The following is a 288,358-nucleotide window of genomic DNA, read 5'->3' on the forward strand; positions in this document are numbered from 1 at the left end:
CGTCCTCCTCCGCCCGGGAGAGCGTCGGAAAGGCCCGCGGGGGTCGCTGGAGGCCCTCCAGCGACCCCCGCGGGCCTTTCCGAGGCTTCCCGGGCCTCGAAACGCCCACCCCCCGTCCTTCCCCGCCCGGGAGGGCGTCGGAAAGGCCCGCGGGGGTCGCTGGAGGCCCTCCAGCGACCCCCGCGGGCCTTCCCGAGGCTTCCCGGGCCTCGCAACCCCCACCCCCCCCGTCCTTCCCCGCCCGGGAGGGCGTCGGAAAGGCCCGCGGGGGTCGCTGGAGGCCCTCCAGCGACCCCCGCGGGCCTTTCCGACGCCCTCCCGGACCTCTAGCATTCCCCCCCCCGTTCTCCTCCGCCCGGGGGGCCATCGGAAAGGCCCGCGGTGGTCGCTGGAGGCCCTCCAGCGACCACCGCGGGCCTTTCCGACGCCCTCCCGGGCCTCTAGCATTCCCCCCCCTTCTTCTCCGCCCGGGGGGGCGTCGGAAAGGCCCGCGGTGGTCGCTGGAGGCCCTCCAGCGACCACCGCGGGCCTTTCCGACGCCCTCCCGGGCCTCTAGCATTCCCCCCCCCGTTCTCCTCCGCCCGGGGGGGGGGGGCGTCGGAAAGGCCTCTCCGCCGCCGCCGCTGCCGGACTCGCCGCCGCCGGACTAGCCGCAGGTAAGGGGGCCGGGGGGGGGCTGGCGGGAGGGGGTGGCCTTCCTTCCTTCCCTCCCTCCTTTCTTCCTTCCTTCCTTCCTTCCCTCCCTCCTTTCTTCCTTCCCTCCTTCCTTTCTTCCTTCCTTCCCTCCTTTCTTCCTTCCTTCCCTCCTTCCTTCCTTCCTCCCTCCCTTCCTTCCTTCCTTCCTTCCTTCCTTCCTTCCTTCCTTCCTTCCTTCCTTCCTTCCTTCCTTCCTTCCTTCCTTTCTCCCTTCCTTCCTTCCTTCCCTCCCTCCCTCCCTCCCTCCCTCCTTATGTTCTTATGTGACGCAGAGTGTTGGACTGGAGGGGCCACTGGCCTGATCCAACAGGGCTTCTCTTATGTTCTTATGTGACCCAGAGTGTTGGACTGGATGGGCCACTGGCCTGATCCAACAGGGCTTCTCTTATGTTCTTATGTGACCCAGAGTGTTGGACTGGATGGGCCACTGGCCTGATCCAACATGGCTTCTCTTATGTTCTTATGTGACGCAGAGTGTTGGACTGGATGGGCCACTGGCCTGATCCAACAGGGCTTCTCTTATGTTCTTATGTGACGCAGAGTGTTGGACTGGATGGGCCACTGGCCTGATCCAACAGGGCTTCTCTTATGTTCTTATGTGACGCAGAGTGTTGGACTGGATGGGCCACTGGCCTGATCCAACAGGGCTTCTCTTATGTTCTTATGTGACCCAGAGTGTTGGACTGGATGGGCCACTGGCCTGATCCAACAGGGCTTCTCTTATGTTCTTATGTGACCCATAAGAACGTCTTATGTGACGCTGAAGCAGCCTGTCGGTCACTTCCAGGTTCCTGTCCTGCATCTCGACCGGTGTTATTAGTGACAGGCTGCTTCGGCGTGCCGCTGCGCCGGCCCCCTGGGTCCCACAACGATGGGACCGATGCCACAGGGACGGGCTCGAAACACTCTATAACCCCTCAAAAGAACAGCAGTCTAGCTCGCTTCCCCCAAGCCCTGCCGCCATAAGCCTCAAGGGGGCTCATTTTGCGGCATCTCCCGGCGGGAGGGTGGCACCCGCACGGGACACATATCAAATGAAAGAGGGGGCGCAGGGCTATCAGAAACAGTCGGCGGAGGGAGTCGGGAGACCACCCCACTGGGGGATCCACACCCCGAAAGTGATGAAGGTGGCGCAGATAGAGCCAACAGAGCCAACAGGACAATATATATAGGCTGCATTATGCAGCACAGTTGAGAAAGTGCCTTATCCCATATACTGATGAAGTATATACAGGATATGAGAACAAAATTGTTTCCGGCGGTGATATTTGGGGGATTTTTGGGGACGTCACAGGAAGTGCTGTGAAGTCACTTCCTGTTTCCGGCAGTGGCATTTGGGGGAAATGATGTCACAGGAAGTGATGTCACTTCCCGTTTCCGGCAGGTGACGCGGGGGGAAATGATGTCACAGGAAGTGATGCCACTTCCTGTTTCCGGTGGTGGCATGATGTCACCGGAAGTGACGTCACCGGAAGTGACGTCACTTCCTGTTTCCGGCGGCACCCCTACCCACCCACCCACCCCCCAGTGTCCCTGGCTGGCCTTCAGACATTATGGTCACCCTATACCTGAACCAGCTTCTGCCGGAATCGAACTCAGGTCGTGAGCAGAGGGCTCCGACTGCAGTACTGCAGCTTTACAACTCTGCGCATCGGGGCTCATAAGCATGGACTAGGGCAATGTAAAAAGACTGACCCAGATTAAAGGAACAGATTTGTCACGGACGCAGTGTAAATCCAGCAATATTTATCATTTTTATTTATTTATTTCTGTTTATATCCCACCCTCCCCACTGAAGCAGGCTCAGGGCAGCGAACAAGGCCAACAGGCAAGTTTAAATACATAAAACCAATTATTAATACTAGGTTCAGTTACAACTTCAAAACATTTAAAGCCGCAAATACAGTAGCATTAGGTATTGTTTTCATAATGGCAGTGCACCAATCTTTCCATTATGATTTCCAACATAAGTTCAAATCTCCAGATATAGTTCAGATCTAAGGCGGGCTCTTTAAAGACAATTCGATTTGTCCAACATGTTAACATTTCACATGGGACCAGACAGGAATCCGAGAATTTAACAGTCAAAGGCTTGTTGGAAGAGCTCCGTCTTCAAGGCCCTGCGGAAGTTTATTCTTCACTAGAATGACTCAGAAATCTTTTCTGCGGCAGGCCTGCATGCACTCAATATGTGCCTGCATAGAAGCCACAACAATGAATCCCAAAGGCGCTGCACCATGTGTCAAGCATGCGGGTTCAATGACGAGTCAAAGTTGATACAAAGACTACGTTTATTGAGAGACCGATTCTTTGGTGTAACAGGTTCTTGAGAGTAATTAAACCAATACATTGTTACAATACTTTTAAGGCTTACTTCAAAAGGATTCCAAGGGATGGGGTGCGGGGTAGCATTCACACATAAACTATCATAAATGTCTACATTCCCATAGCGTTATCAGGACTTCGTCCTTGCTTTCCCCAGATGTCTCGTACTCCCTTACAAGAATGTATGGGAAGGTGCTGATTACTTAGTTTCAGTTCTCACTACTTCTAATGTTAAGCTATAAAGCAAGACGGGGGGAAGGGAAAGAACAACACAGCTAACTGAGCTGGGTCCTCCATGATACTTCACAGACCAGGTTGAGACAGGACCCTATAACAATCAATTATCAATCGAATTTCACCATGCTTGACACCATGCAGGAAAGAAAGAACATCAATCTGTGCTCTTCAAGAGCCAAAGAATTCTACCACCTCAATGCTTTGCTGCCTCAGTGATAATTTTCTCTGGTTCTTAGCAGCTGAATTGTTAAAGGCTTTTGCAAACAATAAAATAAAATATTAAAATTATGTAATATTTCAATACATACGTACTTAACAGAGAGAGAGAGAGAGCGTTCACAATATCAGGAGGTAAATTGCCAGGCACTAAGGTTGCCAAGTCCATTTCAATAAATATCTGGGGACTTTGGGGGTGGAGCCAGAAGCAAGGATGTGACAAGCATAATTGAACTCTAAAGGGAGTTCAAGCAATCACATTTAAAAGGACAGGGCTCCTTTTAAATGCCTTACCTCCAGTGGAAATAATGAAGGATAGGGGCACCTTTTTGGGGGCTCAAAGAATTGGACTCGCTGGTCCAATCTTTTTGAAACTTGGAGGGTATTTTGGGGAGATATATCAGATGCTCTTTTGGAGAGAGGTATCAGGTGCCTCTATCTCAAAAAAACAAACCCCCCCACAGAGCCCCAGATACCTGCAGATCAATTCTCCATTATACTCTATGAGAATCAGTCTCCACAGGGAATAATGGAGTGTCCAGCAGACATTTTCCTCCCCTCCATTTTCTGATGACCCTGAAGTGAGGGGAAGGCCTCCAAACCGAGGCGCCCTTGCCCCCAACTGGGGATTGGCAACCCTACCAGGCACTGCTGTGGCAACAAAATTGTTTGGATCATGCAAATTTGCCAATGAGATTGAGCTGAACACAGTACAAAGGAGAGTGCTTACCTCACTGGCCCAGTGGAAGATTTCAATGAAAGATTATATATTTTTGTCAGGAGATCCACAAGTTCACCTTTGAGTTCTTTCAGAACTCTTGGATGCATGCCATCCGGGCCTGGTGCCTGGTGACTTATCAGTTTTTAAATTGTCTATCAGTCATAGGACCTCCTCTCTCGTCACTTCAATCTTACTCAGGTCTTTCAACACCCCTCCCGAAATCAGCAATTCTGGAGTGGGCAAACACTTCTCATCTTCCACAGTGAAGAAGGAGGCAAAAAAAATGCATTCAGCTTCTCAGCCATTTCCCTATTGTCCTTCAATAATCCTTTTACCCCTTGGTCATCCAAGGGCCCCACTGCCACCCTGGCTGGTTTCCTGCTTCTAATGTATTTGGAGAAATTTTTATTGTTGGTCTTTTGTTTTTTGCAATATGCTCCCCATAGTCCTTTTTTGCCTTCCAGATCACAGACTTGCATTTTATTTGCCACAGCCTGTGCTCCCTTTTATTAACCTCACTTGGATTAGCTTTCCACCATTTAAAGGAATCCCTCTTACCTTTTACAGTTTCCATTACTTTATTAACCATGCAGACTTTTTTTTAATACCTATTTTTGCCTTTCCTGACTTCTGGTATATATTTTATCTGAGCTTCTGTACTTGGTACAATTTCTGTACTCGGTACAGACCACGGCATCTTTGGTGCATCCTTTGTAATCTTGATGTTTCTGGAGCCTTTGAAACAATATAAATAAATGATAATAAAAACCCATTAAAAGTCACAATTAAAAATTCCAATTTGGACTGTTCATGATAACTTAAACCAGTCAAATGCATCAGAAAGCCACAAACTCCTGAAAGAGGCTTTCTACAACAAGTTCAGTGTAGGAATGAAGACTCTCGACACATGTATTGAGGAAAGCTTGCTTGCTCTCTGCAAGTCCTCGTTTTATTTATACATCTCTAGCTGATGCTAATAATAATAAAACAGGAAGCATTTGTTCAATAGCATGAGGTTATGTCTTCGTAGCCTCCAAGATTCGATACAGCCAGCAATTTATCAAGAATATGTGTGTCAGCAAAAGGAAGTGAGAATACGAGTGTAAGATGTCTGTGCCCTTTTAGCCTTTCAGACACAATGTGGGCGGCTCAGGCTGATATGCCAAATGCGTGATCCACCCACTTTTCTGTCTCCAGGCTTTGTGGGGTCTGGGGGCTCAAGCGCGTGAGCCCCACAGTTCAGGAAGCTGCAAGAGTTAGGCTGATGATCAGGAAAGAACAAGCAGGAGACCACAAGAACTTGTGGTGGGGGTTTTAATTTCCTGGTTATTTCATCTTGACCATCTCTAAAAGTTTCCTAATAATTTCCTGATTTCTTCTCTCCTTCCCACCCACCAGCTAACCTACTTTTATCTTTCCCTCCAATTTTCCTCCCTTTCCTCCTCTGGCACCCTCTCCCAAGGAAAACTCTGACAAAGTTGTGTAGCCCCAGCCACAGCTCTGGGTTGGGGGCGGGGTGAGTTACATGGTGTGGAACCTGCAAGAACTAGTCCTAGGTCATTCGGCAAGCTTCCACAGAAGAGTGGTGATTTAAACCTGGGTCTCCCATATCCTACTCAGACCTAGGGGTGTCAAACATGTGGCCCACAGGCCAGATGTGGCCCACTGAGCTCAAATCTGACCCACAAGCAACTTCCTTACCCTGCTTCCTTTTCCAGGGCTGTTGCTACTGTTGCCAGGTCTAACTCAAGAATATCTGGGGACTTTGGGGGTGGAGCCAGAAGCAAGGGTGTGACAAGACAACTGAACTCCAAAGGGAGTTCTGGCCTTCCTTCCATTTGGAAAGAATGAAGGATAGGGGCACTTTCTTTTGGGAAGTGTTTTGAGGAGAGGCATCAGATGGTATGCTGAAACTTGTGTGCCTCTACCTCAAAATAGACCTGCCTGAAGCCCCTGATACACATAGAATGATTCTCCATTATACCCTAAGGAGACCGGTTCCCATAGGGTATAATGGAGTGCCCAGCAGACATTTCCCTCCCCCCTCATTTTTGATGACCCTGAAGCAGGGGGACCTCCAAACTAGGGGATCCCCTGCCCCCCACCGTGGATCAACCCCCACCGTGGATCAACACGGATAACAGAGCAGGGAATAAAGGTAAACACCTCCGTGAAAACCAGCCTCTAAACTGAATATATAAATATCACAATTTAAACAAATTCTAGAAAAATCTTCAAAGTGTATTCAAAGTCATTAAACATTAATACAAATCAAGAACATATACCTCACCCTGAAGTCATTCAAAGACAAACCAATGTCCACAAACTTTCAATCGCCAAATGAAGGTAGAAATTCGAGTGATAAAGTCTCATATGAAGAACGATGCTTCCAAATTTTCGGTGGGAAATACTATTTCAGAGAACTCTTCTTCTGTACAGCGAGGTACATAAATTGTATAACATGACGCGGTAGTACTATAATAATAATAATAATAATAATAATAATAACTTTTATTTATATCCCGCCCTCCCCACCTCGGCAGGCTCAGGGCGGCTAAATAGATTTTATATGGTTCAATATTTCATTTTTGTGCACAACTTGTAGAAGCGAGAGTGTGAAACGTGGGATCTGATCTGATGCCTCTCCTCAAAACACTTCCCAAAAGAAAGTGCCCCTATCCTTCATTCTTTCCAAATGGAAGGAAGGCCAGAACTCCCTTTGGAGTTCAGTTGTCTTGTCACACCCTTGCTTCTGGCTCCACCCCCAAAGATCAGATCCCACGTTTCGCACTCTCGCTTCTACAAGTTGTGCACAAAAATGAAATATTGAACCATATAAAATCTATTTAGCACTACCCGTGGGAAAATCCCTAGACGGGAAAAAAACATACCTTTCTTCAAACCTTAACTTCATTTTAATGCTGCTGCTTCCAATATGCTTTACAAGGTATGGTCAATTTCCTAATCCTCTCTAGGAGACATTTGCTTTTAAAACCCACAGGTGAGTGCAATTTCAATGTTCTTTAAAGATACAGCATCTCAAAGCTAACAGTGATACCTCCCTATATTAGTACATGATGGTAAATAACGTATCAAAAACAATTAAATTGGATGACCACAGAATGCATAAATTGCATTTCTAGGGTCGCTATGTTTGATGGTTCCTTGCATCGCACTAAGAATACAACTGCAGTGGAAGGCAGCTTAACATGCGCTTTTCATTATTCCAATTTGTCATACCCTATCCAGAATATCCTGAAAAAGTTCTGGTTCCTAGTTAGGGATTTACCAGGGTGTCAGAAATTCACAAGGACTGGCTATAGTAGAACTAGAAATTTGGGAGACACCCTGGTAGGGTTGCCAAGTCCAATTCAAGAAATATCTGGGGACTTTGGGGGTGGAGCCAGGAGGCATTAGGGGTGGAGCCAAGATCAAGGCTGTGACAAGCATAATTGAACTCCAAAGGGAGTTCTGGCCCTCACATTTAAAGGGACGGCACACCTTTTCAATTCCTTCCTTCCCAAGGCAATAATGAAGGATAGGGGCTCCTTCTTTTGGGGCTCATAGAATTGGACCCCCGGTTCCAATCTTTTTGAAACTTGGGGGGTATTTTGGGGAGAGGCACTAGATGCTATACGGGAAATTTGGTGCCTCTACCCCAAAAAACAGCCCCCCCCCAGAGCCCCAGATACCCGCGGATCAATTCTCCATGATTTTCTATGGGAATAAATCTCCATAGGGAATAATAGAGTTCCCAGCAGACATTTCCCTCCCCCGCTTTCTGGGGACCCTGAGGGGGGGTGGGGGGAGGGCCTCCAAACTGGGGATTGGCAACCCTACACCCTGGTAGGGGATTGGCAACCCTACACCCTGGTAAGATCAGATTTTCAAAGATCTTCTAACTCCACGAATGTCAATGGGGGCCATTTTAAATGTGGGGCGTGTTTAGCATGCTCTTTATCTCTAGAACTAAGACTATTTGTATATCCGGACACAGGTTATAAGTTATATCTGAGAGATACTACTGCCTGCTCTACCAAGCAATGTGTCTATATTTTATTATTCCCATGTCAAAAGATCTACTTGGGAAGCATGACATGTGTTATCCAGACACGTTGTCCTCGAGCATAAATCCAGAATTAAGAACTTTGTGGCTGACGCTCCTCTTGTTGAACATTTTAGGAACCTCCAGCACGACCCTAATTCTTAAAGATTCTTTGTGGTCGAAAAGTTTCCTCAGATTACAGGGCAAAGTTGACATCACAAAATGGTTATTGAGACGTGAAATGAGGTGGATTTTTATATTGCGAACACTGACACCTATAGGTCTTAACCACGACTGGGGTCTTTCTTGCTGTTTGTAATCATTGCTTTTTTGTAATAAATCATTGTAATCATGGTTATTCTTGCAATTTATGCATTCTGTGGCCTCTTTTTGGTTTTTCAAAATATGGTAATCTGCACAGAGGAGTGAGGCGCTTCTGCACAATAAGCCCTGGCGCGGTCCGGCTGTTCCCACTACCCTCGCCCCCGACAAAGAAGAGGCCCAAGGGAGTCTCGGCTCGGTTCTTTCTTGCAGACGACGCGTTGGCCGGGAGCTCTCTCCAGCGAAGGAAGGAAGCCAGCCCAGCCAGCGCCTCCCAAAGCTGCGGCCTACCTCGGCCCGGCCACAGCGCCGTTGCCTTGACAACCATCAGGCGGAGGCTCCGAAGCGCCTCCAAGGAGAACCAAACTCCCTCCCCCGCCCTCCAAAGGCCGCTGCCTCACCCGAACGTGCTGGAGGTCGGGCAGAACATGCCGCCCTCGTGATTGGCTGTGCTCTCGCCTTAGCCGCTGATTGGACGAAGGGGGTTGCGTCAGGCGATCGGGGCGCGGGGCGGAGTCATTTTCCAGGCAGAAGCGGCAAGATGGCGGCGGCAGTGTGGGCAGCGCAGCGCTTTGGCGGGCGGGCTGTTCGCCTCTTCCTCCTACCGGGCCGGTAAGGCGAGACCAACCCAGCCCTTCCCCGGAGATCGGGCCCCAGCCGAGGCCCCGCCTGGCCTGGCCGCGAGGGAGCGGGAAGGGGGACGGCCGAGCTGCACGTGGGTGAAGCGTGCCAGGGGACCTGAGCCACGGGCCTCCCCCTGGTCACAAAAGGAAAGCAGGAGCGGCGGGGCCTCTATCCCAGCCTGCTGGAAGGGAGTGGAGCCTGCGGAAGAGGGAGGCAGCAGACGTAGGAAGGGGGAAACCAAATCCTTGCAAACACGAGAGAGCAGGAGCGCCTTAAAAACTGACACTGTCTCTGGCGGGATGAGCTTCCGTGAGTCCCTCACGTTGCAGGTTTTGTCAGTCTTTAAGGTGCTTCTGAACTCTTGCTCTTTTCTACTGCCCATCCTGATATATTTCTTCTTACGCACAGAAAGCTAGCAGATCGGGAAAAGGACTTAACCTCCCTGTTCTCTTGCTGCGCTGGTTGTCAGGGCATTTTTCGAAACGTAGGGCCCTGCTCCATCACGTGAACATATGAAGCTGCCTTATACTGAACCAGACCCTGGGTCCATCAAAGTCAGTATTGTCTTCTCAGACTGGCAGCGGCTCTCCAGGGTCTCAAGCGGAGGTTTTTCACACCTATTTGCCTGGACCCTTTTTAGTTGGAGATGCCAGGGATTGAACCTGGGACCTTCTGCTTCCCAAGCAGATGCTCTACCACTGAGCCACCGTCCCTCCCCAATAGTATCTGTCAGTGTGCAGTTCCCCTTGCAGGGTTACCACGTACCACAGACCAGTGGTGGGGTATGCGGGGGGGGGGGGGGTAGGATTGCCAGCTCCAGGTTGAGAAACCCCTGGAGGTTTAGAAGTGGAGCCTGAGAAGGACAGAGACCTCGGTGGGGTACAATTCCATAGAGTCCGCCCTCCAAAGTATCGATTTTCTTCAGGGGACCTGATCTCTGTGGTCTGGAAATGATGTGTAATTTCAGAAGACCCCCTGGCCCCAGCTGGAGGCTGGCATCCCTAGGAATTCTGCTAGACCAAGGGGGATGATGTGGTTGTGGAGGAAGCCGACTGCTGGTTCCACATGAGATGTGCACTGCTACGTAGGGTTTTGGCTCCGGGCTTCCCCAGATATCAACCAAAAGAACAGTGGGTACAACCACACCCCACATAGAGGGGTGAAGAGCACAGATCCAGGAAGCTGGGGAAACTGGAGAGAGGGATTGCTAGAAAAGAGAGGGATTGTCCACCACAGGAAATGCTCTCTTCCTTCTTGCCTGTCACAGGAGTAGGTCAGTAATGGAGAGGAGTTGTGTGAGCTCTGGATGGAGGGAGGATATCTGCTCTCTTGGCCGTCTTCTTTCTTTTCGCTCTCCTTGACTGGCAGCTTCTCCTTGGCTCTGAGCTTCCTTGTCCTCCATGTCCCTTGGCTTCCCACTATTCCCCTGTGCACAGAGTGGAGCATGTCTCCAATTACTGACCTCTACCAATGTTTTAATAAAATGTGTGGATTGGGTCTAAAGCACCAGCAGTAGATTGAAGCTGGCAGAGCAGGCCTGCCTGCCTTCCTTCCTTCCTTCCTTCCTTCCTTCCTTCCTTCCTTCCTTCCTTCCTTCCTTCCTTCCTTCCTTCCTTCCTTCCTTCCTTCCTTCCTTCCTTCCTTCCTTCCTTCCTTCCTTCCTTCCTTCCTTCCTCCCTCCCTCCCTCCCTCCCTCCTGTTGCTGCCTGCACCCCTCCCCCATTCTGCTCAAGGAAGTTACAGAACCTTCTGGAACAGAATGGGATCTTCACCAAGATGAGGAAACTGGCAAAAATAGCAAAATGGCAGCTTTGGATCCAGCCTTGAGTTTGAAGTTTTGTTTTGTGATTGCCTTAAGTTAAGGCCCCGTGACACAGAGTGGTAAAGCAGCGGTACTGCAGTACTGTGGTCTGAACTCTCAGCTCATGACCTGAGTTTGATTCCGGCGGAAGCTGGATTCAGGTAGCCGGCCCAAGGTTGAGTCAGCCTTCCATCCTTCCTAGGTTGGTAAAATGAGTACCCAGCTTGCTGGGGGGAAAGTGTAAAAGACTGAGGAAGGCAATGGAAAACCACCCCATTAAAAGTCTGCTGTGAAAATGTTGTGAAAGCAACGTCACCCCAGAGTCAGAAACGACTGGTGCTTGCACAGGGGATCTTTCCTTTCCTTTTCCTAAGTTACTCTGGTTTTTGGTATCCTGAAGACATCACAAAATTTAATTTTCTGCTTTTACAACATCAAGATAAAGGCAGTATGGATTGTGTTATTTTCAAATGCAATCCATTATGGAGAGCACAGGCCACCAATAGCGGTTGCTACTCAGTGCTGACATAAGGTCTCCATCTCTGGGTTGAGAAATTCTGGGGGGTTTGGGAGTTGAGCCTGAGGAAAGGCAGGTTTGGGGAAGGGAAGAACTAAAACAGTGTATAATGCCATAAAGTCTACTGTCCAGAGTAGCCATTTTCTTCAGATGGATAATAAAATAAAAAAAAAAATTATTTATATCCCGCCCTCCCCGCCGAAGCGGGCTCAGGGTGGCTAACAACATTTTCACATAGTTATACAAAGTTTAAAATTACATTAGCTTTAAAACATTCCAATTAACCAAATACAATACAGATTTCCAGGTGCTAATTCCATTTATAAAATGACAGTAGCGAAAGTCACCCAACAGCAATCTCTCAGCCAGCAAAGGCCATCCTGAAAAGAGTGGTCTTGCAGGCCCTGCGGAACTGGTCAAGGCACCGCAGGGCTCGTACTTCTTCCGGAAGCTGGTTCCATAGGTGTGGAGCTGCGATGGAGAAGGCCTGTGTACGGGTATTATGAAGTTTGGCCTCCTTTGGTCCAGGGATAGTCAGCTGGTTCTTCCCTGCTGACCTCAGTGCTCTCGGGTTCGTATGGGGAGAGATGGTCCCTCAGGTAGGCAGGTCCTCGGCCATATAGGGCTTTAAAGGTAATAACCAGCACTTTGTAATGAACCCGGTAAGTAACGCAACCAGTGCAGTTTGCGTAGCCCCAGCTGTATGTGCTCCCATTTCGGGAGCCCCAATATCAGCCTAGCCGCCGCGTTCTGCACCAGCTGCAACCTCCGGGTTCGGCACAGAGGCAGCCCCATGTAGAGGGCATTACAGTAATCCAATCTTGAGGTGACCGTTGCATGGATCACTGTTGCTAGGTCTTGGCGCTCCAGGAAGGGAGCCAACTGCCTTGCTCGCTTCAGGTGGAAAAACACCGACTTGGCAGTGGCTGCTATCTGGGCCTCCATTGATAATGAAGGCTCCAGTAGGACTCCCAAGCTCTTGAACCGGTGCGCCGCTTTCAGAGGCACACCGTCAAAAACCGGGAGAGGTATTTCCCTCCCTAGGGCGCCGCAACCCACGCAAAGGACCTCTGTCTTCGTCGGGTTCAGCTTCAGCCCACTCAGCCTAAGCCAAGTTGCCACGGCCTGCAATGCCAGGTCCAAATTCTCTGGACCGCAGTCAGGCCGGCCATCCATTAGCAGATAGAGCTGGGTGTCATCTGCATATTGGTGACACCCAAGCCCATACCTCTGGGCAATCTGGGCAAGGGGGCGCATATAGATGTTAAATAGCATCGGGGAGAGAACTGCTCCCTGCTGCACCCCACAATCTAGTGTGTGCCTCTGGGACAGCTCACCCCCGATTGCCACCCTTTGCCCTGACCCTTGAGGAAGGAGGAAAGCCATTGTAGGGCTAGCCCCCCAACCCCTATGTCGGCCAGGCGGCGGATCAGTAGCCGATGGTATCGAATGCGGCTGATAGATCTAATAACATCAGCACCGCCACGCCGCCTCGGTCCAGATGCCGCTGGAGGTCATCTACCAAGGCGACCAGCACTGTCTCCGTCCCATGACCTGGGTGAAAGCCGGACTGGCAAGGGTCTAGGATGGAAGCGTCATCCAGAAAACCCTGCAACGCCACTGCCCTCTCAATAATTTTACCAAGAAACGGTAAATTAGAGACCGGTCAGTAATTTGCCAATTTGGCCGGGTCTGCTGTACTTTTTTTCAAGAGGGGGCGGACCATAGCCTCTTTCAAAAGTGCTGGAAAGCGCCCCTCGGAAAGGGATCTATTTATGATGTCCCGTAAAGCCACCGTCCCTCCCCGATTCTCCCCCTGTCATTGTACTCCTTTATTTTATTCTATTTTATTCAGTTATTCCCCGACTTTCTCCCCCATGGCGTTTCAGAATGGCTTAGCTAATTCTCCATGTTATCCTCATAATATCCTGGTGAGGTAGGTTAGGGCTGAAAGAGGCACCCAGTGAGTATGACCGTCTCCTATCTTGTTTCTGTCCTGAGGAATGGGTTGGGGATGCTGAAACGGCCCTTGAGCAAGCACAGAGCCTTGTCCCTTGTGCTGGCTGCTCATTCTACCATATCAGTGCAGGATTATTGACTTATCTCATGTACAGTTTTCAAAATATGGCAGTATCTCAATGGCTTTCTTCCACGGAAAAAAAGATATTTGGAAGAACATGCTAGATTTGCGGAAGGGGGGGGAAGGGTGGCTACGGAGGTACTTTGTGAATATAGCCTCACCTTGTGATCTTGACCCATTTGTCTTGAAATCCCAGGGTGGCAGATAAAAGCCTGAAACTTTTATCAAGCTTTTGTCAAAGTACCAGTTCAAGCTTTATTTCCATGTTGGTTCAATTTAACTGCTGAATTACTGTGATTGCAGGTGTCTGTGGTACAGAAAACTGCAGTACATGTAAAATCACACTTTTAAAAGTTCTTGTTAGACACACTTGTCTGTGGCAAATAGTATATTCCAGCAGTTGTACACAGAATAATGCAATAAAGTTTGTAATGAAGTGTTTCTAATCACAAAAAAGGAGAAAGAACAAATATTTTAAAATCTTGTTACTAATAGGGTCTATAAATCATACTGTTCAATATGGCTGTGGTGTATTTTCGGAGTCAGTCATTTGTGAGTTCCAGAATACATATACTCAGCTATACTCAAAGTCAGTCCTGTGTTATTCAGTGGAGTGTACTAACTGGAAAATACCTGTAAGGGTGCAGGCATAATCTGATGGTAACCTATCCAGTTATTGGTTCTGTTTTTTCCCCTTAATCATGGAATGATCATCAGTGTTCACTTTTGATGCCTAGTGAGTAGCACTCAATATACAAAGGCTTTTTTCTAATGCTCAGAAGCTCTTTCCCTTAAAATAAGGTCTGCAGACGTTCTTGAGCAAACTGTATTTCTCAAATAAAGGTTTATTCTGGGTATAAGCTTTCATGTGCGTGCATGCATGCATGCTTCTTCAGCTCCATTGAAACAGAATTCACCAACCATTGCATATAGGTAGCGGGTGAGGAGGATGTTGTCAAGAAGGGCCGGTTATTCTGTTGCTATGACCTACATGGCTCCCCCACCTGAATCTGTGTTATCAAATGTTTGTCTAATAAAAAAAAGTACCATTCCACCTCCTCTGTGTATTGGACTGAGTTTTCTTAAAGAAAACTCTAATGCTCAGAAGCTCTTTCTCTTAAAATAAGGTCTGCAGACGATCTTGAGCAAACTTTATTTCTCAAATAAAGGTTTATTCTGGGTTTTCTTAAAGAAAACTGCTTTAATTCCATTGAATACGATTTTTGTTTCAGGACTTCTCGAATGCTTTGTACAGTGACTCAGGAGAAAAGTACTGGACCAAATTTGGAAGAGGAGCCCAGTCACCACAACAGTGAACAGAAATCTGATTCTAAGTCTGCTGCTGCTGCAAAGTTAGTAACAGAGGAAAAAGCTAAACTGGAAGAGCAACTAAAAGAAGTAACAGTAAGAATCCTTGGATTTGTTTTCTCAAAATATTTCAGTAGATAGGTAGTACTATTGAAGTTAGTGTTAATAATTGATTTCAGAACTGAGATTTGACAACTCTAATACCTGAAAAAAGGAGATCTGACAGTTGTAAGGTCTACTCAGAAGTAATGCCTGTGTTATTAGATGAGGCATACTCCCATGAAAGTGTCCTCAGGGTTGCAACCAAAGTATTTGTAGTATAAACTAAAGTGGTTTGAACTGCTTCTGAAGTCTGCATGGAGTCCTACATTTCCACCTCGTGAGCTGAAGCTAATTTTCCTTTGCCAAAAATAGGAATGTCTATATCTGGGGTGTCAAACATACAGCCCGCGGGCCAGATCAGGCCCACAGAGAGCTTCAATCAGGCCCTCCAGCGACTGGCTGTTGTCTGCTTAATTTGCCCTTGCGTGCTTTTTTCAGTGGCCATTTTGTGTTTCTCCCTGGAAAAGCTAGAGCAGCAAAGCAGCCTTTTCCTCTCCCCCCTCTCTTTTCCCAAAGGGAGGAGGAGGGAGGAGCAGCCTCAGCCAGTGAGGGAGCTTGGCTCTGTAGCTCTGCTGGTTGATTAAGTCTGCCAGGCTCAATTAATCACTCTGCAGAGCTACTGAGACAAGCTTCTCTTCCTTCTAATGAATGGCTGAGGCTCCTCCCCCTCCTCCTACCCTGGTGAAGGAAAGAAAGAGCCAGAGCTTCCTTTGCCCAGTCCCCACCATCAGGAGAGCTACAAAGAATGCTTTTAAGACTAGCAATGTTTTAGTGAAGGTATGAGCTTTTTGCCTTGCTACAGAGAGAGAGAGTTTTGTTGGGCTTGTAACTGGGTTCCCCTCCTCTTTTTCACTGTACTCATGCCCTCCAGATTTTCTTAATAGGAAAGCATGTGAACTATTTAGAAGAGAAATATCAGCATTACGCTGAGAGACTGTTCCATCCCAGGTTTACCCAGCAAATTTTCCTTATTTTTTTTTTTCATATTTTCCTTTGATTGGGGGTCTTGAATTTAGACTTTCCAGATAGTAGGCTGTCTCTCTGTTCTTGTAGTTGTTTTTTTGGGGGGGAGGGGAGTTGTATTTTTTTTTTTTAGTTGTCATTTTTCTGGGGAAAATTATACTTTTGTAGACAAGCACATAGCCCTCAGTCTGTGGCCATGGTGCCTTCACATGTTCTTGACTAGTCCGTGAAGCAACTTCTGTCCAAAAGCTCACAATGCCCAGCTGCTTCATGTTCCTCTGGGTCTTAGGCTCAAAGCATTGACCATGAGATGTCTGTAATGAATGTTAATGAATCAAAAGTAGGTTTACAACTTACAGATGTGCACACCTGAACAGCACATATTCAAGACTGGTACAGCACAGACATTGTCTGCAGTTTTTGATGCAATAATTCATAGCAAGAGGTGACATTTATCATAGACTGTAAAACAAAATATTGCAAGCGGGCTAATGTTTTAAGCATGTTTTATTTTAAGCAAAAAAAAAATCTTTGTGTGTCTGTCCTGTTTATAAAGTTTATATGTCAGCTACCTGGCATTACATTTTGATACACATGGCTCAGCCCGACATGGTCTCATTTATGTCAAATCCAGCCCTCATAACAAATGAGTTCAACACCCCGGTCTAGATTTTACTTCGTAGCCAGTTATATAACAATCCAGTTTAGTTTATAGATTGGATTTCAGTTTTTACTTTTCTTTTATTAGTTAGGCAAATCCAAATTGGGGGTCACAAAAATAGGAGGCAACCCACGGGCGTTGTGCGACATGTTCATGCTTCTGAGGCCATGAGAAAGACATTTTATTCATAAAAGCTGGCAGGTAGCTGTGCAGTTTAATAAAACACAAATGTTTTTGTTTTTCAGGACAAGTATAAACGTGCCCTGGCTGATGTAGAAAATCTGCGACAAAGAACTCAGAAACTGGTAGAAGAAGCAAAGTTGTATGGTAAGTATAGAGTTGTTTTTGTTAGGTTGGCACCCTAATAATCATGACTTAAGGCTAAAGCTTGAAAATATAACAACAATGCCATTCATCTAAAGCAAGGGTCCCCGAACATTTTGAGCCTGCAGGAATATCTGGAATTCTGACCATGGCATGGTGGGTGCAGCAACAAAGTGGTTGCCACAGCTTACCTTCAGTCACACAGTGCAGATCCTTGTGCTGTGGTGGCAGCGGCTGTCAGAGAAACATTTTTTTTTTTTCAAAATCTGCACTAGTCAATCGGAAGCCTTGCTGGGTAAAAGTCCTACCTAGTCCCACTCGCTTCCTAAAAACACTTGGTGGATGCCAGAGAAGGTTTCCGTGAGCACCTTGGCACCCACAGGCACCACATTGGGAACCCCCGATGTAAAACATGTACTGGTGGCACGGCTTTAAAGAAGCACAGATAATATTAACTAGCTTGGGTTTTCACTTCATGGCATAGGAGGCACCAGTAAGTTGCACCCAAACCTAAGGAACTTTGTCACCCTGGACATATAAACATATAAAAGAATTAAATTAAAACGTAGAAAAGAATTAAAAGTGCCGCCCATTTTTGAGCTTGAGACTAAGGATGAATCTTGGGACTGAAAAAAGTTGACGTTTGCAGCTAGTACTCCTGCTGTAACTTTGATGCTGCAGTTCTGTAAATATTAGAGATGGGCATGAACTGGAAAAATGCAGTTCTTGTTGGTTCATGGCTGAACCGCAAGCAGAATTGAATGGGAGACTCATTTGCAAACTAAACTAGTTCATGGCCCCGCAAACCCTATTAAAAGGGGCCACATTTCCTTTAAAACAGGCTTTCTAGTAAACATACGCAGGGTCCTGAAGCATAATCTGCATTAACTGCAATCTGTCGTGGCCTGTATCTTAATAGAGTTCTCTCAGTTGTACAGGATGTTGGTATCTCAGTACTTAGTAGCATATCATAGTTAATAGGTGTACTTCCTGGGCCTGAATACTGCAGACAAATCTGGAACAAACATTTTCTCTCAGGCAATTGGAGTATTATTACACTCAGGATCGACTGAAACGTGACTGATTTCTTGCTTTAGGGATTCAGAGTTTCTGTAAAGACTTGTTAGACGTTGCTGATGTTCTGGAGAAAGCAACAGAGAGTGTTCCCAAAGAGGAGCTCAAGGATGAAAACCCTCATCTGAAAAACCTCTACGAAGGTCTTGCTATGACTGAAGTTCAGATACAGAAAGTGTTTGGAAAACACGGCTTGGTGAAACTGAATCCCCTTGGGGCCAAGTTTGATCCTTATGAACACGAAGCATTATTCCACGTCCCCATGGAAGGGAAGGAGCCCGGCACAGTAGCTTTAGTGTCTAAGGTTGGCTATAAATTGCACGGCCGTACTCTGAGGCCCGCCTTAGTTGGCATAGTGAAAGAACCATAAGACTTGAATCTGAAAGAACAGAAGTGCTATACAACTGTTAAATACCTGGATAATGGTCCACTTCACATAGTGATGATGCAACAAAAGACGCAGGACCTTAAGCCCAAAGTGTTCAAACTGGATATGGATAATGCGAGGGATTACTATGTGAATTTTACATGCATTACCTGTACATTATCTGTACATTCTGATAAATATTGTGATTAAAGAGCCCTGCATTGTAACTAAGCAGTTTCTTAGCAAAAAGAATGCAACGATGTTGATTATTGTCTAGAATGAAAGCCTTTGGACTCCTGCGTATATCCACAATGCCACCTTTTGGAAGCTGTCTTTTCTCTCCTTGCTTTGTGAATATGGAGCTGGGCACTGGTCTAGTCAAGTTAAGTCCTTTTGTTCTCATAGAAGTTTCACAGTAAAATTAGAAAAAATATTTTAAGTGCTTTCCATATTTTCCAGATTCAGTTTAGTATTATACACATTTCAGATTGCTATGTTAATTATCGATGCAAAGGTCGAAGTTTAATTGGCAAGTTCAGTAGTTTGTAAAATTGTACTGATATCTGGCTGGTAGGCACAGCACCCAGCAGCAAATATTTACAGTGTCTCCCCCCCACCGACCCTTCTCAGCAACTCGTCTCTTGCTTGTGCCCCCCTCCCATTTAGTCAGCAAGATAAGATTTCTAGTTAAATTGGTGGAATCCTGAGTTGATTGATTATAAAGTACATGAGGCATAGCTCAAGAGCCTATTTCCAGTTTATGTCCTTAGCACTTTTATTTGTATATGTGAACTTGTACTGGAAACCAGGAATTTAAGATGAATTAATATTTGCTGTACAAATGTGCACATATTGCACATAGTGCAAACAAATGGCACTAATAAGCTAGTGTAGTTGGTGGCAATTGTAAATGAGAATTATGACCTCTCAACTTCTCAACATTCCATTAGCCTCATTTAGCTTTCAGAACAGCGAAAATAAAATACATACCTCTAGTGCAGCAGCAGCCTGCACTGATTCAGCTTGTGCAGCCTTTCCCCATATTTTGTTACCTAGTTTCAGATGTTCTTTGCATGGTGGAAGAGTCCCAAGAAGGTGATCAATACCAGAAAATAGTTTGTTGAGCACCTCTGTTCACCTATTTTAGTTTTCCTCAGCTGTGACTTGCATGGCCTCTCAAGTCCAAATTAGAAGTGACAGGGCACTAACTGTCTAATTTGGCTCTTAGAGAAGCACTGAGAACAACTGGCATAGCCAACAGTGGGAGTTGTAATCCAATTAAGTTCCAGATAGCCAGAATCACATGTCTTGAAGCAGATTTTAAAATGCAATTTTTTCCCAGGGTAGTGGCGTAGATAACCAGGTTGAGGAGTCAAAGAACAGACTTCGTGAATGCTTGCTTTTTGCTACTCCTTCCAAGCAAGAGCTGAAACCCAAATAATCCACTGCAGATCAATTATAATAATTATAATAATAATCAATAAACGTTTAGTTACACTTGCATATATTTGCTATAAGAAGTTTCTGATTTGGAAAGAGGGCCATCAGGCAATGGACCTGAATGTCCAGGCAAGGGAGTGCGCATTTGGCTAAATCCAAGCCAAGAAAAAGAGCCTTGTTTGTATTTCCAGCTATTGTTTCAGCCGGAATCTAGATATTGTTTATCTATTTGAAACAGTCGAGCCCTGAAGATCCCAAAAATATTTGGGATCTTTGGGACCGCTAGAAAGACAAACTTGAAGGGTGTTAAGGGATTACAGTCTCTTTAAATGCTTTCTCCAAGCTGCATTGAAATCAGTGGAGGATGGGACACCTCCTTTGGGGGACCATAGAAATGAGCCCCCTGGTCCAATATTTTTTAAACTTTTTTTTTTGAGGAGAGGCCCCAGCAAGCTATGCTGTAAATTTGATGCCTCTTCCTCAACAGCGCCTGAGATACTGCTGGATAATGATCCCCATATGGTGTAATGGAGCCGAAGAAATTAGGGTTTCCCATTTATGAATCTGAACTCCATACCGATATTGTAATTTGGAAATATTGGGAAAATGCCAATATTTTTCAGGTTCAGTATACCCAAACCCAAAAAATACTCCCCCTGGCCTACACCCCTAGTGCAGATAGTGATCAGGCGGACTTATTTGTCTTGAAACTATTTCTAGGTAGAGGCCTACCTAAGCACTAACAGCTGCAGGGAATAGAAGCAGCACTTCAACTACCTGATTGATGCTTGGCCAAAATGTACAGCCATGGTTTCCCTTCTGTTTCTCATTTAAACTAGAAATAAAACTGCTCTTTGTTGCAGAAGTGTTTCAAAGTATCCTCTGTAGAGAATAGTGCTTCATTTTGGCCGGCCTGACAGCCTAAATTTGGATCCTTTCACAAAAAATGAGTATTAACTTTTTGTACGTATAACATTTTAATTGTTCAAGAATGTATTTTGCACTGATTTAGAGATGCCTTTTCTCTTCACTAAGAGACCTTTGTGCATAAACAGTCTTCTGCATGTATCACTTATCTGCGGGCTCATGAGCCCCAAGATTGGCCCCAATGCGAGTGGTATTTGCCCATCTACGGCTGCCTCTCACATGAGATCGTGCACAGCTACACTGGAGCAGTCTGAATCTTAACTTTTCAAACCAAAGACAGACCTGGATTGCTTTTGTCTAGTTTTACTATGCATCCAGAAAACAAAAAAATAATTACAGTTTCAGTGTTCCTTACACACACACACACTCTTTACCATTTTCAGGAAATAACTTATTTGCTAAGAAACAACTGGTATGCTTTTCATGGCAAGAGCCTATTAATTTTATTTTTGCTGTAGGATTAGTTATTGCAGGTCAGAGATGATTTTACTTCTAAAACAACCTTAGAGAAACATTAGCTGAAAAGATTTATTCGCTCTTGTTAAACTTTGCAGAAATGTTTGCTGTCACATGAAAATGTTTACCGAAGTCTTTTCCAGAGTATTGGTACACTAAAAAAAATACTTCAAATTATCAACTGTGCCTTTAGCACCAAAACTGCTTCTCTTAGGCAACAAGAAAGTGTTAACAAAAGGTAAAACTTTTCCTACCATCATACCTGTCTGTGAGAGTCTTTTGTCCATGAAACGCCTCACTTTAACTGCATCATACATACCAGTATAATAATGGTGAAAGCACCCAAACCCCACACAGTCCTAGCTCTATAAATAAGGTAGGCACATAACAGCATGTGTGTGTCACAAAGTCTTAAGAAGAACGATCTCTCAAGCTGTATAAGAAGACTAGGAAGGATAAGGTAAGTTAATGGCCAGAGAAAGCGGGCTGTGTTCCAACGTCACTGACGGCTATGTGACTGAAATGTGATTAACTCCATACTGGGGCCAAAATCTATAGCTGTATGATGCATCAAAGTTTGTAACCAGAGCATAGAACCTTTTGTCAAAACAGTGCCATTTAACTAGTTTATGAAGGGGAACAAAGTTCCTTTCTTCGATGAGGCAGCACACACACTAGGGAAAAACAGGACTAGAACTGTCTCCTCAGGGCTGGTGGTGTTTGTGACATCAGTGGATCAGATAAGTGCTGGAGATAAAGTGGAAAGGGCCAAAATTATTCCGCCATGCCTGTACAGAGTTGTTCAAGATTTGGAATTAAAGAGCTGTATTTGAATTACATCCCAATCTGTAGAAAACATGGTTATGCACTTTATGTAGAATTACAACTAAAGGCTAAAAGTGTGCTGTGTCATGTTTCGGAATGTTCCCACCCATAAAAGCTCAACATATTAATCCAGCAAACCCACCCCTAAAAAAACTCAATAAGCGCTCCAGGGAGAGGACTGCATTAAACTTCCTTCTCCAGTGTGCTGATTTACTGTAACAGTGGTGGGGTTATATATGAGGAGGCATTTAAAAAAGCAACTCTCCCCTCAAGTGATTCACAATTCTATCAACTTGATTTATAGTTTCATTCTACGCAATGTGTAGATCCATTCTAAATTCCAAAAGTTTTGAGAAAGCTGGACTGTTTAAGGCTGTAATCCTAAACAGGAAAACAGTCACATTTAAATCCAATGGGACCTTCAGTGATCACACCTCTGTGGCACATGGAGGCTTTTGTTTTTCAAGGCCCAGGCAGGCTGTTTATTTTTAGATGACAAGCTCAGTCACAGACAGCAAATCTCACAATCTCCAGAGAAGCAGGGCAGAAACATCTCTTCACCAGCAGGCAGCAACAGCGCAATCCAAAGAATGCCTTGTGTCACACAAAGGGCATGCAGGAGATAGATGTTTTTGTAAGTTTTGCAGTGACACCACATAGCAAGACTGCTCTGGGAGCTGTCTCTTGAGTTACCAAAGCAACTGGGAAAGGCTTCTCTTAGGGAAGGAAACCCCGCTAAACAAAAAAGATCTCTGGATTGTCAGCTGTCTAGTCACTGATAAAAGGCGACCAATAAGTGAGTGTTTGAATTTGGCACAATCCCTTCAGGCCGACCACCTGAAACAAAATAGAGCTGCTGATCTGTGCCGAGTGTGAAGCTGCCTGATGGGCAACTTTTGTCTGAAGTCAGACCTGTGCACAATTTATACACTGCCAAACCCCCAGCAGGAGCTTGGTAAAAGCTTTCCATTTTTGCTACTTGCCTGAGGCTGAAGAACCAAAGCGACTATCAAACACCTGGCAGGCCTCAATACAACCTCCTGGTAGGTGCATGGTGTTGGATCCTATCAACTACAAACAAACCTCTTTGCCAGTTACCCTTCACAATATCTGCGCTCCCAACAGAAGCTGCCTCTGAATACGGGGGGCCCTCGAGAACACTATAAATGATCAAAGCAAGAAAGGGGAAAGAAACAGGTCACTACTCTTGGGTGACTTTTTCCCACAAGAGCTGGGGAGCGGGATGATTTCTGCTGAGTCTCCCTTCTTCAGCCACCTGTACTTTCCTTTTTCTTTTGTATTAAGCAGGAGAAGACTCTTATTTCTTTTTAAAATTTTGATGGACTGAGACAAAAGCTACCTGGACTGTGTCCTGTATGTCCGCCAGATTTCTCTCTCCTTGCAGGAGTGACACGGCCACAACAAGAAGGGGTATAAATATCTCCTGGGGATTTTCTCTGCTTGCAGGAGACTGGATCCAACACATGATGTAGCAGTTCACTCTACAGAAACCAGATGCCATTACTGCTACCTAATGGGTGTTTGTCATCCTGTACTTGAATGAACAGTTTTCATTTCTATTAAGTGAAACCCCTCTGTACAGGTGTGCATGCATGCATTCCTCATGGCACTCCAACCACTGAAAAGAACAGTAGCACCAATGCACTCATATGAGAGCTCCTGGATCATGACCGTGTTCACAAAGGAAATGCTAATTATTGGCCAAAAGCATCCCACAGTTCTGCAATCACCTAGATGGTGGAGCCCATCAATCCAAAAAATAACCACAATGCATTGCCCCTCAAGCAAATGAAGCAACTCAATGCCCCACCCTATAGCTGCCTTCTATACTCCCATGTTTTTTTGCAATTTCTGCTGCCCATCCCATGAAATACATATACTATGACAATGAACTATAAAAACATTCACTAATAAGGATATTCACCAAGAACTCCTAATTTCTTCTCAACTGCAATGTACAAGATTCAGTAAAAAGACACATGCAGCCTGACCCTATTCAGATTTACTTGGCATCAAGCCCACTGAACGCAATGGGCCTTGCTTCCAAGTAAAGCGCACAAAAGCTTGCAATGTTAGCCAGCACAATACAAGCTGATAGGGCCTTTTCACCCCTCCTCCAATAACTTGTGTTCCAAAGGTGTTGCTCAGTAACAGTGACAAGGTTCCCCATCTCAGTTTTAATATACTAGTAGTCCATGTATGTGCGCCACTTGATCCATCAACTTCCTCAGGTTAAGGAAGTTAAAAGTGGGGCCATTCAACTTTTGCATGATCCACCACTGAAAAAGAATCCATCAAACTGAGGGTGTCAAGCTTTCACAATGGAAACCCTAGGTTTTGAGAAAAGGGAAGATAGTAACAATTATTCAGGGCAGCAATAGGCCCTTTTGTTCATATGAATAAGTATGCCAAAACATACAGACAAGATTCAAGAAGCATCTCTGGATATCCAACCGCTCTCTGTTAAGAAATTCAAAATCCTTTTCTTTAGTACCTTATCTAAGTAACTAGGAAGACGGCTTTTTGATGGAATGCCTTGTCTTTTTTGTAGATGATCTTTAATTATAATAGTTTTAACTGTCACATAACGTGCTGGGCTCAGATTTATAGAGCTACAAAGTACTTTTTCTCGGTCTGACAGCAGCTCAAAGCCTGGAAGATTTTCAATGGCAGCAAATTCTCCATCTTTCCCATCTTCCTTTCCCCTCTTGGCAGTAGTAATATTTTTGTTCTCTTTCCTCTTCTCTCGTTTGTGTCTAGCAGCTTCATACTCTGCTGACTCTTCCATTTTCGTGATTCCATTCCGACGGTACCGTTGTAGTTCCCTAATCTTGGTTCGCAGAACCTTCTCCTTGTGCAGGTTTTCAAAGAAATCATCAAACTCCTTACAAGACATAAACTGGTAGAGAGACCTTAGTTTTAATCTCAGCTCTTTTTCTTCTTTTGTGATCTTGCGTTTGGAAGGTTTTTCTTTGTCCTTTCTGTCCTTCCCTAAAAAAGCAGGAACCAGGTTGTAGTCACGAGCAATGTTCTTTCTGCGCTGCCTCTCTTTCAGCTTCCTCACATACATGTCCACATGGGCCCTCTTTAATTCTATTTCCACATCGTCGTCATCATAGTTCACTGACAAACCACTGATCAAAGTCTCAGCATCTTGGTCATACTCGATTTCATAGTCATCTCTAAGTGGCATATATCCCAGCTGCTGCTGCTCAGTCACTGATATGTCTAGAGGCGGTAGAGGCATGGTCAGGCTGGGAGAAAGTGGACCACCACTTGGGCAGGTGTGGTCAGTCACTCTGTTTGGTATGATGTCAGGGATGCAGGCTTTTCCAAGGTTGCCATGGATGTACATGCTTACATAGTGCTCCATCACTTCCTGAGGAGTCCGTGATGCTCCAACATGAGCAGCCATATCTTCCTAAAAATAAAAAAAACAGCCCACAGTATTAAATAATATTAAGTATGAACCTCTAGAAAACAGTTTACGCTCACACCTATTCAACAGAATATTTACGAAGAAGTGGACAGTGAAATCCTCTAAGTTTAAAAGGCAGTGGAGTGGATCCAATCATACTCCAAGTGGCCTTCCTCCAAATTTCTAGATGAAGCTGGCTACATTCAACTGACATGACAGTTCTAGTCATTTCTTTCTCCATAAACTTTTGTCACATAAATACGAAATAGAACTTCTCTAGCAAAACAGAGTATTTGCACAGTTATTACTTACCTTTGACTCAGAGAAGACTGCCCAAATAAGTTTGATCACACTAGTATTCCCTTAGAATCTTGCTAATTTACCATCCCAGGTGAGAACCAATTAACCTTAGAAAAGATTAAGATCTTATTTTGACTTTAAAAACAAAATCTAGAGATTCACAAATAAAGCCATAATATTTTTCATCTAACTCCTCCACCTCTGAGAATAAATTCCTCAAGTTTTAGTTACATAACCAAATTTAACCAATATGATTTGCACACAATAGCAAATCCAGTGCTGATCATTACAGAAATGAGCGTGGGAATTAAAAGGCACACACACTTGCTCTCCGGTCACCAGTTAAGAAATTAATAGGTTCTGTGACAAGCCATAATTTGTAATCATCTTTGAATGACAAAGATGCCTTAACTCCATACTGGGAAAGACCCAGACAGAAGGGAACAAGTCACAATTTGTAGTTCTGACAAGCTATGAATTGTCACAAAATCAAAAGTGAATAATACAAGGAAAGGAGGAGGGTGAACTACAATACTGAAGATTCCATAGATTCCACTACTGACAACCTATGATTTGTTTACATGCAACTCATTTTAGTCTGACACACCTGCTCATCAGCCCCCTCCCAAAATGTGGTATGTGTATGAGACAGAAACATAATTTCTGAAACACTTTTTGATCTGGCAAGGATCACTCCCTAACCTCATATCGCTTTCTTACTTTAATGACATTTTACCTAACACATTTTTATCACACTCTGCCTCTAAGGAGAGTGATGTACATATCCCGCCCTCCCCCAGTTTATATTCACAATGGCCCTATAAGGTGCTTAAGGCTAGGAGTTTGTTTTACTGATTCCAGAACATCCACTGAATTTCATAGCCAAGTGGGCACTTGAATCAGGATTCACTTCAGTGTTAAATCATTTTCATAAAATAGTTCAGACCATTAAAAAGAACAGCTGATACCTTCCCTCAAGAGCTAAAAAAACAACCAGCGGGTTTCTGTAGACTCCCATTCCTGATCCATTTCACCATTTAGCTCTATTTGGGTCATTTGCAGTTCTCTGTGTTGCAATCTGTTGTGGAAGCGGTTTCTCTACTGCATCTTGCAGAGACCTGCAGTTCGGAGTCTGTTTCCCAGAGCACGAAATGAGGAGCTGAGGGCTGCCTGGTAAAGTCATTCCGCAATCTCCCTTGCCCCCAAACCAGGGAAGGAGCGTCTCTCCTTGGGGAAGAACCGGGCAGGGAGCAGCCGCCAACGGCGACAGAGCCCATTCAGCCGAGCAAGCCCCGCCCCGCCTCCTCAGTAAGAGCCGCGAAGGCGGGATGCCTTAACTCCACACTCCCTCTCCCCCTCCGTCCTCACCCAGTTGCCGAAGCCGAACTGCTCGATGGCATCCAGCAAGAGCTGCTCCTCCCGGCTGCTCCAGCCGCCCTCGGCCTCGGCGCCCCACAGCGTGAAACGCCCGCCGTCCACCAGCTGGTAGCCATGCCAACGCCGGTGCGGGCCGATCTCGGCCCCGGCCGAGAAGCACTCCGGGCAGAGCTCGATGTCGGCACACTCGGTGCAGCGGAAGCGGAGCGAGCTCACCTCGGCCAGGCAGTACACGCAGTACTTTTTCCCCAGCTCCGCCATCTTGCCCTCCCTCCCTCCCTCCCTCCCGACCGGCGCAGAGGCCGCATCACCAGGCGCGACGAGCGCGGAACCCTCGCCCCGTTGGCGGGCGGCGCGGCGAGGGCCAATCAGCCGCGAGCCCTGGGACGCCGTTCCCCTTGGCAACCGCCAACCAGCCGTCGAAGCCCTTTCGCCTCGCCTCATTGGCTGCGGGAAGGCGGGGGCGCTGCCGTGGCAACGCGACCCGGGCCGAAGGGAAGCGGCGATGGAGGAGGAAGAGGTGCCGGCGGCCGAGGCCGAGCCCGGGGATGGGGATGCGGAGCCCGGGGCCGTGGCGCTGCCGGAGAGGGCGCCTGAGGCTGCTTTGGCCGACGCCAGCCCGGAAGAGGCCTCGCCGCCCGAGTGGGGAGCGGAGGAGGCGCCGGCGGCGGGCGAGGAGGCCTCCCCGGGGGCCGAGGGAGCTGGCGAGAGTCCTCCGCTAGGAGTGGCGGGCTCCGCTAGCGCAGAGCGGGCGGCGGCCGAGGAGGAGGGCCCGGGCGAGGCGTCGCTGTCGGAGGGGCTGCTGCCCACCAGCGCCAGCTTCGAGGAGGGCGAGCCATCGGAGCCGCCGCCGCTGCAGGTGAGCGAGCAGCTGAGCCGCCGCCTGAGCGCGCACCTGCGGGAGCTGGAGGCGCTGAGCGCCCACGAGGGCTTGGAGCCCGGCGGCAGCCCGGACGAGCTGCTGCGGCGCGAGGAGAGCGAGGACGACCTGGAGGCGCGCCTGGCCGAGGAGCAGCGGCAGAGGGCCGAGCTGGTGGAGCAGTACCGGCAGCTGGGGGCCGAACGGACTCGCCTCCGCCACTACAGCACCAAGCTGCAAGGCAGGCTGGCCGAGGCGCTCAACAAGGCCAAGGGCAAAGAGCGCGCCCGGGCCGAGCTCGAGCAGCACATCTCCGACAAGGAGCAGCGCTACAACCGCTACCTAGCCATGCTGCAGGAGCTGCGGAGCCAGCAGCAGGAGGAGCTGGCCTGGTACCAGCAGCAGATGGACGCCCTCCAGCAGACTTGCGAGGAGAAGCTGGCCAAGGTCAACAGGCAGTGGAAGACCTATCAGGCTGCCAAGAAGGAGGTGGCCGTCTATACCATGGGGCGGCGCCTGGGGGGCAAGCAGGCAGCCATCCGCCAGGTGGACCAGATACAGTGTAGAGAGGAGAGCAAGGAAAAGGAGATGACGGAGGTGAGCCCTCCTTTTGGGAGAAGAAGAGCACGAACAATGCATTGAAGATAAGCAGAGATGTAGTCTTGGGTTATTAATTTGTCCAAACCTTCTTAAAGGTCTTTGCCCATTTACTTATCTGGATATCTGTTTCTAAGCAACCATTTACTCTCTAAATGGATGAGCAAAAAAAAAAAAAATCCCTTTCATAGCCTGACCTCAAGACACTTTAAATGTAATCATGTGATCTTTTTTGTAGTAATCCATTTCCATGCTTATACACATCCTGCATACTCCCCAAAATCCAATTATCAAACCCCGTTGTCAACATATATAAGACAAACATGTTTTTATTCCAGTATAAGCTTTTGTAGACTAAAACCTATGGCGACTGATTGTGTGGGCAGAAAAGCATATGCTGTAATAAAAAAAACTTACTATGTGCTCCAAGACCTCCTCCTGTATTTTTGCTGCAACAGACAGAGACAGCAATTTCAGATTTAGTTTACATGGAAAATGTGAAATCATCAGCACAACATAGGACAGCTAAAAGCATTGCTCAGCAATTTTTAATTGCCCTCAGTCCTAAAAATTAGTTCTTGTATAATAAATTACAAATACAGGTGGGTAGTTGTGTTGGTCTGAAGCAACAGAACAAAGTTTTGAGTCCAGAGGCACTTTAAAGACCAACAAAGTTTAATTCTGGGTATAAGCTTTTGTATGCAGCACACAAAAGCTTATACTCAAAATTAAACTTTGTTCTAATGAATTACAAAAGGGACAGAATAATCATAAAGTTACCAGATTTCACCTTCCATCTTTTTTGTCACATTCTTTGAGGCATGTCTTTTTTGTAAGCAAGGTCAGATTGTGGTCTATGAACTTTTCATGGGGAAAAGGCAAGTTCCGCATCAGGCTCACAGGATGTAGCACATATATTATCACAACCATGGCAGGCTGTTGCCTGTTTTCTCAGGCCTTGCTGATGACAGTTGGTAGCCAGATTTCTTAAGCTGTATATCCAGGCTCAGGTGTGCCTATCTGCTGCCTTCTCTCTGGCCATACTGTATAGCTTGAGTAAAACTAGAGCAGGCAGATTATTTGCTAGTGTAGTTTACCTGTTTTTAATCATTCTAGGTTCGTCTGGAAAATATAAAGTTGAAACACAGGATTTCTAAGCTTGATGCAAACTTAAAAGCTCAAGAGGAGTTGGCAGAAGGTCTGCATTTAATAGATTTCGAACAGCTGAAGATAGAGAACCAGACCTACAATGAAAAGATCGAAGAACGCAATGAGGAACTTCTGAAACTCCGGAGAAAGATTACCAACACAGTGCAAGTCCTGACTCAAGTAAAGGAAAAATTGCAGTTTGTGGAAGCTGAGAATTACGGCCAAAAGGCTCAGCTGATGGCAGTGGAGGCTCTAGTAGCCCAAAGAAGAGATATCTTAACCAAGACAAAACAGGCAAGGGATAGGTTGCGAATGGATAATGAAAAGCTTCACCAGAAATGTGGCTTGCTTGGAGATAAAGTACTGTTGAGGGATTTTGAGGAGAAAGTGAATGCTGCGGAGGTCATGAAGGAGAGGCTGGAAGTACTGAAACTTCAGCATGCTGGACTTGCCCTTACTTGTGCGGGAGTTAAGAAGAAAATCAGAGGAATAAAATCTTTTCTACCAATCTAAACAACTTTGTTCAGTGTTAAAAATGTTGTGTGAACAAAGGGTATTAAATATTTACAGTATTTTTATTCTGCCATTTTGAGAAAAAAATTTTTTCACCACATGGCTTACATCAGGCATTTAATAGATTGTGCTGGTTGCAGGCATATATATGAAAAGACAACACCAGTTTTTGATTTTTTTTTTAAAGACAAGACTTACAAAGTCAGAATAGCAGAAGGAAATCCGTCTGACAAGGTCAGAGGTGACTTATTAACAGACATTTATGTCCAGTTGGGAAGAATACCAGCTGATATTTCCCTGTTGCTACTCTTATTGTGATGGAAGTGGTGAAACTAAAAGCCCATTTTTGGGGGGAGGCAAGGCCATAGTGCCTTTCCTTTTGCCTCTGTAGTCACAGAGCATTAAAATGCACATAATTGTTATTTATTACTAGAATTGCACAAGCAGGGGACCCACAAAGACTTGCTGGGGGATCTCATTTTCCATCCCCCCATTATTTCTCTTTCCTTTCAGTGGCAGGCCCCAAAGCCTTCCCTTTCCCAGCTTCCTTTTGTCCCTCACACCCATCAGCCAACCAGCCAATCATCTGAACCTGTCTTCAGCTTTTCCTCCTTCCATTCCCTTGGCAGCCAGGAAAACTCTGGCAGGGTTGCATGGTGTTAGCCACTGAACTGTTTCATTCATTTTAATGGGACTGTGTGAAAGGAGCTCTGAAAATATTAAGCCTTGATTCTCAATTGTATTTGTAAGTGCTCCACCTCCTTTCTACATAATTATCTCAGCCACCCGAGAGTATAAACCCAACACTGGTTGTAGATTCTTAATGTTTTAGCCTACGTTGGCAGCATTCATACACGACAGCTACCGTGAGAGGTTCAAAGATCCATTTTGTCTTCATGAGGCAAATTGGTTACAAGTATGAAGCTATCAGATAGCAAACAGGATGTTTGCTGTAAATGTAGCATGTAAAACAAATCCATTTTGTTTAAAACATTTCTGTTTGGCATCCCATATTGTGAGATGTGTTTGACGAACAAAAAGTTTGGGGAGGGACGGTGGCTCAGTGGTAGAGCATCTGCTTGGGAAGCAGAAGGTCCCAGGTTCAATCCCCGGCATCTCCAAAAAAGGGTCCAGGCAAATAGGTGTGAAAAACCTCCGCTTGAGACCCTGGAGAGCCGCTGCCAGTCTGAGTAGACAATACTGACTTTGATGGACCGAGGGTCTGATTCAGTAGAAGGCAGCTTCATATGTTCATATATGTTCAAGTTCAGTAAAATCCAACAAATGTTAAACAGATTAAGCCCCCTCCCCCTAGGGTTGCCAAGTCCAATTCAAGAAATATCTGGGGACTTTGGGGGTGGAGCCAGGAGACCTTGGGGATGGAGCCAGGAGACATTAGGGGTGAAGCCAAGATCAAGGCTGTGACAAGCATAATTGAACTCCAAAGGGAGTTCTGGCCACCACATTTAAAGGGACAGCACACCTTTTCAATTCCTTCCTTCCATAGGAAATAATGGATGGGGCACCTTCTTTTGGGGCTGATAGAATTGGACCCCCTGGTCCAAACTTTTTGAAACTTGGTGGGTATTTTTGGGAGAGGCACTAGATGCTATACTGAAAATTTGGTGCATCTACTCCAAAAAACAGCCTCCCCAGAGCCCCAGATACCCGCAGATCAATTCTCCATGATTTTCTATGGGAATAAATCTCCATAGGGAATAACAGAGTTCCCAGCAGACATTTCCCTCCCCTCCCCCTGCTTTCTGACGACCCTGAAGCGGGGGGAGGGCCTCCAAACTGGGGGATCCCCTGCCCCCACCTGGGGATTGGCAACCCTACCTCCCCCTCAACTGCTGCATTTTGCTGATTGCTCAGTACTGGTTTATCTGTTGATGGTATTTTTAAAATTACACAATTATTGTTTTTAATCTGTGGCAGCTGCCTTTGAGTCTTAGACGGAAGCCATGAGGCATAAATGTTTCAATTAACATTCCCTTTGCAACCACCCCCTGCTTTCCCACCAGTATTGTACAAACAGGCAATGAGGCATGTTGCAGAGAAATATGTATGCAACAGATGAAACAAGAACAGAAAACAAAAGCAGTTTTTCCAAATATTGTCAAGAGAACTCTAGCGCAGGGAAATGTTTTACTATTAGGATTGACTTTTAAGCTAAATGGAATTCAGCACGACAAAAATGAGAGCTAACGGTATTCTTTCCCTCCAGCAAAGCAGCACGTTTGTATCTGGGTACTTCGAAATGGCCGAGGGAAGCAGCAATGGCTGAGAGTACTCTTATAGCAAATTTTCTGTCATGACTGAATTGCTGAGACAGTCTTTACTTGAGAAGCAGAAGGCTAATTAATGGCTTTCCAACTTGTGAGCAACACAAATGAACCCACTCAGTCTATAAAGCAGGGATGGCCAAACTGTGGCTCAGGAGCCACATGTGACTTTCACACACATTGTGTGTCTCTTGAAGCCCCCACTCCTCTGTCAGCTGGCTTGGAGAAATCACTTCACCAAGCCAGCCGGCAGTGTGGAGAATGCATTTAAAGTAGCTTTCTTTCCCTCTTCCTCTCCCCCATCTATTCACCATCCTTCCTACATTCCTTCCTTGTGGCTCTCAAACATCTGACGTTCGTGTCTTGCGGCTCTCTAACATCTGTTCTATGTGGCTCTTCCATGAAGCAAGTTCAGCCATCCCTGCTGTAAAGGAAGTTTAAACATAAGTCTGGCTTCAGAAAACTCTCCCAGCTCAGTGAGAAGGAAGTGAAGCCGCAGCTAGATTGAGGAATGCCACAGCCAGAAAATGAAAGGAAATTAATAGTAAGGATTCTGCTCTCCATTGAAGCAAATGCAGCAACTGATAAGAAGGGTGTAACAATCCAGAGGGGTAGTCATATTAGCTGTGCACAGCATGCCCAGGAAAACAGACTTGGCCCTAAATGGCTTGATGGTTAGCGTATGTAAAGGACTGCCTCCCATAATTTCAGCCTACCAGTTAAGATCCTCTCACACAAGAAGCCCTTTTCTCTGTGCCTGTCTGCAGAGGCAAGTGGTGACCAAAGGCAGGACTTTTTCAGTACTTGTGCTTCCTTCCTTCTTGAGGCTCACCCACTTGGGAAGCAGAAGGTCCCAGGTTCAATCCCTGGCATCTCCAAAAAAGGGTCCCGGCGAAGAGGTGTGAAAAACCTCAGCTTGAGACCCTGGAGAGCCGCTGCCAGTCTGAGAAGACAATACTTTGATGGACCAAGGGTCTGATTCAGTATAAGGCAGCTTCATATGTTCAGATGCCAGGCCAATACATTTCTCTTTATCCAGAAACTGTTTCTATAATCCTCTTCTAGCCAGTGGGTTGTCTTGCATACATCAATTTTATTTGCTTAAGTGTTTTTATGGCTTGTTTTAATGTTTTAAAATTTTATAGGATTTTGATTTTTTATTAACAAAGACATTTTTTAGGGACCTGCTTGAGGTGGCTCACTAAGTTTACTAAGTTTACATTCTAAGTAAATGAATATGGCAATTTGTTGCTAAAGTGGGCTGCAGATTTTTTTTTTAAAAATTCAGGATACTGATGCTGCAATATCACCTCTGGGCCACTTGCAGCCCATTTTCCATTTGTTTGCAAGTACAGCAAGCTGAGAAAGCCTGCATCACCGTATCTTCATTACACCATATTTTCTAGATTTACAAGCCAGTCCTGACGTTAGGGTCATCACTTCCAGGCTGTTATAACTAGCCTGACTGCATACATATTGCTGGTATAGTGGAAGCAGCTGCTGTCAAAGACCTCTGGTGGTACACATGGGCTGGGCAGTGAGAGGTGGTTAGAGACCCTCAAGGGGAGGAGAGCATCCTATGAGATGCAAAGACATTTTAGCATAAAGTGGGGTCAAGAGAAGATACTGAGTTCTAGTGAGTTGAAATAGCTCTTTAAAAAGTGTTTCCACTGTAATGGTACAGTCCATTTAAGTTAGGAAAAAGTGTTGTTGAAGCTGCGCTCCCAAAGGCTTAGACAATTCATCTGATTTAAGAGGCTCTAAAAATGGTGTTAAGGAAGCTGATAAATCCAAGGTTGCTAAAATATAAAAACAAAAGTCTTCTCTGCAAATGCAATTTCTATTACTGTGAGGAATTCGACAACAAAGGGGAGGAGGGGAAGTCTTTGGATAATTTGCCACTCACTAGCATTAAACAGAGAATTTTGTATGCTGATTGTAAAAACACAGACAAAGCAAAACAATGCAACTGTCCTTTTATCTTTTATTTGGTGTTAAGTAACTCCACAAAAAACAAATTCAGTTACTCTGGTGTATGTGAAATCAGAACAATACGAGCACTTGAAGCAAAAAAGTAGAAACAAATTCAGCTCAGGAATGAAAAACTGATACTTCAGTGCTATGGATATGCGCTTCATACCACAGTGCATTTCAGCATCTCCACTTTTAAATTATCCTTGCAAAAAAAAAAAAAAAAACACAAACTCACACATCAACCTTCTCACTGGAAAGCTTCAATTTTTTTCCATTCAATTATGAAAACAAATAAATATTATTTGTTATTGCCCACACATGTAACATGTAAATTTCCAAAGGTGTTAAAATATTAAATCATAAGGTAACCAACATCGACGACACCCTTTCACTGAGATCTCTATCCTAAATAAGCTGAGTTAAAAAGGTGTGGGTTTCCCCTCCCAAATAGTCCCATTTGGTCATTCTTTATTCTGCTAATGACACTCTCGTTAAGTTAATCATTAGAATTTTCTCCATTTCTTTCTTTTTGCTTTCATGTCATCAGACAATATTCTCAGTGCATGTGCTATACAACATTTTTAAGGAAGCTCCAGAAGAAAGTAAATATATAAAAACTTATCCAGAATCTCAAGGGGAAAAAAAAAACAAAAACGCCGTAAAGATTCATTGAATGAACGCTAAAATAAATGTAGCTTAAAAGCAGTTATTAATAACATTTCCCTGTAAAGTACAAACCAAGCCAATGGAGTTGAATTTCAACAGAAAGGATACATGCAACCTTAGAAGGTGTTGATGCCTGATATCTTAATCATGTATTACCAATTAAGAAAAGGCAACAAAACTCAAATTCAGTTTAGCTCACTAGCACAGAATATAATTTCAAAGCCAGTTTAGCTCACCATTTCAAACAACTATATAACTGTTAGGAGTTTCTTGCCTCTCAAAATTAATGGCTTAGCATTTTCAAGTCAATAGTAAACTTTCTGCACTTTTCTGATGTCTTAAACATGCTACTATTGTATAGATCATTTTTTTTTAAACTATGAAATGGTAAAAACCAATATTGCTCCTCCTGGCTCATATGATTTGCATAATACGTTAGTAGCACAGGGAGTTGATAGTCTTGCACAGTTACAACTTGACAGATGCACTGACTATGTTAAAATAAATTTTTAAGAGCAGGTCACATATAGCAAACAATCACTACTGCAATCACACATGTCCCCCACTCCCACTTACAACACACAACTTACTCCTAGCATTCTCTCAGGAGACGAAGTTTAGCTACCAATTTTGCTAAATCAGAGCCACAAGAATAGCTAACTGCAGGAGCCCCCGGATTTCCTTTGAATGACCCTCTGCGTAGAAAAGGCTGAATAGTGACTCTGAGATGGCTTCAGTCATCCAGACCAAATCTCTGTACTTGTGACACAATCCACAGCCCATTCATTGTCCCAGGGAGCTTAAGGACACAATCTGAGGCACACTTAGCTACAAGTAAGTTCTACTGAATCAAAAGGGCTTCCTATGAAGAAGTGTGCCAGGGATCTGTCAGTTACGTGTCACTTGCTTTTAATTATTTACTTTACAACACCAAACCCTGAAAGATAAAGTCAAACAAGAGGGGAAGTGGGTTGGGGAGGGGTGAGAAAATTGTGTTTTTTTCCCCCTTGCCTACAAAAATCCTTGACTTCCCTCAGTTAGCAAGAAGGAAACAAACAATAGTTTCAACTGTGTTCATTTGAGTCAAAAAGAGAGATCATAGCATAGAAAACACAGTTTCTGAAAGTCTCTAAAGCACAGCCCTAGTATTCCTACTCCAAAGTTATGAGATCTTAGACTGGACACAGCACACACGCTTTCCTCCCACATTCAGAAAGGCACTGATAGATTACAGTGTTAAGTATTTATCTCCCAAATCTTAAAGAACAAAGCCTAATGTGCTAAAAGATTAAAATCTCTGAATAGTTGTAGACACTGCAATGCTAGTAAGATAGTAATACTGATAGGGCTACAGTTAAAAATAAACGTAACTGCAGCTAGAATGCAAAAGAGCAGTGATACTACTAAGACAAATCACATGCACATCCATTCTTGATTTGACAACACAATCTACTCTAGGTCCAAATAGCCAAGAAGCTAAGAGTTTGGAGGGAGAAAAGAAAAGCCTTCCAGTGGGACAGTGCTCCCAACTACTGAAAATAAAAATACCAAGAAGAGAAAGATAAATACACTTCTGAATCCATGAACTGAAAGGGAAACTCAATTTAATTTCAAGTTACAGATTCTCAGGAAGAGAGTTTTCCATCTCAGGCTAATCTTAACCATTGGCTTTTCCTTTGTAGCTTTACAGATGAGTTCGAGAAAAAAGCTCCTCTTCATTTCCCCCTTCTGATGCTGAGCCTTCAGAGCTGGAGCTATCACTGGAGTAGAGCTTCTTCCTAAAGCCATTTGATTTTGTTTCACAGCTTCTAGGGTTTGCACATCTTGCTTCGTGAACAGAAGATACCTATGGATTCATGTTTTTTAAAAATCGTTAAATGCAGAATTATTATGGATTTACAAAAAGGAGAATGGTAAAGAACATTTCTCCTAGAGCAAAGTAACCCCACATATACATTTTTATATTCACATCTTGGCCTGGATCCAAAAGAACACCTGGATATGACTTTTCTCCCTAAAACCCTTGGGACTTCCCAAATCCAAAAGGGGATTCAAAGCAATGGATTTATAGTCAAGAAGGGAAAACAACAACTTCCCCAAACCCCACAAGAGAAAGCACTTTCCTGTCAATCAAGTGTTTCTTTGGATCCTGGTTTTTCACATTAATTTACTGGGTATACTTTTGTTAGCAGCTTTCCCCTGATTTCTTTGCCACTTTAAAACAACCTTTCTATGATTTTAGTTTGCAAAAATCGCAATAGTTTCCGACAGATACAGCCTATTCTGGTCAAAAACCTCGATGAATGAAATGGTTTTAAAACAAAAAGGAGACAAGTTCATGGTCCTGATTGTTTCATATCTAGTCACGGGACTGTTGAAATCAATTCCATAGTGACTAAAAAATCTTACCATATTAATATCTAAAAGATGTTCTTCAGTGTGCAGCATTTCTTTTATATCTGTACATTCTCCAATACCACTCTCCTTCTCGACACTTGTACAGCATTCTTTAAAAGTTTTATTTGAGAGGTTCATTGGGGGATGGGGGAAAGAAAATGGAATTCTATTACAAACTGTTGCTTTTAATTAAATGTAATGATAAAATTATTTATTAGGTGCTAAATAAGGATCTGTGATTAGAATAATTAAAGTGTCAAAAAGCAGAGAGAACTGCAATGCAAACCAGTACAAGCAAGAGGCCTCTATGGCAAACTCTACTTTGCTAAAAAAAAAAAAATTAATAAAAGTATGGATTAAAAATTCAGCTTCTTGTCAAGTTCCCCATATTCCTTATTTTCACTATTCTAAGTTTTACAAATTAGTCAGTATCTTCTCAGGCAGGCCAATCCAATAGGGAGGGACGGTGGTTCAGTGGTAGAGCATCTGCTTGGTAAGCAGAAGGTCCCAGGTTCAGTCCCCGGCATCTCCAACTAAAAAGGGTCCAGGCAGATATATGTGAAAAACCTCAGCTTGAGACCCTGGAGAGCCACTGCCAGTCTGAGTAGACAATACTGACTTTGATGGACCGGGGGTCTGATTTAGTAGAAGGCAGCTTCATAGGTTCAATCCAACAGTCCTGCTACTCCAGCAGCAGCTGGGCCAGCATAACAAGCTGCCTTAAGCCAAGAGGAAAGGTGACGTATTAATATTTTAATAAATACATACTAATTAGCTAATTAATATAGTCATGTTCCTTTGTCTTTCTTTCCCGCAGCAAAGCAGAAAGAACAAGATTGCCAGTAGAAACAAAAAGTCCCCACAGCTCTGCCAGCAGCCTTTCCCTGGGTTTGTGAGAGCCCCGTGACCATGCTCACCAACCACTTCCCCGCATTCCTTGTGCAGAAAAGGCATCTACTGCCTTCTATGTGATGACTGTCAGGACTCAAGGGAATAGTCTGGCAAGGGATTAGAATTTTACCACACTGTTGCACTAGAATGTAGTAATGGCAAGCAGAAGATGGCAAATTTCTTTCCCCCCCTTGGTGAGAGGGCTGACTTCCTATACTCTTTGCTTCTAGTTCATGGACACCGATCATTCTACATTTCAGCTAAAAAAGATGCTGCTACCTTCATACTGTGGCGTAGGGAAGAGTGGGGTATAGAGAGCTTTCTCCCACCAGCACTGCTTTGCTTGATTGTAGCTTATTTTCTGAAGATCGTTATTCAATCCAGGAAACTGTTTGGAGAATAACTGTATTTCAGTTTAAAGCAAATGGCCCAACTTACCACAATGCAATGCAATACAGTTGTGGTTTAAGATTAATCTGTATGTGAGAATAAGCTGTGATGGCATTCGTGTTACAGTATTAAATGGCTCAATCTTATTCTTGATTGATTCTATATACCAATCATGCTAATAAAACTGAGTAAATATTATTGAGAAGTTCAATATGCATTATATTTTGGCTATGATTTTTCTCCCTCATGTACTTTCACATTGTACATGGTTCCATAGCTTCATGTTGCATCTCTTTCTCGTTTTAAGCTTGTAGCACTTTTAAGCTAAATATTAAAGTCCATGAAAATAGATCCAGGTGGGCAGCTGTACTGGTCTAAAGCAGCAAAACTACGTTTGTGTCCAGTGGCACCTTTAAGACCAACAAAAGTTTATTCAAGGTAAAAGCTTTCATGTGCAGGTGCACTTCCTCAGATACATAGAAATGGACGTTAACACTTCATACACACACACCTCTCTACATAGGTGAACAGCAAATAAGCATACAATGTTTTAGTAGATGCAGACTAAATTGCAACAACCAGCTACATTCATACGTCACAATATGTTTGGATTAATTACAGGGGGAAACAGTGGTGCAATAACTATGTCAAAGTAATAATAATAAACTTTTAGGAGTAGGAGACGAATGTGTGAAAATATCCTTAAATTTTAAGAGTAATTCTCCTCTCAAGCATGGAGTTAGCTAACAGCATCCTTTCCTTTGAGTTGGGGGTACAGTGTTATGTCAGAGGAACACATTCCAATATTAATGACATTGCATTACATTAACTATTCCAATATACTATTCCAAAAAAGAAACGTACTAAAATACAGAGGATGCTTAGTGAGAATACATATGTAAGGACTGAATAAGTTTAGCATATGTAACGAGATAAGAAACCAATATCCCTATTCAGTCCTTGGGGGGGGGGGTTGTTCTGAGGTTTGTAATAACTTGTAATTCAGTGATTTCTTTTTCCAATCTGTTCCTGAAGTTCCTTTCCAATAAAACAACTTTGAGGTTGCCCACTGAATGTCCTGGAAGGCTGAAGTTTTATCCTACAGGTTTCTCAGTCTTGTGATTCCTGATGTCAGATTTGTGTCCCTTTACTCTTTGGTGTAAGGTTTGTCCTGTCTGCCCTAAGTAGAGAGCCAGGAAAAACAGGTTGCAGCCACAAACTGGGGTATTGTACCTATGCTGTGCTGCTCCTTGGGAAAATTCTAGAGCTTATATTTTCGGCAGGCCTTTCCTCAGTTTTGGGTAGCAGGCATCAACTGTGCATGCCTGGAGCTGAGGAAACCCCCTCCCCCCAAAAAACAACAACAGTTCCTTCCTTACACCGCTTGGCAGTCCGAAGGATGAAAGGTAAATGAGAAAGGAGAGCCAGCTGAGGGGAAGGAAGGGTGGATGGGTGTGGCTGCACAGATGCATCCACACAAAGAAGATGCACCTTTATGGAGAAGAAAACAAAGGACTTCAGAACAGAACATAGTAAGATAGGATAGAACCTCCAGCAGGGGCACTGAAACCCTTATCCAAAGCATAAAATGCAAATTGTCTCCACTTCAAAGTGTAGGATTTCCTAGTTGAAGGTCTGTGAGCATTGAGTAAGATGTTTTCCACCTCTGGTGTGACGTTCATAGTCTAATTCTCCAGGCGGTGAGCCTGAAGAAACCCAGATCATGACGACATAGTAACTGTTCTGTTGTATCAGGAGATCTGGAACCACCGGCAATGTAAGTTAGGTCTCACTGCTGAGGTGAAACAGTGTTGAGAACCATGGTTGTCTGGACCACCAAGGCATTATCAGGATGCAAGACGTTTTTATCCTCTTGTATCTTCTGAAGTACTCGAATAATTAATGGGATTAGAAGAAACGTAAGAAAGATGGTCAGACCACTGGTGTAGGAAAGCATCCTCAAGAGACAATGGTTTTGGGTCTATCCTGCTGTAGAAGTGAAGGCACTTGGTGTTGCTTTTGGTAGCAAACATATCTATGGTTGGGTTCTTGAAGATTGCCAAAATGGGAGTCAGGTAAAAAGGGTTTAACTTCCACTTGAGTTCCACTAAACTCTCCCTGTTCAAGTGATCTGCACAAGAGTTTAGAATGCCCAGCACATGGACTGCAATGAGGTACACCTGTTGCATGATGCACCAGTCCCAAATCTGTATGGCTAAATGGCATAAGGAAGGAGATGTCGTGCCTCCTTGTTTATTTAGATAAAATAACATTGCCACATTGTCGGATGCAATCTGTACAAGTTTGCCCTGAAGGCTGGGGGCAAAGGAAACCAGAGCGTGTTTGACTGTGTTTCCAGTTTGTTGATGTGAAGAGTTCGATGGTCGAGAGGTCATTGGCCTTCAGCATAGATGTGATTGCATTGGGCTCCCCAGCCCCACAGAGGGGCATCTGTATAGATGACTACTTCTGGGTTCTCCAGGTGGAATGGGACTCCTAGGGGAAGATTGTCGTGGCATGTCCACCATTTTAGGGGCAGAAGCACATCTTTTGGTATTAGTAAAGGTTTCGGTGGTGGATAGAGTGAAATGTCGTAAGAACCACAGCTGTAGTGACATCATTTGCAGCTGAGCAAATGGGATTATGAACACTGTAGACGCCAAGAGGTCCAGTAACCACTTGATGAGTACAGCCTTCTGGGTCGGAGCTCTTATGAAGGTCAGCGCTAAGTGTTGGATGGTTACCACCAGGGTTTTTTTGTAGGAAACCCCCAGCAGGAACGAATTGCATATTAGGTCATACCCTTGACATCACCATTGTTTCACTGAATGCTTTTTTGTAGAAAAAGTCCAATTTGCATATTAGGCCACAGCCCCTGACTCCAAGTCAGCCGGAACTGCATTCCTGTGCATTCATGCTCAAAAAAAGCACTGGTTACTTGATTGATTGGTAAAATGGCTCTGTGCTGAACAGGCACGTGCCAATGAATTGTATGGTTTGTTGGAATGAGACACAGTTTTTCACAACTGACACACAGAGCTGAGAAGAGATGAACAGTAGTGGTGAGATCAGTTTGAAGTTGTTGAGACAAGCAAGCCACAAAAAGCCAATTGTCTATGTAAGGATATACCTGCACACTCTGAGTTCTTAGGTACGCCACCACCACCGTCATACACCTTGTGAAGATTCTGGGAGCCGTCAAAATCCCATATGGTAGGGCACTATATTGGTAATGTTGTCTGACAGCAAAACGGAGAAAGCAGTGATGTTGTGGTCGTATTGTGATGTGGAAATAGGCATCCTTGAGATCAATGGATGCCATTCAGTGATTTGCAGGGATTGCCTGCAACGTGACCATTCAAAACCTGAATGTCTTTATAAATCTGTTCAAGTTTCTGAGGTCTAGGATAGGTCTTTGGCCTCCATCTGACTTTGGGACAACAAAATATCATGAGCAGAACCCTTTAGCCCTGTTGGGAAACAGGCACTGATTCGATGGCACCTTTGACTAAGAGTTCTTGGATCTCTTGCAGGTGTAGGCAATGGGGAAGTGGATACGAAAACAGGAACACATGGTTTGTTCTTGAACTCTATAGAATATCTCATCCTGACGATGGTGAGGACCCAGGTATCGGTGGTGATAAGCTCCCAAGTGGTGGCAAACGGGAGCAATCTGGTTCCTGTCAGTGGAGTGACAATTGGAGTGGAATTCTTGTGGCTCGCAGGAACTTTAAAAAGGTTTGTTCTGTTGTGCAAGCTTTTTGGAAGAAGATGATTTAGAGCAGGGCAGGTAGCCTTGCTTGTTAGGGAGTTGGCACCACTTCCAGGAGTCATGAGAGAAAGAAGGTGGAGCGACCCCCAAGATCTTGGCCTTTTACGACCGTCGCCAATTGATTTCTCATCAGTCAAGGCTCTCCATTGAATGGGAGATTCTCTTATTTTATTTTTGACATCAAGTTGTAAAGCAGTAGATCTCAACCCAGCATACAGCTGAAGAGCCACAGTGGAGGCCATAGTTCTTGAGAAGTAGGACGCAGTATGTTTAACAGTCAATATTTGTTGCTTTGAAGTGCAGGAAAGTTCCCGGACAAGGTTCAGAGCTTCACTTTGGGATTCTGCCAGAAGTTGCATAAAGAGTTGCGAGAGTTCTTTCAACATACAGTGATCGTATGCTGCAAAATAAGAGATGTAGATTTTCATCTCTGAAGCCAGGCAAGTCAAAATATAAATCTTTTTTAGCGAGTAAGTCAACTTTACATCCATCTCTGTCTGGAGGGTTAAAAAAGACAGGGTTGCCTTGTTTTGGAAGATGAATGCACTATGAATGGTCAAGATCAGGGATCTTGGGTGCACTGTCTTCATCGTTGTTAAGGACCTCTTCAGATTCAGGTATCTCAAACTCCACATCGGAAGGATTTGGAGTGTCAGTCATCATCTCTGACCTCAGAGGGTTTGGACAGTGCTGAAGGATCAGTTGGATCCAAGTATGGCTTTGAAGGTGGTGGAGCATCCTTCGGTGTCATTTGGATCACAGTAGCTGAGGGTGGAACTCATGGGTGTAGTTGAGCATGATCTCTCAGCAATGATCACAAGCGGTCTGGATGGGCACAGTCTCGAACTGGTGATCTGGTTCGGTTGGGTTCGTATCGATTGGTATGGTAAGTACAAAGTGGTCTGCAGTCAGTGAAATAGGAATACACTTTCCCAATAAAGAAAGGTTAAAACGCTTGGGGCTCTTTAGCTTGGAGAAACGTCAACTGCGGGGTGACATGATAGAGGTTTACAAGATTATGCATGGGATGGAGAAAGTAGAGAAAGAAGTACTTTTCTCCCTTTCTCACAATACAAGCACTCGTGAGCATTCAATGAAACTGCTGAGCAACCAGGTTAAAAGGGATAAAAGGAAGTACTTCTTCACCCAAAGGGTGATTAACATGTGGAATTCACTGCCACAGGAGGTGGTGGCGGCTACAAGCATAGACAGCTTCAAGAGGGGTTTGGATAAAAATATGGAGCAGAGGCCCATCAGTGGCTATTAGCCACAGTATATTATTGGAACTGTCTGAGGCAGTGATGCTCTGTATTCTTGGTGCTTGGGTGGGGAGGGGGCAAAGTGGAAGGGCTTCTAGACCCACTTGTGAACCTCTTGATGGCACTTGGGTTTTTTTGGCCACTGTGTGACACAGAGTGTTGGACTGGATGGGCCATTGGCCTGATCCAACATGGCTTCTCTTATGTTCTTATGTGACACAGTGTTGGACTGGATGGGCCACTGGCCTGATCCAACAGGGCTTCTCTTATGTGACACAGAATGTTGGACTGGATGGGCCATTGGCCTGATCCAACATGGCTTCTCTTATGTTCTTATGTGACACAGAGTGTTGGACTAGATGGGCCATTGGCCTGATCCAACATGGCTTCTCTTATGTTCTTATGTGACACAGAGTGGTGGACTGGATGGGCCATTGGCCTGATCCAACATGGCTTCTCTTATGTTCTTATGTAAATGACATTGACAGGATTAACAGTAAGGGTTGCCATAGGAAGCATCCTCATATTGGTGTGGAGAGTGGCAGTAGTAGTGATCTCTATGCAGGAAACAGCGGTAGCCTGGCTGAAACGGCCGACAATTGAGGAGAGCATTCCAGCTCTTCTGTGGAAGAGGCATAATTCTCAAAATGGGAGGCAACCAGAGACATATCCTCGGGTCCGAGTGAAGAGAAGCAGCTGGAGACCTGGGGACCTGCTTAAGCAGAGGCACTTCCTCCAGCTGGAGAAGTTGGAGGGATGGCTCTGTGGAAATCAACGGGATCAAGGTGTCCGGTTGTGCAGAAGTATCTCTAGGCTCTGAAAGTAGAATTGGAGGTTGAGGTGCATTCTCAGTTGGTTCCATTGGAGTCTGGCGAACTACCATAGCCGAGGTCGTTAAACCCATTACTGTGATGGGGTGCACCTTCTGTAGAACTGGGGTGGGTGCAATGGAACTAGTGTCTGTCATCTTCACTTTTTAATTTAATTTTTAGATTTGTATCTTGCCCTTTCCCGCAAGCTGTTTATGTGAGGGAGGCAGTGTCGATTATGTACCCAAGGGCTGTGCCATTGAAGGATCAAGGGTAGTTCCCAAAAGGTGGGTTTTTGGGTGCACAGCTCTATTTTTTCATGCCTGATGACTAAAGTTAGTGCAATGAGTGCAGGAGTCAACCTGGGGGAATTTTTGTGTGGCAAGACATGCAGCACTTAAAAAACGGACCTCCTTCCATATAGTTCCCTCAGACAAGTTTGAAAATGAGGGGAAGGGAAAGGAAAAGAAAAAAAGGAGGGGAAGGGACAGAGGGAAAAATAAGAAAAGGTGATAAAGGTTTTTCTTCTTTTTTTACAGAGAGGAACAAACGGAGAACAAAAAAAAAAGAGAAACAGAAATCTTATCTGGAAACAGTCCCGTAGAATCGTTGAAAAGCAAGGAGAAGCAGAAGGAAGAAAAAATTCCAACCGGCCAGGAAGCAGTAAGGAACAAACTGAGGGGGGAGGGGGTTTCCTCAGTTCACCTATGCAGTCAACGCCTGCTCCCCAGAGCTAAGGAAATGTCTGCTGAAAATATAAGCTCTAGAATTTTCCAGAGGAGAGGCACAGTGCAGGCACAGTACCCCAGTGTGTGGCCTGCACAGAGACCATGAAGGAGATCCAAAGGGCACTGCTAGCATTTAATGGCATCTACAATGTTAGAAGATGAGCAAGTGAATGAGCCTGAGATGGTGTAGTTCACGTTGTTGGGTCCAGTAATTGTGTTGTCTGGGTGTATGAGGGGGTGAAGTTGGCATCTGGGTTTACTGCAAGTCCTCGTCCCAGTGTCCATGTTCAAATTAGATGCTGCTTTATTGTGAGTGAAGAGTTGTTTGAGACCGGGGGGCTGGTCTGTGTGCAAGAAAAGGTTCTCCCACCACCTCAGTACTTGTGAAACAGAACTGTCATTCTTCAGTAGAGGTTGTAAGTCACGGATGATGCATTGAACTGTTTTGAGTTGAGAGTTGCAGGAGCGTAACAACAGAGTCTCAATTACTCTTAACAATTAAGAAGGATATTATTAGTCTCCTACTTTGACATATTTATTGCTCCACTGTTTTTCCCTATAATTAAATCCAAACATAATGTAATCTATAAACTTAGCTTGTTATTGCTATTTAGTCTCTGCATATGTAAAAACTTCTTCATTAAGCTGTATGCTAATTAGCTGTTCACCTATGTAGAGGCATCTCCCTATATTATATATATATATATATATATATGAACTGGTAATTTCCATTTCTATGTATCTGAGGAAGTGAGCCTACACACAAAAGCATGGGCATGGGCAATGTTTAATCTGTCAAAAAGGAGAAGCAGAAGTACTACACACTCATGTCCTACAAGACGGAAGCCATGCCCTCCTTGGAAAGCCCTCAAGCTTTTCCAGCCTTCTGTTCATTTATGAGATTTGTTTCTTCTCTCTTGCAAGTTTATGTTCAGAATGTTTTAAACGAAACTTTTATCACTTCCTGAGAATTGAGAAGTTAGTGGTATTAATACTTGGCAGATGTTTAACTCCTGCCCTTTTAATACATTATAGATTTCCCCGTGAATCGTAAGGCGACTCCTTGAGAGAGGACCGGCTGAACTGCATTCGTTTAAACTGGCACAAATGGGGTAAGATCTCAGCGCCTCAAGACCTAAGAGAAATGTGACATCAGACTGGGAGAAGAGAAGTGCGGCACAGGGTGTGTGTCTATGCAATAGGAGTTTCAAAATGAATTTCTGCCCTGACCTCAATAGCCCAGATCTCAGAAACTAACGAGGGTAAACCCTGGTTCATATTTGGAGCAGAACCGCCAAAGAATTCCAGCATCGTGATGCAGAGGCAGGCAATGGGAAACCACCTCTGAACATCTCTTGCTGTGACTTGATGGCAAAAAAGGTGTTATCTGGAATCCTCCTGTTAGTACAGGCCCAGCCTACCCTAGAAAAGGAAGGAATCGCTGCTGCCTCCCATTACGTGTAAGACATTGGCACACCATCAGAAATCAGAGTACTTCTCAAGCACTCATCAACAGAAAGCCTTCCACAGCAACAAGCGTTGGAGCAGACGCTTGGACTGACTGATGAATTGTAGAGTCCTGTCACAAATCTAGATTCTGTGCTTGCGTGGGGATGGCCACTGCTATTAAAGGTGCTGTAATTATGGTGATAAAACTGGATCCAACCCAGAAAGAAGCATCATCAAACTAGTATTCTACACCAGGTCTTCTGCCAGACCTGGTGTAGACTAAACTCATCACTTCTGCTTTTTTTAAATCTGAAAAATTGGTGACATTATTCAAAGCATATATTACAATATTCATAACCACACTTCTACCTGAATCATCCGGGGGGCTTAATCACTGGCCTTTAAATGCTCATCAGTGAATATTAACTTTATTCCAGCAACCTGCATAGTATTTTGTCTTTAGATTTAACAAAAAAGGGAATAAAGTCACATGCAGACCTGTCCTCTCAAAAGCTGACAATGAAGATTACAGGACCCATGTAGATACAAAATCACATAATTGTGGGGCAGGCTACTGGTTTAGTGCGGCTATTTCACCCACTGCAGGGGTTAGTGGGGCTATTTCACCCAGCTCCCCCCAACCACATGGCTTTTTGTCCATGTGGGTCCTGTGACCTCCAGCTTTATCTTTTTTTTAGAAGATATTGGATTTATATCCTGCCCTCCACTCTGAATTTCAGTCTCAGACCAGTTCACAATCTCCTTTATCTTCCTCCCCCACAACAGACACCCTGTGAGGTGGGTGGGGCTGAGAGTGCTCTCAAAGCAGCTGCCCTATTTCAGATGTCTCATGGGTTGCTCAGCAGAAGAGGGATAGGAAAAGTGTGTATAGGCTAGCACCTTCCACGGGTACTTCGTTGGATCCAAGCCTTGCTATTTAGAGCTACTGAGTCTTCACAAACTGGCCATTATTGCCAATAGGCAGTTCCTTTAGCTACATCTAGCGATAATGTTATTCCACTTGGAATTGGCACTTACACAAGAATTGGCACCAGTTCAATTTAAAGAGGTAAGCACACACACAAAAGTGGTACTTGACAACCAGAAGGGCCCAAAAATCGTGTTATGCTTGACTGATACTGTAGTCAAAGGCAATTAAGAGGTAACTAATGCATTTTCAATGCTGCTTAGCATACAAGAAGAACTCTGGGCCCCAAACTCCACAATGCCTCATCTCAAAGCCTCAGAGCAGCCATAAATTGTGTTTTTTAAAAAATAATTTTAAATATATTTTAGCCCCTCTTCAATCCAGGGAGCCCAGAATAGCCTACCTCATGATTCCACCGCTCCACACTTCTTGGGTTTATATCACATATTTGTACACATTGTGTCCAAATACCCCTAAAATATATTTGTGTGTGTGTGTGTGTGTGTAGGTGAAGTCTGGTTTGTGACCTATAACTTTAAGCACCCTTGGGTTAGATCCAGTTAGCTTTTTCACTAAATCTTGCTCAATTCCCCACTTTAATCCATCAAAAGTGGACGGGGGAGAAAAAAATGGCTCCAGGCAAGGGCCACACCCCCTGGGCCGGCCTCCACAAAGAAGGGATGGAGCCATAGCCAGCCAGCCAGCCCCATCTCCTGTACAGCTTGAGTGGGTGTCTTCCGCAGCCCTGCCAGATGAGGCGGGGCCATTTGCATGCTCTGCCCAGCTCTGCAGGGCTAGAAGCACTCAGACATGGCTGGACCACTACATTTCATACGGCTAAAAAAAGATCTTTCTAGCAACTTTTTAGCTACATTAAAAAAACTAGACAGATATTATACAAGAAGGTACCTCTTTCAGCTGTGCTGAAGAAACAAGATTATCTTTGTATGAGTCATCTGTGCAATTGCAAGACTTGTTCTCCTCTTCTTGTGGCTCCACAACACTGCAACTCATTTGAGAGCTTTCCACAGTGCTCACGTCTTGCAGTTCGTTCATGCTGCACTCTAAGCAAGAATTCTCATTTTCTGACAGCAACATTCCAGATGACTCTTCCTGGGAATCCAGAGATGTCTGGGCACTCTTTTCCATCCCACATTTTTTTAACCTAGGAAGGAACTTCCCAGACTCAAGCTCTGACTTGCCGTAATAATGCCCTTCTTTTTCTGCATCCTCTTCCAGTGGTTTGAGATCTGCTTGTGGATCGTCAAACACTTCAGCTTGAGGAGGGGCAGCAATATTCCCCTCATCTTTCTCTGATTCAAAGTCAGACTCACTTCCACCACATGGAGAAAGTTCAGATGCAGAAATTGGGCGGAAGTGAGTTCTTGGAGAAATCCTTATCGCTCTGTACTGCGTCCTTCCAGCACCACATATTCTAGGATGAAAAACTTCTCTATCAGAGTCAGAGCAAAGGATAGATTTGGGTTTAAAGCAAGGGCTGAAGGACGCAATTCCTTCCGGTTCAAATGTACATTCTACATGAAGGACTTGTGAAAATGGATTATTCAAGTCAAAGGAAGAGAATGAGTATTCAACACCAGACTCTTCACCTTGAAAATTACCACAAGCTTCTAACAAGTCTTCATGGAAGATGAATGAAAAGCCCCTATTTAATCCATGATCACCACACTTCAATGGCTCGCTCTGTTCAAACGATAGTAATGGTCTCCATAACTGTCTGTGGCCAGGGGCAATGCTGTTTCCTGGGGTCATAAAGACATCTGTACCAGCTATTGTAACTACATCAGATGCTGCACACTGCAATAAATTGCCTTTTGAGTGACTGGGCGGCACCACTGCCCACTCATCATCACTGCTGAATGTTTTCAGCTCCCCATAGACTCCGCCGAGAATAAATGAACTCTCTTTATCTGGGTTAACGTCCCAGGGTTTGGAGGGTGTAGTATAATCACCACAATCCACTTTTGATACACGGTTTGAAGCAAAAGCTCTTTTCTCCAAATTCTCTTTCTGACCTTCCCAAAGATGATATTCTGATCTCTGCACAGCTTTATTCAGATTCTGAAGAACTTCCTCCTTTGCTTCATTATTTAAGCAGCAGCAATAATTATTGACATCAGTTGAAAATAATTCCTCTTCTATGCCGTCTATTTCCACAATTGCTGCAGAATTTCTGTCTGTCATATTTGTCCAAATGTCTTTAATAACCCCTGAGCCATAGTCATCTTCGTGTGGACTGCTGTCACTACACGCTTGTGTAGTTTCATATTCTTTGCCTTCAAATTTTTGTTCTAACTGGATTCCGCAAATAGATTCTAGTTTAGATTTTTTCGTAAAAATTAACGTGGGCATTTCTCCTAAAGGCCTAGCCTGTTCCTGGCAGGTTTCCTCTTGCAAAAAATTTATAACTTCTTCATCTACGTAACTAGAAGACACTCTAGGAACTACATAATTAACATCATCCGAATTAAACTGAGGGGATTCTTCAAATGGAATATTTAAAGTCTCATTGTCTGAGCGTGTTTCTTCAGAGTATGACCATGGACTACAAGTTCTTGTCGACAGATTAGAACAGTGTTCGTTTTCATCAAAGGCACTATTTTTGGTCCATATTAACAATCTAGACTGTGTTTTCCCAAACATACCAACATTGCTACTAGAATCTGTATTTTCATTTCCCAAACTGAGTTTTTCAAAAGGAAATGGTAAGACAGAATTACTGCATTGCACTTCAAACACTGAAAAAGAATTTAAACCAGACCCTTCATTAGTATCTGAAAACAGCTCTTGATTGCCTGCAAGCATGTGTGAATTAAGCATTGTGCTGTCTAAGGGAGGGGAAAGCCTAACAGGAGAATCTCCTCCAAAGCTCTCCCCATCAGCATCGCCAGAGCTAGAAGATGAACAGCACTCCCAAAATTGAGCTAAATTACTAAGATCTTGCAAGAACCACGCTTCAGCACCAACAGAGGTGGCTGAGTCTGCCCATATTGCACTTTCCCCTTGCAACTCCATCCCATCAAACACTATGCAACATTCTGCCTCAAAATTAGCCCCCTCTTTACTCTTCTGCCGAATCATATTCAAAATCCGACTCTCTCCTTGCATCTTGCCTGAGGCACCAGAATCCAACATGGATTGGTCAATATCCACTTCATAGAAGTGTGTTAATTCTGACAGATGAACACCATCTGAGTGTGCGTCGTCCTCTGGTTGAGAACACACTGAGGTCCTAGTGAGGCCAATGTCCTCATTTAGAACTGCAGGCATTTCCACAAAATGGCCATCAATGAAAGTACCTGCTGCGAGGTATGTTTTATTAATATTATTGTTGCTAATGCAAAGACCTTGCACTGATTCAGCTAGTTCTTCTACAGCCTCAGATGTTATCTCACACGTATCTTGCCTGCTGCGGTATGTTGTCTCAAGCTTACTTTTCCTACTCTGGGGAAGAAAATATTCTGTGATTGGCTCAGTATACCACAAGGGCTCTTCTTTATATTCCTTTTCATTTCTGCTATCAAAATACAGCTCTCTTCCCTCGTAATTCCCAGCATCTTTCCTTCCAGTTTCTTTGAATGACCTTTTCCCTCTTTTACACAGTTGTTTGATAGATCCGTTACTGCTGCTGCTGCCGTGAAATTTCCTTTCAGCCTTCTCGCTGGCTTTTACCAAGTGCCTGCTTTGCCCATTTCGTCCTTTTTTGCTCCGAACTTCCCTTGTTTTATGCCTTACTTTAACACATTTGGTGGTGCCTTTTAATTCAGCTTGATTACTGCTAGAGTTGGAACCTCCCTCGCTAGAGCCAGAAGACCAAGATCGAGGACGTATCTTTCCCTCAGATTTATGACGGACTTGTTTTTTGTATAAAGCGGGTTTCTCTTCAATAGTGCTGCTTCCAAACTTGTTCTCTTTTTCATCTTTATCTTTTTTCTGTGAGGCTCTCTCACGCACATCTGCAGGTCCTTTGTTGCCGTTTCTCTCTTTAGAAATTTCGCTTTCACTAATGCAGTCCTTGGGAGACGACGATGTATCCGTGCTAGTTGGTGGGGCAGTAGAGGAGGAGGAGGAGCTGGAGTAAGAACAAATTTTGGATTTATTCCATACAGTCATAATTTCTTGCAGGCAAACTGGTTTCTTGGAAAGAGGTGGAAATGCTTCATAGTACCTGAAAAAAAGACAAAAAATTCCACACGTTTATATCAATACACAACCATTACAAAAAAATAAAAGTAACTCTTAACTATATATTATACTTTTCTGTTCTGCTGAGGAGTTCTGCATCCCATTCTAATAAAGACTCCATCCCATTCTAATAGTTACTGGATATTTAGCAATAAAGAGCCCCGTGGTGCAGTGTGGTAAAGCTGTAGTACTGCAGTTGGAGCCCTCTGCTCACGACCTGAGTTCGATCCCAGAAGAAGCTGGTTCAGGTACCTGGCTCCAGGTTGACTCAGCCTTCCATGCTTCCAAGGTCGGTAAAATGAGTACCCAGCTTGCTGGGGGGAAAGTGTAAAAGACTGGGGAAGGCAATGGCAAACCACCCCATTAAAAGTCTGCCGTGAAAACATTGTGAAAGCAACGTCACCCCAGAGTCGGAAACGACTGGTGCTTGCACAGGGGACTACCTTTACCTTTTTTATTTAGCAATAATTATGTTTTCTGCTATGAACACCTTTGTCTGCTGAAGCACCTATTATTCACTCTATTTTAAATCTCAAAGTATTCTATTTCCTCCTCCCCAAAAAAATGTTGCCTAATATAAACAGGAACCTATCCTTGTGAAAAGTATAAACAACAGTAACAAAGAGCATTTTAATTAAGCAGGATATAAATTCCATAAACAACAAATAAATAAATAACATTTTGGTTAAAATTACTGATATGAGAAAAACACTGCCACAGTGGCATGAGTGCACACAGTGTTTCAAACACTATAATTGAGATACTGTCAAACTTTACCCACTCAAGCTAGCAAACTAAACTAGCCTCAATGTTAGAAAACTAAGCTAACCATAGGAAAGGAAAGGTCCCCTGTGCAAGGACCAGTCATTTCCGACTCTGGGGTGACACTGCTTTCACAACGTTTCCACAGCAGACTTTTTACGGGGTGGTTTGTCATTGCCTTCCCCAGTCTTTTACACTTTCCCCTCATACTCATTTTACCGACCTCGGAAGGATGGAAGGCTGAGTCAACCTTGGGCCAGCTACCGGAATCCAGCTTCCACCGGAATCGAACTCAGGTCGTGAGCAGAGTTCAGACCTCAGTACTGCAGTACTGCTGCTTTACCGCTGTGCGTCACGGCGCTGCAAAATATATTTGAGGCGCCCAAATATTTACCAAATTTGAATACACTACCAGTATTGGTATTCAGGAATATTGATACTGTTTGGCTCCAGTAAAGCAAAATCTAAAAAAAGACTTTTCTTTCTTTCTTGTACACTTCTAATGCTGACCCGTAAGTCCCTGTAACTGTCTAGCTGTTGCTATCGGGGAGAGAGGCCTTTGGAGAGTAACCACAAGTTTGGGGTGTTAATACTGGTATGGTGACAGCGACATATTTTTATGTAAATATTTTATATTTGCTGTTTCTGTGTTTATATTGTTTTTATCTTAAAGGTTTTAATGTTAGAAGACCCTTCAAGTGAGTGGCAGCTAAAGATTCTCATTAATAAGTATCTTTGATGCAAGGGACATACTTCTTACACAAGAACAAATTAAAACAGGATTTTAAGAGAAATTCATGTGCGGAAGAAAATTACACTAATATTTTATATTCATTATATGTTTATTTAAACATTTACCTCCTGCCTTTCTTCTAGGTTCAAGGTGGCTTACAATAACAGATCACCACCACACAAATTCCTCTCCCCCTTAAGAGATGCCTGCTAGGGATAGTGCATGAACTGGGCTGGTTCGTGATCTGTGAACCAAAGGTTCAGAACTGTGCCTCCCATGGGAAGTGTCCCACGAGAGGTTGTCATGATCCTGGGCCTAGCGAGGCCTGCAGGCCCCAGGGAAGCCTGCTTAGGAGTTACTGAGGAAAGCCTGCATCTCCAAGATCCTCTCTGTTCCTCTGATTGGGTAGCGAGGGTTTTGGAGGGAAACAGGCCCAGAGAGGGGTGGGGCCTGGGAAGAGAATATAAAGGCCAAGCCCAGGAAGTGGGTGCTCTTTTCCTAGGAGGCAGAGCTGAGGAAGAGCTACTGCCAGGGAGAGACCCTCACCCTATGAGGTAGGGTGAGTAGGCCCAGGTCTGACTGAGACAGTTAGGGACAGTAAGTTTTGATGCGTTAGGGCATTTGGTTATTTTCCCTTTCACTGTTTATGCACCTTGTCTGCTATATTGCGCAGATCTTTTAAATAAACCTTTTTTCCCCCCTTGTTCACTCTGCTTGGTCCTCGCGCCCATTATTTGGCCTAAGCTAAGGGAGGCCTGGAAGGGCTTGGGAGGGTACTCTGGGCCTTCTCAAGGGAGACCCTTAACCCAGAGTGGTGGCACCAATTGGTAAGACCCCCCTGAGTCATGACAGAGGTTTGGGAAGTTTGGGGACTGTTTGTGCCCACTTAGCTTCCCCAGACACCAAGCAGCTGCAGGGTGCCTGAGGAAGCCAAGGGGAGGCAGTTTAAACTACCTTCCCTCCAAGCCCCAGCTGAGCCCATGGGAGAGGTCTCCCCGCAGGATCTTTCCCAGCTCTGCTGAGGTGCTCAGTTGAAAACGGGCAGTCTAGCAGATCCCCAGCTGAGTCTGCAGGAAGACCTCTCCCAGCAGGATCAGCTGATCTGTAGGTTCTGCTGTGCTGCCTAGTTGAAACAGCTCTTCCTGCAGGATCAGCTGTTTTGTGGGATTAGCTTGGCTGCCTGGTTGAAATTGGGCAGCCCAGATGAGCCTGTGGGGAGGGGTCTCCTCAATCTTTCTTTGCTTCCCTAGCCAGCCTGCCAGGCTGGCTAGGGAAGGGAAGAAAGATCGGGGAGAGATCTCTCTCTGCGGCTGCAGCACAACACCATTTTAAACTCCTTCTCTCTAGAGCTGAGCTGCGCAGCCGTGGCACCATCTCTCCATTGTATCCTATGGGCCCATAGCGTACAATGGAGAGCTCGTGGGCTGGAGGAGAGATGGCATTTAAATGCCTCCCCCTTCCTCCCCCAGCCATACCAAACCGTGAACCGGTTCCAGGAATACAGTAGTTTGGATGGTTTGTGCAATCAAACAAAACATGAAATCAACACAACCCACCATTTTACTGGTTCATGCCCATACCCAACGTCTGCCATTCAAACCACCTCAAAAGCCCTGGCTAACAGACAGGTCTTGCAGTGCCTCTTAAAGATCTCCAAGGGGAACCCCCTCACCTGTGAGCCCATTCTACAGAGCCAGTGCCATGATGGAAAAGGCCCAGGCTGTCATTGATGCCAAACAGGCCACCCTGGGTGAAGGAATAGTCCACATACAGCTGCCTGATTACCACAGTCAGTGCACAGGGACATATGGAAGGACAAAGTCTTTCAAATATGTGGGTTCCAGGACATGAAGGGCTTCAAAGGACATAACCGAATTGAACTTAGAAAAAGACTAGTAGTCAACATAGCTTTCAAAATGGGCAACATATGCTCCTGGAGGCTAGTTCCTGACTATAATCGGGTTGCCACATTCTGGATTAGTTGTAATTTCTGAGTTGTCTACAAGGGTAGCCATATGTAGAGCATATTGCAATAGTCCAGTGGTGAGATTACAGAAGCATGGTTCAGTGGCCAGATCAGCTGAGTCTAGGTAATGAGAAAGTTGGTGAATCAGATGCAGCTGAATAGAAGGCACTCCTGGCCACCATGCCACCTGCTTTTCAAATAGACTGAATGACTGTAGCAGTAGAAAAGAGCAAGAGCCCAATAGCACCTTGAAGACTAATGAAATTTGTGGCAGGGTAGGAGCATTCATGAGTCACTGCTCACTTTCAGATACAAAGAAGCTTAACCTGCTCTGAAAAAGCCAGTGTTGCTCCATCTAGGACAGGGATGGACAAACTTAATGTAACAGCCACATAGAATAAACACCTGAGAGCTGCAAGGAAGGGAAGGGAGGAAGGAAAATAATGGGGGAGGGAGGAAGAGGCAGAAAGAAAGCTTGTTCAACTTTAAATGCATTCTCCAAGCTGCCAGCTGGCTTGATTTGGAGAAGTGATTTAAAGAGAGAAATGCCTTCTCCAAGCTGGCTGACAGGGTGATGGGGGCTTCAGGAGCCACACAATATGTGTGAAAGAGCCACACGTGGCTCCTGAGCCACAGTTTGGCTACCCCTGATCTAGGACAAGTGGATTCAGTCTGTCTAGAATATCAGTCTTTCCAATCAGCATTATCTCTTGTCTGGATTCAGCTTCAGTTTGTTCTGCCTTGGCCACCTGACCACAGCCACAAAGCACCATTTCAGAACAAACACAGACGCTTCTGGAGGCTTGAATCATGGAATACAGAGCTGCATGTCATCAATGACACTCCACTCCAATGCTCTAGACAATCTCATTCAGTGGTCTTATATCTTAAAGTGCATGGGTGAGAAAAGCTGGTTTTTATACCTTCCCCCTTTTTCTCTACCCTAAAGAGTCTCAGTGGCTTACCATCTCCTTACCTTCCTCTCCCCACATCAGATACCTTGTGAGGAAGGTGGGGCTGAGAGAATTCTGAGAGAACCATGACTGGCCCAAGGTCACCCAACAAACTTCATGTGAAGGAGTGGGGAGACAAACCCAGTTCTCTAGATTAGAGGCTGCCATTCCTATCTATTCCTATCTATTACAACGCAGAACAGGGTCACACCCCACAAGATAAATTCCACTCAGTTGATTCTGTACCTCCAGTGGAAACACTATGTCCAGTCCATCATAAAGCAGTGAAACCACCAAAGGGTTATTAAGCCAGTGGATAAGAATGGAGTGGTCAAAGACTGCTGGGAGGTCCAACAGCATCAACAGGGAAAATTGTCCCCCGTCCCACTTCAAACAAAATTCATCCACCAATGCAACTAAAGCCATCCTGGTACCAAACCTAGGTCATTCAGGAAATGTCTTGGAGCCGCTCTGCCATCACACACTCTATCAACCTTACCTAGAAAAGGAAAATTGGAGACTGGCCTGTAATTGGCCACCTCATCCCTACCCATTAATGGTTTTTTGGGCAAAGGGCAAATCTGTATATCACATCTGTATTTCAAGATAGTGACAATATAATGCCTATTTACATCTATTCGAAGTAGCATTTGATTGTACATCAATGTGTGCCTAGGTATATGTAAACAGAAAGCAAATGAAATACTTTTATTGAAAAACAAGGGAGACATACATTTCCACTTGATCCTTTGCTGCAGGAGATAAATCAACTTCAGGAGGCAAAGAGCCCTCGAGTTTCTTGTGAATCTTCTCTTCTGTTTTAGAACAAGACAATCATCTGAAAATGTGGTCTCAGACTTTCATTCCTTGTACTTATATATTTCTTATTATACATATAAGCATTCATCATACTACAGAATTCTATCTACAATAATGCAATCCCATGATTAAGTGATTCCTAAAGAGATTCAAAGGTTTATGTAACCATTAAAACGTACTGGATTTACAAACAAAGCCTTGATATCATTATCCTTTATTAGTGTAGTATTCCTTCTGCTTGGAGATAAACAGACAGGCAATTAACAGATTTCAAAAACACTGAAATAATTTACTTGAACTTTTGAAAGCAGGAGTTGGTAGTTATACACCAAATCCAAGCCAACAAAAACTGTCCAAAATGATCACAAGGAAAGCAGACAGAAACGCTTGGGGCTCTTTAGCTTGGAGAAACGTCGACTGCGGGGTGACATGATAGAGGTTTACAAGATAATGCATGGTATGGAGAAAGTAGAGAAAGAAGTACTTTTCTCCCTTTCTCACAATACAAGAACTCGTGGGCATTCGATGAAATTGCTGAGCAGACAGGTTAAAACGGATAAAAGGAAGTACTTCTTCACCCAAAGGGTGATTAACATGTGGAATTCACTGCCACAGGAGGTGGTGACGGCCACAAGTATAGCCACCTTCAAGAGGGTGTTAGATAAAAATATGGAGCACAGGTCCATCACTGGCTATTAGCCACAGTGTGTGTGTATATATAAAATTTTTGCCACTGTGTGACATAGAGTGTTGGACTGGATGGGCCGTTGGCCTGATCCAACATGGCTTCTCTTATGTTCTTTCTCCCACAATAGCAGAAAACCTATGAAACTGACTGGTACTAGATTGAAGTCAGACAAAAGGACGCACTGATTTACACAAGAGGTTGCTACTAAAGGCCTAGTTCAGAGAGAGATCACTGAGTATTTTTTATCAAGCAAAATCCCATCAGCAACTGAAGCAATGTAGTACAGACAGAGGTTAATTACCTTGTCTGCTATCTGTTAAAAAGGGTTTTAAGTTACTGCAGAAGAATCTACATAATTCTGCAAGGCACTGACCTGAGGTCTACAGAAGTCTAATCTCTGAAACCATTTCATCCAAAAGGAGTTCTCACCTTGTTTACTCTGGAGATCCTTCAGTCTGCAGCAGAGCTCTTCCACTAAAGTCTCAATCCCAGAGCTCTGTAAAATAATAATAATGAAAAATGGAACTTAGCACAATAGCATAATAAATTACTTATCTTTTCAAGTGTTCAAAGAAATTCACATACATTATTCATTCCGTACCATACAGTATATCAATATTATCCTCCCTTTATAGATTTTGGGGGTGGGGGGCAGAAGAAGAATGCTGTGAATTATAGCTTGCTATTGATCGAGGTGTTACTTGTAGCACAGGCTTCCCACAGCTCAAGGTGACCACCTTAGTCATTATGCTACATCAGGTTGCATTCCATTCATAATGACAAATATTTATATCCCACTTTTCCATGTGACTCAAGGCAGCTTACAAATCACACTGAAAAGCATAACAGGGGTGTGCAAAATAAATCTTTTTTTCCCAGCTCCACTGTTGCCTATGAGGACCATTATAGTTAATGGTCTCATAAACTATAATGGAGAATTGAACCTGAAGTACCTGGGGCTCGAAGGGAGGGTGTTTTGAGGTAGACGCACCAAATTTGCAGCATAGCTGCTGTTCTCTCATCTTTTAAAAAAAAAAACCCAAAACCTCCACGTTTCAAAAAGATTGGACCAATTTTATGGCCCCCAGAAGAGGTGCTCGTATCTTCAATTGTTTCCAGTGGAGGGGGAAATGCCTTCTAGTGCAGTGGTCCCCATCCTTTTTGGCACCAGGGACTGGTTTTGTGGAAGACAATTTTTCCACGGACCAGGAAGGGGGGGGGGGAGGAGGGCGATGGTTTCAGGATGATACAACTGTGCATTTTATTTGTTAGTTTGAAATGGTGGTTAAGTGTGTGGACTCTTATCTGGGAGAACCGGGTTGGATTCCCCACTCCTCCACTTGCAGCTGCTGGAATGGCCTTTGGTCAGCCATTGCTCTTGCAGAATTGTCCTTGAAAGGGCAGCTGCTGTGAGAACCCTCTCAGCCCCACCCACCTCACATGCTGTCTGTTCTGGGGGAGGAAGATTGTGAGCTGCTCTGAGACTCCGAAATCCGGAGTGGAGGGCAGGATATAACTCCAATCATCATCATATTATTATTACTACTACATTGTAATATATAATGAAATAATTGTACAACTCACAGCCTGGTTGCTAACAGGCCACGGACCAGTACTGGTCCACGGCCCGGGGGTTGGGGATCCCTGTTCTAGTGGGCTGAGCTCAAAATGCCTGTGCTGGCAGCTAAAATGTTGTGCACCAGCACCCCCTAGCACAGTTTAGAGGGAACTTTGACTGTAATGATGTGGCCTCATTTGGAATATTGTGTGCTGTTCTGGTCACCATATCTCAAAAAGAGCTGAAAGAAGTAAAGAAGAGGGCAAAAAAGATGATTATGTTATTGGAGCACCCTTTCTAAGGCTGGATAGTCTGAGACTTTTCAGTCTAGGAAAAAGATGATTATGGGGAAAAAGAGAAAATAGAGCTGGAAGGAACCTCAAGGGCCATTAATTCCAGCTCCCTGCACAATGCAGATAATCCTCAACTACCTCCTCACTTCCCCCGTGACCTCCTTGGAGATGTAATAGAGGTTTATAAAATTATGCATAGGTTGGAAAACGAAAAAGTGTAGAGAGGGAGCTTTTCCTACCTCTCCTATTATACTAGAAATTCAGAAGCACCCAATGAAATTGATGGGAATTAGGTTCAGGACAGACAAAAACAAATACTTTATTTAATGAGTAATCATAGAGGAAAGGTCCACCCAAGGCTATTAGCCATGAAAGGGGCTTCCACCTATGGAGGCAGCAAATCTTTGAATACCAGTGGTGGAGGCAGCAGCAGGAGAGTGTCTCAGCCTCTATGCCCTGTTTGTTTGGCCCTCCAAGACAACTGGTTGACTACTGTGTGAAAAAGGACACTGGGCTAGATGGACCACTATTCTAATCCACCAGGACATTTTTATGAGAGTGGCATTTGGGGAGGATGTGACTACTCCTGGGTGATGCTCCAGGAATTTCCCTAATCTCTATGGTCAAGTCCACTGAGACATCGGGAAATTCCTTGAGCATCACCATGGAGGCCATGTTTTTCCCGCTTGTGACACACCTCAATTTCTTAAGGACAGGAGTATAGTCACCATGGGCAAGCCAACAGCAAACCTACCTAGCAAGCCACAGCAGCAGTAAAGCAAGTTATGGTGGGGGCAGGAGGGAAAGGAATTGTCAGAGTCAGATACATAATCCAATCCAGACAAGAATTAAGGGCTATGATGCTCACTCCCTTATCTGAAGATAAGAGCTTTGGCATCCTGTAATGCTTGCTTCAGAGTGCAGGAAATACCAGTGTCATGGCATTTCTAATTGAAATCGAACTTACCTTGTAATTAGCTCTTGTGTGAAAGTGCTTAGAGGTTGAACTCAACAATCAGCACACAAGGTTTTATAGAGACAGAGGGGGCTGTACACTATTGCTGTGAGGAGATTCAACAGAGGACGGCACAGGCAGTGCAACCAAAAATATGAGAATATTGTGAAGAGAGAAGAAAGGGAAAATATATGTACAAGATCAAGCAGATCACAAACCTCAAAAATCCCAGATCTAAGGTTGTTTTCTACTTCTATAAATTTCACTGCATGTTACAAAACACTAAATATATGCCATTCAGCTCACACACTACTAGACTTATACAAATAAAGTGCATTAGAGTGTTTGGGAAAACACTGGAACAAAACCCTCTCGATATAAAGATCTACGTAACTGCAGATAATTTAAGAACCTCTCATTAACCTGATACATTAAAAAAGGTCCGTGCTTATACTAATTTTACCTCAATATTTTCAACCCCTGACTTGATCTGATCTTCCCCTCAATGTTAAATAAAGCCTTTTTGCTAAGTTTGAATCTCAAGTTGCATTTAAGTCAGGGGGTGATCCCAAGGCTTTAAGTCGGGGGTGATCCTATTCCTTCCTTCAGGTTCCTGTGCTGAGCAAATAGCCTATACATTATATATTACTGACACAGGGAGGGATGGCCAAAGTTTCTTCAGGACTGCTAGGTTAGTGAAGGGACAGAAAAACACAGTGAAAATCTAGACTCTTGAGGGAAGGAACTGGAAAGGGTACGTCATAGCATGCTTAAAGGAAATGTGAGGGCACCATCATAAAGAAAAAAGAAGGCAAAAGATGAGAATGCTGACAAAAATCTGCCTGCTGCTTTGACAGGAAAGGTGTGTGAACCATCAGGGCAGGTGCTAGGCTTTCTGGCGCCCTGGGTGAATCACCCACTAGCTCCCCCCCGCCCCATTATTAAAAATATAGGTAAATTAAAGAGCACCAAACTTGAAACTTTTCACATTTTTAATTTACTGATTTTTAATTTTTTTTTTAAAATGTGATGTTATAAAAAAAATTGTGGGAAGAAATGCTTGCCGGCCATGTTAGGAAGGACAGTGGCAGGATAGGATGAGGTGGGAGGCCAAGTCACACACTGGGGAGAGGGGGGTGGCTTGGCTTTGTTGAGGGCAGCTTGGTGATGGGAAAGGACAAAGTGACAGTGATCAGGAGCCAGAGTCATGCATCAGGGAGGGGGCACCCAGTGGTGCCCCCTAGACCAGGTGGCGCCCTAGGCGACTGTCTACTTTGCCTACTCCCACGCACCGGCCCTGTGAACCAGACTCAGTACAGAGGTGGGTACAAAACAGCTTGGAGTCCCAAGAGAACCTTAAAGACAAACAAGATTTTCAGCATGTAAGCTTTTGAGAGTCAAAATCTCCCTTTAATGCATATTCTGAAAATCTTATTGGTCTCTAAGTTATTACTGGACTAGATTCTAGCTCTTCTACTGCAGAACAATATGGCTAAACTCTGGATACAAAATTGTTATGACAGCAAAGGAAAAAATACTACTAAAGTTAGAAATGTTAGTGATAAGACTCCAAAATAAATTACTGAAACTAGAATAATGAGAAAGGAAGGACCTGAATTTATCACATTTATGATTCTACCCTTCAAAAGACAGACACAAAAGGAAGGTGAGAATGGTGAATCAGATGGGGAGTACTTTAATCATTCAGGATTGTGCAGGTCCATCAGCCAAGACTGCAATGCATGAATGAGCCAGAAAGAGAAGCATTTTTATGGTATGTCAAAATGGCAGACGAACAGATTTTTAATAATCTGCTCAGTTGACATGAACAACATCAAAATGCCAACACATTTTAAAGATGCAATGAAACATTATCAGCATTCTTGCGAATATATACCAAATTCAATCTCATTAATCAAATAAATTTTGTCTTCCATTACAAACAGCAAACTAGCATATTTCAAGGATCTTTAGACAAACTGTGATGTGTGAAAAAAATCTTGTGCTAAAGTTTTCCTTTACACTAATACAGAACCTGTCTTCAAAGGCAGGAGTTCAGAGGTACACAAGGCACTCCCTATTTACAAGAACTTACAACTCATTGCAATGGAAAACTCAATCAATAATCAGAACAGCTGGAGTTCCCATCATGGGTTCTTTTAACTCAAGAATTTTCATGGTGATTCAAGAGGACTTAGGTTAAATTGTCACATCTCTCCTCAATGTGACTCATAAGTGGGAAAGCCAGGAGGAAGAAGAGAAGCACCTTCACTGAAGGTGAATAATTCACTGAAAATGTCAAGACAGTGTGCGTTTGCAATAAAAAAGGCCAACGCCATGCTGGGAATTATTAGGAAGGGAATTGAAAACAAATCAGCCAGTATCATAATGCCCCTGTATAAATCGATGGTGCGGTCTCATTTGGAGTACTGTGTGCAGTTCTGGTCGCTGCACCTCAAAAAGGATATTATAGCATTGGAGAAAGTTCAGAAAAGGGCAACCAAAATGATTAAAGGGCTGGAACACCTTCCCTATGATGAAAGGTTGAAACGCTTAGGGCTCTTTAGCTTGGAGAAACGTCGACTGAGGGGTGACATGATAGAGGTTTACAAGATAATGCATGGAATGGAGAAAGTAGAGAAAGAAGTACTTTTCTCCCTTTCTCACAATACAAGAACTCGTGGGCATTCGATGAAATTGCTGAGCAGACAGGTTAAAACGGATAAAAGGAAGTACTTCTTCACCCAAAGGGTGATTAACATGTGGAATTCACTGCCACAGGAGGTGGTGGCGGCCACAAGCATGGCCACCTTCAAGAGGGGGTTAGATAAAAATATGGAGCAGAGGTCCATCAGTGGCTAGTAGCCACAGTGTGTGTGTGTATATTTGGCCGCTGTGTGACACAGAATGTTGGACCGGATGGGCCATTGGCCTGATCTAACATGGCTTCTCTTATGTTCTTCTGCACTGATAAACTCTGAAGCCTTCTGTGTCTGGCCTGCACAGTTTGCATGTGAAACTGCACAAAAACCACAACAAAGCAAGCAATTGCAGTTGGGGGCACCAGTGATAAGGGGACAGGTGAGTTGGGGGCACCAGTGGTAAGGGGGCAGGTGAGTGCTTCTTTTAAATATTTATATCCTGTACTGTCAACTTAGTCAGAACAATTTATCTGCTCTTTCAAAACCTCCTTAGGATTGCTCCGTAAATCTCTTAGAAAATTTTAAATCAATACCCACTTTGTAATGTATTTTTGAAAACTTGTGCATCCTTATTGCTATAACAACAAAAGCATTTGTGAATAAACAGTCTTTACATTGTCCTCATAGCTGTCTACCCCAGACAAAAATGAAATACATCACAATAATTATACCAATTCTTACTTCATCGGAAGCAGAGCGAAGACACTGAACAGCAGCCTGTTTTTTCATTTCTTCTAGTGTTAGATCAGAGCATTTTTTCTTACTCTTTCCCCATTTCTTGTAAGCTCCTTTTTCCCAACCCAGGAAGATGTCATTCTCCTAAAAAATAAAATAAAAAGAACAAGACAAAGAGTATTAGAAACTGCTAGAATATTTTACTGGATACAACTTTTAAGATACCCAGGACTTTTCCAATGCTATGTGAGGGAAGGAAGCAAAAAGGTATTAACTATGGGAAGGACCCTTCCCCATATCAACCCCATTCCCCTCTGTCTCCTTCCCTGTTGCATTCAAACATCTCTCTATCACCCATGTTCTCTTTTAACACATCCTGTTCTCTACCCATTTCCCCCTCCAACTCCAAACTGAACTTGATTATTCCTGAGACCTTGACCTGTAAACTCTAGCAACTTCCTTGACCTCCTATAATCCAACTTCTCTCCTCTGTGCTGGAATAAACCTTGTCAAAATCATAATTCTTACTGCCAGATCTAAAGTAAGAGTGTGCATTCTGTTCAACCAACCCAAATAAAACCCTGAAAAACAACTGATTCAGTTGTATTCAGGCCATATAGACCCAAATCAGATTCTCTGATCTGAGATGACTGCTGAATACAGCAGTCCTGTATAGTCACCAAAATTTGGCGGCTATTTGGCTCCATCATATCCTATGGGCCATTTAAGTCAATGGCAAAATACAGTATAATCTAGGGTGCCGAGGGAGAGGCACCAAATTTGCAGGGCAGCTGCATGAGCCTCTCCTCCACAGAACCCCCAAGTTTCAAAAAGTTTGGGCCAGAGGGTCCAGTTCTAGGGGCTTTCCTATGGCAGGGGAAAAGGTGTCAATTTCCCCACAGTGGGAAAATTGACACTGGGGAGAAGGGGATTTGAGGGAGGGGCATCATATTTGCAGTTTAGCTGCAGGAACCTCTCCCCCAAGAAACCTCAAAGTTCCAAAAAGATTGGACCAGAGGTTCCCATTCTATGGGACCCCAAAATTGTTGCCCCCCCCCATTCCCATTGTCTCCTATGATGGGAAAAGTTTGCAAATAACAGGCAGAAGTCAGATTATCCTAGAGAATCTCTGCAGTGGAAAGTCAACTGTGGTGAGGATGCTTGTTTACAAGGAGCATAACAGTGCTATGTGCCCAGCAGAACAAGTGCCATTGTGACAGTGGCAGTGCCACACACAGGACCTTAGTTCAAATCTGAGAATCTCTCTGAATTACAAATTTAGGGAGGTGCTTTCTGCAAGCACCACAGCACAGAAACAATGCATTGAATGCACTGGTGCTAAGCAGCAAAGCCCTGTGCCAACCTAATAGTAACCAGCCCAGTGGCACAATCCTACCAACTACTACCCACCAGCTGAACCCAGTGCATACCAAAAGATGAATGGAAAGAGATCTGTAATCAAGATTCACAAAGCCGAGCAACCTGTTTTACTACAACATCATTTCAGAAACAGATTAGAATCTCCTCTCTTCTTTTAACCCTGCCCTCCTCTCCTGTTACAATTTCTGAAGAGAGAGGCTCCATTTAGCCACTGGTGGACTTATCGTCAAGAATCTGTTTAATCCTTTCTCAAAGCTGACCAAGCTAGTGCTCATCACTACATCTTGTGGTAGGGAATTCTATCAATTAATTACTCTTTGAATAAAGAGGCACTTCCCTTTGTCTGTCCTGATTCTATTGCCCATCAAATTTATTAGATGATCTGAGTACAAGTATTACTGGAGAGGGAGGAGTTACTTAAGGATTGGTACTTGGTCCCCCAGCTATTCTCTCTACACCCTGCCCATAAGCCATCTCAACAAATTGCATGAATTTCTGTACTACCTATACACTGATGAAGCCCAATCATGGTATTTTTTCCATCCAGGACTTCATCTTGGGAGTGCCTGTCTCACTGCTGTACCAACTCTTAACAACCAAGAACAAAGTGCGCCATAGTTTCTCCAGAAGTGCCTCTCCTCGACTAAATCCACTGACCATCCACCCTGCTTAATGAGCAAGAATCCTCTGCTTCGGTTTTGAATAAGCGTCACAAAGGTCAAAGAGATAGTTTCAGAGGGTAGCTGTAGAAGAAAAGCTAGGGTCCAGAAGCACCATAGAGACCAACAAGATAATTCAGGTTAGGAGCTTCCAAGAGTGTAAGCTCCCCTAATCAGATACCACGAACAAGGAAAAATCTACCTGCTGTTATGTTACTCTTCCAGATACAACTGTAAAAAGACATTTACTACGCATCGTCCCTCTGGTTAAAACTGATCCCCATCCACCTTGACTAACAAAATTTCCACTCTCTCACCTCTCTGCAGAACCCTGCTGCCAGTGCCTAAAATACCTGACTCTCCTTCTCAGCTCCTTAAAGTCCCATCACCTTCTGCAAAATCTTTACACCCCCAACAGCCTTACCTCCACATTAGGTTTCCACTCTTATTGCCAGTTAAATTCCTGCTTCTATAATTTCAGAGGGCAGCAATGTTGGAATGCAGCAGAACAGCTAGATTTGAAACCAGTAACACCTTAGAGACCAGCAAGATTTTCAGGGTGTGAGCTTTCAAGACTCAAAGCTCCCTTTGCCAGATACATATCTGATGAAAGGAGCTTTGACTTTCAAAAGTTCATATCCCAAAAATCTTGTCGGTCTCGAAGGTGTTAGCGGACTCGAATCTAGCAGCTCTGCTTCTACAGCACGATCTTTGCTTTTCCAACTCTGGCATCCTCAGCCACCCACAGGCTTGCCACTTTCAAAGTACTCCTGGCGTGGCTGCCTGTTGATGCCTGGAACGCCTTCCCACAATATTTATGCTGTGCTCTTTAGCTTCAAACGTGTCCTCAAAACTAACTTCTCCCATGAAACCTCCGACTTAACACCTTAATCCACACTCCCAAGTGAGAAACTCCCACAAGTCCATGTAACTGTATTACTCTAACTCATTAACCCTCGCCTTCCTTCCCTCCCCCAACTCATCTTCCCCATACAACTGTGCTTTTAGGCTTGCCAGGTCAGGGATCCATCCATCGTTATGCTGAAGAGTGCCATGTACACATGAGCGATGACGGTGGCAGGGTCTAGGACAGAAGATTTAAAATGCTATGAATCACTAGCCCAAACTAGTCAGACCCTCCCATCCACTCACATCCTCATGTAAAAATGACTGTCATTACCCTACAGCAGAAGAATCATGCCGAGAGATCCTAAAGGAGGGAGGCGGGACTGAGGGCTGCACTATACTTCTTCAGTTGCTCTACTTATCACAGAAATAACTCTAGCAGCTAAAGACTAGCTAAGGGAAGGCACTTCTACAGCTTATCTAAACTTGTCCCCCCCCCCCCCGCATCCACCTTCTCTTGAAACGAGGACTCCAATCCCTTGTCAACACAAAACCTTTACTGCTTTAATTAAGTACAGCTTCCAAAAAAAATTTTTTGGTGGGGGGAGGTTTACAGGGTCACATAGTACAAAGCTGTTTTTGCAAATGATAAACATAACTCAGAAAGCTTATTGCTGCAATTTTTAAAATGTTCTAGGTGACTGCAGATAAACGAACAAGGCTACACTGATACCATGGCAACAGTAGATGCAAGCGTGCCTGAGCAAACTGAGAAACAGTTTAGACTATTAACTTGATATTCTTTGGGTGACAAGTGAGGCTCATGCCAAAATGGAATTTGGATAACTGTATGTAAGAAGAAACTTTTGGATATGTTCTATTTAATAAAAAAATGTCATAACCATATACATATTCATTCAATGTTTATTGTGATTCAAAGCTGTTAAGATTTCATCATTCAAAGATGTACAAATTTCATTCAGAAAGACTGTACTTTGAATAAACTAAATCCACATCTTCCATTTGTTTGGGAGAATGTCACCTTGCACACCAGAAAAGCATACTAGTTCTAGTAGGTCAAATAAACACAAATCATTTGATATCCTTAATTTATTACATTCCAACAATTTGACAATCCTGCTCATACAGTTTTTATTTTGGCATTATGAAGTCCTAACTTGTGACAGATAACCCACATTCCTAACACAGGAAGAAAATTGATTCAAAAGGCAAACTTGTCAAGAACTCAGCTTTCATGAAACACATAAATAAGGTTTCACAGTAAACAGTTAAAAATAAATACTGCAGATAAACTAATAACTTTTATTGAACCAGCTCAAAATGTTGCTCTAAGCATAACGATACACCAGAAGCAGCTTCTCTAGATAGCTGGTATAGTCAATGTTGCCAGCACAAAACTATTTTGACCAAGATCCAAAGAGCTACCTTTGCCTATGTCTCAACATGCACTGTGCAAAATAACCGTTTTCCTTTGAAAACTCATATGTAATACCACACGTTGCTTTCAAAGTTCCCTTAAGTTTCAAATGTGTTTGCCACATGGTGCAAAGGAATTCTGCCCAAGAAACATAACCCAAATACCCACAGCAGAACTTGCTATGCAAGTTTTTGGAATTAAGTGCACAAGCAGCGAAATATGTTAGGGCACCCCACATAAAAACAACACTAAGCATCAGTTTCTATTATGCATTCTCAGGTGAAATGCCATAAACCTTCCAATTAGTTGTTTTATCTATTAAAATATTGATACTCTGCTTTCCCTTTGTGGCTTACAATTTCAAGATAAAGAACATAAAATAATAATAATAATAATAATTTTATTCTTATATCCCGCCCTCCCCCGCCAAAGCGGGCTCAAAGCGGCTTACATGACATGGTTTGCACCATGATTACACTAAAATCCAGTCATTACAATAAAAGACAATTAAAATAGTTAAATACATTCAATTAAATTAAATAAACAATTAAGATTATTAAAAGAAAACAACATACCCCATTCGAAACCTTTGAAAAACTGTTAGATGGTGCCCTCCCAGGAGCCTATTCCACAAAGTAGGAGATGCTCTAAGAGAAGGAAGGGCTCTAGTACAGTGTTTCCCATTTGCAGGGTCATGACCCGGTACTGGGTCACAAGAAAACCCAAAGCTAGCCCCGCCCCCAGCAAAGCTAGCCCTGCCCTGTCTCTGTGTTGTGCAGAGGAGCTGGGCTGCCTCTCCTTCCTTCTCCCCCGCTCCCAGTGTTTGAGAGAAAAGCTGGCATCCATTGGCACTTTAGACCCATGAAGTGTTCTTCAAGGTATGTGCCTTGCAGTATGTTCTTTTGGGGAGATTTCCTCGAGAGGCCTGGGGAGCAAAGAAGGATGTGTGTGTTTTTTCTGGCTGGGAGGGGCAGGGAGTGAGCATTTCAGCAGCTGTTTTTTTTACCAAACAACGTCTGAGCAGATTTTTGCTGGCTGGGGTCATTTGATGGTGAGGAAGGCTTTTTTTCTTTGCCCCCCCCTCCTTCCTTCCTTTGCAAGTGATACTCTGCCTGTATTCTTGGTGCTGGGGGAAGGGAAGCAATAGTGGGAGGGCTTCTAGTGCCCTGGCCCCACTGGTGGACATTCCGATGCTTTTTGGGCATTGTATGAGGGAATTTTGGACTGGATAGTCCGCTGGCCTGATCCAACATGGCTCCTCTTATGATTATGTTCTTTCTTTCCATGTGTTTCCTTTCCTTTCCTTCCATTTTCGCTGCATGAAACTTTTCTGTTCATTATACTGTTGTTGCAGACACAGGAGCTCTGCCAATGAAAAGCTGGCACCCCCAGTTGTAGCCAGGTGGCCTTCTATGAGATTTCTGTGTGAGTGAGAGTGAGAGGTGTGGGGCAGAAAGAGATTATTGGAGATTACTGTGGTATATCTCAACAGCACTGGAAGAGATGGTACTATGAACTTGGCACCATTTTACTGGTCCTGCTTTTAACAGCTGTCTGACACCAAAATTAAACTCCTCCTGTAGATATTAAAAAGGATGAAAGTAGTTCACTGGCTAAGTATCTGTACAACAGGTTGCTTTTAAAGGCCTGGGAAACACTACCAGTAAAAAGCTGCAAGCCCCTCATAAATATCCTTTTTGGGATAAATGCAGAAAAGCTTGTATGAACTTCATATAACTTGAAATTAATTCATTAATTGCAATACAATTCTCTGCTACCTTTCACAGCAATTTCCCAGTGTTTCAACCAAAGAAAAGTATGAAGAATAGCTGTCGAAAGATTTTCTTGAAACCAAGCAAGCTTGGTTGTAGCTTGAGGCAGCTTTCCATAGTAGCAGCTGAAGGAAGGGCCTACTAAATGTGTCAGCATAGTTTGAGGTAGAGCAACTGCCAGGGCCCAGTGTGGATGGTACACAGTGCTGGCATTCTTGATGGCAATGGCAACAGCGCTCCCAACTGCATACACTGGCTAGTGCTGTTGAGGAAGGGACGTGTAGGTGGTGCAGACAATTGAACATGGGCATTAGGAGTGCTTGCAAGCTGGAGAAAAATACACAAACACATAGGTGCATGCAGGTGTGGGGGTGAAAAGAGAGGACCGCCCACTTTCCACCTCCATTTTGGCTCAGCATGAGTTTCAAAAAGATTTTTCTGAAAATGAATTTATTTCCGAAGAAGAGGCAGGTTTGGGGGAGTGCCCTGGAAGTGACATCACGGGAAAAGGTGGAGTTTTAGTTCAATGTGCCCCGGAAGTGACATCACTTGGTCCTTGACACCACAGGAAATGACATAATTCCTGTCTCCCAGCTCCACTCCCAAAGTCTCCTGGTTCCACCCCCAAATTTTAGTGGGCCACGAAAGAGAAGTGTAAAAATAACCTGGCCACAGGGGAAAAAAGTTTGGGAAACACTGCTCTGGTAAATGTCAAGTGGACTGCCTTTAGCATGTGAACATCTAGAACATGGCTACCAGACAAATGTAGTTGATTCAAGGGACTTATGCGGAGATATGTGGGTCCTAGGCTATGAAAGGCTTTAAATGCACTGACAGTCAATGCAGCTGTTTTCAAATAGACAAGATGAGTTCCTTTCAGCTCACTCCTACAATAGTGCAGCAGCTGTGTTCTGAACCGTAGTTGCAGCTTCCACACTGTCTTCAAGGGTAGCTTAATGAACAGCATTTAGTATTGCCTTCTTCACTATCCTGAGTGTATGCAGTGCAAAATTCCCATGATGCACTTAGGTTTAACAACTCTTTATAACAAAAAATAATAATCAAGACTGAACTACAGGTGGGGCTTCACAGGTATGGCACAAAGATTTCCTGGGGTTCAAGAAGAAAAACAGGCTGTTTAACTGTAACTGATTATTTTTGAGTGGTCATGTGTGCAGTCACACACATGGGTCTGTGCCTGCACTGGCACACTGCAATTTGGCACTTAAAACCTAATCCCCAGCCTTTTGGTGGGCTTTTCCCTCCGCTCTGGGAAGCAGGCATTGACTGTGTATGCCTGGAGCGGAGGGAAAAACTACCACTCACTGAGTTCCCTCCAACCACCACCAGTAAGTCTTGACAACAAAGGTAAGTGACCAAGAGATGCCAGCAGTGGGGAAGGCTGAGTGAGCATGTCTGACTGCACAGATGACCACTCAAAGATCAACAGTTACAGGTAAGCAGCCTGTTTATCTTCTTTGTGGACTCTGTGCAGTCCCACATATGGGTGACCGGCAAGCTGTGCAGTTCCACAGATGGTGGGTGCTGGCTGTTCTAAGAATTAAAATGAAGAGAGGGTTAATAGACAAAATAAAAACAATATTTCATTTCCCATAGGCTCACCTGGACAATGAAAGGCATCAGCTGAAGATGGACAGCAGGACTGCTCATCCAAAGGAGGCATCACATCTGGCTCTGATGTCCAGATAATAATGTGAAGCAAAAGTTGAGGCAGTGGCAGCTCAACAAAAATCTTCAACAGGGACATTGGCAGACGTGGAAACAGCCCTCATTGAGTGAGCCTGAGGAACAATAGGTAAGGGCTCTTTCACCAGCTGATAACAGAGTTTTATAGCTGAAGAGACCCATTTGGAAAGCCTTTGAGCTGTTATCCTACAGCTCTTATCGGGTTTAGAATAGGAGACAAAGCTGAGAATCCACATGAAAGTCTTGAGTTCTATGCAGGTAAAAGCCTAGTGCTCTGCGCACATCCAATGAGTGGAGTGCTCTCTGAGCCTCATTAGCAAGATTTGGGAAGAAAACAGGTAGTACCATAGTCCATGACAAGTGGAAGGGTGATATGACCTTTGGCAGAAATTCTGGAACTGGATGAAGGATCGCTTTGTCTTTATGAAAGGAGATGAACGGTGCATCTTCTCGGAAAGACAACACACTTGCTGTTTTTCTGATGTGACGGCAATGAGAAAGGCCATCTTCCGTGACAACACGTGGAAGGAAGCAGTAATGGGCTCGAATGGCTTAAGCTTGGAGAGGACAGAGAAAGTCAGGAATCACCATCTTATGGGGTGGATTCAGCTTCAACAACCCCTTGAGGAACATCTTGGATGTTCTGTGGGAGAAGAAGGAATGGCTCTCAACCAAGTCATGAAAGGCAGACAGAGCTGCCAGTTGTACCTTGACCAAGGAGGAACCCCCAAGCTGGATTGGTGCAAGGATACCAAGCAGGAAAGAACGTCAGGAAAGGATGCTGACTGAGGATCAAGATCTCTAGCAGCTGCATAAGCAACAATATGTGTCCATTTCAGCTCACAGGACCATCTCACAGAGAGGCGCCTCACATTCAGGAGGATATGCAAAATTTCAGGTGTGAAGGTGAGATCCTCCAAGCAGTGAAATCGAAGAATGACAGGTTGTATGGAGGACTCTGCCCTCTGTTGGGACAGAAGAGTTGGGGCTGAGGGAAATTTGAGGTAACGGCCCCTGGACAGCTGGAGAAGCAGTTGCAACCATGGGGCTACTAGGATGCAGGATGTCTTGTCCTGAGTAATTTTCTGCAGAACCCATGGGATTAGTGGGTACAGAGAAAACATATAGAAGAGGGTTCCTAAACAGTGGTGTAAGAAGGCATCTCCTCTGTGATATTTCATCTGTTGGCTGCAGGCATAAAATGCTGGACATTTTGCATTTGAATCCAGAGACACAAAGGCATCCATAGTTGGGTAGCCAAAGGCCCAGAAAACTGGCTCCAGATATGTCATGTGCTCCACTGTGCTGGTGTGGCTGAGGGAGTTGGCCCAGAAGTTCTGAAGACCAGGAATGTGAATAACCAAAAGAAGAACCTTGTAAAGAATGCACCACCCCAAAAGGGCTATAGCCAGATGACAACATTTGGCAGAGGCTGTACCCCTTACCGGTTCATGTAATACATGGTCGCCACATTATCCATGGCAATCTGCATTACTTTGCTCTGGACCACTGGAAGGAATGACATCAGGGCACGATGAACATCCAATAACTCTAGGCAATTTATGTGAAAGTCCTATTTGGTCTGAGACCAACACCCCTAGACGCAGATGTCACCACAGTGGGCTGGCTCCCCATTCCCAAAAGGAGGCATCTGTGAATACCTCAATCTGAATCTCAGGTGGTCTGAATGGCATGCCCAGTAGCAAGTTGTCCATTATAGTCCACTAATGAAGAGAATCCCATGCGACTTGTGGAATGGAGAACGGGGTCAGATAGTGGGTTGAAAAGTCTACTGACCCACAGCTGTCGTCTCATGCGCAATCAAGCAGTAGGAACGACAAAGGTTCTGGAGACCATGAGGCCCAGTAGTCTCTGTATTCAGAAGGCAGTCTGCACAGGAGGTGCAGGTTTGAGCACTGGTTTGAAGCATCATTGCTCTGTCCAATGGCAGGAAAGCTCATGAGTCATGACATTGCTGTGTCTATCTGAGCCCCTATGAACTGTAACACCTGTGTAGGTTGCAGTACTGACTTTTCATGATTGAGGCACAGATTGTTGAGCAGAGTGAGTATAGTGTGAGTGTTGTCAATGAGCTGTTGAGCAGAAAGTGCCACCATTCCTTCCAGTGGTCCAGGAGTCAATTTTCTATGTAAGTAAAGACCGACACATCCTGAAGATGGAGGGCAACAGCTACAACTGCTATGCACTTCTTGAATACTCTGGGAGCCGTCAAGAAGGGAAGGGAAGGACCTGATACTGCAAATGGAGAGGACTCAACAGTAAATTGAAGAAACCTGCGGTGCAGTGGCCTGATTGCAACATGGAAATAAGCATCCTTGAGGTCTACGAACACTAGCCATGTTCAAGGCGGTATAGCTGCAATGTCACCATGCAAAACTTTGTTTCCCAAATGTACTTGTTGTCTTCTCAGATTCATGATGGGACATTTCCCTTTGTCTCTTTGGGGGACATGAAGTACTTAGAGTAGTATTCCTGATGATGGGAGAGGTGCAGGGACTGATTCTACTCATTTTGTGAGAAACATGTTGACTTTGTCTAAGAGGAAATAAGAGTTTGGGGTTGGAATGAAGTGAGCGGTGACTGGCAGACCAGTTGTAGTGTGGGCAGTAGGACTGAAAATGTGCAATGTAGCGATAATGTGCTGAAGACCCCAAGGAAAAGCGGCAATCTCTGGATCTGTGGAAGTACGCGTAATGAGAGTGAGAGCAGGCCTACCTGGATGAGGACCAGTCCCTGGACTGGTATCCAAAGTATCTACCTTGGGTGTGGTTCCAAGAGGTTTGACAGTCCTGTTGTTGGGAGGTAGAGCATCCTCATGACGCCATGAATGGAATGGACCTGAAAGCATCAAGGAGCATTAAGGAGCCAATGGGCACAGAGCTTTCAGATTGTGTGTCAATGTGTATAGGTTGAGCCAATGGGTCAGATTTCACCAAAAGGTGCTGTGTAGAAACTGAAGATGCCACAGTGGTATTCTGAGAGTCCTGTAGAACCATCTGAGCAATCAGGTTCGTCATACTCAACCCCATAATGACAATGGGTGTAACTGTAGATGAGGTCGAGGCCACTTGGCTATGTGAAGGATTAGTCAGAGCCAAGTTCAGTCAGTCCATCAAATTCAAGGGTGTCAATTTCAGGGTAGGACCTGAAGAATGCTTTGAACTTGAGCGTTCTGAAGACTTGTCCTTCAGGGTTTGGGGTTTTTAAATTTTGTTTTTTACTTTTTTCCACTTTCAGAGGCGTGGACACCACAGAGCCTCCAAAATGCACCAAATCTCCCCTCAGTGGAGGTGGGGGAGTGGTGCGGAATGGCTAGAAGTCGTTTGGGTCACCTGAGGGCACAAAGTCAATTCCAGAAACGATGTTTGAAGCCTCGCATGATTTTTTTTTTTTTGGCCTGCTTCGTGAAGTTTGAACAGTGAACAGAGGTGCACTCGCTAGTTACTGCTCTTCCCCCATTCAGAATAGGCACACGTTTTGTCCATCAGTTGAAGGTAGTTTGGATTTGCATCCCTTACACCCCTTTTAAAAATAGCCTTTTCCATGTGCCACCGGCCCTCAGGAGAAGAAATTGGACGATGGTGAAGAAGAATGAAGAATTGGGTTTTAAAAAACAGATAAAGGACAAGGGGGAAGAATATGATGAGAAAGAAGTACAACAATGAGAAGTAGCAGAGGAGAGTAAACAAAGAGGTGCAAAAGGTGCAGCAGCTGAAAAAGAACTGAGCGAGCGGCATTTCCCCCTCAACTCCAGACATGAGAAATTGATGCCTGCTCCTCAGACTGAAGGGAAAAGCCTGCCAAAAGGCTGGGGATTAGCTTTGAAGTGCCAAACTGGAGTCTGGCACAGGCACAGACCCACATGTGGGACTGCACTGAGACCATGAAGAAGATTGCTAGCTGGAGAAACTGTACCTACCTGCCCAGATCCAAGTAGATGTATGGAAGGCTTTTATCCTGCCCTAAATTCTCTAGCATACCAATACTCCTTGGATATAAATTGCTCCTACCAACACCACAAGCAAGGTCTGGCTGAAACAAGGCTACAACTGGGGTGGGGACCACAGAGGAAATTACATGACATCCCATACTACCGGGGTACCCCCAATTTAGAAGACTACACGCAGCTGGAAAGTAGTAGGGAGAGGCTAGTGATGCCAGGAATTTTAGCTCTCCCCTTTGCAAGTCCTGCAAATGTGAGACAGCTGCAGGACACTAAAGCACTCCATCATTTTGCCACACCAAGTCATGAGCTGGTACAGCTGGCAGAGACTTACGCACTGGTACTTCTCAGCCTCCATGTAATTTGGCAGTGCATCCACATTAATGAGAAACTTGAAAGTTTCCAAAAGGACACATCTTGGTATGTCACAGATCATCCCAAGATGGGGGCACATTCGGCCGGGTCTTCGGGCTCTGCACTGGCTCCCAATAACATACCGGGTCCGGTACAAGGTGCTGGTCATTACCTTTAAAGCCCTATATGGCCTGGGACCTGCCTACCTGAGGGGCCGTCTCTCCCCACACGTTCCCCAGAGAGTACTGAGGTCTGGGACTCAAAATCTTCTCAACATCCCCGGGCCCAAGGAAGTGCGTCTCAAGACAACTAGAGACAGGGCCTTTTCTACAATGGCCCCTATGTGGTGGAACCAGCTACCGGAAGAGGTGAGGGCCCTGCGGGATCTTACTCAGTTCCGCAGGGCCTGTAAGACAACCCTCTTCCGGTTAGCCTACGCCTGACTGGATAAATGTAGCTTTCTAGATCTCTGTGATTACTGTATAGTTTTAATGCTAAAATTTTTTAAGGTTTTTAGGTTTTTAAATGCTTGATTTTAAATGTAATTACGTTGTTCCGATTTTATTGTTTGTTGTAAGCTGCCCTGAGCCACTCGTGGGAAGGGCGGGATATAAATCCCGGAATAAATAAATAAATAAATCCATTAATTGGCACAAACGAGATATTTAGAAGATACTTCCTTGACACTCTGACTCACGTTTTGCATTACTTGAAAACAAGATTCGCTAGATACCCAGAAAGAAAAGCTGCAGAACTGGAATGCACTGAAAGGGACACTGCGGAACTAATTATACACAGCTGTTCATAACAAACCTCCAACAGCTTTGGGATAAGAGGTGCTTAACCCCTGGCAAATGCATGTTTGTAAGGCAACAGTGGGGAAAGTAGCTGGAGTGGAGGTGATCTGACATGGAGAACTGGCAGAAAAGAGTCAACTTCCCATGGGGGTTTCTCAGTTCTATATTGTCACTTTGCCTTATAAACAGTGGCTGACAATGTTAAACTCATTAAATTACATTTCATTTTAAAGTAAGGATTGTGCATCTTACACTACAAGAACACAAACTGGCCAAATAAAAAATTAATGTAATACACAGTCAAACAATTCTGGATTATTTATTTATAAGTTTTTATATTTATAAATTAAACTTCTAGACCACTTTCCCCCATATACACATGGCTCAGAGCGGTGAACTAGTTCAACGATTTTTAATGAATTAAATCTAATACTACAATATTTCAAACAGACACAATAAATCCCCAGTACTGCAAGCAGCACTAGACAAGACAAATTTCTGGCCGATTTTCACAAAGAAAAGAAGAGCCATTCTGTAAGTACTCCAGGTGATTTATTTAATAGCACGACCTTCCAGTAAGAAACCCCGTAAAATGGCATACACAGGGGTTTCAAACACTTGTTATGAGGGCTGGATCTGACATAAATGAGACCTTGTCGGGTGCAGCCTGTGTGTCATGTAATGTAATGTCAGGTAGCAGAGATGTAAAGGGCACAGACACAATTAAATATTTTTTTTAAAAAAACCCTTAAAATAAAAAGTAATGCCAGGTAGCAGATATGTGGTGGGCTCGCCTTCCTTGGAGGTTTTTAAACAAAGGCTAGATGGCCATCTGACAGCAATGAGGATCCTGCGAACTTAAGGGGAGGTATTTGTGAGCTTCCTGCATGGTACAGGGAGTTAAACTAGATGACCCTGTAGGTCCCTTCCAATTCTATGATTCTGATTCTATTAAAACATGCTGAAAACATTAGCACTCTTGAACTATTTTCTTTACTTAACAGTCTCTGCTAACTGACACCACTTTCCATCAAAATCTGGAGACAATGTCTGCTGTAGCAATCTTGAGTATGCTGTTCAGATGTTGTTCAGGTGTGTATCTGTAAATTGCAAACATACTTCTGATTTATTGCCATTCATTACAGAAATCTCATAGTCAGTGCTCTGTGCCCTAGGACCCAGGGGAAAACCATTAAATGGTTGGACACTGTGAGCTTCTGTACATAAATTGCTTTGTGGGCTGGTCAAGAACATGTGTTATTCCTCATCTAAAAAGTTCACATTGCTTTCCTACTGAGAAAGATTGGATCATGAGGGCATGGAGAGAGAGAGACAAAGATATAGAGACTAATTTTGTTCAATAGATAGACAAAAATGTAGTGTATATACACCACAGGCAATCACCACACTTGTCTGAATTCCACAGGCCCAAGATTGGAGCTGGGAGATGGGTTGTGTGGTCCAGCCTCGAATGGAACCTGTGAAAAAATCTACAACCACAAAAGGCACAGTGACTCCCATGAAGGGTGGCGGATACAGTACTGGCTTTGGAATGGAGGTCTACACTCTAGTGCATTAGGTCATATTCTGGCAGTCTAATATTCCCACACTAATAGCAAGAAATTCAATTCATGCATCTACAGCACAGAATTCTTAAGTGGAAAGAACAGTAATAAATGTATCTCCGAGGAAAATGAAGAGTACTTTTCCTTCATGAGTGAGCAACCAGTCTCCCCTCTACACATTAACTTATATTTGAGAAGCAAGGTCTATTATCAGTAGCATCTCTGCTATACAGATTTAACAAATACATATTCATCATCTATAATAATTCTCCTGTGGTGGTGGCCAAATGGAGCTCTCCCATTGGCTTATGGGTACATTCCACGCATTCAACAAATAATTGGCCCATCATGGCTTTCTCAGTCTCTCTGGTCTCCCACTGGCTGACTCCCATCCCCACCTTCTGCAGGCTGGGGAATGTTGAACAAACCACCAAAACAATCTTATCTCAGAGACAGACACATCTCCAACTCTTCGGTGTCCTCTCTGTTAACCAGCCTAACAAAAAGCATCGCCGGCAACAGAACTCTGCTGACCCATCAACAGCCCACACAGATGGCCTCCTGGCACATGCAGCCTCCAAAGGCTGCAGAAATAGCCAGGGAGCTGCTGCCACCATACTGCAACTAGGCAGCAAAGTCTAGCCGGGAGCATTTCCTCAGAAGCTATGGATGCCACCATTCCTGTCAATCCCTCCTCCCCTCAACCTTGCCCCTAGCCAGAGACTGCTGCTAGGCAACCAACTTCTGTCAGTGAAAGGAGAGGCCTCAGGTGAATAGAATGGCATGCAGTCCACCCTCCAAAACAGTTATTTTTCTCCAGGATGAGGAGAGATATCTGTTGTCTGGAATTCAGTTGTAATTCCAGGAGATCTTTAGGCTCCACCTGGAGGTTGGATACCCTAGGCCTGCCAGCAGCCTCTGGGTGACTTGATGCCACCCGACTGGCATGACTTAACTAGACCTGGCTGCTTGCTCCTGTTCAACAGCAGCACCCCTAGGACAGCCAGTGTGATTCAGCAGTTGCTAACTCCAGGATGTGACATTCCTGGAGATTTGAGGGGTGGAGCCTGAGGGGGGACACCTCAGACAGGTATATACATGCCACTCTCCAAACCAACCATTTCCTCCTAAGAAATCACTATTGTCAATCTGCTGGAGATCACTCAGAATTACAACTGCTCTCCAGATGACAAAGATCAGCTCCCCTTGAGGTGGGAGGGGGAGTGAATGCCTTCACTTGGGTGGGAGGACAGCAAGAGTGTGAGGGCACTTGCCCAGAGCCTCTTTCTAGAGCCTGTTACATTTTTCCTCACAATGGGTCTTATTCCTAGTATTAAAATAATTCTGGGTTGAGATATGGACCATCTCTGATGTGGAGTAAATAAGGGCCTCAGTGAGAGGCACTATCGTCTTTTAGTCCTAAATAAAGCTCCTGGAGAAAATGGTGCCAGTCCTAGCCCCGCAAACAGGTGTGTTTCTCCTTGCCCTGGAAGTGGTATGGATCAGCAGCCTCTACATTTTCTGTGGACTACATCCATAAGGATAACTATAGAATTTTGGAGAAACCATATGGGAGGAAGGTGGCATGCTTTTGCTCTGCAAGAAGAGCTGACCTATGGGGATCTCTTAGTAGTTGTGGGAGGGAGAGGCTGTTAACATGTTTTTCCTGCATACCAGACAACACCATTATGCCTATCTTCCTATGGGGGGGCGGGGGAGAGAACCTCCAAGTAGATGGGGCTCTGGCTTGCCCTATCTAGAAAAGTAGTGGTAAAAGGAGATGACAGCCAGAGCCATGTGAGCAGAAGGATGCTGCAGGACTACATAGTATATTGGAAATAATCATCTCTGCCCTAGAAATGTAAGTATTTTAAAAAGGGGTGCAAACCAGAAGTTCATCTCCAATAAGGAAAGCACATCAGACAATGTGATCATTCAGAACTTTCAAATATTTATTCAACTTCCTGACCATTTTCCTCCCTCCATCTTATCTATGAGGAAGCAACAGGAATAAAAACTCTGAGGAACACCTCCTGGGTCACAGGTTGAATTGTCTCTTGACAACAAATGATCAACTTTATCCCTCAATAGCAGAGGAAGAACAACCAGGTAAGGGAGAGAGGCTTGGGCAAAAGGGAAACCTTAAACTCTAAGTAGTAATCAGAACAAACTATGAAGAGGACCCAGGAGTCTCTCAGGATTTCCATCCAAACACCATAGAAAAGAACAAAACTACCAGTGAAAAAAGGAGACATGCTGGTGACTACCCCAAGTTGTTGGAATGACTTCTCCCACAGGCTAAAAAACTTACAACTGTTTTATGCCAATAGTCATATGGCATAAAAGAAGCCTGGGAGTTCATAGAATCAGAAGGAACCTCCAGGGTGATCTAGTCCACCCCCTCGCACAATGCAGGAAATTCACAACCATGCAAAAAAAAAAAATCCTTCCAAAATCTCTGGAGAAACTGTTTTAAAACTTCCAAATAAGGAGAGTCCACCACCTCCCGAGAAAGCCTGTTCCACTGAAGAACCACTCTCACTGTCAGGATGTTCTTCCTAATGTTCAGCTGGAAACTCTTCCAATTTAATTTCAACTCATTGGTTCTGGTCCAACCTTCTGGGGCAACAGAAAACAATTCTGCACCATCCCCTATGTGACAACGCTTCAAGTACCAGAAGTTGGTGATCATATCACTTCTCAGTTGTCTCCCCTCAAGGCTAAACATATCCAGCTCCTTCAACCTTTCCTCATAGGATTTGGTCTCCAGACTCCTCACCATCTTCATTGCCCTCCTCTGGATGCGTTCCAGCTTTCTGTATCCTTCTTAAATTGTAGTGTCCAAAAATGAACACAATACTCTAGGTGAGGTCTAACCAGAACAGGTAAAGCAGTACCATCACTATATGTCATCTGGATATTATACTTCTGTTGATACAGCTCAGAATTGCATTTGCCTTTTTAGCTACATCACACTGCTGACTCATGTTCAGTGTACAGTCCACTAAGACGCCTAGATCCTTTTTGCATATACTACTGCCAAGAAAAGTCTCCCCCTTCCTATAATGATGCATTGGATTTTTCCTACCTAAATGCTGAACTTCACATTTATCACCTTTAAATTCATTTTATTGGTTTTAGCCCAGTTTTTCAGCCTGTAAAGATCATCCTGTTTCTGTCTTCTGTATTTGCTACCCCTCCTAATTTAATATCTGCAAATTTAATAAGCATTCCTGCTACTCCATCATACAAATAATTTATGAAGACATTAAACAAAACAGGTTCTAGGACAGATCCTTGAGGCACTCAACTTATCAGTTCTCTCCAAGAAGAAACGTTAACAAGCACCCTTTGGGTACAATCTGTCAACCAGTTACAGATCCACCTAACAGCAATAGGATCCAAACTACATTTTACCAATTTGTCAACAAGAATAGGATGTGGAACCTTATCAAAAGCCTTACTGAGACCAAGGTAAACTATGTCTACTACAGCATTCCCCTGATCCTGCAAGGTAGTAACTTTCTCAAAAAAGAGGCACGATTAGTCTGACATGACTTGGTCTTGAGAAACTCACGTGGGCTCTTAGTAATCACAGCCATCTTTTCTAAATGCTCAAGGACTGACTGTTTGATTATTTGTTCTAAAACTTTACCTGGTATAGTTGTTAAGCTGATGGGTTGTTAGTTACCCTGATCCTCTTTTTTCCACTTCTTGACAATTGGGACATTTGCCTGCCTCTAATCTGCTGCGGCACAGAGTGGTAATCTGCCATGGCGCAGAGTGGTAAAGCTGCAGTACTGCAGTCTGAGCTCTCTGCTCACGACCTGAGTTTGATCCTGGCAGAAGCTGGATTGAGGTAGCTGGCTTAAGGTTGACTCAGCCTTCAATCCTTCCGAGGTCGGTAATATGAGTACCCAGCTTGCTGGGGGGAAGTGTAGATGACTGGGGAAGACAATGGGAAACCACCGTGAAAACATCATGATGCTATGTCACCCCAGAGTCGGAAACAACTGGTGCTTGTACAGGGGACTACCTTTACTTTTTTTTTTTTTAATCTTGTGGCACCCCACCTGTTCTCCAAGAATTCTCAAAAATAATGGCAGGCTCAGAATTTACCTCCACTAGTTCTTTTAGTACCCCTGGAAGCAGTTCATCTGGCCCTGAGGACTTAGTTTCATTTAAAGAAACTAGGTATTTATGTGCTACCCCATGCTGATCCTAGGTGGCAACTCCCTTCCCTCATCACGTGTTCTGTTTTGCTATGTTGAGCACCTTTCCCCTCACAAGACTGAGGGAAAGAGAAGACTGAGGAAAAGTAGGAATTGAGCAATTCTGCCCTTCATCATCTGTTACAATTTCACTTTCCTGTCCCCGCAATAGGCCTACCATGTCCTAGCTCTCTTTCTTACTCTGAACATAAGAAAAAAAGAACCCTTCCTTTGTTGTTTTTAGCATTTCTTGCTAGTCTAAGCTCATACTCAGTTTTAGCTTTCTTAACTTTCTCTCTATAAGCACTGGTTATTTGTTTATATTCACCTTTCATTATAAGACTATAAAAGTATAAAAAAAACTCCCACCCTTCTTGAACTCCCTTCTTAAGTATTTCTGGCCATGGGATTCTACCTAGAATAACTTAAGTTTGTCAAAAATTGTTTTCTCAACGTCCAGCCTATATGTCTATGTACAGCTTTTCCTTTCTCTGAGACCGTAGATTCTAAAATTACATGGTCACTACTACCCAGGGTGCCCACTACTTTCACCTCATCAATCAGTTCTTCCCTGTTGGTGAGAATCCGCTCCTAGATAGGAGATCCCCTTGTTTCCCTCTCCACTTTCTGGAAAATGAAGTTGTCAGCAGGACAAGTCAGAAATTTAGTTGACCTTTCACTTTTAGCAGAGTTGGACTTGATTGATCCCAACTGGGCTGATCCTTAAGAGACCTGCATTCCTAGACTTTATTTTATTCCTAGACTTTATTTTACTTTATTTTAATTGTATTCATTTATATCCCACACTCTCCATAACTTTCCTTGGTGTCTCCTCCCATTATTGCCCTCTGTAGCATGGCTGATATCATTCGAATTGATGACAGAGACTGGGATAATTCCTTGGAATTGAATGAGATTGGTTGACTGGTAACCCCAAGGCTTTGACAGTAAGCTTATTCTTATGCATTCAGTCAAGGGAGACATCAGTTTATACACTGAACAACTCTTTCCTTTAAAAAGGAAGGTCTTCTTATTTTGGCCCATGTCTCATTAGGGAGGACCACAGTAGGCAGTCAGGAGTGTCTTCTGAGCACCACTACTGAGGCCATTGCCTGACTAGTACAGTCAAATATTTTAAGGATTTTAACACATATCGCCGGGATCTAACTCAGGTCATGAGCGGACTGTCTAGCGGTGTTGATCTGCTGCTCACCCAACTTATTCCCCACAGTCTGAATCAGTCAACACTTTTTTTGTCACCCAGTAGAACATCCAAATATGTAGAGAGATGGTTCCAAAGGAATAACTTATATCATGAAGATGTTATTGCACTATATTTGGCTACACAAAAAGCCCAAGCCCCTGACAAGTAGAACTTTCTAGATGGTCTTTGATTGTGATTCTTGTCATTGCAGCAAAAGCGGTAATTTCTCAAAGTTAGAAAAATTCTAAGCTTCTTAATGTTGAGCTGTGGGTATCCAAGACTTGGAACCATCTAATAATGGATAAAATCTCTTCTACTTTAGATGCCACAGATCCACATGAGGCTTATTTACAATTTACCTCTAAATGGTTTCCCACTTTAGGACAAACTCATACAGACCCTAGTTATATATGTTACGATAAGATTGCATTTTACAAAGAGCTATTGTATCTATAACTTTAAATACTCACTTGTAATGGTCAGTACTACAGCAGTGCTGTATCTTATCAGTAATTTCTATTGTATGTTGAGTTTTGTATTTCTTTTATATATAAATTTGCAACTTATTTATTATTTATTGTATAATTGTTTTTGACGACTGTACATTATAAGCACTCATTATGCTGTTTGTTATATAAACTATCAGTTATATAAATAAAAGCCCAACCATGGTGGCAGTTCTGAGGATTTTCATTCATTCGATGTGGCTTGCACAGGATTCGCTTACACTGTCTCTGCCATGCCACTGGCTGATTCTGCTGTCCCCACCCACTGCCAGCCCCATAGGCAATAACTCCAGCATAAGCCCACTGACCTTCGAGGGAGACAGTTCTCTGCTGACAGGAGGCTTACTGATCAGCAGGGCCTCTCCTCAGGGCCTGTTGTAGGAAGTCCAGGACAGTCTGTCTGAGAGTGGATAAGGAGGTGCAAGGGTGTAAAGCGGGGGTGGCGGGTGAATTTGTGGTGCTGGGCCCTCCAGATCGCCCCCCCCCCCAGCTATGGGTCTGTTTTCATGAGAAAACAGCAGGGTTCCCTCTCTTCAACTGAGGCAAAAGGAATGTTCATTCACAGCAGGGAAGGGGTCCTTTCTGCCTGCCAATGCTCTTCACTCTCTCTATTCCAATTAGGCTACCGTGGGCTCACATGACAGAATGGGCTCTGAGGGAGAGGCCTTTCCTCCTGTTGCCAATCTCCAGGTGAGGGCTGGAGATCACTCAGAACTACAACTGCTCTCCAGATGGCAGAGATCAGCTCCCCTTGGAGGAGGGGGGGAGTGAATACCTTCACTTGGGTGGGTGGGAAAACACAAGGCTGAGGGGAGCACTTGCACAGAGGCCTTTAGTGGTAACTTTCCATGTTGGTCAGAAATTTCTAAGCCCTCTGAGGGAGGCCTTTCCTCCTGGGGAAACATTGTTGCCAATCTCCAGGTGAGAGCCGTAGAAGCTGACTGGGTGATTTCGAACCAGTCTAACCTGCCTCATGGGACTGTGGTAAGCTGATGTAATGGCTGATGACTCATCCCTATTAAACTGTCTGTCAGAGATAGACTGTTGGTCTGAAAGGTCTCACTACAGGACTCTGAGGCAGAACTCATTGGGCCCAATGCTGACTACGGCTGCCAGTTCCAGGTTGGTGAGAAATTCCTGGAGATTCTGTGGTGGAGTTTAAGGAGGGCATAGCAGTTAGGGCTTCAGTGGGTCTGCCGGATCCAGGTCCCTCGCTGTGGAAGCTGACTGACTGATTTCAGACCAGTCACAGACTTCCAGCCTAACCTGCCTCACAGGGTTGTTGTTCAGATCATATGGTGGGAGAGAATGATGTAAACTGCTTCGGTTCCCCCCCCCCCACTGTGAAGAATGACTAATTTTCCTATATAGAGGCTACAGGGAGGGCAAAGGTGATGGAAAGCTGAAGTCAGAGGGGCAGATAAAGGGAAGGAGATAGGGTTGCCAACTTCAGCTTAGGAAATTTCTGGAGATTTAAGGGGCTGGGCCTGGAGAGGGCAGGGTTTGAAGAGGGGTGGAACCTCAGAGAGGTACAATGCCATAGACTCCAAACCAACAATTTCCTCCTGGGAACCACTGTTGCCAATCTCCAGGTGAGGACTGGAGATCACTTAGAATTACAACTATTCTCCAGATGCCAGAGATCAGCTCACCTTGAGGTGTGTGTGTGGGGGGGTGTTAATGCCTTCACTTGGGTGGGAAGACAGCAAGGGTGGAAGACACTTGCCCAGAGGCCTTCAGCGGTACCTTTCCATGTTGATGGGAAATTCCTGGAGATTCTGTGGTGAACTTTGAGGAGGGCATAGGAGTTAGGGCTTCAGAGTGGGATCTGCTGGACCCAGGTCCTTGCTGTGGAAGCTGACTGAGTGATTTCAGACCAGTCACAGACTTCCAGCCTAACCTGCCTCACAGCGTTGTTATTCAGATCAAAGGGGGCAGAAGAGAATTATGTAAGCTGCTTTGGTTCCCCACCCTCCACTGTGTAGAAGCTGCAGGGAGGGGGAAGGAGATGGAAAGCTGAAGTCAGAGGGGCAGATAAAGGGAAGAAGCTAGGTTGCCAACTCAAGGTTAGGGAATTCCTGGATATTTAAGGGGTGGGGTTTGAGGTGGGATGGAACTTCAGACAGGTACAATGCCATTTCCTCCTAGGGAACCACTGGAGATTGCTCCGATTTACAACTGCTCTCTAGATAGCAGAGATGAGCTCCCCTTGAAGTGGGGGGGGGGTGTTAATGCCTTCACTTGGGTGGGTGGGAAGTCAGCAAGAGTGGCAGGCACTTGCCCAGAGCCTCCTTCTAGAGCCCATTGTATTTTTACCTTTTTTATGAACCTTTTACCTTTTTTATGAACATAAATGACTTTAAAAAGGCTGAACAAACTCATGGAGGAGAGGTCCACCAAAAGTTACTAGTCAAGATGAATAAAAGGAATCTCCGTATTCAAAGGTAGCAAATCTAGGAGGCAGCAACTGGGGAAAGCCTTTGTCTCTGTGCTCTGTTTGTTACCTCTCCAGGGGAAACAAGTTGGCTACTGTGTGAAATAGTATGCTGATTGCTCAGATTTTACTTATGCATAGCTGCCCTGGGCCCCAAACAAGAGTTCCTATACAAACTATTTCTTAGAAGAAAGCTTAACATTCCAGAGTACATAGAGTTCCACAACTCCATTCTGGCAGCAGTATCCAAAATCAGTTCCTGTTTTCTTTTGAAAAAAGGGGAACATCCATGTTGTTAAACAGCTGAACAAACTGAAGCTTAATCCACACAAAATGGAGGAAATGTTGGTTGTGAATGCAGAGGGTTTGGGTAATATCTATCTACCAGCTTTACACAGGGTTAAACTTACCAAGACAAGGTAATTAGGAGTGCTCTTACACTTGGCCTTGTCAATGGACAAACCAACTGGCATTGTTAGTAGGAGTGTCTTCTTTCAACTACATTTGGCTGATATAAGGGTCCCTTATTTAGGCTCAACTGACCTAGTCACATTGATCCACACTATAGTAACCCGTAGAGTAGGCTACTGTAATGAGCTCTACATAGGGCTCCCTTTGATGATACTTCAGAAGTTTCACTTGGCTGTCAAGCGCGCTTATTTTTGTGACATAATGGGTTCTCAGACAATGAGCAGGTCTCTCACTCTTCACTGCTCCCCTCTTATTTACAACTATGGGGCAAGTAATAAGTCCATCTGGCCCAAGGATGTTTATGCTACAGCCTGGCTGGTACCACTTTCAAGTCGCCTCTCCCACAGGTTCACACAGACAACTCTTATCTTCTGCTAGAGAAGTGTGAGAATGGGAGATGTTTTTAATAGCCTAAACTCCTTAATAATAAAAGAGATAGTGTTTAGCAACCTTTGAACCCGTGATTCAACTATACATCTGTAATGTAACCTTTGAAGATATCTTATATAGCAACTGTGTAACTCTGTATATGTCATTACTCCCAAGGCTTGTGTCCTTGGTACAGATTCTGAGTTTCTAAAATAAAACAGCTTTCATTTAAAACAAAAGACTGCTTATTGAGAAATATTGACACTTGACATTTTGGGAGTAATCCTACTTGGGGCTGTAACCGAATTGGAAACTTTCTACCCAAATGGCGGAGAGAGCTCCAGAGAATGGAGAGGCCCCCGAAAACCCTGAACGACCAATTGGCGAAGATCAAAGACCCGACACAGCCCTGAGACAACCTCCATGGCACATACTCGACATCAGGAGGCCGGCAGGGCGAGGGTCTCCGCTGCACATACAGCGGCTGTTCATTACCCCGACGGATTGCGGCCCCAGGAGGTCCACTAGCCTAATGGACGAAGCACCCGGTCGGAGAGAGGCGATCTTGGCACTGCCCCCCTTACGCTCACGGTTGGGAGATGACAACGACCAGGATGCCTTGGAAGTGAACGGGGGAGATAGTTCAGAAGAGCGATGCCCCTATCCGCTCCCAGATGAGGAGGAGAAACAGAACCCTGACCCGAGGGACTTCCTCCAAACGATGAGGTTAGAAATGGCAGAGATGGCCCTGAACGGCCTCGAGGCCCCTCCCTAACTCCAAAGACCAGCACACCCAAGGCGAAAAAGGCAGAGGGGAGAGCGAAAGAACTCGCCAAGGGCAGCTCAGCACCGCAACCCCACGGAAGGAAGAAATCATCATTGTTGACGAGCTGGGAGAAGATGCCTGGGAAGACAAACCGGCGGGTAACGAGGGCGACCTGCACTGAGAGGTGCCGAGCAACAGGTCGTGGAGTTAACGGCACCGCTGAGGGTGAGAATTACGGGAACTTTGTTTTTCATCCCACTGACTTTATTAAACTCTAGCCTCAAACATTTTATACATGCCTGGGCACTACTAGATTCTGGGTGCACCAGAGACATAATCACACCTAAATTAGTGGAAGCACTCAGACTCCCTACGAGTCCTCTCCCTCACCCCAAACAATTTGAGCAAATGGAAGGGACAGTGATGAAGGGGGGACCGTGTATGGAGCAAACTCAAGGTGTGCCGATGGGGATAGAAGACCACTAGGATGCAGAAATTTTTGTTGTGGCACCCTCTTCAACATTTGACGTTGTCCTGGGAGTTGGATGGTTGGCCAAACATCAACCCAACATAAAATGGGGGGATCAAATCATTGACTTTACAGATGGGAAATGTGAGTCCCACCAATGGAACGGGGAGTGGGGTCTGCAACCACCCCCCTAAACAAAAAACTATGCCTCACTATAGAAGTCAAATCAATCCCACATGAGTACAGGGATTTATTTAAAACAAGTGTTTAGTGAAGAAGAAGCGAATGAGCTCCCCCCCACACCGAGATATGGACTGTGCGATAGAATTGATTCCAGGGCAGAGCCTCCCTCAAGCTAAACTTTACTCCATGGGATGAGCTGAAAAAGTGCAACTCCGCAAGTTCCTAGACAATAATTTAAAGCAGGGTTTTAACAGACTGGCTACGGCCCCCCAAGCTGCCCCCGTGCTGTTTAGGAAGAAAAAAGACGGGGGGCTCAGGCTATGTACGGATTTTCATGGGATCAACGCGATTTCAACCTTGAATTTGTACCCCATACCCCTAATAAAGGATTTGTTAAGCACTGTGTCAGAGGGAAAGATTTTCACCACGCTGGATCTAAGAGATGCTTACTTTCGGGTGTGCATAAATGAGGGGGATGAATGGAAGATGGCATTTAACATGCTGATGGGACAATTTGAATACTTAGTCACGCCGTTCGGATTACAAGGGGCCCCGGGAGTTTTGAACTTTATAAATGAAGTCCTGCGGAAATATTTGTACCGAGGGTAGTAGTGTACCTGGACGATATAATTATTTATTTCAAAGACCTCCCCTCCTATGTGAAATTAGTGAGGAAAGTCTTAACAACCCTCTATGAGAACCAACTGTATGCAAAATTATCCAAGTGTGAGTTCCATAAGACCAAATTGGATTACTTAGGTTATCGAATATCAGGGAGGGGCTTGGCAATGGACCCCGCCAAAATACAAGCGGTACTGGATTGGGAACCCCCGAGGACACGTAGACAGCTCCAATCCCTCATCAGATTCGCAAATTTTTATCGTAATTTTATACAGAGATTTGCACACACCATGCTCCCCTTGATGGACCTTCTTAAAATGAACGGGAAGGGTCCAGAGGCCAAAAGGCCAGGAGCAAAATTAAATTGGACAAAAAACTGTCAGGAAGCCTTTAACAAATTGAAAAGATTGTTCACCAGTGAACCCATTTTAATTCACCCCAATGAATTAAAACCTTTTGTGGTCCAATGTGACGCCACCGATGTCGCTGTGGGGGCCGTTCTCATGCAATCAGATGGGGGGGCCCTTAAAACCATGTGCTTACATCTCTAAGAAAGTCTCTCAAGATCAGAGGAATTGGTCAGTGTGGGACAAAGAAGCGTTTGCTGTAACGTTTGCCCTGAAAACATGGCGATCTTGGCTGGAAGGAGCGATGGCTCCTTTTGAAATATGGACAGATCATAAATATCTGGAAACTCTTACGGGTCGCAGAAAATTGACTGAGAAACAGATCCAATGGGTAGGATTCTTTGCGAAATTTGATTTTAAACTGAAACACATCCCGGGATCTAAGAATTTTCTAGCCGATGCATTATCCAGACTCCCCCAGCATAACAGCCAAAGAGAAGAACTGATAGACTCACTCATCTCCCCCAGCCAGTTGGGGGAGTGGTAACTACCCGCTCCCAAGCAAAGCGCGAAAAACTGGAAGAGAAGTGGGGGGGGGGGAGAGAAAGACTGATTGCTGAAGTGGAAAAGGAAGCGGAAGCAATACCCAAAGGGGTAAAGAAAGGGGAGGGTGGTTTCTGGTACAAAGACAGTAAACTCTATGTGCCAGAGAGCCTCCAGAAAGAGGTGCTTCAAATGTGTCATGACAGCAAGCTATTGGGGCACTTCGGGTATGTAAAAACCCTGCATCTAGTGAATAGACAATTTTGGTGGCCAGTTGTGAAAAATACATCACTAATTATGTGGCTTCTTGTCCAATATGCCTGATGGCTAAGAGAAGGGGGGGGAGGCCTCAGGATTATTACAACCACTGGAAACAGCCACCAGACCGTGGTCGATAAGTTTCATTGGATTTTCTTGTAGAACTTCCCCCTTCTCAGGGAAAGGCCGCAATTCTTGTAGTAGTGGACACTTTTTCTAAATAAGCCCACTTCATTCCTTGCTCTCAAATACCCATGGCTAAAAGACTAGCTCAACTATTCTTCCTACACGCGGTGAAATGACACTCATTCCCAAATAAGCTAATTAGTGACCGAGGAATTGGCTAAAGAGAACTATAAAAAAAATTACGATAAGCACCATTTTCCTGCTTGGGATTTTAAAGTGGGAGATACAGTGTTCCTCTCTACCAAGAACTTGCCTCTACCGCAAACTTCTAAAAAACTAGCATATAAGTTTTTGGGACCACTCCGTATTAAACAAGTAATCAATAAAGTGACTGTAGAGCTTGAACTGCCCAAGCTGTTTAGTAAGATCCATCACATCTTTCATTGCAGTTTACTTCGGAGGGATCCTGGAGTCACGTCTTGGCACCCCCGACACCAAGCTGCCGAGCCTATACCAATGGGGGATCAGAATCACCATGAAGTAAAAGAAATCTTAGATGCTAAACTGAAGCAGGGTGTATTGTATTTTCTGATTAGATGGAAATATTTCTCAACAGCACACGATGAGTGGATAATTAGCTCAAACGTCAGAGCGCCAGTGCTGATTAAACAATTCTATGCTAAATATCCTTCAAAACTGCGGAGAGGGGCTTAGGGGGGGCAGTATGTCAAGCACGCTTATTTTTGTGACATAATGGGTTCTCAGACAACGAGCAGGTCTCTCACTCTTCACTGCTCCTCTCTTATTTACAACTATGGGGCAAGTAATAAGTCCATCTGGCCCAAGGATGTTTATGCTACAGCCTGGCTGGTACCACTTTCAAGTCGCCTCTCCCACAGGTTCACACAGACAACTCTTATCTTCTGCTAGAGAAGTGTGAGAATGGGAGATGTTTTTAATAGCCTAAACTCCTTAATAATAAAAGAGATAGTGTTTAGCAACCTTTGAACCCGTGATTCAACTATGCATCTGCAATGTAATCTTTGAAGATATCCTATATAGCAACTGTGTAACTCTGTATCCGTCATTACTCCCAAGGCTTGTGTCCTTGGTACAGCTTCTGAGTTTCTAAAATAAAACAGCTTTGATTTAAAACAAAAGACTGCTTATTGAGAAATATTGACGCTTGACACTGGCACAAAATGCAAAAGCAAGACTCCTGTCTGGGAATAGCTGATTGGAACATCCAGCACTGCATCAACTACACTGGTTGCTATGTATTTGCTTCCAGGCCCAATTCAAAATGGTGATCATTGCCTTTATGCCGCTCATTTATGAGACAGCACTTTCCTGTATATGCTCATGTGCCTGTTACGCTCTCCAAACAGCCTTTTCATGGTGGAACCTTCTAGGGTTGTCCATATGGCAACAGTAAGGTCATGAGTTTTTTCTGTGGTAGGTCCAATCTTCTGAAAAAAGCCTGCTAGGGTAGTTTTAGAAAAAAACTTTCATTTGACACATTCAGGAGCACATACACATTTGAAGCTGCCTCATACTAAACAAACCCTTGTTCTGTCAAGGTCAGTAGTGTCTACTTAGACTGGCAGTGGTTATTGAGCTCTTGGGTAGAGGTCTTTCACATCACCTTCTAAGGATTTTTAAAGTGGAGATGCTGGGGACTGAACCTGGAACCTTCTGCATACCAAGCAGATGCTCGGCCACATCCCCTTCTGCATGCCAAGCAGATGCTCGGCCACATCCCCTTCTGCATGCCAAGCAGATGCTCGGCCACATCCCCTTCCCAAAGGGAAGGTGTGCAAGACGGTATGCAAGGGGGAACTGGTGGAGGATAAACTACTTTGACAAATCTGGCTGTGTTTTTTACTGCCTTCTGCTTTTATTTTGCTGATGGGTGGTTATGATGTTTTTGGCATTCTTGCAACCTTTGCTGCTCTGCTAGCCACTTTGCTTCTGAAGAGATAAAGCCAGGTATTTAAATGACAGTACCTGAATAAGAAACCTCAGTGTGTCTATGTTTCAATGAGAAGCCACTTAAGTTCTTTTACAGGTCATCCCATTTAGAATCTTCTTCAAACTGCTCATGTAGCAACTGACAGAAATCTAGTTAGAAACAAATCCTACAACACACTTTACAGACACAATTAGTTTCTTGTATCCGAGGAAGCTTTATGCATCTTTTGAAGGCCAGTACACCTGGTACTACCTGGAAAAAAACTTCTGAATCAGATTTGTGATGTGGTTGTGATACGACACAACAGTCAGCTGATCACTGCCAAACATCCTGTGAACATGTCCAAATCCCAATGCAGCTCTCTGGATCCAAGCATACATCTTTTTCTTCTCTAAACATTTACTATTTAAGTTGTAAACTAAAATCAAGGAACGTGTAGGATTTCAACATGCATCACACACATAAAACATGCACTCATTTTTACTCAAAACACATCTAAAGTAAGTAAATACCTGTTCCTGTAGGTCGTAGTCATAGCTATCATGCAGCAGAAGACTGAGGACATAGCGAGTATAAATCATGGCATCAATGCCACATTTTTCTAGCTCTTGTCCCAGCCAGGTCTGCACTGGGCCCAAAGCATGAAGCAGAGACATTTCAGAAACAGGTACCGGGCCCAGACAGGAGCTTGAGGAGCTTTCAGATGGCAAACCATCCACAACAACTGTATAGATTGGGTGCATGAATCTAGGTGGCTGTCATCCTTAGAACATGATGCATTTTCTGCAGATGATATTCCGTGGGAACCTGGAGGTGGACTTTTTTTCACTCCAGTAAGGAGGAGAGAAGCTTGACTTCTAGGACAATCATTTATATTTCCTGGCAGTTATCCGTCTAAAGACAAGACCCACTCTTCAGGCATAACCACTGAGTACACTAAATCTTAACAGGAAACACATGTTTATGTGCATTTTTCTACCTTAATTTCACATTGAAGCCAGATGCAAATCCCCAGCAGGACCTATAAGAGGAAAAAATAAGAAGTTGTGACATCCATCAACACAACAAAGGACAATTCAGCAGGACGCACACATCAAGATAAATGGATTTGGTTTCCTACAACTCTCATTATTTTACCACACAAAAAAAGCAAACTTCTTCTACGGAAGATTCTGAGACAAGGGCCCACAGAGAATACTGAGACTGAAAAATTAAGTGAGACTTGGAAAGATCTCTGGCGTGTGCAAGTGCATGAGTGCCCAATTTTCTTCTCCCCTGAAGCTAGGGAACTCTTACTTTTTTGACTTTGAGAAAGCATTGCCAAGACTACATAATCACTAAATAATGCACATTACTGTACTTAAATTAGCTGGCCCTGTGCCAAATGCAAAACTGGCGGTATTAGACCACACACTAACAGGGCAAGGGTTTCCACCTACTCAGAAGAAATAATAACTTTGCAAATGAACAAGAAAAAGCAAACACCCTCAAGAATAGCCTGATGGAAAGATGAGCAGTTGAGAGTGAGCTGAAGAGGAGGAGCAAGTTCGTCTGTTTAAACCCTTGAAAGTTTACAGTATGGGGGGGGGGTGTTTCAAACTGTTCTCTCCCACGATTCCTGGGAGGAACCCAGATTGTTATGAATATTTTACATGAATATTTAAATGCCGCACCTAAGCACTGCATAATGCATTTTTAGATTTAAAAAAAAACAATATGGCATGGTGTGCTGCAACTCTGCAATATATATAGGCCCTCCGTCTTGTACACATGCACACTCCCCTAAGGCAAATTTAGTAGTCATGGACAGCTACACAAGCGGCAAATCTGCAGGTTCCTCATCCTTCATTTACTTCCTCATTGCGTGTTTGAGGTTCTGAGCACTGCTTGGAGTTTATAAAGGGAGGAGGGCTTGCTTCTACTTTCTCAACCTCAGCTCATCCCCCCCCCCCAACAAAGAAACCAAGGACTGCAGTCCAAGTCAAAGACCTATATCATAGATGGTGATGAGGGAACAGAAATTTGAGCTGCTGAAACCAAATGGCACAGAAAATCCCAGAAAACTGCCTGAAGTCATGAGGTTGTTTTTTCTGCCAATCTACAGCTTGGCTTTAGGTGAGGGAAGGGGTCCAACAGAGTAAAAAGGTTATCCTGTCCACTGTATACCCCACACCAGCTTGAGACCTTGCATCAAACAGAACTGGCTCAAGGCCTGAAGTCCAGCAGAGCAACTCTATAAAGCTTTGCTACACCTTTCAGATTCAATTCCATTCTTAGCCCTGACCTGGATAGCCCAGGCAAGCCCAGTCTTCGTCAGATATCAGAAGCTAAACAGGGTAAACTCTAGAAAGTACTTGGATGGGAAACCTCCTTGAAATACTAGTAGTCGGGAATCATAGAATCAGAGTTATCTAGTAATCTAGTCCAGGGTAATCTAGTCAACTCCCTGCACAATGCAGGGAATTCACAAATACCTTCCCAGCCCAGTCCCAGCAGTGGGAGCTGCCAAACAGAGACGGGGCTTCCCTTTCTAACTCCCCCCCCCACACACTCCGTTAAGCTGAAGGGACTTTGGGTTTTTCTTTTTTCAGAGGGTGGGTGTTTGCACTGAACTAACCACCAGAAGAATTTCTGGGGTGGGAGAGAACAATGAAGCCAGATGCCCAAGATGGGTTGGGGTGGAGGAGATTGTCCAGTTCCCACCTGGGCTGGGAGGGCAGATCAGTCTCTCTCTCTCTCTCTCTCTCTCACTTTCCCTCTGTGTCACACTCTTGTGCTCTCCGTCTCTGGTGCTCTCACTCTTGCTGCCGCTCTCTCATACTCTCTTGCGCACTGTCGCTCTCTTGTACTCTCTCTTACGCGCTCTCTCTCTCACACTGTCACTCTCTCATGCGCGCACACACACACACTCTTGTGCTCTCTCATTCTTGCTCTCTCTCTCTCGCGTGCTCTCTCCTTCCCTTTTCCTCTGGTCCTGTTGCTGGCTGCATGAATTAGAAGCATACTGGAGGCCCTCCAATGGAGGGGCCCTGCAGAGGGAAGGGGAGGTTTAAAAAGAGTGACCAGGTTCCACTGAATGTAATGCTGAAAGTACAGCATAGCCTAAAGAAAAACAAAAGCAACATCTATCTGGTTACTAGCCAACAAGATCCTGCTCATTACAGGAATAATTATCAGGAATAATTCCCAGTTCAAAAATGCATAGTAGTGACCTGACCTGGATATCCCAGGCAAGCCTGATCTCATCAGATCTTGGAAGCTAAGCAGGATCAACTCTTAACAAGTACTTGGATGGGTGACCTCCTTGAAATACCAGTAGTCAGGAGGACAGGGGAAGGCTTTATTTCAGTCGCCTGAGTATCCTCCAGGCCCCCAGTAGTAGTCAGTCACCAGAGGTCACTATGACTTCCAGGTGCAGACACACACACAATACAAAAATAGCACAAGGAAGGAAGGAAGACAGGCAGGGAGGGAGGGAGAAAAAATGCATAGTAGTTACCACAAGTTCCAAGCCATGCATGACTGTTCCTATAAAGAGGTGCAGCTGATTTTGTTGCACTTCATGCATTTGTGGCTGGGAAATGTGTATATTTTAAAATACAAAGCAATCTGATTTAGCATACTTTTCTTCCACTACACTATAGCTATTCCCACAACCCCAAGCATCATTACTAAGAATATCAAAATGCTGCCTATATGGATGGTACACAAGATGTTTCCTGGACAGCTTCATGTTCCAGCATGCGCAACTGTGAGAAAAAAATTAATTGTATTTTCATAGAGTCTACATGAAATGCCACAGAAAAATTAAATAAAAAGTTCTCATTTGAGGCCCTGGGGAGTTGGGGCAATAGGCCAAGTTTAACTCCTGGCAACTCAAGCAACTGAGTTGACCAGACAACACTTCTGCTTGAGCTCACAGGCTGTAAAGACTGTCTTTAGTCTAAGCAGACAGTACTGGGACCAATGGTCTGACCTGGCAAAATGGCAGCTCCTGATATTTTATGAGTCCAGAAATTCCCTTCTAGAAGCAGAATGGCCCCTTCAGATCCATCACTAAGTATCTTATGCTTCTCTTGTGCATACCAAGACTTTGTTAAATTAGCTCAGTTACAGAACTGTCCCTTATCCTTACAGAGGTAAGGCTGAGCAACAAATATGACTAACTGACACCAACCTTGCCTATGACTCTGTACCATATCCCAAGGGCTCAGAAACAATCTATAATGCATCACATCCTCCTAATGAACTTGCAGCACAATTCTGAACAGGCTTGTTTGGAAGCAAGTCCTACCAGGTTGTTTGGGTTTTTTAAAGAACATTTTACTCCACTTAAATTAAATTACTTAACACCAAAATTGTAAAATGGGATTATGTGAGGCAATGTAGGAAGTCAAATAGGCTATAATGATTTTCAGACAATAAATTTACTGAATATTTTACTGTGTTCCAAAGCAAAACTTCGCGAACAATTCATCTTCTGAAAGCAAATTTTCCATATATCTTCCCGCTGCTACATACATAGTTTGCCTATTGAATCACAGAGGCCACTTCTTAATTTAAACAACCAATATTAATTTAGCCTTCTTGCACTTAGGAACAATTGCCATTTGTGCTGCTGTTAATAAAATTAATCATAATTTCCTGCTCACCAAAGACTGCAACTAGTCAATCAAAACAGAGTGGTTCCCATTATTCTTTCCAAAAAGTCAGAAGTTTCACATCTTCAAAAGATGGGTAAGTCACTCCTGTTCTTCCACATCTGCAACAAAAACCTGACTCAACACTCTATTTTTATTTAATCTTAATAGTGGAAGGTATCAATAACGTTAAATTGTGCAACTTTTGATATTATCTATAAAACAAGAGAGACACAAACTGGTCAGCTGTGAGATAGAACTACAGCACCCACAATGGATGCGCAACTACAGCCTATAAATTACAGTGCATGGCATTAATTTTTCGCTTCAACAAAGGGAAAGCCTTCACATGAACCAACTTAGGTGCTGTGGCATTTATCAAACACTCAGTGACTAGGATAAGTTGGTCCCACAGATGACAAACATGTAGTCCATTTAAAATCTGCACAGCCATTCAAATTTCTAATAGGCAATCAGAAGTCTTGTGCAAAAACCCTACCTGATCTTATTTATCGGAGTGACAGCGAGTTGATCAAAAACTCTTATAATACTTGTGAGGCCACCAATGGTGACTTGGCTTATTCTAAGGCCCGTAGCCATGGAGGGCTTGTGAAGGCCATGCTCCCCTAACTTCCAGGCAGGGCCTCCAACCTGTGGCCTGCCTTCCCCGCCACAGTTGTGGTCTTCACCATGACTTTTTGCCTCTCCCATAACTCAAATCGTGCAGGAGCGGCGGCAGGAACAGCCACCAGCCTTCCCACACCATTTAAAGGGCCTGCCAACCAGCTGATCAGTGGGTCCTTGGAAACCTGGGGGGAGGTTGGCGGCTGCTCTTGCACCCCACCTGTGTGATCTGAAGGAAGGTTGCAGGGAAGGAAGGTCATAGGTCAGGTTGTCTCCCTGCTTCTTGCAGTCAGCTGGAGACTTTTCCAGGAGAGCGAGAAGCAGCAGAAGTCTCTGCTTCTTGCAGACAGCCAGAGAACTCTCCAGTCATCTGTGAAAATCTGGAAGACCAGGCCTACCAGCCCCGCTTCTCTCCCCCCTCCTGATCGCTGAGTAGGAAAGGAGGGCAAGAGAAAGAGGGTCTCCGTGCTTCTCTCAGCTGGCAGGCTACAAGAAGCATTTAGGCCTGGCCTTTTTAGGTGAGGGGGCTGTTAAAAAATGAAGGTCCCCCCCCCCCGAACAAAGCCCTCCAACCAAAAAGTTCCTGGCTATGCCCATTTATTCTTCTTCTGTAACAACTGCTGGGTGGGGGGAGGTTGAGCCTTCACAGAATGGATCTTTCCCTCTTCAGACTCCTATGCTTCCCCTCTCCCCCAGGTGCTCCAAAGCAGTGGCTCCCAACCTTTTTGGCACCAGGGACTGGCTTCGTGGAAGATCATTTTTCCACGGACCAGTGGGGGTGCTGGGGTTTTTGCTGCCTCAGACTGCCCCATGCCCCCCATGGGGGTCTCTACATGAAGGGTAGGTGAAGGTCGCTGCCACGCTGCCCCTTCCACCCACCCAGGAATGGATGAAAGAGGTGGTGCTTTGGAGCGAGATCGTACTGCCTCTTTCATCTGCCCAGGTCCCAGGCAGACAAAAGGGGCGGTGCAGCACCTTTGCCTCGCTCCGCAGTCCAGTTGCTAACAGGCCACAGACCGGTACCAGTCCACAGCTAGGGGCTGGGGACCTCTGCTCCAAAGCACCAGGGAACCCCAAAGAATAGAGCAGCAGGTGGCATCATCAGGGTTTGTAGCAAGGAGGACTTGGTACAAGTTAATCCCAAATGCATCAATTCTTGTTCTATTTGCAGAGAGGGGGCAGGAAGAAATCATCCTCACACTTGCAAAAGATCTTCTATTTCCAAAAGAACCTGAAGAAGACAGAAAGGGTAATTTCTCATGAGTGCTGCAAATTCTAGCCTGTGCTGAATCGCACTCTGATCAGAAGGTATATCAACCTTTAAGAGCAGCACGGGGGTAGGGGGGGTACAGACATCAAAGGAACAGACAAAAATACATTCCACAAACTCCTCCATTTAATTTTTTCATATACATTCCTTTGTGATTGCTCCTAAGATTCTAGCATATCCATAAACCCTCATAATTAATACAATCATTTCAATTTCAAATTCAACAACTAACTGGTTTACTGGGGGGTGGTTATAAACAGTTCAAAAATACTGGAGATGATAAACTAGCCAAGCAGGTGAAGCACGGATTCCTTTAAGATGCTTTATGGTAAGCGCCCAGCGTTGCTTTCACTTCCTTTTTCCCCCCTTAAAGCAGTATGGGAACAACAGATGGTCAAAAATCCAGACCAAAAAGAAACCCAAAGAACTCTGTAAAAGATTATTTCCCGAAAAAATCCAAGGCTAAGGCCTCGAGAAAGACAAACTTCCCAGCAGGCAAGATGGCGGCCGAAGGCGGGAAAACCACAACGGATGAGCGAGCATCATTTCGTTCGGAGGTAATGGAAGCCTTTCAAAAACTTGGACAAAACATGACTGGTAAAATCTCTGCCATGATCCAGCCTTTATCTGCCCAAATGGTGGAATTTAAAACATCTTTGGAGAAGGTGGCAGAGATGGCAGATTCTGCTTTTAATATGGCGAGTGTCACAGGAGAATGCACAGTTATGGGAAGGGACGGTGGCTCAGTGGTAGAGCATCTGCTTGGTAAGCAGAAGGTCGCAGGTTCAACCCCCGGCATCTCCAACTAAAAAGGGTCCAGGCAAGTAGGCGTGAAAAACCTCAGCTTGAGACCCTGGAGAGCCGCTGCCAGTCTGAGAAGACAATACTGACTTTGACGGACCAAGGGTCTGATTCAGTAGAAGGCAGCTTCATATGTTCACATGTTCACAATATTTCTATAAACGAGATGAATAGGCCACTGATAGGATCATTGCACTGGAAAATCAACTGAAAATGGGGAATGTTAAAATTCGGGGTCTCCCTGAGAATTCTGCCTCCCCCTCTGACCTCAAAAACCCTTATATCCTCCTGGCTATCAAAAGCAATGGGTTTTTCCAAAACTGACCTTTATGCCTTGGAGGCTGCATATAGAATTGGTCCGGTGCGCAAACAAAAATCATCGCTGCCTAGGGACATCCTAGTTCGATTTGCATCCAGCTCCGTTAAAGCTAAACTTTTACAAAAAGCCCGGGCTATAAATCCACTTATGCTGGGAGATCACAAAGTGCAACTCCTGCAAGATCTGTCATCCAAAACCTTGCAAAGGCGAAGGAATTTGAAACCAATCATAGAAATTCTGAACAAGGAAAATATCAGCTATCGTTGGTTTGCTTCGTACAAACTGCAAGTTACAGTGCAAGATCAGTCGTTTTTGGCTGGGGATCTAGATTCAGGGATTTGTATGCTGCGTCACTTAAATCTTCCTATTTCCAACAGTCTTCTGGAAGCAGCCTCTCAAGTCCAATCATTATCTTCTGACACCAGATGGCACCGTGTGCCTATGAATTAGTAAGTAAGTAAGTAAAATTTTATTTATATCCCGCCCTCCCCCGCCAAGCAGGCTCAGGGCGGCTAACAACAGCAAAATAACAATACATTTAACAAAACATTAAATTAACCCCAAACCGATTAATACATTAGTTAAAACAGTTACTAAGTCTAAAAACATTAAGTTAAATCTGACAGTACCATTATTAATCGACGCTATGCCTGTCAATTTGTGTAATGATGGCGGATCTCCAGACTGGACCATTTTGATGTTTCTTTGTGGACTTGGTCAGCCGTTCATGAATGCCTGTTTGAAAAGGGTGGTCTTGCAGGCCCTGCAGAACTGATCAAGATTCCGCAGGGCCCGCACCTCCTCTGGGAGTTGATTCCACAAACATGGGGCCGCGGTAGAGAAGGCCCGTGCATAGGTAGTCCGAAGTTTAACTTCTTTTGGCCCAGGGGTGGTCAATCTGTTTTTACCTACTGACCTCAGTGCTCTCTGGGGCTCATACGGGGAGAGACGGTCCCTCAGGTAGGTCGGTCCTCGGCCATATAGGGCTTTAAAGGTAATCACCAGCACTTTGTACTGGACCTGGTATACAATCGGCAGCCAGTGCAGTTCGCGTAGCCCCGGCCGCATATGCTCCCATCTTGGGAGGCCAAGCAGCAGCCTGGCCGCCGCGTTCTGCACTAGCTACAATCTCCGGGTCCGGCACAGAGGCAGCCCCATGTAGAGGGCATTACAGTAGTCCAATCTTGAGGTAACCGTCGCATGGATCACCGTTGCTAGGTCCCGGCGCTCTAGGAAAGGGGCCAACTGCCTCGCCCGCTTCAGATGAAAAAATGCTGACTTGGCAGTGGCTGTTATCTGGGCCTCCATTGATAGTGAAGGCTCCAGTAAAACACCCAAGCTCTTTACCCGCTGTGCCGCCTTCTGATCGGCCTGTCTCCCCTAGAAACTAAGCGGCTGGATCTGATTATATGCTGAAAACTGTCTATGTTGGGCCCTTTTCTCCGTTTTTTTTTTCTAGGCAAAGACTGAACTGCTGTTACACTAGAAGTGCCTAAGTATAATCCTGCCATGTCCTAAATAATGGTGTCGGTTATTTTGTGTTTGTTGCATAGCATGCTTATATGAGAACGTGTCTTTTTGTTTTTGTTTTTTTTGGGGGGGGGGAGTGTAACACCATAAATGAGGGGAAAATGCTATTTTAAACCAACTAGCTAAATGAAATGTTCTTGGGATACATGTGTATGCTTGGGTTGAAAGATGGTGGGATCTGGAATGCAGGGTTTAATCAGTGGGTGGCCTTAAGACTTTGATTGGGGAAGTTTGGCTGTGGGTGTGTGCGAATTAGAGAGGAATGAAAGGTGTGACTGAGATTGTAGAACATCATAGTGACCTAATGAACTTCTAGACCCTTATTTAATGCTTTATTTATTATTTACTAATTGTTGGTAGTGAGTGGATGTGTGAGACAGATTAATAGTAGGGTTTGTGTGAGTGAGACAGATTGTGTACTATTCTCTGAATGCTTGGAGATTAGTTTCCCTCATTATTATTTCTGGCTTTATATTTTTACAATTGCTTAAATAAAAGTGTGGAATTTGTGTAAGTTTGTATTTGAATGTGGTTGGGTTACTGTCAAATGTATTGGAAGGAGATATAATATTCCCTTTTTTCCCCCCGTCTTAGGGCAGACTTTTAGTCAACCTGATGTTGTAAAGGTATTTCTAAGTTACTTATTATTATGATTTAAAATGTACTCTATGTCTGCTTTAGCTTCTTAAATTTTGCAATAATTCTGAGGGAGAGACTAGAGGATATATAAATTACATTAATCTGCCTATTTATATTTTCCCAAATATCTGTATTTTTGTTGGTAAGAGGAACAGATCATACTGTATGTGGCCTTTTGGTTATTTTAATCTTGATTTGTTCACCTCTAATTGGCCAGTTATTATGAAAAGTTCTTTATGCTAGGCTTTGCGTAATTATGCCTACAAATTTCAATTACGCTGGGTTGAAATTGACGTTATTTATAATCACTTTTGGTGGGGTGGGGGGAGAATGGAGTTATTCGGTTTTATACAGAGCTCCTTTTGATAGTTGCTGTCAGTTCTGCGGTGTCTCAAGTTGTGAGACTTACCGCTTCAAATTCATTTTTCTATGCAAATATTTGTTGTTTTCCCAGTCTTGGGTTAACAGAGTTGGTGGGTGAGTTAGTGGCTAGTGATTGTAAATGCTAGACCACTGGAGTTGGTTGTGGCTGATTTTTGTTTATGTTTTGGGCAGCGTGACTGTACAGTATTACTATGCTTTTGTGTTTAAATTCTTTGACTTGAATTTTGTCCTTAGGACTCTGAAAGGTGATCTACAAGGTTAACTTTGTGGCGCTCCAGATAAAAGCTATGGATTGTAAGATTTTTGAGATTCATGTATATTTCCTCTTTTAAGTATGGCTGAGTGTCATCTGAAAGTCTTATCTTTAAATTGTAATGGGCTAAACAATGTAATTAAGAAAAAACAGGTTTCCTCTGCTATTTCACGTCAGAAACCAGATATAATTTTTCTGCAAGAAACTCACCTTAAGGGTAATCAGCCCAAGGTCTTCCAATCAAAATATTTTGCTTATCAATTTCAGGCTTACGGATCCTCCAAAGCAAGAAGAGTGGCCATTTTGATAAGTAAATCAGTCCACTTCACTTTGGAAAGTTCTTCAATGGACCCTAGGGGTCGGTATATTTTTATTAATGGGATCTTTAATGGCAGTTCTTACACCCTGGCATCGGTGTACGCACCAAATGATGGGCAAATTGCGTTTATTGAAGACACCCTGTCACAACTTCAAACTTTTCACACAGGTCCCATTATCTTGGGAGGAGATTTTAATTACGTTGTCAATCCTTCTTTAGACAGATCTCAAACGTGTCCTTCACTCTCCTCTGCCAAAAAAGGCTCTCAACTTAAAGGTTTGAATGGTCATAAGGACTTAGCTCAAGTTTTTCGTTCTTTCAATCTGTCAGATATTTGGAGAATTAGGCATCCAACTGAAAGGGACTACACTTTTTTTTCCTCTCGTCATCAAACTTATTCCAGAATTGATTTTCTTCTAGTTTCGGATTCCATTTCTAACCTTTTTTCTAAAGTAGAAATTGGCCCAATGATTTGGTCTGACCATGCATGGATGGAAGGTTCTATGTCAGGAAATACTAATAGGACACTTTCTTTTAACTGGAGACTGGATAGTAAACTTCTTTCTATAAAGTCGGTTACGGATTCTATTGAAAAAGACATTAAAGAATTTTTTCAGTTCAATTCGGACTGTGGTGTCCCCCAACACGTTGTTTGGGACTCTTTTAAGGCTGCCATTTGTGGCAGATTTTTGGCTATTGCCTCTTTGTATAAAAAAGAAAAGGAACAGATTAGATCTAATTTGGTTGCCAACATTACTAAACTGGAGGAAAAATTTAAGAAATTCGGTAGCAAAAAATTTTATTCAAAACTTCTTATTGAAAGGAAAAAATTAGACTCCATTGAAGTCTCCAATATTCAAAAACAAATGGCATTTGTCAAGCAAAAATACTGGTTTCGAACTCCTCGATCCCTTAAACTCCTCTCGTGGAAGGTAAAAAAAGAATATCCTCAATGACTATACCTTCTATTCGTTCCAAATCTGGTTTATTGCAGCACTAAACTAAAGACATAGTAAGAGTCTTTAAAAAGTATTACTCGACCCTTTATACTTCTTGGCACCCATCATCAGATCTTATATCGTCTTTCGTAGACTCCCATTCAAGCCTTAAACCTTTCTCTCCTGAGGTTAAATCCTTCTTGGACCAAGCTTTTACAGCACTTGAAATGCAGGAGACTATTAAATCTTTGAAATCTAATAAATCTCCAGGCTGGGACGGCTTTATCCCAGAATTTTATAATTTTTTTAATGTCTTGCTAGCCCCCATCTTGGCTGATGCCTGTAATCAGTTTGTACAGTCTGGCTCTTTTCCTAACACCTGGTCACAGGCAAAAATTATAGTCCTTCCAAAGAAAAGTAAGGACTTGTTGGATCCTGGTTCTTGCAGACCGATATCGCTCCTTAATTGTGATTATAAGATTTTCACAGCAGCGTTGGTGTCTAGGCTTAATACTTTTATTGGGAAATATATTCACCCCGACCAATCGGGATTTATCCCACATCGGAAGTTAACAGACAACACTAGAAAGGTCCTTAATATCATTCAATATTGCAGAAAATTCAATATAGAATCTTCTTTTATCCATTGATTTTGAAAAAACCTTTGACTCAGTTGAAGCTCCTTACCTTATCACTTTATTACAGAAAATGGATTTTGGCCTGAATTTCATCAAGATAATTCAATCCTTGTACGAGTCGCCTTCATCTATTCTGAATATTAATAACTAAGATTCAGAAGAATTTTATCTCTCCAGAGGGACTACGCAAGGTTGCCCCTTGTCTCCTCTGCTTTTTGCGACTGCAATTAAACCTCTTGCAAACGCTATTCGTAATACTACTACTATTGCAGGCATCCCTATTAAAAAGAATTCCATTAAGTTGTCTTTGTTTGCTGATGACTTAACGCTTTTTGTAACGAAACCTGACTCTTCTCTACCTGCTATCTTTGATTTATTATCTGCATTTTCTATATCAGGCCTTCGAGCTAACCCATCCAAAACTATTCTTTATCCCATCACAATTTCAGATGCTCTCCAAGATTCCATCTATTCCAAATGCCACTTTAAAAAAATTGATAGGTTTTGGACATATTTGGAGATTAATATTCCTTTAAGATTGGGCGATATTTTTAAGGTCAACCATCATCTTTTGTTTAAAGACATCCTTAACCTGCAAAAGAATAAGAATTCTTCCATCATTCCCTGGAACGAAAAAATTCAGATTATTAAAACTTTCCCCCCCCCCAAATTGTTGTTTTTATTTCGAGCCATACCTATTCTTATTCCCGAGGATTTATTCACTGGTTGGCAGCGTTCGTTCTTAAGATATATTTGGAATAAGGGCTTATCTAGAATAGGATACTCTTCCCTTATTCGTTCTAAACTCTCAGATGGCTTGGCTCTTCCGGACTTACACAAATTTTATGAAGCTGCCATTTTAAGTGGTATCAGATACTATGGTTTTGCTTTGTATCCAGATTGAAAGGTTCTGGAAGACACTTATCTAGGCAACAAATCGTTTCACTCTACATTACGGGAATCTCTGAAGAACAGATCACCAAATATCCCATCCAATCTTTTTCTTAAAGCTATTTTTCAGATTTGGGACAAACGTCGCCTTTCTTTAGCCCCCCCGGTGTCTCCGCTTTCTCACTTCCTACATATTTCTTGGTTTCAGCCCGCATTTTTTATATAAGTCTTTTCCAATTTGGAAACAATCCAATTTATGTCAGTTTGTAGACATTTTGTCCAATGGAAATATGCTTGATAAGAAATCCTTGGAGGACAAAATTGGTGGCAAAGCAATCCCATGGTTTGAATAATTTAGTAACATCACTTTCAAAGAATTATAATTTCAATCGTCCTCTCACTTTTTTTGAACATTTGTTATTCTCACCTTCTTTAAAGCGGAAGGGATTGATTTCATTTATTTATAAAGGACTGCTTGAAATTGATACCATTGATTCACTTTCTTACCAGGAAGTTTGGCAACGGGATGGCTTAATCAATTTTAAAGAGGAAGTTTGGCAACAAATCTGGTCTTCCCCTTCGTACACTTCAAATTCATTGAATATTCAATTGCAAACACAAAATTTTTTGTTTAGGTGGTACTTCACACCCCAGAGATTGAGTCACACTGCGATTAATCAGTCTTCCAAATGTTGGAAAGATTGTGGAGATGAGGGCACATTCTTTCATTGTTGGTGGTCGTGCCTGGTGGTGCATTCTTTTTGGGCAATGATCGTAGCAAAAATCAAAGATATCACGGGTTACAGTTTACCCTTAAGATCGGAACTCATATTGTTAGACTGCTGGAAAGGTATTCCTATCACGCCACTCAACAAATCCCTGATCTCTCTCTTACTAACTGCTGCTAAAATGGTGTTGGCTCAGTTTTGGAAATCTCCCAATATTCCTTCGGTTAAGATTTGGTATGCAAAAATCTGGGAGGTTTATGCAATGGACAAGATAGCTGATGGCTTACGTTGTACAAGTGATCCAGAAGACAACAATTCCCTGATGTACAAGTGGCTTCCGTTTCTTGAGTTCTCTTCTGGCCCAGAAGATCAAGTGCATTCACATATACCTTGTAGATACTATGATATTATCAATCTGATGTAATCTGGATATGATCAAAATAGTTATCTATTAATTTAGCTGCCAATTATGTATTTGTTTTGTTTTGTTGTTTTTATTTTGTGTATATTATCGTTTTATTGTTTTTGCTTATTCACAAAGATTGGTGATACAGTCATTGATTGCCTTGTATATGCTTTTATTAAACTCAATAAAACGTTTTTGAAAATTAAAAAAAAGATGCTTTATGGTCTCTCGAACAAAAGGAAATTGTTACAATCACTAAGGAAACAGGTATTATAATTTCCTATAGATCTTCAGATAGTGTGTTCCTGTGAAAGCTGCTGTACCTGCTTTGTTAATTATTGTTTTAAAGTAAAAATTTATTCTATTGAGATTAGAGAAACAGGTTGGACACTTCCTCCTTGTACACTATTATATCATCATACGAACCTGTCTCACACTGGTTTGTGACTAAACCACTGCTAACAATAAATAATTACATCTGCACAGATTTTTTACTATCAATATTTAATGGCTTTGTGATGCAAAGTAGTAATATTCTTGTCTTGGAATTGAAGTAAGTCTGTGTACCTAACTTATGCAGCATGTGAAAAATACATCAGGGAGGAAACCTCAAGTATGAGTCCATCCCCCTTGCAATGTTTTTCTACCTAAATGATTTTTTAGGGTTTAATAAATTTTTCTGCATGATGGTCTTTTAGTCCAATGTGGTATATATGTAGAGCTAAGCAGAATTTTGCTTATGTAGGTTTGCCCAATTCTATATTATCTTTTGATTGTTTTTTTTTACCAAGTTGGTCTTCCTTGATAAAGAATTTATTTTGCAGAATAGGTTGCTTAGGCATCTCCAAGGAACAGTGTTTCACCCACTAGTCTGAATGGTATCTACCTAATTAACAAATTATGACTAAATATGCAGGTTAACCCATAGCCACGTGCCTAGTCAATCTTGCTACCAGATGAACAGATAAGTCCCCATTTTTCCTTCTAGCAACACGAGCTTTTTAAGATCTGACGACTGCATGTCAACTTGCATCTCTTTTTCATCCAGGAAGCAGGGGGGACAGAAGTCAACAATTTTCTTTTTAAAAAAAAAAAATCAAATTTTTAAAACTTAAATCATATTTTTTGATACAAACACTTTCTGAGGACAAAACTATCTAAAGACAGTTTTTAGTTAAAGTACATGATAGCTCAAAGGTATCCTATCTTGAGATAGGGATTATTAATTTGTAATTCTATAGCAGGGGTGGCCAAACTTGTTTAATGTAAAAGCCACATAGAATAAATGTCAGATGTTTGAAAGCTGCAAGACATGAACATCAGATGAGGGAGGAAGGAAAACTGATGGGGGTGGGGGGGGGGAGCTCGAAAGGAAGCAGCATTCTCCAAACTGCCAGCTTGGCTTGATTTGCAGAAGTGATTTAAAGAGACAAATGCCTTCTCCAAGCTAGTCAATGGGGTGCTGGGGGCTTTGAGAGCCACGTAATATGTGTGAAAGAGCCACATGTGGCTCCTAAGCTGCGTTTTGGCTATCCCTGTTCTATGGTATGAGACAATATAGTTTCTTAAACAATACATGTTTAAGAAAAATTCATAAATAAATTCCAATAAATCATGGATTAGAGGCCCAATTTCATGCTGTCCCAAAGGCTGCTGTAAGGATTGCTTAAGGAAAACCTATAATGGCAGCAGAGCATAAAACAGACCCAGTTTGGGAACATTTTAATGAATCAGTTAAACTGGAGATAATTCAGCTCCCAGTGACTTCATAATTACCGACTTCAAGTTTGGTAAATAACCAATCATTCATTTTCAGATGTAGCATTAACATTAACCTGAAAAGCTTCAAATCGAATCACCATGAGAAATAAATGCATTGAAAAACTGTCTGAAAATATACTATCAATGCCACTTGATCCCACAGGAACAGGAAAAATGTATGGTGGGATCTGATCTGTGCTGGAAGTGTGGCAAAGGGGATTCTGCAACATCCACAGTGAACCAAAATCCCGTTTGCCACACTTCCAGCACAGATCAGATTACACCACACGGCTCCTCTAAATATAGAAGGGCAAAGAGGAAGAAGTGCTGTGCATGAGACCACCTATTCTTTTCAGCTGCCTGTGGAGATGTAGTCTGAAGGGCAGAAGGAAGAGTGAGCACTGGCTGTGTTCACAAAGATCTCAAGGCTTCTGGAGTATTCTGCTCAGTTTTGCTTGTGTTTCTATAAGGCAATGTAGAAGCTAGCAGCTGCCTAAGCAATGCTGTCATATTTACAAGCCAAGACTCAGGGTGTGGTGCTGAGGTGTCTAGCCACTTCTCCCCCCAACCCCCACAAAGTACCAATTGCCCAAGTGCCCTGCTACACACACTTCAGTCATTCTCCCCCCCCCCTCTCTATTAAGAGACAAAGGAGGAGGATGGCTGCAGGACATGAAGCCAGATGCAGGCAAGTTGATAGCCTCCAAGCAACATCTCTACCTGGCCCTTTCTGTACTTAAAAATTGAAGTCTAGAAGATTGCACTGCCCAGGCTTATTATGAAAGTATGGCAAGAGCCAGGCCGGGCAACACTGCCCCGAGGAGGCTGACAGCTGCCTGACTGCCTGGTCACACTCCATGCAGCTGTCCATCTCTTAACAGAGAGGAGACTGACAGCTGTGGAGCACGTGTCTGGTATTCAGGGGGAGGCTGACCTGGAGGGAAGGATGACACAACACTCTGCCAAAGCACCATCTGATGCAGAGTTTACCTCCTTGAAAGGGAGCCACCCCTGCCTTTTAGGCCCACTCCCTTCAAGCCTGCAAAAGCTGTGAAAGATGGGGAAAGGAGCAGAAAACCTGGAGAGCAGAACTAAAGTGCTGCAATCTTAATGTACAACAATATGAGGTCTGAAAAAAAGTTTGTATCAAGCTACATTGAATTTTACAGGGAAAAAGAAAGACTGCTTTGGGCTGAAGATTTTTCTGGAAGCAGGACTGAAAGAGGAATGACAACTGCTTTCTAGATAACAGAGATCAGTTCCCCTGGAGAAAATGGCTACTTTTGGAGGGCGCAGTTTATGGCATTATACCCTGCTGAGGCTGCTCCCCTCACCACACCTCACTCTCCCAAAGCTCCACTCTCAAATCACCAGGGATTTCTCAACCTCAATCTGGCAACCCTAAGGGGAATTTATCTCTGTAACTGGGAGATCTGTTATGACTCCAGGAGATCTCCGGCCCTCATCTGGAGTTTGGCAACCCTAGGAGAGAAGGACAGGAAAAGGGGAGAGGATATGAGGACTTTCAGGAAAGGGAAAGAGGAAACGGGGGAAGGGGAAATGAGATGCCTCCTCCAATTCCTTCTGGGTTCCCACTTGTTGTTGTCTAATTCTGCAGTCCTAGTGTGCTATTCATTGCATGTCTTCAGCTGTATGACTGCACTTTTTAAAAAAAGATTCCTTGAGTCTCAGCAAGAAAGTCAGGCTATAAATAAAATCAATTAAAATTTGGCTTAGAAATATGCTTACTTAGCTATGTGTATGTCATGTCCACTTTGAGCCTTGGAGGCAGGGTGTAGAAAAATGGGTGGTGTTACTCATGATTGTTGTATGATGCCTAGGTAAGGACAAGGGTAAGAAATGCAGTTAACTAGCAATAAGGCATTTGTATGCACAAATATGAAGGTGCCCTGGGTCTTTCAGATCCTAGTCTGACACTCCAACCACTGTAACATACCAAGAGTATTAGTCCGACCCTAGCACCATCCACATTTAGCAGGAGCTATCTACAGCCTCAGGCAGATAGACTTTTTTCTGGGTGATCACCATCCCCCACCTGGTGGACGGCAATCCTCAGCAAGAAACTGATACTTTGGAGGGTGGAGCCTGAGGTCCCTCCCCTCCTCAAACCCCACCCTCCCCAGATCCCCTCCCCCAAAATTTCTAGAAATTTCCTAACTGCTTTCCCTCCTTTTAGAAATCTCGTATCCTCCCGGTCTCATTCTCTTCTTCTCAGTCATTCACCAACCTACCTTTTATTTGCCTCTCACCTTCAGCTATTTTTATTCTTTATTTACCTCATTTATACTCCACCTTCCTCCACAGTGGGGACCAAAGCATCTTATATATTATTCTCTTCTCCTTTTTATCCACACAACAACCCTGTCGGGTAGATTAGGCTGAAAGTATGTGACTGGTCCAAATCACCCAGTCAAGTTCCACAGCAAAATGTGGATCTGAACCTGGCTCTTGCAGACCCTAATCTGAAGCTCAACTGCTACACCATACTGGCTTTCATATGCTGGCTGCTGTTGAACAGTAGCAAGCAGCCAGACCTACTTGAGACATGCAAGTCAAGTGCATCAAGTCACCCAGAGATTACTGCCAGGCCTAGGTCGACCAGCCCCCAGGTAGAACCTAGAGATCCCCCAATTACAACTGAACTCCAAACATCTGCCCCCTGGAGAAAATGGCTGCTTTGGAGAGTGGATTCTGCGACATTATACCATGCTGAGATCTCTCCCCTCCCCAAACTCTGCAATCCTCAGACTTCTTCACAAAATCTCTAGGAATTATCCAACCTGCAGCTGGAAATGCTAGTCAGGCCTGGCCCGAATGAGTCCTCCCCCAAAGTCCAAAATAGGGCTGGAAATGGCCCCGCCCCTACTCCGGCCTTTTACTGACGGAGCCAAGCTTGGAAAGCAGTGGTAACTTAGCAACAGCCACTAAAGGAATCTGTTGCTTAAAATTACAGGCACTCTTTTTATCGTTTTTGGATTTTAGCTGTTCAGTGTATTTTTTAAGAGTTCAGATTATTCTGCAAACATAGGGTCCTTTTCAGGTTTGAGAATGATGCATCTTGACCATTCACAGCTCTATTCACTGAGGGCATTTTCGCACAGGGCTTACCCCGGAGCGACCCCGGAAGAGCCGCAGCTTTTGCATCGCAAATGTAAAGTTGGTTTTTGCTGGTTTACATTTGCAACGCAAAAGCCGCGGCACTACGCGGCTCTTCCGGGTTCTGTGGAGCAGTTGGTGCGAAATCCGTGCAGACGCTGCGCAGTGAAGAGGGACGTCGCTCCTGGGTAAGCCCTGTGCGAAAACGCCCTGAATTTAAGTGTCCAAAGATATCCTGACTTCGGTATTAGAATATAAAATATAAATAGGGATTACAGATAAAAAACAATGCAACTGTACAGAACAAGACATCCAATGCAAAAAGACTGGGATTTCAAAGAAGAGTTGGATTTATACCACCACCACCCCCAAAAAAAATTCGGAGTCCCAGAGCATCTTACAATCTCCTTCCCTTCCTTTCCCCACAACAGACACCCTTTTAGAAAACAATGCAAGCAAATTGCCTAAAGCCGGGTGGACTATAAACAAGATAGAAAGAGTTATAATACAAGATGCCTAGAATAATCACAGCTGTGCTTTTATTCTATTTCTTAAGACTCTAGGCAAACTGTTAAATAATGCAAATAAAATGTTTCCTTCTAAATGGCACAACATTTCAATAGACATTAATCCAAGCAAAGGATTACAGTTGCGCAGACTAAGCCTATGCATGTTCTTAGTATTTCATTCCAGTGAGATCGGTAAGGTCATGTAAGATGACATGCTTAGGCTGAAAAATGGTAGCTTCACTTAGATCACCCATGGTCAGCATTGCTGTTCAGTAAAGTACCCAAAGTTCAAACTTAATATGCTATCCCTTGCTATGATACAAAGCTAAAGTTCCAGTTATAGGCACCATGATCAACACATTAGATCAGGCAAACAGCCTACAGTCCAACTTGCCCCATGCAATCAGTCAAGGTATGAAAGTCTTCCCAACGAACAGGGAATTCCCGGAGCAGGTGCAGTTCTTTAAAAATTCCAAATCATACCACCTCATTACAAGAACACATTACATTATACCTGCTCTCTTACTGGTACTTCGCTTCTCCTTTATAATACTGGTAATTTATTATGCTTGTCAGCCTTATTCTCACATCCCATTACCTCTTCCTTTTAAACTTATTTGACTTCCATTTTTATTCTCATCATTTGGTAAAAGCCGAATACAGTTGTTGTTTTAAATACCAAATGCAAGCTGAATGTGCTCCAAACAGTTCTTATGGAGCTCTCAAGAAACATATTTTGTGAAATCATTATTTTAAAGAGTTATTTGCCTATAATTGATTTTCCACAATAAAAATTGTGTTTGATCTAAAAAAATTTGATGATACGAGAGGTGTAAAGGGCAGGGGGGTATCAGGAAGGCTGCTTCTCATTCCTCCTGAATTAGAAAAGCTAGAGATTTAGTGAAATGTGTGTGTGGGAGAAACAACAACAAAAACCTCAGATTTTTTTTTACAAAGCAGTGCTTTAAATAATATTGTTCCAGTCACTGCACAGTGCTACAAACCTTAGACCCAAAATTTAACTGTAATACTTAGTAATATCACATTTGACTTGATCATTGCTCTTAATCTTGAAAAAGTATTTCCAAACTTGTAAACTACAGAACGTCTTAAATTATTTGGTCCAGTAACATAATCTGTAAGTCTTTTGACCACACTGTTATTGCCGCATAGCGGAAAAGCCTTTGAAGAATGGCCTCTGATCCCTGCTGTAGGTTCTTCCATCTTTTTTGCATCAAATGATAAATTATTCTACATACACAAAGAATAAAAGTGCAAAAGAGTTGTGAAGTTCATTCTAAGATTTCTATTTTCTGAAACAGAATGTTCAGAAATTAAGTTACGGAACCCCCCTCCCCAAGGACATTCATCTGTCCCCCTCTATCACTGACTTCCATCAGCAGCTGAAGCTTTGTCTGTTTTGTCTCTTTCCTGTGTATGTGTTTTGTTTAACTGTGGTTTTAATTGTTTTGGTTTATATTACTAATTGCTTTAAAAGTTTCTTTTAAAGTTTTTGACCTTAAGTCATGTTGAAAGGCAACATTAAAACGTTTTAAATAAATAAAATAAAACTCAAAGTGAAAATTCAAAGTCAGATGCACAGACACCAATTCCAATTAAAGAGATACATTTGACTTATATTAGCATTTATACAGTTATTTTACTCAAATTCAGCAGAATATATAGTAAACAAATATAGTTTTAGGATAGCTAATTTTAGTTACAGTTATTTGACACTTGAAGGATATTTACACAGAATTAAACTCTGCTATGCTGGGATACTGCAAAAATAAAAGCTCACTGTCTTGGGGGGTATAAGAAACAAGAAACTGGTAAGAATTAATGGGAAGAATAGCTTCCACCATTCCACACAATATCCATGGCATCCTCCTATGTGGCTTGAAGAGCCAACCCAAATAGTCAAGAGGGACCTCCTCTGGAAAGATTATAGTATGCAGGGGCAAAGCAGACTGAAGTTAAGAAGAAGGAATCAGCAGATTTCTCTCTCTCTTCCTCACATACAGACACTCCAGAGCATGACATGATTGTACTTCCATCACCTTTCAGTTCCAGTTATTTAAAAATGCAGCCTGCCAATAATTTAGCTCCAATCAGCACTGGACCCTGACTACAGCATGCCACCACTCCAACAACTACGTATCCGCACAGGCAAGCCATTAAAACGCACACTAGACTTATTTTAGACTATCTGTAAAACAATCCGCATGCTAGAATTAAAAGCTCTGAAGCGACCATAAAACTTGATGTATTGCCTCTTCGATTTCCTAGTCAACTCCAAGGAACGGGGAGGAGGGGGGGGGGGAGAGAATTAGTGATGAGGAGGCAACAAAGAGGCACGAGGGGGGCCTTGTTTTCAATGTGTCAAGTTTTGTACGAAGAGTACATTTTACTCATCCCCCCAAAATAGAAACCTCTCCCACTTCCAGCGCATCAGCGTTTAAGGCAGCCGAGAAACGTAAAAAAATAAATGCTGAACCCATCGGTAATGGGCAAAGTAGCCGTATTAGTCCGCTGCAGCAAAAAAAAATAAAATTAAATTAGATGCATAAACCAAACAAGAGCTTCGTTAACACCTTGCAGACCCCAAAACGACTTCATTCCAGCAAAAGCCGGGCGGTCCTTCCAGCTCAGGTAAGAACATAAGAGAAGCCATGTTAGATCAGGCCAATGGCCCATCCAGTCCAACACTCTGTGTCACAGAAGAACGTAAGAGAAGCCATGTTAGATCAGGCCAATGGCCCATCCAGTCCAACACTCTGTGTCACATAAGAACATAAGAGAAGCCATGTTAGATCAGGCCAATGGCCCATCCAGTCCAACACTCTGTGTCTCATAAGAACATAAGAGAAGCCATGTTGGATCTGGCCAATGGCCCATCCAGTCCAACACTCTGTGTCACATAAGAACATAAGAGAAGACATGTTGAATCAGGCCAATGGCCCATCCAGTCCAACACTCTGTGTCACATAAGAACATAAGAGAAGCCATGTTAGATCAGGCCAATGGCCCATCCAGTCCAACACTCTGTGTCATAAGGACATAAGAGAAGCCATGTTGGATCAGGCCAAAGGCCCATCCAGTCCAACACTCTGTGTCACATAAGAACATAAGAGAAGCCATGTTAGATCAGGCCAATGGCCCATCCAGTCCAACATTCTGTGTCACACAGCGGCCATATATATATATATATATACACACACACACACACACACACACACACATACACACTGTGGCTAATAGCCACTGATGGACCTCTGCTCCATATTTTTATCTAACCCCCTCTTGAAGGTGGCCATGCTTGTGGCCGCCACCACCTCCTGTGGCAGCGAGTCGTCATGAGGTCCAGGCCTACAAACGACGGGAAATCCTGGAGCAACCAAGCAGGGCTCCTCAAGGGCAGCCGATCCAAAGGGCCGGGGGGGGGGGGATCACGCGCAGGTCTACCCCCTCCTTCACGGCAAGGACCTCCTGAAAGGGGGGGGGGGATCCTGTCTAAACAAGCCGCCGATGCTGGAGGAGAAGCTCGTCCAGCCACAAGGCTCCAAGCCCGCCGCAAACAGGGAGCAAAACCACGGGCTCTACATGCCCCCCCTCCCGCCGCGGGTGTTCCAGCGCCGCCACCCAGGCCCGCCGCAGGGCAGAGATGCGCCGCCAGCAGCCGGCCCTCAGGACGAGAAAGGAGCCGCCCGCGGAGAGCCCCACCGGGAGGGGAAAGCCACCTGCGCAGGGGACGGAGGCCGACGGGCCCGGCTTCCTCGTCACGGCGAGGCCCAGGCCGCTCCCCCCCACCCGGCCCGGCGTCGCCGGCAGGTCTCCTCACGCCGCCCGCCGAGGCGGCAACCGCGACAGGGAGGCGGCCCTCCGCTGAGAGGCGCCGCCGCCCTCCAGGCCCAGCTTGGCCGGACTAGGCCAGGCCGCCCCGTCCTCCCTCGGCCGCAGGCCTCACCCGGGCCTCGGCGGAGAGAGCGGGGCGGGAGGGGCTCCGAGGAACCCCGCACAGCTCGCGGCCTCCCCCCCCCCCCCAAGGGCGCATTTACCTGCCGGGGCCTCTGGCGACCCGTCCCGAGTCAGGCGGCGGGACCGAGCCGGAATTTGCCCGGAGAGGCGTTACGTAAACCGGCGCCGGCCCCGCCGAGGGGAGGGGAGGGGAAGGGAGCGAGGGCCGCCCTCTCCGCCCACTGCGCCAGCGATAGGCCGCCGCCCGGCTCCGCCCGGATCCTTCCGCCCGGAGGCCTCTGTAGCGCCGCCCGGGTCCTTAGTGGCCCTTCGTGACGAAGGAGGGGGAGGAGGCGGAGAAGCTGCTGCTCGGCTAAAGGAGGAAGAAGAAGAAGAAGAAGAAGAAGAAGAAGAAGAAGAAGAAGAAGAAGTGGTGCAGATTTTTACCCCGCCCTTCTCTCTGAATCAGAGACTCAGAGCGGCTTACAATCTCCTGTATCTTCTCCCCCCACAACAGACACCCTGTGAGGTAGATGAAGATATTGGATTTATATCCCGCCCTCCACTCCGAAGAGTCTCAGAGCGGCTCCCAATCTCCTTTACCTCCCCCCCCCCCACAACAGACACCCTGTGAGGTAGATGAAGATATTGGATTTATATCCCGCCCTCCACTCCGAAGAGTCTCAGAGTGGCTCACAATCTCCTTTACCTTCCTCCCCCACAACAGACACCCTGTGAGGTAGATGAAGATATTGGATTTATATCCCACCCTCCACTCCCAAGAGTCTCAGAGCGGCTCACAATCTCCTTTCCCTTCCTCCCCCACAACAGACACCCTGTGAGGTAGATGAAGATATTGGATTTATATCCCGCCCTCCACTCCGAAGAGTCTGAGAGCAGCTCACAATCTCCTTTCCCTTCCTCCCCCACAACAGACACCCTGTGAGGTAGATGAAGATATTGGATTTATATCCCGCCCTCCTCTCCAAAGAATCTCAGAGTGGCTCACAATCTCCTTTACCTCCCCCCCCCCCACAACAGACACCCTGTGAGGTAGATGAAGATATTGGATTTATATCCCGCCCTCCACTCCCAAGAGTCTCAGAGCGGCTCACAATCTCCTTTCCCTTCCTCCCCCACAACAGACACCCTGTGAGGTAGATGAAGATATTGGATTTATATCCCGCCCTCCACTCCGAAGAGTCTGAGAGCAGCTCACAATCTCCTTTCCCTTCCTCCCCCACAACAGACACCCTGTGAGGTAGATGAAGATATTGGATTTATATCCCGCCCTCCACTCCGAAGAGTCTCAGAGCAGCTCACAATCTCCTTTACCTTCCTCCCCCACAACAGACACCCTGCGAGGTAGATGAAGATATTGGATTTATATCCCGCCCTCCACTCCGAAGAGTCTCAGAGCGGCTCACAATCTCCTTTACCTTCCTCCCCCACAACAGACACCCTGTGAGGTAGATGAAGATATTGGATTTATATCCCGCCCTCCACTCTGAAGAGTCTCAGAGCGGCTCACAATCTCCTTTCCCTTCCTCCCCCATAACAGAAACCCTGTGAGGTAGATGAAGATATTGGATTTATATCCTGCCCTCCACTCCGAAGAGTCTCAGAGCGGCTCACAATCTCCTTTACTTTCCTCCCTCACAACAGACCCTGTGAGGTAGATGAAGATATTGGATTTATATCCCGCCCTCCACTCCGAAGAGTCTCAGAGCGGCTCACAATCTCCTTTACCTTCCCCCCCACAACAGACACCCTGTGAGGTAGATGAAGATATTGGATTTATATCCTGCCCTCCACTCCGAAGAGTCTCAGAGCGGCTCACAATCTCCTTTACCTTCCCCCCCACAACAGACACCCTGTGAGGTAGATGAAGATATTGGATTTATATCCCACCCCCCACTCCTAAGAGTCTCAGAGCGGCTCACAATCTCCTTTACCTTCCCCCCCACAACAGACACCCTGTGAGGTAGATGAAGATATTGGATTTATATCCTGCCCTCCACTCCGAAGAGTCTCAGAGCAGCTCACAATCTCCTTCACCTCCCCCTCCCCCCCCCGCCAACAACAGACACCCTGTGAGGTAGATGAAGATATTGGATTTATATCCCGCCCTCCACTCCGAAGAGTCTCAGAGCAGCTCACAATCTCCTTTACCTTCCTCCCCCACAACAGACACCCTGTGAGGTAGAAGAAGATACTGGATTTATATCCCGCCCTCCACTCCGAAGAGTCTCAGAGCGGCTCACAATCTCCTTTACCTTCCTCCCCCACAACAGACACCCTGTTAGGTAGATGAAGATATTGGATTTATATCCCGCCCTCCACTCCAAAGAGTCTCAGAGCGGCTTACAATCTCCTGTATCTTCTCCCCCCACAACAGACACCCTGTGAGGTAGATGAAGATATTGGATTTATATCCCGCCCTCCACTCCGAGGAGTCTCAGAGCGGCTCACAATCTCCTTTACCTTCCTCCCCCACAATAGACACCCTGTGAGGTAGATGAAGATATTGGATTGATATCCCGCCCTCCACTCCAAAGAGTCTCAGAGCGGCTTACAATCTCCTGTATCTTCTCCCCCCACAACAGTCACCCTGTGAGGTGGGTGGGGCTGGAGAGGGCTCTCACGGCAGCTGCCCTTTCAAGGACAACCTCTGCCAGAGCTATGGCTGACCCAAGGCCATTCCAGCAGGTGCAAGTGGAGGAGTGGGGAATCAAACCTAGTTCTCCCAGATAAGAGTCTGCACACTTAACCACTACACCAAACTGGCTCTCTTCTATGTAAGGTGAAACGCAGAAGGAAGTAAAGGCCAAAGAAGCTCAGCATCTAACCCATGAAGAAGAATTGCAGATTTATACCCCGCCCTTCTCTCTGAATCAGAGACTCAGAGCGGCTTACAATCTCCTGTATCTTCTCCCCCCACAACAGTCATCCTGTGAGGTGGGTGGGGCTGAGAGGGCTCTCACAGCAGCTGCCCTTTCAAGGACAACCTCTGCCAGAGCTCTCTGGCTGACCCAAGGCCATTCCAGCACGTGCAAGTGGAGGAGTGGGGAATCAAACCCATTTCTCCCAGATAAGAGTCCACACACTTAACCACTACCACTACATCAAACTGGCTCACACTTAACCACTACACCAAATAAAGGAGAGAGGAGGCCGAGGCCTCCTTCTGGAGGCGCGCCTGGAATTCACCACAAGGTTCCTCGCACCACAAGATTCCTCACCAGAGCCAGCTTCCAGTCTCCACAGAGAGAGATGCTGGCGGAAACCTGATAGTTTTCCCTTTCATTGTTTGGGGCACCACCGCCCCGCACGCCCAAGGCGGGTCACAAAGCACTAAAAAATAACGAGGACGTGATGAGAACAAAGTTAAGCAGGTCTACCCAGAATCCTGGTTAGGACTATTCGGTGACACTCCCAGGAGAGTGACGTTAAGGAAGGACTGCAGAGTTCCTTAGTAAGGAGTGTGTATCTTTGTATGTCAACTACTGTGTAGTTGCATCCCAAACAACAGCTGGCAGGCATTCTCTGCTATGGCCCCCACCTTAAGGAGTGAGCTCTGGTTCTCCTGGCTTTCCGCAAACAGTGCAAAACTGATTGGGGCGGGGCGGGGCGAGGGGTGTTTGCACAGGAAATTGGGCTGCACTGTAACAATAGGTTTCAGAAATACCTTTGGGGTAAAGGACAGGGAATCATAATCACAGAATTGGAAGGAGCCCTTCAGGCCATCTAGTCCAACCCCCTGTTCAGTGCAAGATCAGCCTAAAGACTGCCGGTGAACTCACCACCTCCCTCGAAGCAGATTCCACTGTTGAACTATTCATACTGTCAAATAGTTTTTCCTAATATCCAGCTGGTACCTTTCCACCTGTAATTTATACCCACTGTTGTGAGTCCTCTCCACTGCTGCCAGCCTGGTTTACACTGGTTTACCATGTGATCAGTCTGCATACTTAATAAACAAACTGCTTGTATTTCAGCCTGCAATACCTGATCCCCTCGTCTGATTAAGTGTGCTTAGTGTGCTTATGTTCTGAATAAAACTTGTTTGGTCTTAAAGGTACAACTTGACTCCTGCTTTGTTCAACGACTTCGGACCAACATGGCTGCCCACTTGGATCAACCTCTAAGTGACAGCCCTTCTGATACTTAAAGAGAACCAGCATGTCCCCCCTCAACTTCCTCTTCTCCAGACTGAACATTCCCAAGTTCCTCAGTGTTTCCTTATGGGGCTTGGTCTCCAGGCCACTGATCATCCTCGTGGCTCTCCTCTGCCACCCGCTCCATTCTGTCCACATCCTTCTTGAAGTGAGGCCTCCAGAACTGCACACAATACTCCAGGTTTGGCTTGACCAATGTCGTGTACAGAGGAACTATGACCTCTTGCGATTTGGGCATTGTGCCTCTGTTGATAACATCCCAAGATGGCATTTGCCTTTTTTGTTGCTGCATCGTATCTAACTTATGGTCCACCCATACCCCAAGATCTTGTTCACACATACTGGTACCCAGAAGTGTATCTCCCATCCAGTATGTGTGTTTCTCATTTTAGTTACCAAGATGTAGAACTTGGCACCTATACTTGTTAAATGGCATCTTGTTCATTTTGGCCCACTTTTCCATGTTCAGATCTTGTTGAATTCTAACTCCATCTTCTGCTGCTCCTCTCGATTAAGTGTCATCTGCAAATTTAATGAGTAACCCCTCCACATCCATATCATGTATAAAAATATTGAGAAGTACAGGGCCCAAAACTGAGCCCTGTGGCACCCCACTAGACACCTCCCTGCACTCAGATGAAATGCCATTGATGACTACTCTTTGAGTGTGGTTCTCCAACTAGTTCCCTATCCACCTAACTATCCATAGAGCTTGGTCTCCAGGCCCCTGATCATCCTCATCACTCTCTTCTGCACCCACTCCATTTTCTCCACATCCTTCTTGAAGTGAGGCCTCCAGAACCACACACAATATTCTAGGTGCAACCTGATGCAGTGTACAGTGGGACTATGACCTCTTGTGATTTGGGCATTATGTCTCCGTTGATATGCCCCAAGACCACATTAGCCTTTTTTTTGTTGCTGCATCACACTGACTGCTCATATTTAACTTATGGTCCACCTGTACCTCAATATTTTGTCCATACACACTGCTACCCAGAAGTGTATTCCCATCCAATATGAGTTTTCTTCATTTTTGTTACCCACTATGTATAGTCGGAGGAGCCTTGTGGCGCAGAATGGTAAGCAGTCCAAGTACTGCAGCCCAAGCTCTGCTCATGACCTGAGTTTGATCCCAGCAGAAGTTGGGTTCAGGTAGCTGGCTCAAGGTTGACTCAAGCTTCCATCCTTCCCAGTTGGGTTAAGTGTAGATGATTGGGGAAAGCAATGGCAAACCACCCCATAAAACATCTGCTGCGAAGATGTCATGATACAATGTCAACTCAACAGTCAGAAATGACTGGTGTTTGCACGGGGGATTAACTTTACCTTTATGCATAGTCATGCTATCTAGTAGTTTCTTACTATGTAATATTTGCATTTATTTAATATGTTGTGTTAATATTATTTATTATTTTCAATTTATAACTCACCCACCCCTAAAAATACTAACCCTGGGATTCACTTCTGATTGGTTTCCAGATTTCTACAAGCCAAATCCATTTGCCTTTTTGGTTGGATTCCCCAGCCTGTTGATTGTATCAACTTATTGTGTGTAATCTGCTTCCAGTCTCGGAGAGAAAGGCATACTTTAAAAATGTAAATAAAAAAAATAAGTATCATGCACATTGTAGCGCTAACATGGACGAAGTGTGCTATTTGTTTGATGGGTGTACATGGGAACAAACAGAAGATGGAAGAGAAGGGAAAGAAATTACAGCCTTACAAAATAAGAACAGAAGGTCAAGCAATCGAGAGGCAGAGATGTGATGTCACGTTACTGGGCTCAGCACGTATGGAAATTAAATGCAGTCAAAGGAGTAAACAATCTCATCATAGTGGGTGTGGGCCACGCTCAGCTGGCTATGCATTAGTGAGCTGAACAGTGTGCAGAAACCTCTAAAGAGAATGAATAACTTTCTGTAGTGTGGCTGCTATGGAAAACCACCACCTTCCCAAGATTGCCCTGTATGGCGAACTTTCCACCGGCCATCGAAATAGAGGGGCACCAAAGAAGAGGTACAAGGACTCCTTGAAGGAAATCCCTTGGTACCTGTTGCATTAACCATCACCAGTGGTCTGACCTAGCATCAGATCACAAAGCATGGAGGCACACCATCCACCAGGCTGTCTCTTCCTTTGAGAACGCATGCATAGCTGGTCTTGAGGACAAAAGGAGATCGAGGAAGAATCATACTGCTACAGCACCAGCCCCAAATCAGACTTTTCCCTGCGGCCACTGTGGCCGGACCTGCCTGTCCCACATTGGTCTTGTCAGCCACCAGCGAGCCTGCAACAGATGTGGACTACTGCACCTTTCTTGAATCTTCGTTCGCGAAGTCAAGCCGAGAGAGAGAGAGAGAGAGAGAGAGAGAGAGAGAGAGAGAGAGAGAGAGAGAGAGAGAGTGTGGCTGCTACTCCCAGGCCTTATTGAGGTGGAAAGTATTTGGGTCAAATCTGCATATGAATTTCAACTCAGTAGTTTCCTGCTGAAGTCTCACTTTGAAGCTTTTTATTGGGGGGTGGGGGTGGAAATAAGCGAACATGTAAGCCTGTAACAGAAAGAAAAGAGATGGAAGAGAAAAAGAAAGGCTTCCCTACCCATTCAGTATTGAATTGAATAGAGATGTGTAAAGGAGAAGCTAGTTTAATAGACTAGTGGACAGTGTACCTAGTGTGTGTGTAGGGTTGCCAAGTCCAATTCAAGAAATATCTGGGGACTTTGGGGGTGGAGCCAAGATCAAGGCCGTGGCAAGCATCATTGAACTCCAAAGGGAGTTCTGGCCATCACATTTAAAGGGACGGCACACCTTTTCAGTGCCTTCCTTCCATAGGAAATAATGAAGAATAGGGGCACCTTCTTTTGGGGCTCATAGTATTGGACCCCCTGGTTCAATATTTTTGAAACCTGGAGGGTATTTTGGGGAGAGGCACTGCATGCTATACTGAAAATTTGGTGCCTCTACCCCAAAAAACAGCCCCCCCAGAGCCCCAAATACCCACAGATCAATTCTCCATGATTTTCTATGGGAATAAATCTCCATAGGGAATAATAGAGTTCCCAGCAGACATTTCCCTCCCCTCCCCCTGCTTTCTGATGACCCTGAAGCGGGGGGAGGGTCTCCAAACCGGGGGATCCCCTGCCCCCACCTGGGGATTGGCAACCCTATATAATGTGTGTGAGAGTATGAGTATATCTTGCCCAGGAAGCTATCTAAAACATTCCTTAGCCTGCACCTTAGTTAATTCAGATAAACCTGAATTCCATTGAGTAAAACCTTCTGTGCTATCATCATCAGGGCTTTTTTGTAGCAGGAACTCCTTTGCATATAAGGCCACACACTCCTGATGTAGGCAATCTGCCAAAAGCTTACAGGGCTCTTAGTAAAGGGTCTACTGTAAGCTCCAGGAGGATTGGCTACATCAGGGGTGTGTGGCCTAGTATGCAAAGGAGTTCCTGCTACAAAAAAAACAAAAAAAACCACCCCAAAACCTGATCATCCTCATCCTCCAAAGCAACAAATGCCAAAACCAGGTTACAGCTCAACATCAAGAAGACAAAATTAATGCCTACCGAGGATAGGATCAGGTGGGTAGCCCTGGTGGTCTGAAGCATCTAGTGCCTCTCCCCAAAATACCCCCCAAGTTTCAAAAAGATTAGACCAGGGGGTCCAATTCTATGAGCCCCAAAAGAAGGTGCCCCTATCCATTATTTCCTATGGAAGGAAGGCATTGAAAAGGTGTGCCGTCCCTTTAAATGTGATGGCCAGAACTCCCTTTGGGGTTCAATTATGCTTGTCACAGCCTTGATCTTGGCTCCACCCCCAAAGTCTCCTGGCTCCACCCCCAAAGTCCCCAGATATTTCTTGAATTGGACTTGGCAACCCTAGTTATAGATTAAATCAAGCCTGACCTCTCCAGAGAAGTTAAAACAGCTACACTGAGGCTTTTATACTGGTCACATTATGAGGACAAGAGTTACTGGGAAAAGACAACGCAATGAAAGGTTGAAGACAGCAGGAAACAGGAAGCTCTAGCATGAGACAAATAGACTCTATCAAGGAAGCCGTGGTCCTCATTTTGCAAGACCTGAGCAAGGCTGCTAACGGCAGGGCATTTTGAAGGTCCTTAATTCTTGGGGTCACCATAAGTCAGAAGTGGCTTCACAGCACTTCACTCACTCACACACGTCTATGAATTACAGTGTACCCAAAATGGCCACAGTAATAGATAATTTATGGAGCAATCTTACACTGATCTACTTAGAAATAATATTCTTAATTTATGTTTACTCCCTGGAATGTGTCATTAACATTGCAGTACTAGCAACATTCCTAGATTCATTCAACATGTACTCTTCATTTCAAAGGTGAAGGATTATTTCGTTAGCAGAGGGCTCAAGGCACATAATGCAGCAAAGCCTGTCTGGTCTGTGTGTTGAGGAGTAACAAAAGCTGCACATGGAGATGCTTTATCCTTACTAAACTAATATTAGTCCTTTATCGTAAGGAACTCCATTCTGGACAGGATAGAGGAGAGACAGGATTCTAATTTAGACTAACTAGTTGGGATGGCTAGAGAAGCAGGAGTCATGTCCTGCCCTCATGGTGCCAAGATGGAGACGGCTAGCATGGTGTGAAGAGGTGTCAAGTCTGAAAGGAAGGAAGATTCCCTGTGAGAAGCAATCTACACATCAAAGGGAGAGCGTCAGAGCAGTAGAAAAGGAAGGAGCTGGTTCCACAGGCACGGAGCTGCAACGGAGAAGGCCCGTGCGCGAGTGTTCTGCAATTTCGCCTCCTTTGGCCCAGGGATAGTCAGCTTGTTCTTCCCTGCTGACCTCAGTGCTCTTTGGGGCTCGTATGGGGAGAGACGGTCCCTCAGGTAGGCAGGTCCTCAACCATATAGGGCTGATGATCAGTGTCCTTGCCTATCTCTCTCTCTATAGTCCCTCTCTGGAGTTTGAGGCTAAGAGACAGTGCAAAGTCCTTTGCTTCTACAAAAGGCCTATTATGTTCTATTTTAATTTGTTTCTAAATCACCTGAAGCTCTGGGAGAGGCTAGTTGCAGACTGTTTCAAGGGAAGAAATAGTAACCTCATACCTGCTGTCCGTTTACCTCCCTCCAAAACATTTCCTACAAGCCAGACAGGTCAACAACGTGATAAGTGTTCAATTAACAAAATTAAACCATCACTATCACTTTCTTGGAGATTATCCAAGGAAGGACAGTTTCAAATCTGATAATTTCAATGGTTGGACCAAAATCTTCAAATGACACTGTGGCAAAAAGAAAAGAAAAAAGGTGAATGGGGGGGGGGCTGTGGCATCCCTTCATTCCCTAGGTGCAAGTGTGTGTTTCACTGAGCAATCCTAAGCAAGTCTACCCAAATCTTACTTAGATCCACTTAGTGCAGCTTATCCCCAGAAAATGTTTTAAGGATTGTATTGTTAGTCCCTGAAATAGCTAGTGTGAGCAAAACAGGAATTAAAAGAATGAGACGAAGCCATTAAAAAAGCACTAAAGCGTGAGTCTTATAGGAGGCAATACTCTTCAAGGTTAGCTGGTTACCCAAAGAGCAATAGGTTAAATTAGAGTAAGGAAGACAGTGGCTTTACTGGGTGGAGACCTGGGATAACCATGGAGCTTCCAAGCTTGTGCATAGGCAGAAATGGAGACTGCAAGTCTGTTCTCCCACAAACATTAATCACTGGGTATGATGTTAACGGCTGAAAATTCCTAATGTAAAATTCCCTCCTAAACAGTGTATTTTAACAGCAAGCCATACCTCCCACATTCCAACCTTCCCCCCGCCCCCACATTGGATGGGTTGGTCAGAACCATTATGTGGAAGTAGGTGCTGTCCACTGTACTGTTTTAATGTAATACACCGTTTTCGCACACAGCTCACCTTGCAGTCACAATCCTGTTCCCTCCGCAGCGTCTGGTCAGATTTCCCACCATCTGCGCCGAAGTTACAGGAAGTGCCGCAGCTTTTGCGTAGCAAACGTAAACCGCTAAAACCCAGTCTACGTTTGCTACGCAAAAGCCGCGGCACTTCCTGTAACTCCGGCGCAGATGGTGGGAAATCCGACAGACGCTGCGGAGGGAACAGGATTGTGACTGCGAGGTAAGCTGTGTGCGAAAACAGATATAGTCTTGTTGGTATGTGAGTCTGGATGAAATTACTGTAAACAAATACATATTAAGAAAATATTAGGTCTGGCTTCTAAAAACTTCAATTAATGCTGTTCCACAGTATATATTTTATTTTTTATAATTATACACGTACACACATTATGTATATAAAATTAGTTGTGTCTGTCAGCGCATGCACATGTATTGGGTATGAATCTTTGTTCATCGGTGTGTGTGTTTCCTTCTTGAGATAAATGCTTTACAACAAGGAAATCCTGCTATCTAAATAGCGCATATAAAAGATCTCTACATTAGTATAAAAATTTATCAGATTTAGGGTTGCATATGAAGGGGAAGGAGGAAGTAAACCCACCTAAGAATACTCTCACCGAACCCACTGCATTTGTCAGAGTCTAAGCCTGTTTTTGATTAGTACCCGAAGAACAGCACTTGCAGACATCTCCAGCTACTCTGTCTCTCATTTGTATTATCTGAAGGTTCTTCATGCCAAGCAGCTAGCGTCAGCATCCTCTTTGAGGTGAACCAAAAGCCTTTGGTACCACACATACGGTCGAGACATATCACAATGGGGACATTTAGGACTCCAGGCTACACTACCCCCACCCCCAAGTCTCTGTTGTTGAAAAGGGATGGTGTCACCCAGTGGCAGCACTGCGTGATTCAAGCCATGTGCAAAAAAGTAATTGCCATACTAGACCTCTTTGTATTAAATGAATTATGGAACCTATTCTGGATACCGCAATTATCCCCAGACTTTTGTAATACAAGACCTAATCAGTTCCGTGCTCCCAGAGAACTTATTTTATATGGCTCTACTGTGTGATTGAGGAGCATGGCTCATAAGGGAATCCAGGAGAGCAAAAAGAAAGCAGATAGCCCTTGAGCTGATATGGCAAATGGCAGAGCGTGCTGCTCTGCTCTGCAGGCCCTATTCCACACTGCCCCCTGCAGAGTTTTTTTTTTTCGTAGCAGGAACTCCTTTGCATATTAGGTCACACACCCCTGATGTAGCCAATCCTCCTGGAGCTTACAGTAGGCCCTGTACTAAGAGCCCTGTAAGCTCTTGGAGAATTGGCTACATCAGGGGGTATGTGGCCTAATATGCTAAGGAGTTCTTGCTACAGAAAAAAAGTCCTGCTCTGTAACAACCCTCTGTGTACCTTACAATGAAAGAAGCTTCAGTATATGGATTTGTGTGCAAATTCACTCATAGGACAACACAGGGCACCCTAATAAAGGTACCTCTATGCATGTGTCTAAACGGGCATGGACAGAAAGGTTACCTGAGTGCAAGGAGCTCTGGGAAGATGAAAAACAGGACTGGCCTATGTGACATATGCTCTGATCCCCTCAGCTTTGGAAAGCATTAATCAACAAGAAGTCCCAGCATTGTATCTCCCTTTCTCCGAAGTGTTAATCTTATGTGACAATACTCACCTGAGAGGTGGCTTCAATCCTCTCATCTCTCACTTTGTAGTGTAAACAAACCTCTGACCATCTTCTCTGATGAGCAAGTTTTATGGTTCTTTTCCCTGGGTTATAAGCTACTACTTTTCACCTTAATTAAATGATGCCCGCCATCTATCTTGTATACACAGGACATGCCAGCAACAGTGAGTGATCTCACTTTCTGATAAGAGTTTGAGAATGTCCTCATCAAACATGAGAGCCATATCACCTTTTGTTCAGACATTCACACCTCCGCCCCAGAACAAGGTCCCTGAAGTGTATAAAAGGCTGCCCATTTTGTAGTTCAGTACAATACTCACAGGGCTTTTTTCATAGGAAAAGCCCAGCAGGGACTGGTTTGCATATTAAGTCACACCCCCTGACATCACCATTGTTTCACACTGGGCTTTTTTTGTAGAAAAAGCCTAGCAGGAACTCATTTGCATATGAGGCCACACCCTTGACACCACGCCAGCTGGAACTGTGTTCCTATGCATTCCTGCTCAAAAAAAGCCCTGGATACTCAGATGGGCTCCTACTTTAAGTGTCATCCCTAAGCACTGCTTTTGTCATGCCCGCTCCTGACCCAGCCCCTGCTAGCTCAGAGCAGGCGCCTTTAACAGCTCTGGACGTAAGTCCTGAGGAGGCAAGTCGGCAGCAGGAGCCACCTGGAATTGATCAGGCCACGCCGGGCCCCAGCTCATCCCCTCCTGAATCTCCACCACCTTTTAGCCGGCTCCGTGAAAGGAGACGGCAGGAGATAAGATACAGGAGAAGCGAAGCACGCATGAGGGGGAGGAGAGATCTAAGCCCGGCATACTAATGGGTTAACCAGCCAGCACAGTATATCTGCAACCCTGGCCTTTTGGCAAACTGTGCTGGCAACGAACGATCCTCCTGGAACGTGACCGCGCTCTGCACCCTCGTGACTTCTGTGAGAACCCGCGTATTTCTGACCCGGCTTGGACCTTGGACTTCGGAACTCTGGACTGTGACTCTGCTCTGTGGACTTGTTTTGGTATTTCGGCTTCGTTCGTATCTATTCTCTCCGGTTACCAGACCCTCAGCATTCCTGTGTTTACGCTTCCTGCTTTATCCCTCGGCTCGGACTGATTTATGGTTTTGACTAATTGGACTGTTTGAGATAACTTCTGTGCTGCTACTTGAAAACCTCAGCCGGCTGCAAAAGTTCTGGCTGACTGCCGGGACGCTAGCAGCCGCCGTTTCCTACCCCAGGCTCGAGTCACGACAGCTTTGGGTCTAGAGACTGTGTTACGCTGCCATTAGTAATCTTTCTTCAGGACTTCTACACATCTGGATTTGGTAAATATTCCCTGAAAATCCCTCTGTCTACTATTTTCTTTTGTTTTTCTTTCATTTTGCTTGTATAATTTAATCCAATTGAGTATCCTGTATGTGTGTGTTTTATCCATGTTTAGTTTAATCTTTCAACAAAACCAATTCTCTTTCAATTTGGTCTTGGTTATTTAAGGAGTTAACCCTCTTGAAATGGACCCACATAAACTTTGCCATAAGATCTTGCCTGTTTACCCCTTCTGCCAGCTCTACCTAAACAGCTGAATTCCTCATTTTAAGTGAGAAGGGTGGTTCAGGTAACACCTCCCCAGGGGTGTCCACTCTCAAGTAGTCCACCACCACCATGTGATCATTGTAGGAATTCCCACTTCCCTTTCGAGTTCGGAGGCTTTGTCCCTGTGTTTCCCACTGCCCAGCATCTGGCCACTTTGGGACAGATTAATGCCTTGGGTGCCCTTGGAGGAAAAGCCACGTCAACTCCCTGGTTCCCCTCTTCAGATAGCGTGTTCGAGACAGTGAAGGACAATGTGGTACAGAGAACCACTACCAGTATCCAAAATTATAAGGTACTTATTAAAAGAAAATGTTTATAAGCATACTGTTAGCACAGCACAAGTTAGAGTAAGGAATCTCCGAAGGACACTGATAAAAACGCAAACCCTCTGTCCGTCTTTCTATACATGCCCTATCGGCTGTTGAAATATAGGCTCTTTAGCGTAGCTGTTCTAGATCTCTACAGAGTGCTCATTATGTCAAAGCTTGCTCCAGTTCCCTTAGGAAAGGATATGGTCAATGGTCGCCTGCTTGCAGAGCCTCGTTCTGAGTTCTCCTATATGCAGCATCTCAAAGAAAGAGCTATTTCCTGTCACAAAGAGGTTTTATCATTTCTGTTTCTCCTCCCACTTGACCCCAGCCAGCCCAGGTCGAGGCAGTTTTTCCTGTTGTCTCCAGAAAGTTCCTTCCTAGCTTTTTTTTTAAATAGAAAAAGCCCAGGAGGAGCTCATTTACATATTAGATCACAACGCCTGGGAGCACATGGCTGCCGCATGGTGGGTCAGGCCAGCCGGGGCCCTGGCCAGTCCAGGAAGAGCTCCACTTCTGTGGGCTCTAGCAGGAAAAAAGCCTTGCTTCCCAGCCTCTCTAGAATTTTACACCCCAACTCTCTGTTCCCTGCCTAAAGAAGGGGGGAGGGGAGGAGGAGGAAGCTTTACCATCCCTTTGTCTAAACCTATTAGCATTTATATGAAGGTGATGAGCCTGGATAGTCCCTGATGGACTTCCTTCCCAGCCCTTCTCCGCTCAGAGAAAATAAAAATGTAAAATGCCAAGTGGGGGGTTTCATCGCTTGCCAGCCTCCCAGGAGAAAATGCATTTCACCACAGTAACATAATGAAAAGGTCACCATTATTGTCAAGCAGGGATCAAGGAGTTAAACAACACTACAGTCATTCTCTGTGCAGCAGCCATGATATGTTGCCCTGTTTGGAAGCATCATGGGTCTCCAGGAAAAGGTATCTGGCACAGAGGACAACATCACAGCAGCAAGCTGGTCTGAGTGGCCTGCACGACACAGTTCTGCAGCTCCTTCACTCAAGGATGTGCATCCAAGGCACTGACTTACTGGGATAACCTCTCTACCTGTGTGGCACTGGGTAGGCTTCCCAATCCCCAGGTCCCAGAGGGGGATCCCCCGGTTTTACAGGCTTCCCCCCTCCCCCAGCCAGCTGGCAGAGGGGGAAGCCCCACCCCCAGAGCCATCATGCACCTCCATGAACAATTCCCATAGGGAATGATGGGGAATTGAGCCACGGGTATCGAGGGCTCGGGGGGGGGCTGTTTTTTGAGATAGAGGCACCAAATTTTCAGTATAGTATCTAGTGCCTCTCCCCAAAATACCCCCCAAGTTTCAAAACGATTGGACCAGGGGGTCCAATTCTATGAGCCCCAAAAGATGGTGCCCCTATCCTTCATTATTTCCTATGGAAGGAAGGCATTTAAAAAGGTGTGCAGTCCCTTTAAATGTGATGGCCAGAACTCCCTTGAAGTTCAATTATGCTTGTCACACCCTTGCTCTTGGCTCCGCCCCAATGTCTCCTGGCTCCACCCCCAAAGTCCCCAGATATTTCTTGAATTGGACTTGGCAACCCTAGCACTGGGTCAGCTGTGGGCATGGAACGATATATTAACCCATGTCCACAGATCCCAGGATCTCTATTTGTATTGGTGCAAGAAGCTACATGCGCATACTTTCCTGAGGTTCATTAGTGAATGGCAAAGTAGCTGGAAAGGAACTGTGAACAGAACTCCCCCAGACCCGCAACTTCTATTCAAGCCTCTTATAAAGGACCAGTTGGGTGTGTCCAGAAAGGGAATACAGATCAAACATGGATCTGCCCCTGCTTCAGCTAGATTTGTTTCCATTTATTGATGCACTTCTTACTCCTGGTATGGAATAAGTGTAGGGAGGGGAGAAGGAGGAGTCAGAGAGAAGCTACCAGGCTAAGACAAAGAGAGGGATCTTTTTCGTTAAGGACTAGCACCTATACACATCTAGAGCAATGCAGTGCCTCCAGTGTCCAAGTGTGATTTTAACAGCCAAGACAGGCAAGCATCTAGGGCAGTACTGGCTTTCACAGATCCTAGAATCTTGTCAACATCCATCCACATGGATCAAAATGGTCCCTATATAAACAGTATATTATGTCCCGGTATATTATATCTGGCATAACTGCCACCCAGTTCAGAACCTGAAATTGTCGTTTTAAAAGGATTGTTAGCCGCCCTGAGTTCTCTTGCACAAAGGGCAGGATAGAAATCTAAGGTAAATAAATTAAAAAAATAAATTAAAAGAACACACCCTTTATATTTTATAAGCAAAAAAGAAAAACTTGACAAAAGCATCACAGCTAATTGTCTGTTTCAGGGACAGTAAAGGTTCAGATTTGGGTGTCAGCCGACGCTGAGCTGCCTTGAACAACTAAGATGGTTATGAACTAGCTGATGCAGCATAGCAGAGTAGCAGCGTACAGTAGCAGAGAAGTCACATTTCTGGCAGTCTCTGTTTCTATCCATCAATAGTACTAAGCAGGGGGTTTTTTTGTAGAAAAAGCCCAGCAGGGATATTTGGATTTTGGCCACCCTCCCTGATGCTAAGCCAGCTGGAACTGCATTCCTGCTCAAAAAAGCCCTGGCACTAAGCAAGGACTCCACCCCATGAAATAAACCAACTGACATAAATATCAGGAGGGTTGCAGACCATTCCGTTATAATGCATACAATAAAATATACCACAAGTCACTCCACCAAACTGAGAGCCAGTTTGGTGTAGTGGTTAAGAGCGGTGGACTCTAATCTGAAGAGCCAGGTTTGATTCCCCACTCCTCCATGTGCAGATGCTGGGTGACCCTAGGTCAGTAATATTTCTCTCAGAGCTGTTCTCCCAAAACCAGTTTCTGAAGAACTCTCTCAGCCCCACCTACCTCACAAGATGTCTGTTGTGTGTCATGGGTGCTGGGGACCCTGCAGAGGAAGACGAGTCTGCCAAGGAAACTGTACCCCTGCCACCTGCACCAGTACCCCTACCTCCTGCTGAAGAAGATCCCAGCCCCCCTGCCTCGCCCTCTTGGGTGGCTCGTGTGCGTGACCGCCTCCGTCAGGACCTCAGGGATCGGAGGAGGGCGGCACGCTCACAAGCAAGACGCTCCCTGAGTCCTTTGAGAGGATTCTGGCCCTCCTAAGAGCAAGGATGCTTGAGTTGTAACAGGATCCTGGCTGCCTCCCAGAGCCAGCAATTAGCCCAAATGGACAACAGCCAGCAGAGGGCTATATAGCTGTGGGCTTTGGGAGGAGGCTTTGTGGAAGCAACTAGTCATCTCCCCGATGTTCTAGCATCCACTCCGGCTTGACTTTGATTCCTGACTCCCTGACTTTGGCTTTTGACTTCTGGACTCCCTGACCCCGGCTTCTGGACCTCGGACCTGTGATACTTGCACAGCGATTTGGATTTGGCACCTTGGACACTCCTGCTTGCTGGCTACAGACCTCGGACTGCCTCTGGACTTTGTCTGACCCGGCCCCAGCCGTGGCATTGTGGGATGAGACAATGAAGGAGACTGTAAGCCACTCTGAGACTCCAAGTGAAGGGTGGGGTATAAATCCAATCTCTCCTACTTCTTCCAACAAAATTTTTAGGTTTGTTGTGCAGTAGGTATGAAGGTCATTGGTGTGCAGGTCGCACTGATTACTCAAAGTCTGAAAACAGGACCTCGGTGGGGAGTTGTGTTGGTCTGAAGCAGCAGAACAAAGTTAAACTCAAGTGGCACCTTTAAGTATGACGAAGTTTTATTCAAGGTATAAACTTTTCTGTGCGCAGACTTCTTCAGATGCATTCAAACGGAAGTTACCAGTCCATACATATGTTTAGAGGCTGAGCAGTAAATAGCATACAGCATAATGAAGATGTTCAACCAATTCATGGACCTAACAGGAATAATAAGCTGAGTTTATAGATCCAAATAGGCAGCTGTGTTGGTCTGAAGTGGTAGAACAAAATAGGGGTCAATTGCACTTTTAAGACCAACTCAGTTTTATTCAGAACGTAAGCTTTCGTGTGCATGCACACTTCTTCAGACGAGGAATGAGGTACAGTAAGCAGAACCACATATAGCCGGTGGGGGTTGGAATGCCAAGTGGTACAAAGTTAAAAACCAATAGCAGAATAGTAAAATTAACAAATTCAGAAAACCTTTGATATGGGTTGAATTAGCGTGGGAAAACATAAAACAGTAACATGTCAGAATGTGAGAATGCCTGTTAATTATTCTATAGCTAATAAACCTGGGTCAAAAAGAAGACATGTCTAGCATGCATATTTCTAAGTGCCATGATGGTTTCTTAGACAGAGAGCAGGCCACTAGTATCCACCGCCCCCCTCCTCTTTACAACGGATGGGCAAGCAGTAAATCTATCTAGCCCAAGGATGTTTACGCTACAGCCTGGCTGGTAAAGCTGTGAGGTGCCTCTCTCCCAGATTCACACAGACAGTTCTTATCAGGTCTCGGAGAAGTGTGAGAAAGGGAGATGTTTTTAATAGCCTAAAAAGAGATACTATGTAGTAACCTTTGAACTCGTGACTCAAATTGCATCTGTATACTATCCTTTGAAGTAATCCTATATAGTAACTATGTAACCATGTATACCTCATTACTTCCAAGGATTCTGTCCTTGGTAAAGCTTCTGAGTTTCTACAATAAAGCAACTTTTGATTTAACAACAAAAGACTGGTTATTGAGAAATATCGATGCTTGACACGGCATTTCTTTCCCAGAAGTTTTTCCTGTCCAACTAATTTACCTTTTAACATGTAACATAAATATTAACATCATTCTAGTTTGCCATTAGGAAAAAATACATTAAAATACAGAAGATGGGTTTAATATATGTAATGAGATAAACAGCCAATATCCAGTGGTGGGATTCAAATAAATTAACAACAGGTTCTATGCCCAGAGTAATCTTGCCGATATTAGGCCGATATTAGGCCGGCCTCCCCCTCCCACCTAGTTATCTCCACTTGCACTTAGGTTCGCACCCCACCAGCCACTTCGGTCCCTCAATAGTCTGACTCACTACTCATTTACTCAAGATTAATTAATTTGAAAACCCACCCTAATACTCCCTCTAATTGATTAGTCGAAAATTAATAAATTCATTCCCAGCATTATTAATAAATAATCTCCCCCATCAATCTTCCCAATTAATAAGCTAAAAATATAAATATAGATATATATTCCAATATATAAATATATAATAATAATTACATTTACCAATCAATTGACTAAAAAAGCCTGATTAATTAATTAATAATAAATTCCAACTAGTGGTCAGTAAAATCTTATAGTCAGTGGGATGGAAGTCCAATTATTAAGTCAAGTTGAGTTAAGGAGGTAGATGATATATATTGTTCATGAGTGCTGTTCTTAAAGTGCCAGTGCGTTGTTATCAGAGTGCAGTTCGCATGGAAATGGCTTTCTTGGCGCCTGGTAGTACTCACAGCTTGGCGACCCGGGGGGCGGGTGAGACCTCCCCTGTGTCCTCCCAGCTGCTCAGTTGAGCCCCTACAGCTTTGGCCAGGGAAGAGCACAGCCCTGTCGGCACCACCTCTTCTCTGATCTTTCACAGCTCGGCACACACCCCGGGACTCCCCGTATCATCTGAGCCCCGTACAGGGCTTCCCAGTTGGGGAGTTCCCGGTTGCCCGCCCAGCCGTGCCCAGGTATTGTTTGCAGGGTGGGAAGGTGGAGAGTGGGGGGCGAAAGTTGGGGGTGCCTACCGAGGCCGATGCCCTGGGGGCAGTCCACCACCTCGCCCACTCACAATACTCTGTTCCTCGGCCTCCGTCTGTCACAACCTCCGGTCACACCATGCAAATACGCTCGTTGTCAGCGGCATTCTCGCTGCACCGCCCGGCTCCGCACTCCTTTCCCAGCACTGCTCAAACTTTGCACACACTCGACTCCGCTTGCCCATTCATCCAGAACCTATGCTCGCCTGCCTGTCACACACCACCCGTTCGTATGGGTGTGGGCGTCCCAACCGCTCCACTCTGTACTCCCTCCACTCGCCGGCCGCTCCTCTCGCCGTCTGACCCTGCCCGGCCAAACAGCGCAGTCCAGACCGGCGTCTCAGCCTCCTCCACACTCGTCGTGAGGCCCCACCTCCTGAATCCACCAGCTCGTTGTTTTAAGGCCTGGTTTTCACTCCTCTGCCCCTCCGCACCTTCCTCATTCTCTCTCCCACGGTTCGAGCCCCGAGCACAACGTCAGTCCTGCTCGAGCTCCAGCCGCGGCAGCTCTCTACACGGTTCCTCCCTCACCTCCCCGACTCTCCATCTCAGCTGCCTGACCGAGCCGCTCACCTTAGTCCACGGCTACAACAGCCACAGCATCCAGCAACCTCCCATTCAATCACAAAGCAGCGTCTTTCGCCGCACACTCCACCCGGCCGGCTTCCAAGACCCCCCCTCCAGCCGACACCGTGTGCCTTGCCGCCCCACCAGCGACCTCCGCTTCACACAGGCCACACTTCCCGGCTCTCCATCCCAGTCGCCCGGCCAACCGTTCAGTCCAGACCGCGGTTGTGGCGGCCCCAGCCTCTGGCACTTCCCGCACGCCTCACTCAGCCAGCTTCCAGTGCCTCTCTCTAGCCACCTCACTGTGCCCCCACAACCAGTGCTCCTCCAGACATGCTTTTCAGTTGATAAGTAAATTCAACAGACTCTACGTTTATGTAGTTTCGGTGTTTTGCGGTGTTTTTGTTATTTTTCCTCGGAGCCTCAGCGCTCAGGCTCCTCACCGTGCCGCCATGTTGATTAGCAGATTAAAAGAGTTTGTTTTAAAAATTAACAGCAGGCACCAGGCCAACAAACAGTTCTGCCGAACCGATAGCACATTAGGTATCGGTTCTATAGAACTGGTGCGAACCTGCTGAATCCCACCACTGCCAATATCCCTAGTTTGTCAATACAAAAGCATTTTTCTGATACACTATCCTAAAAGAGAAATACATTGGAATACTATGGCTCTATCACCCTACTTGGTGAAAGTGGGTTTAAGATATGTAATGAGATAAAAAAACAAAACAACATCTCTGTTCAGTCCTGGGGAGGTGTTTGTTCCAAGTTTCATAATAGTTTGTAATTCAGCAATTCCCCTCTCCATTCTGTTCTTGAAGTTCTGAGAGTGGGTTTAGCAATGAGATAAAAAAAACCAATATCCCTGTTCAGTCCTGGGGAGGTGTTTGTTCCAAGTTTCATAATAATTTATAATTCAGCAATTTCTCTCTCCTTTCTGTTCTTGAAGTTCCTTTGCAGTAAAACAGCTACTTTGAGGTCACCCATTGAATGCTTTGGAAGGTTAAAGTGTTCCCCCACAGGTTTCTCAGTTCTGTAATTCCTGATGTCAGATTTGTGTCCATTTATCCTTTGGCGGAGGGTTTGTCCTGTTTGCCCTATGTAGAGAAGCTTAGTTTATATGGTTACAGTTTTGTTTGGGTTAATTTCCAGGGGAAAACATAGTGAAGAAATAAATACATCAACATTGGAGATTGATGGAATTGTAGAATGCCTTGAGTAATTAACTGAGACCCTGCCATTGCGCTCATATGTCTCCTCTCAAGCATGGAGGCCACCTTACAACATCTTCTTTGAAGTGGGGCGATTGGCTGTGTAGAGTTATCTCCCTTGTCCTCAGACCAGACTATTTCAAATTTCATTGCATTCTGCTATTCATTTCAGCTTAATATGGTGCTTTCCATGAAGATAGATCCAGTTGGGCAGTTGTTTTGGTCTGAAACAGTGAATAAAACTTTGTTGGTCTAAAAGGTGCCACTGGACTCAAAATTTGTTCTACTATTCATTATATTACATTACAGTCTACTATTCTAACCTGTTATTCCAAATAAGAAATGAGATAGAGGACACATAGCCTTCTAGGGGATTGGTGTGACTACAGATATAAAGGCTGAATTAGGTTAGTATATGTAGTGAGACAACAAATCCAAAACAAACACAGTATCCCTGTTTGTCAAGTCTGTCTATAACTCTGGCTCAGTCAAAGAGCATTCTGGGTAGGACCAAAGTATAATCAAATGCCTCTAGCTTGTACCCTTCCTACCCCTCCCTTCCTGTAGTGAGTAGCCTTGCTTTGAAATGGAAAGATGTGAAAGTCTTATCTGTGCCTTCTCAGGCCTGGCTCTCGGAAGGGAGTCAGGAGCCCACTACGATCAAGGCCATGCAAGCCTGAGAACGAATTGGTAACATCAATGTGTGAATGTTCCCTGCATAATCCTCCCCCCTTAGGAATCCCTTTGAAGTACCCCTTATATACAATGTATCTACAGTTTATTCTTTAGTCTTTTCAATGCTGGCCTAGCCTCAAATATCAGTATCAATAAAGTAGTTTCTTTGTATCAACAACGACTCGTTATTGAATCTGCCGACTTGACACTGTTAAGTCCTGGGGATTCCATTGTTCTGAGTGTTGTAATAATAATCAGCAGTTTCCATTTCTAGTCCGTTCCTTTGCTACAAAACAGCTACTTTGAGGTCATCCGCTGAACGTCCTGGAAGGGTGAAGTGTTCTCCTACAGGTATCTGTCTTGTAGTTCTTGATGTCAGATTTGTGTCCATTTATCCTTTGGCATAAGGTTGACCTGTTTGCCCTAAGTAGAGAATCAAGGGGCATTGTTGGCATTTAATGACATATACAATGTTAGAAGATGAGCATGTGAATAAGCCTGAGATGATGTAGTTGATGTTGTTATGTCCAGTGATTGTGTTGTCTGGGTGTATGCAGCAACAAAGTTGGCATCTGGTTTATCGCAAGCTCTGGTACCCATGTCCATGTTCAAATTAGTTGTTGTATTATTGTCGGTGACAGGCAGCATCTTCACATTACCATCACACAATCTACTGCAGGACAGTTACCATCCCTCCAACCCACCATTGAACAAGATACTCACCACCACATACCATTAAAACAATGTTACAAAAAAAGAGACTCCACATGAACCTCTCCTGGTGATCATAATGCCACACTGGATCTCTACATAAAATACTTTCACCACAGGGTCCAAAATGATATGATCAGCAACCAACATTGTGTATAGCAGAATCTCAACCATGCTGAAAGGAAGGTCATAGACCAACGGTGTCAAATGTCTAGCCCACGGGCCAGAACCAATCCACCCAGGGCATTAATCAGGCCCATAGGGCTCTGTTCTCCCCCATCCTGTCCTCACCTTTTGAAGCTCTGAAGTTGCTGAAGTCCCCTGCTCTGGCTATAAGAATGCTGAAAAGTGAAACAGATCTCCACTCCATTGAAACACATTGCAGCACAGAGTTGCAAGGAAAACATAGAATGGAATTTCCATTAAGGTCTGGGCACAGAGACCTTAATGGAAAATCCACTCCACATTTTCTTTGCAGTTTTGCTTCTTGCTGCAGCCAGCAAAGACAAGGCAGAAAGATGAAGCTCATGCTTCCTGAAGCTGTGTCCTTGCAAATAAAGGGTTGATGCTTTGGGCCAGTTTATCTCTGCTCAATCGACCTGAGAACTGGTGCTTAGTGAGTACTTTAATCTGGGAACTCACAGCCAAAGGGAGATATTACACTGGAGAGCCATTGCCAGTTTGAGTTGACCTGGGGCAGGGGGGAAGCTTGTAATGCCATCTCATTGTTTTTCCAGGCTCAGAGCATTTTATATTTTTAGTTTCTCCTGTAATCCTTGTGCTTTTTATTGATTTATTTATGAAAAACTGCATTCCCAAATCCCACTATTTCCCCGTCTTTCAATTTAAAAAACATTGCAAGGATTTTAAGTATGTTTGTATTTTAAGTTTAAAAATGTGTGTTTGTTTGTGTCCTTTATAGAGTTTATATATCCATTACCTGACATTACATTTTATGATACACACAGCCTGGCCCCACAAAGTCCCATTCGTGTCAGATCTGGCCCTCCCAACAAATGAGTTTGACACCCTTGCCATAGTCAATCTCAGGAACAATCCTGATATACTGCCTAGTACAGGGGTGTTGAATGTACGGCCTGTGGGCCAGATCTATCCCCCACAGGGCTTGTATGTGGCCCACAAACAACTGGCTGTTGTCTGCTTCCTTCTCCCTCTTTCTTGCTTTCTTCTGCATCACAGCTTGCTTTGCCAGGCTTTCTAAATCACAACAGGAAATACAGTACAAGACGACTTGCCTCGCCAGGCTCTCTCAATCGCAAAGAAGCTACAGAGCAAGACAGCTTAATTTGCCCACTCTCTCAATCGCACAGCAGAGTTACTGAGCTAAGTCTCTCTGACCTTCATTGACTTATTTCTCTGGGGAAGACTATAGTTCTATAGACAGATATATAGCCTTCATTCTGTTCATGGTGCCTTCACATGTTCTTGACCAACACAAGAAGCAACTTATGTATAAAAGCTCTCAAGAAGCAACTTATGTACAAAAGCTCACAATGCCCACCCATTTAATGGTTTCCTCTGAGTTTTAGGATCAAAGCATTGACCATGATATTTCTGTAATGAATGACAATAAATCACAAGTAGATTTGCAACTTACAGATACACACTTGAACACCTGAGCAGCATAATCAGGATTGCTATAGCACGAAAACTGTCCCCAGATTTTGATGCAATAATTCAGAGGAAGGGGTGTCAGTTATCAGAGATGGTTAAATAAACAAAACATTTCAAGAGTGCTAATGTTTTAAGTTTTTTTAAAAAAACCCTTCATATTTGTCTGTGTCCTTTATAAAGTTTATATCTCTTCTACCTGGCATTGCATTTGACGCATGTGGCCCAGCCCAACAAGGTCTCATTTATGGCAGATGTCTAGCCCTCATAACAAATGAGTTCAACACCCCTGACATGTCGGGTAATATTGCACCTCTTGGAACCCAAGACAACTGTAATCTGAAAATAGCTGGTTTCCAACAGCAAGCCTTTGGGTCTGGTCCACGAAGATCAATTTAAATCCATCCAAGGCACATCTCCTGATACCTACTTCTGCTTCCAAATGTCCCCAAAAGACATAATCCACTGAATCAAGAGGCAGAAAACTCTAGTAGGATCAGCAAAGAGTCATGGCTTTTGTCTACATTCAGATCAAGATTAGAAACTAAGATTACCAGTACTGTCTCAGTCCCATAGCTCAGCCTGAAACTACTATTATACAGTAAACAGAGTGAGGCAGATATGAGCATGTGTTTGGAATAAGGATGGGCACGAACCAGAGGCAATGGGGGTTTGTTTCATTTTGTGATTAGTTTGATTTCTGACCTGGTTCATGTTTCAATGGCTTGTTTGGTTCAGGAGGTGTAAAACTCACAGGGAGTCTTCAGCAGGCTCTCCTCCATCCATCCTCCAAGTTTGGCAATTGGATTTGGACTGTCCACGTTACAGCTCCCCAAAACAGGTGCCCCAGGAAAGCTCAGATTCAGCTCTCATGACAACCCTTTGTGCTGCAGAATGAGAGCTCAGTGATTGGGTCCCAAAGCTGCCAATCAAGCCATGGACAACTGCAATGGATGTTTCTAGGGCTCCCAGAAGTCCATCCCCAGAGGAATTGATTGCATTGGCACCAGGCTGTCTGGAAAAACGAACTATAAAAACAAAACAAAACAAATGAAGCACCAAGATCTGGACTGGTTCAGAACAAAATCACGAACCAGCCTAATTCATGAATGAATCACGATTCATTGTTCAGTTCATGACCATCCCTAGTTAGGAACCAACAGAGTATGTAAGTGAAGACTTCAGAGCACTGTAGTTGAAGACGGTTTGAAAACTCCAAATTACCCAGAATGTAGTTGCTAGATTGTTGGTGGAAGTAAGCATCTGAAAGCATGTTTAATTTACTAGTTGCCAGTTGGTTTCTAAGAGATTTGAACGGATGTTTCTAGTTCTGTATGTATCTTAAAAGTACCTTCTCCCAGAAAAACCTAGCTGGACACTGATGTCCTTTTCAGTGGTCCTTTTCATATGCCTCTACCAACTGAATTTCAAGAGGATCTTTTAAATAGCATTAACATACGTTTTGTGACACTCATGTGGCCTGGCCCCCTTATTATTTGTATTTTGGAGTTCACTGAAACTTTTAAGAGGGCATTTGGAATCTAATTGGTTTCATCTCCGTGTTTTCATCTAGTAAATCACTACCAGGGATGGCCACAAACTGGCTTATGATTCATGTGAAAGTTCATGATGGGTTTTGGTTGCTTTGTGGTTTGCGAACTGAAGAGCTAAACCAACCTCCCAGTTTGTGGTTCAGCCACGAACTGAAATGCAAAAATGCAGTTTGTGCCCTTCTCCAATCATCTACACCATGAGGATGGCGAGTCCTTTGCATGCTGTTGACTTTGTTGTACAGCTGCACTCATGTATTGTTCTCTGTTTCTAAACCAACATGTATTGCAAGTGATTCTGTGTATCCTGTGTGGGATGAAAGGGTGGGGTAGATTTTTAATATTGCTGCTTTACTTCTCCCCACATGTTTTTCTTCCTAAGGTGCTGATGAGTGGCAGAGATGGAGAATGAGACTTGGATTGAGTTTTACATGTGCCTAAGCAGCCTGGTATTCCTGCTCAACTCACTCCCTCACTCTCAAGAACCTTGTCCAGTAGCAGGCTGGTGCAATTCAATGGGGAGTCAGAACAAAGGTTCAGGCAAGTTCCTGAGGAGTCTCATTTATCCCTGGTTAAGCAACTTGGTGCTTTTGCCTTCGCCCTTTCCCTGATCCCCACAAGCCAGCACGCTAAAGGCCGCCTGAGTTTGGCTTGGTCAGGCACCAACTCATCCCTTGTCTTCTGCATCACTTTAAAAACACCATGCAGACAAGACTTTTGGATAGCATAAATGACTGTGTGTTAGAACTGCTGATCACAGAACAGACCTACAGGATTGGCTTACCCTGGACTTGTCTGGAACAGCAGTCACCGTGCTATCAGTCCACTATTTACAGAAAGGGAGGGAGTTCAGCAGGCATGTGATGCCATAGCGTCCATTAAGAACATAAGAACATAAGAGAAGCCATGTTGGATCAGGCCAACGGCCCATCAAGTCCAACACTCTGTGTCACACAGTGGCAAAAAATGTTATATACACACATACACTGTGGCTAATAGCCACTGATGGACCTCTGCTCCATATTTTTATCTAAACCCCTCTTGAAGGTGGCTATACTTGTGGCCGCCACCACCTCCTGTGGCAGTGAATTCCATTCCATTCATCAAAGCTGCCATTTTCTTCAGTGGATCGGATCTCTGTAGTCTAGAGAGAAGTTGTAATTCTGGAAGATCTTCAGGCCCCAGATCTCCCAGAATTACAATTTATCTCCAGACTACAGAGATCAGTTCTCCTGGAGAATATGGCTGCTTTGGAGAGTAGACTCTAATGGCATTTTCTGTTACTTCTGCCTTTCTCACTGGGATTTAAGGCAGATTACACAGTGTGAGTCAACATATGTTGTCGAAGGCTTTCACGGCCGGAGTTCATTAGTTGTTGTAGATTTTTCCGGGCTGTATGGCCTTGGTCTTGCAATGCCCAGAAAATCTAGAACAACTGATGAGCCAATATAATCAACAAGATGGAACATTCAGTGAACAATGAAAGAGGATTTGGAACCAAACAGAAACAGACATCCCTCCACTCTCCAAAACCACTCTCGCTGCTTCCAGCCACAAATCTCCTGGACTTTCTAAACTCAAGAGTCGGAAAACCTAAGCACAGGCCATTCTAGTGTCTCAGCTCCACCAAGCAGAGCTGATCCGCTGCCTCATTGACCTGGGGCCTGAGAGAGCAGAACGGACCACGCCACTTCAGAGTGCAAGCAGAAAAAGACAAAAAGCAGCAACCCGACTGGCCGAGGGCCGCTTCCTCCTACTGATATATATTTTTTATTTTATTTTTTTAATTTTAAAAGCTTTTATTGAAATAGAAAAGGATCATACAATAATTAGGTACACGTAGATTTTGCACAAGGTGAGTGGCGTCACTGTGCCAAACTGGCATTTGAGATACAGCAACAGAACATGCAATATGATCCTAAACAAACAACCATATATAACAAGTTAAATAACAACTTAACAGCAACAACGAAGGGGCAAAGGGAATCATGAGAATCCCAACGAGACAAGTATGATGGGTCTAGACTAATACGAAGTTGGGTAACAGAAGTCTTGCAACAACAATAGGTCTTTATACCATATATTTTTGTGATGAGAATTAATACAATACGGGTCATTATCTAGTTTATCCCAATATAGGTGACCAGGTTGCAATATAACTAGTGTGGGCACGGAGCGGATCCTTCGAGTCCAGAGCCGCCTGAATCCTACTGGTATTAAATGGCCAGGAGTTCGCGTCGCGCCTGCGCGAAGAAGGCGAAGGCCGCCACCAGTGCCCCTCCGCACCGCCAAATAGTCCAGCGCGCCCAGCCCCCCCCCCCCCTCCCTGGTTCCCTTCCTCAGCCTACGCGGATGTAATTCGAGCGCGGCTCAGGCCCAAACGCCGGCGGTGCTGCGCCGCTCGCCCTCGACGTGAAGTACCACTCCGCCACTTAAAAGAAACACACGCGAAACCCTTTCAAACGAAATAAAGCGAAGGAGCGGGAGGGGAGCGCCCCCGCCGGCGCACTCGGCCGGGCGGAAGGAGGCCGCCGTTAACGGAGGGCGGCGGCAGAAAGGGCCTCTGAGGGGTGGCGAGAGCTTAGCGGGGAGGGGGAGGGGGAGGAGCCGAGCGCGGCCCGTGAAGGGAAGAAGTCCCGCCCCTGGCCCCGCCCTTCGCTTCCTCCGCAGCCGTGATGGCGCTGAGGAGAATCTCTCCTGAGGTAAGTCAGCCTCCGAGCTGCCAAAGGCTCCTGAGGTTCCCGCAGGCCTCTTTCGGCCGCCTGACTTCCTTCCTGCGTAGCCGCCGAAGGAGGGAGGGAGGCCGCGGCAAGCCGAGCCGGCTGGCGGATCCCCTGGCGCGACTTCCTCCTCCGGTGCCTCCGCCGCCTTCCCCGCTGGGCCTCTGAGGCCTGCTGCGCCTCTTCCGGCTCCCTCGGGGGTGTCTATTGTTCTCAGTGTATCTAAGGCGGGGGGGGCGGGAGAAGCAGCAGGCTGAGGTGCAACGATGGGCCGAGCCCTGCAGGCTGCAGCTTCCTTTTTGGTAAAAATGGTCTGTCTTTTTTTCCATTTAAAAAAAGCCTCCTCGTGAGAGAGCCATTCATTCTGCCTGTCTGCAACGGTGCAGCTTCTCTCTCCAGCGAGCGTGCAGAGTGGCTTGCGCGGCCTCCCCTGCTTCCCTTGTATGCTCATGACAGCCCTGCGAGGTAGATGAGGCGGAGAGGGTGTCTGCCTGGCCCAGCAGCTGCCATGGCAGGGCGGTGACTCAAGCCGGGTGTGTGTGTGTGACAGGCTGCACTTTTGGAAAGCTTCGAAGCGCCGCACAAACAGCAGGAGGACTGCGGAGGGTTAATTCTTCGCAGAAACTGAGGGCCTTGAGTGACAGGCTGCTCCACGGAATCTGGTTGGTCAGCATCAGCATCAGCGGAGTGGAGTGGAGGAGAAATGGAGTGGGGGAGGGACGGTGGCTCAATGGTAGAGCATCTGCTTGGGAAGCAGAAGGTCCCAGGTTCAATCCCCGGCATCTCCAAAAAAGGGTCCAGGCAAATAGGTGTGAAAAACCTCAGCTTGAGACCCTGGAGAGACACAGGGAGGGACGGTGGCTCAGTGGTAGAGCATCTGCTTGGTAAGCAGAGGGTCCCAGGTTCAATCCCTGGCATCTCCAAAAAAGGGTCCAGGCAAATAGGTGTGAAAAACCTCCGCTTGAGACCCTGGAGAGCTGCTGCCAGTCTGAGAAGACAATACTGACTTTGATGGACCAAAAGGTCTGATTCAGTAGAAGGCAGCTTCATATGTCCATATGTCTAAGGGGAGGGACGGTGGCTCAGTGGTAGAGCATCTGCTTGGGAAGCAGAAGGTCCCAGGTTCAATCCCCGGCATCTCCAAAAAAGGGTCCAGGCAAAGAGGTGTGAAAAACCTCCGCTTGAGACCCTGGAGAGCTGCTGCCAGTCTGAGAAGACAATACTGACTTTGATGGACCAAAAGGTCTGATTCAGTAGAAGGCAGCTTCATATGTCCATATGTCTAAGGGGAGGGACGGTGGCTCAGTGGTAGAGCATCTGCTTGGGAAGCAGAAGGTCCCAGGTTCAATCCCCAGCATCTCCAAAAAAGGGTCCAGGCAAAGAGGTGTGAAAAACCTCCGCTTGAGACCCTGGAGAGCCGCTGCCAGTCTGAGAAGACAATACTGACTTTGATGGACCAAAAGGTCTGATTCAGTAGAAGGCAGCTTCATATGTCCATATGTCTAAGGGGAGGGACGGTGGCTCAGTGGTAGAGCATCTGCTTGGGAAGCAGAAGGTCCCAGGTTCAATCCCCGGCATCTCCAAAAAAGGGTCCAGGCAAAGAGGTGTGAAAAACCTCCGCTTGAGACCCTGGAGAGCCGCTGCCAGTCTGAGAAGACAATACTGACTTTGATGGACCGAGGGTCTGATTCAGTATAAGGCAGCTTCATATGTTCATATGTTCAAATGCTTCTCTCCCTTTGGACTTCTCCCTAGTAAAAAATTCCCCAATAGTATGATATGAATAAATAGTGTCTGCATGCTGAAAAGATCCTCTGTGGAAGGTGCCGTCTACTGAATTTCTGCATATTGTTGTGCTTTGGCATGACCTCCTTTCCCTCTAATCAGGAGGAATACTCAGATTAGTGACACACAGAAAAAAAGAAATGTTACTTTGGGGAGGGACGATGGCTCAGTGGTAGAGCATCTGCTTGGGAAGCAGAAGGTCCCAGGTTCAATCCCTGGCATCTCCAACAAAAAAAGAGGGTCCAGGCAAATAGGTGTGAAAAACCTCAGCTTGAGACCCTGGAGAGCCGCTGCCAGTCTGAGAAGACAATACTGACTTTGATGGACCAAAAGGTCTGATTCAGTAGAAGGCAGCTTCATATGTCCATATGTCTAAGGGGAGGGACGGTGGCTCAGTGGTAGAGCATCTGCTTGGGAAGCAGAAGGTCCCAGGTTCAATCCCCAGCATCTCCAAAAAAGGGTCCAGGCAAAGAGGTGTGAAAAACCTCCGCTTGAGACCCTGGAGAGCCGCTGCCAGTCTGAGAAGACAATACTGACTTTGATGGACCAAAAGGTCTGATTCAGTAGAAGGCAGCTTCATATGTCCATATGTCTAAGGGGAGGGACGGTGGCTCAGTGGTAGAGCATCTGCTTGGGAAGCAGAAGGTCCCAGGTTCAATCCCCGGCATCTCCAAAAAAGGGTCCAGGCAAAGAGGTGTGAAAAACCTCCGCTTGAGACCCTGGAGAGCCGCTGCCAGTCTGAGAAGACAATACTGACTTTGATGGACCGAGGGTCTGATTCAGTATAAGGCAGCTTCATATGTTCATATGTTCAAATGCTTCTCTCCCTTTGGACTTCTCCCTAGTAAAAAATTCCCCAATAGTATGATATGAATAAATAGTGTCTGCATGCTGAAAAGATCCTCTGTGGAAGGTGCCGTCTACTGAATTTCTGCATATTGTTGTGCTTTGGCATGACCTCCTTTCCCTCTAATCAGGAGGAATACTCAGATTAGTGACACACAGAAAAAAAGAAATGTTACTTTGGGGAGGGACGATGGCTCAGTGGTAGAGCATCTGCTTGGGAAGCAGAAGGTCCCAGGTTCAATCCCTGGCATCTCCAACAAAAAAAGAGGGTCCAGGCAAATAGGTGTGAAAAACCTCAGCTTGAGACCCTGGAGAGCCGCTGCCAGTCTGAGTAGACAATACTGACTTTGATGGACCAAAGGTCTGATTCGGTATAAGGCAGCTTCATATGTTCATATGTACTTCTCAGCTACTAGAGCATCAGCTAGTTCACAACCATCTCAGATTTAGGCTCAGCATTGCTGATGCCTAAATCTGAGCCTTTACTCTTCCCAGAACAGAGAATATTGGAAACAGACTCTGATCTGGTTGTCAGTTTTAACATAACTGCACCAGTGGCAAGGGCTAATACACTGCCTGGCCTATTTATAGACTATTTTTACCTTGTTTCTTTGATGGATGTTGACAATATCCTGGCATCTTTGAACGCTACTAGTTGTGCTCTGGATCCTTGCCCATTGAGGCTGTTCAAATCAGGTAAGGGTCACATCACTGAGCCTTTAATATCTGTTGTAAGTCAGTCACTATTTCAGCACACCTTCTCTTGAGCACTCAAAGAGACAGTTATCTGTCCACTCACTGCTTAAGAAACCATCCTTACAGAATAATGAAATTACCAATTATCACCCAGTCTCTAATCTGCACTTTTTGGGAAAAGTGATTGAGAGAGCAGGTCAGCTCCAGGCATTCTTGGATAACTGTTCTGGACCCTTTTCAGTCTGGCATAATGTAGTGGAAGAGAGATGACCCTGATGCTGTAGTTGATGAACTCTGACTGAGTATAGACAAAGGACATGCCCTTTTGTTGCTGTTAATAGACTTATCTGCAGCCTTTGATCCAGTAGAGCATGCCAGCTTGTTGGAGACAGGAATAGGCATCAGGATGTGTGTAACTGGTTGAAATAATTCTTCACAGGTTGGGCCCAATGAGTTGCTATTGGAAACCACCTGTCATCAGTGTAGGATCTGTCATGTGAAGGTTGCACAGGGCTTAGTTCTATTCTGCATGCTCTTCAATCTCCATGTAAAGCTTTTAGGCCAAATAATTCATAGCTTTGGGGTTGGCAGTCATCAGTATGCAAACAATACACAGCTATATGTATCATTATCTAAATCTCCTGGTGATGCGGCAGAGGTCCTAAATTGTTGTCTGGCTGCTGTGGTTAAACGGCTGCGAACAAATTGAAGTTAAACCCTCAGAAGACAGAAGTAATGCTGGTTGGGAAGGTGGAGGTCTTGAAGGACATTATGCTTTCCACTTTTGATGGGGTTCAGCTGACCCTTGCCAACTCATTTAAGAGTCTTGGGATTATACTGGACCCAACAGTTGCAAAAAAAAAAAATGCCTTCTTTCAACTCAGCCTAGCTTGAAAAGTGATCCCTTACCTTGATATGGCTGATCTGGACACCTGGATCCATGCCATGGTAACATTGAGACTAGACTGCTGTCATGCAGTATAAATTGGTCTCCCCTTGCAGTCAGTTTGGAAACTCCAGTTGGTGCTTGGCTATTATTGGGAGCTAGAAGGAGGCTTCATATTCCCCCAGTTCTTCAGTCCATCCACTGGTTACCCATCAGTTACTGGCTCAGTTCAAAGTAGTGACTACCATATACAAAGCCCTTCATGGCATTGGTCCTTCATATCTGTAGGGCCTCTTCCTATGCAGGGCCTTCTGCAGGTGCCAGCCTGCAAATGTAGCCCCCGTCTTATGTCATGGTGAGCCTGAGGAGGTCAGCAAAGTATTCAAACTAAATTATTCAGGAGGGATTTTCTATACATGTACAGTGGTTGTTGCACTGTACAAAATGCTTAACAAAGTTATTTGGATAAATAGGAACGGTAGTCTCTACTACAGTGTACGCTGTACTGTGAGCAGGATAATCTTTCTGTTTAATTTTTGCTCAGTTTATTTTATCAGATTAATAATGTATTGCTTCAGTTTTTTTAGATTTCTGGTTGGTTCCGAACTTCTACAATCCTAATCCTCTTGCATTATTTATTGAATGTCTTGTCCTGTTGCTTGTATTGACCTGGTGTGTGTCATTCACCTTGAGCCCTTGTGAGAAAGATGGACTATAAATATTATAAATAAAGGGGTGGACTCTGAGGGTGGATAATTCTTATCTGAATGAAATATGCTATCAATTGGGGGGAGGCACCTTTAAAATATAAAGAAAATTGCTTCTTCCAGTGCACAGCAATCCAAGACTGAAAAGAAGTGTAACTTCTGCTTGCCTGGGCTATATTTCTGAGTTGGAAACTGGAGAATGGAGCCATTTGTGCTGAAATAGAATGGCAGTGTATGGCTGGTGTTGAAGCATTGTAGTGATGGAACAGTGTGTGACAGACCATCACAGAATTGTTTGTAAGTTTTTTCTGAGGGCATCTAGCATATGAGTTTCAGGTGATATGCACACAGCATTCAACCAGTTATTTTTAAAGGCAGATATGTTGTTGCAGTCCAAATGACAGTTCACAAAATGAATGTCTGTGTTGCTCCAAATCTCTTATTCCTAAATTATGTTTAAGATTGGTACTCAGATGCTTCACATTTGTACTTGTTCTAATGTACCTTTGTAAGACTGGCTAAACAAAATATGTCTGGAACATTCAGTGTTCCAGAACATAGTGATGGCCACCAGCTTAATTGACTAAAAAGGGAATTAGACAAATTTGTGGAGGATGAGCACTTCAGTGGATGCTTGCTAAGGTAACTAAATGGAACTTCCATGTTCAGAGGTAATAAATAGGGATGGGCACAGAACATGAAAATGGTGGTTCATTTAATTTAGTGGTTTGTTGGGTTTCCTGATTTGGTGGTTCATTTTGTGTTTTTTTCAATTTCCTGAACAGTTCATGGTTTGGTGCTTTGTTCGGTTCAGGAAAGTATAGGAAACCCCACCCCACCCCACAAGTGGGCTAGAGATCTAAACTTGTGGCAAATTCTTCAGTGTCTTCTCCTCTACCTGCTCTCCAAGTTTGATGTGAATTGGATTTTTTTGGGGGGGGGGGCTAGCTATAGCTCCCCAAAGCAGGTGCCCTCAGTAAACTGCTCTCTTAGGAGTATGTCAAGCTGGGGAAACAAAGGGAAGCCTCCCTTCAGCTTCTGGTCCATTTCACTCCCAGGAAGCTTGGAGGGGAGTGAAATGGACTAGAAGTGGCAGCTCTGCTCTCCCCAGCCCCTTGCACTTGTTTAGTATCCCGTGAAACTGACCAGAAGCTGCAGGGGGCTGGGGAGAACAGATCTGCCCCTTCTAGTTAGTTTCACTGGAAACTGACAAGAAGCACAGTGGGCTGGGGAAAAACAAGCCAGGCTGTCTGGAAAAACAAACCAAACAGAAACCAAAGGACATGCCAAGAAAAACTGATTCAGTTTCATGTTCAGGTGTGGTAGAGTCAGACAAACCAATTCGGAACGAACCACAAAACAGTCATTTTTAGCATGAATCACAATTTGTGGTTCAGTTTGTGCCCATCTCTAGTAGTAAACCTCTGAATACCAATGCCTTGGACTACAACCAAGAGTGGATTAACTTTTTGTAGCCTACTTTTAGCAGCATCTGGTGGCCTCTTTGTAGAACAGAATGTTGGATTTAGATGGACCATTGGTCTGATCCAGCAAGGTTTCTCATGTTCTTATGAATGGCTCTTAAAGGATATTATAGCAATTTATGTTGGACATACATCTTTATAACATATGGCGAAAAGGAGACTTACAAACTTTCCATTCAGGGCTGGGAGCGTGGAAAGTCTAATTCTATAACTTTCAAGTGGACCAGGTTTTCAGTATTGCAGTAGTAATGTCATTATTATTGCAAGATAACTTGGGACTGTCCTACCTGTGGGACCGCCTCTCCCAGGATGCTCCTCCCCACCAACTTAGATCATCATTGGAGAGCCTTCAACAGGTGCCTGACCCACAAATTGCCTCCCTGGAATCAGTTCCCTGCGGAATTTCATTTCCTGTAGGCTCTTTCAGAGTTCCATAGGGCATGGAGGGCTGCTTTGTTTCATACAGCCTTTGGTTAATGTAATGAATTAGGGGACTGGCCAGTTTTAATTTCTCTTTGTAATTACTTGATGTTTTAATTGGTTTTAATTCTATTTATTGCATTTATTTATTTGTATTGTATTTGTATTTATTGTGTTTTTTTAATGATGTAAGCTGAGTCCCCTGTGGGGAGAGAATGTAGGGTATAAGTTTAACAAATAAATAATGTTTAAGCTATTCCAGCTTTGCAAGACAAGGCCTGGCCTAAATAGAGGTTTTTTTGTTTGGAGCTGCTTTCTTGATAGCTTTGTGGATACAACAGATATTTTAATATGTTCTAGGTGAATAGTCTCTTACAACAGCTTTCTTAATTTGTTGGCTAGGAATAACGCCTTATTTGTGTGGAGATAGAGTATCTTGCTACCACAGTACTGCCAGTCGGGACAGGAGATGGGGCAAGTTGCTGAAGCATGGCTTGAATGTCAGAAAAGAATAGATGATTATGTTGATGAACAGGTAAGTATATTATATGGGCATTTTATCTTCTTGACATTCAGAAGTGAATGCAAAGTGTGCTTATGGGTGTGTGTGTGTATATACACACACATACACGATTGCTATGTCTGCCAATTTGGAGCTTGGTAGTGAATCATAGAATCATAGAGTTGGAAGGGACCCCCAGGGTCATCTAGTCCAACCCCTGCACAATGCAGGAAACTCACAAACACCTCCCCCTAAATTCACAGGATCTTCATTGCTGTCAGATGGCCATCTAGCCTCTGTTGAAAAACCTCCAAGGAAGGAGAGCCCCCCCCCTCCCCCGAGGAAGCCTGTTCCACTGAGGAATCGCTCTAACAGTCAGGAAGCTCTTCCTAATGTTGAGCCGGAAACTCTTTTGATTTAATTTCAACCCATTGGTTCTGGTCCTACCTTCCGTGGTGACAGAAAACAATTCCACACCATCCTCTATATGACAGCCGTTCAAGTACTTGAAGTACTCTCCAGGCTCCCAGCTCCTTCAACCTTTCCTCATAGGACTTGGTCTCCAGACCCCTCACCATCTTCGTTGCCCTCCTCTGAACCTATTCCAGCTTGTCTATATCCTTCTTAAAATATGGTGCCCAAAACTGAACACAATACTCCAGGTGAGGTCTTACCAGAGCAGAGTAAAGCGATATCATCACATCACGTGATCTGGACACTATACTTCTGTTAATACAGCCCAAAATTGCATTTGCCTTTTTAGCCACCGCATCACACTGTTGACTCATGTTTAGCGTATGATCCACGAAGACCCCTAGATCCTTTTCACACATACTACTTAACTACTGCTAAGACAAGTCTCCCCCATCCTATAACCAAGCATTGGCTTTTTTCTACCTACATGCAGAACTTTAAATTTCTCCCTGTTAAAATTCATTTTATTGATTTTAGCCCAATTTTCCAGCCTGTCAAGGTCATCCTGTATCCTGTTTCTGTATTCTTCTGTGTTTGCAACCCCTCCCAATTTAGTATCATCTGTAAATTTAATAAGCATTCCCTCTATTCCTTCATCCAAATCATTGATAAAGATGTTGAACAAAACAGGTCCCAGGGCAGATCCTTGAGGCACTCCACTTGTCACTCCTCTCCAAGAGGATGAGGAACCATTCACAAGCGTTCTTCGGGTGCGATCTGTCAATCAGTTACAGATCCACCTAATGGTAACAGGATTCACACCACATTTTACCAACTTGTCAACAAGGATAGTATGTGGAACCTTATCAAAAGCTTTACTGAAATAAAGATAAATGATGTCTACAGCATTCCCCTGATCCAGCAAGGTAGTCACTTTCTCAAAAAAGGAGATCAGGTTAGTCTGACAAGACTTGTTCTTTAGAAACCCATGCTGACTCTTAGTAATCACATCCATTCTTTCTAAATGTTCCAGGACCGACCATTTGATGATTTGTTCTAAAACTTTTCCAGGTATAGACGTCAAGCTGACGAGTCGGTAGTTACCCGGATCCTCTTTTTCCCCCTTCTTGAATATGGGGATAACATTCGCCCACCTCCAATCTTCCGGCACCTCTCCTGTTCTCCAAGAATTCTCAAAAATAATAGCCAGAGGCTCAGAAATTACATCCACAAGCTCTTTTAGAACCCTTGGATTCAATTCATCTGGCCCTGAGGATTTAGTTTCATTTAAAGAAACTAGGTGTTTATGTACTATTCCTATGCTGATCCAAGGTTGGAACTTCATACTCTCCTTATATGTTCTGTTTTTGCCATGCTAAGCACCGTTTCCCTCAGAAGAGATGACTGAGGAAAAGTAGAAATTGAGCAGTTCCGCCCTCTCTTCATTACCTGTTACAATTTCACTTTCTTGCTCTCAAAATGGGCCTACCATGCCCTTGCTCTTTTTCTTACTCTGAACATAAGAAAAGAACCTTTTTTGTTGTTTTTAGCATCTTTGGCCAGCCTAAGCTCATACAGCTTTAGCTTTCCTAACTTTTTCTCTACAAGCACTGGTGATTTGTTTATATTCATCCTTGGTTATAAGGCCCTCCTTCCAATTCCTAAAGGAGGTTTTTTATTTCTCAAGTCTTTAGAGAGCTGTTTATGGAGCCACTTCGGCTTCTTTAGGCTTTTTCCATTTTTTCTTCTCATAGGAATTGTCTGTGATTGTGCTTTCAGTGTTTCGCTTTTAAGAAACTCCCACCCCTCCTGAACCCCCTTCCTCTTAAGTATTTCTGACCATGGGATTTTACCCTGCATAGTTCTAAGTTTATCGGAGTTTGCCTTTTTGAAGTCCAACCTATAAGTCTGACTATGTATAGCTTTTCCCTTCCCTAAGACTGTAAATTCCAAAATCACATGATCACTACTGCCCAGGGTGCTCACTATTTCCACTTCTTCAATCAATTCTTCCTTGTTGGTGAGAATCATATCCAAGATAGCAGATCCCCTTGTTTCGTTTTTCACTTTTTGGAAAAGGAAGTTGTCAGCAAGACAAGTCAGGAATCTCTTTGATTTTTCATTTTTAGCAGAGTTGGACTTCCAACAGATGCCCGGGTAATTGAAATCTCCCATGATCACTGTATCCCTTCTCTTGGAGAACTTTGCAATCTGCTGTAGAAGTATCTCATCCAAGTCCTCTGCCTGACAGCGGTAGCTGCCATGCAACTTTCTAGTTGACCTTGCCAGTTGTATGTAACTGACAATCTCCCAACTGTCCCTAGGTTGTTAGGGCTTGCTATACATTTTAAAAGGCTACAGCTTAATAGTTGGATAGAAGAGCAGAGAGAGAGAGAGAAAGAGAGAGAGATGTCTCATCACGTATTCTGCTTTTTTCAGAAACAATTTTTCTTGTCTAGAGGCCAGTAAATAGATAAAACAACATGTCATATGCTTAAAATTCTAATGTAATTTTTAGAATGTATTTCACTTACACCTGTCCAGAAGTTCAGTAGAGGGAGAGTCTGAGGCTGAAGCAGAGTGTATCTGTGATTACCCAGCATGTAATAACTTAGAATTTTGCTTTGTGCCTTGCAAATCTGAGACAAACCACTAAGGGAGGCTTCATTGAAGTGGGGCTGTCATCAGTACCTGAAAAAATAGCCAAAGAGAACATGAACTTTGTGGCTTATATTCTGTGCTTACCCTTTCAAGAACAATCAAATAGCAAGATCTGTTATGGTTTGCAAGTTCTTGAGTTAAACAAAATTAAATTGTAAAGGTGTTAAGGAGGGAAAATGCACAGAACAGTGCTGATGGTTACCTAATCTTCTTGTTGTCCTCCTCCCCTCCCCAGCCATTTCTGACCCTGGGAAGTTTATTCCTAAGGTCTTGGGATCTCTGCATGGAGTTATCAGTATGCATGTGAAGAAGCTGCAGTGGGAGAGGCATGTCGTTTTCCCCTTTTTCCATCAGCCTTATGACTTTTCTTATGGCTTTACAACAGTGAGAGATAGAGACTAGTTTAACTAATGTGTCATTCAGTGGGCTCAAGATTTCTTTTCTTCCAATCACAGTTGTAGTCATGTAGCAGGTAATTACAGTATTGAGCTGTCTTACTTTTGTATTTCACCAGCCTGTACTCTGAAACAGGTGTAGTAAAAATTAAGCAGTATTTATCTGGTTAATTTGATTTAATTTTGTTCTAGGCAGCAATGAGAACAAAACAACATTTGCTGAAAGAAGATTGGGAATTTTATAAACAGAGCCATTTTATAGAACAGGTGGGTATTTACTTGCATTACTTAATCTTCATTTTCTTGTATGAAAATTCTTTCTGAATTCTTTGGTATATAATACATCTGTCTTCAAATGACTCCATGCATATTCCCCAAACAGCCAATACTTGTAGAACAGAATTTTCTCCCGTTTTAAAAGTTATTATTTTAAAACTATTTTATCCTACCTTACCTTCTTGGGTTTTTGAAAATTATTATTTTAAAACAATTCTATCCTACCTTACCTTCTTGGGTTCATATTGATGAACAACCAGGTTACAAAGGCATAAGTTAGACAAAATTAAAACAGATTGAAATACACAATTTAGCAATTCAAAGGCATTCAGACTTAATAGACCCACACAGGATCAGGAAACTCTTAGCCAGATCAGCTGGAAGAGTTCACTCTCCACCAAATGCTATCTGGAAGGTATGAAAGTCATCTTACATACCTTCCATAATGTATTGCAGAAAGGGTGCCATCCTCACCCGCTATGGCAAGGTATTCTAAAGGACTGGGCCTACTATGGAAAAGGCCTGTGATCTTCCGGTGGCCGTGCAGACAGTCATAAGGGAGGACAGCTCAAGGAAGAACCAGTGGTGGGGCCTGGCGAGGCCCTGCCTCTCCACCCAACCCCCCCTCCACCGTTATGGCCCCTCCTTTCCCCACCACTTTGGCGACCCCCACACTCTCCACTGCCACTTCTCCGGTGGCCCCCTGACCTCCCTGCCTCTCTCCGCAGCGCCTCCCCCTCCCTCCCTTCCACCCACCTGGTGAAGCGCCAGCTCCTGGGGCTCTTTCAAGGTGCCCCCCCACCAATCAGGTGATCGGTGTGAAAAGCCGCACTGAGGCCGGCGGTTCTTATGCCGGCTTTCCAGTACGTTCAGCGCTGGCCACCCCAGCACTGAACGTGCTGAGCACGCCAGAAAGCTGGTGTAGAAACAGCTGGCCTCGGTGCAGCTTTTCTCGCCTATCAGCTGATTGGTGGAGGGGCGCCTTGAAAGAGCCCCAGGAGCTGACGCTTCACCGGGTGAGAGGGAGGGGGAGGTGCCATGGAGGGGGCAGGGGCTGCCTTGAAAGAGCCCCAGGAGCTGGTGCTTCACCGGGTGGGAGGGAGGGGGAGGTGCCACAGAGGGGGGCAGGGTGCCTTGAAAGAGCCCCAGGAGCTGGTGCGTCACCGCTTCACTGGGTGGGTGAGTGGGAGGAAGGGAGTGGCACTGCGGAGGGGGCGTGAGCAGTGGTGGCGGAGAGAGTGGGAGCCACCAGAGTGGGGGGCCCCTCCACCTGAATTTTTTTTTCCGTGGGCCCTCTCATCTAAAATTTTCTGGCTATGGGCCTGAGGAAGAGGCTGTTTGAGTAGCATAAATGGCACAGGGGAGTACATTGAAATATGTGGTTTGGTACGTTTGAGTGTCCTAGACTGAGAAGGACTCTGAAAGTCAAAACTAGCGCTTTCAGTGGGACCTGGAAACAAACAGGTAGCCAGTGCAGTTGATGAAGCACTGCGGTTATGTGTTCTTAGTGGCTGATCTCTGATTTATTTATTTATTTAGTGGACTTATATCCCGCCCTTCTCACCGAAGTGTCTCAGGGCGGCTCACAGCATAATAATTCATACAATTCAATTTAAAACATTTACAAATACAATTAAAACCATTATTAATAAAACAAGATAAGATAGCTTTGTTGCCTCATTCTGAACTGCTTGGAACTTCCAAAACAGCGTCAACTTATTGTGCATTAAAGTAGTTTAAATCTGGATGTTACAGCTGCATGGATCAGTGTAGCCGGGTTGGCAGGATCTAGGTCAGCTTACTAGCTAGATGTCATTGACAGAATATATTCCTAGCAAGAGTAGCAACCTTGATCTAGTGCAGAAAGCTTAACCCACCTAAGTCTGGTGATTAACACTCACCAAATATTTTGCCTTTTCAGCCCCCCTCACTTTATCCAACTGTAAGTGAAGATTATCAGCCAAAGCCACAAATGCTGTTTCAGTCCCAAATCTTGGCCTGAACCCAAATTGTAATGGTTCAAGAGTGAATGTTTCATTCAAAAAATGCCTGCAGCTGCTCTTATTATAACCTACTAAACTACTTGCTTAAAAAGGGGAGATATGACATCAGTATATAATTGTGTACATATCTCTTATCTAAAGACTTGTTTAATCTCTGACCCCCTTTATAAATTGAGCAGCAGGGTTCTGGCTTCTTTCTACACTTGAAACAAGTCATTTGCAGTGTTTGTGCAGCTATCTGCAAATATTTTACAGTATTCAGCAAGAGAACCTTCAAGGATTGAGTACTTGCCCTAATTTATTTACATTATTAATAGTCTTCTTGCCTTTCGCACTGAGACTGAAGGCAGATTAGAGAGTGCAAGTCAATACAGTCAGGATGAGACATCAATAAACATTGCATTAGGGTCTGAGTATCAGAAATCTGAGAGAGCTGAAAATAAAGCATAGACTTGAACATTACATGTTAAACGATACAGATATTACATAGTAGGAACGTGCTACAGCAACAGACAATACATACTTATACACAGTATAGTCCACAATCCTTCTCTCTCTGCCAAAGATCTTTCTAGACCATTTTGTTACAGTATACCCCTGTTACGTGTATAAAAAAGTAGTCCTGGATAGTTGAGTTTTGTACAGATTATGAAATGCCGGGAGTGTGGGAGCCTTTCTGAAAACCAGGCAGGCCATTCCATAAGATGGGGGCCACAGTGGAGAATGTATGTGAACAGGCAGTTGTTAATTTTACCCGTTAGCAAAGTAGCACCTGTAGAAGGCCCTGCTCAGATGACCAAAGTTGTTGAGGTTAGGGAGAAATGATCAACTTGTCCCTTTCTTCTGGTACTTTCCCAGTGGGGTTGAAGGAGGCAGTGGTTCATCTACTCTTGAAGAAATCAACATTGGACCCTGGAGTCCTGGCCAGCTACTATCCAGTTTCAAATTTATGATTTCTGGTTAGGTAGTTGAGAGATTGGTGGCTGAACAACTTCAGGTTTTCCTAGAGGACACATCCATCTTGACCCATTTCAGTTTGGTTTCTGCCCTGGCCATGGGATGGAGGCAGCACTAGTTGGCCTCACAGATGACCTCCAGAGACACATGGATAGAGGCAGGTCAGTGTTGCTTTTACTTTTAGATCTAACAGCAGTGTTCAACATGGTCAGTTATGATCTTTTGACCCACCGCCTCACTGATATAGGAGTTTGTGGGTCTGCCTTTCAAGTTATCATGGACAGAAGGTGCCACTGATAAGGGAGTCTCCCTGTGATACCCACTAGAATGTAGAGTGCTGCTGGGGGTGATTCTTTTGCTAATGTTGTTTAACATCTACATGAGCCCCTTGCCCAGCTGGTCTGGGGATTTGGACTGGGTGGTCAAAATGACACTCAGCTCTATCTGTTAATGGATGACTGCCAGCACTCTGCCCCAGAGAATCTGGCCAGGGCATTGAAGATCATGACTGGGTAGCAACAGCAGAGCTGGTTGAAACTTAATCCAATGAAGACGCCTCAAGCTGGGGTGGAGTTGAGTTGGGAATGAGGCTACCCACCTTAGATGGCGTATTACTTGTGCCGGCCCAGAAAGTGAGGAGCTGGGGTTGGACCTGGATGCCTTGCTTTCTATGGAGGCCCAGGTCACCACAGTTGCCATATCTGCCTTTTATCATCTTCAGCAGATCAGGCAGCTGGCTCCCTATCTCCCCCCCACCCCGCCCCCGGACTTGACTACAGTGGACCCATGCAATGGTCACTTCCAGGCTTGATTACTGTAATTTGTTTACCTGACATACCTGAGGGAGAACTCCCCGTATGTGCCCTGGAGAGCCTTGTACTCTGCTGATCAAGATCTGCTGGTTGTCCCTGGCCCAAGGAATGTTCGTTTAGCCTCGACCAGGACCTGGGCTTTTTCTGCCCTGGCCCTGACCTAGTGGAACATGCTCCCTTGTGGGACCTTCTGCAGTTCCTTAGGACAGAGGTGTTCCACCAGGCCTTTGACTGAGGTGGCGGCCATCCAATAAAAAAGTCGGCCTCCCCTGCTGAAGTTACCGTCTGCTAAAGTCGCCACCTCTACATGGCCCAAACCTAATTCTAGCGGCACCAGTTGGAATGTGCACATAATAAGTAGCGCAACCGTTTTAAAAATCATGTTGTTAACGGTTTTAATTATTTTATTAATGCATTTATATACTGGGTTGCTGAATGGCCTGAGTATTTACTTGTGATCTGTCCTGCGTCTGCTTGTGGGAGGGTGGAATATAAGTTTGAAAAACAGATAAATAAAAGTTGCACATTTCATTTCCCCCAAAATTTGTGTCAATGGGTTGGGGGAACACTTTTTTGACAACCTCAAAATTTCTGGATATTCTATATCTCTTGATGTTGGTGAAGTTTAGGGAAAGATTTTATAACAGTGAAGCAAAGTAGATAAGTAAGTGCCCCCTGAAATAACCCAGGTTTTTCATGTTCATGCCTTGCTTCTTTATAGACTTCCCAAACAATTCATGATTGAGGGAGAACTTACCCATCTTCTGGAAGAAGCCTGCACGCCTATAGTAGAGGTTCATCTTTGCATATTGTCAGGATAGGTAAAAGGAAACACTGCTTTACAGGGAGAGTAATTAATATGCGGGATTTGCTGTCAGAGAATGTGGTAATGACCACAGGAATAAACAACTGTAAAGGGGGATTAGATAGATTCATGGAGGATGGCTACTAGTCATAGTGACTGATGAGAACTTCCACATTCAGAGGCACTAATCCTCTGAATCCCAGAGCCAGGAGACAATGCCAGGGGAAGGCTTTGGCCTCTATGCTCTGTTATTGGCCATCCACAGGAACTGATTGGTCAGTGTGTGAGAAAGGATATTGGACTAGATGGACCATGCTCTGATCCAGCAGAGCTTTACTTATATTCTTACCATCAGACAGATAAAACAGTTGTATGTGGATCAGGCAGTGTAACAATATCTTGACAGCATCTGATTGAGACAGTAGAACTGGACCATGCTGTCTTCAGCAGAATTCCCCTTCCTCAGGTACATGCCTTATGCCTGGCTTGATCATCCAGATAAGTGAACCTTGCCAATGAGATTGCAGAGCTATACCTGACAAACCAAGGACACTTGCTGTTTATGGGATCCATCATGGCACTATGCCAGAAGAGTGAGGTACTGATTCTTTAAGTCTGTTATCCATTTAGTCTTACATGCCACTGACTTGAAGTATGCTGTTAACAAAAGGGTGTACGTAATCTTTCCTGGCTCTTCAGTCTGAGCATATTTGTTTCCACAATATGGATCAAATTAACTCCTGCTGGACTGCTTAGCTTCCTTGCCTGCCCACTACTTTGTTTACTAAATTTTATACAGGGACTAGGAATGAGGCCCATTGTGGGAATACAATGGGCTCTAGAAAGAGGCTCACGGCAAGTGCCCCAGCCTCTCAGTGGAAAAGAGCTTACGCACTGGAACCCCTCTCCCCTCCCACTCCTTTCACCTTGTGTGAGGCCTGCAGGCAGCTTTGGCTGGAGAGGGTGTTGGCACCAGGGGCTATTCCTGGTGGGCAGCACAGGAGTGGTGCATGGGGCAGCGGAGAAGGCTGGCATCAAGGAGCGGCTGGCATTGTGGGAGCTGCGTGGGGCCTGGCACTCCCAGTGTTTGGGGCTGCAGGGGCAGAGGCTTGAGTTGGGGCTGGAGGAAGAGGCGTAGTGGGCTGTAACTGAGCTTCCATGAGCCGCTAGGCCAGCTGCTCGGCCTCTGCTGCTGCCTCAGCCCCAGAGGGAAAGAGAGGAATAAGTGGGCTGAAAAGGAGAAAGTGCAGCTGCCAGGCCCATCTGGCATCTGCACACTTTCCTCCCTCTTCTGGCAGCTCCTGAGCCATTTCAACAGCCTTGGGAGGGTGGCACAGTGAATGGGATGTGAGAGCGGGTGAGTGGCAGCTCATGGTCCAATGAGTGATGGAGCACACCCCTCAACCAATGGGAGAACTGAATTTGGTCTCACCACAGGGCTTTTATTATATATGATGATTGTGTGGTATGAGTATGTCTGTAAACTCTACCATAGTCCTGCATTGTGTTCACCCAGTAGTTGGCTATGACTGACCTATTGAAATTTAATCCAGACGGTACTAAGATAATGGTTGGCACACCATAAACTGTAAGGGATAGATTCCCAAGTCATTGGCATAGTTGGATTTCTGCTTTGGTAGTGGTCATAGCTTTAACTGTTGGGATCCAACTATGTAATTTCAAACTCTACTTAAGTCATGTTTTTATGTAGGGTTGCTTTTGAAGGCTGTTAAGTTGTCATGTTCGTACTGCTGCTGTTTTACTGTGATGCAGCCAGGGCCTCAATCCTACTGGGCACAGTTCAAGGTGATGTCTTTGGCCTTTTGAAGAGTTACATTGACTGAGTATTCACTTGACATTTCTGTGTATCAGTATTTTTATTTCCCCAGACATTTGCAAATTGGTAGTGCTGTGTACTTTGCCTTGGTTGCATTTCATCCTTGGTCTGCTTTTTGCTCCTTTGGTATTGCTTTGATGGCTCTTGAAATTTATAGTATAATGGTGACTTTAATGGGTGGATACTGGAGTAGTATTTTTCCTAGTAGATTTCATTCTTTATATTCGGCTCTAAAAAGACTATATTTTTTAGTGTACAGAACAACTGTCTTTATGTGTAATCAGTGAAATATTCTTGTTCATAGCTTCATTGGAATGTTGGCTCAAGCCACTTTTGAAAAAAAAAGTGTCTGTCGTCACTTTGGCTAGAATCTGATGACCAGAAATAAGTATAAATTGTATTTGTTGTAATGATGTGCAATTTGTATTCTGTTTTGAGTTCTCTGTGCTGTTTCAATCTTGCGACAAGTAAAATTTAGAAATACCATTATTGACTGAAAAGGCAGATGACCCTGAATGTAAGACAACCCCATTAGAAGTATTATATGAAGTTCTTTTAAATTACTGGCCTGTATGCAAATCTAAGACAACCCCCCTCTTTTTTAATGTCATAATTGGGGGGGTGGGGAACTAGTCTCAGATTTGAGTCAATGCTATATAAGAATCTGATATAATGAATGTGCATGAATTAGTCACTGGTGATGACTTGCTTCTTGCCATGGGTCCATCCTGCCACGTAACCTCTTTGACTTTTAATAGCTAGAATGTTACTTGTGTGTCCCTCATTGCAAAGTGTGGCCGTAGTGCCATCCCAAGAGAAAGGCCTGGGATCCTTTTGTTGGCAGTATTATAGTTTTGTTTGTACCTTAAAATGTGTCTAGTTTCAATTTGTTCTGAAAGCAATAAGTAAGTTTTTATAGAGGTAGACAAGAAATAGGATTCTTATGAAGATGCTTTGTGCAGTTTATATTATACTCTTAAACAGTTGGTTTATATCCTGATGTACACACAATCCCATCTGTATGTAGAAACATGTCCTTTTATAATTTTAGAGAGGTTGAATCAAATCAAAGGCCCTCTCCTATGTATTCTTTCTTTACATAGAATCATAGAGTTGGAAGGAACCTCCAGGGTCATCCAGGCCAACCCCTGCACAATGCAGGACATTCACAAATGCCGCTTCCCAGCACTCCCCCAGTGACACCTGTTCCAAAAGATGACAAAAAGCATCCAGGATCCCTGGCAAAACTGTCCTTACCCCAAAGTGACATTTCCTTGGGTATGTAAGAAAGGGCCGCAAGAACTAAGGACTGATGCAACCCTTCCTGCCCTCCCTCTCATGTTCTGCCTATGTTCACAGAAGCAGCATTACTGTCAGATGACCATCTGGCCTCTGTTTAAAAACCTCCAAAGAAGGAGAGCATACCACTTCTTGAAGAAGCCTATTCCACTGAGGAACTATTCTGTCAGGTTCTTCCTAATATTTAGGTGGAAATGTTTTGGATTTAATTTCAACCCACTGGTTCTGGTCTGACCTTCTGGGACAACAGAAAATAACTCTGCACTACCCTCTATATGGCAGCCCTTCAATTACTTGTAGATGGTTATCATATCCCTGCTCAGTTGCCTGCTCCCCAGACTAAACATACCCAGCTCCTTCAACTTTTCATCATAGGATCTGATCTCCAGACCCTTCACCAACTTTGGTGTCCTTCTCTGGACATGTTCCAGCTTGCCTATATCCTTCTTAAATCGTGGTACCCAAAGCTGAACACAATACTCTAGGTGAGGTTTAACCAGAGCAGATGAAAGCGATATCATCTCTTCACGTGATTTGTACTTCTGTTGATACAGCCCAAAATTGCATTTGCTGTTTTAGTTACCCCATCACACTGCTGACTCATGTTCAGTGTACAGTCCATTAAGACTCCTAGATCCTTTGTGCACCTACTACTGCCAAGTCTTCCCCCATCCTATTATTACATATTGGATTTCTCCTATCTAAATGCAGAACTTTACATTTATCCTCGTTAAAATTCATTTGATTGGTTTTAGCCCAATTTTCTAGCCTGTCACGATCATCCTGTATCCTGACTCTGTCATCTACTGTATTTGCAACCCTACCGAATTTAATATAATCTGCAAATTTAATAAGCATTGCAGCTATTTCTTCATCCAAATAATTTATAAAGATATTAAACAAAACAGGTTCCTAGAGAAATCCCTGAGGCACTGCACTTCTCACTCATCTCCAAGAGGATGAGGAACCATTCACAAACACTCTTTGTGTGCAATCTTTCAACCAGTAACAGGATCCAAACCACACTTTACCAACTTGTCAAAAAGAAAAGTATGTGGAACCTTATCAGAAGCCTTACTGAAACCTAGATAAACTATGTCTTGAAAAAAGAGATAAGATTAGTCTGACATGACTTGTTTGTTTAAAACAATTTTATTTAGTAACATATGGTAACAATATCTATTTCTTGCATCGTTAATAACTTCTTTTTATCTATCCCACATATTACTTTCTAACCACCCCTCCCCCCGTTACTTGACCCCCGCCGGTGTTATTTACTTAAAATACTAACTTTTAAAGGTACCCTTAACTAATAAAAACAAAGATTAATATTCTTCTTCCTTCTAAGACTTAATCATTATCAAAAATGGTCCAATGTCCTTTTATTTTTCACTCTTTTTCTACATATCTTCTAAATTTTTTCCACTCCATCTTAAAAACTTCTAAGTCATAGTCTCTTAAAATTCTTGTTAATTTGTCCATTTCACTCCATGTCATAACTTTTACAATCTTTGATATTTTTTCTTGCTTCTGCAACTGCACATACAGTTAGTGTCCTAGCAGCTGAAAGCAAGTACCAGATTATATTTCTATCTTCTTTTGGAAATTTTTCCATTTGTAATCCCAACAGAAAAGTCTCTGCAACTTTCTTAAATTCGTATCCCAAGATCCTAGAAATTTCTTGTTGAATCATTTGCCAATACTTTTTTGCTCTTTCACAAGTCCACCACATATGGTAGAAAGAACCTTCATGTTTTTTACATTTCCAACATCTATCTGGCATCTTATTGTTCATCTTTGCCAACTTTTAGGAGTCATATACCATCTGTGCATCATTTTAAAACAGTTCTCTTTAATACTATGACACGTCGAAAGCTTTATAGAATTCTTCCACAAATATTCCCAAATTTCCATCTGTATTTCTTTATTTACATTAATTGCCCACAATCATTTGAGATTTCACTATTTCATCTTCTGTAGACCATTTTAAAAGTAATTTATATAATTTTGAAATTAATTTTTCATTGTCTCCAAGCAGAACTTTTTCCATTTCTGTTTGCGCTCTTCTTATTCCTTCAGTTTTAATATCATTTTCCACCAAGCTCTTTATTTGTTGCATTTGGAACCAATCATATTTATTATTCAACTCTTCAGCAATTTTCAATTCTATTTTGCCACTTTGTAGTTTTAATAGTTAATTGTATTACAACCACTTTTCTTCACCGGTCTCAGCTGTTATTTTTATTATTTCTGCTGGCACTATCCATAACGGTTTTCTCTCATCCCCATACTTATATTCCATCCAAGTATTTAGCAAATTATTTCTTATATAATGGTGAGAGAAAAAACCGTCCATCTTTTTTTTCCCATAGTACATAAAACCGTGCCAGCCAAATTTATTTCCATGACCTTCCAACGCTAAAAGTTTTTTGTTTATCAGCGTCACCCATTCTTTTATCCACACTAGACAAACTGCTTCATGATATAATTTTAAATCTGGTAATTGGAATCCTCCTCTCTCTTTTGCATCTGTTAAGATTTTCATTTTGATCCTTGGTTTTTTCCCAGCCCACATAAACTCTGAAATTTTCCTTTGCCATTTATTAAATTGTTTACTGTCTTTCACAATCAGAATAGTTTGAAACAAATACATTATCCTTGGCAAAATATTAATCTTAATTGCAGCTATTCTGCCAAGCAATGACAGATTAAGTTTATTCCATTTTATCATATCTTCATCCATTTTACGCCATAGCTTCTCATAATTGTTTTTAAACAAGTCAATATTCTTAATTGTTATCTCCACACCCAAATATTTTACCTTAGAGGTAACTTCACATCCCGTTATCTTCTGCAGTTCCTTTTGTTTGCTTACTTGCGTATTTTTACATAGAAGTTTTGATTTTTCTTTATTAATACACAGTGTCACCAATTCCCCATATTCTTGTATTTTAGCTAACAACAAAGGTGTGATTTGTATGGGATTTTCATTTATAAACATTATATCATCTGCAAATGCTCTATATTTGTAAGTAAATCCTTTTACTTTTAATCCTTCTATTTCTTTATTTTCTTGGATTTGCATCAGTAAGATTTCAAGAGTCATTATAAACAACAGTGAGGAAAGAGGACAGCCTTGTCTTGTACCTTTGCTAATTATCATGTCTTCTGTAAGATCTGCATTTATACATAACCTTGCACGTTGTTCAGTATATATTTTATTATCCTTATAAAGTTTTCCCCCAACTCCATTTTCTCCATTACTGCAAACATAAAGTCCCAATTTAAATTATCAAATGCTTTCTTCATCCGCAAAGAATAATACTACTTCCTTTTCTGGATGTCTTTCATAATATTCAACAATATTTACAACAGTTCTAATATTGTCTCTTATTTACCTTTTGGGGAGAAACCCCACTTGATCTTCCTTTATAAAATTTATCAAATATTGTTTAAGCCGTTCTGCCAAAATTCTTGTATATATTTTATAGTCATTATTTAATTGTGAGATTGGTCTATAATTTTTTACATTCGTGACATCTCTATCTTCCTTTGGATCAACAAATTAACAGCTTCCTTCCATGTATTTGGTTTTTTCCCTTTTATTCTTATCATGTTCATCAGTTTTGAAGTTTTGGAATTAACTCCTCTCTGAAGGTTTTAAAAAATTTAGCTGGCCCAGGTAGGGTTGCCAAGTCCAATTCAAGAAATATCTGGGGGCTTTGGGGGTGGAGCCAGGAGACTTTGGGGGTGGAGCCGGGAGACTCTGGGGGCGGAGCCAGGAGCGAGGTTACAACAAGCATCATTGAACTCCAAAGGGAATTCTGCCCATCACATTTAAAGGGACCGCACACCTTTTCAATGCCTTCCCTCCATCCCTCCATTGGAAATAATGAAGGACGGAGCCACCTTCTTTGGGGGCCCATAGAACTGGACCCCCTGGTCCAATCCTTTTGAAACTTTGAGGGTCTTTCCAGGAGCGGCATCGGATGCTATGCTGCAAATTTGGGGCCTCATCTTAAAACAACAGCCCCCACCCCACCCAGAGCCCCTGATGCCTGCAGATCAGTTCTCCATTATACCCTATGGGAATCGGTCTCCATAGGGAATAAAGTACCCAGCGGCCATTTCCCCCCCTCCCCGCTTTCTGATGGCCCTGAGGCGGGAGGAGGGCCTCCAAACCGGGGGATGCCCTGTCCCCACCTGGAGACTGGCAACCCGATGAGGACGAGACAGCGGAAGGAGGGATCTTAGAATCATAGAGTTGGAAGGGACCTCCAGGGTCATCTAGTCCAACCCCCTGCACAATGCAGGAAACTCACAAATTCCCCCTAAATTCACAGGATCTTCATTGCTGTCAGATGGCCATCTAGCCTCTGTTTAAAAACGTCCAAGGAAGGAGAGCCCACCACCTCCGGAGGAAGCCTGTTCCACTGAGGAATCAGAATCAGAGTTGGAAGGGACCTCTATGGTCATCTAGTCCAGCCCCCTGCACAATGCAGGAAACTCACAAACCCTTCCCCCTAAATTCACAGGATCTTCATTGCTGTCAGATGGCCATCTAGCCTCTGTTGAAGAACCTCCAGGGAAGGAGAGCCCACCACCTCCCGAGGAAGCCTGTTCCACTGAGGAACCGCTCTTAACTTTCAGGAAATCCTTCCTAATGCTGAGCTGAGGAAGGAGGGAAGCGCGCTTGTGGGCCTCTTCTGCGGCAGCAGAAACATCAAAGCTAACTAAGGCAGGCAAACAAATGAAAGAAAAGTGAGCTCCGTTGCTGCTGGCCGCGCTCGCTACCTTGGCGCCCGCAGCCACTCAGCAGGCGACGACGGCTCCAGCTGCATCACCACCCCACGACGAGCCGGCGGGTGAGCAAAGGCCCAAGAAGAGAGTCTCTGCTGCCGGGGTCTTCCCGAGAGGAAGGGCAGCTTTCCCAGCGGGGCCGGGGCGACTCGCCTCCAGCCCTCCCTGTCCAAGACCAAAGGAGCGGCGGCGGCTGCAAGCTGCGCGCTCGGCCAGCCGGGCTTGGGTTTCTTGGGGCTTCTTGCTCCGAGTGGGCTTTCTTCTTTTGCTGCTTGGTCGCCGCTCGCCTGCCGGGTAAGAGACTTGCACGTGGCCAAGATCCCCGGAGAGGAGGCGGGCGGCGGCTGAGAGGGGAGAGGATCGCCGTCTTCAAGTCCTTGAAGGGCTGTCCTAGAGACGATGGGGTGGGATTGTTTTCTGTGGCTTCGGAAGGCAGGACCAGAACCAGTGGGTTGAAATTAAAACTTTTGATTTAATTTCAACCCACTGGTTCTGGTCCTGCCTTCCGAAGCCACAGAAAACAATCCCACCCCATCGTCTCTAGGACAGCCCTTCAAGGACATGAAGACGGCGATCCTCTCCCCTCTCAGCCGCCGCCCGCCTCCTCTCCGGGGATCTTGGCCACGTGCAAGTCTCTTACCCGGCAGGCGAGCGGCGACCAAGCAGCAAAAGAAGAAAGCCCACTCGGAGCAAGAAGCCCCAAGAAACCCAAGCCCGGCTGGCCGAGCGCGTAGCCTGCAGCCGCCGCCGCTCCTTTGGTCTTGGACGGGGAGGGCTGGAGGCGAATCGCCCCGGCCCCGCTGGGAAAGCTGCCCTTCCTCTCGGGAAGACCCCGGCAGCAGCGACTCTCTTCTTGGGCCTTTGCTCACCCGCCGGCTCGTCGTGGGGTGGTGATGCAGCTGGAGCCGTCGTCGCCTGCTGAGTGGCTGCGGGCGCCAAGGCAGCGAGCGCGGCCAGCAGCAATGGAGCTCACTTTTCTTTCATTTGTTTGCCTGCCTTAGTTAGCTTTGATGTTTTTGCCGCCGCAGAAGAGGCCCAGAAGCGCGCTTCCCTCCTTCCTTCCGGGGACAGCCGGCCCTCCACCACCAGGGCGCGGAAGAGCCCCCAGCCAGCTGAGCTGAGGCGGGAAGGGAAGCTGCGCCACCAGAAAGAAAAGGGCTCCAAGAAGGAGCGCCCAGCTCCAGCGGCGCGAGACCTCGGTGGGCAGCCAACCCAGCCAGAGGCCCGCTCGCGCTCGGCTCGTCTTGGTGGGAAGGGCCGCCATTCCCCCCCGCTTTCCAGATTTTTGTTGAGCGGGGGGAGGGGGCTCCAAATCGGGGGTCCCCCGCCCAGGCGGGGGATTTGGGACCCCTAGGCCCAGGTGCTTTTCCATTTTCCATTGCATTAATTGCTGCTTCAATTTCTATTTTTTCAATTGGATCATTCAAGACTTTTCCCATATTTTCTGTTAAGGGTGCTATTTTGTAAATATTCTTCCATCTTTTCTTTCTTTATTTTAACACCCTTAAATAATTTGGCATAATACTTAAAGAATTCTCTTTTTATTCCTTCTTGATCTACCACCTCTCTTCCCTCCACCACAGTTTTATTAATAATGTTACTTTCTCTCTTTTTCTTCATTTGCCAGGCCAAATATTTTCCAGGTTTATTTGCTCCCTTGAAAGATTTCTGCTGCAACCTTTTCAGATTCCATTCCAGTTCTTTATTTAACAAATGTCTCATTTGTGTTTGTAATATTGTAATCTCCCTCATAATTTTCTTTTTCCCTGGCCTTTTTCTTAGTTCTCCTTTTTTTTCCCTTTATTTCATTTTGAATGCCCACCATCTGTTTTTCTTTTGCCCTCTTGTCTTTATTATTCAATGTAATCAATATTCCTCTCATTACTGCTTTATAAGCATCCCACACCGTCTGAAATTCTATATCTTCTTTATCGTTTATTTGGAAGAAAGTTTTAGTTTCATTTTCTAGAGATGTCACTATTTCTTTATTCTGTAGTAAATCTTCATTCAATCTCCATCTTCTCGACTTTTTAGACAATTTTGTAATCCACATTATTGGGTTATGATCAGCCCCTATTTTAGGTAAAATCTCTATTTTCTTTGTTATAAGGCCTAAATCTTTAGTACCCCACAACATGTCAATTCTGGAAAAAAGTTTTATGTCTTGCTGAAAAAAAGGTACAGTCCCACACTTCAGGATTAAATTTCCTCCATATATCCTCAAAGTTATTGTTTGACCAATTCAAAAAAAGACTTTGGCAATTTTCCTTCCTTATTATTTTTTTCCCCCCAGACCTATCCAGTGTGTTCTTAATTGTTGCATTAAAGTCCCCCATTATCAAAACTTGATCATATGTCACTTCATCAAATTGTTGTATAATGTCTTTTTAAAAAGCATCCTTTGCTCCATTTGGTGCATACAGTCCCAGTAACAACGTGTTTTTTGCATTTAATATTATTTCTATCGCTACAAATCTTCCATCTTTATTTTTAAACACTAGTTTCTGGTCCAATTCTTGTTTAATATAAAAAAAAAATCACTCCCCTTTTCTTCTGTTCAGACAATGAATGCAATTCTAGTCCCAATTGTTTATTCCATAAAAATTTATATTCCTTTTGTTTGATATATACTTCTTGTAAACAAACTATATTACAATTTTGCTTTTTAATCCAATGAAACGTTGCCTTTCTTTTTTGTGGTGAATTTAGTCCATTTACATTCCAAGATAATAATTTGTAATCCATCATGGTGCAAATTCTTTATGTTCTTCATAAAATCCACGCAGTTCCTGTGTGCTTGTAATTGTAATCCTTTTTCCTTGTAGCTCAAAGCTCAAACCTTCAAGTATTATCCATCTATACCTCATTTCATTGTAATTTTTCTGTCAATTTCTTATATGCTCTTCTGTCATTTATCACTTGTCTTGGCAACTCCTTCATAATTCTTAGTCTGCTGCCTCCCACTATCAATGTCTTTTCAAAGTTTTTATTAATGATTTTTCCCACCATTTCTTTTGTCATATATCTTATAACCACATCGCTTGGTAGATTATTTTTTTTGGCATATAGTGAGTTCACTCTATACATATAGTCATACATGTTTCTAGTCCCTTCAGGATCTTCCTCCAAAAATTCTCTAATTATTTTTATTATATATTCTTTCAAATCAGTTTCTTCATCCTCAGGTACTCCTCTCAGACGTATCTGGGTCTGCATCAATTTGCAGTCATGAATTGCCACTTTTTCTTGTATTTTTAACAAGGTGGAATCATGTACTTTCACTCTCCCTTCCACCTCTTGCACTTTTTTTGATGTCACCACAGTCTCATTTCTGAGATCCTCTATATCTTTTTTTAGCTCTTCAATATCTTTTCTAATTTCTTTTTTGGAAGCAGTTATCATCTCCCTCATCCCTTTCATTATCCTGGCTTCCATTGCATCTAATTGGTCCTGCATTTTCTCCAGTGAAGCAGTCCTTGCACAGGTTTGCTTATGGTCTGACATGTAAAAACACCGAAAATTTTTGACCTCACCAAATTAAATTTCAACTATCAGATATAAAAGAGGGAGGCTTGCTTTTTTCAATAAGCCTAATTTTGCTGTCCTCAGAGCCTCCTGGGCTCAGATATTAATTTTTAAAGTTTTAATTTTCCAAAATTGCGGTCGCAACTTTCTGCCTCACTTTAAATTTTTTTTCCTTTTTCCTCTAGAGGCTTCTAAAATAGTTATTGACAGTAACGTCCAATAGTATTTACCTTATAATCATCACCTGTGTCAGCTCCACCAATTTTTAATGTCCCGAACACTTTAAAATTTTTATTTAATTTTTAGCCTCCTAGCAATGGCGGCCGATGTTTTTCTATGATATTATAGTCCTAGAGTAGGCTGGCTGCAATGATTTCCCTTTTCCATCTGATACTTCCTGCTTTGCTTGCCACCAAATCCCATTTTCGCTGGTAGAGAGATCTCACGATGCTTGACGTATTTCCTGTGTTTGCTGTGGGAGCTGCAAGTCTATGAGGATGGGGCTTTTTCTCCAAAACCGCAAGTAGACAAAACAATAAATTCCCTTCCACTTTTTAGCGCTGTCCTTTAAATTTACAAAGTCCAAATTTTGCCCCTTCTCCCCTTCTTCTTCCAAGCTTTCTAGATTTCAATTTCCCACCTTCTGATTTTATTTTAACTTTAATTAGTCCCAGAATGAAAGATAGCAATCTGTACCTTTTCTGTAGTTATCCAGATCAACAACGGTCTTGTATAGCTTTAGATGTTTAGCAGTATCAAAGAAGATTAGGATCCTTTCGCGCTTATGTCAAATAAATGACTGGAAACGTCTGCAGATGATGAAAATGCAACTCGTCTCTGGAAATCCCTCAAAGCCTCAAAGAAGCCCCCTTTTATCCCTCAAAGCCTCAAAGAAGCTAAAAGGGACTCCCTTTTAGCCAAGGTAAATCTCCTCAAAGTTTCCTGTGCATATCTTGGACTGATCTCTTACTGAGAAAAGTAGGCAGTAAGCGTTAGATTGCCTTCCACTACCCCGAACAGAAGTTCCAGCTTGCTCCCCTTCTGAGAAGCAGTTCAGCTCGGCATTTTCCAACCCCGGAAGTCAGTCTAACATGACTTGTTCTTGAGAAACCTATGCCGGCTCTTAGTGATCACAGCCATCCTTTCTAGATGGTCAAGGACAGACTGAAACCAATGGCATATGTGGATAAATGTCAGCAGGGTTTTGTTTTTTGGATTTTTTTTTAAAAAGAGGTGCTGAAACTCTCAAGAGAGGGAGGGAGAATGAGGGAGAAACACACAGGATTCTCTGAAACCGTTTTATTCTCGTGCACTATGGACTTAGTTTTCAACTGCAGAGAAGGAAATTAGGGATGCCAGCCTCCCAATGGGACCTGGGGACCCACTGCTTTACAGCTTATCTCCAGACTACAGAGATCAGTTGCCCTGAAGAAAATGGATGCTTTGGAGGATGAACTTTATGGCACTGAGGTGCTTGTCTTCAGGCTCCACCCCCTAATCTCCATGAGTTTCCCTACCTGGATCAGGCACTACCCCACCATCTCCTGCCAGGGCTGGGGGGGGGGGGGGACCTAGCAACCCTAGTAAAGATGCCAACCAAATGCAAGATAGCTATTTTCTTCTACACTTGCCAGCCAAGGCATTCCAAGTAACTTCTCCATGGTGAATGACAAAGGGCTCTGTCAGAGTTCACCAGAACTGAACCCCCTCCCCCACCCCGACAAATGGAGACTTAGACGTGCTGAAGGAAAACACCTCCAAGCCATTCACAGCGGCAGCAAAAAAACAAACAAACCCTTGCTTTTATCTTGATGTAGATTAGGGTTGCCAATGTCCAGGTGTATAATGGAGATCCCCAGAATTGCAGTAGAAATGCCAGCCTCCAGATAGGACCTGGAGATCCCCTAGAATTACAAATCATCTCCTAGACTATGGAGGTAAGTTTACCCCCCTCCCCATCCCCTCCCAGTGGCCAGCAAGGAGGTGGAAACCCTAGGAAAGAATGAAAGAAAATGAGCAAGTTTAAAGAAAGAAGCTGTTGGGATGGGGGGGGGGGGGGAGAAGGAGGAAGAAAACATTGCCTGGGCACAAAACAGGCAGTTTCAACAGGTTTTTGAGAGGGTGCCAGCAGCATGGAGATGTGACAGCTTTTACACAGACAGCAGCTGCTCTGTTGTTTTGTTTGGGTGGGAGAACTCCTCAGCTGCCCTTTGGGACACACACACATACACAAAAGGATAGGATGGGCTTAGAAAGGGTATGGGGTGATGGGGGGGCGGTAATATCTTCCAGAAACTACACCAGGGTGGGGGGCAGAATGTGAACATGAACATAATGAACCTATGAAGCTGCCTTATACTGAATCAGACCCTCAGTCCATCAAAGTCAGTATTGTCTACTCAGACTGGCAGCGGCTCTCCAGGGTCCCAAGCTGAGGTTTTTCACACCTATTTGCCTGGGCCCTTTTTTGGAGATGCCAGGGATTGAACCTGGGACCTTCTGCTTCCCAAGCAGATGCTCTACCACTGAGCCACCGTCCCTCCCCCTAACAACACCGCCACTCTCTCTGCCTCCATCCCAACAATTGTTTGGCAACACCATGACAGAGACATAGCAAGAGGCTTTTTTTGAGCAAAGAGAGACAACTGCAGAGAAAGCCTCTCCAGAAACTACTTGCCTTTTTAAGTTTTCATCTCAGCTCCTCCAACTTCTTGTCAATACTGAAAGAGGGAAACTTGGGAAAGGCAGAGAGGTGGGGGGAAGCAGTTGTTCAGTGTGTTGAATTGACAGCTTTCTTGGTGCTGAAAGTAACTTGAGAAGAGAGATGCTCACTCTTGCCTGTCTGGCAGGCTCCATCTTGGATTGCCTGCCTTGCCCCAGGAAGAGAGGAGGAAGACACTCTGCCGGCTTAAATGATGGTAAGGAGGGGGGATGGCCAAGCAAGTGGTGCCTTGCACACAAAGCTGACCAGCTTGACCCCCAGCCAGAATGCTTCCAGCACAAACAAGATCTCTCCCCATACCCAATACACCCCCTGTCCCCTCCCACCAGAGCTGCCAGCGGAGGCACAGTCGAGCAAGGACTCCTTCTGGTTTGACTCACTTGCTGGGTCCTTCCCTTCTCCACCCCCTAACCTCCGTGAGTTCCTCAACCCCACCAGTGCTGGGGGAGGGGCCTCTCCTGACTCTTCCCCGCAGGCTTTCATTCTGCTTGCCAGAAGGCTGGGAAAGAGAGGGGGAAGCTCTCTGCCCAATGCCCAGCCGGCTTGCTTGCCACCTGCTGTTGTGTGCCAGGGGGCCAAATCTGTGCACGACGCACTTTAAAGGGAACACTGATGGGCACATGCATGTGGTGCCACCTGGCTCCCGCCACTCCCATCCCTGGCTGGGTCCACGGAGGGCCTCCCAACCAAGTTTCGTTCAGAACGTAAGCTTTCGTGTGCTCTCTAAGCACACTTCATCAGACGAGGGGATCAGGTGACAATACCCGACCCCCTCGCCTGATGAAGTGTGCTTAGAGAGCACACGAAAGCTTACGTTCTGAATGAAACTTGGTTGGTCTTAAAGGTGCAACTTGACTCCTGCCTTGTTCAAGTGTATTACACAGTATATTATAATACATTACACAGTACATCTCAGATTCCTTTTAACACTTTATCCCTCACCTTTCAAGGCTTGCTAAAGCCTGATTTTAAAAATGATACTTAAAATTTAAAAATGCTAGTAGAGAAGAACTGACTTGAGCAACTTGGCATGCTCCTGTGGCTTTTAAGCGGAGTTACTATGCAGGCAACACTGACCCGGCGTACATACAAGCTGAGGGCCCACCTTAAATGAGATGATGCTGGGAGCTTGGGAAGTTGCGCAGCATTGTGAAAAAGAACTAAGAACTGGAAGAAGGAATCAGAAGTGTGTGTGTGTGGAATCAATCCTTCTACCCTGAAGTGACTTTGAAGAAGTAACTTTTCACTTTCTCCTTCTAAAAGGCCAAACATTTTAATCTCCCGTGGCTCAAACTGTCCTTTGCAGCCTGATGCATTTACTTTTATGTTTACATCAAGTAAACATGCACAGGATCATGGTGTTGATTTGCAGTAATAAATAACCTTAATTTTGAAAATTAGAGAGAGAATGGCAACTCGAAAGAGGAAGAGAAAGGCAGCGTGAAAGACGGGACCAGAGTGAGAGAGTGGCAGAGAGAGAGAAAGCGGGAGAGTGAGAAAGCAACACCCGCGGCCCCCCCCCCTGAAATTTTTCAGCTCGTGGGCCCCTCCATCCAAAATGTTCTGGCTACGGGCCTGAGCAAAAGCACAGTAACTTAATCCAAAGAGCTAAGTAAAACAAAAAAGAAAGGTATGGTGTTTAACTTTCAGTAGGCTACAGCTGGCTTCTAATGGCTAAAGTTGACAAGAAGGTAAATAAAGCTAGCTCATAATTGCAGGCTCTCACCCACAAAGCAAGAGGCTTCACATTGGAAAACTGAAAATATTGGTTCAGTTTTTAGGTCAGCACTCAGCATGTATAATGGATTTATTTTCTTTTAAAAGGCAATTTAAACTCCCTCCACAAGAAATGGTAATTAGTGAGCCTGTGAAGTTGCATGTTTGGGGTGTAGAAGGGGTGCATTTCATGTATAGTTTTTATGTGACCATACTATTTCATCATGTTGGTAATCGCCTTTATTTTGGAATTTTAGTTCTCAAGGAGAAATATTTGTTCTATAAATTTGTCAACAAATTAAAATAGTACCAAAAATAATTCTCAGTGTTTCCTTCTATATCCCCTTGCAAATTTTAGTTAAATAGCAAGAAAGCACTGGTTGGAGAAACTAGCTTCACAGACACGATGAGACATCTGTTTTCATCACGACTGAATATTTCTGATTGTCCCAATTGCAATTATAGGCGCAGGTGAGCTTATAACTTTTTAACTGTTATTTTTAAATTCATTATACTAGTGTTTTGGATAACAAAAACACTCGTACAATAGCACAGATTGGTTGCACTGATCCATTATGAGAGATCAGCTCCCATAAATTGGCTTATGTTGCCTATGCAGATACATACCATGGTGCATGTTTCAGTGTTTTATGTGGCTGAATAAGTGATTTGATGTATTTATTTATTTATTTTAGTATATTTCTATTCCGCCCATTCCCGGTAGGGCTCAGGGCGGAGTACAACATATGATAAAACAATAAAATACAATAAAAACATTCTATAAACAGACAACTCAACAGCATTCAGATTACCATGTCATCACATATTGCCCAGCCTAGCCGTCTCACATCATGGCAGTTTTTTAATGGGGATGAAGTTGGCCACCAGTTACTACATGTGACTAGTGGCTTTCTACTACAGCTGGAATGTGGCCAGAATGTTTTAAAGTTATTGAATGCAACCTGTAATGCTAATAATGTATTTTTAATTCATGAACAGGTGTACTTGTGATGACTGCAGCCTTTCTCATATCTTGATGTGTGGAATCATGGATACACCAGTTACAGATGATATCCACAGTAACCAGCTAACACTGCAGATTGATTCTGCTCCAGATTATCTTTCTGAAATTCCCCTACCTAGCATGTCATCTGGAAGCTCAGGGTCTGGTTCCAGCTCCCCCTTTAATGTACAGCAGGCAGAGAGACCAAGACTCATTCTGGCAGATAATGGTTCTGATCCTGCTTTGTGAGTGCAATCTTATTTAACTTTTCAGCTGTAACAAAATGAAGCATTTTGAGATCTGATTCCATAGGGCAGTACCCAGCTGGGCATTGGAGTGCTACCCTCACGCCCTCCTGTCAGTTTTTTGTTTCTTGTGACAAAGTCCTTTGGATGCTCAGGAGAGAAATTTGGCAACATCCTTTGGCACATGTGAAAGGGCAAAGAAAAGGAAAGCCTGTCCCAAAGAGTGGCACATGAAAATACTTGAACAAAATTTAAGTTCTTTGGATCCCAGCTTTAGAATGTTTGTGTGTTTTTAAATTGATGGTGTTGGTTTTGTACATTTTAAGACACCCCCCACATACACCTTCAGAGAGCCTGATAAGGAATTTTAAGGGTATTCAAGGACCAAATAAAAAGCAGAGAATGAGAAATTGGTATACTGTTGACTTCTAGTATCATGGAGAAGGGGGATTAAGGTCCCACAGTTAGGTAGCCATAGGTCCCACAGTGTACACTGCCCAGGATTTTATAAGGTTTTAAAGGCTCTAATCTGTTTGTAACCAAAAGTTTTCCAAGGCAGAGTAGGTTTGAAAGAGAGCGCCTTTTCTGGTTGTAATTAATTGCATCACGAAAATTGCATTCTGTAACAGTTTATAGTATTGGAGGGGGGTGGGATGGCAGCAAAATGATGGTTTGGAGAGCAGTTCCAGTGTTTGCCCACCCACTTTCAACTTCTCATATGGCATGGAGGAGAAGAAGTAAGAATATGACATAGTACCGCTTATGTTCACTTTAGTAGTCAGGGTGTTTAGACTGCTGCAGGATGAGGTCAGCAGAAAATTACTCATCTAGCCCTAGAGTTATATTCATGAACTTGAGGGGGGGGGTGTTTCTTATTTTCTCTCACACCTCCACCTTTTGAAGATATTGGATTTATATCCCACTCTATAGTCAGAGTCTCAGAGTGGTCATAATTTCCTTTACCTTCCCTCCCACAGATGCCCTGTAGGTGGAGCTGAGAGAGCTCCTACAGCAGCTGCCATTTCAAGGACAACTCCTACAAGAGCTATGGCTGAACCAAGGCCATCCCAACAGCTGCAAGTGGAGGAGTGGGGAATCAAACCCGCTTCTCCCAGATAAGAGTCCGCGCACTTAACCACTACACCAAACTGGCTCTCCATGTTGGAAACCAAGAGTGGCTTACACTGTTCTCTGTTATATCTTTGCAATAGCCCTGTGAGGTAGGGTAGGGTGAGAGCATGTGCCTGGACCAAGGTCACCCGTGAGCTTCCATGGCAAAGCAGGGATTCAAGCCTAAGTCTCCCAGATTCTAGTCTCTTAACTCCACTCTATGCTGGCTTTTGGTGTGGACTGACTCCAAGTAACACTTTATGCAAAATATTCCAATCATGTAAAAAAAACAACTCTTGCCATACTCTTCCTTTAAAGTTAAAAGAAGTGACTTGGAATCCAATGGAACATCCTCATTTAAGATATGGTATCTGACAATGTCATTCTTGACAATAAGGGTATCTGAAGTGCAGTGCAGAAAACATAGTTTCATATCCATATTGTACTTTCTGTTTGCATGTGTAACCCTTGGTTGTAGCGTTTTCATCGTGTGTTCTTTATAGTGATTTATTACTCTGTATCAGATGTCTTGATCGCTCCTTTTATGGTATAGGTTTTGATCGCGTGCCTAGTAGCTTGTACTGATAAATGTTGAAACCTGTCAACAGTTTTGTTATTCAAGGTGTCAAATCCAGCATTTCTAATTATTTTTTTTTTCAAAATTATAATTTCTTTAAGTAAAATTTAAAAAGCAGCAACCACCTTGTTTCTAGATGAAATATCCTAACTGTAAAATGATGGGAATCATACATTTTAGCTTTGCTTCTACTAATCTTGTCTGATGGAACCTTTTATAAAAATAAAGTTTTTCTTTGCAGTAATAGTGAAGATGAAGATGTGGCACCTCTGTCAGCAAAACTTACTGATATTTACTCCTTCAGTAATTTTGATAACACGGACATTGTCCGAAATGTTGATGGAATCCACAGTGAACTGAATGGTGGAGTTGAGAACATGACATTGAAGTATGAGGTACTGCAATTTTGAATTACATTTCATAACATTTGTCTGATGAAGTCCAGTGGAACCTGAGCTACATCTTTTGCTTTTAAACTCTTTAGCACTCTCTTCGGGGAAGCAGTACTAGTAGCAGTTCATCAGAAGATGATGCTGAAGAAGCAGGTCCTGAAAATGGTAGTGAACTACCAAGAACTTCAGAGGGTGATTTGATGCTTGGCAGAAATGTGCCAAGGGAAGGGGAAGTCAAAAGAGATAGTCCATTGCCATCATACACCACTCAGCAGGTACAGTTAACTTTGTTCTTAGGACTATTGTAAATGAACTTTGAAACCACATTGTTTTGTATGTCCTTACAAATTTGATGTTGGAAATGGGGGCTTTTTAATTAAGTGTAATTTATATTCTGCCTTTCAGCTGGAATATTTCTGGAATAGATGCAGCTAACCTTCCTGGTTATGGATATTCTTCAGAGGAATAGCACTGTCTTAGGCATCAACAAATAGCATAGCGTGTAGGCTAAGAGGCTTTTAAAAAGCAGGCATTAGGGGAAATATTCTTCTCTTCTACAGCAGGGGTGGCCAGCAGTAGCTCTCCAGATTTTTTTTGCCTACAACTCCCATCAACCCCAGCCATTGGCCATGCTGGCTGGGGCTGATGGGAGTTGTAGGCAAAAAACATCTGGAGAGCTACCGCTGGCCACCCCTGTTCTACAGGAATGATTTTATTTTTGTTTCCCCCACTCCTTTACTCTATATATTAAATCCACTGTTATGGCATATTGCTTTTCCTTGTGAAGCATTGCCAAAAGCCATCCCTTACGGTGGCTGTCACTGTAGCAGTCTTCTTTCTGTGGCCCTCCATTGTCACATCTTCTAACTAAATGACTATTGCCTGTTCAGACTTCATTCCTATCCGTTCAGACCTGGTTCCTTATATCTCTGCATTGATTCACTTTCTTCTCCCATACTAATCACAACTCTTTAACTTCAGAGCTCCTCATTGGCCTTGCCTTCTTTATCACTTTGCACTCCCATCCTGAGAGAGTTCTTTGCTTGCCCTTCAGTTCTTCAACTCTACTGCTTTCACTCACCTGAAGTTTTCTTCCACAGTTAAATGATTCCTGTTTATAGAGGGAGTGCTTTAACCCCTTTATACCCAGAACTCCTTCCCAGAATCCTATCTATCTACCTATCTACCTATCTATCTATCTATCTGTCTGTCTGTCTGTCTGTCTGTCTGTCTGCCTGCCTGCCTGCCTGCCTGCCTGCCTGCCTGCCTGCCTCTAAACCTTGCATGCTGGCATTATCCAGCTCTCCCATTGTCTGTGGTGCACACCACATCAGCCATTGGCACATCAACCGCTAGTCAACTGTAAAAAGGTAAAGCTAATCCCCTGCGCAAGCACAGAGTCTTTACCGACCCATGGGGTGACATCCCATAATGACATTTTCTTGGCAGACTATTTTTTGGGGTGGTTTGCCATTGCCTTCCCCAGTCATCTACCCTTTATCACCAGCAAGCTGGGTACTTACATCCTATTGGTTGAGTCCACTCCTCTCTCCTGGCTGATGGGCCACTGGGAAAGCTGTTAGGCAGTGATTGTTCCCAGGCAACCAAGTTTGCTTCTGTCAGTGAAACCCAACCAAAGTTGGTTTTGTCAGTAACAGGTGGGGGGAGGAGGCCCTTTCTATGCCTATTGGGGCCAGTCCTGATTAGGGTTGCCAGCTCCAGGTTGGGGAATTGCTGGAGATTTTGTGGTGAAGATTACGGAAACCAGACTTTGGGGAGTGGAAAGGTCTCAGCTGAATATTATGGCATAGAGTCCACCTTCTAAAGCAGTTATTTTCTGCAGGGGGAGACAGATCTGTTTTCTGGAGTTCAGTTGTGATGCCAGGAGATCTTCAGACTCCACCTCAATATTGGCTACCTAGCTACTTCCTGTTGTTCAGCAGCAGACCCCCATGACAGCCAGTGTGATGTACCACACAGGGTCTGCCACACGCGGTTGTTGTGTATACCTACCTCAAGGGGTTGTTGTGCAGGTCAAAAGGGGAAGAGGAGAACGATGTAAACTGCTTTGGCCCCCACTGTGGAGAAAAACTGCAGTTTTCCTAAGTAGAGCCTGCAGGGAAGCAGGAAGAGATGGAAAGCTGAACTCATGGGGCCGAATAAATGTAGGTTGATAGTTGCCTGGAAAGGAGATAGGGTTGCCAACTCCAAGTTGGGAAATTACTGGAGATTTGAGGGATGGAGCCTTGATAGAGTGGGGTTTGACGACAGCTGGGACATCAGACAGGTACAATGCCATAGACTCCAGCCTAGGAGAGCCAGTTTGGTGTAGTGGTTAAGTGTGCGGACTCTTATCTGGGAGAGCCGGGTTTGAGTCCCCACTCCTCCACTTGCACCTGCTGGAATGGCCTTGGGTCAGCCATCGCTCTGGCAGAGGTTGTCCTTGAAAGGGCAGCTGCTGTGAGAGCCCTCTCAGCTCCACCCACCTCACAGGGTGTCTGTTGTGGGGGAGGAAGGTAAAGGAGATTGTGAGCCGCTCTGAGACTCTTCGGAGTGGAGGGCGGGATATAAACCCAATATCATCATCATCGTCGTCGTCGTCGTCGTCTCCTCCTCCTCCTCCTCCTTCTCCTCCTCCTCCTTCTCCTCCTCCTTCTCCTCCTCCTTCTCCTCCTCCTCCTCCTCCTCCTCCTCCTCCTTCTCCTCCTCCTCCTTCTTCTTCTTCTCAAGCCATTTCTGCCTGAAGAACCATTGTTGCCATTCTCCAGGTGAGGACTGGAGATCAGTCAGAATTGCAACTGCTGTTCTGATGGCAGAGATCAGCTCCCCTGGAGAAAATGCCTTGAGTTGCATACTCTATGGTATACTATAACACAACCACGCCAGGCCAAAAAAGACACGTCATGGCACAAGCTCAGGGTGATGCTAAATGCCTCAAGACTGAACATGACAGGAAAAGGCAGCAACAGTGCACTGCAAACAAAAGGAATGCTGAGCTTCAGTGTCTATGTAACTGTCATGCCTCCTCAGCACCTAATTATTCTTCCTTCTCTCCATTTTTGACCCTGTTTCAGGGTTTTGAGCCACCACATTCACAGGGTGACACGTGTGTGTGCATATGGCAGGGGAAGCCAGCATCTGTTTCTGCTGTGGAGTGGGTGGGAAGACAGGAAAGGTGGGGGGTGAGTGAATATCTTGAGTGGGGAGTAGTGGAGTGCTAAAGGTGCAGGGGTAGTTGACAGGAAGAGGTGGTTGGGGGTGGGTAGTAGTTGGGGGGGGGGGGTGGGAGGACACCAAGGTTCGGCGGGGGGCACTTGCGCAGAGCCTTTTTCTAGAGCCTGTTGTATTTTTCTCCACAACAGGCCTTATACCTAGTAACTGCATAGTTACTAGTAAATGCCCAGTTTCCTGTTCCTTCCATTCTGCCTTTTCAAAAAAACTTAATTGAGCTTTATTAAGGCTTAAAACCTTAGCTAAAACTATGCAGCTTCTTTGTGTTACATCCTTCATTATTTCTGTTTTTCCGCATCTCTATCAAAACCAGGGCAAGAATATATTTTTTGGTTTCTGTTACTTTGCAAAACAGCACGTGCCTTATAAATAACAAGCACGTGCACACACATTAGAATGCACAGCCGACAATGTAGAATAGCATGCACGCTGTCTCTCTCTCTCTCACTCACTCACTCTCTCACACACACACACTAGAATGCACAGCAGACAATGTAGAATAGCATGCACATGGATCATCTCCACAGTAGTGAAATCCCCTACACTGTTGTTTTTAAATCTCTGAACGATGTCAGAATTTCTGCAGTAGATTTTGCCTCCCCAGGTGCAGACCCAGTGTTTTTGCCTTCTTACCCCACATTTTCCGAATCTCCAGTTTCAGTGATTTTTTCCCCCTGTTGGGTCTGAACTCACATTTTTCAATTAGGGAAATCCTGAACCTGAAGTTACTTCCCTGCTGCACTGCCGTTTCTTGCATCACATTCACTTCACTGCCATTGTTTTTCCAGAGGCATTCACCATTAAAAAAAAAAAATTAAGTTTCTTGCATTATTACATTATTTAACTATCAGTATGGGCTGGTCAGGTGGGTGAGTTATTGACCTCACCAACCGGTGCTGTGTCAAAAGTTATACTTGATGTTTATACTACAAATCATGGCATATTAAGTTTATTTGGTGTGTTGGAGTGTGTCCTGACATTTATGATTTGTCATTTTGGCAGGGATCCTGGAGATTTCTTTTTGTATTTTCTGGGCATGGAACATGGGTCACTGGGGGCATGTGGGGGAGGTAATTGTGGTTCTGTAAATTGCATCGGTGTGATCCAGAGCCGTAAATACAGCCTCATGAAAGTAGGAGTTTTTTGTGTTAAATTTTATGGATTCTCCCATGGCCACTTGGTAAGTTCCGTTGTGTGGGGTGGGGCTGTTCCCATTTCAGCAATAATCTGTGTGATATTACAGGCATGCAAAACCTAATTATTTCTTTAAGATACATAGTTTATATTTAGGAAACTTGCTACATCCTTTCTTCTCCACAAGAGGCTGCAAAACCATCATTCGTACAAAGCTTGCTGGGTTTCTTGTTGCTTTTCTTCTGAATTCCTGCATTCATACATATAGCCACAGTGGCTGTATTCTGACTGGTGCTCCTGTTTATGGAAGAGGCTTCACTACTTGATGTGACACTGTTTATTATTTTGATATGTAAATACCCCTCCAGTTAACCTAACAAGTTTTCATAGCTGCTTTACCAATAAGAAAACTCCCTTTCTTAAATTTCTATCAAAATTTAGAATGTAAGCTCTATGGAGTGGGGGCCTGCTTTATTTCTTGTGATATACTTTACCATTTATTGGAACAGATAGATTGGCAATTGGGTACCAGAGAATTGCACACGTATATGTATTTCTTTTTTAATTGTGTCAGGATGTTGAAATTTTATCTCACCGATCAGATTTGACACCAAATGTACAGACCAAGGATTGCACTACAGCCTTACTTGAGCAATAGTTTGAAGATAGGGTGGTAACACGTATAGCATTCATGTGACTTTAAGCTATTTTATTTTTTGAAATGACATCTTCTGATATTTTTTAAAAATACTGAAACAACTTGTAATTTCTCTATATGATTCAGGTTGAGCACTCTGCCTTTTCTTTAATTACTTGCAGGCCGATCAAGGTTCAATTTGTTGTGAATGCCATGTCTGTAAACAGGAAGCCTCTGATGCTGAAACGAGATGTTTTCCTGCTGGGCATCAGTTTAGGATCCCAGAAAATCCTGCCCATCCTGCTCTTCACCTTTACCCTCATATTCATGGACAAATACCCTTGCATACTCTTCCTCACTTACCTCCTCCACTAATCCATCCCTCATTATATGCAGCTTCCTCCTCTACACAGAGTAAGGTAAGCCTATCACAGCAGTTGTCCATGGATTTCCAGGAAACAATTGCTACACAGCTTCATTTGAGCAGTTGGAAAGAAATGACTTGTTCAGTCAGCAAATGCTATCAGATATTAATTGCTCAGACACAATTTGTGAACATTGCAGATATTTTAGAGATCTTAAAAAAATAGTTGATGAAACTCTTTTAAAACCAAAGCACATTAAACTATTTATTGAAATGCAGTTATAGAATTTCAGTAACATTCATATTGTGTTGAGACCAGGGATCATTTTGTAGAAAAATAAGTGGCGGAACTCAGTAGCATAACTCATTAGCATATACCGTCTCCCCCAGCCAAAAGCAACCTGATGCAAGAAAGGAGAGCTCTGGGTGAGCAAGCCCTCCCCCCTCCCAGTTAAAAGGCCAGCTAGCTACCCGCTGCCCAGAATCACATAAGTTGAGAAAAGGTGGCACAGGCTTCTCCAGGCATTAATGAGGGTTGCTGGAGGTGTGGCAAAGCCCCTGGTGGCTGGCTGGCTGGCTGCTCTCCTAATCCAGGGATTTTTATGCAGCTGCACCTGCTAGTCAATGGACAAGGTAGGTGGGGAGGAAGAAGGGGAACCCTCAGAAAGGTTCAGGAGCTGTGCTCCTGTGAGCTCCTGCTTAACCTGAGGCCTGGCTGAGACTATAATTTTAGATAAGAGTTCAAATCTTTGATTGTTTTTACTTGCAAGTATTCTGTCAAAAATGCCTTCCAGTGAATACCGTATATACAGCAGATCATAGGATCCCTTGGAAAGAGAAAAATGACAACTGGGTATTTCTCCCAGCCAGGACAGTAGGATCCAAAGTATATTTTGTGATTGATCTGTCAGTATTCTCGTTTTGTGAAGGTTGACATAAAGTGAGAAAAGGCACAGGAAGCTACCAAACTGGCGATAAAGAGCAGAGTAGTGGATTTGTATATTTAATTATAAGAGGGTTGAATTATGAACATCTCTATAAGGGGAAATTCAAGGGCACTCTCATGTGGGGGGTAATATGTTTGTAAATAGCCTTTAGCATAGATAGTGGCTACTTTGACAGTTTGATTTTAAAAAAGTGGTTTCCTGCAGGTGTTGAGTTTTGGGGGGTTATTCAGTTTGAGGAAGAAACAAAAGGAAATAAAGCATATGAATGTAATGGAAGGGTGCAACATTTTTCCAGAGGAGAAAGTGCTGCTGTAGACAAGAAAGCCTGTTTAACCTTTTTGAATGGAACAAATGTTTAGCTCAGTCAAATTACCTGTAGCAGTGAAGAGAACAACTGCACTCTATTTTTTGTCTATGAAAAGTTGTATTAAGTATCTTGAAATGACAAGTCCTTATATATGTGTGTGTGCCGGGAGAGGGATGTGGCATATTTTTTCTTTTAAAAATAGTATTACACAAGTAGGGGGATTTGTAGAGGTGTGTGTAGGAAATATTTCCCTGTGTTCCCTTTTCTACTCACTATTCTTTTTTCTTCATCTCTCCCCTTTCCTTCTCTCCCATCTACTTTCTTGGAAATGCTACTTTTGAGAAAGTGTGCTTCCGCGCCCCCCCCCCCCCCTTTTGAAGTTTCACATTTGGTTGCTTCTCCCCACCCCCAATGGGGCTCTCAAGAAGATGAGTTTCTACTAATATAGAATGCAGATGCTAGTTTCCTGTCAAGTGGCAGAAGACCAGGAAGATGTTCACCCTACTGTGTGACAACTACACTATGCTCAGTGGAACGTGCTGGTGCTTACTTGATGCATAAGGCCCAAGCCGTCAGCCTGTACAGTTCTTAAAATAGATGCAGCAAATGTGTCAGCATGACTAACCTATGTATTTATTTAGTTTACTTATACGCTGCCTTTCTTCCCAATGGGGACCCAAAGTGGTCTTGGTGCACAAGAGATTTCAGGCTTCACCAAAAGCCTCCTTGTGATATTGAAGTCAAAGAAGACAGTGATGCATAGTTGTGTAGCCTCTAGGACTTCGAAAAGCTCAAGGAAAATTAGACCCTGGGTGACTTTGTTCATGACCTCAAAGGGAAGGAGGTGTTTTCCATTCTCCTGATTTTTTTAAAAGGACAACCTGAAGTCGTTGGCCCTGCTCCCACACCAGAATAGGATTCATTTGCAGGTTTCCTCTTGTGAACAATGTGTCCTGTTGCCACAGTGACAGATTGGCATTTTCTGAAAAGAACAAGCAACCTTGACTGACTCTTGATTATATTTCCCATCAGATCCTATAACAAAGTTCAGTTGAACAACCTACTACTATAGCAGTAGATTGCACTAAGACCTTAGACCAGGGGTCCTCAAACTTTTTAAATGGGCCAGTTCACTGTCCCTCAGACTGTTGGAGGGCCGGACTGCCGTTACTGTACAAGGCCGCGGGCCGTCTGTTCTCCGTCTTCTGCATCTCTCTCCCTTCCCCACACCACACACCCCAGCCTGGGAACTCACCTCACCTCGGTATCGCCTCACACTCTGTCTCTGCCACCTCGGCCCAGTGCCGGAAGTGTGCATTGCTAATGCGAGTTTAGGTCGAACGTCACTTCCGGTCTGATTTTGCCATAACCCGGCGGGCTGCATAAACGTCTTCAGCGGGCCGCATCTGGCCTGCGGGCCGTAGTTTGAGGACCCCTGCCTTAGACAATACTCTTTGTTTATTTGGGCTCTGAAGTCAATGTTCTTCTTGTTCACTCATTATCGTTGCTACCCCTGAACCAGTTCTGCTTCTCATATAGGAAACACGTCTGGCACTGTTATTTTCCTTTCTTTTAAAACAATTTCTGTGGATTATTTTTGGAGTACACATCCCAGGATTTTGCCAAGAAACTTAGCTAGGTGAGAGGCAGGCCTCAGCAAAGGTGTTTTTATCTGTGGTTTACCATAGATCCTCTTGTCCAGATTAAAGTGCAGAGAAATCCATTGGCATCCTAAATAGGAGGTCTCCTCTATGCTTGCCTGCCAGGCATTGTGACTGTCAGAGTCCTAAGGAAGGCATATCAAGAAGTTATATTAATTGCTTTACATTGACCCAGATGACCATAGCTTATATCCTACCAGTTTGTTCAGCAAAGTTTGAAATCTTCCTCCATCACAATGTTTTCCTGTGAATGTGACTAGTGATTTTGAGTGGATGCAAATAAGAATATTAATTAGAAAAATACTCTTGTTGTAGGCACTGGTCCAGAATCATACAAACAAGTATCAGGTGCTCAGTACATCACTCCAAGATCACATCTATCCAAGTTGTTTTGGGAATACTCCAGACTGGAAAAATTCTAAATTTCTAAGCATTTGGGGGTCAGAAGTCATGAATGACAAGAACTGGAATTCCTCTGCCTTTTTGCAAGACGTGCTTCCTGGTAAGGGTATCATTCTGCTTCACTCAAAAGGTTGCGTTCTGATTCTAGATGTTGAATTCTGTTTTCACAGTAAAGCCATTTTGCTCTTGACTGAACAAGATTGACTTTCTAGATTCTCTTTTGGAGGTGCTAATTGTTGAACAATATGAGAGAAGAAGAGATCAGACCTGAAGAATTGCCTGTTTTGCCTGTGATAATCACATTCTAGCATTGTCAAAACTTAGAGTTTAGCAGAGATTGAACTGCAGGTCAGAGGAAACCATAGAGTACCCCTTCAGAGCTTTACCTTTAGTAATCAAATGTATAGAAAAATGGTTCCTGACTTGTGTCTATATAATAATAATAATAATATAATAATAATAATAAATTTTATTTGTACCCCGCCCTCCCCCGCCGAAGCAGGCTCAGGGCGGCTAACAACACAGTGACCAATGGTACATTAATAAATAAAACATTAATAAACAACATAGTAACCAATGGTGCATTAATTAAAACCATTACATTAAGAACATTAAATTAAGCATTAACTTAACCTTAAAAACCAGTAGAACATTAATTAAAACAAACTATAACATTATCACTGACGCTATTCTAGTTAGTGCTAATGGCGGATTTTCTTCGTTGTAGAATTGTACTTCAGCTGTTCATAAAAGCTAATTTAAAAAGAGTGGTCTTGCAGGCCCTGCGGAACTGATCAAGGTTCCGCAGGGCCCGCACCTCCTCTGGAAGTTGGTTTGGTGTAGTGGTTAAGTGTGCGGACTCTTATCTAGGAGAACCGGGTTTGATTCCCCACTCCTCCACTTGCATCTACTAGCATGGCCTTGGGTCAGCCATAGCTCTGGCAGAGGTTGTCCTTGAAAGGGCAGCTTCTGTGAGAGCCCTCTCCAGCCCCACCCACCTCACAGGGTGACTGTTGTGGGGGAGGAAGATAAAGGAGATTGTGAGCCGCTCTGAGACTCTTCGGAGTGGAGGGCGGGATATAAATCCAATATCTTCTTCTTCTTCTTCTTCTTCAGAGGTATGGGGCCGCAGCCGAGAAGGCCCGTGAGCGGGTGTTCTGTAGTTTAACTTCTCTTGGCCCAGGGGTAGTCAGTCTGTTTTTTCCTACTGACCTCAGTGCTCTCTGGGGCTCGTACGGGGAGAGGCGGTCCTTCAGGTAGGCCGGTCCTCGGCCATATAGGGCTTTAAAGGTAATAACCAGCACTTTGTACTGGACCCGGTATACAATCGGCAACCAGTGCAGCTCGCGTAGCCCCGGCCGTACATGTTCCCATCTTGGGAGACCAAGCAGCAGCCTGGCCGCCGCGTTCTGCACTAGTTGTAATTTCCGGGTCCGGCACAGAGGCAGCCCCATTTAGAGGGCGTTACAGTAGTCCAGTCGTGAGGTGACCGTCGCATGGATCACCGTCGCTAGGTCCCGACGCTCCAGGAAAGGGGCCAACTGCTTCGCCCGCCTCAGATGGAAGAATGCTGACTTGGCAGTGGCTGTTATCTGGGCCTCCATTGATAATGAAGGCTCCAGTAGGACACCCAGACTCTTCACCCGCTGCGCCGCCTTTAGCTGCACACCGTCGAAGGTCGGGAGGGATATTTCCCTTCCTGGAGCGCCGCGACCCACACAGAGAACTGTGTGGTAATCATTCCTTTCTTTTTGTGTGATGGGGTGTGGTGGGATGGAGATGCAGTGGTGTTGCACTGTCTTTAGTTGTGTAAGTAATAATAATAATAATAAATTTATTTTTGTATCCCGCCCTCCCCTGCCAAAGGCAGGCTCAGGGCGGCTCACAGGACATGGTATAACCATGATTTCAATAAAATACAATCAGTATAATAAAACAGATTAAAATACAGTTGAATTACATTTATAAATTAAGTTAAAATTAGATAAAACAGTTAGCCATTATAAGATATTAATTAAGGTGCTACAATTCAGAAACATGTATAGGATGGCTAGAAGTCAATTTAGCCGGGTTCCATCTTAAAAGCGAGCTGAAAGAGGACGGTTTTGCAAGCCCTGCGAAACTAATTCAGGTCCTGCAGGGCTCGCACCTCCTCTGGGAGTTGATTCCACCATTGGGGGGCCATTGTTGAGAAGGCTTGCTCCCTCGTTGTTTTCAATCTAGCCTCTCTTGGCTAGACCATATTCATTCAAAAGACACGAAGATACAAAACTTCATAATTTGCAGCTTCAGGATATACATATTCTGGAATATTGTAGATGTTCATTTGTAAATGCAATTGTTATTAAAGATATGAGGTCTTATAAATAGTATCCACAATCCAGCAGTGAATCCGATGTGCTTAGGCCAATCTCTTTCAACCAATTACTTATTTTTGACCAGAGTTCAAAAAAACTGCTTGTGTTTCTAGGTTGGAGCTTTACTGGCCACTGACACATTACTTCAGTTCTGTTACTGGAGAAGGGTAGTGAGGTGCTAAGGAAGGGCACCATCCTTTGCACCTTGCCAGAGCAGTGCTTCAGTGGCCCTACATACCTGCTTTTGGCTCATGCTTTCTTTTTACATTATTATCCAAAGCAACTGGGACAGAATATATCTGAATGAGAAAAGGCTAGTTGGGGAGAAGCTCAGTTGTTTCCCCACTTCAACACAAGATTGCATTCCCCAGGTTGGGTTTTTCTTTGTTAGGGGAAAGATAGATAGATCCTATCTCTTTCTCCCTGCAACTGAAAAAGCAGCATGCTGAAGGGAGTTTTGGGGGAATAACAAGCAACCAGAGGAGAGATGAACAGCCTTTCTGCAGCCAGAGACATAAAATACTGGATTGACTGTTCTGTTGCAGATAAAATCTGCAATGCCAAAAGTAAGCAGGAAGGATTTTCTTGTTAGTGAAGAGCTGCTCAGAGGAGATAATGCAAGATTTTTATCATAGCTAAGACTTTTCAGCAGCCCTTCCCCCCAGTAGAAGGGCTATTGCTCAGTGGTAGAGCCTCTCCTTTGCATGCAGAAGGTCTCAGATTCAATCCCTGACATCTCCAGTTAATCTGGCAGGAGGTGATGTGAAAGAACTGCCTGAGAACATAGTAGTGACCTTGATGGACCAAAGGTCTGACATAATATAAGGCGGTTTTGTGGAGGTTCAAGTCTTACTATTTTAAAAATGTATTTTTAAAGCTTTTAAATACTGCAATACAGATAGAGATAGTTGTCATGCTTGGACTGAGGAATAGTTAGGTTGGTGGTCTTCTGACAACCATGTAACCTAATCCACTATTTAGTCCATACTGCAGGCTGGGGTGGGAGCGGGTGTGTGTGGGGGGTCACAATTATGATCCCTGCGTATTTGCTGCAGGCTGAAATTGAGAGTCCCAACAACTTACTAATAATTTTTTTTTAAACCATCTGGTCTCAATACTAGTGAATTACTGTATCCAGTGCACTGCTGTACAGTACTGCAGACAGGCAGTAAAATAGTTACATAATAGTATCTACAAATCTTTGAAACGAATGTTTTGCTAATGGTGAATTTTGCTAATAATGTGAATTCAAAGAAGGGTGGTATACAAACCTAATTTATAAACAAGTAAATTTTAAAACCAACTGAATGCAGATGTGCTTTTTAAAAAAACTCTTAGCGCTGTAAAATAGAGAGCCCAAATAAAGCATGATACCAAAATATTACTGCTTGCTTCTGGTTTTTGTGTTCTTTCTCTATAGATTCAGCTGTACTGCTTTTGGTTTTAAGAAAAACGGAAGAGTTATAGGATCCTGCCAGCTATTTCACTATGTCTTCCCTAGTTTTCCTCCTTGCTACAGGCCCTGTCCCATCCACGTTTTGTCCATGATCCCCAGCATAGGCTTTTTGGTCGGCTGCATTTGATACAGTCGACCATCAGCTGCTGATCCACCGCCTCGCCGACATAGGGGTTGGGGGGTTGGCCTTACAATGGCTTTCCTCCTTTCTCATGGGTCGGGGACAAAGGGTGGCGATTGGGAGTGAACGATCCCAGAGGCGCACACTAGATTGTGGGGTGCCCCAGGGAGCAGTTCTCTCCCCGATGTTATTCAATATCTATATGCGCCCCCTTGCCCAGATTGCCCGGAGGTTTGGGCTGGGTTGTCATCAATATACTCTATCTGCTAATGGACAGCTGGTCCGCCTCCGCCCCGGGGAACCTGGACCGGGCCTTACAGGCTGTTGCAACGTGGCTTAGACTGAGTGGGCTGAAGTTGAATCCAGCGAAGACAGAGGTTCTCTGTGTGGGTCGTGGCACTCTGGGGAAGGAAATATCTCTCCCGACCTTTGACGGTGTGCCACTGAAGGCGGCGCAGCGGGTGAAGAGCTTGGGTGTTTTACTGGAGCCTTCATTATCAATGGAGGCCCAGATAACAGCCACTGCCAAGTCAGCATTCTTCCATCTGAGGCGGGCAAGGCAGTTGGCCCCTTTCCTAGAGCGCCAGGACCTAGCAACGGTGATCCATGCGACGGTCACCTCAAGACTGGACTACTGTAACGCCCTCTACATGGGGCTGCCTCTGTGCTGGACCCGAAAATTACAACTAGTGCAGAATGCGGTGGCCAGGCTGTTACTTGGTCTCCCAAGATGGGAACATATACAGCCGGGACTACGTGAACTGCACTGGTTACCGATTGTATACCGGGTCCAGTACAAAGTGCTGGTCATTACCTTTAAAGCCCTATATGGCCGAGGACCGGCTTACCTGAGGGACCGTCTCTCCCCGTACGAGCCCCAGAGAGCACTGAGGTCAATAGGAAAAAACAGATCGACTACTCCGGGGCCAAAAGAAATCAAACTCCAGAACACCCGCACACGGGCCTTTTCATCTGCGGCCCCACACCTGTGGAATCAGCTCCCAGAGGAGGTTCGGGCCCTGCGGAACCTCAATCAGTTCCGCAGGGCCTGCAAAACTACCCTCTTTAAATTGGCGTTTATGAATAGCTGAACTACAAGTGCATAATAAGGAAACATCCGCCATCAATACCAACAGATAGATATAGCGTCAAAGATAATACCACGGTTAGATTTAATTCAATGTAATTAGATTAATAATGGTTTTTAATTGATGTATTAATTGGTTTTAAGACTAATTTAATGTCTACTAATGTAATGTTTTATTAATGCATTGTATTTTTATGTTGATGTTAGCCGCCCTGAGCCCGCTTCGGCGGGGGAGGGCGGGATACAAATAAAATTTTACCTTACCTTACCTTACCTTACCTTGGTGGCTGAAAGGGAACCCTCCCACCCTTGTTCAATAGAACAAAAGCAGGTTGAATCCAACGCCTAGTTTGAACTATGGCACTTCTGGCTTTTTTTTTATAGTAGACAACATAATTATAGAGAGACGTCCTGGGATTTGCTGGACTGTTTCAGGACCCTTGAGTTTACTGGAATAATGATGATAGTAAGAGGGTTAGTGTACTTTTTTGGGATGCTTGGTCAATGGGACATCTAGGAACCTTTTCTCCCTGACTGCATTTCAAATGCCTTCATAAAATCTACACTGACTCTGAAGATCAATTTCTGCAGTACAGCTCAAGGATATGCTGCACTGCATTATTTTCAGGGGTGTGATGGCTTTATAGGTGATGCATAGCCAGGGTAAGAACTATGCCTCAACTTAAGTATTGAGTGTGTACAGGTAACTCAAGGGAATCAACTGGGATGGCGACAAGAGAGAAGGACGAAGGGAGTTTTATCACAAAAACTGTACAGGAGCAATCAGTGACCTTTCAGTGGTTGGTTAGGAATCCCAGTGTGCTACATAGACTGTGTGACTACACAGCAGTGGCTAAACATGGTGTAGATATTTCTCAGGACAAGAAAACTCAATTCCAGCTGGGATTAAAATTTACTTCAAAATAGAAATACCATACTGAGTTGCTGCTGACTGGCTTGGCTTGGAGTAGTGATTTAAGGAGACAAACGCCTTCTCCAGGATGGTCGATAGGGAGGTAGGGGCTTTGAGAGCCACGCAATATGTGTGAAAGAGACACAGTTTGGCCATCCCTGCTCTGTTGGTTGCTCATTACCAAGTGCTGTTTTTGATCTTTCAAAGCTGCAAATATCTTGGGTCCGCCTGATGTAGGGAGCATCTTTTCCAGCATCATCCTGTGAGGTAAAACACAGGAGACATGCCGCTTTGAGTACCACAGTTTTTTTAATTAGGTTGTTAGTTACTGGCAATGTATCTTCAGACTATTATTTGTTCACTTGGATTTTTTAAAATGCAACTAACGTTGCTATCTGAACCATCTCATGTTCTCTGGCTTTCTTTATACCTATATATAAGACTTGAGGAAGTATCTTTCAATGTATCTGAAGAAGTATGCAAGCACCTGAAAGCTTATACCCAGAACTAATCTTTGGTTCGTCTTAAAGGTGCCACTGGACTTAAACTGTTCTGAAGAGTAATTTGGAACTTGAAAGTTCACTCTGGTTTTGAATTTCCGTCAGGTTAACATGCTGTAATTTTTCCTTGTTAATGAAAAGAATACCATATAATCAACCTCATCAATGTAACTCCTTTAATACTGAAAGGGGGTTATATTTCTAAAAGCGTTCCTTGAAGTGGATTTTGGAATTGCCAGGCAAGAAATGCACTCATGGCATCCACTGTTTTGGGCATTCTTACATTTAATAATGCCAGTTCTATCAAATATTTGTCATGTGCTGGCTGCCTCAGCAGATTGTGTATGCAGTGCAGCATTTGTACCTTACTTTAAGTTTAGAAGCTTAAGGGCAGACAGTGCAGTGCTTTGCAGGTTACTTTCAGGTTGAATTTGGGTGTATTAATAGAATTCTGTTAACTGTTCCATGTTTCTTTCTTCCATTTAAAGGAAGTGATATGGTAGCATCAACACTCTTGGAAATGAAACCTAATGTACTTCCTGTTATATCTAGTAATGAAGGAATGATAGTGACCGATAGCAAGAAGAAGGAAAATGTGTTAAAGAAAAAATGTCTGTACCATTTCCAAGATGCTGCTATGGACACTAGCAAAGTTGTTATGGCAACCTCTTCAGCAACCTCTTCAGTCTCATGCACAGCTACTACAGTTCAGTCAAGTAACAACCAGTTTAAAGTTTCATCTAAAAGATCGTCGCTAGGTAAAAAAACCTTTTTCTGCTCAGTTGGTAAAATTATCTCCCCTCTCCCCATTTAAACTGGAATTCAATAAAGTACAGCATTTGTGACTCGCTGACAGTATTTTATCTTTCCTCTGACCCTGCAAAATGTATTTCGGTCACATGGAAATGTTCAGCTTCAGTGGTAGAATTGTTTTGTAAAGATACTCGTTTTCATTTCTATATCAGTGTTGAAGGGAGATTGCACGCTAGAGGCCATTTATTTACTATCTCTTTTGCCTTTCCTTTAGCAATGCATGTGGGAGCTGTGCTGATTTTCAAATTTCAAATGTATGGTTCTGTCCTGAACATGCACACCACCTTTGATCCTGATATTTCCACTTTCAGTGAAGATAGTGCGTTTTCCTTCTTCCTTTGAAAACTTGTGTGGATAAACTGTTCTGCAAACTTGAAGCATAGAATTTCATTTGGATGCTTGAAGTGTTCAGCAGAGGTTCTGCAGAACAAAAAAGGGAAATATGAAAACCTAGATTCTCAATTCAGGATGTAATTAGATGAGTACCTGGGAATCGTGGTAGGTTTAGTTGCCTGAAATCATGTCATTGCAAAACAGGATTCACAGAAGAAATCAGTGCATGCATAGACATTCTGTCAGTTAACCAATGGATGGACGAGTGTAGGGAAACCTCTAGATATGTTTGGAAATTTATGAAAACTTATGAAAACTTAAGTGGTCACATTATAGGAAACAGCAACATATTGCTTGTGTGCAGCTTTCCCCCTAGCGGTCCAGCTAAAAATGCTGTTCCAGGAGTCACAAAGTTGTCCAAATCAGACAGTAAATAACAGATCTTTTCAGAACCCAGTAATTCAGGGTTCATGATTGCATCCAACAACAATCTTAATTTTATTTAGGGGGAGGTAGTGTTTGAAGTTAGCAGGGTTGGGATTGGGTGTGTGTTAAACTCCCCTCCTCTCATCTGCTCTTGTCTCTGGCAGAGGAAACAGAGGCAGCTATTTTCTCAGATAGCCATTCAAACAAAATGCAATTAATTCTGAACTGTTAACATGAGTTCCTGTAACTTAAATTTTGTATCCCCCCCCCCACACACACAGTGGTTGGCGTTTGAATAATCTGAGTGGGATTTTTTGTCTCATTTAGGTCAAGTGTTTCACAGTATCAGTACAGAGGATCACTCTTTGCCAGCTGCACCACAAAACAATTCTACTTGTTTAGCATTGCTTCCTTCTCTCTCTCCTGTGGTGCTTTCTCCAAATTCTGCTCCTCATCTCCAAAGTCCTGATGCTCCTTCTTTCACTGAGGTTACTTCAACGGCTTCTGGCTTTGGGGATGCCTGTTCAGATCTTTTTTCTACAACCGTTGTATCTCCTTCAGCCACAGAGTGTCTGATCAGTGATCCATCAAGAGCTTGCAGGTAAGATTTTGTTTTGTTTTTGTCTCTTAAGTATGTCTTTTGGTGTTGTAGTAAAAGGCAAGGTTGTTTCATCACAACCCAACCATATATGTGATTTTTTTTTTTTTTGGCTGTCAAGTCACAGTTGACTTTTGGCAACCCCATAGAATATTCAAGGCAAGAGACATTCAAAGATGGTCTGCCATTGCGTGCCTCCATGTCACAACTCTAGTGTTGGAGGATCCTTCCATGCGAATAGTAGGCAGGGCCGACCCCCTTCTGTGATCAGATGAGATTGGGCTAGTTTGGGTCAGGAGAATTTTGCTCATATTTATTTGGGAGCAAATCCGCCTGTACAAAGTGGAGCTTGCTTTCAAGTAAGTGGTTGCAAAATTAGACTGCAACAAAGTTGGCTGTTTAGCTGGTTGGAAAATAAATGTATTCCTGCAATTGGAAGAGGGTTGTCTGAATGCCTCCTTTAAGTTTGGTGGTCAGTACAGCGACATAATCCATAAATATGATGAAAATGTAAAGCAGGCAAAGTATAACTTGAGTTCTTGGTATTTCCCTGCAAAAGTGTGTCTTATTTGTTCTGTGATGGTTTGAAGAGCTTGTTACTTCTTCCATGGCTTCCTGTTTTGCATTAGTCTGCTGCTTATGGCTATCACCTGCCTCTGACAGTTTTACTTCTGCGGAAATACAAATTAAAGACTGGTGGAGAATTAGAGAATTGTGGGTGATCAGTTAGTGTTGACCTTTCCTTTTGTTAAAAACACTAGGAATAAGGCCCGTTGTGAGGAGAAATACAATGGACTTTAGAGAGGCTCTGGGCTAGTGCCCTCCCTTGCTGTCTTCCCATCCACCCAAGGTGGCTGTTTTCTGTAAGGGAATTTATCTGACTTCAGCTTTCCATCTCCTTCCTCCTCCCAGCAGCCTCGACTTAGGAAAAGTACAGTCTTAGAGGTGGCTTAGCCCTGCCAGAGTGGAGAACTTATTACAAAGCTTGTTGCCTTACTTGGGCGAAGGAATGGCTACTCTTGGAAAATAAAAGACTGCTGGTGCTAGAGGGGGCAGATTTAGTTAGAGGCTGGCATTCATACATATGGTATCAGACCCCCCTGGAGAATAATAACTTCTTTCGCCATGTTATCAGAAAGCCGATCTTTAAGGTATGGAGCGAAATAAGGAAAATGTTTTATACACAAGTCCCTCTTTGGCTCTCCCCTGTGGAGGCATCTCAGTATCCAAATGTTTATTCCTGGGATACCAACTATAATTACAATGTTTTGTTAGACTCCACCCATAATTTGATCCTAGATGATAATATCAAATTGGATTGGTGGACAAAAACACAAATCAACTCCAGATTCCAGGCAGATAAAAAAATAGGTTTTTATAAAAAACCAAATGATTTGGACACGATAATATATGATGGGCAGAAACTAATATCCAAAATATATAATTGGTTATTAATGAACAAAATGCAAGATGAATTGGTCAAAGAGAGTTGGATTAGATGGCTGACTGACTTTGGATATAATATGGAATTGAAAGAATGGGAAAATATCTGGAAACATAACCTTCAACTAACTCTGGCTAATGAATTTAAGGAAAACCTGTATAAAATGGCCTATAGATGGTACTTAACCCCAGAGAGATTGGCCAAGATCTACCCAAGCTACTCCAATAAATGTTGAAAATGTGGAAAGGTGAAAGGAACCTTATTTCATATTTGGTGGCAGTGTGCTCACGCCAAAAAATATTGGGCCCAAGTCAATATCTGGTGCCAAAATTTTTTTAAAATAAGGCTCCCGCATACACCAGAATTTTACCTGTTAAGCATAGTAAAGGAAAATCTCCCCAAATTAGAAAAAAAAAAATCTGTTATATATTGTCACTGTGGCTAGAATCCTATATGCCAGGTACTGGAAAGTTGCAGAAATCCCAGAAAGGGATGAGTTTGTGCAAAAGTTATTAGAGGCTGTAGAACTAGATATCTTAACAATGAAATTGAGAGGACAGTCTTACTCGGCTTGTAAAGAGATTTGGAATCCACTGTATCTATGGATAAAAAGTGTGGGAATTGAAATGAGGAATTTGAATTTATGTTTTGGTAACTCCCCTTAAGCTCTTGGTGGTGGGGTGGGAATGGTGGTGGGGGTGTTTTGAATGTACCAAATGTACTATATAGCTAAACCAATTTATTTCTATAAGTATTTTGTACTGTAAACAAGTTTCAATAAACTGTTTTATTGTTGGAAAAAAAAAAAAAGGAAAAGTACAGTCTTTCCCCACAGTGTGGATGAAAGCAGCTTACAACATTCTCCTCTCTCCCTTTTGATCTGCACAACAACCCTATGAAGTAGGTTAGGTTGAAAGTCTGTGACTGGCCTGAAATCACAGTGTGGGCCAAAGCAGGAGGGAAGCAACCTCAGCAAGGTATAATGACAGAGTCCACCCTGCAAAGCAGCCAGTTTCTCCATCTCCATTATCTCTGCCATCTGGAAAGCAGCTGTAATTCTGAGTGATCTCCAGCCCTCACCTGGAGATTGGCAACAATGGTTCCCTAGGAGGAAATGGCTGGTTTGGAGGGTAGAGTCTATGGCATTGTACCTGAGGTCCTACCCCTCCTCAAACCCCGCTGTACAGGCTCTATCCCTCAAATCTCCAGGGATTTCCCAACTTGGAGTTGGGAACCCTGTCTCCTTCCTTTATCTGCCTCACTGACTTCAGCTTTCCATCTCCTCCCAGTCTGTCTGGAGAATTATATTTGTCAAACATTTGTTTTCAGTTTGGTTTTATTGTCTTGTCAAGGTCTTAAAGAGTCACTGAAAACAGACTGCATACTTGTTGGTATCAATTATGATATTTTGCCCCAAAGGTTGATCTATGTTAGATTGAAATCATGTGTGCATTGCGAAGTGCAAGAAGATGGAAAGACGGTTGTAAAATGACTTCATGGTGCTGCCGTTTATTAACTCAGAACCTGGTACAATATAGTATTCTTTTTCTCATATGTGAAAAAGCCTGATCCTCATGCATTGAATTCTTTGCTTTTCACATTGGCACAATAACAACAGCAGGGCTGAGGTTAAGAGATCTATTTTCTTAATCTTAATGTAGTGATCCTGACTGTGAAGGCCATCATTGTGAGGACAGCAGCATATATGGCCACCAGCAATATGATGGTGAGGACAGCCAAGATGAAGACAGCTGTTCAGAGCACAGCTCTAGTACCTCAACATCTACAAACCAGAAAGAAGGAAAATACTGTGATTGTTGCTACTGTGAATTCTTTGGCCATGGTGGAGTAAGTAGTCTGTTAACAGCATATTACTTATAGGCTTCTTAGCGTTTTTTCTTTATATGTAGGCTGTGTCCTGAAAACATACTGACTAGATCTGTGGGGTTTACAGTGTGATCCAGTGCAGAGTCACTCTAGTCAAAACTCATTGATTTTTCGGTGTGCTGCAGATTAGTTAATGACTTGATTTGGATGTCACAGTGAATTGGTGCCTGATCAAGCTGGCAAGTATTTGTTCAAGTTCTGTTCGCTAGACAAGGAAGGCGGTGGGAGGAGCAAAGGCCGTATGCAAGCATGACAACAGACTGTGCCAAAACAGAGTCTAATAATGGCATCTTTTTGTGCTGTCTGAAGGCAGCCTAGATGTCTGCTTTGGGGGTGGAAGAAGAATGAGTCCCTAGCTTTGCCCGTCTGTTCTCTCCTGCTGCTTGTGAGGCTACGGTGTGAGGGGTAGACTGTAGCACTGGGATTCCTGCATTTGGATGTCATAGGAAGTGTTTGATGAGTCTCCACACAATTGGGAAGTGTGTGCGCAGGCATCGCAGCAAACTGTTTGTGCCACGTTAGAACTTAATGGCAACTTTTTTATGACAGCTGAATGCAGCCTTTCTGCCCTACGCTGTAAAGTACTTTACCGACAAGGTTATTGCGAGAATATCCTAAGGCCAGTAGATAGGGTGCTAAGCAGCTCTTCTTTCTGAAAACCAGCTCTTCATATTCCAAATTTAAAATGTAGCAACAAAAGATCTTTAAACAAAGTAAATCATTAATATAATTTCATTTTAGATATTTATATGCCTGCCTTTCTGGCTAAATATAGGGCTTCAAGATGGGAGTAATAACATAAAACCTCAATTAACACTATATAATAAATGCACAATAATGATGCCTACATTTTCTGTTGTATCCCATACAAATCAAGCATAGCCATTGGCCCTTTTGCTGGTCATTGGAATCTTCCTTCCTTGGGAAGGCTGTTTCATAAACTGACATTAGTAAGAGAATGTAAATGAGAAGCAAGAAAGTAGGAGTGGAGGTGGCATTGAGGCTGGGAGTGGGTGTTTTCCAACCAAATGACATTAAAATTGCAGTGGAGCGAGTGCTGCCCTTCTACTAAAGTACCAAGTTTAAAGTAAAATAAACCAAAGGAGTAAGTACAGTGGGCCCCTGAAGAAGCTGCCTCAGCTCTCTATTCACCCAGCCATAGAAGAACAAAAGGGCTGTGCGCCCCCCTCCCCAAAAGGACGGACAGAAAGAGAACTCTGAATCTTTTTTGTGGGCTCTGTGCAGTCCTACACTTTAAATACTGCTCCTGCATTGGACTCAATATGGAAGCTTCTAGAAATATTCTTCAGCATTTTTGGTGGGCTTTTCCTCCATTGTGGGAAGCAGGCATTGACTGCACATGCCTGGAGCTGAGGAACGGCTAACCCTCCACTCAGTTCTTTTTCGACTGCTGTGCTATTTGGTGCTTTATTGCAGTGGTCCCTAACCTTTTTGGCCCTTGGGCTGGTCCGCTGACCGCAGCCCCAGGGCCAGCAGGGTGGGGCACCCAATTCGGCCTCCCCCCGCCCCCGATGGTGTCTCCTCCCCCCGGTTTTCTCCCCCGTTTCCTCCTTCCTCCTTCACCCCCCACGCAGCCTCCTCCTCCCCCGTTTCCTTCTCCCTCCTTCTTCACCCATGCAGCCTCGCTGCCTCTTAAAGGTGCAACTTGGCTCCTACTTTGTTCTACTGCTTCAGACCAACACGGCTGCCCACTTGGAGCTATCCTCTTTCCCTGTTTCCTCCTCCCACCTTTGCCCCCCTGTGCAGCCACGCCTCCTCCCCCCCCCCCCGTTTTCACCATTTTAAGGCCTGGGAAGGGGCCGTGAAGCTCCTCCCAGGTCGACCCCCCCCCCCCGCAGAAAGGAGGTAAGGGCAGCGTCCCTCGCCGCTGCTGCTGCAGTTTTCCTGGGCGATCAGCTAATCAGCGGGGGTGGGGGGAGGTCAGCCAGGGAGGCACTTCACGGCCCCTTCCCCAGCCTTAAAATGGTGAAAACAGTGGAGGGGGGAGGCACCGCGGGGGGGGGGCCAGGCTGCGTGGCCCATTGCAAACAGGCCACGACCTGGTACTGGTTCCTGGCCCAGGGGTTGGCCCTGGTACTGGTTCCTGGCCCTGCTTTACAGGACGTCTCTTTCATTGTGTTTTTCCCCCCTCAGTGTTTTTACCTTTCCGTCTTCCCTCACGTCTTCCGTGTTTGTCTATATATTTTAAAAAGCTTCCTTAGTGTATGTCTGCCTCTCCCTCATATCCCTATCCCCCCCTCCCTCCTTTCCCCATATTGCCCTCAATCTTTGGTGTATGGAAGGAGGCGTGTTTTCAAAAAGTGCTGTGTCTGCCAAGCAAAGATTCCCTCCACAGACAGACATGAATTTTGTTTGCTTTGCTTTGAGGACAGTCACCAGATGGAATCTTGTGCTTACTGTTCAAAATTGACAGAACAGGCTTGTAAAAAACAAGGCAGCTCACCTCGGAATGGCCCTTACACAGAAGTCTCTCAGAACACTAATGGTGCAGTCAACTCGATGCCAGCCTACACTACCTGCCCCACCTCCACTGTGGAGAGATTTGATGCCATCCAGGAGCTCAGGGGCATTCACTTTGCCCTGACAGAAGAGAGATAAGTAAAAAAAAACAGACACTGGGTTTGACAGCATCGGGTTTGAAATCTAAATGATCAAAACCGTCAAATCCAGCTCCGAAGCCAATTCCTGTTCCCCTATTCATCATCATAGGACCCTCAACTCTGCCTTCGGCTAGAGAAGCTCCCTAAGGGCTCCCCCCACCCCACCCCGGTCTTAGAGCCTCAAGCTCAACCAGTCAAATTGTCATCATGGGCCAACAATCTTCCCCTGGGCCAGCAATTGCCATCCTGTCCTGATCACCTTCGACCAGGTCAGCCATCCCACCTTTGACAGAGAATGGAGACCAATTCTGATGGACTGAAACCCAAGACACTCAAGAAACATTGAGACATCGATCCCATTGCCACTGGACTAGACTACTACTCTCAAATCCAGTGGTCTCATTCTTGATCTACTTATCGCCAGGAGTGCACTGTGGGTAGTAGATATTCATCAGGGTTGATGGGGAGGGACAGTGGCTCAGTGGCAGAGCATCTGCTTGGTAAGCAGAAGGTCCCAGGTTCAGTCCCCGGCATCTCCAACTAAAAAGGGTTCAGGCAAAAAGGCATGGAAAAACCTCCGCTTGAGACCCTGGAGAGCCGCTGCCAGTCTGAGTAGAACATACTGACTTTGATGGACTGAGGGTCTGATTCAGTAGAAGGCAGCTTCATATGTTCACTGCCGAGACACCATTATGGCTTCCAGTTTTATTCACATGGACCTTACTACATTCGGTCCCAGTCACCTTCTTGATCTCCATCATGACACGCTTATCACTCACAATCCTGAGATGACAAACATTCTCACCTGCAGCCCACTGGCTCCTGTCAGAATGATCACTCTTGCTCTGTTGCCAGTCTTGAGATCACGAGGTCTCAGTGCTCATCAAGCCCTTGGCAAGGCATGCAGCTTCAGTCCTGACGCAGCCAGTCTCAACCTCCATCCCAATCACGTCCACATTGGGTGTCCAAACATTCTAGGCTACTCCAGGGACTCTGAAATCTGATTTGCCTCTGGGTGCTCTTCTTCGTGTACTCCCTATACATCTTGAAACCTGTCATAGGTCAGCAGCCTGCAGCAGCTGATGCCTGGCCAGATGAGCCTGTTACCACCCCTGTCAGTGACTCTGAAGCAGAGGAAGCGGATCCTTGGGCATCAGTTGTTGAAATTGCTAAGGACCCTAGCCCCATGGGCACTGAGACCAAAGAGGAGGCAACCCCAACAGGCAGTGAGCCAACAACCCAGGATTCAAGAAAGGCTGCCTCTCCTCCCCTTTCCCCAGGGCCAGGGGAACACAGGAGGCGACGGGCACACTTGGAGCTCCTCAAGAGGAGACAGTATGTGCCTTGCAGCGCGGCATTTACCAAGTCAGGAGGAGCACTTGGGGCTTATGAGCCAAATGCATGTTCAACAAGACCCAGCTGTGAGCTACCCATGAAACACAGGACCTCAGACAGCTCAGGTGTGGGAGCAACTCGTCAACATTCCAGAAACACCATGACCACAGCTTCTGACACCTCTTGTGCTTTCTGAACTCCTGGCTTTGTATGACGGACCTGCTTGACTAAACCTCTTGGACCTGCTTGTACCTTGTTCCTTGGGTTCTCAGCTGCCTCCCTTGTGTATGACTTTTGGACTGAGTTCCTGGTTAATGTCCCTGCTTTGTTGCTCTTGGTTGATACTGTCTGAGTTTGCCCTGCTCCAGGACAAAACCCTTAAGGAGGCTTGAGGGAAATCAGCCTCTACATCTCCAATATTGAAATGATACAAGGCCATGTATAGGGTCCAGTCAACTAAAGTCAAATTCTGTTATTGTTCACTCTTCCACCAAAACCAAACAAGCATGGAATCTTGCACTTCCTGACAGAGAAGGAAGGAAGATAGATGTCTTATCAAAAAAAGATCTACACTTGAACAACAATAGTGACTATGCTCCATACCCACCTATTCTATTTTTCAGCATATGTCATCTTAGCCAGCCAGCTGACATTACATCTCTCTCACTTCTCTTTTGATATCCAGTCAACTGCAATCTCTCTAGTCCAAGAAATCTGTACGGTCTGTAAACACATCTCTACGGTGAGACACTTGGTTACCTGCTTGTCCCGCATTCTGGCTACGTTGGTGGCTCTCTGCCATCATATATGGCTCTGTTCAGCGTCTTTGCAACCAGGCATCAAAGCAAAGATAGAATACCTCCTGTTTGATGGTGACGGACTCTTCCATGCATTGACAAGTGAAATGCTGATGTCAGTGGATGATGGCAGAAAAAGGGCACAGAACATCTGACTCATTGTCACTCGTTCCAAGACTTGGAATTTTTCTGCAGGGAAGCCCTAGTGCTCCCCCCCCCCCCCCCACTGACTGAGCAATGGAAAAAGAAATCTTTTCCTACTAAGCCTACCTTTCATTCCAAGACTAAACCATCTGCCTCTTCCAAAAAAACTTCACAACAGTTCAAGCAGTTGTTTTGACTCTCCTCTGTACCACCCAAGAGCCACTCCACTGCTAATCACCCCACCCTGAGGGACCCAATTCTGTCTGTATCAGGACCCCTGGGAGAACATTACAATGGACAGTTAGGTCCACACCATCATCTGACTGTGGTACGCCACTGAGTTTGATTCAGTACCACAAACCCCTCATGTCATGATTTATATGCATGCCTCACGATGGGGATGGGGAACCCATTGCAGGAATCCATTTGTCCAAGATCAGTGGTTGCTCGCCCAGCAGCGTATTCATATCAACTCCCTGGAACTGCTAGCAGTTTATATTTATTTATTATTATTATTTATTACATTTGATTTATATCCCGCCCTCTCCGCAAGCGGACTCAGGGCGGCTCACAGTATCTACACAATTAAATAAAATATATAAAACCATAATTTACATTTTCAGTTTAAAAACGTATTACAATTCGAGATTATTAAAACCATTATATAGTGCTGAATACATTATAGCGGCATTAGAATTCCAAGCCGTGAACACCGGCGTTCTGTGTGATGTCCGGTGGCAGCCATCTTCGTCAAGCCTCGAAGGCCTGCTTGAACAACTCGGTCTTACAGGCCCTGCAGAATGCAGACAGATCCCGCAGGGCCCGTATGGCTTCTGGAAGAGCATTCCAAAGCTCTGGTGCTGCCACCGAGAAAGCCCTAGATCTTGTCACGCATAGCCTGGCTTCTTTTGGTCCGGGGACCGAGAGTAGGTTTTTTGCCCCTGAACCGCAGTGCTCTCTGGGGGATATATGGAGAAAGGCGGTCCCGTAGATATGCAGGTCCCTGACCATAAAGGGCTTTAAAGGTCAATACCAACACCTTGAAGCGAACTCGGAACACAACAGGTAGCCAGTGCAGTTCTTTCAGCACTGGCTGAATGTGCTCCCATCGTGGCAGCCTCATTAGCAGCCGTGCCGCAGCATTCTGCACTAGCTGTAGTCTCCGGGTTTGCGTCAAGGGTAGCCCCATGTAGAGAGCATTACAGTAGTCTATTCTTGAGGTGACCGTAGCATGGATTACCATCGCTAAATCGTTGTGCTCCAGAAAAGGAGCCAGCTGCCGTGCCCGCCGAAGATGAAAAAAGGCAGATCTAACAGTGGCTGCTACTTGGGCCTCCATTGTAAGGGAGGACTCAAGGAGCACGCCTAAACTCCTGACCTTAGGGACCGGTGTTAATGGCACCCCGTCAAGAGTCGGCAGATGGATCTCTCCCCTTGGAATACCCTAACATCTTCGTTGTGCACCCTATAAGGCAAGACACTACAGATTGCCACAGACAATGTGGCAACTATGTATTTTGTGAACACAGAACATGGGACAGCCTGCCATAGACTTCACAAGTCTGCCATGACTCTTTGGGACTAGAGTCTCATTAGTGCCATATTTTCAATGGCCATCCATGTTCCAGGGACCATGAATATCAAAGCAGACATCTCAGCAGGAACACAAGTGGTCCATAGAAGCTCTTGTCTACAACCAGTTTTCAAGCAGTACGATCGGCCAACTGTGGATGCATTTTCTACTGCAACTAATGCCCAATGCTGAGTTTTCTATTCAGTGAGGAAATCCCTAGGGCAGAGGTGTCGAACTGGTTTGTTATGAGGGATGGATCTGACATAAATGTCACTTTGTTGGGCCAGTGTAATGCAAGGTACCAGAGATGTAAACTTTATAAAGATGATTTTCACATGCCTAAATGGCAATAGCAGGTTTGATTGGATTAGGTGTAATATGCAGAAGGGTGATAGGCATGGTGACAGGAAACCTCGGTCTCAATTTGTGACAGGAGGATTCAGTTCAGGAGGATGCAAAGAATGAATGAAAATAAGTCTGAAGAAGTGAGGAGTGACTCACAAAAGCACAACCACAAATTTTGTTAGTCCTTAATGTGCTTGTGGACTCTTGCTCTTTTCTACCGCTGTTAGAATTTACAACACTGAAAAACCAATGGGGGAACATTTTAATGTTCCAGGAAATGCAATTGCTGACCTAAGAGTAGCAGTTCTTTTACAAAGGAATTTCAGAGGGAGATTAGAAAGAGAGACTGCTGAATTGCAACTGATAATGAAGCTCAAGGCAGTGCATCCTCCTGAATGGAATTGAAAACTCTCATTATCAATGCCTGCTATTGTCAATTAGCAACTGAAATTAGTTCACTTTTCAAGCTATAAGGACAGATGGACTCACATTATTTATAGCTGTATCTGAAAGTTGTGCTGTTAGTTTTATTCCCCCCCACAATCTTTAAGAAACGGAAAGGGTCTCTCTCTCTTCCCCCCACCCCTCTCCACTGATAAGGATTTATTTCAACCTTGTGGTCCAGTAACAGTCTATTGATTTTTCTAATATTATCGTCATTGCTGATGATTGGCTAATTGTCCCAAGCATATTCCTATATCCACTATTATATTGTTCTGTGTGTTCATATATGCATTTATGCACATGTATTCCTGACTGCACTAACCAATGTATTTCAATGTACATATTTACTAACCTTTATATTCATTATCTTCTTTTATGGATTTATCTAGAATAGGTTTGGTAACATATGAGTCCATTACAGGTAACTTATTGTGGGAAGCAACAATCTTGTCTCCCTGATAATGGAAGATAGGTACCAACCAAAAATGTCTGCAAAGCTGGAATGTGACCTCGGAGAAAAGTAACACTGTAGTCTGGGAACTAATTCAAAGACATTTGAGAGGGTTAGGAGAGAGAAGTGATGAACCATTAACCTGTAACCTTTATTTGGGCTGTAACGTCTGTGTCTTGTCAGTCTGGCAAGTTGCACATGCCGCAAGTGTTTGCTACCTTGTACCTGGAATAAAACATTGTTCTGCTGCCACGAGATGCCATTTCTCTATCTCTGTCTGTCTGTCTCTCTGGCTCTTTTCCTTCCTCTCCCTCCGTAGAGGAGGAAGGGAAGAAGCCCTCAGCCTCTATGAAGCAGAAAGAGACTGGGCAAAAGAGTTGCAATGCAAGAAACAGGAAGGAGGAAGCAGTGGAGAGGCAATCACTCACGGGCCTAATTCGAGGCTTGCAGGGGCCAGATGCATCTTGCACCCCTGTCCTAGGAGATGCCTTTTTTCATTGATGGCATGGGGCAGTATGCTACACATTTCGACCTTCTCCACTAATTGTTAAGGTGATCTGAAAGATTATTCATGACTCCAAGTCAGCTATTGGCGGCCCAGACAAGCCCTTGTTTCCCCTTATCCAGGAGAAACTACCATTGCTGCCTCCGGCTACAGACCTGCTGTCTCAGCAGAATGGAATGATTCTGGACCACAATCCTTCATTATTCAACCTGACAGCTTGGAAGATTCTACAATAGGAATTGCTCCAGAGGTTGCTAATATTGTACTGCACACTCTGAAGCTTTCCACCAGGCAGTCGTACCGTATGAAGCGGCATTGGTTTTTCTTTTGTGCTGAGGGACATCATCTTTACCCTGGAGTCAGCCCATTTACCAGAGATCCTACCATACTTGGTTTTACTGCAACACTCCAGATTGAGTTACACTTCTGTAAAAGTGCATCTTTCAGCAATTTTGGCCTATACGAGATCACTCTTTATTTTTTCATCAGACAACAAAACATTTTCTCAAGGGCCTCCTAAATCTCCATCCTCCATGGAAGGCTCTGACCCCTGAAGAGAGTTTGTCTCTGGTGCTTTCCCAGCTTATGAGCAAGCCATTTGAACCTATGGCTACATCCTCATCACATCTATTATCATGGAAGACAGTTTTCTAAATACTTCTGCAATAAGAGCAAGTGAACTCTCTGCTTTTTGGATTGGTGCTCCTTATATAGTTTTTCATAAGGACAAGATAGTCTTAGACTGGACTTCTCTTTCCTGCCCAAAGTGCTATCACCCTTCCACTTGTCTGTCTATAAGTTTACCTACGCCGCCACCCTGCCCATATGATGATGGCCAGTGAGTGCTGCACAGCTTGGATTTGCAGTGTGTGTTTGCCTTTTACTTGGGCAGAACTAGGTCATTTCAACGTGACAACCAGTTCTGTGTCCTGCTTGGGTCCTACAAAAGAGTCTGTGATCTCCTGCAAGTGAGTAACCATTACTGTTTCTCTGTGTTACCAATTGGCTGGACAGCCCTTACCTGGGCTGTTATCGCATGGGTTGTTTCCACATCGATGGCCTTCTTCACTGGTATCCCACTCAAGGACATTCACAGTGCAACTACCTGGCTGGGTCCATTGACCTTTGCATGTCAAGTCGATGCCTGCTTCCCAGAGCAGAGGAAAAGCACACCAAAAATGCTGAGAAATAGCTCTAGATGTTTCTGTATCAAGTCCAGTGCAGACACAGTACCCAAAGTAAATAACTGCACAGATGACTGCTTGAAGATAATCAATTACAGGTAAACAACCAGCTTTTCTCTATGGCTCATCTCCAGAGGTGGTTGGCTGGAAGCGCTGTTTCCTCCTCCTTTGCAAGGATTCAGTTGGAGGGAAGAAATCAGTAGAATCAGGGAAATGCACAAGCACATGCTGTAAGCTGGCTAGCAGCAACCAAACTTGAAAAAAACATGCATTTCGTTAGGGAGCGTAATGTCATTTCACTAAGAATTCTGGCTTCCTAATACCATTCCAGAAAATCACAGTAATGACTGGAAATGTCTCTTTCCATGTATATCTTCTGCTGGGATATTTCATTATGTTTGCATCTAGCATAGATCAGCATGGCCAGATCAACTGAGTGCAGAAAAAGGGATCTTCTCTGAGCCAAGTGCAAATGAAAAAAAAGTATATTTTGGCTGCTGTATTAACCTGGTTCTGCAAGAGGAGGGCAGGAGCCAATGAAGTCCCCCTCAGTTCATGGTTGAGTTCACCAAGAAAAGACTCATTCTATTCTCATTTAATGGCAATATTGTGTAAATGTTTGGACACACATAAGGGTGACCTGGTCATGACAAATTTTTCTATATATTGTTTTTCTTTTTTTTTCCCTGCCAAAAAAACCTTGTTTTGCATTTCCTAACATCAAAATGTCTTTGGGTAGATAACTGTCAAGCTTTGAGCTATTCTTTATTTTTAAGCATTCTTGGATTTCTTCATGATTTAGCCATAGTTTTGTAGCTATTTCCAACTTAATTACTAGGTGGTAGTGTGCTTTTGATACAGATGCCCAAGTAATACAGTGTTTAGAAGTAGCAGTTTTAAATTAAGTTGAAGCTTCACATAAAAGACTCATTGTTGACGTAATGATTATTACATTTGGTTATATTTGGTTCTCATAACATTAACCATACTGAGTGAGAACGGCTACTGAAACTGTATGTTGAATTTGGAGTGTTCTTATAAAACTTCGGGATTTGACTCCTATAACATTTTTTATTCCCTGATAGCCACCAGCAGCACCAACTAGTAGAAATTATGCTGAAATGAGAGAAAAACTTCGCCTGCGTTTAACGAAAAGGAAAGAAGAACAGCCTAAGAAATCAGAACTAATATTGGATAGAGAGAGTGTTGTCGATCATAGAAAAGTAGAAGACTTGCTACAGTTTATAAACAGCCCTGAGACTAAACCAGTAAAGAGCACGCGGGCAGCCAAAAGAGCTAGGCATAAGCAGAAAAAGGTAAGACCTGACATATTTTAGAGGAAGTCACACCATGAAAGGAATGAGAGAAGACAGTGGGGTATTAAAAGTATCCTAGCCTTGAGATGATGATGTGCTATTTTATTAGACCTCTTTTTCTCATTAACAGAAATGAAAGGTTTGACAACTGGGCAGAAGGTTAATGAATGTATGATGGAGGGACAAACTGCTGGTTATTCAAATGCACGTAGCAAAGCCATTTAAAAAAAAGAGCATGTACAGTTTTTAGTGGAAAAGTAAATGGGGAGGTGATACTTAACCCATTTCTCTGCCCTTTTTCTGTTCAGCTTTCACCTGTGCATTTAAAAGAAGAAAACATGCAGAAGATTATACAAGCCTTGTTTATTTTAGATTGTCACTTACATGATTAATTAATGGCTAGATTGTATTTGCTTGATAGGAAGATGACCCTGAATAAGGCAGTTTCCCTAAAGAAAGAGAAAAACTGTAGAGAAAAACTGATGACTGAGTTTCAGGTGCCCCTCCCCCCCAAAAAAAGAACAGATGAGCCAGCCTGCCAGAGATGTCCTCCTCCAACAAATGACCATCTGAGTCCCCTTCCTGCCCCAATTTCCCAAGAGCTCTGTTGTCACTGCAGCCATGGCCTCTGTCATTGCCTCTACTTGTCTCTACTGGTCCAGTTGATCCTAGCCAGAAAACAACAATCAGGACCAGTACTCCCTCTAATCTGTGGAGTCTTGTGAGCAAAAATTCTACTTTGTGAACTACTGCCATTAATGTTGTGAGCTACTGCATAAATTAGTTTGCTCTGGGGCCATTTTTCCTGAGCTAAGACAAAAATGTGTGAGCCGGAGGCTAAAAAACTGTGAGCCAGCTCACACTAACTCAGCTTAGAGGGAACACTGATCGGGACAACAAAGCTGCTGCTGGGGCTACTCTCCTGTATTTTCCTCCCCACTTTCTAGCCAAGCCAAAAAAAAAGAAATGCAATGGAAAGAGACCATATTCTGCAACTTGATTGCATGAACTGCTTCCAGTCCCTCCTCCAGGTGACAGAGAGGCTAGCTTTTCTCTCTCTCTGTGCTTTCCAGACAAGCCAGAAAGTGTGTGCAGACTGTGTGACTAATTTACACACCCTCTTGTCTCCTTCTGCAGGCACACAGGCAATGTGGCCCTAGATCAGCTAGGCTGTGAGGGTGGTAGCTCCCCATAGCAGATCCCACCAGTCATAGAATGGGGAGAACACTACATAAAAGTGTATCCAAACTTCTGATGACCTCCCCCCCTTTAAAAAACCCTCACAATTAAAAAAGTCTTATATTTTAGAAAATACAGTGCATGGTTTCAGTCATTAGATACACAGCAGTTAATTGCTTCTGATTTGTCCAAGACAATAGGACTCACAACTTTTTAACTTGGTCTTTCACATTATCCAACAACAAAAACCTTTATTAATATTCTGGTAGTCATGTGGTGCATAGTATTTTTATGTACTTTAATCTTTACTTTGAAGGAATGTTGTTCAATTTATTGAAGGATGCTGTTTTGCATACATATTTGTTTATTTCAAAATGAATCCAGTGTTTTCTCTTGCAAGGAGACTTAAGGCAGTTCACAGTATTTCCCAGCTTCCCTTGAAGAATACATTCTCAAAAAGTGTCTGGCAGTATCCTTTTGGTAATTCATTTGCCAATTGGTACCTGTTTGAGGTTGGCCTCCAGCTCATGGCCAGCTTGCTTCTCTTCTCTAATACTTACCTGGTAGGGGAAACTTCTTGATCATGAAGGAGTTTTTCCCAGGGTGAGGCTTCTCTTCTTTTTTTATCTTTGGTACAGCTGTCCTTCCTTCCCTGCCTGAAACCTTCTATGCCTTTGGGTTTGTTGACTCAGTGGGAGAAGAAAGGAAATTAAAAGCTATTATAGAATCATAGAGTTGGAAGGGACCTCTAGGGTCATCTAGTCCAACCCCCTGCACAATGCAGAAAACTCACAAATATCTCCCCCCAAATTCACAGGATCTTCATTGCTGTCAGATGGCCGTCTAGCCTCTGTTTAAAAACCTCCAAGGAAGGAGAGCCCACCACCTCCCAAGGAAGCCTGTTCCACTCTAACGGTCTGGAAGTTCTTCCTAATGTTGAGCCGGAAACTCTTTTGATTTAATTTCAACCCACTGGTTCTGGTTCTACCTTCCGGGGCCACAGAAAACAATTCCACACCATCCGCTAGATGACAGCCCTTCAAGTACTAGAAGATGGTGATCATATCACCTCTCAGCTGCCTCCTCTCCAGGCTTAAACATCCCCAGCTCCTTCAACCTTCCCTCATAGGATTTGGTCTCCAGACCCCTCGCTATCTTCATTGCCCTCCTCTGAACCCGTTCCAGCTTGTCTATATCCTTCTTAAAATGTGGTGCCCAAAGCTGAACACAATACTCCAGGTGAGGTCTTACCAGAGCAGAGTAAAGCGATACCATCACATCACGTGATCTGGACACTATACTTCTGTTAATACAGCCCAAAATTGCATTTGCCTTTTTAGCCACGCATCACACTGTTGACTCATGTTCAGTGTATGGTCCACTAAGACCCCTAGATCCTTTTCGCACATACTACTGCTAAGACATCTCCCCCATTTCATTTCAAATGAGGTCAGCTGTACCCTGAGATTTGTTCTCCAGCTTCAGATATTACTATCTATGATACATGCAAGCTCAAACTATTTGCAGACTTTGAAATCTTCAACAGCCATCAAAAAATTTAAGGACACTGAAGTTGGCAAAATATATGATTGACACTAAGAATGTGCACGGAATGCGAAAATGGTGGTTCATTTCATTTCGTTGTTTGTTGGGTTGTCCGATTCATTGGTTTGTGTTGATTCATGTTTTTTTCAGTTTCCCGATCTGTTTCATGGTTTGTTGGTTTGTTTGGTTCAGAAATGTTTAGAATGGCTCCCCAATGCGTTAGAGACGCCAAACTCTTCAGCAAACTCTGCTCTCCAAGTTTGCTGCAAATTGGATCTCGGGGGGCCAAGCTACAGCCCCCCAAAGTAGGTGTTTCCAGTAAACTGCTCTCCTAGGAAATGTCAAGCCGGGGAAAGAAAGGGAAGCTACCCTGCACCTTCTGGTTGGTTTCACTCCCAGGAAGCTGACCAGAAGTGGCAATGCAGTTTTCCCCAGCTCCCTGCCATTTCTGGTCAGTTTCACTCCCAGGAACCTCCAAGGGGAGTGAAACTGACCAAAAGCAGCAGGGGGTCGGGGAAATCACAGCAGGCTGTCTGGGAAAATGAACCAAACATGAACCAGATGCCATACCAAGAAAAAAAATCTGGTTCGTTTTACTCTTCAGGTGCAATGGGATCAAAAGAGCCAGTTTGGAACAAACCATGAATTGGCCTGATTCACGCAGAATCGTGATTTATGGTTCAGTTCCTGCCCATGTCTGACACCTGAACTTACCTTTTTTTTTCAAATGCCCATTTTCTGTTGAGTTCTTTTAATCAGCTCAAAGATTTGATTGCAAGCAGTTTTGCATCTACTCATTCGCAGCATTTGTGCTTGCTTGATTACTGTGTCCCATATAATCAGGAGATGTCTTTTTAAAAAATAGTTGTTAGATGTTGCATACTGTGCAGTTGGCAGATTTCCTTCCTCTTTTCTTCTTTTTCTTCCGTTGCTCTTCACAGTCAGGACCCTTTCACTTCCTTTTGTCTTCTTACCTATATTTAGCTAATAAATCTGTGGTGATTTTTATTTCAGATTCCTAGGCTTAGAGCTGTGCTTCTCCAAAGGAGTGCTCAGTGTATTGAAGGTGAATTTGACTTAAGAACATGGCCAGTTTCATCTTTAGGTATGACTAGCGCTCAGGGCTTTTTCTACAAAAAAAGCCCTGAGCGCTAGTCATACCTAAAGATGAAACTGGCCATGTTCTTAAGTCAAATTCACCTTCAATACACTGAGCACTCCTTTGGAGAAGCACAGCTCTAAGCCTAGGAATCTGAAATAAAAATCACCACAGCAGGAACTCATTTGCATATTAGGCTACACCCCCTGATGTCAAGGCAGCTGGAACTGTGCTCCTGTGCATTTCTGCTAAAAAAAAAAAAAAGAAGCTCTGCTAGTGCTATTCATCTGGGGAAGTGCAGCTGCCGGCCAAGGAAGAAATGCGCAGCGGGGCCTTTTGAATGTTCCAGCTCTTGCATTGGGTCCTTTCTTCTGCTTGCCCACTTCTGTGCTTTTTCTGTGACTGCTTTCATGTTATAGAATAGCCCTCTTGTAAAACAGCTCTACGGAAGAGTTTTCAGTACCTCAAGATGATGGCTTTGTGGGTGCCTTGATAGATAGCAATCTCTGTTGAAGTTCATTTTGAAAGCTTTTCTTCCTGCATCTTGTTTTAATTTTGTTGTTTCTTTGGGAAAACATACTGTTTTATTGCTGTTACCCAGGATAAATGAAGGTGTATAAATTTTAAATAAATTACTTAACCAAGGTTTTCATAATCCTGGGTACGCATCTTCAGATAATAGAAGACCCTTCATTACCCATTGCCAGGAACGTTTCCTGCCTGTGGAGAGCTCATCTCTAATACAAAGATTACCTGTCTTGTAAGATTCCCCCCCCCCACACACACACACACTGAGCAGAAAATGATTGGGGAGGGGGACAGCCGTGGCAAAGCATTGGGAGAATATGCATGTCCAGGTTATTCCCACTCTGGATAATTTGCAAAGCATTCCTATTAATGAACCATGCGGCAAGGAATCTTAAGAGACAAGTTATATGTTGTAAAATCTAAAGTTTTTATATACTTAAGGAACATGACAAACACCAAATGCGAAGGATAGGTGGTGCCAATGAACAAGGGGAGGAAGTCGAGGAAGGCAGCAGGATAGAGTATGTGCACAATCAAACATATGTGAACTGCTGAAATACAACTGAACAATGTGTCAAATGTTCAAATGTACTGATTGCAGCTGGTGAACTGAACTGTCGGGTGGTTGAGCATTCTTGCCAAGAACAGTCACTCTGAAAGAAGAAAAAACATTAATGAATGTGACATAATATTACTTTTCAAAAGGCTTCCAGATATTTTTGTTGTGTAATTGTAGGGTGCCAATAGTTAGCGTGACAACACCAACCCTACTTAATTCTGTCTGTTTCCCTGCCTGAGTTGGTAGAGGTGGACTCTGCCATGCTGCTAGAGACTCCCAGACTTATTGTCCTGGGAAATTTCAAGAGACATGTGGAGTTACCTTTTCAGAATTAGGTCAAGTGTTCCCTCCCCACTTTGCTCTGGTTTGGAAAGAGCACAACATCATCTGCAAGCTTCTCCCCTCCTTCCCGCCCCCCCCCCCAAATAACTAGGGACACCCGGCTGTTCACGAAGAGTGACATTTCATGTGGAATCTACCCTTCTGATAGTTTCCTGAATTTTGTGCCACTGATCTTCTTTAGGGAAGTAAAATGACAGTCCTCTGGCAGCATAACCTGTCTTTTGTGAGTATTTCAGAGCACCCAATCCAATCGCACCTTTATTGGCATAACAAAAAGAGATATACAGAGACTTGCCAACCAAACAACAATCAGATATGTCTGTTCAAAATATAAAAGGCTAAACTAAGACTAAGATCACAATAAAACCTGCTTAGAATAATTTTTAACAATTTCAGCCAAGAATTTGGCAGCAGCTTTTGTGATATAGGTTATGTTGTCATTTAATAGGAAATGGCAGTCAATCCTATTTTCTTGAATGTAGGACGGTAAGGAAAGATTATCTAACAGAACCTTCCGGAGATTAGTATACAGTTGGCAGTTCAATAAAATATGCTGGATGGAATCCATCGAGCTTGACCTGCATAGACAATGTCTCTTGCTAAAGGGGACTTGGAGAAATCTCCCATAGAGAACATTGGAGGGAAATGCATTCATCCTAGCCAGCATAAAAGCTCTCCGATGTTGCGGATTATCTAGTTCAGATAAATATTTGGCCATTTTCCTGGCTGTCTGATCAAGTCCAAGTGAGGCAGGAGAGCAGGTATGAAATTGGACAGGACACAGTTTATGAGATTCTAGATCTAAGATTCTCTGTTTGATAAATCTAAAATTATAAGATTCATCAGATAAAAATAGATCGTCAATTGCAATTCCCATGTGTTTGAGCTTCGACATGATTCCATCTTGCCAAGCAGCATTATAAGGGTCTCTTTTTAGGTAGTTGAGCAAGCTAGCTGGTTCAGCCCTATAAAATATCCGTAACCAGTATTTAAAAGTTAAGAGTCCAAGCTTTTGTTTCAATCAGAGATTGGCCTGTTTCTCAACAGATTACAAAATAAGGAACACAGTTGGGGATTCCTAAAAGTTGTTGCAGAAATGCAGCCTGGATATTTTCTATTTTTTGGTTTAGAGCATTAATCCACAGAGGGATACCATACAAAATTTGTGATAGCATTAAAAGCTCTGATTGCAGTAGGCAAACATTGCTTACCTTTTTTATAATAAAACTGTTTAATTTGAGATGAAGAACAACTAGCTATATTTATTATTCAGTCACGGTGAACTGCCCATTTGAGATTGTAATTAAAGGTTATGCCCAAATATTTAAAGCATTTAGATTGCTCAATTTCTTGCTTGCCTATATACTATTTTTGTGGTCGCCAACTTTTAGAAAAGATCACAACCTTAGATTTGGAATAGTTTATAGCGTGAGTTAAGCTGGCAGTAGTTGTTAAAAGCTTTTAGGTATCGTTGCAGTCCGACTCTTGTGCAGGAAAGTATAGTTGTATCATCAGCATACAATAATATTGGGACTGAGAGATCATTTAACCCATTTATGGAACTAAGATATTGTGCCATATCATTTAAGAAAAGATTAAAACGATGTGGGGCTAACACACTCCCTTGTTTTAACTCCTTTACAGACTGGTATTTTTTCAGTTAGGTGTCCTATAGATGAGAATTTTACCTTGCAAGTTGTATTTGTATGTAAATTCTTTAATAGATTTAACAGACCGGGATCTATATTAAGATCCTTTAGCTTATTCCATGGTTTGTTTCTGTCCACAGAGTCGAATTCACTCTTCAGATTTATAAAAGCTACATAGAGCTTCCCCTTTTCTTGTGTTCATGTATTTATCGGCCAGAAAAGCCGATGTGACACAATGGTCAATAGTAGATTTTTTTTTTAAAAAAAACACCCCTATTTGCTATAGGCCAATAATGTTTTCCAAATGTATCCAATCTGTCAGCTGACGTTCTAAATATTTTGCATTTAGTTTACCCATAATGGATAATAAACTAATGAGGCGAAAACTCTCGGGAAGATTTAAATTACCATTTTTATAGATGGGAACAATTATGGAGTTAAGCCAGGAATTTAGGACAGTTCTGTAATGGTCAATTAATGTAAATAAGTTGGCCAAAGGTTCAGACCACCAGACTGCAATTTTTTAAAAAATCTCAGCAGGGAGACCATCAGGACCTGGTGCTTTGCCAACTTTAAACCATCAGTTAACTCAATAATTTCGTCAGGTTCAACAGGAGGCCAAACAGGAAGATCAGAAAATACAGAAGCATCTATAACAGTAGAGGGGACGACTTGATCTTCAAAAATATTAGAATAATGGTCAACCCATGTTTGTGGAGAAGTGTTAGGGTTGGCAAATGCTCTAGGCTTCATGCTGTCTGAAACTAATCTTCAAAAGGATTTACTATCATTAGATTTTATGGTGTAGAAGAAGAAGAAGATGATATTGGATTTATATCCCGCCCTCCACTCCGAAGAGTCTCAGAGCGGCTCACAATCTCCTTTACCTTCCTCCCCCACAACAGACACCCTGTGAGGTGGGTGGGGCTGGAGAGGGCTCTCACAGCAGCTGCCCTTTCAAGGACAACCTCTGCCAGAGCTATGGCTGACCCAAGGCCATTTCAGCAGGTGCAAGTGGAGGAGTGGGGAATCAAACCCGGTTCTCCCAGATAAGAGTCCGCACACGTAACCACTACACCAAACTGGCTCTCCTGTAAAGGAGTTGGTCCCAATTATGTTGAAAATGCTTTTTCATTATTTGCAGTTACCTCTAAGAAGGATTTCTTACATTCTAAATAGTCATATAGCTTCTGTGGATCTCTATCATATTGGGCTTCCTTAAATAAGGCTCTTAATTTCTTTTTCCAAGAATAGCAGTCCTGGTCAAACCATCTGGACATATTAGGACTACCTGATTTCACCACCTCAGCTTTAGAGCTGCAAAGATTAATCAGCAAGGCAAGTTCAAATAGGGCTTCAGCAACTGTATTTGAATTTGTAATTGCCATTCCTAATTTTTTGAACCCCCCAGACTTAAAAAGAGCAATGAAATCTCTTTCTTGAGAGAAAGACCACTTTATCCTTTTCATGACCTCACAAGAAACGTTTTCATTTTGAGATGGTATAGATGGGTTCATCTTTAAGGAAAAAACTAAGGGAAGATGGTCACTTTCAGTACGCGGTTCTATGGAAACGTTGTTAATAAATGGGAATAGATTTGGTGAGCATAGACAATAATCTATCACACTGCAACCACGAGAGGATACAAATGTAAATTCACTGGCAGCTGGAATTTGGGGGAGTCCATTAACTATTTGGACATCATGTTTGATACAAAATTTTAGTATGCTTAAACTGGCTTTGTTATCCTTGGAATGGTACGTCAACCCAAGCTATAGAGGTAAGGTCTCTATGCCCTCATAGCCCAAGGAGGAGATCCATTTTTTATTATCAGAGCCAATTCGGGCGTTCAGATCACCCACAATCATAATCTGGGCTAAAGCGTACTGTCTGGATATAGACAAAATGTATTCAGAAAGTTTCTCCCAATAAGCAGTTAACTCTAGTTCATCATTAAAGGATGGAATGTACACATTAACCATGATTAGATGAAGTGCAGTAAATGACAACAACAATGCATGGGCTACAGGTGGACAGGGACTAAAAGCAGATGCCTTGACTTGTAAATGGGATTTCACCAAAATTGCTAGACCTACTTTACATCGGCCTTTTGAGTGAATTCTGTAAGCAGGAAGATTAAAAACTCTAAAATCTGCAAAGTTTAGCATTTCTGTAGACCATGTTTCCTGTAAAAAGATACAATCAAAAGATTTTAGGAAATTAATAAAATCTAAATCAGACAGTTTGTTTCTCCAGCCTGCTGTGTTTCAGGAAACACATCGTAAATTCCCAGTTCCTGTTTCTTTTGTTAGTCACTTTGTCGTTATCTGATCCAATGATTTCTGCGAATCATTGAAGATACAGCCATTGCATTGCGAGGACTGCGTCTCAGGCTGGGCCGTCATTGTGTCCATGTTGAATGAGTCAGAAAAAGAAGGTCGGGGTGAGGGTTTGGCATTTAAAAAACCTGGTTGCTCTGAATGTTCCTGTGCCTGCTCACTGGGAGGCTGTCTCAGCAAGGGAGTTTCCCATAGTAAAACGTTCATGTTCATTTTGGATTGGATTATCCTTAGAGATAAGTGGGCCAGTTGCTGTCTCTATAAGTGATTGGAAACAGTTTTTAGTAAGTTCCAGTCTCCCAATAACTGCGTGTTGCTCCATAGTTGGTAGCTTTCCAAAAGAGTGTAGAAGATCAATATCAATAGAGTTTTCCAATGGGTCACAGTTGAGAGATAGAACATTTTGTTCCAATTGTTCATCCTTGTCCACTGGACTCTCTGAAGTCCTTCTATTGAGATCCATCAGGGTCTTTCTGTTGGGTGTAACCAGCTGTGGAACTTCTGGAATTGTTGGCTTTCCTTGGGACTTGGAAAACTTCTTTATTTTAGAGAGAGTCAGGAGTGGTTCAGCCATTGTTGCATTTACAAAACAGCGAGCTGGGAATATCCCCCTTGTCCAGAGAAACTTTTTCTGCTTCTGAATTAGAATAGGAATATCAGGAGTTTTAAAAGTCAATAAAATTCTGTGTGGCTGAAATGAACGGTTTAAAAATTCCATGTTAAACAAATCTATTCTCTGATAATTAATCTAGAGATGAGATTTAACTAGGTGACTGTTCCTCCAGCTCGGAATCCTACCTCTGTAGCTGCAGATTGTTAAACAGACTTTATTTGTTTGAAAAATCAATTTTGTGGGTTTTTTTACTGTATTTACCAACTACATCTAGCTCAGAGTTGAATCCCAATAATAAGGATTTCTAAACACAGGATGACTGGACCAAAACTAAACTTTATCCCCAGTCATTTACAGCAGATTTGTTTGAAGCAAGAGAGCATGGGTCTGAATTGCTCCTCTAGCACAAAGGTTCTTCCATGTAGGGAAGAAAGAGTGAGCAATGTCGATATGTTTTCAGTTTTATTATTATTACAGTCAGTGACTAGAGCCTACTGACAAAAGCATTATCAGGTATAGATATTCAGGTTAAACTTCAGTTAAAATATAAAATTTAGAAAAAATCTATATAAAATTACATAGTAGAAAGAATAAAATGCAAATACATAAAATAACATCTGAGTTAACCATATTTAAAATTTGAACCTGGAATCTAAAAATCAAGAACTGTATAGTAGACATGATGAAGTCCTAAGTCAAGGCTCAAAATGGCAGGACTGAAATTTATTGCACTTTGATCACCTGTGCACAGAATCTTGCAGTTAGCTTGGTAAGAACTGAAACTTCATCAGTTAATGATTTATCTAAGCATATCTGGTCCTCCCTTACCACAGAACTGTCAACAAGGGAAAGAATTGTCTTATCTCAAATTTGTTTATGGAGGGGGAAGCGGAAAAGGACATGTCTTGATGTTTCTACCTCCGCCTGAGGGCGGGGCAAATCCTCTGACAGGATGTGATTTTCTTATATCTCCCTTCCAAAATTATGGACAGCATGGCATCACATCTGGCCAGTGCAGAAGCCCTACTGTATTGGGGGGAGGGGGAGATCTAAGGTTTTAAGATATTGGACCATTGCCATGATGTATTTCATCTTTGCAGGGGCCCTGAAGCCAGGAGACTTCATTAAGTCTTGCTGCATGCCATGTCACAAATCCTTTGCCTAATTGTGAATTTGGCCTGATGAGTGGTCCGCGACAAAATGGCACCAGGTGAAAGGCTCTTTCAGTGTATTTGGTGTTGGGGCTGGTAAAGGAGACACGAATCATGTTGGTACAACTTGGCACAATTTAAGAACAGCGCTGATTTAACAAACATCAGTTTGGTCTCCCCAAACAATTACTGGAGACACATATTCCTTAGATACATCCTATAGCAGCGCCAACCTCACGGCCTCACTGGATCTCTTTATTTCAGTCTTTTCGAGGTATTTTACTTGTTTATTTGATGGGACCACAGCAGCTTTGTTTGTTCTTCCCACAAAATATAGGCTCTTGAGAACTTTAACTTAAACCACAGATTTATTGTAACACAAAGTCTTAACTTGGGGATATGGGAGATATTTACACAGGTTAATACGTTGCTCAGTTGTTTCAGGCTTTACAATCACTTTGTCTTTTCTTGAGTCTCTCACAGTTACACAGTTCACAGTTTTCCTCTAACTCACTCTCCACCTCTAGCCAAGGTCTGGCCTCTTGGGATTGATGTGTCTAGTCTCACCCCTTGACTGGAGTCTCTCCTCTCAGCCCTTCTTGGTGTCTCAGACCCACATCCACTCCCTCAACCTCCTCACTAGATCTTCAGAGTAGTCCCTAGGTGTCTGTGACCATTCCGGTCTTAACTGACTCACACACACACAGCCCTCTTGGCTGGTTTTGTCAAGCTTGCAGTCTCTGGAAGACTTTCCTGTCTCTGCCTCAAGCTCCTTCACAGGATCAGCTGCCCTCTCAGCCCTTCTGGTAGGCTCGAACTGACCCTCTCAGTCTTTGTCAGGTCCCCACTGACAGACTTCTCTGACAGGCACCTTCTCTGTCAGAAGCCAACTTGACTGACTCCCTCAGCAGTTTCTCTTTCTCCACTTCTTTTCCCTCCCTGAGAGATCTGAGCACTTTGCCCCCACCCTCAGGTCACCTGACGCAGGCCCTGTGCGTCTTCAGTTTCTGGTTAACCCCTAGCTTTCCGTCACACACCCCCTCATCCCCCTTCCAATATCATGGACGACACTGAAAGAGTGAGATGGAGCCACAGCCTCTACAATTATATTCAAACCAATTGTTCAGTAGTGAATGAATGAATTCCAACATATCCAGAAGTTGTATGAGGACCATACCCAAGATCACATTAATGAAGCTTTGGAAACTCTCCCCTCATGGCCTCCGGTTACTTTCCACAGGAAATAAAAGCACATATTGTGAGATTTAAAAAAACGGGAAGGCTCCAGGATCAGATGGCATTCCACCTGAAGGCTTGAAAGAAAACATGGAGTGGTGGGCACAGTTTTAGCAGTACGTATATTGATCATTCTGGTCATATTCCCAAACAGTAGGCCATATTTTTAACAAAATATAACAGTTGCCAAGAGATACTGCTCTTAAGGATGAATTTGAAAAGAAACAGTGTGCAGAAATCAGTGTAGAGAGACGATCCTAGGGACTGGACATTGATACCAAGAATTAATTTCTTGGGCTTTTAATAAATAATGTACCTAAGAAAATGTTCCCAAAGGTTTTTAAATATGAAATTGATTTAAGTAATTGCACCTTTTTTATTAGGTTCCAAATGAGCTCATTGTCAGGATATAGTCCCAGGACATATTCAACAGAAGAGCCCTTATAAATTTTTTTTTTTAAGCAACCAAATCATGGATGTCCTCTGAAAGGAATGATTTCCATTTAAGTGCTGTCTTCCAGTTTCTCAATAAATGCTTTTCTAGTCCTTGAGAGGCAAGAAGAATAGATTCAAGGTAAAAGTTTCGTATCTTTGGAATAAAAACAGAGTGCTGAGAGGTATTGGTAGTCAGCTGAAGTAATTAAATCCAAATGGTTCCCATTGGGGAATGATTTAAAGACTAAACATTTATAAACCATTCTGCCTATTTGCTTCCAGAGTGGCTTACTTGATGTATTAATGTGAAGATGGTCCTTTTTGTCTTGAAGGAAATTTGAAATGGCCATATGAGTGTGTGGTGTAGTGGTTGTATCAGCCTAGGGTTTGGGAAACCTAGGTTCAAACCCCTCTTCTCTGCCATGGAAGCTTGGTGGGTGTCCTTTTGCCAGTCACATACTTTCAGCCTAATCTACCTCACATGGTTGTAAGGATAAAATAGAGAAGGGGGATGTTGTCAGTTATTTTGAGTCCCCATTGGGGAGAAACGCTGAGTATAAACAAAATAAATAAAATACCTTTAGCTTCTCATGAAAAACCACAGCAGTAGTTATCTTTCGATTTGGTCCTGGAATAGTTATTGCAGGCTGTTTTTTCCCCATAATTTAAGTAGTGTCTTGCAAGGATTACTGAAGGTATTGAACGTAATTTGTCTCTAAGAAGCTTGGCTCATTTATATTAAAGGCTGACTTTCACCATCATCTGGAACTGAGGGAAAGGACAGATTGGTTTTGGCCTTGTAAACATAATATCAGCTGCGAAATGTATATTGTTGAAATTAACAAATTACCTGCTTTGTTAACCTTGAAGATTTTGGGTTCACATCTAGGGAAATGGAAGTTCATGCCAGTTCATGAGGCCTCACAAATCACAAACCTTCACAGACTTCCCAGTTACTGAACCAGTTCATTTATTGAGGTTTGTGATGTGATAGAATTATCCCCCTGCAGACGTGAGATGCCAAACTCATAGCAAGTCTCCAGCTGACTCTCCTGCCAAAGAGGGATTATCTCCCCTTTCTGCTTCTGACCCTGCAGTCATCAACTTTCTGGTCTCCCTTTTTGACCTGGCCTCTTCTGCTGGCCTCCCTTTGACTGCCCCATTGGCCAGTTTTCCAGAACTCCTGTCACTTCTATCAAAAGGAGATTGCCCCCTTCCTTTTCCTTCTGGGCCTCCTGGGGTCCCGCTTTTTGGCTTGGCCTCATCTACCAGCCTCCCTCTCACTGCCCCATGGGCCAGTTTCTCGAAGTTCCCGCCAATTCTGTGAAAAGGAGATTAATCACCTTCCCCCTTCTCCCCCAAGCCTTGGATCTCCGCCTCCTCTCTCTCCTGTGCCGCTGCTGGCATGCACCCCTTCTCTGCCTCATCTCCCTCCACCTCGACCTGTGCTCTTTCACAAAGATAAGTTGAAACCATCCAATATAAAAACAATTAAAATACAACTAGTCACCATATATAATAAATAAGAGGGTGGACTCAATGTAATGGGAATGTGTACATTTCTCCTTTTCTCTTGGATAGAAAATATTACTCTGAGTATTGGGGGGAAAGCTGAATTTGAGGGAAGATAAATTGGAGAAAGGTTAGAGCAATTCCTCAGTGGAACAGGCTTCCTCGGTAGGTGGTGGGCTTTCCTTCCTTGGAGGTTTTTAAACAGAGGCTAGATGGCCATCTGACAGCAATGAAGATCCTGTGAATTTAGGGGGAAGGTATTTGTGAGTTTCCTGCATTGTGCAGGGGGTTGGACTAGATGACCCTAGAGGTCCCTTCCAGCTCTGGGATTCTATGGTTACCCAAACATAGTGGTCATTTTGTCCATAGGGATTGATGCTGGAGTTGTGACGTGTTGGCTGTCTCATGTGTGGCCTTTTTTCTCTTTCTTGAGATTTTTGAGGGCCAATAAGGCAAATTGCACAAGGGTTCATTGGCTAAATATTGTCCCTGCAGCTTGCTTTTTCTTCTGCCTTCCAGTTGTGTGCTCAGTTCTAAGTCATTTGTAAGCTACTTTCCAGGATATTGGTAACTCTAAGCTCTTATCCTCCCTGTTTACTTAGAGTAGTAACAAGAAGAAAATTGCCCAACATAACGTTTTATAAAACGCTGTATCTAATGTTGAAAATTAATCTTTAGGGTTTGTAGAATCTTTCGGGATCAAGTGCCGTGTTCTACTGGAGAAAGTTTTCCTTCCAGACGTTTCGTTCTCAGCTGCGGAGAACATCCTCAGTGGCGTTGCAGCCGGAGCAGGCGCTCAGACCTTCTTGGCTGCTGTGCATTGACTTTCTCCAGTAGAACACAGCACTTGATCCCGAAAGATTCTACAAACCCTAATGATGTTACCAGCCGTGAAAACCTGAAATCTTTGATGAGAATTAATCTGTTTATTTCTCCTTGCATTGTTTTGAGTGGGAAAGAACACAGTGGATCTTTATGTACTTGTTATGTAATTATTACACGAGTCCTGCTAAGGAGTTGGTTATCTCACGTATGTAATAACTTTGGGTCCTTGTAGCCATTTTTTAAAAAACGAGATGATGTTTTCACAGTTAAAAGAAAAGGCTCACCTTGAAACAGAAATTCGACTGCAGGAGCCTCAGCAGCAGCAAGAAGAGCAAGTGCAAGAAGAGGAGGAAGCACAACTGAAAAACAGACTGCAAGAAGTTCAAGAATGTCAGGCTGTAAAGAAAAAGAAAAGAGAGAGAACCAGCACAACCTGCCCGAAACGGACTCCGAATTGTCAAGCAGTGATGACGCCTGACCCTGGACCCCCAGAAAATAGTCAGAATGAACTACTGGAAAACATGGAAATCTCATCTGCTCCCTTATGTAAGGAGGCGTGTGATGTTGAACAGAGGCCAGTTTCTGATGCTGTCTGTGAATTGTCTAGCCCGGTAAATGACAAAGACTCCAAGCAGCTCTTCGACGCAGAGATGACTGTGAAATCACATGAGCCTCTTTCTTTGCTTCTCAATATCATGCAGCATCACGCAGAAGATGAAAGCAAACAGCAGATGACACAAATAGGTAAGCTGTTTACCCAGGAACTGAAAAAGCCATCCAAAGGAACGAATGTTCAGCCTAAGATAAAAAATCAAACACAGTCCAAAATGAAAGCAGCAGACCTTCGATCAATTGCAGTCTCCAGAAAAGAGGAGAAAAAAGTAAATGCTAATAATATAAGGCAAACAGATCATGCAGTTAAATCTTTGTCAAGTGGCTCCCTTTCTCCAAACAAACAACAGCATAATAAGCTGTTATTGGAAAATTCTCCAGAACCAAAGTACAAGAGCAAGAAAAATAAGAAAAAGAAAAGTGACAAAGGGAACTCTTCAATTGGTAAGCTTGTGTTTTTAAACCAGTGGTTTCTGCCATTCTGGGACATTTATTAATACTGAACTAGAAAAGAATCTGATAATCATTATCTAATTCAGGACTGAGCTGCAGTTAGCCCAAGCCCACCCATCTTTTAATGAAATGTGTCAAAGAAAGAAGCAGCGTGTGTGTTTGTAGAGGGTCACCTTTAGCATTTTCCCAATTGCCACTACAAGTTGTCTCCTCCTGAGCAGCATTTCCTTCTGTGGGGTTGCAGTTGTCTTTGTCCTTGCAAATGTGAGTAGAATATGTATGGGGGAATAAGTTGCTGGAGTGAGGTGACATAGAGCAGGAACATAGAGCAGGTCAAGGATCTGTCCTCTTGGGACCTTCCCAATGTAGTCCTGCGAGATGTCTCATGATTTCTGCTCATTTCTCTTGCACTCCCCTTTCTTATTCTGTTTTTTTGCATGGATAGCTTTGGGGGCACATTGTACAATATACAGTCACCAGTTCCCTTTCGCTAATGCATCAGGATATACTTTTTATATAAAAAAGAGGATCCGGCTTGCCCTAACAACATGTGAACGTACCGAACGTGTGAGGAAGAGGCAGTTAGAGGGTGAACATTTGAAGTTCAGTGAAGTTGTTTGTTTTGCTATGAATACACCAGAGAAGAAGCTGCTGTTACTGTGTAGTACCCATGTTGAGCACAAGCATCAGATATGACCTTGGATGATAAGAGTTTATATTCAGGAAACAAGGTGTGCAGTCCGTGCTGCAGTCTCTCATAAGAAGCTGGTGTAGCCCCACCCCTTCAGTCACACCTCTTTACCTTCAGGCTGCTGCTTTCCTTCCTTACCTCATCTCGGGATGCCCAGCAGTCCACTTCCTCCATAGCATGTTGCTGTTGCTTGAAGGGGGAGAAGCTGTGCTTGTGGGTGTCTGGAGAGGAGAGGTAGTTGGATGCCCCAAAGGAAGACGTGGAGAGGCTTCCTTTTTGAAGGAGAAGTTACCAAGATGCAGCACACGGAGTGCAACAGTTGTGAGCAACATTTCCTAAGGTGGTATTTGACAGAGTTCAAGTGAGTCTGTCCTGTACCCTGCTGGGTTCTCATACTACAGTCTTGCTTCTTAGACTGTTTCTCTTAGGTTCAAGCTAGACAACACCATATTACTGGGTCCACCATAGGGGTACAGTGTCATTCAGATCCCCCTTTTTTAACTTTTAAAAATGCAAAAGGGGGTGTGTGATCACGCTGGGGACTGCAGCATGGGGTGGATGAGTGGCTCCTGGCCATTTGCCCATGCCACTGTTCTGGTTTTTGAAGACAGTGCAGGGGGAGTCCCTCATATCCTCCCAGATTGCAGTCCCCAGCAGAATCAGGCCCCGAGACTTTTAAATAAAAAGCACACAAACCTACAATGGTGCTGCATCCCATTGATGGACTTGGAGGTGCAGTATCATCCAGTTTGACTTCAGTTTGACAGTCGAGCCAAGTGACATCAAAGTTATGTACTTTAATTCCTATTTATTTCCACTGGAGAATTTAAAAACCCAGTTTCCTATTGAATCGTTGTGATTTATAGGTGCTTGACTCTGGCTGCCTCCTACCTACACACTGTGTCCGACCCTCTGCGGTTGTCTGCATGCTCACATTGGAATAAATTAATTGAACACACTGAGATCTCCATGTAACCAAATATCGGATTGCAGTCTGTGAAACAAAAAGTCTGGTTTCTACTTTGATGTAGGACTGGACAGCAACACACTAGGGTTTTTTTGGGGGGGGGGTGATTTCTGAGGGGATTTGCAGTGTATCTAACATCATAATTGTTGCTTGGGTATCTTTATTTCCCATCAGTCGGATGCAGCACCATTTTAGGTTTGTTTTTTTACTTAAAAGTCTCTTGGCCGTAACTTTATTTCATTATGCAAATATAGTACAGAAAGTTTCATATTGCAAAAGAATACAACTTTATTAGACTCATTGAAATTTCTAAGGTCATATTAAGATGCTTATGGTTGTGTATCAGATCAAAACAGTAAATTTAAATGAGTCACTTCATTCAGCAGAAAAATTATCTTTGATATTTGCATTAGGCTTTAAGGAGCTTAATTGCCAGTTGAACAAGCCCAATGAGGAGACGCTCAGCAACAGGATACATTATGGGGATTGGAGGGGGGGGCTCTTCTGGTAGAGGCTGGACAATCATGAGTGCTCTAGCTTGGGATTTACTGCATTAAGCAAGGGGTTGGACTACACCAGGGGTGGCCAAACTGCAGCTCTGGAGCCACATGTAGCTCTTTCACACATATTGTATAGCTTTTGAAGCCCCCACTGCCCTGTTGGCTGGCTTGGAGAAGGCATTTGTCTCTTTTAATCACTTCTCTAAACTAAGTCAGCTGCGGCTTGGAGAATGCATTTAAAGTTAAAGTTGCTTTATTTTAACCTCTCCCTTCCTTCCTTCCTTCCTTCCTTCCTTCCTTCCTTCCTTCCTTCCTTCCTTCCTTCCTTCCTTCCTTCCTTCCTTCCTTCCTTCCTTCCTTCCTTCCTTCCTTCCTTCCTTCCTTCCTTCCTTCCTTCCTTCCTTCCTCCCTCCCTCCCTCCCTCCCTCCCTCCCTCCTTCCCTTCAGACATCTGACGTTCATGTCTTGTGGCTGTTAAATGTGTGATGTTTATTCTATGTAGCTCTTATATTAAGCAAGTTTGGCCACCCCTGGACTAGATGCCCTGCTACACACTTTCCATCTTGAGGGTGCTTTGTTTTGTTTTCTAGGTGAAAGCGTTATCTGCATTTAATCTTGTGTGCGCAATATAATTTTTCAGATGACGTGTTTTTGCCCAAAGATGTTGACCTTGACAACGTGGAAATGGATGAGACTGAGCGAGAAGTGGAATATTTTAAAAGGTAAATGAAGAGCCATGTGCCTTTTTACCCTGCTGCTGTGAGGAGAAAAAAGATGCTTTAGCCTAAGAACATAACATAAGAGAAGCCATGTTGGATCAGGCCAATGGCCCATCCAGTCCAACACTCTGTGTCACACAGTGCCAAAAATTTTTTATATATACACACACAATGTGGCTAATAGCCACTGATGGACCTCTGCTCCATATATTTATCTAAACCCCTCTTGAAGGTGGCTATACTTGTGGCCGCCGCCACCTCCTGTGGCAGTGAATTCTACATGTTAATCACCCTTTGGGTGAAGAAGTACTTCCTTTTATCCGTTTTAACCTGTCTGCTCAACAATTTCATCGAATGCCCACGAGTTCTTGTATTGTGAGAAAGGGAGAAAAGTACTTCTTTCTCTACTTTCTTTCAGTAGAGCAGGGAGAAAAGTACTTCTTTCTCTACTTGCTTTCGGTCCTCTTCCAAGGAAGCACAGAGCCTTGTAATATTCAAGCCACCCTCAGATCTCTATCAATAGAGCCATCTTGGAGGCTTTGATGCCAAGCAGAGGCTCTTCCACTGAGCCACAGCCCCTCCCCTCTTCTTAAAAAGCACGCTCAGTTACATCAGTTTTTAGTCTCCAGTCTCCTTTGCAGCAGATGGTATCAGCAGTGCTAGTGTTGGTTGCTCAGGAAGCATAAAGCTGAGAACGGCTTCAAAACATAAGGGCAGCATTTGATTCCTTGTGCCAGTAGTGGGACCTTTAAGTCCAGTCAGGTCAGCTTTAGTCTCTCACAATCTTTGCTCCTCAACAGCAGCCATATTTTGATCTGAGCAAGAGTTGAACAACCAGCCAGGTTGACCCTGTCCACTGACTCTCTTCAAAATACAAAGGCTCACATCATCAGTGTAACTCATATCTCTACGTCAGGTTATTGACTGCTCAGTTTTACTATGGATTTTTTAAAGAACAGTTTTGGGGTTGATCTCCTTTCAGTTAGAGCAGAATGTACATTATGTTTTCCTTTATAGCTAAAACCAACTCCTCTTAAGTGTTAACTGCTGTTTTAAATAGCTACTAATTGGGAAGCTGGCTATTGGATCAATGTACAAACCAGAACTTTTTCAGGATCTCCTGAGCCCTTACATATATTTTCTCAACAGATTCTGCTTGGATTCTGCCAGACAGACAAGACAAAGGCTTTCAGTCAACTGGTCCAACTTCAACTTGAAGAAAGCTGGCTTCGCTACCCACTAGAACAGGCAAATGGGTATATGACTGGGATCAGTACTAATGACTAACATGACTTTCTCGTGTGCTGACTGCTGCTCCAGCCCTGCTAGAGTTGGCCTCATTTCCGGTGCTGTGTGGATCTGCACTGATGCTCTAGCCTATGTCCTCATGATCCTAGTGGATTGAAAAATTGCTGCTTCCTGCATTTGTTAGCTTGCGTGTAGACTTCTCTGATCGTAGTTCTCGCGTGTTGGAGATGGAACAATAGTCTATTTCCATTTCTGGAAGGCCCTCAGCGTCGGTGGCTCTAAGCAGCTGTGTTGAAACTGGGCTCCTGATTTGCATCACCTTCAGTTTCTGCCATTTCAATATGACCTCCCCTTCAGCCAGAGTAGCAGATCCCGTTAAATCCGCTCTTTCGGCTACAGACTTGCCATGGACAAATTACTTTTCTGGGACATGCATCTACTTTGTTTTTCACAATCTACTGTTAAGAATGTACAAGTTATGCTATTTGTGTTTTGATTATTTCTTACTTGTAGCCAGCTTGTGTAAACTTGCAGAAGGAAGTTTAATGAACAGTACTCGCATATCCAATCAGTAATATTCTATAGTTGTATTAACACTGAAGCCTACCTGGCTAATTTTTAACATATTGTTAAGTAATATTAAAATCATGCCTTTCTTGATGAAAGATGGAATACATCAGTATAACAAAACATACATGTTCTTTCCTGTGTTTTTCACTGCCGTGGGTCAAGGAACCAGTTTCTCCAATATTTGACAAGCAAGGAAGGCTATCCCTCTGCTGCTAGAAAAATTAGCTAACATGATAAAGCTTTTAGAAGGTAGCTGCTACAGTTCAACATGTACAAGACTAAATAAACTAATTTAGATGGAATTAGGTATAGAATACCTAAAATCAGATGTATGTTACAGATGGCGCAGTTCTATTCCAGGCATTTGCCCACTTAGTCCGGTAATATTGTTTCCAATTTTTGTTGTGCCAGCAGAGTGACACCTTTGCACTGGTGGGAAGTTACAGCTGGTTAATTTTAGCGCTATCAAGATTCCACATGCAAGGTGGGGTGGGGGGAACACAGGGCGGAATTGGGATATAGCGCGGAGGAGAAAATGTGAGGATTCTGTGCCCTCTGACACTGATGTAACATTAAAAGGTAAAGGTCGTCCCCTGTACAAACACCAGTCGTTTCCGACTCTGGGATGACGTTGCATCACAATGTTTTCACGGCAGACCTTTTTACGGGGTGGTTTGCCATTGCCTTCCCCAGTCATCTATACTTCCCCCCCCCCCCCGCAAGCTGGGCCCTCGTTTTACCGACCTCGGAAGGATGGAAGGCTGAGTCAACCTCAAGCCAGCTACCTGAATCCAGCTTCTGCCGGGATCAAACTCAGGTCGTGAGCAGAGAGTCTGACCGCAGTACTGCAGTTTTACCACTCTGCGCCATGGGGCTCTTTTTATGTAACATTACACCTGTGAAAGATAGCATAAGTAAATATACTCGTAGTCAGTGGAAAGCCCCTGACAGTGATCCCCGGTCTCCTCTTCAAGACTCTCCTGCCAGCTGCACTGAAAGATAAGAATTCTGAATTTCCGCCATTCAGGGCTCACTACCAGGAGTATGTAAGACCTAGCTAGGGAAGTCTGATCTCAACAATGAAGATGTAGAGTATGGGACGACATCACGGTGCCCCCATACAGAGACCGTTATTAATTTAAAACATGTTTCCTCCTCTGTCAAACAAGATAGCCTGAGCTGGGTTACAGATCTTCACACTAGAAGTACTCAACTGGGACTTTGCTGATGGGGCAAACACCCAACCCTCAGTCAGAACACAAGAACAAAAGGACAAAGAATAGCAGTTGACTTCAGAAAAACCCTTTATTTCTCTCCTGCACTCTTAGCGGAAAAATCGTGAGGCGATTGAACACCAACTGAAAACAGTGTAACAGTAACAAAGTGAAAGGTAACAGTAAAATCAGCAACACGAATAAATGCTAAAAAGCTGCCACATGAAAATGATAATTGTAAATCAATAAACATTTAAAACAAACCAAGTAGTAAAAATAAAGCAATAAATAACAAAACAGAGTAAATGAATGTAGAAACAAGCCATAAATACAAGGTTGAAAAACCACAAAGTTACCCATCAACAAATAACCACAAAAATAAAAAATGCCTTTGCCTGGAACTTGGAATGTAGCCCTTTAAGCAAATAGATGAAGGAAGGGGGTTCCAAGGGCAAAGCATCACAACAAATAAAGCCTAGTTTCTGCTAGCCATCTTAAGGGGGGAGGGGAATACAACAGGGCCTCTGGAGATGAGGAAGCAGGCTATCCACAGAGATGACAGTCCTAGACTCTGCAGGTACCATGCCCAGGACCCCAGACCCAAATACCTACAAACTTTCACTCCAGTCCTGAAACTGAGGCTGTAAGCACAAAGCACACCATAGAGATCTGTGTGGGAGGACAGGCTTGTTAAGGAAGGGAAGCCCATCCTTCAAAGCAAAGGATGGTGGCTCAGTGGTAGAGCATCTGCTTGATAAGCAGAAGGTCCCAGGTTCAATCCCCGGCATCTCCAACTAAAAAGGATCCAGGCAAATAGGCGTGAAAAACCTCCGCTTGAGACCCTGGAGAGCCGCTGCCAGTCTGAGTAGACAATACTGACTTTGATGGACCAAGGGTCTGATTCAGTATAAGGCAGCTTCATACGTTCACAGCTCTTGCGTCTCCTCCCTTCTGCCTTAGCCTGTGCTTGGTGTTGAAATGGGGCAAGTTATTGGCAAATCGACAGCTACCCCAACAAAGGAGACTTTCGGTGAGGACACTGAATGTTATACTGACCTCTTTCTCCCCTCGAGAATCACTCAGTACATTTAAGAGATAAAGTCTGGATGTTCCACTGAAAACCAGATGTCCCAAACAGAATCACTAGCCTTTCATAAACAAAGTACTTTCCTGCACTCCCCGTATGATTAAAAAACACTTCAAATTCTTTATGAATTCCTTATTGTTCCTCACATGTAACTATTGTCTTCATAATACCTAGAAAAGCGAACAAAACAAAAATGAGCAGGCTTCAGTGGTCTAGGAGCAGAAGCCAGCAATTCTGCACCCCTTTTTATTTATTTGTGAAACCTATATGCTACCTTTGGTTCTTTGCTTAGGTGACTGCTTAACTGAGAAATCCATCTGAAGGACAATCGTTTACAGGGGGTTGTGGTTGATACGGGAGTCACGTACAGCCAGTGGCAATCACTTTTACAATCTCAGCTCATAGGACGTTAATGGTTTGCATCTCACAACTATACCCACCGATTCCTGTTAACTATGCATTTACCATAGATAAAACAGAGACCCAGGAATTTGCTGAGAGTGTAATAAGGATGTCATCCCTGCTCACTATCATGCAAACCAGTCATCATGATTAAGCATGGGATAAGTGAAAGAAGAAGAAGAATTGCAGATTTATACCCCGCCCTTCTCCCTGAATCAGAGACTCAGAGCGGCTTACAATCTCCTATGTCTTCTCCCCTCACAACAGACACCCTGTGAGGTGGGTGGGGCTGAGAGGGCTCTCACAGCAGCTGCCCTTTCAAGGACAACTCCTACAAGAGCTATGGCTAACCCAAGGCCATTCCAGCAGGTGCAAGTGGAGGAGTGGGGAATCAAACCCGGTTCTCCCAGATAAGAGTCCGTACTCTTAACCACTACACCAAACTGAAAGAAAAAGTGATCTTATTAATAAGTATAAAGAACAGTTTATCACAGAAGCCTAAACTTTTCCTGAAGCATTAACATGGGAGCTATTTTCACGCTAACCATTAGGCGGACTCTGGTCCGCTCATGAGGACTCTGGCCTGCTCATGAGGGGGGTTTGTGATGCTCACCCTTGCTGTTGTTTGTGTTTAAGTTCTTCATGGAGACCAGCATGATGTTTGTTTTGTCAGCAGCAGGATCTGCAGCATCAGGGCAGCTGTCAACAGAGAGGAAGAGAGAGAGAATGCACACACATTTGAAAAATCTGGTCCTATCATGAGAAACTACGTTTCAGCTGGCAGGTTGCCACTACCTAAGGAGAAGATGGTTCGCTGGCTTTCTATTCCAGTTCTGTTGGACCAATATTGGGGATAAACCACTCAATAAGCTCTGCTCAGAAATGTCTGAAATATTCCAAGGGCAGGAAAGGCTGCTTCTTGCTCAGGAAACTTAAGCCTGAGCTGCATGCAAATGAATGGAATTATATATATGGAAGGAGGGAGCATTTTCTGATGCATATACAGCAATGCGTGCTCTGTTGGTTCAGTTACTGGTTCTTTGTAGTTCCCTTTTACATAACCAGACATAGGAAGATTCTCGCTTGTGGGGTGTGTTGCTTCTTTGCATCTGGGGCCGCAAGCTGAGGCTCTTATCTTCAGCGTGTGTGCCACTTCTTTCTCTCTATCCCTTCCCTGTCATTTTACTATGTTGTTTGTCACTGCCATGTGGTTTCAGTGCCATGGTGATATTAAGCAGGAGAGGGCAGCAAAGAAGCAAGATCCTCTCATCTTCAAGGTGCATAACTTCATTTCCCATCTCAAGCACTGAAACAACTCTATCAAAGACTTCAGGTTTTCATGGCTGGTAACATCATTAGGGTTTGTAGAATCTTTCGGGATCAAGTGCCGTGTTCTACTGGAGAAAGTTTTCCTTCCAGACGTTTCGTTCTCAGCTGCGGAGAACATCCTCAGTGGCGTTGCAGCCGGAGCAGGCGCTCAGACCTTCTTGGCTGCTGTGCATTGAGTGGGGCCAGGGCTGCTGGAGAGCTGCTATTTCTAGGCTGGAGGGTGTGTGATGAAAGGGCAATTGGTTTGTGGATGTGCCCATTGTTTGGTGGGGCTTCCTGGAAGGGTAGTGATAAGGAAACTTATAAGGAAACAATGGGCACATCCACAAACCAATTGCCCTTTCATCACACACCCTCCAGCCTAGAAATAGCAGCTCTCCAGCAGCCCTGGCCCCACTCAATGCACAGCAGCCAAGAGGGTCTGAGCGCCTGCTCCGGCTGCAACGCCACTGAGGATGTTCTCCGCAGCTGAGAACGAAACGTCTGGAAGGAAAGCTTTCTCCAGTAGAACACGGCACTTGATCCCGAAAGATTCTACAAACCCTAATGAAACAACTCTGTTTTAACTAGAAACGTGCTCGGAGGAGAAACAGCAGAATGCTTGAACAGTTGAAAAGGAAACAAGCTGTAGGCTAAACTCCACAATTACCCTGAAAACTTTCCTATGTTCTCCTGTAACAAGAGGTGGAGTATTTCAGAGACCCGTCGTTGATAAAAGCAAAACAGTCTGGTAAGCGAACCAGTATAAATGGTTGTGGGGTTGGTTGACAGAATGGGGGATTTCTGGCTCATGGTCTGAGAGGATTAGAATGGCTAATTCTGAAAGCAGAAAGAAATCTAGACTTTATCAGAAGAAATCTAGACTTTATCTGACCTTCAATCAGAGCTAGTCAAAATCCAGTTCAGAAACTACAGAAAGAAATAAGTGGACTCTCTCACAGCTGGCAACGACCGTGGCAAAGAACCAAGTAGAAGTTGCTGACAGAATGTCTGGTTTGTATTTCTACATGAAAGAATATAGGAAAAGTAATAAAAACACCTTTTGGAAAAGCAGTGGTAACTATGACCACAACAGAATCTTGTTACACCAAGTGGAGTAAGAGAAGCAATCACTCGTGAGAGAAATCCGATGCCATGGGTAACTTTACATTTGAAGGGAAATATGGACTATAAGAAGAGGCTGCTGGATCAGACCAGAGGTCCAGGATCCTGTTTCACACAGTGGCCAGTCCACTGTCCTTGGGGCAAGCGGAGCATAAAGGCTGAGGCCTTCCCTACTGCCTCCTGGCATTGGGAGGTTTTCTGCCTCTGGATATGGAGACTCCCTTCAAACACCATGGCTAGTAACCACTGAATCTGTCTAACTCCCTTGTTGCCACCACTACCTCCTCTGGCAATGAATTCCACAGTTTAATTACTCACTGAGTAAAGAGTCCTTTTTCTGGTTCTGGACCTATTTCCCAACAATTGTACTGGGTGCCCCCAAACTGCAGCATTATGAGAGAGGGAGAAAAAGTTCCCTCCGTTCATCCCATGCTTAGTTTTATAAACCTCTATCATTGCCATCTTTTTTTCTAGACTGAAAAGGTCCAGGTACCCCCGTCTCCTAATCATTTGTTGTGCTTTTTCCCATTCTGCAATGTCCTTTTTGAGATACAGTAACCAGAACTGTGCGCTGTATCCTGAATGAGATTGCACCACAGTTTATACCAGGAGTTATGATACTGGCCGTTTTATTTTCAGCCCCTTTCCTAATAACTCCTGGTATAAGAGTTTGCCTTTTTCACCAGTGCTGCACGCTAGGTTGACATTTTAATGGAGCTTTCCACAACAACCCCAAGATCTCTTTCAATCTCAGTCTGCCAGTACAGACCCCACCAGAATATATTTCAAATTTTTTTTTGTTCCATCGTGCATCAGGTTACACTTATCCATGTTGAACTTCATTTGCCACATGGTTTCCCACTCACCCAGTTTAGAGAAATTCTCATGCAGCTCTTCACAACTGGCCTTTATTTTAACCATCATAAATAATGGGGTATCATCTGCAAATTTACTACACTGTCATCTACTACACTGTCAGCCCCAATTCCAAATCATTTATGAACAAATAAAATACCCCCCGGAGTATTGCTCTGTAATGCTCAAGAAAGGGAAACTGAGCAGCCCTATCATTTGTTTAGATGGGGCAACCAATCCTGTATACCTTTCACACATACGCTGTGCGTGACTCACACAACCTGAAGATGTTGTGGCGAACTTCTCGACTTAGTCTTTTACAGCATAACTGATGGTTTCAAATAGCCACCATATTTACAAGGGATTTTAGCTGCTATGGTTCCTGTGAACATCTAGGCAGGCCCCTACTTTAAAAGTCTAATCCTTGAAATAATTATTGCTATGTTGTTATTATTATTGCGGGGAGGGACGGTGGCTCAGTGGTAGAGCATCTGCTTGGGAAGCAGAAGGTCCCGGGTTCAATCCCTGGCATCTCCAAAAAAGGGTCCAGGCAAATACGTGTGAAAAACCTCAGCTTGAGACCCTGGAGAGCAGGGGAGGGACGTTGGCTCAGTGGTAGAGCATCTGCTTGGGAAGCAGAAAGTCCCAGGTTCAATCCCTGGCATCTCCAACTAAAAAGGGTCCAGGCAAATAGGTGTGAAAAACCTCAGCTTGAGACCCTGGAGAGCCGCTGCCAGTCTGAGTAGATAATACTGACTTTGATGGACCAAGGGTCTGATTCAGTATAAGGTAGCTTCATATGTTCATGTTCATATGTGTTTTAAAGTATGGGAAATAAATAACAAAGTCATATTGGGAAACTTCAACTTTGACAAAATGCAGTGGTCGGGTGCTACTTATGGGGAACTGACATTTTTATAGATCCAGGTGGGCAGCCGTGTTCATCTAAAGCTGGAGTCCAGTGGCACCTGCCTGTTCTAATAACGTAAACAGATTTCACAAAAATACCGTAAGGATCCAAAGTGTTTATCTCCCAAGAGTCCCACCACCAGGAGAGCCCTGAACACCCTGGCATGGGTGAATGAAAAAGGTAAAAGAAAACTGAGACTGCTGTTTTTCAGTAATTGGAGCCACAGTAGAGGAATAAATTTGGGGGAATCAATGGTTTCGATCCTATCAGGTAGGTCAATTCCAGAAGTTGATATGGGGGTGGTACTATGGAACTAATATTACTCTGTGTTGCAGTGTATATACCACAGTCTTCCATAGCTATCTAGTTTGTCCCCCATGCAGTTTAACATCTATTTGAAACCTCTGGGAGACATCATCCAGAAATCCAGGGTGAGATAGATTCAAAAAGCAGATAGCACTCAACTCTATTTCTCCTTTTCATCTAAGCTAGGTGAGACAATGGAGAGTCTGAATAAGTGCCTGGGATCATCAGCAGAATGAACAGGGGCTAAAAACTTGAAATGGGATCCTGTCAAGATAGAAGTACTGTTGCTAGGCAACTTATTAGCAGTGTGTTCAACTAACACTGGATGACATTGCACTCTCCCAAAAGATTCCATGGGTCTGTAGCACCAGTCATGGGGCTTTCCTCTTGGTGAACCCTGCATTGTGCACAGATGAATGCAAAAACTGTGTTTGTAGCTCAGACCATTTGAGTTGGGTTGGCATGTCAACAGTGGCCTTTCCTGGAGAAGGATGTTCTTGCAGCAGCTATGTATAGCAACATCAAGACTTAATTACTGGAATCCACAGTAGGTGGAGCTGCCTTTTAAATCCTTTGGGAACTTCAGCTAGTCCAAAATAATAGCCTAAATGGCTGCCTGTTGCTGTCTTATAAACTAGCCTAGGTCGCCATCGTTCTCCTTAGCCTTTTGAAAAGTAGATTTGAAACAAAACCGAATGCTTGTGGTGAGACCAAAGCACCACCATCGGATTGAACCTGGGAGAGTGGGGCTTCTGCGCCTTTTAACTACAGCTGCAAGGCCATGGAAACGCTCCTCCAAATGTTGATCCAAAGAGGGGGCTGTCAAGGGAACCTCCTCAGAACCAGCGTGAGGTCAAAGCAGATGTCTGCAACAATGGGGAAATTGGTGGATATCTCCCTCCTCTCCCCACTGATGGAACTGCACTTCTGTCAACATAACTACTGTTAATCTGGCAGAACTGCATTTTGGATCCAACCTTTAGGGAACACGTGATGCTGCCTTATACTGAATCAGACCATTGGTCCATCAACATCGGTATGGTTTATTCAGACTGGCAGTGGCTCTCCAGGATTTCAGGTGGAGGTCTTTCACATCACTTTAACTAGAGATGTCAACCTGGGACCTTCTGCATACCAAGCAGGCGCTCTACTACTGAGCCACAGGCCTCTCCCCGTACCCTTTGCCATTTATAACAAGCAAACAAAGGAAAGAAATTATTAGGTAGCTCACCTGTAAGATACTGCCAGCTGTTGAGGCTTCTGTTTATCTGCCAAGAAAGAAAAATCAGAGTCATTATACTTGCAGACTTGTACATTTTTTATAAACAAGCAGAATATACAATGCTGTTTTTTTCCTGTTGTTATTGATCAGAGAGGAGTACTTCAGAATTTACTTGATGAGAACTATACAAGAGGATAAGACCAGAAGCTTCTTTTTTTTGAGATAATCTGAGATAATAAGAAGACACCCAAATAACAAAACAGCATTTAAACAGGAAATGATATCAACTGAATAAAGGAATCTGATCATGGGAAGTGAAAATAAAACAATGTATTCAGCATAAGAATCTTATCCCATGATAAATGAATGGCTAATGTTTGCCAGATAGCGGCCCCGTGGCGCAGAGTGGTAAAGCAGCAGTACTGGAGTACTGTGGTCTGAACTCTCTGCTCACGACCTGAGTTCTATCCCAGCGGAAGCTGGTTCAGGTAGCCGGCCCAAGGTCCCAGCCTTCCATCCTTCGAGGTTGGTAAAATGAGGACCCAGCTTGCTGGGGGGAAAGTTGTAGATGACTGGGGAAGGCAAGGGCAAACCACCCCGTAAAAAGTCTGCCGTGAAAACGTTGTGATAGCAACGTCACCCCAGAGTCGGAAACGACTGGTGCTTGCACAGGGGACCTTTCCTATCTACACTGAAGGAGCCCTGTGGTGCAGAGTGGTAAAGTTGCAGTACTGCAGTCGGAGCCCTCTGCTCATGACCTGCTCGATCCCAGAAAAAGCTGGTTCAGGTAGCCGGCTCAAGGTTGACTCAGCCTTCCATCCTTCCGAGGTCGGTAAAATTAGTCCCCAGCTTGCTGGGGGGAAAGTGTAGATGACTGCAGAAGACAATGGCAAACCACCCCGTAAAAAGTCTGCCGTGAAAACGCTGTGAAAGCAACGTCGCCCCAGAGTCGGAAACGACTGGTGCTTGCACAGGGGACCTTTCCTTTTTTTCCTCCAATGTTTGCCAGAGCAAAGAATGAAACAGCAAAAAAGAACACTGACAACAGAATCTGGGGACTCCAACAGAAAAAGGGAGAAGTGAGTCCAGTAGCGGAAAGCAAACCTGAAACAAGAGAGAGGATAAAATGAAGCTTGCCCGCCAAAGGCCAGAGAATTTACCAATAGTATTGAAAGAATTTACCAAGAGTATTGAAAGCTGAGGAAAGATCAGAACTCTGGTAAGGCATAATGAGACTCAGCTGAAGCTGATCATCAGTAAAATATGCTAGACCCTCACCTATTGCAAATTTGCAACACGTTGGGTTACCTGCTCTGGGCTGTGGGTGAGGCAGGGGAGGGTGAGGTTTGGGGTTGGGAGAGATCTCCGTAGGATACGATGCCATAGAGTCCATCCTCCAAAGCAGCCATTTTCTCCAGGGGATCTTGCTTGCCTGGAAATCAACTGTCATAGCTTGTACCACCTGGAGGCTGGCAACCCTTGGACACGCAATGTTAACTTATTCATGGACCATGGTTCAATCATGTGACATGGCCCTCAGCCTGTTTTCCAATCTGAGTGGCTCCCCCTCCCCCACAAAGCCCTCCAGGATAAATGTACAGATGCCAAACCAAATTGGAAGGAGGGGGGGAGGACAATAAGGAACAGAAAAAAAAATCTGACACAACTGAAGGACCTAAAGAATTTTTAAAGAGCAGGAGAAGTAGCAAAGATGAAAGGATAAAGGGAAGATGTGTCAATACAGGGAGGAGGGAAGGGGCCAGAGGCGGAAGTAATGAGGCCACAGGATAGAATGTAGGCTGGGGTGGCAGCCAGTTTACCGGAAAGTGCCCTGGAGGTGGTCAGACAGCATGCAGTCCACTGCTGCAACAGGGACAGGCTGTGTGTCCCCTGGAGGAGCGGTCACACCATTCGAGTGCATGAGCAATACTTCCCTGGCACTCCCTGGCCATTCAGACCGCCGGGAAAGGTGCCCTGGAAGCGCTTCGGTGATTTGCTGTCACTTACTACCTGGTAGATTTTTGAGGTGGAAGAGCGACAGCAGAGGATGAGGTAAGGGCAGGAGCAAGGCAGGACCCAGATGTGCACATTTGAATGTGCCATTTAAAACCAGACATGGGCAGTTCCTGTGTTGGCCCAAATTGGCCGTCTGAATTCAACTGTAGTCCACTTTAGAAGCAACCAAAAGGCAGGTGGATTAAGTCAGAGTGAGATTTGGGAGTGGAGCCTGGAGAGGGTGGAGTTTGGGGAGGGGATGGACCTCAGCAGGGTTTAATGCCACACAGTCCACCCTCTGAAGCTCCCATTTTCTTCAGGGGAACTGCTCTTGATTGCCTGGAGATGGGTTGCAATCCTGGGAAATTTCCAGGGCCCACCTGGAGTCTGGCAACCCTATCACTAGAAGCAATCAAGACTTATTTGAAGGGCTTTCCATCTGAATTAGTTTCACCTGTTCCAGTGACATCTCAGAGGCAAAAAGAACTGATGATGCAAGGACTCTCTTGGTCTATGGGGAGAAAGAAGGCATTTAAGAAGATGATGAAGAAGAAGATATTGGATTTATATCCCGCCCTCCACTCCGAAGAGTCTCAGAGCGGCTCACAATCTCCTTTCCCTTCCTCCCCCACAACAGACACCCTGTGAGGTGGGTGGGGCTGGAGAGGGCTCTCCCAGCAGCTGCCCTTTCAAGGACAACCTCTGCCAGAGCTATGGCTGACCCAAGGCCATTTCAGCAGGTGCAAGTGGAGGAGTGGGGAATCAAACCCGGTTCTCCCAGATAAGAGTCCGCACACTTCACCACTACACCAAACTGGCTCTTAGGGTGACCATAATGTCTGAAGGCCAGCCAGGGACACTGGGGGGGGGGGGGGGGGGGTGCGCGCGCGCGAAGCGCGCGCCCCGCCGGAAACAGGAAGTGACGTCACTTCCGGTGACGTCACTTCCGGTGATGTCATGCCACCACCGGAAACAGGAAGTGGCATCACTTCCTGTGACATCATTTCCCCCGCGTCACCTGCCGGAAACAGGAAGTGACTTCACAGCACTTCCTGTGACGTCCCCAAAAATCCCCCAAATATCACCGCCGGAAACAATTTTGTTCTCAAATCCTGTATATACTTCATCAGTATATGGGATAAGGCACTTTCTCAACTGTGCTGCATAATGCAGCCTATTTATTTTGTCCTGTTGGCTCTGTTGGCTCTATCTGCGCCACCTTCATCACTTTCGGGGTGTGGATCCCCCAGTGGGGTGGTCTCCCGACTCCCTCCGCCGACTGTTTCTGATAGCCCTGCGCCCCCTCTTTCATTTGATATGTGTCCCGTGCGGGTGCCACCCTCCCGCCGGGAGATGCCGCAAAATGAGCCCCCTTGAGGCTTATGGCGGCAGGGCTCGGGGGAAGCGAGCTAGACTGCTGTTCTTTTGAGGGGTTATAGAGTGTTTCGAGCCCGTCCCTGTGGCATCGGTCCCATCGTTGTGGGACCAAGGGGGCCGGCGCAGCGGCACGCCGAAGCAGCCTGTCACTAATAACACCGGTCAAGATGCAGGACAGGAACCTGGAAGTGACCGACAGGCTGCTTCAGCGTGCCGCTGCGCCGGCCCCCTGGGCCCCACAATGATGGGACCGATGCCACAGGGACGGGCTCGAAACACTCTATAACCCCTCAAAAGAACAGCAGTCTAGCTCGCTTCCCCCGAGCCCTGCCGCCATAAGCCTCAAGGGGGCTCATTTTGCGGCATCTCCCGGCGGGAGGGTGGCACCCGCACGGGACACATATCAAATGAAAGAGGGGGCGCAGGGCTATCAGAAACAGCCGGCGGAGGGAGTCGGGAGACCACTCCACTGGGGGATCCACACCCCGAAAGTGATGAAGGTGGCGCAGATAGAGCCAACAGAGCCAACAGGACAAAATAAATAGGCTGCATTATGCAGCACAGTTGAGAAAGTGCCTTATCCCATATACTGATGAAGTAAATACAGGATCTGAGAACAAAATTGCACTAGAAGACACAAACGCAAAGCTCCCTTACACTGAATCAGTGCTTGGGTCCACCAAAGTCAGTATTGTCACATAAGAGAAGCCCTGTTGGATCAGGCCAGTGGCCCCTCCAGTCCAACACTCTGCGTCACATAATAACATAAGAGAAGCCCTGTTGGATCAGGCCAGTGGCCCATCCAGTCCAACACTCTGCATCACATAACAACATAAGAGAAGCCCTGTTGGATCAGGCCAGTGGCCCATCCAGTCCAACACTCTGCATCACATAACAACATAAGAGAAGCCCTGTTGGATCAGGCCAGTGGCCCATCCAGTCCAACACTCTGCGTCACATAACAACATAAGAGAAGCCCTGTTGGATCAGGCCAGTGGCCCATCCAGTCCAACACTCTGCGTCACATAACAACATAAGAGAAGCCCTGTTGGATCAGGCCAGTGGCCCATCCAGTCCAACACTCTGCATCACATAAGAACATAAGAGAAGCCCTGTTGGATCAGGCCAGTGGCCCATCCAGTCCAACACTCTGCGTCACATAAGAACATAAGAGAAGCCCTGTTGGATCAGGCCAGTGGCCCATCCAGTCCAACACTCTGCGTCACATAAGAACATAAGAGAAGCCCTGTTGGATCAGGCCAGTGGCCCATCCAGTCCAACACTCTGCATCACATAAGAACATAAGAGAAGCCCTGTTGGATCAGGCCAGTGGCCCATCCAGTCCAACACTCTGCGTCACATAAGAACATAAGAGAAGCCCTGTTGGATCAGGCCAGTGGCCCATCCAGTCCAACACTCTGCATCACATAAGAACATAAGAGAAGCCCTGTTGGATCAGGCCAGTGGCCCATCCAGTCCAACACTCTGCGTCACATAAGAACATAAGAGAAGCCCTGTTGGATCAGGCCAGTGGCCCATCCAGTCCAACACTCTGCGTCACATAAGAACATAAGAGAAGCCCTGTTGGATCAGGCCAGTGGCCCATCCAGTCCAACACTCTGCGTCACATAAGAACATAAGAGAAGCCCTGTTGGATCAGGCCAGTGGCCCATCCAGTCCAACACTCTGCATCACATAAGAACATAAGAGAAGCCCTGTTGGATCAGGCCAGTGGCCCATCCAGTCCAACACTCTGCGTCACATAAGAACATAAGAGAAGCCCTGTTGGATCAGGCCAGTGGCCCATCCAGTCCAACACTCTGCATCACATAAGAACATAAGAGAAGCCCTGTTGGATCAGGCCAGTGGCCCATCCAGTCCAACACTCTGCGTCACATAAGAACATAAGAGAAGCCCTGTTGGATCAGGCCAGTGGCCCATCCAGTCCAACACTCTGCATCACATAACAACATAAGGAGGGAGGGAGGGAAGGAAGGAAGGAAGGGAGAAAGGGAGGAAGGGAAGAAGGGAAGAAAGGAAGAAGGGAGGGAGGGAAGGAAGGAAGGAAGGAAGGAAGGAAGGGAGGGAAGGGAGGGAAGGGAGGGAAGGGAGGAGGAAGGGAGGGAGGGAGGGAGGAAGGAAGGAAGGAAGGAAGGAAGGAAGGAAGGAAGGAAGGAAGGAAGGAAGGAAGGAAGGAAGGAAGGAAGGAAGAAGGAAGGAAGGAGGGAAGGAAGGGGGAGGGAGGGAGGGAAGGAAGGAAGGAAGGGGCAGGGAGGGAGGGAAGGAAGGAAGGAAGGAAGGGGGGAGGGAGGAAGAAAGGAAGGGAGGAGGGAGGGAAGGAAGGAAGGCAAGGGAGGGAGGGAAGGAAGGAAGAAAGGAAGGGAGGGAGGAGGGAGGGAAGGAAGGAAGGGAAGGGAGTGAGGGAAGGAAGGAAGAAAGGAAGAAAGGGAGGAGGGAGGGAGGGAAGGAAGGAAGGAAGGGAAGGGAGTGAGGGAAGGAAGGAAGGAAGGAAGGAAGAAAGGAAGGAAGGAAGGGAGGAGGGAGGGAAGAAAGGAAGGCCGCCCCCCCCCCCGCTTTCGGCCCCCTTACCTTAATCCAGGGCGGCGGATCCGGCGGCGGCGGGGAGTCCTCCGGCGGCGGCCTCGCGGCGAGGGAGGGAGCTGCCGGGGCTGGCCTCTGGAGGCCTCCAGGGACCAGCGCCGGGCCTCTCCGATACCGGCGCTGGCCTCTGGAGGCCTCCAGGGACCAGCGCCGGCTGCTCCGCGGCTTCCCCGCGGCCTCCGCTGGTCCCTGGAGGCCCTCCAGAGACTCTGGAGGGCCTCCAGGGACCAGCGGAGGCCGCGGGGAAGCCTTCGCTGGCCGGCGCTGGTCCCCGAAGGCCTTCCAGAGGCTCTGGAAGGCCTTCCGGGACCAGCGCCGGGTGCCCCGCGGCTTCCCCGCGGCCTCCGCTGGTCCCTGGAGGCCCTCCAGAGACTCTGGAGGGCCTCCAGGGACCAGCGGAGGCCGCGGGGAAGCCTTCGCTGGCCGGCGCTGGTCCCGGAAGGCCTTCCAGAGCCTCTGGAAGGCCTTCCGGGACCAGCGCCGGGTGCCCCGCGGCCTCCCCGCGGCCTCCGCTGGTCCCTGGAGGCCCTCCAGAGACTCTGGAGGGCCTCCAGGGACCAGCAGAGGCCGCGCGGGGAAGCCTTCGCTGGCCGGCGCTGGTCCCCGAAGGCCTTCCAGAGGCTCTGGAAGGCCTTCCGGGACCAGCGCCGGGTGCCCCGCGGCCTCTCCGCGGCCTCCGCTGGTCGCTGGAGGCCCTCCAGAGTCTCTGGAGGGCTTCCAGCGACCAGCGGAGGCCACGGAGAGGCCTCCACCACTGCCGCCGGGCCCCGCGCGCGGGCGGGGAAGGCGGGGAGTGAGGGTGGGAGGGGCCCTGCGCAGGCGCAGGGACGCTCCCTCCCTCACTCCCCGCCTTCCGCGCCCGCGCCCGCGGCCCACCGGCTCCTGGGCTGCCTAAACCGGGACCTTTAATGGTCCCGGTATAGGCAGCCCGGGATCCGGGATTGGGTGGCCAGATCCGGGAATGTCCCGGGAGACCGGGACGGTCTGGCCACCCTACTGGCTCTTAACCACTACACCAAACTGCGGTGCCACTTAAAACAAGTGGCACCGCAAAGACTATTGAACAGCCCGCAATAATGCTGTGGAAAAATGTGAAAGAAGACATTTGCTGGACTTGGAAAGGACCTTTCTGGGTATCCCTAATATCCCCTAATATACAAAAACGTTAAGGCTGTAATTATGCAAACACTTTGCACAGCCCTAACATAAATCTCGCTACAATCGCATAGAAAAACACACTTGGTTAGCTGAATAAATTTAGAGATGGAACAGAATGTGCAGGAAAACAAGTCTCTTGCAGCCCCCAAAACAAAAGAAAACAAAACTCTTCCTCAGGAAGGAAACTAATCAGTCTACCTTAGAGAATTCTGGATGTCAAGGAATCAGCTTTTGACATACGTAAAAGAGTTTCTCAGGAATACATGTTCAAAAAGTTGCTCGCTAGTTAATACAGTGTTTTATTAACTAATCCCTGCAGGAACATTCAGAAAACTCGCATTCAAACTAAAGAACTGGATCTGTTGTAGACACACTTTTAATCTGTTGGGATTAAAACAGAACTGAACTGGATCTCAAAGATTTCAGGTTTTCACGGCTGGTAACATCATTAGGGTTTGTAGAATCTTTCGGGATCAAGTGCAGTGTTCTACTGGAGAAAGTTTTCCTTCCAGACGTTTCGTTCTCGGCTGCGGAGAACATCCTCAGTGGCGTTGCAGCCGGAGCAGGCGCTCAGACCTTCTTGGCTGCTGTGCATTGAGTGGGTATTGAGTGGGTATTGTGCATTGAGTGCACTCAATGCACAGCAGCCAAGAAGGTCAGAGTGCCTGCTCCGGCTGCAACGCCACTGAGGATGTTCTCCGCAGCTGAGAACGAAACGTCTGGAAGGAAAACTTTCTCCAGTAGAACACAGCACTTGATCCCGAAAGATTCTACAAACCCTAATGAACTGGATCTGTTGGGACTCTTTAGCTTGGAGAAATGTCGACTGCGGGGTGACATGATAGAGGTTTACAAGATAATGCATGGGATGGAGAAAGTAATAATAATAATAATAATAATAAAATTTTATTTATACCCCGCCCTCCCCACCGAGGCAGGCTCAGTAGAGAAAGAGGTACTTTTCTCCCTTTCTCACAAGACAAGAACTCGTGGGCATTCAATGAAATTGCTGAGCAGACAGGTTAAAACAGATAAAAGGAAGTACTTCTTCACCCAAAGGGTGATTAACACGTGGAATTCACTGCCACAGGAGGTGGTGGCAGCCACAAGCATGGCCACCTTCAAGAGGGGTTTAGATAAAAATATGGAGCAGAGGTCCATCAGTGGCTATTAGCCATAGTGTGTGTGTGTGTATGTGTGTGTGTGTATGTATGTATGTGTATATGTGTGTGTGTGTATATATATATATATATATATATTTTGGGGGGGGGCATTGTGTGACACAGAGTGTTGGACTGGATGGGCCATTGGCCTGATCCAACATGGCTTCTCTTATGTTCTTAATTGTACACCTTTCAAACCTGAATCTCCTGTTTCAAGATAGTACAAACTTTTAGGATGTTGAGCAGGCCAATAGCCCCTCGCCCACTGTAGAATCTGATGCTGAACTGCCCTCAGCAGTGCATGGTTCCTAGAAAGCATTAAGCATGCTCAGTCTTCCTGAGACATTTAGAGGAGCGGTGTAGGGTTGTTGCTGTTTTTTCATCTGCAACTTATTTATTTTCTGCTTACTGGTGAAGGCAATGGTCTGTGAGTCGCCCTATTTCTGTGAGCAGCCCTATTTTGCTTTCCTGTAAATTGGTACAGGATGAGATGACTTAGTGGAAGAAGTAACATTTGAGAGACTGACAGTGCAATCCTATGCAGAGGATAGTGTCAACAGCAGAAAAAAGCTTCATGATGATAACTCATGGCGACTCCAGGACCAAGCATCAATGAATAAATTGTGGAGCAATTTCATGCCATGGCTGCTTTCATCAGTAGGATTACGCAAGCAACAATACAGAGATTCTGAAGATGACCAACATCTGGGAGTGAAGGCAGTGAGTGGTCAAGTACAGAATGTAGGGAAGAATGAGAGCCAGAAAACAGAAGGAGGCTGGACAAGGAGGCCGCTGGGGAATTTGGTGGTAACACAGACAGGAGTTTTTTTCTGTTACATTTTTATCCTGGTCTTCCACCCAGCTTTCAAGGGCACAATGTACAGCTCTCCCCTCTTTCATTTTATCCTCATAATCTTCCTGCAAGGTAGGTTTGAGAGCCAGTTTGGTGTAGTGGTTAAGTGTGTGGACTCTTATCTGGGAGAACCGGGTTTGATTCCCCACTCCTCCACTTGCACCTGCTGGAATGGCCTTGGGTCAGCCATAGCTCTGGCAGAGGTTGTCCTTGAAAGGGCAGCTGCTGGGAGAGCCCTCTCAGCCCCACCCACCTCACAGGGTGTCTGTTGTGGGGGGAGAAGATATAGGAGATTATAAGCCGCTCTGACTCTCTGATTTAGAGAGAAGGGCAGGATATAAATCTTCTGTCTTCTTCTTCTAGGTTAGTCTGAGACTGACTGTTTCCGGATGACTCACAATCATCCCTCAAGGTAGGTTAGTCTGAGACTGACTGGATGGGGATTGGAACCTGGATCTTCCTGGTCCTAGTTCCACACTCTTACACCCTACTAGCTCTCAGATGGCATCCAGCAGGACTTATGGCATTATGAAGACTATAGGGAGCAAGAAGGGAGGTCAATTGGTTGATCTTAGATAAGTAGCAAACCAAGGTGGAGAACTTCTGTTTCCCAGGTAAGCAAGAGAGAGGCAGAGAAAATAAGCAGCCGAGAAGGGTGGATTAAGGACCAGGGACATGATACGAGAACACAAGGTGGGCGTGAAACAGATAAAATCAAATTAATAACATTGCTAAAATTGCTTTACTAAAACCACTTTGTCATCATGACAGAACTGTGAAATACCTTCCACATCTTTGCAGTGGTGACATCTGAATTTCAGGCTGACGACACTGACCAGGATGATCACAACCACCACTAGAATGACAATGAAACTGGTGACACCTGGACAATGGGGAGGAGAGAAGAAGAACAACTCTTAGCTCATCTATCTCAGGGTTCTATTCAATGGGTTGGATTCAATCATGGAAGGGCTTTCCATCAATAGGATGCGATTTTCTGGTTTCTCCCATCTTTTTGCAGCTCAAAGTGTTCAGCCCCCAGTAAGAACATGTGGAGTGAATATTCAGCAGAAGGAGGGAATAGCAGCAATTTGTTACTGGGACTCTACTGCTAGATCCAGCTCTAAATTTGTTGGAATGTCTGACATTAAATCCTTCAGGAGATCTTTGCATTTTTATGCTTCTAGGCCATAGCTTCTCATCCAAAGATCACAGGCTCCATTGTTTTAAAAAAATTGTTTAAATCTTGTGGTTCTGTTCTGGTAATATAGGTGCTTTCCTGCAGCAGAAGGAAGGAGTCTTCTCCAGTGCAAGCCAGTCTTCTGAGGAGCTTCTATCAAGAGAAGGTTCCTTTGACTGGAGGAAAGAGCCTTTGCTAGCAGAATGGATGCATTAAATCCAGGGCTTTTTTGTAGCATCAGGGGGATGTAGCCTAATATGCAAAGGAGTTCCTGCTACAAAAAAAGGCCTGATTAGATCCAATTCAGTGGGGTTTCCTGAATGTACATAGAGAATCACTTTGGAAACAGTCACAAACTGTGGGACCAGTGATCAGCCAAGATCACCAAAAAGGGGACAGGAGAATTCAAAACTGGACAACTTAATAAGCCCATCTACAGAGAATCATTCAAGGTCTGGGGAAAAGGGTCAATTTCTGTAAATTCCACTTGTGAGCTCCTGTATCTTTTCACACATCCTTAAGGTCAGCATACATTTCATGTCATTTCAGGGGAGGTATTCATGCATAACAATCCCCGTAAGAATAAATGTCCTGAAGAAGTTTCACTGGCATCTATCTGCCAACTGTGCATTTTTTTCTTATAATGTGCAATATATAGTGCTGCTAGCTGACCAGTTAGCATAGTGGCAGCCATCATCTCCAATCAGGATACCAGTATTGTACCAAGTAGTTACAGGGCACAGGCTTGGGTTCATGGGAAAGAGTGCACCCAGTGTTAAAGGGGGTTAAACAAAGTTGTGTGTTGGCCCCGCATCTTTTAAATTTATTTTTAACTGACCTGGTACAATTTTTGAACCCTATTAATGGTCATCCGCCTAAACTAGCAGGCCGAGCAGTCCCCTTATTACTTTATGCCGATGATACTACCATCCTCTCTTGCACAAGTGTGGGCCTGCAAAGGTATTTGAATGCCTTCTATGACTACTGTAATTGTAATCCACTCTCTATCAATTATGCCAAATCTAAAGTAGTTATCTTTTCAAATTGCTGGTGCCCATAGAGATGGTTTATTGGCAACTCAACAACTGAGCAAACAAAAATTTTTAAATACTTGGGGATCACTTTTAATCACAAGTTAAGCTGGGTTTCACATCGTAACAATACCGTCAACTTGACTAAATGTTCGGCTGCTCAAATTAAACAGTTTTTCTTTGCAAGGGGCAACCAATTAGTTCCAGCAGCAATTAAGGTGTTCAAAGCTAAAATGTTAGCCCAAATTCTCTATGGTATCCCTATATGGATCTCAGCATTTACCAGGAAAGTGGAGGGCATTTAAGCCTCATTCTTTAGACAAATTCTTGGTATGCCAAAATGTGTGTCCTACTTTGCTCTCTGCTCTGAAGTGGGTCAGTCTTTGGTGGAGACAAAAGCCTGGATTGCAATGTTTAAATTCTGGCTCAAAATTCACTTTAGAACAGATCCCAACAGCCTTCTTGATTGTATGAAAAGAGACCCATATATTTCATCCTGGACAGAAGTGCTTATGTCCAAACTTAACCAGTTGGGGATAGAGGTTGATGATTTTTTTTTACTTCTGATGAGTCATATATCTTCAGCTGTATTAAACTGAAACTGTGGGAGTTGGAGGAAATGAAACTACGGCCAACAGACCCTTATATTTGCTCCCCAGCTTCCTTAGGTCTTTATGCTTTCTGTGGCAAAATGCCCCATTATCTATCAGACTTAACCATTCCAAGTCATCACAGGGCATTTATGTTGGCTAGACTAAATGCGTCTCCCTCCAAAGTTTTACAAGGGAGATACCATCGAGTCCCTTTAGGCGACAGACTCTGTTCCTGTGGAGCGAATATTCCCGACTCAATTCAGCATATATTGCTTGATTGTTCCTTTTATCATAATCTCCGTAAAGATTTATTTTGCAAGCTTTCTTTCTCCCCAGATTTGTCTGTTCTGCCACCCTATTATTATTTATTGAATGATACCGAGGGGGAGGTTAGCAAGGCTGTGGCAAAATTTTTGGCTGACATCCTTAAATTTAAATCTGACCACGTATGAATGCATCTGTAAGCTCGGTTTCATTTTGATTTTATCTCCAACGTTTAAATTTTTATATTCTTTGTATTTTTATTTGCAACTGTCATGCCATTAAAGGTTTGGTATGGAATGGTCTGAAGGACATCTAACATAAAGTGCTATGTGCAAAGTTAAGCACAGCTGGGCCTGGCTGAATGGGACTCTACCTCATGTACACCAGGGACACCTGGACAGCAGGCCTGAAGGATCTGCCATTTTTGTTTGCTGGAGCTCCAAGATCTACCAGTTGGAACCAGCAATAAAAGGACCATCAACAGAGAGCTGCAGACAGTCACCATTAATACATGAGCCAAACATGGAGTGTGTGTATGGGGGGGGATTCTTCTATGCAAGTACAAATTCACATCTGAGTGATTGTGTACTGGGGATTCCAATACTGAACTGTTCCACAAAGGCCTGATCACAGGCAAGAGCTCTGTACTACTGGTTTATAGATTGGGAAGATGAAGGCGGAAAGGTAAGGGGATCCTTAAGAACATCAGAAAAGCCATGTTGGATCAGGCTAATGGCCCATCCAGTCTAACAGCATCACTACCCCAGACAGAGTGTTCCATCTATACCTCGTGGCTAATAGCCACTGATGGGCTTCTGCTCTGCGTGTTTTTCCAATCACCTTCTTACTGACAATTTTAAATCCGCAGTTTACGTCAGCATTAATTTAATACTTTTAACAGGGAGAGAAGGCAGCAGTATGACCAAAGTGAGGAGGAGGGGGCAGCCCTAGCTAGGGTGTGAACTTCCTGCAAAACAGGATGAGAGAAGACTGGGCTTGTCCCTCCTGAGCACTGTATTTAAGCCAGGGAACACACAGGACAATGAGGACTGCCTGCAGCTCCTGGGTCAGGATGGTATGAGAGCTACCATGATCCTGCTCCAGAATCTCCTGGTGGAACACACTCAGCCCTTTGCTCACCCCTGACAGGGGCTACCCCCAAGTTTCTTGGAAGGAAGGCAGAATTCCAATATATCAGGAAAGTCCTGAGGAAGTAACTGGGCTGCCAGTGACGACTTAAAGGAATTGCAGGCACCTTGTAAGAACAGATGGTATCAAAATACTGCATCCCTCATGCTTTAGAATAAGTTTGACGAACTGAAATCTGATGTATTCCATGGAATGGCGTAGCTAACTAATTCTTTTATAATTTGGATACAACAGTAGGAATGCTATTATTTAGGAACAGGATGCAAAGGTGAGACTATCTAATATTAAAAAATGTTTGAATGGGGTTTGTTTATTCAAGTATTTATTTCCGGCTTCTACCTTCCATAGCTTATTGTGACCACATGAGACCTTGTTGCTTGAATGACTTCTGTATTGTTCAGATGCAAGGATTTCCCAGCAATATGAGTCAGCAGATTTATGAAAAGCTATTTTGTACCTGATGAGGCATCCAGTCCATTTGCAGAAGTTCACTGAGTAGCAAAATGGCACTGGATTGACCCCTCGGCTGCTGAGTCCCTTTGGCTGCTTCATTATTTTCCTTCCTAAGAGTGCAGCACAATCAGCTTCTCACTCGTATCTTTTCTCGTACAGGCTAATTGATAGATCCAGGCGGGCAGCCGTGTTGCTCTGAAGCAATAGAATAAAGCAGGACTTCGACTTCGTTCTACAGGCTAATTGAGTTTTGTTCCCCTCCCTTTACTGTACTACTGCTCTGCTCAGCAGGCAATTGATTAAATAAACAGGGAAGTCATACATCAGTAATACAGACGGTATAACAAAGGATGAGTTCAGTGGTACCTTTAAGACGAACAAAATTTTATTCTGGGTAAAAGCTTTTGGGTGCGCTCACACTTTCTCAGATATTGCTTCTCACTTCTTCAGGTGTCTGAAGACATGTACGTGCACCAACAATGAACTCCATCTGAAACTAATTATTGAATTTTAATTGGTGGATTGGTCTGTTTGATTTTATGTTTTTTTTTTGTTTTCTCTTTGTAATTGTTTTATCTCTGATGTGACCCACCCTAAGCCCGTTTAGGGAGTGGTGGGATAGGGATGTGAAAAAACAAACAAATAAACAAATTAGTATTCCTTTAAGTCAGGGTTTCCCATGGACTTCTTTCTTGGTGCCTATTAAGCGTTTTTTAAAAAGTGGGCAGGGCCAGGTGGGGCTATTGCCTAGCAAGGCTCCTGATTGGCCTAGGGTTGCCAAGTCCAATTAAAGAAATATCTGGGGACTTTGGGGGTGGAGCCAGGAGACATTGGGGGCGGAGCCAGGAGCAAGGGTGTGATAAGCAGAATTGAACTCCAAGGGAGTTCTGGCCCTCACATTTAAAGGGACACTTCCCCCCCCCCGCCACCACCATGAGAAAGGGGGCTCCCCTCACCGCTCCCGCCGGCCGTCCAGCTTCGTTGCCGCGGGGAGACAAAGGCGAAAGAACCTCGCGCGCCCCTTTACCGGCTTCCCGCTGGCCGCAAAAGTTCAAAGGGAGAAGAGCCTCGCGGCGGCGGCAGGGAGAGCAAACAATCCTCGTGGAGCAGGATCTCTCTTATCGTCAAAATGTCCATCAGGCAGGGTTGGGAATGCTCTCCTCTCTCTCCCCCCCCTTCCCTTCCTCGCGCTCCAGTCACTGAGAGGAGGCGGCGCCGGCGGAGGGAGGCGGAAAAGAGAGCGGCGATTTAGTAGGTGGGGCCGGGGAGCGCCTCGCGCCACAGAGGCGAGGCTTGGTGAGGCGAGCGTCTTTTTCCCGCGCGGTTTCTCCCCGCCCCCCTTTTGCCATACCCCCATCCAATCAGGGATGGGCTGCCACTGCCCCTGTAAGGGTCAACTGTCCCTGTGAAGTCTTAGGAGAGGGGAAAGGGGGGCATCCCGGCGCTGTTTCCCCCCTCCCCCGCTTCCATTTTTTGGGGGAACGGGGGAAGAGGGTGGAAATCCTGGGGTCCCCCGCCAGGGCGGGAGGGTTGGGAAGCCTAGATTGGCCCCTGGAGACCTGATTGGCTGTGCAGATTTTTTAAATGGTGCTTTGACAACAACTGGCACTACAGCACAACGATCTTTGCCATTAGGGTTTGCAGAATCTTTCGGGCTCAAGTGCCGTGTTCTACTGGAGAAAGTTTTCCTTCCAGACGTTTCGTTCTCAGCTGTGGAGAACATCCTCAGTGGCGTTGCAGCCAGAGCAGGCGCTCTGACCTTCTTGGCTGCTGTGCATTGAGTGGGGCCAGGGCTGCTGGAGAGCTGCTACTTCTAGGCTGGAGAGGGTGTGATGAAAGGGCAATTGGTTTGTGGATGTGCCCATTGTTTGGTGGGGCTTCCTGGAAGGGTAGTGATAAGGAAACTGGCTGTTGAATGTGACCATTGTTCTGTGTTAATTGCTGGGAGGGTTGGAAGGCGTGTGAAGATAAGGAAGATGGTTGTTGACTGTGCTGATTGTTCTGTGGAATGTGCTGGTTGTTCTGAGACTTTCTGCAATTTATAGCCTGTAGGGTGTTTTGCAGAGCTGGGTACCAAGATTGGTGGATGAAAATGCCTTCTTCCTTTCTGTTAAAATTGTGCTGGTGTTTGTAAATCTCAATAGCTTCTCTGTTCAGGCAGGTATGATAATGTGAGACCGTAAAAAGGACTTCAGTTCTTTCAAAGTGGATGACGTGGTCTCCTTCTTGAAGTGCATGTTCAGCTACAGCTGATTTTTCTGGCTGAAACAAGCGACAGTGTCTCTTGTGTTCGGTGAGACGGGTGTTGATACTGCGTTGGGTAGTGCCAATGTAGACTGCACCACAGGAGCAGGGTATTTTGTAGACTCCAGGGGTTGAAAGTGGATCTCTCATATCTTTGGCCGAGAGCAGCATGTGGCGGATCTGTTGTGTGGGCTTGAAGACTGTGTCAACATTGTGGCGTTTGAGAATTTTGCCAATGCGATCGGTGACAGATTTTATGTAGGGCAGGAAGGCTGTACCCACATTTGTGTGTGGCTCGGGATGTTTGTGATCTTTGCTATGTTTGATATGTTTGAGCAACTTGTTTGTTTTAAAAGGCATCTGGTTAAACAAAGCTTCTGTCTAAAATTGAGGAGCTACTATTAGAGTTACGTATGACTTCACTCCCTGAGATTTTATAGTCGTCTCTGCCTCTTCTGGCTGCCTTTCCCCCCCCCTTGCTAAGCCCGCTATACAGTATCAGAATTTTACGGGTGCCCACAGACTCGAAAAGGTGGTGCCCCCTGTTCTAAGTAGTCCTTAGTGATGTGAATGGCTGCCTGTATGTTTGAATTAGCAGAATTTTTGCACATGCTCAGTTTGCGCAGGAGAGGGCAATTCAGAACAGTTTTGCAGGCCAGTGTGAAATAGATCTAGTGATCGGCTCACACCTGCTCATCGTGGCCAAGTATATTAATTTTGACTATCCAACATGTTCATATCAAAAGCTCTTTTGAAGTTGGAGAACCACTAGGGGTTTTAGGGCATAGAGCACAATCCCACCGTTGCACTGGCCCCCATTTAGTCCCGCTCAGTCCCACTCACTGAGGCATCTGATTTCCCATTGCACTGTGCTGTACCCACTAAAATCTGGTAAAATAATCCAATAATGTTTTGAAAAGTTGCAGTGAAAGAGGGGTGTGTGCGTGCATGTGTGTGTGTGTGTGCGTGTGTGTAGCAGCGGTGGCTAAAAAGGCAAATGCAATTTTGGGCTGTATCAACAGAAGTATAGTGTTCAGATCACGTGATGTGATGGTATCACTTTACTGTGCTCTGGTAAGACCTCACCTGAAGTATTGTGTTCAGTTTTGGGCACCACATTTTAAGAAGGATACAGACAAGGTGGAAGGGGTCCAGAGGAGGGCGACAAAGATGGTGAGGGGTCTGGAGACCAAGTCCTATGAGGAAAGGCTGAAGGAGCTGGGGATGTTTAGCCTGGAGAGGAGGCAGCTGAGAGGTGATATGATCACCATCTTCAAGTACTTGAAGGGCTATCATGTAGAGGATGGTGTGGAATTGTTTTCCATCACTCCGGAAGGTAGGACCAGAACCAGTGGGTTGAAATTAAATCAAAAGAGTTTCCGGCTCAACATTAGGAAGAACTTCCTGACCGTTAGAGCGATTCCTCAGTGGAACAGGCTTCCTCGGGAGGTGGTGGGCTCTCCTTCCTTGGAGGTTTTTAAACAGAGGCTAGATGGCCATCTGACAGCAATGAAGATCCTGTGAATTTAGGGGGAGGTGTTTGTGAGTTTCCTGCATTGTGCAGGAGTTGGACTAGATGACCCTGGAGGTCCCTTCCAACTCTATGATTCTAAGATGTGTGGCCATTGGGTTTTGTAGCATGAATCATTATAATGCTTCCTAAACACACCAAACAATAGATCCAGATGGGTAGCCATTAGGGGTGTGCATTCGACTCGTTAGACTCGTCAGCCGAACCGAATCAACCACCAAATCACCCCTGATTCGGCTGTATACGGAATCGCATACAGCCGATTCCAATTGGGGCCCATTATGCGGGAGCCGAGTATAGCTCCCCGTATACTTCCATATAAATATTCGGAAGTATAGGGAAGTCAATGCAAAAGGCAGGAAAGGGGCTTCTGCAGCCTCAGGGGAGCTGCTTGCCTCCTTTTCCGCCTTTGGTAGCCTTTTCCCGCCACTCCCATAGCCTCCCTGGGATCAGGGAGGGGGGGAGGGGGAAGAGGAGCCCCAGCAGCCAATCCAAAGCTGGGCTTTTGTGTAGCTGATCCTCCAGCCATCAGCAACAATGTTGTTCTTTTGTCTGGCCAATCACAGAGAAGTGCTATTTTTTGAAACTGCTCTGTAGGGCCAGAGAACCTTTTTAGGGAGTCTGCCTGGCTGGACTCCTCCATTGCTGCTGTGTTGGTGTGTGTTGGTGTGAGATTGTGCTGTGCTGGCCCTTGGCCTCAGCCAGCTGCTGCTGCTGCTGCTCAGCCTTACCAGACTTGCCTGGAGTAGAGAAGACGTATAAAAGGTAAGACAGTCTTGGGGTTCTTGTTTTTTATTTTAGTTGGTAAAAGGACTTTTTAAGACTCAGAGTCCCTTTACTTGTCCAGATTTGGGTGGTGGATACAAGTTTATTTGGGGTTAGGGGGTTCTGCTGTGGTGGGGGTTTTTTTTGGCCAATTTGCCCATATCTTACTTTAATGAGAGGACTTTTAAAAGTGCAGTGTCCTTTTACTTTTCCTGATTTGGGTGGCTTGGATTTCTTGGGGTTAGGGTGAAGGTTTTTTTTGGTGGGACGGGGTTGGTAAAGTTCTTGTATTGTTAAAAGTTAAGTTTTTTACTGTTTTAAAAGGATTCTGTGCTTGATTTGTTGCTGCTGTGTTGTGCTGCTGTTGTTCCTTTTCTCTTCTGGTTCTGGTTCTTGGGGGGGGGGTGCTGTTTGGCCTCATTTTCATTGTTTAAAAGGCCACTTTTTAACAGTTGAGTTTCTTGGCCTTCTCCTGTGGTCCCTTTTCCTGCTTCTGTTTTTTTTGGGGGGGGGGGGGGAGATCCAGAACCAGCAGGCTTGTTGTGCTTGGCCAGCTCTCCCCATGTTGTTTGGGGCAGGGCTGGAGAGCTGGCATCTGTAGATTGTGTGTTCTGTGGCAGGGAAGCTGGCACCTGGGTGAGAGACCCAGAACCAGCAGGCTTGTTGTGCTTGGCCAGCTCTTCTCATGTTGTTTGGGGCAGGGCTGGAGAGCTGGCATCTGGGTTTGCTGCAGCCAGGTCTGCAGAGCAGACCTTGAGCAGATTGTGTTTTGTGTGGCAGTGCCATTGGCAACTGGGTTTATATTGGTTCCAGGCCTGCAGGGTTCATAGAGTAGATAGAGGGATGTAGTGCATTTGGTCCTATATAGATTATCTGGTGTGAAGTTAGGTTTGGCTTTGGGTGCCCCAGGAATTGGACCCCCTGGTCCAATTTTTTTTTTTGGCCTTGTGGGTTTTGTGTGGGACAGTGCCCTGAAGCTGCACAGCAGTTTGTGGGGCTCTCCTCAAAACCTCCTGCTCCCCAGAGCCACTTTTCCCACGACAATTACAGTGAGGAAGTGGCTCTAATTGGTTTTTTCTCACCATTTGGAGCAGTGTTCCTTTTGGGGTGCCCACCAATGGGTGCAGTCTTTTTGGGGCAGGGGGGTTGCATGCTGGGGAGTCCCCTGAAGCTGCCCTGCAGTTTTGGGGCCTCTCCCTCAAACCCCATCTGGCCAGAGCCACTTTCCCCACAGCAATTATAGTGGAGGAAGTGGCTAATTGGGCTTTCCCCATCATTGTTGGCAATGGGCCTTTGGGGAGCCCAAAGACAGCAACCCCCTGGCCCAATCTTTTTGGGACTTGGGGGTTTTGTAGGGGAGAGTCCCCTGCGGGTTCCCTGCAGTTTTAGGGGCTCTCCCTCAAACCCCCTGCCCCCAGTAGCCTCTAATTATGCCCTATGTTGCCATTGATTTCAACGGTCCATAGGATATAATGGTGGAATAGGGGCACCCTCTTTGGGTGCCCCTGGAATGGGACCCCTGGCCCAATCTTTTTGGGACTTGGGGGGTTTGTAGGGGAGAGTCCCCTGCAGGTCCCCTGCAAATTTGGGGTCTCTTCCTCAAACCGCCTCCCCTCCAGACGGCTTCAAATATACCGTATTTGCAATTGATTTCAATGGCCCATAGGGTATAATGGGGCCGTATATTCGGTAATAGACGCGCATCTACTGTATATGCGGCTCTTCCGACTACGGAATTCAGAAATATATGGGATTCCGTATTTCTTTCCCCCGTATACTTCCGAATCTGTGTACTTCCAATTTTTTTTTTTTTGCACATCCCTAGTAGCCACGTTAGTCTGTGTGTAACAGTAGAAAACAGCAAAACCCCAGTAGCATCTTAAAGTCTAACCAGATGTGTGACAGGGGAAGAGCTTTTGTGAGTCACTGCTCACTTCAGGTATAGCTAGAATTTGAGTCCGTCTGTCCTCTATATTGGTAGGTGGGGTGATTTCAGATCCCCAATGACATTAGCAGGCATATGACAATAGAAAGTGTAACTGATTAGGTGTGATACACAGAGAGGTCACAGGCATGGAGAAATCAGCACTGGTAATGAGATCGGAAACCTAAGTCTCGATTAAGTCCAGGTGGATGCCTTGTCTTGAGTTTCATCGCCAGCTAATGTCATTCAGCATCTGAAATCTCTCCACTTTCCAAAATATAGGACAGATGGACTCACATTCTAGCTATATCTGGACTCACAAAAGCTCATCCCCTGCCACAAATTTGGTCAGCTGCATTTGTTCCGATCACTCAGAGATTCTCACCTGCAGGATCTACAACAGACATTGTTGTAATTACAATACCAAAAATGCAGGAAGGAAATAGATCAGCAAAGCCAGAATGAAAGCAAAAGGTAACCTTCTACAAAATAGGCCTAAACAAAACAACAACAGAGAACCACTGGTGGCTACATACAGCTCTCAGCTCAAACCAGTTCGACACATAATTAATGACATACAACTTACGCAGAACAAAAATATTCCCCTCTCCCAGGCATTTGGGAGGCAAACCTTTTCTTGCCCACAGACAGCCTCCGAACCTTAAACAACTTCTCATTCTGCAATGTCTTTCTAAACATGAACACAGACTCTGGGACCAGGACCTGCAATGCTGTTGCGCTCTCTACACCAGATAAACAGGTCAGTCCCCACGCCAAAGAATACATGGACATAAATCCAACATTAAAAACCTCAACACTCAGAAAACAGCAGAGGAATATTTTAATCTTCCATGTCATTCCATTGCTGACCAAACAGTGGCAGTCCTCAGAGAAGCTTCAAGAGGAGATTACAACATGAGATTGCCGAACTTGAATTCATTCACATGTTCAGAACAGTGAACCTGTGCCCCTGGGCTGAATAGGGATGTAGGATTCATCTCCCTACAGATGCTACTTTTCTGCCTCCGAGCATTATGATACACATTCTGCCTTTGCATCCTGAGTTCCTTCTTTGCAACACCCCTCCCACTTTCTTACCGGGATAGAAGGACTCCATTCCAACTCATGTCTGATGAAGGGAACATTGACTCTTGAAAGCTTATACCCCCAAAAATCTTTTTGGTCTTTAAGATGCTACTGGACTCAAATCTACTTACGATGCCTTTATTTTTTCATATTTTAAAAATGTATTGGTTATAAATTCTGCATATATTACATCCTGATACATCACATCATTACATTACGTCTTAATTCATATTCTTAATGTTTATAGCACCATATTGTTATTGTTAATTTTAATATAATCTGTAAATTGTTTTAACCATGATTTTATAAGTATGACTTGATGTATAATGTATTTTTATGCTGTGAGCCGCCCTGAGCCTGCCTTGGCGGGGAGGGCGGGATAGAAATATAAAGTTGTTGTTAATAATAATAATAATAATATTATTATTATTATTATTATTATTATTATTCCTTTTAGAAAGAAAAAACAGAGATTGTTTAAAAAACAGAGCAAAGGTAGTTATTTCACGTATATTACTAATTAAACATACCATCATTCCACCATTTTTAATTTCTTGCCCTATTACGTAAATATTTTCTTCCAGTTTTAATCCATTGCTAATATTGTTATTCCTCATTTTTCACTCCTTTTTGTATCCAATCATATAATTTCACCCATTTTTCAGTGGCTGTTTTGATTTATCGTTCATTATTGCTGTAAGTATGTCTAGTTCTGCAGCTGGGAAAACTTTTTCTATTAATTCTCTCATCTTTGGGGGTTTTTCCAGTCTCCAGTATTTTGCATACAATGTCCTGGTGGCAGTGACCACGTGTGTTACCAAGTGAACATTTTCCTTCCCTACTTCTTTCTTTACTAAACTTAATAAGAAGACTTCAGGCTTAAACTGAATTACCATTTTAAGCATTCCTTGGAGGAGTTCATAAAGTTTAACCCAATAATTTTTCGCCTTTCTACACGTCCACCACAGATGATAGAACGTATCTATGTCCTCACCACATTTCCAACACTTTGGTGATATTCCTGAGTATATCTTAGCTAACTGCACTGGTGTGATGTACAATTTGTGGAACATCTTAAATCAATTTTCTCTATTAGTCACAGATTTAGTTGTCTTACAGTTAATCTGCCATAATTGTGCCCATTGTTCTAACTCTATATTTTGTCCCAGGTTTTGCGAACATTTTATCATTACTTCTTTAATGATCTCATCCTCCAATTTCAATTGCATGAGAGGGTTATAAAATTTTTTTGTAAGCTTATACTCCTTTCTCATTAATAGTTTATCAAAATCAGAATTCTCTTTGTAGGAACCAATTACTTTATCTTTGTTATATTTTGATTTGATCTGCGTTGTTAGCCACCAATCCATTTTTATACCTTGATTTCCTAACTCTGTGACCGTGTTTAGAGTATCATCCTCATTTAATAAATCTTGGTATCTTAAGATCTTAAACTCAAAAAGCAATTGTGGTTGGATGCCTTTATAATACACCATATACACCAATGAAAAACACGGACATTGGCCGTTTTCCCACTGTCCTTACTCCGGAGCGACGTCCCTCTTCACTGCGCAGCGTCTGCGTGGATTTCCCACCAACTGCTGCGCACAACCAGGAAGAGCTGCGGCTTTTGCGTCGCAGATGTAAACTGGTTTTTAGCGGTTTCCATTTGCGACGCAAAAGGTCGGGAACTTCCTGGTTCCTCGGAGCAGCCTCGGAGCAGTTGGTGGGAAATCCGCGCAGACGCTGCGCGGTGAAGAGGGACGTCGCTCCGAGGTAAGCTCAGTGGGAAAATGGCCAATATAACCCAGACTTCAGAATATAAAAGGGTTTCCAGTGGATCAGATCAAAGTTCTGCTGATTCTTCCTCTCTGCCCAGCCAGATGCTTCTGAGTGTCCCACAAGCCCTGCATGAATCTTTCTTTGATGTTTCTTCTCTAGCAACTGGTATTCCATGGAACAGACTGAAGCCATTACATGTGTATTGCCCCATCGCGTGTTCATTGCCCATCCTGTCCCTTCAGTTGCTACTGCTTCTTTCCTTCATTGGTCCAATTGCAATATTTCCTACACTGCTGCCTGCAAGCAAAGATGTCATATTTCACAAGCAGGGCTGGCCCTGGACCCTTTGGCACCCTCGGCAAGGCTAACTACTTGCGCCCCCTCCCCCTTCTCTGGATCTCTCCATTCTATCCTACGGGCTATTAGAATAGAATGGAGACATCAGGCCATTGATGCAGCACAACACTACAGACGGGGTTTTAAACTTTAAACCACTTCTCTGGAGTTGTGCCGCAGCGACGGTCCGATCTCTCCATTCTATCCTAATGGCCCACTGGATAGAATGGAGGAATTGGGTATCAGCAACCCCAGATAAGGGGTTGCCCCCCACCCGGGTCTCTTGGAGTCTCCCAGAGGTACTGGGGGTGTGTGTGTGAGAACCTTTCCCTGCTTTTCCACCCTGGAGTGCAAAGGCAGGGGGCAAACCCTGATGCCTATGCTTCTCAGAGAGTCTGAGAGGCCATGGGGGGGCAGGGCCGGTGCTAGGCTTTCTGGTGCCCTAGGCGAATCACCCACTAGTGCCCCCCCATTATTAAAAAATAGGGAAAATTAAAAGCTTTAAACTTGAAACTTTCACATTTTTAATTTACTGGTTTTTAATTTTAATTTTTCAAAAAAAATGTGATAAGCTATAAAAAAAATTGTGAGAAGAAGTGCTTGCCTGTCATGTTAGGAAGGAGGGTGGCAGGATAGGATGAGGTGGGAGGCCAAGTCACACATTGGGGAGAGGGGGGTGGCTTGGCTTTGTTGACGGCAGCTTGGTGATGGGAAAGGACAAGGTGACAGTGATCGGGAGCCAGAGTCATGTGTCGGAGAGGGGGTGCCCAGTGGGGGGGGGGGAAGACTGCCTACTTTGCCTACTCCCAAGCACCGGCTCTGTAGGGGGGAAGTCGGAGAAGCAGCCAGGCTGGGCAGTGGTGTGACCTTGCAAGTCAAGTTTGTAGTGGTTAAGTGTGCGGACTCTTATCTGGGAGAACCAGGTTTGATTCCCACTCCTCCACTTGCAGCTGCTGGAATGGCCTTGGGTCAGCCATAGCTCTCGCAGAGGTTGTCCTTGAAAGGGCAGCTGCTGTGAGAGCCCTCTCCAGCCCCACCCACCTCACAGGGTGTCTGTTGTGGGGGAGGAAGGTAAAGGAGATTGTGAGCCACTCTGAGACTCTTCGGAGTGGAGGGCGGGATATAAATCCAATATCTTCTTCTACCTCACAGGGTGTCTGTTGTGGGGGAGGAAGGTAAAGGAGATTGTGAGCCGCTCTGAGACTCTTCAGAGTGGAGAGCGGGATATAAATCCAATATCTTCATCTACCTCACAGGGTGTCTGTTGTGGGGAAGGAAGGGAAAGGAGATTGTGAGCCGCTCTGAGACTCTTCGGAGTGGAGGGCGGGATATAAATCCAATATCTTCATCTACCTTACAGGGTGTCTGTTGTGGGGGAGGAAGGGAGATGAGATTGTGAGCCGCTCTGAGACTCTTCGGAGCGGAGGGCGGGATATAAATCCAATATCTTCATCTACCTCACAGGGTGTCTGTTGTGGGGGAGGAAGGCAAAGGAGATTGTGAGCCACTCTGGGACTCTTCGGAGTGGAGGGTGGGATATAAATCCAATATCTTCATCTACCTCACAGGGTGTCTGTTGTGGGGGAGGAAGGGAAAGGAGATTGTGAGCCACTATGAGACTCTTCGGAGTGGAGGGCGGGATATAAATCCAATATCTTCATCTACCTCACAGGGTGTCTGTTGTGGGGGGGGGGGAAGGTAAAAGAGATTGTGAGACGTTCTGAGACTCTGAGATACAGGGTATAGGGCGGGATATAAATCCAATATCTTCTTCTCTTCTTCTGTGCACTTTCTATATAATCAGACAGCCACTGGATCTTTCCCCAAATTATGACACCTCCTCCTCCTGATGTCCCAGCTGCTTACCAGCTGCTGCCGCAGAGAGTGCGGATTTATCTTCCGTCGGGGTAGGGCTCACAAGAACATCTTCTGTGTTTGTAATCTGAAGTCTTGTTGCAGAAGTCACCAGTGCACCTGTGGATGTTTGGGAAGAGGAGGATTTACAGAGGTTCAAGAAGGAACAAATAATTTGACTAAGAATCACATCACCTACAACTAGAACGAAGCCTGGAGATCTCCTGGAATTACAACTGACCTTTAGGCAACCGAGATTAGTTCCCTTGGAGGAAATGGCTGCTTTGGAGGGTGGCTCATATGGCTTTATATCCCGGCAAGGTCTTTCCCATCCCCAAACCCTGCTCTCCCCAGGCTCTACCCCCTAAATCTCCAGGGGTTTCTCTACTTAATGGTAAAAATAAAAAGTAAATCATAGTGTGTGTGTTTTAATTTGCATATCGCGTTGAGCATGACACCAAAACAAGCCTTTATTAAGCATTCCCCATTGGCTGGACAGCAATGGAAGAGTTGCCAAATCACAGAGCTGAGAATGGCTTAGACTAGTCTTAGCCCCTTCAGTTGCTATAGAAATGGTATTGGAGTTTAATTGGCCTCATCATTCCTTAAGTATTTAATGATACTGTAAAATTAAGTTTCACAAGAGTATAGTGACAATGAACGGAGAATACAGGCTGTGGTCAGATGTGCAGTTTGATCCAGTGCCACTGCTGTTCCCGCCTGGATTTAAAACGCACAGGCAGCAGCATCTTTCTGTTGTCCCCCAGTCATCTGCATCCCATTTCTACACACACCCCTTTACTACATGTTTATTTGATACTTAGGAATGTCCAATCCTTTTGGGCTGAGCTACTTTTGCACCTGATTTCATGTTGTCTGATCTCTCTGTTGTGAACCCAAGCCATCAGGCGGTCTGACCAGACTCTTGTTTTCGCGGCGGCCATTTTTTTAAATGGGGGGAGGGGGGGCGTTGTCGTTTTTAATAACAGCACATCAAAATAAATCGCTCCTGGGCTGTGAAGCTGAGGGGAGGGACAAGCTGCTGCTGTGTTTTCGAGTTGCCTCTTCTTTAAACAACTTGTCCTCTCAGGGGAAAGGACCTGCAGATGAGGCAACAGACTGCCTGTTCCATGGTTGCAGTCTGATCAATCAATCACAGACATCTGATCGCAACTCTTCATATCAAAATTCACCCGATGAAATTAGATACATGGCCAGACCGCACTCAGTTTGCCATCTAGCTGCAGCCACAGTGTCACAAAATGTCCCATCGCAGTTTGGCTTTTAAGAAGCAGTAGGTCTGTACAAGGTGAAGTAGCCTATTTAATATTTAGTATTTAATATTTGGCAATCCACACCACATAGCTGTGAACAGGAATATTATGGGGACCTGAATGTTAATAGCCGCTCTAAGCATGAACAGGTTTAGACCTGTCCCTCCTAGCAGAACTCTTTATCCGTCTCTCTTCCTCTGTGCTGGATTCAGACATCCACGGATGGTGCTAACCTGTCCCTGTGATTCCTAAGCAGTCCTGCCATCAGAAGTCCAAAGTTTGGCCTAATCCATGCCCAGCAATATGGAACAAAATGTCTAACTCTTCTGCTGGAGTTCTTCCAGGCATTTTAGATTTGCAACTGTGGCAATAAACTACTGATACTGCTGCTTTTACATGCATGGGATCAGATTTCATAACAGCTACCAGCCACAAAATGGGGCCTGCAGCTCTCCCTGAATTACCACTGGTCTACTACAGAGATCATTTTCCACAGAGGAAATGGAAGCTTTAGAGTGCAGACTCCACAGTGTCACATCTTCATTGATCTCCTGCTCCTTCCTCTTTCCAAACTCCACCTTCCTCAGGCACTGCCTTTAAATCTTCAGTGGGAGGCCAGGAGGCAGCCATCAGTGACTCTAGAAAACACAGGAAGTGATATCACACCTCTCTAGGAATTGCCAAAAATTCTAGGTAAAACCATTAGGGCTGCCAAGCCCCCGGTCTGGGCAGGGAATCCCCCGCCCCGGAGGTTCCCAACCCACCGGCCCACATTGGGCCTGCGGGGGGAACCTCCCCCTGTGTCGCCGGTGCATATGACATCACCCAGAAGTGACGTCATCAAAATGGTGGTGTGCACGTGGGCCGCTCTAGGCATTTGGGAGGTAAAACTCTGTGGTACATTAGGTACCATAGAGTTTTAACCTCCCAAATTGCTTCAGAGTCGGGGAAAACAATAGAGTTTTCCCAGAAACGCCTAGAGCGGCTTGCGTGCGCACCACCATTTTGATGACATCACTTCCGGGTGACTTCATTTCATCACACGCACATGAATGTCCCCCGCCAGGGCTTGAAGAGGACTTGGCAACCCTAAAAATCACAGAGTCTTTGGTGATTCCTAGAGAAGTCTGAAGTCACCTCTGAGGAGCACCCAGCAGTGATGTCAGTTCTTTCTAGGAATCACCAACAACTCTGATTCCTGGAGAGGAATGACATCAGTCCTGGCTTTCCTTGAAAATGTCATCACATAGGCCCAGTGCCTATTATTTTATTTTTCCTACACCATTGTTCTGAACTGGGGGCTGGGGATCCCTTGCCCACACCAGGTGACCAGCAATCTTAAGGAATTTCTGAAGCTGGAGTTGGCAATCCTAGGTTATATGCAGCCATAGATATTTTTATACATTGATTTCATTGGTTGAAATTCCAGTAGCCAGGTTGGGACATTCCTGGAGATTGGAAGTGAAGCCTGGGGAGGGTGGGGCCTGGGGAAGGAAGAGGCCTCAGCAGGGTGCGATGCCACAGAGCCCACTCCCCAAAGGAGAACTGGCCTCTCCTGCTTGGAGATGTGAGAACTCAAGGCCCTCAAATCAGCAGCTCTGAACTCCAGCGAACAAGTTTCAGGCCAATTCCAGTCTGCCTGTTTTAAAGCACATTATTTCTGGCTTTATATCTCAGTCTCAGGCTTTATATCTCACTCTCAGTCTTTGAACAAACCTTAAAATTTTATAGAGCTTTAAATTTTATAAAATAATAGGTACTGGGTCTATGGAGAGCCAGTTTGGTATAGTGGCTGAATGTGCAGACGCTTTTCTGGGAGAACCGGGTTTGATTCCCCACTCTTCCACTTGCACCTGCTGGAATGGTCTTGGATCAGCCATAGCTCCCTTATCTGGGAGAACCGGGTTTGATTCCCCACTCCTCCACATGCAACTGCTGGAGTGATCTTCTGTTAGTCATAACTCTTGGAGCTGCTCTGCTCAAGAGCAGTTATTGGAGAGCTCTCTCAGCCCTACTTACTTCACAAGGTGTCTGTTGTGGAGAGGGGAAGGGAAAGGAGGTTGCAAGCCACTCTGAGATTCCTTCGGGTAGTGAAGGGCAGGGTATAAATACAATCTCCTCCTCCTCCTCTTTATTATATTAAACATTGGAGTATGAATTCTGGATATTTTAAGTGAAACAGGGCACCAACCAATGTCCAAGGATGCTGAGTTGCTCCCTCCAACACTAAGTGGGCTAACCGCTTCTCCGATCTCCTGTGCTTGCATTTCTTTTAAGACCCAACATGGTCTGTGCCAGCAGTTCTTCCAAGTGGCAGATCACGAAGGGTTTGGCATTCTCCTGCATTAGTAGACTGATTTCTGCCAGCTGGAGATCAGATGCAAAAGTGGGAGATCTCTAGGCCCCACCTGGAGGCTGGCAAAATGCCACATTTTCACTGGAAACAAGCAGTGTTTCTATTTAAAGGCATAAAGTTGTAAAAATTAAATACTTTCATTTTTCCGTTGTGAAAGAGCTAAACATGTATCTACAGCTCACATTTTACTGCACGTAATTTAGAGTAATTGATTTTGCTTGAATCCTATCCAAAACATAAGAATTTTGCTTTCAAAACATTCGATTCCTTACCATAAACATTTACCGTTGGAGATGAGTTTAACTTTCCACCAGACTGGCTAAGAGATGCAGTCGAGGGCTGTTCTCCGTAAGTCTGATTCAAGGAACTGAAGTCTGGCAGAGTTGTATTGGCCAATTCTAATTCTTTTGACTCATCTGTGGAATAAGGCAGGACTTTTTAGGGGCCTGTATTCTCAAGATGCCTTTTCGGATACATTTTTTTCCTTGAATGGAGTAACTCTTCCCCAAAATGTATCCCTTTGAAAGGCCTTGACATACTGCAGATGCCACAAGGGCTGTGCTTGAAAGGGGAAGCCAGGAAGAGGGTCTGTTTAACTCTTCCACCTTATAGCCTTTTATAATCAGAAATAGGGTTGCCAGTGAACCCCGTAGTTGTTCCAGAATTACAACTGATCTCCAGACTACAGCGATCCCTTCCCCTGGAGAAAATGATTTCTTTGGAGAGTGGATTGTATGGCAGTTCCTTTGAAGTCTCACCCTCTCTGAACCCCATCCCCCAAATCTCCAGGAATTTACCACCCTGGAGTTGGCAGCTCCAGTCCTGAGCTGCTTTTACTCAGCTAGGATAGAAATCTGGGGATTGTACTAGGCTGTGTGGAATCCTGAGTTCCAGACAAGGCTGGTGGTAAGTTAGGGAAAGGTTTCCAAGGTCTAGCCCTCAGTTTAGCACCAGTGGAGTTGGACAGTCTAGGCCACTATTAAAAGTGCTATCATTGGGGGAAGGCTGTGGCTCAGTGGTAGAGCATCTGCTTAGCATGCAAGTTCAATCCCTAGAATCTCCAGTAAGGATCAAGTTGTAGGGGATGTGAAAGATCTCATCTTAAGATCCTTGAGAGCCGCTGCCAGTCCCGTTAGACTATAGCGACCTTGACGGACCAATGGTCTGATTCAATATAAGGCAGCTTCTTGTTTGTTTTTTTTATTGGTCTCCCACATTTCTAGTCCAACATACCACTACATGGGCACTTGAGGGAGGGCACACCATGATCATGAATGTGGCTTCCACTGTAGCACATAATAATAATAGTAATAATAATAATTTTTTAAAAAACAGAAGAAGTGGGGAACCAGAAACGAATGATTGCCTGTGGCTGCTGGCTGCGACTTCCCATGCCAGAGGAAAGATGAAGGAGGTGACCCCTTCCCTGGGGGTCCTGGGGGACAGCGTCGGTGCTAGGGTGCCCCGTTGCACCCCCACCCCACCAGGCAAGACATCCCCACCCCCTCAGGCAAAGTATGTCCCCCACCCCCAAGCTTTCCCCCCCACAAGCAACTGGCCAGACTCGCCACCTTACCAGGGGGAAGATTCCATCTCACTGCACTGCTGTGTGGCACGACCTGGCTGCGGGCACTGCGATGCACGTCTGGACACCCCCCCCCACTTCCGCCTCTGCTGCCTCCTGCACTATTTAAAAAGTAGATACAGAGCCCTCATACTCCTCCACACACAACGCCAGACAAGCTGACCATTTGTGATAGGCAGGGTTTTTTTTGAGCAGGAAGACAGTTGTGGTTGGTTTGGCATCAGGGGGTGTGGCTTAATAAGCCAATGAGTCCCTGCTGGGCTTTTTCTACAACAATCCCTCCCCCCCTCCAGTGATAGGGAAAGTACTCTTTAGATTAGGTTTCTTTCTCTTTCACCTACAACCTGAATGTGAACTAGATCCAATGGAATACATGCAAGTTTACCTTTTTGCAATATCCTTCTTGGGAGATTTATTTACTGCACTCAGTATCATAGCTTTATGATTGGGCAAACTCTGCTGTATTAAATATTCCATTACTTGGGTTGTGAATTTGGGGTTGTGGCAGGCAACCTTCACCACTGCCTGTGTCTCCTGAACCACCCCTCCCAGGAACTGTAGAACCAAATGCCTGTTCCCTCCTTGCTCCCCTGGCATCTTTAATGACAATGCAGCCAGCCTCTGAATCCCGGAGCCAGAAGGCAAGATCAGGGCAACACTTTGGCCTCTATGACTTGTTGTTGGCCCCCCAGTTGGCTTGCCAGCTCTGGGTCAGGAACACCTGGATATTTTGGAGGTGCAGCCTGGGGAGGGGAGAGACCTCAGCAGGGTATGATGCCATAGAGACCCCCCTCCAAAGCTGCCATTTTATTTTGGCCATCTGGAGATCGATTGTAATAGCGGGAGATCTTCAGGTGGTATCCCTACTCTGCCCCTCCCCCAGAGTAAGTGGTTGGCCTCTGTGTGAGACAGAATGCTGCCCTAAATGGCCCACTTGTCTGACCAACAGGGTTCTTGGTGTAGTTCTTATGCACTACACAGCATCCTGCTCAGCAGACACAAAAGTATGGAAAGCCCTGTGCAGTTTGCTGTTCTATGCTTAAAGGTATGTGTGTTGGGGGGGGGAGTGGGGAGAGACAGAGCACGCGAAAGCTGACGTTCTCAATAAAACTTGGCTGGTCTTAAAGGTGAAACTTGACTCCTGCTTTGTTCAGACAGACAGACTTCTCTGCTTCAGCTTCTGGGAGGCACACCTCTTTCTGAGTCCCCCTCCCTGCAATTGCCCATGCAGACTAGCCACAGCTCTCCAAAGTCCTAGACAGAAAAAAGTCTCCCCCACCCGCAACTCTGCTTGCCAAACTGAAGAAGCCAAGGAGTGGCTCTTCTACATGAAAAGCCTGTTCATCACCAGAGATCTCTGACCCTCTAAATGAATGCCATGGAACTTTCTTACCGTGTGGAAGAATGCCCTCAAGTAGCCACAAAAGCGTCAAGATCCTTAAGGTCGTCATGATTTCTTCTACTCGTTCCCCCTCAGTGCCCTTCAGCTCTGTCCATTCCGTGACCAGACAAAAACAGGAGAGGAGATATGTGCTTGTGTGAGTGGATTAGTCTGAGCACTTCCTGTCAAAGAATAGAAGGAAGCCGACTGAATCAACAGGGGGACTGGTGGGGTGGAATTCTGCTCTTACCCATTATAGTGTCAAAGGATATGAGGCAGAATTTACCGAATACGAAAGACACTTTGGCTCTATTGTTGTCAAGAGAATCAACATTTCACTTATGGAAAATATGTGGGGAGTGGAAACTGCAACAGAGCACGCAAAAGCCAATGGCAGCTTTTCTAAAAGATGTCGGTTGTTTTGAAAAAGGTGCATTGCCAAGAATATTCTGTCTGCAACTCTCACTTAGGGCAAGCCATTCCCCCTCCACCATTATGCCATCCAGCCCTCAGGAGAGGAGTTCTAACTCAGCCAGAAGGGGAGCCCCTCCATTGTGAATCTACCATCACCCAATGTGCCGCAAATGCAAAACAAGCCTAGAATTAATGTGCGCAAAGCCATCTCCAGGACCACCTTTCCCTATATGTGCCCATCTTCTGGTGATCCCTGTCCCGGAGACATCCGGCTCACCTCAAATAGGGCCAGGGCCTGGTGGAATGAGCTCCCCCCCTGTCACGGCTGGGGCCGGGTCAGGCAAAGTCCAGGGGCAGTCCGAGGTCTGTAGCCAGTAAGCAGGAGGGTCCGAGGCGCCAAATCCAAATCACTGTACAAGTATCGCAGGTCCGAGGTCCAGAAACCGAGGTCAGGGAGTCCAGAAACCAAAGTCAAGCCGGAGTGGATGCTAGAACGTCAGGGAGATGACTAGTTGCTTCCACAAAGCCTACAGCTATATAGCCCTCTGCTGGCTGTTGCCCATTTGGGCTAATTGCTGGCTCAGAGAGGCAGCCAGGATCCTGTTGCAACTCAAGCATCCTTGCTCTTAGAAGGGCCAGAATCCTCTCAAAACTCAGGGCTCAGGGAGCGTCTTGCTTGTGAGCGTGCCGCCCTCCTCCGATCCCTGAGGTCCTGACGGAGGCGGTCACGCACACACGCCACCCGAGAGGGCGAGGCAGGGGGGCTGGGATCTTCTCCAGCAGGAGGCAGGGGCACTGGTGCAGGTGGCAGGGGCACCGTTTCTTCTGCAGGCTCCACTTCCTCTGCAGGGTCCCCAGCACCCATGACACCCCCCTTGGAGACTAGGGTCCTGTGGGATCTGCTGCAGTTCTGCAGGGCCTGCAAAACAGAGGTCTTTGGCCAGGCTTTTAGCTAAGGCAGCGGATGCCATTTTTTATCTGGACTCCTCCACCCCACCCCGGTGGTTGGGATTGAATGTGATCTGAGTGATCATATCTGTGGGGGCTAGGGCTGCCAAGTCCAATTCAAGATATCTCTGGGGACTTTGGGGGTGGAGCCAGGAGACTGTGGGGGTGGGACCAGGAGACATTGGGGGTGGAGCCATGAGCAAGGTTGGAACAAGCACAATTGAACTCCAAAGGGAGTTCTGGCCATCACATTGAAAGGGATTGCACACCTTTTCAATGCCTTCCCTCCATTAGAAATAATGGATAGGGGCACCTTCTTCAAGGGCTCATAGAATTGGCCCCCCTGGTCCAATCCTTTTGAAATTTGGAGGGTGTTTTGAGGAAAGGCATCAGATGCTACGCTGCAAATTTGGTGCCTCTACCTAAAAAAAAAAAAACAGTCCCCACAGAGCCCCAGATATCCGCGGATTAATTCCCCATTATTCCCTATGAATTGTTCTCTTTAGGGAATAATAGAATGCCAAGTGGACATTTCCCTCCCTCTAAAGCAGGGGTCCTCAAACTTTTTAAATAGGGGGCCAGTTCACTGTCCCTCAGACTGTTGGAGGGCCGGACTGCCGTTACTGTACAAGGCCACGGGCCGTCAGTTCTCCGTCTTCTGCATCTCTCTCCCTTCCCCACACCACATACCCCGGCCTGGGAACTCACCTCACCTTGGTATCACCTCACACTCTGTCTCCGCCGCCTCAGCCCAGTGCCGGAAGTGTGCGTTGCTAACACGAGTTTAGGTCGAACGTCACTTCTGGTCTGATTTTGCCATAACCCAGCGGGCCACATAAACGTCCTCAGCGGGCCGCATCTGGCCCGTGGGCCGTAGTTTGAGGACCCCTGCTCTAAAGCTTTCTAAAGCGGGGGGAGGGCCTCCAAACCAGGGAATCCCCTTCCCCTCCCTCTTTCTCTCACACACACTTACTGGGTCTGGTTCCTCCACAACTTTACTTGCTCTGAAAATGAAAGCAAAACAAACGGAGGGTCTGCGCTCTGGAAACTGCTGCTGACCCTTCCCCATGAAGTGCTTCCTGTTTCCTGTTCAACTTCAAAGGCACACATTTTAAAAACAGACCTGTTTGCAGGTTTCTAAACCTGCCTGAGCTCTAGAGGTACTACAGTGAGGGTGGGCTTCCCCCCGCCGGCCAGCTGGCTGGGGCGGGGGGAAGTCTGTAAAACAGGGGGATCCCCCACTGGGACCTGTGGATTGGGATGCCTGGTGGAGGCACATGATGTTGCTTTTTAGTGAACTATTTGATATTTTAATCTATTTTATTGTATTTAATGTTGTCTAATTGCTTTTAACTCTTGCTGTAACCTGCCATGAGCCTGCTTTGGTGGGAAGGGCAGGATATAAATCAAAATGATGATGATGATGCAGATGCGTTGTCTGAAGCAATAAAACAAAGTCTGAGTCCAGTAGCATCCAACAAAGGGATAATTCCGAGTATCAGCTTTCATGTGCATGCGCACTTTTCCAGATCTCTGATGGTATTTGATGAAGTGCGCATGCGCATGAAAGCAATTCAACTTTGTTGGTCTTAAAGGTGCCACTGAGCCCAAACTTTGTTCTGTGTGCAAAGCCAATACCTCTGGACACTATCTGTTCATCCAACCATCTATATGTCTTTCTCGTATTTTGATTAAAATATAATTTTAAAAACTACATTTTTTTTGTATTTGTATGTGCATATGCATGCGTGCACACATATGTGTGTGTGTGCATGTACCTGGAAGTCATGGTGACCTCTGATGATTGACCCCTACAGGAAGCCTGGAGGATATTCAGGGAGGTGGCTGCCTCCTGGCCCCAAGCGGGTCTCCCACCCAAGTACTTAGAACTGTAGAATCATAGAGTTGGAAGGGACCTTCAGGGTCATCTAGTCCAACACTCTGCACAATGCAGGAATTTCACAAATACTTCCCTCGAACATGTACTTCCCCAGTGACCCCTGCTTCATGCCCGGAAGATGGCAAAAACCTCCAAGATCCCTTGCCAAACTGGCCTGCGGAAATATTGCTAACTGACCCCAAAGTGTCAATCAGCATTTCTCTGGGTGAGATCTTCTGGTGATGCAACCCTTCTTTTCCTCCTCCTCATTATTTGCCTAATTCACAGAATCAAGGTCAATGAGAGGAAGCTGTGGTAAAGTCTGCCGATAGCAGTGAAGCTCACACTGAAATCGTTATACAAAAGTGAATATAATCAAGCAAACTTTTTGACAACGTACAAAATTATTCAAAGGAATTTTTTGTTCATAATTTTCATTCATAATTTTATAAACTTCTGTCTAGTTCCCTCACTCACCTAGCCTTTTCTTCCCTAAAGTAAACTGTCTCCTATGCTTTATTTTTGCTTTTTGGGAAGGCATTCCAACCCCTCGAGTGTTCGGCTTGCTCTTTTCAGTAGTTTTCCCGTGAAATCTTTTCAAGACTAGAACTGTACTAGTCTTCCAGTTACAGGCACACACTGCTGGTTTATATAAAGTGTTGTGGTCTAGGCAGTTTGTCTTCCAATACTTTTGCTTACAGACTCTGACAGTGAGTTTGCCTTTTTCACTGTCCTACTGCATTTTTCTCAATCTCTTCCACCAAAGCAGTGTATGGATGATTCTCCCTTTCCCATTTTTACACTCTCAGTAACTAAAGTTGCCAGCCACCCATTTTCTGGTGTTGTGTTTCTATTTCAGTGTTGTGTTACAGAGCTGCCAGCTGCAAGTTGGGAAATACCTGGGGATTTTGGAGGAGGAGCCTGAGAAGGGTGGAGCTTGGGGAGGGGAAGGGAAGGGACATCAGTGGGATATAATGGCACAGGGTCCACTTTCCAAGGTGACCATTTTCTCCAAGTGACCTGGTCTCTGTTGCCTGGAGATCAGTTCTGTTGCCAACAAATCTCCAGCCACCACCCAGAGATTACAATAGACAGAGAGATCACAGGATTGGTAAATGAAAAAGAAACAATAACAACCATGATATATTTACAAAAAGTCAATTAAATTTTTCAAGTATCTGATAAATATTAATTCACACGGGCGTAGTTATCACTCAATAATATTTAATAAGCGTAATCCAATAACATCATGCTCTTTTGTTGCAGCAGATTGCCTAGCTCTCTTCACCTCAAGCATCATCCAAAGCAATTAAAGTGCAACAGCCAATAAATCATTCTTTGTGTATGTACAGTATGTCACAGAAGTGAGTACACCCCCTCACTTTTTGTAAATATTTAAGTATATCTTTTCATGTGACAACACTGAAGAAATGACACTTGGCTACAATGTAAAGTAGTGAGTCTACAGCTTGTATAACACTGTAAATGTGCTGTCCCCTCAAAATTACGCAACACACAGTCATTAATGTCTAAACTGCTGGCAACAAAAGTGAGTACACCCCTAAGTGATAACGTCCAAATGGGGCCCAAAGTGTCAATATTTTGTGGGGCCACCATTATTTTCCAGCACTGCCTTAACCCTCTTGGGCATAGAGTTCACCAGAGCTTCACAGGTTGCCACTGGAGTCCTCTTCCACTCCTCCATGACGTCGTCACGTAGCTGGTGCATGTTAGAGACCTTGCACACCTCCTCCTTCCATTTCAGAATGCCCCACAGATGCTCAATAGGGTTTAGATCTGGAGACATGCTTGGCCAGTCCATCACCTTTACCCTCAACTTCTTTAGCAAGGCAGTAGTCATTTTGGAGGTGTGTTTGGGGTCATTATCATGTTGGAATACTGCCCTGCGGCCCAGTCTCCAAAGGGAGGGGATCATGCTCTGCTTCAGTATGTCACAGTACATGTTGGTATTCATGGCTCCCTCAATGAACTGTAGTTCCCCAGTGCCAGCAGCACTCATACAGCCCCAGACCATGACATTCCCACCACCATGCTTGACTGTAGGCAAGACACACTTGTCTTTGTACTCCTCACCTGGTTGCCGCCACACACACTTGACACCATCTGAACCAAATATGTTTATCTTGGTCTCATCGGACCCCAGGACATGGATCCAGAAATCCATGTCCTTAGTCTGCTTGTCTGCAGCAAACTGTTTGCAGGCTTTCTTGTGCATCATCTTTAGAAGAGGCTTCCTTCTGAGACAGCCCTGCAGACCAATTTGATGGTCTGAGCACTGACAGGCTGACCCCCCCACCCCTTCAACCTCTGTAGCAATGCTGGCAGCACTCATACATCTATTTCCCAAAGCCAACCTCTGGATATGACGCTGAGCATGGGCGCTCAACTTCTTTGGTCCACCATGGCGAGGCCTGTTCTGAGTGGAACCAGTCCTGTTAAACCGCTGTATGGTCTTTGTCACCGTGCTGCAGCTCAGTTTCAGGGGCTTGGCAATCTTCTTATAGCCTAGGCCATCTTTATGTAGAGCAACAATTCGTTTTTTCAGATCCTCAGAGAGTTCATTGCCATGAGGTGCCATGTGGAACTTCCAGTGACCAGTATGAGGGAGGGAGAGCGATAACTTGCTCCCCCTTCACACCTGATACCTTGTACCACTAACGAGTCACATGACACCAGGGAGGGGAAACGGCTACTTGGGCCCCATTTCGACATTATCACTTAGGGGTGTACTCACTTTTGTTGCCAGCAGTTTGGACATTAATGGCTGTGTGTTGCGTAATTTTGAGGGGACAGCACATTTACAGTGTTATACAAGCTGTAGACTCACTACTTTACATTGTAGCCAAGTGTCATTTCTTCAGTGTTGTCACATGAAAAGATATACTTAAATATTTACAAAAAGTGAGGGGGTGCACTCACTTCTGTGACATACTGTATCTTTCTTATTCTTGTATTCAAGTAGCATAAGGAGTCATGATTCTGCAGATAGCTTTGCTCAAACACCAGTTTCAGTAGGCTTCCTTAGAGCGGAATACATGTAGCTACAAACAATATTAAGTAGTTAATCATTAGATCAATGCAAAGAATTATAATATACTTCATCTAGCATGATACTCGCACTGCAAAATCTTGTCCTGCTCAATTCCTTAGCTGCATATTTTCTCTCATAGGCATGAATAGCACTAAATTCATGGTTGCCACATGTAACCCTTATGTTGGAAACCTACTCTTTCTGTTCAGATTGGTTACAAGTGAGGCTTACAATTTTCAGATTTAAATTGACCAGTGCCATCATTTTGACAGTTAACAACTTCTGTTAACAACTTATGCATGTCATTACTCATGTATATTGCCAAAACACCAAATTATCAACATCACAAGATGGATTTTCAAGCTTAATACTATAGCACCCCAGGGCTTGAATGCCAACTTGGATTTGAATAAAGTTAGAGTCCAGTGGCACCTTTAAGACCAACGAAGTTTTATTCAAGGTATGAGCTTTCATGTGCAATCACACTTCTTCAGATACAATGCAATGGAAGAAAACCATCCAGACTTGTAGATGGGGCTGAAAAGCAAATTAGCATGAAGACATTGTGAGACAAAACAGGAACAACAAGTCAAGTGTGCAGGGTCAACAGCTGTATGGATCCAATTAAGGGGGAGCAATGGTGGAAGCAAATGTCAAAAATAGGAGGTAAGTGTGTAAGAGAATCTTTTCTAATTGTGGGAAGCTGAGATTCCTTTACAATGCCCCATTTGTCTCCCCTCAAGCATGAAAGTAACAAACAGCATTTCCCCCTCTTTTTGTAGGGGTGAGGTGCAGTATATTTCAAGTTTCACTGCATTGCATAACAATCACTATATGTTGTTCTAAATATTACACCTGTCAAGCATGATATTTCTGGGTGTTGAATCAATGTATGTGATTGAAGCCATTTCCTCTCTGCCTCCAAATTTTTCTCACTCATAGTTGCATTTCAAAGCTTCCTTCCCCCCTCCCCCTCTTTCCTCTCACCATTAGAGAAAAGATTTAGAATATGCAAGTAACCTTGTATCTGAAAGCGAGGCACCTCTCCCACTTGTTCCCATCTATACATCTAATCAGCAAGACAGGAATGTCTGGGAACTGGGAGAAGTTGTAGTAACATAATGGTTATTTGATAGTACCCTTTGAACCTTCCCTGCAATTCACATATGTATGTTATGCTTTTGAAGATATTGCCACTAGTGCCTTTGAAGTAGCCTTTAAGATTCTATACTGTGTGAAACTCTGTATCACTTCCAAGGTATCATACCTTGGAACAAGCACCAGATTATCAATAAAACGAGTCTTTTGTATCAAACAATTGCTTGGTTATTCGAAATACCGATGCTTGACAATACCAATAAATTGTTCTTTAGAGGTGTTCAGACCTGTTCCTTTAGTGTACTTATGGCCTGTTGGTCTCCAAGCATTTATAAAAGACTGACTATCAATAGGATGAAACATCTAATAAAGAATGATAAGATTAGAATGACAGAAATCTGAAACAAAATGTAAGTATTACACAGGACATATTAAACAATACAAAAATGCTATTACATGTAGAAAACAATGCAGTAGAAGAAAGATAATACATACAGTAGCAGATAATAAATACTATACAGAGCAGTAGAGGTGAAAGCTCCATTCCCTTTATTATAGCTTCTTCCCTAACCATTCTGTTACTTTTGTAGCCCTGCTGTCATTATGGAAATGCCCTCTCAAACAATTCTGTTTTACATAACTTGAGAAACAGAAAAATATGGTGATGCTCCCTTCCACCAGCCCAAATACACCCCAGAGTCTTCCTGCTGGGCAGCCCCAGAGTTTTCCTGCTGGGCAGCCCCAGAGTCTTCCTGCTGGGCAGCTCCAAGCAATAAACAAGAAGGATGGTTGCTGGGGAGATTCTCCAAGAGCCATCAGGATGCCTCCACAGGGGCCCCAGGGAGGTGATGAACAGGAGGACCCAGGCTGCTGCCTCACCAGGGCAGGTCTGGGGGTGCCCTCTATTGGCCTGCATGGTCTACTCCTGATAGGCTGGAGGATCTGAGTCCTTGCTGCTCTCATTGTCAGGTGAGGACAGCAATGGAGCTTTCTATTGGATGGAATGTTTTGTTCCTCTCCGCCAGTGGCAGATTGGCCATTAAGGCTTCTGGGAAGAGTTCAGATTGGCTGATGGCCTGGGGCCACTCTAGCCCCAAAAGAAGGGTGGGCACTGTGGTGAGAAATGGGATGGGGCCATCCTGCCCAGCTTCACCTTGCCTGGTGAGGGACAGGTCAGCCTGGCGTCACCCTGCCATGCCACCTGGCACCTCTTTTTCTGGGCTGGCTGGGCAGGCGCTCTCTCCTGCCTCCTTTGTCAGGCTTCAGGCAGGGTCTTTTTCCAGGGCCGTTTCTCCCTCATAATCTACCCCAGCTTTCAGCCAAGACATTCCCCCAACCCAGGGTATGCATTACTCTCTTCAGGGAATATTCTCAAGACTATGTCAATGACTCCCCCCACCCCATCCACCCCCATAGAAGAGCATCTCTGTCCCTCTGGGTCTGAGATGCTTTTCACCTCTTGAAGGAAAAGACTTTGGTGCTCACATCTTTTCCTCCATGGGCAAAAAGTAGCATGAAGAGGGAAACAGTGGATAAGCTAAAGTGTTTCTTCCCCTCACATGACATTCCAATCTAGCTACCTGAAACAGTTTTGAATTTTAAACAATGGAGGAAACATTCATGCCACTGACTCCTAACTAAGGATGCCGTGGATTTCACATCAAACATATCCCACAGTTTACCCTATTCAATGGTGATGGCTAGGTGCAAGCAGATCACCTGGTTTCTTTGGTTTTGGTACTGAACTACTTGAACATGACATTTTGCACGCTCACAGGTAACTCAGAAGAAGTGCCATGCTTGGCTATGGACACTGGCATGGAGGCTGTTGCTCCTCCTGTTGAGAACAAAATAGTTTTCTCTTGATGGGAAAAAGGAGGCATGATGCTGCTGTTTAGAGGGAAGTATGTGGCAAAACTTTGGAAATCTACTGTGAGGCAAGGAGGGAAGTCACTGGGAAGAAGAGAAGAGAGGCCAGAAAGCGCAGGGGCTTCCCTCCTAGAGCTTCCTAAAGATGGTGGCAGAGAATGCTCCATTCCTCCCAAAAGAGGGAAAAAAATTATTTCCCCATTGTTGCCTTCACTAGAGGTGTTCTCCCATCCTTCCCTCCCCCCTTCTCTACCTCCGCCTCTGCTCCTATTGTGGCAGGAGGCAGCTACAGGAAGGAGGAAGTAGCCATCTCAGGGATCTTTCCTCTCTCCTCCTGCTTGTTAACCTTTATTTTTGAAAGACTTCAGGATAAAAGTTGAGGCCATTGGTAGTTTCCTGTTGGAAGCTCCCAGCAAAGCTTTTAAAACTTAAAATGTAAACAAGGCCCTCAGTCACAATCTTGGACAGATTTAACTGAAAGAGTTAACTTTATGGTAAACATTTAAATGCTGGTTTCCTACTATGAAAATGGACTGAAAGCGTTCACTTTATGGTAAACATTTAAAGGCTGGTTTCTTACTATGGAGAGGGGAGGGTATAATTTCATAAAGTCCACATTCCAAAGCAGCCATTTTGTCTGAGGGAGCTGATCTCTTTAGTCTGGAGATAAACTGTAATTCCAGGATGTCTCCAGGCCTAGTCTGGCAGTGAAGGCATAAGATGCCTCCCCTATTTCAGCAGCTGTCGCTACGCAAAGACAGAGGCTGGTCCGAGTCGCTAATCAGAAGTTCAGTTTCTTCAAGAGGCATACATCTCTGTGTGTGAATGCCCCCTTCCTCCTTTTCACACATGGCATATTCCTCCTGATCCTGCTGTGCTAGGTGCCGAAGGATTTCCTTGGATAAGAAATGTTTGTCATTTTCTCCAGAGTCTGGAAGAACAAAAGAAAATGTTAGCCTATTCTGAGAAGAAGTCAACAGCTGAGGAGCACTCAGGTAGACCAACACACTGAGAGAGTCTCTTTCTCTCCCTGCCTTTTACCTGCTTAAGAAACCACCTGTTAAAACACAGGGTGGCAAAAGCTTTGGATTCAGAGGCCAGATTCTGAAGAACTGTGCTTGAGGAAGCGATTTTGGCCAATTCCCTCAACCCTCAGAAGAGCTGTTCCCAAGAGTTGATGTAGGACACTCTGCAAGGGCCTGCAGCCAGAAAGGATTGGCAGGAATCCTTTGCACAACAGGTGTGGAGGGATCACTACCGATTCTCCCTTCTGCCTGCAGCCCCCCAAACCACTGGCCCTGAGAAGTACTTGGGAGGGCACGCCAGTAGGGTTGCCAGGTCCAGGTTGGGAAATACCTGGAGATTTTGAGGGTGGAGCCTGAGGAGGGTGGGATTTGGGGAGGGGAGGGTCCTCAACGGGGTAGAATGCCATAGAGCAGCAGTCCCCAACCTTTTTGGCACCAGGGACCAGTTTTGTGGAAGACAGTTTTTCCACAGACGGGTGGGAGGGGGGATGGTCTCAGGATGATACAACTGTGCGCTTTATTTCTATTATTACATTGTAATATATAATGAAATAATTATACAGCTCACGACCCGGCTGCTAAGAGGCCACAGACTGGTACTGGTCCGCGGCCCAGAGGTTGATGACCCCTGCCATAGAGAGTCCACCATCCAGAGTGGCCATTTTATCCAGTGGGAATGATATCTGTACTCTGACGATTGGTTGTAATTCCAAGCAAGGCTTTTTTTTTGTAGCAGGAACTCATTTGCATATTAGGCCATACACCCCTGATATAGCCAATCCTCTTGGAGTTTACAGTAAGCCCTGTAAAGAGAGCCAGTTTGGTGTAGTGATGGTTACGTGCATGGACTCTTATCTGGGAGAACCAGGTTTGATTCCCCACTTCTCCACTTGTAGCTGATAGAATGGCCTTGGGTTAGTCATAGCTCTCATAGTCATAGCTGTCCTTGAAAGGGCAGCTTCTGGGAGAGCTCTCTCACCCCCACTTACCTCACAGGCTGTCTGTTGTGTGTTTGCGGGAAGGTAAAGGAGATTGTGACCACTCTGAGACTGAGATTCAGAGTATAGGGCGGGATATAAATCCAATATCTTCTTCTTGTAAGCTCTTGGGGGGATTGGCTACATCAGGGGTGTGTGGCCTAATATGCAAAGGACTTCCTGCTACAAAAAATGTCCTGATTCCAAGAGAACTCCAGGCTCCAATTGAAGGCTGGCAACTGTAAAGAAACAAAAAGAGAAGGAGCCCCCTTAGGGAAGCAGATTCTCATTATTCTCTGCTGATCTTTTCTTGTCATAATTCTCCCGTCCTAACACACTTAAGGCAACTGTAGAAAGAAAGAAGCAGTAGAAAATAGAGCAATCCCACTTTACCCACTTACTTTTTGCATGCAGTCAGGTTCTGGATGCTATATAGGTGGAATCTGAAGCTGCCATTTCCTCCAGGGGAACTGATCTCTGTAGTCTGGAGTTATACTGCCAGGAGAACATCAGGCCCAACCACTTCCAGGTGGTGACTGAAGATCTCCTGGGATCAGGGTTGGCCCTAGTCTGTCCGGCACCCTAGGTAGGGCTAACTTCTGGTGACCCCTCTCCCCGCAATGATGACATCACCGAGTCACATGGGGGGTTGCCCAATTTGGCACCACCAGAAGGCCACACCCTAGGCAATCACCTACTTTGCCTAGTGGGAGGACCGGCCCTGCCTGGGATTATGACTAATCTCCAGGCAACAGAGATCAGTTCACCTGGAGAGGGCTGCTATGGAAGGTGGATCCCATTGTATTATCTCTCCTCAAGCACCACCCCCAAAATCCCCAAGTATTTCCCAACCTGAAGTAGGCTGAGGCAACCCTACCTATCTGGAGGTTAGTAACCCTACTATACTAGGTCTGTTCCCTAGCCTTTGTCTCAGGCCAAGCTATGGGTCTTATCTGAATGCCTGGATACCTCTTGGCCTTCCACTAGGCTTCCAAACCCCCCCGCCCTGCAGGGGGACCCCTGGGTTAGCAGCCTAATCCCCCGCTCCCTAAAAATCTGATAGCGGGGGTGGGGTGTGTGGAACGGCGTTGTGTCTCTTTCCTTGCCTGGCTTCAGGATTCTCCCTTCCTCCGAGTTACAAAGACCCGCCCACCGCTGGCCTGCTATTTGCTCCAATCTGGCCTCCCTTCGCGAGGTGCATGCTGGGACTTGTAGTCCTTGTATCCTCTCACGTCTGCTGAGCATTATTCTCTATGTGGAGATTGATTCTCATAGGGTATAATGGGGAATTGATCTGGAGGTTTTGGGGGCTCTGGGGGAGCTGTTTTTTGAGGTAGAGGCACCAAATTTTCAGTATAGTATCTAGTGACTCTCCCCAAAGTATCTCCCAAGTTTCAAAACTATTGGACCAGGGGGTCCCATTCTATGAGCCCCAAAAGAAGGTGCCCCTATCCTTCATTATTTCCTATGGAAGGAAGACATTTAAAAAGGTGTGCGGTTCCTTTAAATGTGATGGCCAGAACTCCCTTGGAGTTCAATTATGCTTGTCACACCCTTGTTCCTGGCTCCGCCCTGATGTCTCCTGGCCCCACCCCCAAAGTCTCCTGGCTCCACCCCCAAAGTCCCCAGATATTTCTTGAATTGGACTTGGCAACCCTACCTTCCACACGTGCAGACAGTGGACTGGATTTAGTCTCATGTTGCTTAAGTTCAGGGCACTTGCAGTAGCCAGCATAAGGCTGACATCTGCCCATAAGGGCTTTGTTTTCTTCCACAAAATTAGGAAACAAAAATGTATAGTTGGAATTAGTCATGGTCTCTGCTTCAGCGTTACCAATAAGTTATCTGATAACTTTTCTTTAAAAAAAGAAAGGAAATTCAGAAAACAAAACTTATGCTTGTCAAGGTCTGCGGGCCCTTGGGTAGTCATTTCTGCGCTGGAAAATGTACACAAAGAAGTTGTCATCCCCTCATCCTGGGGCCAGAGTGGAGCAGCAGAGCATGATGCTGAATGATTGCTTATGTGTTGGTTCTTTGCTGGTCTGCAGGGGAACAGTCCGGTTCCTCCTCCACTATTTAAAATGGGTGGTTTAGAACTGTTATGTACATAAGCAAAAGTTCCCTCGAGTTGCAACCATCTTATCATTAACCAAGCAAAGGGTTTTCAAGGCCAGTGAGAAGCAGAGGTGGTTTCCCATTGCCTTCCCCTGCAGGGCCTTCCTTGCTGGTCTTCCATCCAAGTACTGACTCTGCTTAGTTTCTAAGGTCTGACAAGATTTGGCCATACCTGGGTCTCTGGCCTTTCTGAGACTGTGGGCACCTTTGGAATTCTGACATGGGGTGATGGGCACAGCCACAAAACGGCTGCCACTGGAAGCAAAGCCAACTACAAAATGTCATAGAACGTGCTTATATATAATTCTAGTAGTAACTCTTCAACATTTCAGGCAGAAGCGCTGTTTTAAAAGGATGCCTTTTTATCTGCACAGCCAGCCAGAAGCCCTGATGGGCAAAAGCCTTACTTAGCATTGTCCATAAGAACATAAGAGAAGCCATGTTGGATCAGGCCAACGGCCCATCCAGTCCAACACACTGTGTCACATAAGAACATAAGAGAAGCGTGTTGGATCAGGCCAACGGCCCATCCAGTCCAACACACTGTGTCACATAAGAACATAAGAGAAGCCGTGTTGGATCAGGCCAATGGCCCATCCAGTCCAACACTCTGTGTCACAGAAGAACATAAGAGAAGCCATGTTGGATCAGGCCAACGGCCCATCCAGTCCAACACTCTGTGTCACACAGTGGCAAAAATTTTTATATATACACTCACACTGTGGCTAATAGCCACTGATGGACCTCTGCTCCATATTTTTATCTAAACCCCTCTTGAAGGTGGCTATGCTTGTGGCCGCCACCACCTCCTGTGGCAGTGAATTCCACATGTTAATCACCCCTTGGGTGAAGAAGTACTTCCTTTTATCCGTTTTAACCTGTCTGCTCAGCAATTTCATCGAATGCCCACGAGTTCTTGTATTGTGAGAAAGGGAGAAAAGTACTTCTTTCTCTACTTTCTCCATTCCATGCATTATCTTGTAAACCTCTATCATGTCACCCCGCAGTCGACGTTTCTCCAAGCTAAAGAGTCCCAAGCGTTTCAAACTTTCGGAAAGCACTTGGTGGGCACCTGGAAAGCTGTTGATGATTGCTGTGGTACCCATGGGCACTACACTGGGGGGCCCTGGCTATACTAAGCCTGCTTAGAACCCTTAGGGGGAGTTCTTTCAGATAGTTTGGTACTAAACAAGAGCCCTGTTCACTCTTTAGAATTCTGGCACTCTGACCTTGCTTAATGGGAAAGCAGGTTACTCACAATCCTCCCAATATGCCCAGCTGCCATTTCGTGTGAACAGGGCAGCATGCGTATTTCCAATATTCAGTATGTGCTGATGTGTATCCTCAAAAGGCTGGGTTCCTAACTGAACATACTGAAACTAGGAAACACTATTTGCTGCACAAAACAGCACTCATGCTTGTTGAGAGGACTGCACGCAGCTTGATCTCCCCTCATGCCTGGTTGGATTGCTAAAATTGTAAAGGCTGAACAGAAGTGTGCATTGCTTTGCAAGACTTGCCCCAAAGATGTGTGCCAGTATTCTGTTCTAAATAAAAAGAAGTAATCGCAAGCTGACCTGTCTCTGCTGAATGCTACCTTAAGAAGAGAACCCATTCCTGGATCCCACAAAAGGAAACCATCACACCATGGGAGAGCAAACACAATCCCACTGCCTTCCCCACTTGGACCACTCACAAATGGTCTATTGGCTCTCTTCTTACCATCATATACAATGAGCTGGTAGCAGCCAGAGCACTCTTTGGATTTCTCTAGGATTTCCTCCAGTGTCCTGCAGAAGAGCTTGGCTTGTTCCAGACGGGTCTGCCGGCTGAAAGCAGCGCTGTCATCTTGAGACATGGCATAGAGGGACTGCAGAGGGGTGGCATACTCTACCACACAGCAGTGCATCTAGAAGAATGGTGAAAGGGGAAAAGGAAAAAGCTGCCTGAGGAATTGCTGCCTGCTTTGCTTCTCTGGACAGTATCCTGGGATTGTGTAACTGGTAAGAAAACCCAAGAACCCATGAAGGAGGTGAAATAGTCCAGATGTGCAATTCAGTTAACTGGTTCCTGAGATCAACCTGGATGCTTTTGGAAATCCACTCCCAACTGTCATTCATTTATTCAAGCAAGTCATAAGAACATAAGAGAAGCCATGTTGGATCAGGTCAATGGCCCATCCAGTCCAACATTCTGTGTCACACAATGGCCAATATATGTGTGTGTGTACATACACACACACACACACACATATATATACTATAGCTAATAGCCACTGATGGACCTGTGCTCCATATTTTTATCTAACCCCCTCTTGAAG

General features: G+C 44.7%; 8 protein-coding genes across 12 annotated transcripts in view; 4 read left to right on the top strand and 4 right to left on the bottom strand.

The window, feature by feature from the left end:
• The first annotated feature begins 8,966 nt into the window (after positions 1-8,966).
• Positions 8,967-18,631, top strand: GRPEL1 (GrpE like 1, mitochondrial). The gene is made up of 4 exons (XM_060253772.1): positions 8,967-9,173; positions 14,816-14,987; positions 16,863-16,944; positions 18,039-18,631. Exons 1-4 carry the CDS (start codon positions 9,103-9,105, stop codon positions 18,383-18,385), a joined length of 672 nt encoding a protein of 223 aa, XP_060109755.1. The 5' UTR covers positions 8,967-9,102; the 3' UTR covers positions 18,386-18,631.
• A 2,533-nt stretch (positions 18,632-21,164) lies between these two features.
• TADA2B (transcriptional adaptor 2B) lies at positions 21,165-27,453 on the bottom strand. The gene is made up of 2 exons (XM_060254173.1): positions 27,138-27,453; positions 21,165-25,472 (listed from the first exon to the last, which is right to left on the bottom strand). The coding sequence occupies exons 1-2, from the start codon at positions 27,405-27,407 to the stop codon at positions 24,480-24,482; spliced, it is 1,263 nt and encodes a 420-aa protein (XP_060110156.1). The 5' UTR covers positions 27,408-27,453; the 3' UTR covers positions 21,165-24,479.
• Positions 27,454-27,651: 198 nt separating this feature from the next.
• CCDC96 (coiled-coil domain containing 96) lies at positions 27,652-30,337 on the top strand. The gene is made up of 2 exons (XM_060253785.1): positions 27,652-28,602; positions 29,719-30,337. Exons 1-2 carry the CDS (start codon positions 27,652-27,654, stop codon positions 30,262-30,264), a joined length of 1,497 nt encoding a protein of 498 aa, XP_060109768.1. The 3' UTR covers positions 30,265-30,337.
• A 4,182-nt stretch (positions 30,338-34,519) lies between these two features.
• On the bottom strand, positions 34,520-117,070 carry KIAA0232 (KIAA0232 ortholog). Of its 5 annotated transcripts, none has more exons than XM_060254324.1 (9): positions 116,910-117,070; positions 94,064-94,105; positions 64,129-64,266; positions 58,369-58,435; positions 57,166-57,247; positions 48,722-52,001; positions 38,757-38,865; positions 37,599-37,696; positions 34,520-37,035 (listed from the first exon to the last, which is right to left on the bottom strand). In XM_060254324.1, exons 3-9 carry the CDS (start codon positions 64,174-64,176, stop codon positions 36,874-36,876), a joined length of 3,846 nt encoding a protein of 1,281 aa, XP_060110307.1. In that variant the 5' UTR covers positions 64,177-64,266; positions 94,064-94,105; positions 116,910-117,070; the 3' UTR covers positions 34,520-36,873. The 5 variants fall into 5 exon arrangements, with proteins under 5 accessions (XP_060110307.1, XP_060110304.1, XP_060110308.1 ...); XM_060254321.1 differs by having other exon boundaries at positions 93,597-94,105; XM_060254325.1 differs by lacking the exon at positions 94,064-94,105 and having other exon boundaries at positions 116,910-117,028.
• Positions 116,380-117,144, top strand: LOC132582249 (proline-rich protein 2-like). Its single transcript, XM_060253787.1, has one exon. The coding sequence runs from the start codon at positions 116,380-116,382 to the stop codon at positions 117,142-117,144; it is 765 nt and encodes a 254-aa protein (XP_060109770.1).
• A 27,698-nt stretch (positions 117,145-144,842) lies between these two features.
• FAM193A (family with sequence similarity 193 member A) lies at positions 144,843-232,417 on the top strand. The gene is made up of 16 exons (XM_060253580.1): positions 144,843-145,299; positions 152,544-152,676; positions 156,306-156,380; positions 177,224-177,336; positions 177,865-178,113; positions 180,042-180,195; positions 180,285-180,467; positions 185,377-185,613; positions 188,789-188,975; positions 195,798-196,067; positions 197,209-197,482; positions 200,585-200,771; positions 211,295-211,525; positions 226,804-227,593; positions 230,401-230,482; positions 231,629-232,417. Exons 2-16 carry the CDS (start codon positions 152,611-152,613, stop codon positions 231,720-231,722), a joined length of 3,192 nt encoding a protein of 1,063 aa, XP_060109563.1. The 5' UTR covers positions 144,843-145,299; positions 152,544-152,610; the 3' UTR covers positions 231,723-232,417.
• A 2,237-nt stretch (positions 232,418-234,654) lies between these two features.
• On the bottom strand, positions 234,655-272,951 carry ECSCR (endothelial cell surface expressed chemotaxis and apoptosis regulator). The gene is made up of 7 exons (XM_060254244.1): positions 272,674-272,951; positions 269,968-270,111; positions 266,078-266,185; positions 250,658-250,756; positions 240,736-240,772; positions 235,614-235,699; positions 234,655-234,768 (listed from the first exon to the last, which is right to left on the bottom strand). Exons 1-7 carry the CDS (start codon positions 272,729-272,731, stop codon positions 234,731-234,733), a joined length of 570 nt encoding a protein of 189 aa, XP_060110227.1. The 5' UTR covers positions 272,732-272,951; the 3' UTR covers positions 234,655-234,730.
• A 9,566-nt stretch (positions 272,952-282,517) lies between these two features.
• The window catches only part of STING1 (stimulator of interferon response cGAMP interactor 1), a 16,651-nt gene continuing 10,810 nt past the window's right edge, over positions 282,518-288,358 (bottom strand). The window contains exons 5-6 of the mRNA XM_060254044.1: positions 287,761-287,947; positions 282,518-282,852 (exon numbers count right to left, since the gene is read on the bottom strand). Of these exons, the coding sequence (XP_060110027.1) occupies positions 282,656-282,852; positions 287,761-287,947 (384 nt within the window). The 3' untranslated portion in view covers positions 282,518-282,655. The remainder of the gene's footprint in view (positions 282,853-287,760; positions 287,948-288,358) is intronic.

Source organism: Heteronotia binoei, chromosome 14 (genome assembly GCF_032191835.1).
Source record: "Heteronotia binoei isolate CCM8104 ecotype False Entrance Well chromosome 14, APGP_CSIRO_Hbin_v1, whole genome shotgun sequence".
In the NCBI taxonomy this organism is placed as follows: Eukaryota; Metazoa; Chordata; class Lepidosauria; order Squamata; family Gekkonidae; genus Heteronotia; species Heteronotia binoei.

What these genes read in the sequence shown, in the direction of transcription:
- CCDC96 (XM_060253785.1), top strand. Translation starts at nt 27,652, where the DNA reads ATGGAGGAGGAAGAGGTGCCGGCGGCCGAGGCCGAGCCCGGGGATGGG. An exon ending in AGGAAAAGGAGATGACGGAG is followed by an intron (nt 28,603 to 29,718) that starts GTGAGCCCTCCT and finishes TAATCATTCTAG; the next exon opens with GTTCGTCTGGAAAATATAAA.
- LOC132582249 (XM_060253787.1), top strand. Translation starts at nt 116,380, where the DNA reads ATGCTGGAGGAGAAGCTCGTCCAGCCACAAGGCTCCAAGCCCGCCGCA.
- GRPEL1 (XM_060253772.1), top strand. Translation starts at nt 9,103, where the DNA reads ATGGCGGCGGCAGTGTGGGCAGCGCAGCGCTTTGGCGGGCGGGCTGTT. An exon ending in CTCTTCCTCCTACCGGGCCG is followed by an intron (nt 9,174 to 14,815) that starts GTAAGGCGAGAC and finishes TTTTTGTTTCAG; the next exon opens with GACTTCTCGAATGCTTTGTA. An exon ending in AGCAACTAAAAGAAGTAACA is followed by an intron (nt 14,988 to 16,862) that starts GTAAGAATCCTT and finishes TTTGTTTTTCAG; the next exon opens with GACAAGTATAAACGTGCCCT.
- KIAA0232 (XM_060254321.1), bottom strand. Translation starts at nt 93,827, where the DNA reads ATGCACCCAATCTATACAGTTGTTGTGGATGGTTTGCCATCTGAAAGC. An exon ending in GGATCTCCAGAGTAAACAAG is followed by an intron (nt 57,248 to 58,368) that starts GTGAGAACTCCT and finishes GTTCTAAAACAG; the next exon opens with AAGAGAAGATTCACAAGAAA. An exon ending in CCCTACGCCACAGTATGAAG is followed by an intron (nt 37,697 to 38,756) that starts GTAGCAGCATCT and finishes AAACTTTTAAAG; the next exon opens with AATGCTGTACAAGTGTCGAG.
- TADA2B (XM_060254173.1), bottom strand. Translation starts at nt 27,407, where the DNA reads ATGGCGGAGCTGGGGAAAAAGTACTGCGTGTACTGCCTGGCCGAGGTG. An exon ending in AGTTCGGCTTCGGCAACTGG is followed by an intron (nt 25,473 to 27,137) that starts GTGAGGACGGAG and finishes TTTTATTTTTAG; the next exon opens with GAAGATATGGCTGCTCATGT.
- FAM193A (XM_060253580.1), top strand. Translation starts at nt 152,611, where the DNA reads ATGGGGCAAGTTGCTGAAGCATGGCTTGAATGTCAGAAAAGAATAGAT. An exon ending in CATCATACACCACTCAGCAG is followed by an intron (nt 180,468 to 185,376) that starts GTACAGTTAACT and finishes AATTACTTGCAG; the next exon opens with GCCGATCAAGGTTCAATTTG. An exon ending in CAAAGGGAACTCTTCAATTG is followed by an intron (nt 227,594 to 230,400) that starts GTAAGCTTGTGT and finishes ATAATTTTTCAG; the next exon opens with ATGACGTGTTTTTGCCCAAA.
- ECSCR (XM_060254244.1), bottom strand. Translation starts at nt 272,731, where the DNA reads ATGACGACCTTAAGGATCTTGACGCTTTTGTGGCTACTTGAGGGCATT. An exon ending in TGAGGGCATTCTTCCACACG is followed by an intron (nt 270,112 to 272,673) that starts GTAAGAAAGTTC and finishes CTTATTCCACAG; the next exon opens with ATGAGTCAAAAGAATTAGAA. An exon ending in CAGCTGGCAGTATCTTACAG is followed by an intron (nt 235,700 to 240,735) that starts GTGAGCTACCTA and finishes CTCTGTTGACAG; the next exon opens with CTGCCCTGATGCTGCAGATC.